General features: G+C 41.5%; 1 protein-coding gene across 5 annotated transcripts; it reads left to right on the forward strand.

Moving 5' to 3' along the window:
• The first annotated feature begins 39,672 nt into the window (after nucleotides 1-39,672).
• Nucleotides 39,673-207,731, forward strand: LOC124554999. 5 transcript variants are annotated; one of them, XM_047128739.1, is made up of 18 exons: nucleotides 39,673-39,761; nucleotides 78,020-78,154; nucleotides 117,596-117,790; nucleotides 126,653-126,795; nucleotides 133,779-133,911; nucleotides 134,478-136,961; nucleotides 145,152-145,523; nucleotides 147,946-148,095; nucleotides 151,452-151,566; nucleotides 164,991-165,229; nucleotides 165,448-165,580; nucleotides 175,332-175,483; nucleotides 193,270-193,595; nucleotides 194,007-194,226; nucleotides 194,992-195,194; nucleotides 202,778-202,932; nucleotides 204,795-204,959; nucleotides 207,033-207,731. In XM_047128739.1, the coding sequence occupies exons 2-18, from the start codon at nucleotides 78,044-78,046 to the stop codon at nucleotides 207,053-207,055; spliced, it is 5,319 nt and encodes a 1,772-aa protein (XP_046984695.1). In that variant the 5' UTR covers nucleotides 39,673-39,761; nucleotides 78,020-78,043; the 3' UTR covers nucleotides 207,056-207,731. The 5 variants fall into 5 exon arrangements, with proteins under 5 accessions (XP_046984695.1, XP_046984697.1, XP_046984698.1 ...); XM_047128741.1 differs by having other exon boundaries at nucleotides 134,478-135,926; XM_047128742.1 differs by having other exon boundaries at nucleotides 134,478-135,914.
• The last annotated feature ends 47,783 nt before the right edge of the window (nucleotides 207,732-255,514 follow it).

The following is a 255,514-nucleotide window of genomic DNA, read 5'->3' on the forward strand; positions in this document are numbered from 1 at the left end:
CCAGATATGTATATATCCGGCACTGTATGCTTAGAGTTTTGCGAGAATAGTAACGCAACATTCTCTGTCATCATTTACGATGTTCACTGGATTCCACTAGACGTTCGTAAATGCCGAAAGTGGTTTTCTAAGTTCAATTCCGGTAATTTTGATCCTTCGACTCGTATCGACCAGGAAGACCTACGTCATACAATGACGTGTTAAGGGCGAAAGTGGGAGCAAGTCTGTTCCTGAAAATTCAGGAACTGTTAAACACACTTAACAACTATGGTCGATAATCCAAGAACATCTACAGCGTATTGGTAAAGACAAAACTAACCGCTGCACCGCATGCAACTTTCTGCTTCAGCGGCACAGTACAGTAGCGTATTTTGATTGCTTCATTACTAGGGATTAAAAATTGGAAGTCTGTGATAATCCAAAGAGCAAAAGGCAGTGGCTCTCTCCGAATGAATCGCCCAAAGCACAACTATGCCAGGTTTACAGCCCAATAAAGGCGCTTTTGTGAGTTTGGTTCAGTGTTCAAAGTGATGAAACCTCAACAAACCGTGAATGCAATTGGATCAAGTAAATCAATCTTTAATTGAAATGTGCCTAGCTATTGTGAACAGAAAAGGTGTTACTCTGCGACACAATAATGCAAAACGGCACAGCGCAAGACGAACGCTAGAAAAAAATGAACTGGACTGTGAGGTATTGCCTCACATATCACGCTCGCCAGGTATTATTCCATCGGATTTCCATTCATTCCCGTCACAAAAAAATTATACGCGGCAAGAACTGTGAAAATGTTGATGACGCCCAAAATGCCATCTTCAGTTATTTTTCTCAAAAACAAATTGATTTTTATGGACACGTCATTGAAAATTTCTACATTAGATGGCAAAAGGTTGCTGATAAACAGTGTGAATGCATCACTGACTAAAACTTCTTAAGAAGTAGATTAGCACTGTCTCCTTGAAGAATATGTGATCCCATAAACACGTTCTATATGTCCGGTAGGAAATCGACCTGCTTTGTATATAATACTGCTGAAGAAAGTATTGTAAGGGAAGACATGCTTGCTCAAAGACGACGTCTGATGATATGGTTTTGAAGACCTAGCTAAAATGTCACTCCTGAAGTACTCGCAGCTGATACGAACGACGATATTGCTGTCAGATTATACGGCATAAAGTAGATAAACAAACGAAGCGCATATACTCATATATTCCCTGAGCATCTCAGTTACTTCAATAACATTAAAAATAAAAGAAAGGCACCTATCTATCATTTTTATGTTCGTATATTGTTAAATTCCTCGAACACTCGAAAAAGGTTTCGCTTAAAATTCTCTTTCTGTATAGCCAAATGCAACTGTGTATTGCCTAATGAATTTGGCTGTCCCTTTTACGGAGAAATTTGTATGGAAGTTCGTGCTGCTGCTTTTCCTTAGAGGTTTTTCTAAATAATCTGAACATGATAGTATGAAAACTTCATTTGCGAAGCTTGTTTCCTGACTTTGGAAAACTGAAGTGAACGTCTGTGTATAGCACTTCTACTGTAACACGTCTGGAAGGGTTCTGTGAAGCCAAATTGTCAGTTGTTATGTTTTTGGATTCATATTGTCATGTCGGAACTTCACACGCTCCCAGTGAGGACAAATTTATGGTGTCAGCTTGGTGCATCTGTGTACTAGAGGTGTGTACAACTACTGCATCTAGTGTCATAACGTTCTGAGCTAATGTGGGTAAAAGGCTGTTATGCACAATAATGAAACAAAAAATCTAATTAGCTGATAAACGGCCGAAGAATAAATATTTAGATCTCTACTGGGACGACCTCTCCCACGAAAGTGGCTATTGGGCGTTATCTCCGTCTAGAGAACACAGCGTCTACAGAAAAAGGCACAAGCAAAAAGCGCTTAATGGAGCTGCTCTTGTTAAACTTCTTGTACACTATGTGGATACGAAGAAATATTTGTGGTGACAGCAGCACAAATCCAGATGTCCTATAAGATGACGTACTTAAGAATCTAGATCACAAGAGGAGCGTATACTCCAAGCAATCTTAAAATTGCAAAACAATATTTCTACCAGGTAATGTTCTGGGTGTAGGTATCGTGGTTTTCAGTGGTCATCATGCTCACATTGAAAGTATAGCCTGTTAAACCAGTCCTTAAGCAGTTCTCATTTGGCGGTATAGACATTGATGAAAGAGGACGGCACCATCCTCCACTGCGCACAATCTTTCCTGCATGGCTGAAAAAGTCATCAGTAAGATGAATACGAAGGCTTCCATATAATGCTTAACTTCTGACACAAGAGCATACTTTTTATGTTCTATAAATCAACTACGTGCTTTGGCGTTTCACGTCCCACAACGTGGATTGTTTTATTGTAGGTGTCAGTTTGTGACCATTGGCAGTATTTCGAAGTGAAAAGAGAAATAAAAAGGACAGTTTAGATATTCAGAAGTCACTGTTGTGCCTAATATCTAATCAACTAAATATCTTAAAGTTCTTTGAATACATTTACTTGGTGGTTGGGCAGAGGTATGAACGTTCCTTACACCATTGCACAATTTCATTGGAAATGATTTGGAGTGAGTGAGTGCAGGCTGTGTATACGTATTTGCGTACAAGAATTCTTGTTGACCACTTAGAGTTTAAACATGAAGTAAACAAATTTGTTACTGTGTTACACATTCTATCAGTGTTTTTAAATATTTGTCCATGGAATATATGATGCCCATTAGAAATGATTTCAGGTTATATTCAAAAAATTTGCTTCGCTACCTGTCAGACATCTTGTTGCGCATACGATCAAATTTTTCAGGTAGCATATTGAACTACTACTGGGCCACTGACTACTTTAGTGACGAGTAATTGTTTTTCTCTTCATGTTGCAACTGTAGACATCACTATTCTTCTCAAGTTATAATGTGCTATTATAACTAATTTCATTATCGGATGTATAAACATTGCGAAAGTGGAATTACAGTGACTAATTCCTTGAAGTAGCGCGTAGGATGTGACTGTGGACGAATACCATATATTCCTCGCTGCTCGATTTTGTGCCGTCAATAATTTCTTCTTACTAGTTACCCAGAGGCTATTGTGCAATGCAGGCAACATCTGATACATCACATGTAATCAATCTGAAGGGCTCAGCTAGTTTTGGATTACATCTACAACTACATGGATGCTCTGCAAATCACATTTAAGTGCCTGACAGAGGGTTCATCCAACCACATTCACAATTCTCTATTATTCCAATCTTGTATAGCGCGCGGAAAGAATGAACATCTATATCTTTCCGTACGAGCTCTGATTCCCCTTATTTTATCGTGGTGATCGTTCCTCCCTATGTAGGTCTGTGTCAACAAAATATTTTCGCATTCGGTTGAGAAAGCTGATGATTGGAATTTCGTGAGAAGATTCCGTCGCAACGAAAAACGCCTTTCTTTTAACGATTTCCAGCCCAAATCCTGTACTATTTCTGTGACACACTCTCCCATATTTCGCGACAATACAAAGCGTGCTGCCTTTCTTTGAACTTTTTCGATATACTCAGTCAGTCCTATCTGGTAAGGATCCCACACCGCGCAGCAGTACTCTAAAAAGGGACGGACAAGCGTAGTGTAGGCAGTCTCCCTAGTGGGTCTGTTACATTTTCTAAGTGTCCTGCCAATAAAACGCAGTCTTTGGTTAGCCCTCCCCACAACATTTTCTATGTGTTCCTTCCAATTTAAGTTGTTCGTAATTGTAATACCCAGGTATTTAGTTGAATTTACGGCTTTTACATTAGACTGATTTATCATGTAACCGAAATTTAATGAGTTCCTTTTAGAACTCATGTGGATTATCTCTCACTTTTCGTCATTCAGGGTCAACTGCCACTTTTCGCACCATTCAGATTTTTTTTCTAAATCGTTTTGCAGTTGTTTTGATCTTCTGATGACTTTATTAGTCGATAAACGACAACGTCATCTACAAACAACCTAAGACGGCTGCTCAGATTGTCTCCCAAATCGTTTGTATAGATAAGGAACGGCAAAGGGCCTATAACATTACCTTGGGGAACGTCAGAAATCACTTATGTTTTACACGATGACTTTCCCTCAATTACTACGAACTGTGACCTCTGTGACACGAAATCACAAATCCAGTCACATAACTGAGACGATATTCCATAAGGACGCATTTTCAATACGAGCCGCTTGTGTGGTACAGTGTCAAAAGCCTTCCGGAAATCCAGAAATACGGAATCGATCTGAAATCCCTCGTCAATAGCACTCAACACTTCATGTGAATAAAGAGATAGTTGTGTTTCACAGGAACGATGTTTTCTAAAAACATGTTGACTGTGTGTCAATAGACCGTTTCCTTCGAGGTAACTCATAATGTTCGAACACAATATATGTTTAAAATCCTGCTGCATATCGACGTTAACGATATGGGCCTGTAATTTAGTGGATTACTCACACTACCTTTCTTGAATATTGGTGTTACCTGTGCAACTTTCCAGTCTTTGGGTACGGGTCTTTCGTCGAGCGAACGGTTGTATATGATTGTTAACTATGGAGCTAATGCATCAGCATACTCCGAAAGGAACCTAACTGGTATACAGTCTGGACCAGAAGACTTGCTTTTATTAAGTGATTTAAGTTGCTTCACTACTCCGAGGATATTTACTTGTACATTACTCATGTTGGCAGCTGTTCTTGATTCGAATTCTGGAATATTTACTTCGTCGTCTTTTGTGAAGGCATTTCGGAAGACTGTGTTTAGTATCTCTGCTTTGGCAGCACTGTCTTCGATAGTATCTCCATTGCTGTCGCGCAGAGAAGGCATTGATTGTTTCTTGCCGCTAACATACTTCACATACGACCAGAATCTCTCTGGATTTTCTGCCAGGTTTCGAGAAAACGTTTCATTGTGGAAACTGTTTAGGCATCTCGCATTGAAGTCCGCGCTAAATTCCGTATTTCTGTGAAAGATCGCTAATCTTGGGGATTTTGCGTCTGTTTAAATTTGGCATGTTTATTTCGTTGTCTGCAACAGTGTTTTAACCCGTTTTGTGTACCAAGGAGGATCAGCTCCGTCGTTTGTTAATTCATTTAGTATTAAATCGTATATCAAATACTTCACTAACAAGTTTTGGTAATTTGCTGTATGAACTGAACTTGCGAAGACATCGTCAGCGCTACCAGTGAAGTGGTGCCAATTGGCACGTCCTGGGTGGGCTCAGTGCTGGAGGTTGGGGAGGGAGGGGGGGGGGGGAGTGAAACGCATGTACGGTGCTATGGCGGTAGAGCTTTTATCAGGGGACTACAGTGAAGTACCTCTAAGAATGAAACGCCGTTCAGAGCACGCGAACGTGTCGGGGTACTATGGAAAATAAAGCTAACAAACCGTAGCGGCTGGAGAGTGGAGAACTACGCTTGGAGCGAGCACTGAAGGCGACGAGAGAAAACCGGCTACGTCGAAAGCTTTGTAGGAGGGAAGAATTTTGATTACGCGCAACAATACAAGCGTCGGAAACGACTACAATTTTTAGTACGCGTTAGCGAAACAATAACAAGCCGAAGCGTCAAATCGGGCGGGTACTTTCACGGAAACCCGTTATTAGAGTTTCCTCTCGCCGCGTCATTAGCTGTCTCCCAGTCCGCTTCCGCTACGCCCCGCAGCTACTGCTGCGGATGGCTTCCTCTGTTATCGCGAAAACAACGGCACAATTGAGTATGTCACATTCCTAACCCGTGACTCTGAACTGAGAAATGACCTTTATGTTGAACTACCGCAATCCTTTTTAAACTGTAGTCATAAACTTGGTGCAGTAACAACTCGAACACACACACACACACACACACACACACACACACACACACACACATTAGCAGAGACACTGTGCACGTTCCATTGGTGAATGCTACGGCGCGTAATCTTGATATATTGCTAGAATACTCGCGTATTGCGAATTATGAAGAGCCTTAAAAGGGAATATTTCAACTAAAGTTAAGTCTTCATCACAACACTTCTGTCTCGATAACATAGGTCACCGGTTTCGGTTATATTTATATAATCATCTTCAGACCTGTGAATTAATTTTAGAAAATACTAGAGACCAGTCTTAAAATAAAATGAAAAGTGTCTAATGAAGACAAAATTTTTAACAAGATAAAATGAAACTTATTATACCCGTAGCTTTTTTGGAAGCTGGTAGGCGGAGCTCTCCTCAGCTGCTACGAAGTCAACTGATGGTTATGAGTGCTGAGCATGAGCTTAAATAAGCAGAGGCTCCGCCTACTTCCTCTCACACTACTTCATAACTGCCAATCAGCGATCATAATATGACCCTATCGTCAAAGTATAAAAGTACAAAATACACTAATAATATAAAATTGATTCATTTAAAATGTCTGATTAACAGATAGTTAGTATGTGTAAAACTTATTTGTATTTTAGATAAAAACGGTAAACCACAATGTGTAATAGCTGTGCTCTCTATGGGCAACCTTAATACTATTACAGTGTCAGTTAAATCAGAGATGTAAAAGTCCTTGCAGTTGTGGTATATATCGATTATACCGAGTGGCCTACATCACAATTGCATCTTTGATGGATGTTGCAGAATCGACTTACTTTAACTGTAATTTTCATGGTGACATTCTTTATAACAGTAGGGTAGCAGCCAAGGGTACGTTCCGCATTACGTATGACTGAATAACTGATGAGACCGCTGATTAAATATTTAGAACTCATCGATCTAATAGTTTTTATAATAATCAATCTCAATTTAATAAAAGTTTTATGTTGTATAGCATATTTTTCATACTTAGCTTCATCAATTCGATCTCGTTATTTTTAGAGGAGAAACAAAAACACATGAGCTAGATGTCAACACCAGCAATCGATCTCACTCGAAAATTTGGGCCATTATGCAGATACTACGCAGATACTAGCTTCTCAACGTACAGCTTTTGAACGGTTTCGCTCGGTCAGGTTTCTTGTCACGCGCACAGCTTCACCGCGGCCGCGTAATGCCCGAACGCGAAGTACTGTGCAATGAAGTGACGACAGCGAGTTCCCCAAAATACTAAATGTGAAGAGTTAGGGAACTGAAGGAGGGAGTAATACTATGAAATCCAACCCTTTACTCCACTTCGATAATGTCAGCTCTACATGTCAAAGAAAATAACGTGCATCGATGATATTCAAAATTAAATTACACTACATTAGTTGTTGAAAAAAAAAAGTCTCATTCGTTTCCACTGCAGTTATGAATGGCAATATAAAATGTTCACTGCAAAGAGATCTTTAACACCAGCCACACGTTAGAGATCGCGCACTTTGACATAGTGAACATAACACATCACCAGTGCCAAAAAAGCCGGCCATGGTGGTCTCGCGGTTCTAGGCGTGCAGTCCGGAACCGTGCGACTGCTACGGTCGCAGGTTCGAATCCTGCCTCGGGCATGGATGTGTGTGATGTCCTTAGGTTAGTTAGGTTTAAGTAGTTCTAGGGGACTGATGACCACAGCTGTTAAGTCCCATAGTGCTAAGAGCCATTTGAACCATTTTTGAACCAGCGCCAAAACAATATTTCACCGATCGTTCAGTCTTCTGGCCGGTCGCTAGTGTAGCCGATTCGATATCACGCGTGCTGGAAGACTGACCTAAACACTGGTTCGCGTAACTGCCTGTGAAGGAGCGATTGCATTTGCAAGATGATGATCAGCTGACCGAAATTTACATCTACACCCAGAAGTCATAGTGTGTTCGTAAACCTCTGGACAAAGCCTTGAACCTGCGAAATCCAAATACGTCTAGCACTTACCAGTATCTTGTGCCAACTGGTGGTATTATCGATGTGGAAATGGCTCTGTCTTCTACTCCATGTCCTTCATGCACTTACAAACTTATGTGACCAGAAAACGAGTCTACTATTAAAACTAATGTTATATCGGATGATTTTATAAAACACCTCTTCTCGTCACTTCTGTAACTGTTCCTTCTTCACTTTCCTAGAAGATGAGGCGACAACTGCAGTATTGGCCGCGTGAAACAAATTTTTTGACATGCAGCCCAGACGGTCCGGTCGGCTCTTTTAAAACAATAAGAGGTAGTTGCAAGTGTCCATCTGCAGATATCGTGGGCATTATTGTGTAGCCATGAGTCGTGTTACTGACGGACTGCACAACTGTGTCTACATAGTTTGTCCATTTTTTTTTTTCGCAAGAGTTCGACCTGATGTCTTTTTTAAATTAAACCCACTATGATCCATATTGTAAACATACTGCTTCCCGAGCTCTTCCGTAACTGCTCTGGTGTCGACGGCGAATTTTTCACACACAGTAATTACAGCTGTTCGTTACGTAGTTGTAACATGGTTTATCTTTCGTGAGACAATACCATATTTCTTCTTGCAATCCACCCAGCAGACGCCTTGAAATTATTTAGGCCCACATCCACTGCGGTTGAACGCCCCATTGCCGTACGTTAACGCCGCGGATCGGTAAGTTCTCGCTGTACGCATTGTAAAACTTATCTACACTGATTGTATTTACTTTTGCAAGCTTTTATCGATGCGTACCACGGTTTTCAACATATATATTCCAAGCATACAGATCCCTTTTCTATTTTAATAATTTAAAGCTCTAATTGATAGTCATGAAAGACCGACTTCTCTTCTTTCCACTTTCCCGAAAGGGAACGGCCCGTTGCATATATTCTTGTGACGGCCAAGGGCAAAGTGGCATTCGACAATTTTACATCGTCAAAGCCATGACTGACGTCGCAGGTTGCACGCCCCAGCCCCGTTGAAGCAGTGAGTGTGTTCGACGAATGTGACGGTTGTGAAATGGCAGCTTCGTTATCGCCGTCGTCATGCTCTTGTACACATGCACCGAACGTCAACCCACTATTTTCTTCTGTATCTAGCACGTCTTCGCCAGTGCAGTTGTCTATTATATCTGCAACGAAGTTGAGAGGTACCAGGAAAAGGATAAAGGTGTGCTTTCGCTTGCCGTGTATAGAATTTCGTCCCATTCGTCCAATAACCGCAAATATTGATGCCTACCGGTCACCAATTTGAAGAGTTCTAGTTCTTTGGCATGTAATCGTTGCAGTTTAGTAGTCATTTCATACCGTTCCCGGAGGCGTCCAACGACAGTTTGTGGGTTCACCGACATCCCGAACACAAATGTCTTACAAAACTCCTCCCACGGTACTTCGCGTTCGGGCATTACGCGGCCGCAATGAAACGAGGCGCGTGACAAACAACCCGAACTCTTGAATGTTTGTAAGCTGTACGTTGAGGGGGCCCATATCTGCGTAGTACGTGCTTAATGGCCCGAATTTCCGTGGGAGATAGATTACTGGGGTTGATACCTAGCTCATGTGGTTTTTTCCCCCTCTTAAGAAAATAAGAGGTCTAGTTGGTGAAGTTCCGTTGTTAAATACAGTCTCTTCCGTGTAATGTAGATGCCCTTATTATTTCATACACGGTTAAAGTAGCGTTCATCGAGATCTAATTCTCGATCTAAAAACCGCTCAGAGTAGAGGGCAAATAATAATTACTTTTTAACAGCTCTGAGTAATTACTGGTTTTTAATTATAGTCTGGGTGTACCGCAGATTTTAAAGTGTTAACATATTCATATGGTGTAACGTAGTGTGTTCCTTGTAATTCGATACAACCAGTATACCCTATTTGTTCAGGTACCTTTGCAAACTTGAAAATGATCTTGATTAGGGTCGAAAGCGCTAGCCGTTCTGTTAGTAATTGGGGTGTTACAGTAGTTTTCATGGTCAGCATTGTACTTTCTTTGTTTTACTTTCGTCTTAGCAACCGATAAATTTGTCGCGTGATTGTGACAGCAAGAATTTTGCGATTGTTCCACATAACACCTACTGTATTGGTAGTGTGTGCTTCGTCATTGGCTCGTGTCTGAACAAAAATACCGGATACTGACACCTCTTTACACTTTCACAAAATTTTTGTATCTAAACTGGCTGTATAGGTCTTTGCTTGAGGCCAGTTATAAAACATTAAAATTACCTCGCGAGGACGAACTGTAGAAGTGCTAGGAAGTTAACCTGTATTGGAGAGGCCTGGTGACGATAGAGTCGCAGCATTGACAAACCAGGTTTGTCCGTCTCTTCCGCGGCAACGGTAACACTTACCAATAAATTGGTGGTTCACGTAGTTGCCTCAATGGCATCGTCGGTGCGTTACCGTTTGTTGTTGTTGTTCGTGGGTGTTCATTGGCTAATTTGCCGACCTCCGCTTTCTTTGATGTCTTCGCGCTACCCTCTCTGGGCCAACACCCAGGGGGACTGGCGCAGAGTCTGTCTGAGCTTTCGGCATAATCCTGGCGGCTCCCTTTACCTTTACAGCCTCTACCTTCTACCCCAAATCTCAAGGGACGCTTTGTTGTTCGCGACCGACTGGCGTCTGGAAAATAACACTAGGACACAGAGAGGTTCCCCGTTAAGGCGTGTTTCCCGTTAAGGCGTGTGACAGTTTTCTTCACAGTTGCTATAGATTGGAGCAGCAGAAACTTGTTTTCTGAGTAAACATATTGACTTCCAACAAATACGCGTATAATTGTGTCCGTTGTAAATTAGTAGGCTTCTTTTGCTACAGTACATGGCTCTTACAAATAAAAATGAAAATTGACGTCACTGACTTTAAAAATTTCATCAACTAAAATTTTGTAGGGCTTAATTTTTAGTTGGAGGTTTTTTGTTTTCTGTTGCAGAATAATATAACAGTGGCGTGCACATTGTCAACTTCCGAATCACTACACATCGAATAATCAGTGTTGCCTCTCATATTTCTGAATTCACGGGCATGATTAGGTTAATCCAGGGTAACTACAGCATGCTCAGCGTTGCAACGAACTTAATCGTGCAGCGTGCTTAGTTGCAAACACGAAGAAATTTATGCTCGCATTGTCCAGCACTTGAATATAGCTCTTCACAACAAACCTCAACAAATAAGCTACGTGATAACGGATGTGTGATGTGACCTGTACATTTCTAATATCTTGTAAACGGTATAAAATATCAAACATTTGGTTGATAAAACTACACACTAGCATATCACTAAAACTTGCCCCCGTCTTGGCTCATACAAATTTTACTACTCAAACTTTGTATGAGCCAAGACAGTGGTAAATCATAGTAAAGTGCCATTGTACCGAAATATAAGTGTAAATCATCTATGTTTACCTTTCCCTTTAGTAATGGCGGTTTTATGAACCGAAACCGGTAGAGGAATAAAACTCTGTTGGTACAGCTGATGGTTTGTTATTTAAAGTGCTTGACAGCTGGTTTGCATTATTTCATATCACAGGTTTCTATTAGATAATCATCTCGGTCGTGGAATACACAATTTTAGTGGTATTGTAACTGATTTCAGACCCTGCTTTCAGATGCTTGCACTAGACGCAAACATAAACGTTCATCAGCTCAATGAAGGTCGTGCAGGTTTATTCCTTTAACATCTGTTCGATCTTTGTTTTCCCAGATTTCCTCTAGGACTGCTGCATAAAATTCCTGCACGACACCGTGTCACTTAAAATTGCATGTAGTTATTGTAGCACCAGTGTTTTCGCAAATGACACGACAGAGGCGAAATATGACTCCCGGCTGTGTCCATAGGAGACACGCTAAGCTGCAACGCTAGAACAGGAAAAACAGAGACATAAATTTAAATCTCGTGTGTAAGACAGTGCTATAAATTGTGGTAAATTCTGTCGGTACTACGATTAGAAAACAAACTTATACAATATAACAGCAGCCGAAAATGAATCTGCTGAACTCTCTTGCCGAGATATCCTGTTCAGGAAGGGTGATAAGTTTCAAGAATTGTGTGAAAGTACAGTCGGTTGAAATCTTCCTATACAGTAGAACGTGTTCTGTCGAATTTGAGTTTCTTTGGTTATTCATAGATCCAACTCAACGGTATCTAATATAAATGTTATAAAACTTGAACTATAGACCTTTCCTTTCCTTTGATGCATGTTATCTGGCATTCAGCATCACCTGATGGGCAACAGAGCCAGTAGAACTACGTATCTCATTATGCGATCATAAAACCTTCCAAAACACAAATTTTCTGCAAATCGTCAGATTACAAACGTCGTGCCAGTTTTGATAACTTGCAATGGACGGAGAATTTGCGTGGTGTTTAAAGAGAGATTTAGATATCACAAAAGGTTGCCTCCGGAAATGTCGATAGGATTGGCAATAGTAAAATTGTGCACTACGATGCTCCACTGCTCGGAAACTTCTAGAATTATCTGAATATGTCAGAATGAACCACTCAAGGAATTCCCTAGCAGGACAGATCCACTGCTAGTCCTGCGGGGAAATTTTACGACAAAAACTTCTCAGAGCCGTTCTTTCTCCAACCGTCACTGCAAGTAACGCTACTATTCGTACAGTACAGAAACCAGTGGACAAAGATCAGTATGTGGCTTTTCAACAGCACGTTATGCAGACGAGTCTATTGCGAAGAAATAGCTTTTTCTTTAGTCTCAGTCAGACTTGCATCTTTCCGAGTAACTGTCGTAGAGTGGTTATTAGTCGGTTTATTAAGTCTCTGACTTAACAAAACTTTCGCATGAAAGATTTTGCACCATAGAAGTGCAAATTGTATCAACCAAAAATCACACAGCTTATGTGTAGATACATTGTCTGTTTACCGAGCAAACAACCGGTGTTTTCAAAAAAAGCACTTGTTGACATGGCATCTACTACTGGCATGCGCTCGGTCTGTTTCACAGCTCAAAAATATAGGCTTTAAACTGAGTGTGTTTCCTGGAAGAGAATCTTCAGCAAGATTTGTTATGTCAGTCAGCAAAGAGTGCGGTTCGAAGTCAATATCAGCAGAAACGTTGACGCAGGACGTGAAGAAACGTATCTGGTTTCTCGTGTTGTATTCACTCTGCTACAACATCGTAAGCCGAGAGGCAGAAAATGAGAAGCATCCTCAGTCTCACTGCATAGCTGCACACACTTAAAATATACCTGACATCGGTGTATGAGACTTCGTTCACTCTTCGCTAATTTCCTTCAACGGAAGCTAAACTGTACATTCTTGCAGAAGGTTCGCGAAATCGTTGTTTGCAGCTTTCTAAAACTTTCCTTAAAACAACTTGTTTACTAAGAGTATGAGCTGTTATTCCAGATCACGCAATAAAAAGAGTATTATGTGATCTGGGCTGTTAGTTCAATCGGGGAAAAACTGCTCGAGGGTACTCGTATTACCGCAGGACAGGAAACATTACTTTTTTCTTCTGTAATAACTTTGTTAGTACTTCATAGTAGTCGGACAACGGAGTACGTAATTAATTCCTACTTTGTATCTATAGCACCATGTGAAACTATTGGTATTTAGTCGATATTAACCCATACCAACCTACTTTAAGATGTTTCTAAAAAAAAAAAAAAAAAAAAAAAAAAAAACAACTTTCCGATCCTGCAGCCGCTGTGAATCAAGACAGAGAAATTAAAGACATTGGCTGCCAGTGGGTATTGATTTATATCAATGGGGCAAGTTAAAAATTTGTACTACACCGGGATTTTTGCCTCGATTCATAGTGGCTGCCTGATCAAAATGGTGTTCGTTCTTTCGGGCATGTGGTGAACACTGGGTCTGGATGGCATAGTAGTCAGCGCATGTGCCTAGTAAGCGTAATATGTCAGTGCCTGGTGGTAATTAATGCTTTTAATTCCTTTCTGTCTTTACATATATGCGTGACGCAAAACTTTTATTGAAATTTTCATTTGGTGTTAATTATTACTACACGCGCGTAATACGAATATGAAGTTATTATATGGTAATTGACGTAGTGGTTTAAGAGTACTTTGAGTCATTTAAGGTGTACATATTTAACTTTTAAGTAAACTGTGTGCTTCCGCTTGCAGCCTCCATGGCCAAAGACACTAAATTTTCCAAAATAGTCCGGCTTCGTTTTTGAGCGCATCAGTCACTGGGCCCAGACGCAACCTGAAATGTCTAGATATAAGAAACTCGACGTAATTAATATGAAACAGTTACACAATTCAAGTTGTGGGGAAGGTAAATGCTCTATTGATGAAGGTCGCTCACAAAAAAGGTAAAAAGCAGTCATGGTTCGACCGATTCTTCAGTACTGTCAGTGTGGGACTCTTAAGAGTGCTGATTAGGAGTGGGGAGGGAGGGGGGGGGGAGGGAGGGGGGGGGGGAGGGAGAGAGAGAGAGAGAGAAGGGGAGGAAGAAAAGCAGCACAATCGTTACGGATCCGTTTAGCCAGCGCTGGAGCGCCACGTAAGTGCTTAAGAAATACCAGTGAAAGCTGCAAGATGATGCTGCATTTTACGGAAAGGCTCCCTCTGAAAATTACGAGAAGGAATGTTGCAAGACGAAGCACGGAACTTACTTCCTTCGACAAACCTCTCCAATGACCAAGGTAGCATACAAGAGAAAGTAATAGTTATTGCGTCAGTAACGTTTCTTAATATACGCGATGGGATTCGAGGGCTTGCACCCTCGTCCTCAGATGCATGTATGTGTGTCACTGTCTCATCAACCAATCATCTGTTTCGAAACAGAACGTAAACCAGACGGCCGGCTGAAGAAAACAGTAACATACATGCAAGTCGCTATAAACACATGAGGACGAGGGGTCAAACCGTCTAAATGCATCGCGGACATTAATAAAAAAAATGACTGACGCAGCTAACTATTTTAATATGTCTTACAGTCTTTCCTGCATGAGCGAGACGCAATGGCGGCGTATGTAGAGATATTGTGACATACAGGGAAGTAATTAATCATCTGCGACTAGATTCGGAATTTTGACGGAGGGGGATGGTAATCGTTCGCTGTATACATTCCGTCACTCACCATATGGCGGACTGCAAGTCGCAGAAATTTACGTAAAGCACCCTAGAGAGATAACTCCACACCTGGAGAACCCTGTTCAAATCAGGAGTGTGGCACTAATTCCCATCTCCAGACTTACCCGGGGAGGGATGCAGAGTTATTTACTGCGATATGAATTACATGTTAACTCTGTCCTAAATACACTACTGGCCATTAAAATTGCTACACCAAGAAGAAATGCAGATGATGAACGGGTATTGATTGGACAAATATATTATTTCATCAAGAGTAGTGACTGGCGTATTGTGCCGAGCCAGTTGCTCCACCATCACTGACCAGACGTTTTCAATTGGAGAGAGATCTGGAGAATGTGCTGGCCAGGCCAACAGTCGAACATTTTCTGTATCCATAAAGGCCCGTACAGGACCTGCAACATGCGCTCGTGCATTATCCTGCTGAAATGTAGGGTTTCGCAGGGATCGAATGAAGGGTAGAGCCACTGGTCGTAACACATCTGAAATGTAACGTCCACTGTTCAAAGTGCCGTCAGTACGGACAAGAGGTGACCGACACGTGTAACCAATGGCACCCCATACCATCAAGCCGGGTGATACGCCAATATGGCGATGATGAATACACGCTTCCAAGTGCGTTCACCGAGATGTCGCCAAACACGGATGTGACCATCATGATGCTGTAAACACAACCTGGATTCATCCGAAAAAATGACGTTTTGCCATTCGTGCAACCGGGTTCGTCGTTGAGTACACCATCGCAGGCGCTCCTGTCTGTGATGCAGCGTCAAGGGTAACCGCAGCCATGGTCTCCGAGCTGATAGTCCATGCTGCTGCGAACGTCGTCGAACTGTTCGTGCAGATGGTTGTTGTCTTGCAAACGTCCCCATCGGTTGACTCAGGGATCCGTTACAGCCATGCGGATAAGATGCCTGTCATCTTGACTGCTAGTGATAAGAGGCCGTTGGGATCCAGCATGGCGTTCCGTATTACCCGCCTAAACCACCGATTCCATATTCTGCTAACAGTCATTGGATCTCGACCAACGCAAGCAGCAATGTCGCGATACGATAAATCGCGATAGGATACAATCCGACCTTTATCAAAGTCGGAAACGTGGTGGTACGCATTTCTCCTCCTCACGAGGCATCACAACAACGTTTCACCAGGCAAAGCCGGTCAACTGCTTTTTGTGTGTGAGAAATCGGTTTTGAAACTATCCTCATGTCTGCACGTGAATGCTCTGAAAAGCTAATCATCCTCGTGGTTTAGCAATTTTAATGGCCAGTAGTGTATTTTTTCGGTTTGTTAAGAAAAGCTGAAATGTCGCAAAGTTACCAATAGATGTAATACACTCAGCGTGAAACTATGTTGTGCGAAGACTGTAGAACGAAGGTCCAGATCTCAGTTTTTACCAGGACAACAGAAAGTACTCTCGCAGCACCTTCGCGCCCCAAAGAAATAGACGGGAATTCATACAGCTAAGGCATAGCGTGTGTAAGCTGTTTCCAGCAATAAGTGGGCGACAGGCGAGCGAAGCAACATTCTTCAGCCACGCAACAGCTTCTCCGTCGCTGCGCCACGGTGGGCAACGCGGCACACATCGTGGCTTCTGCTCGCGGGATGGCAGGAGGGAGACTGCGGAGATGAGATGTTAGAGACAAGGCGACAAGAGCGTCCCTGACACGACGAAGATAGCTCTGAAGATGAAGCAGATAGTCTCGCTTTCTTCTTGCGCACGTTTTTCTGCCTAGGACACTATAATCTCTACGTGAGTTTCACGCGACGCTCTTGTAACGGAGTCCTACTAAGACATTTAAGACTCTCACGAAAGATATGTTTTCAGGACACCTTCTGTTGTTAAAAAATGAAAGTTCTGCTGATAATCACTTCATTCTTTTCCATGCAACTCAGTTCAAAAGCTATAGTTTCTCACACAGCATGGAGATTACACCGTTTATCGCTACCGTAGACATTTCGAAAGAGCGGATGAAAGAATTATAACCGTTGCAGCTTCGCCACAGGGTATGACTAATACAAACCGTTCAAAAAACGCTTCGCCCGACCTGAATATCTGCGAACCTGTGTGGCTTAGTCTCGAGGGTATTAGGAATGAAAGAATAAGCCTTATAAAAATAGGTTTACTGTGAAATAAAAATAAAACGGTAACCGAAAAAAATGCAGTCCTTTCGAAACTGCACCTCTACGAAATCAAAATAGCTGGTAAGAAACAATGAATATTTTGTTGTTACTCCATCTCGCGCGTTGTAACATGCTTAGATCCTGTTTGTCGTGCTGTCCACAAGCTGGTACAGAAAAAACTGCTAAAGCCTGCCCCGCTCTTAAACGGCGGCTCTCCGGGGGTCACAGAGTGCGACAGGAGAATTCCACTGAAACTTTCAATGGGTCCGAAGCATGCTTAGACCAGAGGGTGCGAACAGAGAGCAGCCTGACGATTCCGGCGAAAAGTGTTCACGGGGTGTCACAGCTATGAGCGGCCGACCGACAAGCGGGAGATCGGGCAGGTCTGCAAGACCTTGTTTCGATGATGACAGACCCGTCGCCAATGACGCACCGTGCTTTCCTTCACTGTCAGGTCTCCGTAGACATGCCGTAAGCGCCTATGAATATCTGCGATGCTCTTGTTTTCCGCAGAAAAAAACCTCACAGACAGTTGTTTGCTTGGAACGCACCTCGACGGCCGTTGTGACCGAGCGGTTCTAGGCGCTTCCTTCCCGAGCCGCGCTGCTGCTACGGTCGCAGATTCGAATCCTGCCTCGGGCATGGATGTGTGTGCTGTCCTTAGGTTAGGTAGGTTTAAGTAGTTCATAAGTCTAGGGGACTGATGACCTCAGATGTTAAGTCCCACAGTGCTCAGAGCCATTTGAACCATTTTGAACGCACCTCCTTTACAGACGGAATTTCGAAGGCCATGTATAGAACCACCAAGTATTGGAACTTCATGAAACTACAGGGTCTGAAACAAAAATTTTCCACGATTTCCCACAAAAAATTCTGCATTTTGTGAACCGAAATTGACAGAAAAAAAGTGTTTCATTACTTATTGAACGCTCCTCGCATAAATCCCATTTCGAGTAGTGTGTGTAAATTTGTCAATTTATCTTCAAACACTGCACGATTTCAGCCATGCATAGCACTGCAACGAACAAATAGTTGGGCACTCAAGAGGGGAGACCCAGTCACCTCATACGTTATTGGCCAAGAAGTCTAGGCAAAGAAGCATCATCCGTAAAATGGGGCGGCGTTCGGTGTGAGAGGTCCAGCCACTTCGCGACAAGAGATCACTGTTAGCCATCTACATTTCAACAACATTCTATGGCGCCGTGCCAGTTGATCACCGTCCAGAATGCTGGTCATCGGTTAACAACAATCGACCATTTTTAAGCGTGTTAACCTAGTCACAGGTTCACCTGTCACCGAAAAAATCCTCGGACTTGCCATGCATTCTTGCAACACCTCCGCAGATACTTTTAATGAATGTTTAGGAATTTGTCCCTCAGAGACAACTTTCGGTGAGACAGAGAAAAGGTGTCCTCGCGAAGTAGGAACGAGAAGGTTGCGGGAGAAGAGAGCCATGGACAGTACAAAAAAGTATTCCAGCATTCGTCTAAAGAGACTGAGATGATCAGAATGACCACACGGGAATTAAAACTTCGTCCTTGCCGAATACCTGAGTTTCCTAACCACTGCCCCACCTCGCTTGGTCACGACGCATTAACTGGTGGTGACGCGCACCTTCAGTCGATAAGTCATGTTAATATCTCTAAACGGTCGTTGCCCAGGGATCTAAAATACTGTACTTCTGCGTGTGTTTAGGGAAGTGGCACAATGATAGTATACTGTTCAGTGTTCCCAGTGCCAGCTGGGAGCTCGAAAAAGTAACGGAGAATACGAGAATGTAAGTGCTGAGATCCCATAAACTGCAGACTAGGTAGGTAGAAGGAATGTCAGGGGAGTGTCGTCTTTCGCTGGCATTGTAGCCGTTGGCTCAGCCACTCAGAATAGGCCGGCCGTGGGCGCCGAACCACCTCCGCTTGTCAGTCAGCTCGCACCGCATGACTCACAGACTCCATTGGCTTCATTCATAGCGGCATTCCGCGGTTAAGCACATGCCCAGCATTGCCAGGGGCAATGAAACACCGAAAAACAGAAACCTTGCAGTTTTCTGTACACCTTCCTCTCATTCATTTATTAGTATCTTCATCTGCGGAGTTCGAAGGCACACACACATCCACTATTGTGGCGTGTGTCGCTTTTCTGAGCATCTTGGGTACGATGAAGTCTTCAGTGTACTGTTTGTAGCTGTTCACGCATATATGTTTTCCTATGCAATAGAAATCCTACTCGTGCGTTATTTCTCTCATCTTTAGTTGATATCCCTGTACTCATGTTACCAGAATTAAGTTCTTCCTGCTATCACCCTTACTAAGCGACGTGGCGCAGTGATCAGCTCACTGGACTCGCATTCGGAAGGACGAAGGCGCAGATCCCCGTACGGCCACGAAGCGTTAGGTTTTCCGTGATTTCCGTAAATTGCTTAACGCAGATGCATGGATGGTTCCCTTGAATGGGCACGGCCGGTTTCCTTCCCTAATATGAGCAGGTCCTGCGTCCTTAATGACTCCGTCGTAGCCGCGAATTTAGACGCTAATCTTCCTTCCTTCCTTCCTTCCTTCCTTCCTTCCCTACCGCACATCATCAGTTCCACTATACCAACTGCAGCATATCTATTTCTCGTATAAAGGTATCTTAGCCTGCCTGCACGATTAAGGTATCTAACTTTCCACCGTACAACACGTAACACGCCAAATCTATGTATTATAATAACCTACTATGGGCCGGCCGAAGTGGCCGTGCGGTTAAAGGCGCTGCAGTCTGGAACCGCAAGACCGCTACGGTCGCAGGTTCGAATCCTGCCTCGGGCATGGATGTTTGTGATGTCCTTAGGTTAGTTAGGTTTAACTAGTTCTAAGTTCTAGGGGACTAATGACCTCAGCAGTTGAGTCCCATAGTGCTCAGAGTCATTTTTTGAACCTACTATGGAGTAGTTGCCGCCTGGAGACCGGACTGGGGAACTACGAGGGTCACTCCAAAAGAAAAGCACACTTTTTTAAAATCCATCTTTTATTCTACATGTTTGAAAGTTTTACAGTGCGTAGATACATCCTTTAGGAAAAATATTTTCATTTCTCCACATAATTTCCATCCCTCTCAACTGCCTTACGCTACCTTGGAACCAGCGCCTGTATACCCGCACGGTAAAATTCTGGACCAACCTGTTGGAGCTAGTGTTTGGCAGCGTGCACAAAGGGAGTCATCATCTTCAAAATGATGGAGCCATGTTTCATCACCTGTCACAATTCTTCCAAGAAATTCATCTCCACCATTCTCGTACAGTTCCAAAAGTTCGCTGCATACCGTTTTTCTTGTTTCTTTGCGAGTCACTGTCAACATCCTGGGAACCCACAAGGCACAAACCTTTTTTAACGCCAACACTTTCAGTATTCTGCAAACACTTCCTCTCCTATCCCAACGTAGCGTAACAATTCGTTCACTGTGATGCGTCTGTCAGCAGTCACCAATTCGTGAACACACCGCACATTTGTCTGGATTGTGTGCAGTACGAGGCCTGCCGCTGCGAGGACAATCCTCAATATTGCCGTGCCCGCTTTCATCACGTAACCTTCTTGCCCACCGACTAACTGTACTGCGATCGACAGCAGCATCTCCATACACCTTTTTCAACCTCTTGTGGATGTTTCCCACTGTCTCGTTTTCACAGCACACGAGTTCTATGACAGCACGTTGCTTCGGACGAACGTCAAGTGTAGCAGCCATCTTGAAGACATGCTGTGACGGCGCCACTCACGGGAACAGGTTGAACTAAGTTTGAAAACAAGTGGAAAGGATGTATCTACACATTGTAAAACTTTCAAAAAAAATGTTCAAATGTGTGTGAAATCTTATGAGACTTAACTGATAAGGTCATCAGTCCCTAAGCTTGCACACTACTTAACCGAAATTATACTAAGGACAAACACACACACCCATGCTCGAGGGAGGACTCGAACCTCCGCCGGGACCAACCGCACAGTCCATGACTGCAGCGCCATAGACCGCTTGGCTAATCCCGCGCTTCAAAACCTTCACACATGCAGAATGAAAACTGTATTTACGCAAAAATAGTGTGCATTCCTTTTGGAGTGACCCTCGTATTTACAAACTGGGTATTTACCGAGGAGGATTCCAGCGTCATTGAATCATTTAGCAATGTTGCATGACATTGGGAAATACTCTAAGACAAAGAAAAAGACGCACCACGAGGGAATTACGCGAATGGGACGGAAATCGGTAGATATGATGTACATGTGCAGGCAAACAAATTATCAGTTTCAGAAAAAATTGGATGACCTGTTAAAGATCGAGCGTTTCGCAAACTGAGCAAGTCCGTAACACATTAGTCCACCTCTAGCCCTTTTGCAAGCAGTTACTCAGCTTGAGATTGATTGATAGTTGTTGACTGTCCTTCTGAGGCATATCGTGCCAAATTCTGTCCAATTGGCGCGTTAGATCGTCAATGCCCCGTCTAGTTGGAGGTCCCTGCACATGATGCTCCAAACGTACTCATCTGGGGAGAGGTCCAGCGACCTTGGTGACCAAGTGCGAAAACAAACAGCAGAAACTCTCGCCGTGTACAGGCGGGTATTATCTTGCTGAAATCTAAGCCCAGGATGGCTTGCCATAAGAATTAACAAAACGCCGCGTGGAATATCGTCGGTGTACCGCATTGCTGTAAGGTTGTCGTAGATGACAACCAAAGTGGTCCTGCTATGAAACGAAATGGTGGCCCAGACAATCACTCCAGGATGTCGGGCAGTATAGCGGGCGACAAGCAGGGTGGTGTCCCACTGCTGTCCGGGGTGTCTCCAGACGTGGCTTCACTGGCCATCCGAAGCGGGACTCGTCACTGAAGACAATTTTGTTCCAGTCAATGAGATTCCAGGCCGAAGACGTGTCTGGAGACGCCTCGTACAGCGGTAGGAAATAAACCTGACAGTCGACCGACATACCGCCAGACAACCAGGAATGATGGTCTGGGGTCCGATTTCTTATCATAGCAGGACCCCTTTGGTTGTCATCCTACAGCACGACGACTGTATCCTACGCCCCGTTTTGTTGCCCTTCACGGCGAGCCATCCGGGACTTCAAATTCGATGAGAGAATGTCTGCCCGCAAACTGCGAGAGTTCCTACCGCTAGTCTTCGTGTTAGCCAAACCGAACTCTGGCCAGAAAGGTCGCGCAACTCCCCCCAATTGACAACGTTTGGAGCATTGAGGGCAGGACCCTCCAACTATCTTACGATTTTGAAGATCTAACGCACCATTTGCACTTGTGAAGCTTTTTCTCTTGGAAAAAATCATCCATTTTTTCTGAAATTGTGATTGTTTCTCTGTACTTCCACATCATATCTCCAGATTTCCGTCCCATTAACATAATTCCTCCGTGGTGCGGGTTTTCTTTTCTTTTTATGAAGTGTATACAGGCTGTCGTTTACACTCTTCCAGCCTTGCCAAAGTAGCAGAATACAAAGGCCTTGTTGGTTATTGTTAAAAGCTCAGACTATTCAATTACACAGACTGTTGTCCCTCTTTAGGAACAATAATACGATATGAAAGCGAGACAGTAATGGAGAAGCAAATCAGTAAGGATTGCAACTTATCCTTATGTTTCTCAAACAGTACAGGAAGCAAGTGTTAAATGAAACCAAGGAAAAATTTGAAAAATAAGTAAAGTTTAGAGAGAAAACTTCAAAACTCCGCAGATTGTCAGTGACTTAGTAATTCTGTTACAGATGGCTAAAGACGTAGACGAGCCACTGGATGGAATGCGTAGTGTCTTGAAAAGACATTATTGGATGAACATAAATAAAATCAAAACAAGAGCAATGGAAGGCAGTCCAGTTAAATCAAATGATGCTGAAGGAGTTTAACTAGGAAATGACACGCTGTGACAGTATTACACGAGTTTCACTATTCGGCCTTCAAAATAGCTGACGGCGGGCACAGTAAAGTAGATGCAAAATGTAGATTGGAAATAACAAAATAAGCATGCCTGGAAAAAAATGTTTAAACATAAAATACAAATTGGTGAGGAAGTCTTTGATAAGACACACCCAGAGGCAACAAGGAGTAGTGAATTTGGAAGTGGAGGCCAAAGTGGGGATGAATATTGTAGCTGGTGTTCCAGGCGTGACAAAAATGTTAAAAATGGACGTACGGTGCAGTAGTCACACAGATACGAAAAATACTTGCCCAGGACAGACTAGTATCGACGGATGTGTTAAATCAGGCAACCAATATCCTATATAATTACTAATTTGGTCGCACGTCTCTTTGCATCGCGAACCAAACTGTACTGGACCAAAAGAATCAATTATTGCTTGTTATCAGATATTAAGTTCATTGTATTGGGTATTGTTTCCCAGGTTGGTCCTACAATTTGTTTCTGGCAATAAGTTAATGCTGAGTTTGAATTCCTTGTTAAATTGTAGTTTTAAATCCCTTCGACGTTTTACTTAAATGTCTGGATGAACAGACACTCATGACGGTAGACAGCCGTCAGAAATTAATTCGAAATAAATCCGCCGAAAGTGAAATACTTGGCCTCAGCTGTGTTAGGTATAGATCTACCACCTATTAGTGACGTACGAAAATCTGTGCCGGCCTGTGACTAAAGGCCGTATTTCCCGCTTATCGCGAGCAGTCGCCTATACCATTAGGCTAACTGTGCATGCCTCCCTGACCGACCCAAACTGCCATATGTTACATTGCCTACATCCCTACACCATATTGTGGTGTCGGTGAGGCAAAATTATTCACATTCAGCGAATTTATTTCGAATTCCTTTTACTTTTGGAGTGAGAGTTCAGACACTTGAACAGTGTACTGCTTGTATAACTATTCGGGAAGAGGCTAAAATATTTAACAGAGTTCCATTACGCTGTATGTGGACACAGCTGTTGTGTGATACAAAGGCCACTCTCAGTTCATGTTGTGAAGTTGTCGATATCGCTGCCGTTGATTACAGAGGGCAAGCTATAATTGAACAAGAATGGGGAAGGAAATTGGCTGTAGCCTTGATTGCAAAACCGTCCCGGCTCTCAGCTAAAGTAATGTAGACACTGTTATGTGCTCCACCGTAAACATGAATCCGAGCGAACAGCTGTGGAAACACAGTTGTAATACTGTCACATGAACACTGATGTCAACTTGTGTACTGCTAAGAGAAAATTTACATTAGTGTGTGAAGGATAGGTTGAAATGATGCGAACGGATGAGGCTGTCAGTTGGTGAAGAGACCATCAGCTTCAGTGCATACAGAATAACGTCGGAGTACTAAGTGCAGTTGTCACTCCAAGCACCACTGATGTCCTGAATAGTTCCAACATCAAAGGAAATTCTTGCGATGATGTCATCTCCTGATACGCTCATTGTTTCATACTATTATACAAACAGCTTGAATGCCCCATAGGGATAAAAACAACCCTCGGCGCCAATACCGTGTTCCCCAAATGTCACATTTCACATTACTGCTGTCGTGGGAAGACAGCAAATAGGGTTCTAAGTTTAATTTACGTAAATCGTTCCGCCATTATTACAGAGCTTTGAGTAATACGCTATATTTTAGTTCTATGAGGCGGACAGGAAGAGTGCTAGGTTTAGAAAATTCGAATGACTTCATCTGTGTGGACACAGTAGCCGCCATAGATTTTAGAAAACGTTTCCACCAGACTGTCAGTTTATAGTAGTACAGTACTTAATGAAGTAAGGTTAGCTGCATCGAGTGTGTGTTCATACTCACGTGTACAGTGGATGTGGGGACATCGTCCTGCTAAGTAATGTGAACCGGAAATTGCATACTATGCACTCTGTTGTACGTTCCGACGGTGATGCGTCACATCCGTTGGACAATTGACAATGAGCTGTGCTCTTGACCAGCTAGTAGTGCTTAATAAAGAACTAATTTAGGAAAACAGGTATGTGGAGACGGGCATTCTATAAGTCTTAGAAAAAAAATGGTGAAGTACAGGCGAACTCCACAGATAACCAACGCAACTGGTAGTTGACCTCAATGTAAGCAAAAAATGCCTCTGAGCACTATGGGACTTGACATATGAGGTCATCAGTCCCCTAGAACTTAGAACTACTTAAACCTAGCTAACCTAAGGACATCACACACATTCATGCCCGAGGCAGGATTGGAACCTGCGACCGTAGCGGTCGCGCGGTTCCAGACTGAAGCGCCTAGAACCGCTCGGCCACACTGTCCGCCTAATGCAAGCAAAAGCAAGGCAATTATCGTAGACAGGTGAAAGGAGCCGACATAATTCAACTACAGCCGCACAATCACTGAAATCAGTCGACAGAGAAAAGGGGGATGTCTGTTTAACATTAAGCTAGCGTCTTAGTCACATCATTCGACGAAAACCTCATAACAATATTTTCTGGCAACCCTCTGGACGGAGGTAGCGTAAAAAGCGCTCGTCTCAATGATTCTCGGATTTTGAGCTCTACCAAACTGGATTACAAGAAAATAGAGATCAGAATGAGATTTTCACTCTGCAGCGGAGTGTGCGCTGATATGAAACTTCCTGGCAGATTAAAACTGTGTGCCCGACCGAGACTCGAACTCGTGACCTTTGCCTTTCGCGGGCAAGTGCTCTACCAACTGAGCTACCGAAGCACGACTCACGCCCGGTCCTCACAGCTGTACTTCTGCCAGTATCTCGTCTCCTACCTTCCAAACTTTACAGAAGCTCTCCAGCGAACCGGGCGCGAGTCGTGCTTCGGTAGCTCAGTTGGTAGAGCACTTGCCCGCGAAAGGCAAAGGTCCCGAGTTCGAGTCTCGGTCGGGCACACAGTTTTAATCTGCCAGGAAGTTTCAAATAGAGATCAGATTCAAAGAATTAATGGGACTAAAGTAATGAGATACCTCCTAGTATGGTGTCGGACATGATTTTGCTCGGCGTTGTGGAGCATCTCGACGAGGTATGAACACAACGTATCGTAGGAAGTCCCCTGCAGAAATATTGAGCCAGGCTGACTCTATAGCCGTACGTAATTGCGATGGTGTTGGCAGTGCAGGATTTTGAGCACGAACTGACCTCTCGATTATGTCCCATAGGTGTTCGATGGAATTCATGTCAGACTATCTGGGTGGCCAGATTTTTCGCTCGAATTGTTCAGCATGTTCTTCAAACCACTGGCGAACACTTGTGGCCTGTTGACATGGCGCACTATCATTGATAAAAATTCCATCATTGAACGGTTGCATATGGCCTCCAAGCAACCGAACATAACCATTTTCTTCATTTTTGTTGCCATAGTGTGCGTAGTTGCTTTATAATTCATGAGGGTATTTTTGATCCGTCGTTGCAACTACAAAAATGCGTGATTTTGTTTCACTAGACGCGTTTCGCTATATTGTTTTTGTGTACAGTACACAGAGACATAAACACTGTGTACAAAACCACAAGTTCACAATAGAAGAAGAACAAGAAAACACAATTTTTTAGATATAACCACAAGAAAAGTCAGTAATAAACACACATTCAACATACACAGAAAACCCATAAGTGTTATTATCTTAAAGGAAACTTCAAACCACTCACAGAACGACAAACAAGCAGCAAGCAGATAAATGTTAAACAGGCTGAACAGGATCCCCCTAAACACTTCTAATTACCAAAAAGAATTAGCCATTATAAAACAAACAGCATTAAAAAAGGACACAAAGAAACAATGGTAGACAGACTAAACAAAAAATAAAGGGACAAATAGGGAAGAAACTAACCAAACCACACTAACTCTCACAACTTGTACTACAACAAAAGAAATGACAAACGGTGACCTACCACAACAAATTCACTCATAAAGTAGGAAACACATTAAAAAAAAAAAAAAACAAGACATAAACATTGCTTCCAAAACAATTCCATACAAAAGCACATCCTAAAACTAAAATCAAAACTAGACAGGTACCAACTATGTGGTATCTTTCAGCTCAGTTGCAGAGAATGTGAGAAGATATACATTGGAATGAGGGGCAGGACATTTGACACAAGATATAAAGAACACATCAGAGCATTCAAGTACGGTACAAATAATTTAACATTTTCGGATCATCGAAAAGAACACCACCATAGACCAAGCAGTATTGAAAACGATATGAATATCATAAAAATCAGTAAAGACCGACACCTCCTTCCTTTCTAAGAAAATTTCCACATACAAAAAGCATTAACACAAAATAAACAGTTGCTCAATGACCAGATAAATATTGGAAACTAGACTCTCTATAGAATAATTGATGAAATCACATGAAAAAGAAAAGAGCCTTTTTCATCTTTCACCCCCCTCCCCCCACTCTCCCACAACCCCCCCCCCCCCCACCCCTCCCAACTCAGTTTCATTTCACTCCTCGCTCCTTACCTTCTCCGCTAACCCACACTCCATTTCCCCCCCCCCCCCCCCCCCCAAAAAAATCTCCATCGCTATTCCTTCTATACTCCTACACTGTACATAAATACACAAACCTACTTAAATAGAATTACACACATACAATAATGTAATTTAAAAATTATATTTGTAGGTCAAAGACAAAGTAATGGAAAGGCTATGTTGGCAACACTACAAAACACAACTTAAAGAACGAAAACGAACAGAATATAGTGGTGTGCATAGAATTGTGTTGTGAGAAATGCATAGTGCTGCAGAACATCTAAGAAGTAGACGAAAATTCAGTGTCCAACACAACGATGTACTAGCAGACGGCATTTCCCGATGTAAGCGTGAAATCAGCCGAAAAATCACCGCAAGTACAAACCAACCTATTCTTAACGAACTGTTCGTCGATCTAATAAGCTAATCAAAATGTAAATAAGCTTAATTACAGACCACTGATGATGCTTTACCCAAATAAAGCGAAACGCGTCTGTTGAGAAAATCACGCATTTTTGTAGCTGTAACGACGGATCAAAAATACCCTCATGAATATCCATTTTCAGTCAATGATTGGTTCGGTTGAACCAGGGGACCCAGCCCATTCCATGTAAACACACCATTATGGAGCCACCTCCAGCTTGCACTTTGCCTTGCTGACAACTTGGGTCCATGGCTTGGTGGAGTCTGAGCCACATTCGAAACCTACCGTCAGCTCTGACCAGACTACTGTTTCTCACTTGTCAAGGGTCCAACCAATATGGTCGCGACCCCAGGAGAGGCACTGCAAGTGATCCTGTGCTGTTAGCGAAAACACTTGCGTCGGTCGTCTGCTGCCATAGCCCATTAACGCAAAATTTCGACACTCTGTCCTTACGGGTACGTCGCACATTTGTTTCTGCTGTCATTTCACCCAGTGTTGCTCGTCTGTTAGCACTGACAAGTCTTCGCAAACGCCGGTGCTCTCGTCGTTAGGTGACAGCCATTGGCCACAGCGTTGCCCTTGGTGAGATGTAATGCCTTAACTTTGATGTTCTCGGCACACTCTTGACACTGTTGACATCTGAGTATTATTGAATTTCGCAGAGATTGCCAAAATGGAATTTCTCATGAGTATAGCTCCAACTATCATTCCGCGTTCAAAGTTTTTGATGAACTGCTGTATGGCAACAGTGAAATACCAGAAATTAAAATAATTCAAAATTGTATATAATACTGCCCATTCTTGCAAAAAAATTATCATAGATCCGCAACTGACAGTGTTTCAGGAAACCAATCTTCCATAGTTAAGTTTAACGTTTTCGTTTATTGTGCCATAACCAGTTCAAAAATGCAATCAAATCTCAACCACTGCCGCTACCAACACCACCACCACGGCCATTTCATAATGAGTCTGGTTACGACTTAATAAGTAAATACATAAATTAATTTACTGTAGATAAGGAAGATTTATTACCGAAAAAATACACATTGCATACAGTACATGCCCTGTGCTGCAGTCTTGTCACCTGTGGAACCAGAAGAAACAGACTGCAATCCCCAGTAGCCAACGTCTTCACCATAAGGTTCTATTCTAATGTGTTGTGTTGGTATACTCGTTTCGCCTACTTTGCTGAACTGAACTTCGTTATTGCTTCTTTCAGGAATAACCTCTCGAAGTTCATCCTATAGCAGTCAGAAATATGTTATAAAAATGCAGAGTGGCCTGCAAGCGATCAGCGCCAGTTGCAAAGATCGGCGGCCGACTCTAAACATGAATAAATGTAATGAATGCCAGTAAATAGATGAAACGGTCGTGTTATCTTTTGACTATGCAGTCGACAAACCGCCGCTGGAATCAGTCACCACTTTGTTATCTGGGAGTTTGTGCCCTAGCAATTAAAGCTGGCAGGTAAGGGTTAGGCACAGCTTTATTATAAAATTCCCGAGGAAATGTAATTTAAACACAAAACAGACCGCTTACAAGACGGTCGTTCTACTAGTTCTTCAGTATTATCAATCTGGGACCCTTAGGAAATTTTATTAAACTAATACGAAAGATTCAAAAGATAATCTGCACGATTGGTTATAGTTTTTTTAGTCATAGTGTGAAGGTGACGGAAATGGTAAACGATAATGAGACATTACAATAAGCATCGGGTAGAGTTCACCTTGCAAAATAATTCAACAAATATAAAACTTCCTCCTTGGGTGTCACGTGATGGTCTGTGGCCCAAACGGAGGTACACTCTCCAGCACACAATCCGTGAATGGGTTGTGGTGTTGACATTTACTTACCTTCCTCCACCGGAGGCTCATGGAGTGCAGATACAGATATACAGTAGCGCTTTATGTAATAATGTCTATTGTATATACAAGCCGGAGGGAAAAAAAAAAGTTATCAGAACAGAAAAGGGCAAGCTGAATCAAAATTTTCCAAACAACCATAAGCTCCTGGCTACGGATCTATGTCCATAAAACGAGAGTTATCACAACGAGAGCGTTGAAGTGTGTGCATTTAAACTACATCTACAACTATACTCCGAAAGCCACCCAACTGTGTGTGGCGGAGAGCACTTTACGTGCCACTGTCATTACCTCCCTTTCCTGTTCCAGTCGCGTATGGTTCGCGGGAAGAACGACAGCTGGAAAGCCTCCGTGCGCGCTCGAATCTCTCTAATTTTACAATTGTGATCTCCTCGGGAGGTATAAGTAGGGGGAAGCAATATATTCGACAACTCATCCAGAAACGCACGCTCTCGAAACCTGGACAGCAAGCTACACCGCGATGCAGAGCGCCTCTCTTGCAGAGTCTGCCATTTGAGTTTGCTTAACATCTCCGTAACGCTATCACGTTTACCAAATAACCCTGTGACGAAACGCGCCGAAATCTTTGGATCTTCTCTCTCTCTTCTGTCAACACGACCTCGTACGGATCCCACATTGACGAGCAATACTCATGTATAGGTCGAACGAGTATTTTCTAAGCCACCTCCTTTGTTGATAAACTACATTTTCTAAGGACTCTCCCAATGAATCCCAACCTGGCACCCGCCTTACCAATTAACATTTTGCCTATTTTGGCACAGATAGTAATCGTAACAGTAAAGAGAAAAGTCACTAATTAAATTAGCTGAAGGTAATGATTTCAACAAAAGTCGAAGCTAGGAAAATTGTAAATTACTATCCATGACTTGATAGTCTATGTATGTATCCAAAGCCACTGCAGATTTCTTAAAGAAAATCATTTTCTTCGGGGGGAGGGGGCGCTGTTCTTCAACAATAAGTTAGCATAATCACAGAAGGGGAAACAGGCATGTTGTGGTTAACTTGTTAATGGTGGAAGTGCTGTGGTACTGTCCCAAAATCCACATAAGAGTTGTACTTTCCTATATTTTGTATGCGGACTTACTATCTGATAGTTGTTCCCATACCTATTATGGCTGTGCGAAACTCTTGCTAAGGATTAGCCACATGTTGTTGTCCCCCCCCCCCCCCACATTGATACGTGGTATATAACACAATGTAAACGTAACATACTTCATTATGATGTAAACAGATAACGTCAAAGAGTGCAAAATTAGCTAACTGCTAAATGATAAAAAACACAGTACCTCTTTTCCTACCTTCCAAACTTGACAGTTGTCCTGCATACGTTGCGGGGCTAACACCACCGGAAGGAAGGATACTGCGAAATAATGCCTTACCCATTGCCTAGGTGATTTGGTTAGTTTCTTTATGGCATTAATTTTCACTCTGCAGCAGAGATTGTGCTGATATGGAAGTTCCTGGCACTTTAAAAATGTGTACCAGACCGGGACTCGTACCTGGGAACTTCGCCTTTCGCGGGTCGGTGCTCTACAGACAGGGCACAGGTAGCGCACTTGCACGCGAAAGGCAAGGGTCCCAGGTTCGATGCCTGATACGGCAGGCAGTTGTAGTCCACCAGGAACTTCCAAATCACAATGAAATAAAGTGTTTATCGTGTGTGTGTGTGTGTGTGTGTGTGTGTGTGTGTGTGTGTGTGTGTGTGTGTGTGTGTGTGTGTGTGTGTGTGTGTTTATAAGGCGTTTGTCCGACCTACTCTCGAGTATTGTTAATCTATCTGGGATCCCTACCAAATAGGGCTGATGCAAGATACAGAGAAGATCCAACGAAGAGCGGTACGTTTCGTCACGGGAGCGTTTAGCTGGCACAAGAGCGTTACGCAGATGATCAATGAAGTCCACTGGCAGGCGTTGAAAGACAGGCGTTGTGTATCACGGAGAGATTCACGATTTAAATTTCGAGAGAGCACTTCCCAGGAAGAGTCGGAGAACATATTACTTCCCTCCACATAAGTCTCGTTTAATGACCACGAGGAGAAATTTCGAGAAACTGGAACCAATACAGAGGCTTACCGACAACCATTCTTCCCACGCATTATTCGCGAGTGGAACCGGGTCGAATGCCTCAGTTAGTGATACCAAAATATCCTCCGCCACAAAGCATTAGGTGGCTTGCGGAATATGATGTAGATGAGCCTCGTGAAAATGAAACTGTAGGGCAAAATTCGCTGAAGGCACAGGTGAAATATGTATACAAATACGTGTGAAATGTGTTAAATACAACAATATGGTTCAAATGGCTCTGAGCACTATGGGACTTTACATATGGGGTCATCAGTCCCCTAGACTTAAACCTAACTAACCTAAGGACCTCACACACTTCCATGCCCGAGGCAGGATTCGAACCTGCGACCGTAGCGGTCGCGCGGTGTTAAATACATGTGAAATATATTTGACGTGTGTACGCGGTCAAAGCCACGGCTAAACAGCTCACTCTAAACCACTGGAACAATTTCAGCCAATTCTGCTACAGACATTAGTTACGATCTGGAAAGAAATACTGTGGGAGTAAGAACCCCCAGTCTCCTACTAGGGTGGGGGTGATAGTGTGGAGAGAGAAGGGGAAGGCGGCGATAGACAGGCAGAGAAGGGAAGAGGTAAGGGATAGAGATATGGGCTGGAGGAGATGGAGAGAGATTGCGGGTGGAGGGGAGAAACTTATACAAGACCGGAATAAATACGTACTCGGCCAGTTCCGCGGGTAACACCGCGGCACGCACCCAGTTTGTGAATAACAGAACAACCTACGTAGAACAATGTCTTCCTTTTCGACATCGTTGATTACTTTACACGCGAATTTTCTGTGACATTCTTCGGATGAAGCTTGTCCAGTATCGTAATGCCATTGATCGCTTAGTCTGACAAATGCATTCAGCTGGACGCAAATAAATACGGGAGAGACGTCCGCCCGCTCGCGGCTGACTGCCTGACGTTTTATAGCTGTAAATCCACCACGTTGCATTCGGCTAAGTTATCTGGAAATTTTTGCCCGATTCGACGTTTCGTACACTCTCCCGCTGCGCTTTCCTCAAGCTGTTTTTTTTTCCTCCATCCTGTTTTTTTATCTGTTAGTGACATTCGGGTAAGGGGTGAGAAAGAAGAGGAAGTGGGAGAATACAAGGTCTACCTGTCAGGAGTCAAAGCTGGAATAGCACAATGGGGTGTAGGGCTTTACATCAGGAAAGAAATGGAACCCAGCGTAGTTGCAATAAGGTATGTAAACGAACGACTGATGTGGATAGATTTGACAGTGTCTAGCAAGAAAATTAGGATTGTCAGTATATTCGCATTTTGAAGGGACAGATCAAGATAAGATGGATAGTTTTTATGAGGCACTCAGTGATGCAGTTGTTAGAGTAAAGGACATGGACAGTGTTCTGCTCATGGGTGATTTTAACGCCACGATTGGAAAATGAACAGAAAGGTATGAAAAGGTTATGGGTAAATTTGGAGAGGATATGGAGACCAACAGGAACGGGAAACAACTCTTGGATTTCTGTGCCAGTATGGGCCTAGTAATCACAAACTCCTTTTTTAAACATAAGAACATTCACCGGTATGCTTGGGAAGGCAGGGGAACCAGATCTGTCATTGACTACATAATAACAGATCAGGAATTCAGGAAGGCTGTGAGGGACACACGTGTATTCAGGGGATTCTTTGATGACACTGATCATTATTTAATCTGCAGTGAAATTGGGATTGTGAGGCCGAAAGTGCAGGAGGTCAGGTCCATATGTAGGAGGATAAGAGTGGAGAAACTTCAGGATAAGGAAATCAGGCACAAGTACATAACAGCGATCTCAGAAAGGTACCAGTTAGTTGAATGTAGTCAATTACAGTCATTGGAAAAGGAATGGACAAGGTACAGGAACACAGTACTAGAAGTGGCTAAAGAATGTCTTGGAACAGTAGTGTGTAAAAGTAGGATGAAGCAAACAGCTTGGTGGAATGACACAGTCAAGGCAGCCTGTAAAAGGAAAAAGAAGGCGTATCAAAAATGGCTACATACTAGAACTCAGGTAGACAGAGAAAGTTATGTTGAAGAAAGAAACAAAGCCAAACAGATAATTGCAGCATCCAAGAAGAAATCTTGGGAAGACTTTGGAAACAGGTTGGAGACTATGGGTCGAGCCGCTGGAAAACCATTCTGGAGTGTAATTAGCAGTCTTCGAAAGGGAGGTAAGAAGGAAATGACAAGTATTTTGGACAGGTCAGGAAAACTGCTGGTGACTCCTGTGGATGCCTTGGGCAGATGGAGGGAATATTTTGAAGAGTTGCTCAATGTAGGTGAAAATACGATCAGCAATGTTTCAGATTTCGAGGTTGAATGGGATAGGAATGATGATGGAAATAGGATCACATTTGAGGAAGTGGAGAAAATGGTCAATAGATTGCAGTGCAATAAAGCAGCGGGGGTGGATGAAATTAAGTCGGAACTCATCAAATACAGTGGAATGTTAGGTCTTAAATGGCTACACAGGATAATTGAAATAGCCTGGGAGTCGGGGCAAGTTCCATCAGACTGGACAAAAGCAGTAATCACACCAATCTTTATACATGGAAACAGAAAAGGTTGTAACAACTACAGAGGTATCACTTTAATCAGCGTTGTGGGTAAAATCTTCACAGGTATTGTTGAAAGGAAAGTGCGAGTATTAGTTGACGACCAATTGGATGAAAATCAGTGTGGGTTTAGGCCTCTTAGAGGTTGTCAGGACCAGATCTTTAGCTTACGGCAAATAATGGAGAAGTGTTAAGAGTGGAACAGGGAATTGTATCTATGCTTTATAGATCTAGAAAAGGCATATGACCGGGTTCCTAGGAGGAAGTTATTGTCTGTTCTACTAGATTATGGAATAGGAGGCAAACTTTTGCAAGCAATTAAAGGTCTTTACATGGATAGTCAGGCAGCAGTTAGTTGACGGTAAATTGAGTTCATGGTTCAGAGTAGTTTCAGGGGTAAGACAACGCTGCAATCTGTCTCCACTGTTGTTCATATCATTTATGGATCATATGTTGAAAACAATAGACTGGCTGGGTGAGATTAAGATATGTGAACACAAAATAAGCAGTCTTGCATATGCGGATGACTTAGTTGTGATGGCAGATTCAATTGAAAGTTTGCAAAGTAATATTTCAGAGCTAGATCAGAAATGTAAGGACTATTATCAACAAGGTTGAGGTTACGGACATGAAAGTAGCTAGGATGATTGCAGGTACTAGTAGATGGGAACAATGGCAGGAGGGTGTCCACAATGAGGAAATAAAAGAAAAACTGGGAATGAACTCTATAGATGTAGCAGTCAGGGCGAACAGGCTTAGATGGTGGGGTCATGTTACACGCGTGGGAGAAGCAAGGTTACCCAAGAGACTCATGGGTTCAGTAGTAGAGGGTAGGAGGAGTCGGGGCAGACCAAGGAGAAGATACCTGGATTCGGTTAAGAATGATTTTGAAGTAATAGGTTTAACATCAGAAGAGGCACCAATGTTAGCACTGAATAGGGGATCATGGAGGAATTTTATAAGATGGCTATGCTCCAAACTGAACGCTGAAAGGCATAATCAGTCTTAAATAATGATGATGATGATGATGATGATGATGATGATGATGATGATCCTGTATAAAATTCTCTCGGAAGAAATTTTTGTCGTTCCACAGTGATACCAGTTAGAGAGAAACACGGGACACAGATTTAGAAAACATCGTTCTTGTGAAACACAACTAGGTCATTACTCACTCGATGTGTTCAATGCTATCGACATGGTTTTTGAAATTGATCCCGTATTTTTAGGTTTCCAGAAGGTATTTGACAGCGAACCTTACAAGCGGTTCGAAATAAAATACATGCTCATGGAATATCGTCTGTTACACGACTGGACTCGTGATTTTCTGTCAGAGGTCACAGCTCTTAGTAACTGCCGGAAAGCCAAAAAGTACAACAGAAGTGGTTTCTGCTGTTCCCCAAGGTAGTGTTATAGGCCCTCTTCTGTTCCTTATCCATATAAATGGTGTAAGAGACAATCTGAGCAGCCGTCTTAGGTTGTTTGAAGATGATGCTTTCGTTTATCTGCTAGTAAAATCCTCAGATGATCAAAATGAATTGTAAAAAGGTTTAGATACCTGTGTGGTGCGAAAATTGGCAACTGACACTACATAATGGAAAAGTGAGAGGTCATCCACATGAGTGCTAAAAGGATTCCGTTAAACTTCGGTTGCACGATAAATCAGTGAAATCTAAAAGCCGTAAATGAAACTAAATACCTAGGAATTACAATTACGAACAGCTTAAACTGGCAAAAACGCAAAGAAAATTTTGTGGGGAAGGTGAACCAAAGACTGTTTTGTTGACAGAACACTTAGAAAATGCAACAGATCTACTAAAGAGACTGCCTACACTACGCTTGTCCGTCCTCTTCTGGAGTGCTGCTGCGTTCTGTGGGATCATTAACAGATAGAATTAACGAAGCACATCGTGAAAGTTCAAAGAAGGGCAGTACGTTTTGTATTATTGAGGAATAAAAGAGAGTGTCACGGTCATGATACAGGATTTGGGGTGGAAATCATTAAAACGAAGGCGTTTGTTGTTGCAGTGGATCTTTGCACGGAATTTATCTCACCAATTTTCTCTTCGGAACGCAAAAATATTTTGCCGACGCCGACCTAGATAGGGAGAAACTTGTTGTTGTTGTTGTGGTTCAAAAATGGTTCAAATGGCTCTGAACACTATGGGACTTAACTTCTAAGGTCATCAGTCCCCTAGAACTTAGAACTACGTAAACCTAACTAACCTAAGGACATCACACACATCCATGCCCGAGGCAGGATTCGGACCGGCGACCGTAGTGGTCGCGCGGTTCCAGACTGAAGCGCCTAGAACCGCTCGGTCACAGTGGCCGGCCATGACTGAGTAAAAGTACCATACGATTGTTGTTAAATTCACAGCTGCTTAAGGGGTGCCTACGAGATGTATGTGTATGCCCGAGGCAGGATTCGAACCTGCGACCGTAGCGGTCGCGCGGGTCCAGACTGTAGCACCTAGAACCGCTCGGTCACCTAGGCCGGCTGTTGTTGTGGTCTTCAGTCCAGAGACTGGTTTGATGCAGCTCTCCATGCTACTCTATCCTGCGCAAACTGCATCTCCCAATACCTGCTGCAACCTACATCCTTCTGAATCTGTTTAGTGTATTCATCTCTTGCTCTCCCTCTATGATTTTTACCCTCCACACTGCCCTTCAATACTAAATTGGTGATCCCTTGATGCCTCAGAATATGTCCTACCAACCAATCCCTCCTTCTAGTCAAGTTGTGCCACAAATTTCTCTTCTCCCCAATTCAATACCTCCTCATTAGTTAGGTGATCTACCCACCGAATCTTCAGCATTCTTCTGTAGCACCACATTTCGAAAGCTTCTATTCTCTTCTTGTCTAAACTATTTATCGTCCACTTTTCACTTCCATACATGGCTATATTTCATACAAATACTTTCAGAAACGACTTCCTGACACTTAATCTATACTCGATGTTAACAAATTTCTCTTCTTCAGAAACGCTTTCCTTGCCAGTGCCAGTCTACATTTTATATCCTCTCTACTTCGACCATCATCAGTTATTTTGCTCTCCAAATAGCAAAGCTCATTTACTACTTTAAGCGTCTCATTTCCTAATCTAATTCCCTCAGCATCACCCGATTTAATTCGACTACATTCCATTATCCTCGTTTTGGTTTTGTTGGTGTTCATCTTATATCATCCTTTCAAGACACTTTTCATTCCGTTCAGCTGCTCTTCCAGGTCCTTTGCTGTCTCTGACAGAATTACAATGTCATCGGCAAACCTCTAAGTTTTTATTTCTTCCACATGAATTTTAATTCCTACTCCGAATTTTGCTTTTGTTTCCTTTACCGCTTGCTCAACATACAGATTGAATAACATCGGGGATAGGCTAAAACTCTGTCTCCCTCCCTTTCCAACTGCTGCTTCCCTTTCATGCCCCCTCGACTCTGATATCTGGTTTCTGTACAAATTGTAAATAGCCATCGCTCCCTGTATTTTATCTTCATAAAATAACAGAAATAATGGCTCGCACGGAGAGATAGAGTTGTTACACAGGGTGTTACAAAAAGGTACGGCCAAACTTTCAGGAAACATTCCTCACACACAAAGAAAGAAAATATGTTATGTGGACATGTATCCGGAAACGCTTACTTTCCATGTTAGAGCTCATTTTATTACTTCTCTTCAAATCACATTTATCATGGAATGGAAATACACAGCAACAGAACGTACCAGCGTGACTTCAAACACTTTTACAGGAAATGTTCAAAATGTCCTCCGTTAGCGAGAATACATGCATCCACCCTCCGTCGCATGGAATCCCTGATGCGCTGATGCAGCCCTGGAGAATGGCGTATTGTATCACAGCCATCCACAATACGAGCACGAAGAGTCTCTACATTTGGTACCGGGGTTGCGTAGACAAGAGCTTTCAAATGTCCCCATAAATGAAAGTCAAGAGGGTTGAGGTCAGGAGAGCGTGGAGGCCATGGAATTGGCCCGCCTCTACCAATCCATCGGTCACCGAATCTGTTGATAAGCGTACGAACACTTCGACTGAAATGTACAGGAGCTCCATCGTGCATGAACCACATGTTGTGTCGTACTTGTAAAGGCCCATGTTGTAGCAGCGCAGGTAGAGTATCCCGTATGAAATCATGATAACGTGCTCCATTGAGCGTAGGTGGAAGGACATGGGGCCCAATAAAGACATCACCAACAATGCCTGCCCAAACGTTCACAGAAAATCTGTGTTGATGACGTGATTGCGCAATTGCGTGAGGATTTTCGTCAGCCCACGCATGTTGATTGTGAAAATTTACAATTTGATCGCGTTGGAATGAAGCGTCATCCGTAAAGAGAACATTTGCACTGAAATGAGGATTGACACAATGTTGGATGAACCATTCGCAGAAGTGTACCCGTGGAGGCCAATCAGCCGCTGATAGTGCCTGCACACGCTGTGCATGGTACGGAAACAACTGGTTCTCCCGTAGCATTCTCCATACAGTGACGTGGTCAACGTTACCTTGTACAGCAGCAACTTCTCTGACGCTGACATTAGGGTTATCGTCAACTGCACGAAGAATTGTCTCGTCCATTGCACTTGTCCTCGTCGTTCTAGGTCTTCCCCAGTCGCGAGTCATAGGCTGGAATGTTCCGTGCTCCCTAAGACGCCGATCAATTGCTTCGAACGTCTTCCTGTCGGGACACCTTCGTTCTGGAAATCTTTCTCGATACAAACGTACCGCGCCACGGCTATTGCCCCGTGCTAATCCATACATCAAATGCGCATCTGCCAACTCCGCATTTGTAAACATTGCACTGACTGCAAAACCACGTTCGTGATGAACACCAACCTGTTGATGCTACGTACTGATGTGCTTGATGCTAGTACTGTAGAGCAATGAGTCGCATGTCAACATTACCTTCCTTCAATTGGGCCAACTGGCGGTGAATCGAGGAAGTACAGTACATACTGACGAAACTAAAACGAGCTCTAACATGGAAATTGTTTCCGGATACATGTCCACATAACATCTTTTCTTTATTTGTGTGTGAGGAATGTTTCCTGAAAGTTTGGCCGTGCCTTTTTGTAACACCCTGTATATTTTCAGGATGCTGTTAGTGGGTGGCACAATAGAGAATGTGTGTGAAAGTGGGTCGATGAACCCTCGGCGTAGCACCTCAGTGTGACTTCCAGAGTAGCCATGTAGGTGCCAATGTATATTAGAGTTGTCTCTGCGGATGTGCAGAGTGCTAGAGAGCATTTCGGGGTGGAGGGAGTTGGTCAATGCATATTGTATGGCTCAGCTAAAAGTGGCGGCGCGGCGGGGATGCAGGTCGCAGGAGTGTGATTCAGTGGGCTGCTCCAGATTTAGACTCAGTACAAAGACAGCCTGCGACGCGGACGCTGCGCCGCGGCCGGCTCCATCCATCAGGTACAGCAGCAGCCACGCCGCACTTTTTCCCGCACCGGAGGGAGGAGGAAGCGATTTACTGCTCCATTGGTCTCCCTCCATTGTCGCTCCGCAGGTGTCCGGACACTAAACAGGTGACTCCAGTGATTTCCGCGGAAAAGCTGCGAACTGTGGCGCAGGCAACATCAGTTCAGTATCGACGTGAAACAGTGAGAGAAACGAATCGTTTTTTCAGCATGCAGTTGAAACATTTTGATCTAGTCCCGATACCGGTGGTTGATGTTTTTCTTCGGTGCATAGACTAGGTGGAGAGATGCATCAAACGAGTCTATGCTTCGCAGACGTCTTTGCGTAACAGGTACAACCTACATCTCTTTGAACCTGCTTACAATATTCGAGCCGTGGTCTCTATCCACCCACACAATTTCTTCCATTACCAAAAAGATCATTCTTCGATGACTCTGTCGATCAGTCGAACCTTCCTTTTAACAGGGTTCTGGCATAAATTTATTTTTTACACCAATTCGATTCAGTACACGTTGCTTAATAATCCGATCTACCTACGTAATCCTCGGCACTCTACTGTCGCACCCCATTTCAGAAGGTGATTATTGTCTGAGCTTTTTATCGTCCACACATAGCTTTCGTTGAAAGCTGCACTCCAGACAAATACCTTCATAAAAGGCATAACATTTCAATTTATACTCTATTTTAAAAGATTTGTCTTTTTTCGGAAATACATTTCTTGCTTTTGCCGATTCAGCATTTTATATACTTTCTACTTCGGCAGTCGCCATTTATTTAAATAATCTCTTTTTAACACACTTTCCATTCCATTCAACTAATCTTCAAAGTCTCTTTACCTATGAAAGCAAAATTTTGTCAGATTTCGTTTCTTCTTCCTAAAAATGAATTTTGTTCCCATATTTCTCTTTGGTTTCGGTTACTGCTTACTCGATATTCGGTCTGAAGAGCATCGTGGATAGGCTACAACCCTGTCTCTCTCCCTTATCAGCTATTGCTTCCCTTGCATGTACTGCACGACAATACGTTACTGAGTTTCTTGCAGTAAGTTAATGCTAAGAACGTGAGCTAATAACAGGATGATCATGGCGGTATACTTTCTAGATGTGACAAAAGATAACGATGTTTTGGATAGAGCAAGGCCACAAACAACTGTTACATTAAAATTTCATTTTATGCATCCCTGAGAAATGTTGCAATTTTTTGCCGCGTTCCCAACTACCTTAAATATGATTGTTTTATTGAAAGCTCCCAGAAATCGCAGTAAAAACCTATTGTGAGGAGGAAACTATTGTTAGCAACATTTTCTGTTTTTTGTTTGTTTTTTGTTTTGTTTCGTGCGATGTAAGGAAAAATCACTATATCCGAATGCGGTTCGTATCTAGAAACTACTTCGTCTTTAGAGAAATTGATGATAAATGGACAATTGTGTTAATGTATGAAACATGTTAGGTGCAGTAACAGTAGTTGTAGCAGCAATGATCTGCGAAATGTATGTACACTTACACAACCACCAAGCGCAATGACTATGTGAAAAATATCGGCAGAATTTCTTATTTGACATAAAACACACAAAGCTACTTCCGTATCAGTCTAAATTTTACTGCAGTTGACTTGTAAACTTGAGCTCGGGCATTACTAAATGAAAAAAACAAAGTAATTACACATCAGACGTTCAGTGTTAGAATCTGATTCGTTCTCTTTGTGCTCTGGCAGCTCTGTAACCAATATGTAGCAACTGAAAAGCTGTAAAATTGAATTTTGGGTACAGCTATGTGAAATCAAATGTTTTACGTGATTTATGAAACTTTTATGCATGCACTGTGTGTGTTCAGAGTAGCAGCTGCTGTTTCTGTCTGCACATATAAAAAACTACTAAATAGGACAAAAATTAGTATTGAACTATCTTTTATTGCAGTCTAACCTGGCAGTCTTTCTCTTTTCGTTTTCATTCCTAGTATCTGTTTCGTTAAGGTACTCGGCACTTCAGATCAGAGTAGTTCGGAGATCAAGGACGGGCGTTCATGAATCACTAGTGATCGTATCAACAGCACCTGAAAATGACTGGCTTCCCTGCAGCTATCATCTGAATTGTCCAGTACTTGAATAAAACCGGGAACCAGTGTGAGGAAAAGAATGCGAGAACACAATGGTAAACATCAGTTTAGTTGTAAGAAATTTCTTCACTTTGTGGCATGTCTACCTTTCGTAAAATTAATAACCAAGTATTCTATGATCCATTCTAGTAAAATTAACGAATTTCGTATTATTCTCTTTTCATGTTATTCTCTTTTCGTGTTATTCTCTTTTCGTGTTATTCTCTTTTCGTGTTATTCTCTTTTCGTGTTATTCTCTTTTCGTGTTATTCTCTTTTCGTGTTATTCTCTTTTCGTGTTATTCTCTTTTCGTGTTATTCTCTTTTCGTGTTATTCTCTTTTCGTGTTATTCTCTTTTCGTGTTATTCTCTTTTCGTGTTATTCTCTTTTCGTGTTATTCTCTTTTCGTGTTATTCTCTCTCCGTGTTATTCTCTCTCCGTGTTATTCTCTCTCCGTGTTATTCTCTCTCCGTGTTATTCTCTCTCCGTGTTATTCTCTCTCCGTGTTATTCTCTCTCCGTGTTATTCTCTCTCCGTGTTATTCTCTCTCCGTGTTATTCTCTCTCCGTGTTATTCTCTCTCCGTGTTATTCTCTCTCCGTGTTATTCTCTCTCCGTGTTATTCTCTCTCCGTGTTATTCTCTCTCCGTGTTATTCTCTCTCCGTGTTATTCTCTCTCCGTGTTATTCTCTCTCCGTGTTATTCTCTCTCCGTGTTATTCTCTCTCCGTGTTATTCTCTCTCCGTGTTATTCTCTCTCCGTGTTATTCTCTCTCCGTGTTACACTGGCATAACAAAATTCTTATGCGCTTCTACACTCACTGAAGTCGTCCAATTACCAACGTACATGGGACGAGTATGTTTAGAATAATGCTTTGTAACGGTTTAAACATCTTTTTTAAGGCATAAGAATGGTTGGCGAAAATTTTATTGGTTTGCTTAAATATTTTATGTCAATAATATATTTACTACCACGTGGAATTCGTGTTTAATTCAGCGTGTTCTTCCCATTGTTATTTCTTTAGGAATATAGTTCATGAATATAGCTGGTATGTTGGATGCGTACCAGAGTTTTTCTTTGACTTACTTCAATCCTTCTGTGTTTGCTAATTAAGTGGTTAGTAGTACGTGAATTCTTCGGCTCTGTACAACCAGATTACTTACACAGACATTACCAAGAGTTTGTGTAGAATTTTGTAAGGGCAGAGGAAAATGTCACTGTAGATTCGTGTCGGATTCGCTGAAGAAGAAATTGTATGCAAACTAGAATATAGCAGTCAGTATATTTTGTAGTATAGGCCTACCTATTCAGAATCACGCATATTGAATTTTGAGCACATTTGAGAGCTGGAAGGCAAATATTAACACATTGCTTACAGATTTTAAAATGAAGAGAATATATCTTTGCTGTTGTGATGCATTAGTACCTAACATGTCATCTTGTTTAGAGGTGAAAAAGATCTGCACTTCAGCGTTATGGCACCATCATACCGAAAATACGGGACACTAAACAGCTATTAAGGGTCTGTAGCTACAGCAATGAAACTAAAAGTGTTATGTCGCGAAAATCAATGCTTTGCTCTAGATTTACGCTCGTACAGTGTTGAAAATATTAGTACCCTCACAGACATCGTTCAGTAAGTGTGGAATCTTCCATTACTGATATTTTCCAGCACTCTTGGCGTCTTCTCATTACCACGAGCATCTCTAGCAATACTACTACTACTACTACTACATGGTATCCTTTATTAATAAATATCCGTAGCAACCCACTAAACTTATGCAAGCCTGTTGAAGGATGCGATATTAGAGATTGACTACAACTCGAAAATATAGGATGAGTGAAAGTAAAACGCCTCAAAGAAAAAGGATATAATACTATAAACTAAAATAATGCCAGAGGGAAAAATTGGCAGTTACACAATTACAAAATGAGAAGAAAGTGATCAAAGTTCCTAGATTAACAGTAGTACTGACAAACTTTTCCTTAGAAACCATGAAACTGTTGTCTCATCATCGTCATAGCTCGTGTTATCCGTCACTGTAACCCCCATATTCGTGTAGTACGTAAAGAAATATGAATGTTTTAGTTGGACCACTTTTTTCGCTTTGTGATAGATGGCGCTGTAATAGTCACAAACGTATAAGTACGTGGTATCACGTAACATTCCGCCAGTGCGGACGGTATTCGCTTCGTGATACATTACCCGTGTTAAAATGGACCGTTTACCAATTGCGGAAAAGGTCGATATCGTGTTGATGTATGGCTACTGTGATCAAAATGCCCTACGGGCGTGTGCTATGTATGCTGCTCAGTATCCTGGACGACATCATCATAGTGTCCGGAGCGTTCGCCGGATAGTTACGTTATTTAAGGAAACAGGAAGTGTTCAGCCACATGTGAAACGTCAACCACGATCTGCAACAAACGATGATGTCCAAGTAGGTGTTTTAGCTGCTGTCGCGGCTAATCCGCACATCAGTGGCAGACAAATTGCGCGAGAATCGGGAATCTCAAAAACGTCGATTGCACCCGTACCATATTTCTGTGCACCAGGAATTGCATGGCGACGACTTTGGACGTCGTGTACAGTTCTGCCACTGGGCAGAAGAGAAATTACGGGACAATGACAGATTTTTTGCACGCGTTCTATTTAGCGACGAAGCGTCATTCACCAACAGCGGTATCGTAAACCGGCATAATATGCACTATTGGGCAACGAAAATCCACGATGGCTGCGACAAGTGGAACATCAGCGACCTTGGCGGGTTAATGTATGGTGCGGCATTATGGGAGGAAAGATAATTGGCCCACATTTCATCGATTGCAGTCTAAATGGTGCAATGTATGCTGATTTCCTACGTAATGGTCTACCGATGTCACTACAAGATGTTTCACCGCATGACAGAATGGCGATGTACTTCCAATATGATGGAGGTCCGGCAAATAGCTCGCGTGCGGTTGAAGCGGTATTCAATAGCGTATTTCATGACAGGTGGATTGGTCGTCGAAGCACCATACCATGGCCCGCACGTTCACAGGATCTGACGTCCCCCGGATTTCTTTCTGTGGGGAAAGTTGAAGGTTGTTTGCTACCGTGATCCACCGACAACGCCTGACAACATTCATCAGCGCATTGTTAATGCATGTGCGAACATTACGGAAGGCGAACTACTCGCTGTTGAGAGGAATGTCGTTACACGTATTGCCAAATGCATTGAGGTTGACGGACATCATTTTGAGCATTTATTGCATTAATGTGGTATTTACAGGTAATCACGCTGTAACAGCATGCTTCTCAGAAATGGTAAGTTCACAAAGGTACATGTATCATATTGGAACAACCGAAATAAAATGTTCAAATATACCTACGTTCTGTATTTTAATTTAAAAAACCTACCTGTTACCAACTGTTCGTCTAAAATTGTGAGCCATATGTTTGTGACTATTACAGCGCCATCTATCACAAAGCGAAAAAAGTGGTGCAACTAAAACACTCATATTTCTTTACGTACTACCAGTACACGAATATGTAATAAAAATGGGGATTCCTATTTAAAAAAACGGAGTTGATATCCGTTTGACCTATGGCAACGCCATCTAGTGGGTCAACCATAGCGCCATCTGGTTCCCCCTTTCAAGCTAGACTAGTTTCGTTCTTTGTAGTTTTTTCGTTTGACGCTTATTTCTGGAGATTTTTGGCCCGGTCACTATCAACGGACCACCCTGTATATATTTCTGTAGCCGAACGCCATTCCTGAGGCCACATCACCTTAATGTACGAGGAGGAGAGTCGTGCACGTTGTCAGAGCATCGGGTTTGTTTGTATGTTTTTTTGTGTGTGTGTGTGTGTGTGTGTGTGTGTGTGTGTGTGTGTGTGTGTGTGTGTGTGTGTGTGTGTGTGTGTGGGAGGGGTGGTTCTGTGGGGGCGGGACGGGGCTGCTGCCTATCCTGATTTAGGTGTCCAGTATATTCCCTCAGTCAGTCCATGTAAATACGGGATGATTCCTGCCCACCCGTTTTCAGCCAGTTTGTACACAAACGAATGAACTTGACTTGCATGGGACGCTAAACACCAAAAGCGGACCGGTCTGATGGAACGGTCAGCCGTCTAGGTTTTTCTCAGTCAGCCTACGGTCCATGAGAGCGATTGCTTAGTATCATCTTGTTAGTTCTTCAAAGCGCTACGGTTTGTCAGTGTGGCGAATCAGACAAGTTGCTGCGACCGTCTGCCACACCTTCCTTTACTTTCCGTAACAGGATATTCATACATACGAATACTGACAGGATTTCTTTACCTCGGAGAGGGCGTCACTGAAGTGCTAAAAGGCCTAAACAGGCAGACGCTTGAATATACGACGCCAACTATCCCGTGCAAGTCAGTTTACAAGATTCGTAGACCAACTTTGTGTGAACATGCTACAAACTCTTACTTACCGCCTCCGTAGGGACCGCGAAGCAAAGATTAGGCTGATTACAGCGTCCACAGTGGCAATGACGCAACGCTTCTCCCCGCGCTCCATACATGAAAGGAACAGCAACAAACACTAACACGTGGTAGAGTGGGGAATTCGAGGGCGTGCTGAAAAGTAATGCCTCCGAATTTAATGTGAAAACTAAGACCGCTTATCAAAAAAAATCAAACGTTATTAACATTCTGCAACTTTATTCTTTATGTCTTCATAATTATTTCAAAGCAGTCACCCTGTCGACGAACACATTTCTCCTATCGAGGGACCATTTCGTTGATATCACCACAGTAGAAAGTCAGACCTCCATTACGGAGCCACAACTGCACCTCTGGCTCGCAAAGCTTTATCACTATCAGGGTAAAGTGCTCGTAAGGTGTTCTTTAAGTTCGGGAAACAGATGAAAATCGGATGGGGCCACGTCGGGACTGTATTGAGGACGATAGATGGCAGTGAACCCAAGGGGTCAGGTTGTTGCAGATGTCACAGTGCTCGTGTGTGTTCTAACGTTCTCGGGCTGAGAGTGAGGGTGCTACATGTGTGGACAAACTCTTCGAATTCGTGCTTTCGGTTTTCTCAGGGTCTCTGAGTACTTCACAGAGTTTGTGGTGGTCCCTATAGGCTTGAATTCCAAATGCACCACACCTTGAACATCCCAGAACACTGAGAGTGATTTCGCCGGCTGATGGCATGGTCTTGAACTTTTTTGTGGCGGAGCTCCAGTGATGCTCTCTTGTTTTTGGGATCAAAATGGTGAACCTAGCTTTCATTGCTTTTCGAAGTGTTGTTAAGGAACCCATCACGCTCATGTTCAAAAGACAAAAGAAATTGGCAGATGTCCAATCTCTTGTATTTCAATTCAGGAGTGAGAGCATTAGAGGCACCCACGGTGCACACATTTTCCTGTAACGCAGTTCTGCAATATTTGCGTGCACACCCCCTCGTGATATGTCACAATTTCCTGAGAGCTGTGTCTTACGTTATCCGACGATTTACTCTGAGTTCATCAAACCGATTTCGAGGAGTCTCGTTGGTTTCCGTAGGCGATTGGCCACTCAGTGCTCTGTTATACACGTTGAGGTTAGCACCATCATTTCCTTCATTAAAAGCGCTAACAACGCAACGTCGCACATTACTGATGTCGATACAATCATCACCGCTCCCAGCGTTCTCTCGTATATGGATTTCAATTGGAGGCACGTTTTCTGTGTTTAGAGACTCGGTCACGGCACACTATTTCTCACGCACTGATACAGTTCCATTACACATCGCCGGAGCCCTCTAGCGGCAGACGGTTGCAACTTGTCAGCAAAGCGGTAAGGTCGACCGAGCAGCGTGCATGACACGTAAATTCCTCAACCGTTATTGAGAACAGTAAAAAATTCGGAGGCTTTAGTTTTAAGCCGATGGTTTGCAGAGTATAGAGGTAGATGCAGATGTAGCTGTAGGGATCTACCAGCATGGTATTTGACAAACAATGTGAGGAAAGAATCGGATATAAAGAAGCCTGTTTAGCCAGAGAAAGCGTTTAACACTGGTCAGGGCCACCTTCATGCGCAGCTCCAACCATTACGCTATGCGGGCAGCAATACACTCAGGTGTATTGCATGACAAAGGCCTGTCCAGTACAAGCATAAATATTTGACCTAGAAGCAAAGGCTTTCGTGATACGAAAGTGACTTTATATTATTTGTAAAGGTTCTCGGTCTCAAGAATGCAGAAGCAGCTACAGATTACCTGCGACAATAAAACGTATAATACAATTACGATAAAAATAGTACAGCAAGATACTGTATTATACCATATTGCAGTGCTTGCGTTGTTCCGATTACGATGCAAAGGTTTTTGGACATGCAATTGCGAATTCATTTCATGTGGTTTATGCTACTGTATTGTCCAGTGAAGATGGCTCTTAATGAAGAAGAGCCTACACTCCAGTTTGAGAGCTATCTTTGAGTTTATACGATCACATGTACTCATAAGTAAAATAACACAATTTGGTAAAATAAATTAGAAGCAAATTAAAATTCGTGTAAATTGCAGCCTCATTCATGGTACCAACACATTCAATTTCATGTGGGAAAATGAGGCTGCCGGTTATGATTCAAGAATTTGGATGAAATTTTGCACAGGTTCTCGTAACTGAATGAGAAGTATTTCTTCATTTAGGTAGATTGTGAGAAAACAAAGTTTGGTGTGTCGCTATAGTCCTATATACTGTCATTGGTTGGGCTACGTTTTCTGGCAGGCGAATGATGCTAAATTCATACTACGAATTAGCGGACTCATGCTTAAGATTTCGTACCATTTCTGACACAGCGTTGTTATGTGCAGAAAGTGTGTGGCACAAAACAATCAGTATTCCAATATTATACTAAATTTTTTATCTTTATCATGTTGAAAAACGCAGAATATTTTTTAAAGAATCGCAGATATTTGACTGGCAGTTTCGCTATTGCAGGCTATAGTAAAACTTCATTTGCAATTCGTAATTAATAAAAACTGCACTGTGCAATAATATAACAAAGTTTCGTATTTTTCATTGTCCGCTTCGCAACTGCTCCGATGGAACTTAGTGCAGCAGATAAATTATGCTGCTTACATTGAGAAATATTCCATAGGAGTGAGTCTACGGAAAACAGTCCTCAGTGGAATTATTAAAAAACCACCTTTCAGTGATCAGCTGTTATCAAACCAAACATAAGATAGCTAGGTGTACAATGCGTTCGGAAAGGTCATTAAGACCTAGCATATTGACACCAACCAAATCTGCCCTATCATGCAGTTTTCGCGTTCAATAAATTATCACTCTGTGCGTCACACTGTCCCCATTCAACCACTGCACCGGCTCACCAATTGGATATAGTCATTATAATTATAGTTTCACAGAAAGATTTTATATCGAGTTCCTCCGAAATTACTTAATGTCGAGATAAAAGCCGAAATACGTATCTCTTTTTATTTACCTCTGTTAAAATTATCGGCTACAAATTTTGTTCCAATCAGTGGTCCACAGATGTCGACCTTGTTAGTTGGAAATTTTCAACCAGTACTAAGATGATGGCCAGGAGATTTTAGAATGTCGACCGAGCTCCATTGGGGAGGCTGCACGGTTACCCTTTCCTGAGGTCCCGTCACACCCCTTCAGAGCCACAAAAACAGGGATTACATTCCTTTCTGCTCTGTGTCGCCGGGACCTTTTGCTTCTCTCTTATTCAGAGTTCTTGAAGTGTGCAGGCAATGATATTCTTCTAGATATATGGTGACAGTTACTCCTGCTCGTGGCACGTTACTCTTATCCGGCCTTAACTGATTTCACCGTAGCGGATTTTCAGAGGAATTTTGTGGCCTTGCTTGAAGGAACACGTTAGTAACCACCCAGAATTATCTGATGAAACTAAATGTATGCAATCCGCTAGTATTCGAACCATTGTTCTCCGCATTTCGTTATCCTATACAGCCTCATTTCAGACTCGAAAGCACATGTTTGCAGCCAGAGATAACAGAGAATCTTGCAGTAATCAAACTCTTGTGTCCATAATCACTGCCATCTGTCTGTAGTTAGCTGCCAACTGAGGTGTCTAAGCAAGCATCACAAACGACCTCATAGTTCTAACTTGTCACTAGTTGTTCTCCGGACGTTACACATGATCACAGTATTTTGTGCGCTCGACTAAACACAGACATGTCATTTCGTCTCAGTTCATGGTTGCAAGGTCTGTCCAATCCAAAATCAGCAGTTGGCAAGGTTTGATTATAATCACGATGTAACTGTTTCAAATGATGTCTGCTGTAATGAAATGCTCGCATACTTACATAAGTCACTGCAAAAAGCACAGTAACAGTAAGTGGAGAAATTTCTTAGTACATGATCGAGAAGGATGATCGTTCAGTTTCTCTCCTTATACACGCATTTAGCTGACTTTTATCACCTTACGTATTTTTCTGCCCGGGGGTTGGGTGTTTGTGTTGTCCTCATCATTTCACCATCATCATCATTTGTGACAGTGAATAGATCGGACTGTGTACAAAATTGGAGTGTGATAAAATTGGGATTTTGTACGGGCGCTGATGACCGCGCAGTTGAGCCCCCCACACAAACCAATCACCACCACCACCACCACCACCACCATCACATGTATAATTTAAACTTCTCTCTCTCTCTCTCTCTCTCTCTCTCTCTCTCTCTCTCTCTCTCTCCAGTCTAGTTCAATGGATGAATAAAAAGTTTTTTTTATTTATTCGTTATTCACTGTTTTTGAACATTTACGAGTGCCACGCATAAAATAATCCGTATGAGATCGACAGTTACATCCTTGTTTAATGTTATTTTATCAATGATTGATTTTCTTGAATTCCATGGCCATCGTATAGTTCATTGTTGTGGAGGGAAACAAACAACCAACCAACCAACCAAACTCTTTCAAAAAAGCTTTTCTTTCGTTACCATTGCCAATTTCGAGCAACTACACCCTCTTAAAACGGCTACAGTTTTTATCCTACGATGTTTCATCACCAGTATCGTGTCTGTTAATGTGTTCCTGTGATGGACAAGAGTGACAGACATCTCCTTTGGTCAAACGAATTTCTGCGATACAGCACGAAACGTTGAAAGGGAAAAACCACGTATTTGAAAGCAATTTTTGTTGCTTGTTGCTCTTCCGAAACATTGTTCATCTGCGTATTCTACAAATTTCTTAAGCAGTATCTTGTTCGGAAAATCTTTTTCACTTAATGTCATTATACATTTTTATGAGTAACGTTGTGTTTTTACCTCTTATCGCTCGTTGTCTAGTCACGAACTGAAGTGTACCAAATCACACGCAAATAGGTTCATAATCTTGACGACTCGTACGATTAAAACCGTTTAGTAACCGTGGCATGTTTCACTAAAACGTGTGTATCCAGTGTGCACTGCCTCGCGCGGTGCCGTAACATTTAGATTTTTTGTGTGCTTCAGATTTTGTCTTGTGGTATTTCTAAGAGGGGTTTCTTGTTTATAACAACTTACGGACATAAGTGCCATTGCGTATGCCGTTTCAGACCTTGAACTGAGCAACCCTGATTACCGTCAAGCGATTGGAAGCTCTTTCAACTTAGTTTCGGGCAAACTACGTGGCATTACGTATCAGAGATACTCGAAATACAAATACCGTCAACTCTCTCAAGGGTTCTTCTTGCCCAGTAGACTGGCTTGCAAACTGCTCATCTACTTGATTCTTAGCGGCGTGTCAGTGGTAGGATTCCATACTCTGTACAGGGAAGCAGAGAGCCCAGGATATAAATTGCTATTTCCCTTATCAACAAATACGATGTGCTTTTTGAAACTGACAGTAAGATTGAGTCAGTGGGACCTCTTACTACTACTACTTCTGAAAGCTTTCAACATCGCATGCTAAATTAAAGCAAGTGTTAAGTGTCACGGGTCTACTAATCGGCGGTATTTCAACCGGATGGCGATTAATTGTGTCCATTATATAGTGGCACACGGCCGTTCGACCCATGCTGTCAGAAATACGAGGAACAAGTCGAAGCCAATTGTTGATTCGGCCATAGTTTGCAGCCGGTATCCTGCTCCATACTTAACGTGTTCCACGTAGTTTCTTGCAGTCTCCATTAGAAGACAGCAACCACGGAAAATCTAAAAGAATGTAGCTGGACAGGGATTTTAACCGGGTTCCTCGCGTAGATCAGTCCATTTCGTTAATCATCAAATAGACGTATGAGCTTGTAGACCGTTACTTTCCTGCTCGTCAAATATGTGTAAAATGCGCACCTTTTTATATGCACGAAAAGGAAATTTGAGGAGCGAATACGAATTATACACACCATCGCCTATACCGATGAGAGTAATTACACTGTCTCTTTAAATTGGGACAAAAGTCTGATTACGTGTATAAAATGTCTGACAGCAGATAGCGCTTAGTGAAACAAGTGTCAACTGCCCAGGATAGCAATGAATCTCATCTATACTCGGCAAGCCACTGGAGAGTGCATGACAGCAGGTACCTTTCACCAATATTAGCGATTCCTTGACCTATCCCATTCATTTACTGAGAGAGAGAGATAGATACTTGACTGTGTTTCTTCTGTACGAGGATGCCTACGTACGACGGAGGAAGCATAATGGCTGCACACGTTTTCGCGAGAAATATGTAGTATTTTTGCGGAGAATTCATATGAGAGTTCCCAGAGTATTTTTGCTACACGTTTGTTGGAGCTATACCGTCCTCTGAAGAACGAGCTTACCATTAAATGAGCGTTATGAGACATAGCTATTAAAATATTTGTGGCACCCGGTCGTAGTTACTAAACGAAAAGGCTCCTGCGTAACATCCATGTACTAATGTACCGTTTTTTGCCTAGTCAGAGATGAAAACTGATTTTATGCAACTTGTTAGCTAGCTGTGTTCTTACGCTTGTGAACACGCGGTGCTGTAGACACGTGGAGTAGGTTGTAGACATTTTCAAGAGAATGATGTCAGTGTGAAATCCTTGTCCGCCGCATTCGGCAATAGCACTTTCTCCTGAAACTGGGCCCGAGGCTCTCATTCTGGAAAGTTGAGATTCTGGTTTCCGCTATGTAAATCCTTCTTGCTCTTCCTCAGTCATCCATGAATTACTCAAATAAGATTCTCAAACACAGCACACTTTGTTATGTTAAGTCTTCATATCAGACCATAAACGTGGACTTCAATTAGTTTGATGTGTCTGAAAGCTACTGCATGACTATTTCCCGGTCTCGTGATTATAACAGAATTTCATTGCGCCGTGCTGATCACTAGCATGTAGAAACACTGTTCAGAAGCTCACTCTTCTGCGATTCTTATATTCAGGAAGCAAAAAATTATGATCAGTACCACCGCGAAACTGAAAGTCGTCTGTTGACGTTGCCGGCACTTGGTTGGTTGGTTGGTTGTTTGTTTTTTTGTTTTTTTGTTTGTTTGTTTGTTCCATTGATTAATCGCACGGTACGGTAGCCGTTATGATGTGGAACGTGTAAAGTGCACAAGAAATGCACATATGAAACAAGATTATATATTATAATACAGAGTTAAAGATTAATACTCCTATTGTTTACCCCATTCTCTTAAATGGCACAAAATGCGTATACTAGATTTATAGATTTATTTATTCCTATTCAAGAATTCATCTATGGTATAGAAGGAGTTGTCAAGAAGATACGATTTCAATTTATTTTTGAAGCTATTACTGCTGTCTGTCAGACATTTTATTTCGTCTGGTAATTTGCCGAAAAATTTTATAGCAGCATATTGTACCCCTTTCTGTGCCAAAGATAGGTTGAGTAAAGGATAGTGTCTTTCTTTTTTCTGGTATTATAATCATCAATGTCACTGTTGTTTTTAAACTGGTCCATGTTGTTGGGAACAAATTTCATTACTGAGTAGGCCGAGCGATTCTAAGCGCTTCAGTCCGGAACCGCGCGACTGCTACGGTCGCAGGTTCGAATCCTGCCTCGGGCATCGATGTGTGTGATGTCCTTAGGTTGGTTAGGTTTAAGTAGTTCTAAGTTCTAGGGGACTGATGACCTCAGATGTTAAGTCCCATAGCGCTCAGAGCAATTTGAGCCATTAGTGAGTAAATGTACTGTGAGGCTGTTGTCTTTTAAAAAGATGCCTACAGGATGTGCGATTATGAACCCCACACATTCTTCTAACCACTTTCCTTTCAGCAGTAAATACTTTGTCTAAATGTTGAGGTACCCCAAAATATTATTCCGTATGACATCAGAGAGTGAAAGTATGCAAAGTATGTTAGCTTACTAATTTCTATATCCTCAAAATTGGCAATTATTTTGATTGCAAAAGTTGCTGAACCTAGTCGTTTTAGAGGATCCAAAATAATAATTTTCCAATTAAGATTCTCATCTATATGTACACCCAAGAAATTAATATGTTCCACCCTATCTACTGGCGCGGTAAGGAAAGTATAGAAGCGGAACAGAAACGAATGGGGAATCATTCTAGTGAAGATACACGCTGCTCATGGGGGGAAAGCACCAACATAAGCGTCTTCGACAATAGGCAGATAATTATGACCCGGTACCTACGAACGAGCATCACGAAAAAGACGAAGCGGGTAGACTGTTCGCGTGCTACTGTCGTAAGGATCGATGAAAAGTGGATGGCGGTGAAACCGCCAGTAGGCGACGATGTTGAACGTCGACGCCTCATCATGCAATGTTGGAGTCGGAGACTTGTCGGGTCTGTAAAGCGGCGACCGGTGGCGGATCTGCTGATACAGTACAATGTTAGTGCTGGTACGAGTCTCTCTTCGCACACCGTTCAACGCACATAATTGAACAAGGGGCTCGACAGCAGACGACCACTGCACGATCTCATGTTGACCCAGCGACATCGTCAGCTAAGAGTGCACTAGGCACAGCATCCGAGACACTGGACCACTGCCCAATGGAAACATGTCGTCAGGTCGAATGAATCAAGTTTCGTGTAACAACAGATCGATGGTAGTGTCCGGATCCGCCGTCATCCAGCGAACGGCTGGTCGGAACATACACTACGCCATAGATGTATGCCGGTGGGGGGCAGTATTAAGCTATGGGATCTTTCCACGTGGGATTCCATGGAACCTGTGGACTACACGAACATTCTTGCTAATCACCTTCATGTTGGATGTCTCCATGGCAGCAGTGGCATCTTCCAGCAAGATAACTTTCAGAGACACAAGGCTGTAATGGTGCTACAGTGATTTGAGGAGCCCGATAGACAAGTTACTTCGATGTCATGGCCTCCAAATCGATCTGCAAGTATTACAAAATCTACACTGACTGTTAATATAGCAAAATCCAACGGCTTTGAAACTTCCAGGCAGATTAAAACTGTGTACCGGACCGAGACTCGAACTTGGGACTTTGCCTTTCGCGGGTAAGTGCTCTGCCATCTGAGCTACCCGTGCACGACTCACGCCCCATCCTCACAGCTTTACTTCTGCCAGTACCTCGTCTCCTACCCCAAATGGTAGAGCACTTGCCCGCGAAAGGCAAAGGTCCCGAGTTCGAGTCTCGGTCCGGCACACAGTTTTAATCTTCCAGGAAGTTTCACGTCAGCGCACACTCCGCTGCAGAGTGAAAATCTCAGTCTGGATCCAACGGCTTTGTTCATAAAACGCTGAACGGAGCCACCTTCCTCAACTGAAGAACTGCATGTAGTGTCTAACGAAACTCGCGACAAGAGAAGGGCACAACTTCTTCAGCATAGGAGGCAGTGCAGATTTGTTTTCGTGTAACTGCATGCCGATTCCACATCCGTCGCAAAACCGTACGATAAGTGGAAAATAACAACGAAGATCAAATCTGTGTGCAGCTCGTACATTTCGGTGAAAGACGCAGTTGAACGCTCATTCCTCTCGCGTAGTCGGAACACAATGGGAGGGAAGCAGCAGGAAATGAGGCAGCTTGCATTCAAATAAGGATTTCTTCGGGGGACTTCCCGCGCAACCGCAGGGTGGCGCAGTTGGAGGGGAGGCTGGAAGCCAGGGAAGAGGGGTATCAAAACTTCGTGCCGTTTACGGTGGGTACGTAACGTTTTCATTTGGGTTTTGTAACAATTTTAGACCTTAACACTGGCTACTGTCACTTATTCATTCCTGTTATTGCGATTGAAAGGCAACATTCTTTTAAATATGTAAACAGAACGATTTCAGATTGTGCGCCAGTTGGAAGCGTGACAATTGGCGTTTCCCGAAAAAAATTAAGATTACACAACTATGAACGAAAGAGCGACAGTGAAACTGCAGTATGGGCTAGGTGTTCGTTGACAGGAGACACAGTTGATGCTTATTATTGCTACAGTATTTAGATAACAGATCTGCAGACAAATGTCGAATTACAACAGTTTTGTCGAAATCGATGTATGGTGAGATAGTGGCTGTAAAGGTAAAACGATTTATTTTAAAAAAGGTTAAACAGCAACCATACACTGTTACCCGACCCCCCCCCCCCCCCCCCCCCCCCACCCATGAACGATGGCCTTTTCTGTGGTTGGGTGGCCTGCGTGCCTCAACGATACAGATAGCCGTACTATAGGTGCAACAACGGAGGGGTATTTGTTGGGCACCGGACAAATGTGTGGGTCCTGAATAGGGGCAGCAGCCTTCTCAGTAGTTGCAGTGGCAACGGTCTGGATGATCACCAACGTGGCCTTTCTGTGCTGGTACTACGAACGGCTGAGAGCAAGGGGAAACTACTATCACTGTCTGTGACTACAAAGTTCACATAAGTGTTGAATGCTGCTAACTACTGGCCGAAATATGAATCACCTCAGAAAGATAACGGTGCTATAAAATAACGTTCAATTTCGGGTGGAAAAAGCACTATGTCCGGCTGTTGCCAGGGAGGCTGCTCCGATCCCCACATACGCATGCGCTCATAGCGGCGCGCAAAAGCCAACTGAAACTTTATGAAGTAACGGTAACACATCGACTTAATCAGAAAAAGAACATTTCAGGATCAACCTTTTAATCAATAATGCACAGAAGGCAATAGCCAGTTGCAGTACTGACGTAGAGTTGTTTTTAACAGGATACTACTGAGTCGGCGAAGAGAGACTAAACGTACATAGTGACACATGAATTTTGCTCTTCGTATTGGGAATGTTTTCCACTTTAAATAGCTGGTTGCAGATGTAACACTTAGACCGTACAACGTGGCAGTGGTACGACAATGGTTTCGTATTCGGGTGGATAGCGGATCAAATCCTCACCTGTCTATCAAGATGGAGTTTTTCGTAATTTTCGTGCATAAATCCATGTGAAAGCTAGGATGATTACAGTGAAAGGCCACGGCCTACTTTCTTCCTATCCTTCCCCAATCTGAGGTTGTCCCCAGTCTCTTATTATCCCACCGTTGGTAAGACATTAAACACTAATCTTCCTTCCTTCCTTTGAACAATTATCTTAAATAAATAAATCTTCCTGTAGCTTGAAAACGGTAAGCTTCCGAACGAGTTCATTTCCCAAATGTTAACTGTTCATTCCTTGGATCTGACTGGAAATTAGAAAAAGCCTATAGATAAGAAGTTCTGACACTTGCTAGGTCTCCACTCAGAGAATCTGGATAATTGTGTTAATACAGAAGAGAATTGTGCTCGTGAATGAAATAACTGAAAAAAGCTAGCAGTCATGTTCGTTCGCTGAACTGGGGTGGCTTGCAGTTTGAAGTTGGATAAAAAAAGAGTTTTTAAAGGATATCTATCTCGACCGCGGGGTGAATGGTAAAATTGTAAGGCCAGAATGAAATTTTTCACTCTGCAGCAGTGTGCGCGCTGTTATATTAACTTCCTGGCAAGATAGAACTTTGTGCCGGACTGAGGCTTAAACTCTAGGCCTTTGGTTTTCGCGGGCAAGTGCTCTACCAACTCAATTGCCCAAGCACGACTCCCGTCCTCACAATTTAGTGTCAGAGTCTCGGTCCCGCTCACACAGTTTTAATTTGCCAGGAAGTTTCAGATCAGCGCACACTCCGCTGCAGAGTGAAAATTTCATTCTGAATACATCGCGCAGACTGTGGCCAAGCAATTTCTTCGCAATAACATTTCTTCCAGGAGTGCCAGTATCGCAAGTTTCACAGAAGAGCTTCTGTGAAGTTTGGAAAGTAGGAGATGAGGTTCTGGCGGAAAAGCTGTGAGGATGGGTCGTGAGTCATGCTTGGATAGCTCATTTGACAGAGCATTTGTCTGCGAACAGCAAACGTCCCGAGATAGAGTCTCGGTCTGGCACACAGTTTTACTCTGTTAACGTAGTGAACAGGCTTTAGATACCTTCGTTTATTGCCCTCAGACAGCACTGCACGACTTATCTCGGGTTCATGTCAGAAGTATGAGTCTACTCAGGCGCTAGCACAGATCACTCTCACATCTATCCAGAATGATACTTTCACTTTTCAGTGGTGTGTGCGCTGATATGAAACTTCCTGGCAGATTAAAACTGTATGCCAGACCAAGACCCGAACTCGACACCTTTGCCTTTCGTGGATAAGTGCTCTACCGACTGAAACCCTAAGTACGACTCACAACCCCTCCTCACAACTTCACTTCCACCAGTACGTTGTCTCCTACTTTCCAAACGTCACAGAAATAGTTTGCGTAACTTGAAGAACTAGCACTCCTGGAAGAAAGGATGTTGCAGAGACATGGCTTATCCACAGCCTTAGTGACGTTTCCAGAATGCAATTTTCACTCTACAGCGAAGTGTGCTGTGGTAGAGCACTGTCACGCGAAAGGCAAAGGTCCTGAGTTCGAGTCTCGGCCCGGCCCACAGTTTTAATCTGCCGGGGATGCTTCATATCATCGCACACTCCACTGCAGAGTGAACATTTCATACTGGAAACATCCCCCAAGCTTTGGCTATGCCATGTCCCGGCAGTATCCTTTCTCTTCTGCGAAGTTCGAAAGGTAGCAGGCAACGTACTGGTGGAAGTAAAATTGTGAGAAAGGGTCGTGAGTCGTGCTTTGGTAGCCCAATTGGTAGAGCACTTGCGCGAAAGGCGACAGTCCAGAGTTAGTCTCAGTCTGGCACATAGTTTCAATCTGCCAGAAGTTTCACTCTATTATGTAATCTATAGGACGTAAACGATTGCTGTTCCCAACGTACCACGGTGGTCATGCGTGGACCACAAGAATGTCTTTTTCCCCAAGAAATAACCGTGGTCTCACCTCCGCTTTTTCATCCTTCCCTAACTTGGAAACATACGTTACATGATGGCTGTCGAGGATCCAATCTTCCGGTAGCGCACGCCTCTGAATTGTTTCGATGTCTTCCTTTAATCCGACCTTGTGGGGATCCCAAACAGTTCAGCAGTACTCAGAATTGGTCGCACTAGCGTTGTATACGCCGTCTCCTTTATAGATCACATACACTTTCCCAAAATTTTCCCAACGAAACGAAGTCGAGCATTCGCCTTCCCGCTACCAGAACTGTCTTCCGTGGAAAATCCGCTGCAAAAAATGTACTACATATAATTCAATGAAAGGCTTCATCGACAACAAAGCGTTGAGCCACAAAAAATGTCTCTCAGGGACAAAATGATAATCTCATGGATTAGAACTTGATACCTTATATGTGAATCCTGCTGGTTGTTTATTCAGGTACAGTGACCATTTACGAACTTACATATATTCTGTTAACATGCATTATGTATACAGATAACACCAGTATTGTCGTTAGCAGAAAAGACGTACATTCTAGGAATAGGTCTGGAATACTGACAAGATCAGTTTTCTGTAATTTCTGAAGTAATATTTTGTCCTCAGCTCGTTCGCAAGGCAGTTAGAAAAATAAGGCATGTTGCATTTCATTGATGCCCGTGGTGTACCAGTGTTCAACTGTTTGCCATTGCCACCGGCCCATAGTTTTGGTGTCTAGTTTACACATATATACAGAAGAGACATAAGAAAACAAAGAGAGAACTTTGTTTGTAGATGTACAGTTTACTAAATACAGTGATGAACTGCCCAAAGATGATAAAAAAAGACTGGGTGGAATATAAACTATCCAAATACCACATACGCTGCCGTGTCCCTGTTAAGGTTTTCCTAAACAAAGTTGGATGTATGATGTTTCATTTCGGAGGTACCAGTTATTTACGTTCGTAATGCATACATGCTCTAAAACTGGCATACGTCATTAACTGGTACGTTGCGATGATTTTGTTCGCAGCCCTGTGCGCCGAAGACATCTGAAAGTACGGCCACACATTTGAAATACGGCCTTGGCGCCGTTGCCGATGACGAAACTGTACCTAGAAACAAAGAGATTCATTTCAGAATGCACCACAGAGAATTAGTCCGGCGTGACCACTCGGTTTCGTCACATCCGGCGGTGGCGCCGTGACTTCTGTTGTTGCGGCGCTCGGCAATTGTTCGCAACTTAAACGCCCCGGATACTTGCAGACGCGCCAGCCGGGTCGCGATTAACTGCTTCGCGCAGACCGCTTAATTGAAAACAGCGACAGGTGGGCAGGCGCGCGCCAATGTTTTTGCCAACTTCTCGTGTGTACTAGGAAATAACGCCACTTCACAGTGGCTTCTATTATTTGTTGCGACAAAAATTGCCAACAGCGTACCTACTGTGGGGAAATTTTTAAATAGCGCTTGCTGTTGGGAAACCTGTGGACAGATTAAAAGTGAGCTCCTACTCGGACAGATAAAGACGTTTCACAGTCCATGTTATTGCCAAAGAGGTGTGTTTCACACATTGAACTCTCATTCGGGATCAGATGGTTCGAAATCTAGTTTTCGGTTTCCCTAAATCGATTAAGGCGAATGCTTTGTCGGGGCGTAGCTTCGTCGGGAAGCTTCAATCTGCATCACTATGTGTACGCCGCAGTCAACATGTATACTGATAATGTGTCATTTCAACACTGTTTGTCAACTTCCGCTCTAAGTTCTTTGTTTCAAAGAAACTTTCTGAAAAACGATATACAGTAATTGGCAGTAGTATTTTAATCGCAACAAATTAGATGTGTATTCCGGTGCTAAATGAGAAACAGACTAAGTATGTTTCTGCATGTTTATTTGTCAAAGCGAACGTCACTACGTCACTTCATTGTTACCGTGACAGCATTTTTGAACCAAACAGTAATAGAATAAGTGTCATCCTTCCATGCCGTTACTAAACACTGGTAAATAATTACCCAGCACCAGTTAAATTCAGCTTTTGATATCACGTCCACTGATGTAGGGTAATTAATACGAAATTCCCATACGAAATAAGAAAAAATTCATCGCACAGTCCCTTAGACGTGCGTACGAAGAGGATATATTGTTACAAAAACTGTACAGTGAATGGTCCTACAGCATCCACTATGTCATCATCGTCAGCTTCTGGTTTGCTACATAAAAGTGCTTCGTATGTGCAGGAAGTAGCTAAAAGGCTGCCAGTTCTTTGCATTACGGCGAGTAGCAGATATTCTCAAGCTGGCACCAGAGATATTGTCAGTTTCTTTCCGAAAGCTCTGTAAACACACTTAGAACGTAAGACAAGTCCGTGCACATCGGAAAAGAGGACATTTGGCGAAAAAAGCATTTTCTGTAAGCCCTACTCGTAATCAAGGAATCTGAGAGCTGAAAACGTTGCACACGTATTCAGGATGGGCAAGATACACTGCCTGACAAAGAAAGGAGGTGGAGTCCCAAGGAAGAAATGTAATGAAACTTCACAGGTTGAGGCGGTATGTGACGTTGTCAGGGATTACAACAAGGAGTCGAATTTTCAAAGAGCTTGGCAGTACGTGCACAATTACCAGTATGACGTTGCACATACTATCCGGCTTGGATGCACTGATTCTGTTGGGAAGGGTGCATATAGGCCCTGTACTCTCTCCTGAGGCAAGATGGCGCACAACTGTTGTAAGTGATCCTCGGTATTGGAGATACTGACACTAAGATGATGTATCTCTGATAAATGTGGGGATCTTGCTGACCACAGGACTATCTTAAACTGACAGAGACAGTTCATACACACACGTGCCATGCGTCGACGAGCATTGCCTGCTGAAAAAGTCAAGTCGATACTGTCGCATTGGAGGTAACCCATGAGGCCGCACGATGTCAGAGACGTACTGTGTGCCGTTAGTACCCTCCATCATCATCAGTAGTGACCTGCAGCTATACCCAACCGATCCCCACACCGCGACGCCAGGAACAATACCGCAGTGCCCCTCGAGAACATTCGAAGAAGAGGACCTGTCGCCCGGTCACGCTGTACTCACCGACGATGATCATTTGGGACAGTGCAGAACCACGATTCATTGCTGAACACAATGCAACTTCATTAATAAGTAGTCCATGCTTCCTGGTCACAGAATTACTCCAAACGCAGCTATTTGTCTTGTGGTGATAACGCCAGCCTATGCATGGGACGTTAATTCCTTGGTCCGGCTGCTGCTACTCTGCGACCAATAGTGTAGGAAGACACAGAATGTTGCAGGGGGTCCATTAATTGTTCTACGATAGCAGCAGCATTTGTAAAGGGGTTAATATGCGCTTCGTGCGCAGTAAGGTGGTCCTGCCTTATGGTTATACATGATCAAAAGGAACTTTGGCGACGAGTGGACCTGTGCCTGCTCACACGCTTCCATGCAGTCCAATATCGGGCCACTGTCACATCCGAATGCCTCACAGTTCTGGATATTGTACGATGTGGCCAGCCGACGAAACGGAGCCCCACAATAAGGCCAATTTCCGACCGCATCAGGTGCCGATAACTCTGTCTCACCGGGGCAAACTGTATTTCCGTGATCAGTACACATCTGAAGCTGTTCATGCCCGTTATATATCCTACCAGGTCTGGTAATTAACACTAAAAACGCTGTTGCATTCTGGTGGCCGTTATGTTAACCGGGGACCTAGAAACGACGGAGAGGCTCCGTCCCCACCGCAGCCGAAGTGGTCCGCAACCCCACGACGACTACCGCAGTCCACTTCACACCTCCGCCACCCCACACCGAACCCAGGGTTATTGTGCGGTTCGGCCCCCGGTGGACCCCCCCAGGGAACGTCTGACACCAGACGAGTGTAGCCCCTATGTTTGCGTGGTAGAGTAATGGTGGTGTACGCGTACGTGGAGAACTTGTTTGCGCAGCAATAGCCGACATAGTGTAGCTGAGGAGGAATAAGGGGAACAAGCCCGCATTTGCCGAGGCAGATGGAAAACCGCCTAAAACCATCCACAGACTGGCCGGCTCTCCGGACCTCGACACAAACCTGCCGGGCGGATTCGTGCCGGGGACCGGCGCTCCTACCAGTCCGGAAAGTCGTGCGTTAGCCCGCACGGCCAACCGGGCGGGCTCTGGTGGCCGTAGTCACAGATAATTGCAACAATGATTCTCAGACACGCCGGTGGTGTGTACATGTACTAAGCTACTTTGAAGTCGTCCACGGCCGTATGGAACTCATCCTTGAGGGGTACGCGTAGGGACTCAGTTGTTCTCTGCCGTACAGTTGTTCTCTGGACATACACGGTTGACCCACAGCTATCTCCTTCGTCGTGAGAACCCGCCCAAGTGTCGCTGTGATGCAGGGCTGACAGTGGTCCATCTTCTGATGGTGACGATGTCTGTATAGCTGACTCAGTTTTACGTTTTATCCGTGCAACTGGGTTTTATCACTCGCTCTAGTGTGGGCGCTCTCGCATGATTTCTCAGGCTGCACCCACTCCAGCGACTTTTGATTGTCACGTGGATGCCAAAATAGTGTCTTTTATGATAACAAGTTGTGTTGGTACCTCTATCAACACTTACCAGCTGGAGGTTCTTCGTTTGTAGTTCAGTGGTTGACCTTTTACCTGATCCATCAACCACTGTAGTCTGTTTTACTCCAGTCAACTATTTGCTCTGCTCCTTTTAAGTGTCCTCTATTTTGTGTTACTGCGGTGTTCATTTTAGCTCTGTACCCCTTGGTGTACCCTCCCTCTGGGTGAAGAGGGTACGCTTTTACTGTATAGGCCTTTTACAAGTATGTCTGGAACTGGGGACTGATGAGATTGATGTTTAGCCCCCATCAAACCCCAAAAGCAACCAACCAACTAAGCTACTTTGACATTTGACCCTGTCTCGTGGGTGCTTCACTCTTTTTGTCAGCATGGCCCTGTCCAGCCATTCTGATTTAAGTTCTGCGTTTTTACCTTGGAGCATTTCAAGCAAATGTCGGGATGGTTCCTTCGGAAGGACATTTTTCGATACCCTTCTTCAACCAAGCGCCATCTCTGATGTCGACGAAACGCTAGAATCTTCACTTTTATCTAGAAGTTAGTCTGGATGGAGGCCTAAATTTTGTTTACCCGTAACGCCTTCCCCTATCCCTCACTTTTTCCGTCGATCATTACCCTCCCCGCCTCTCTCTATCCCCCCTCTCTCCCCCCCTCTCTCCCCCCCTCTCTCCCCCCCCCTCTCTCCCCCCCCTCTCTCCCCCCCCTCTCTCCCCCCCCTCTCTCCCCCCCCTCTCTCCCCCCCCTCTCTCCCCCCCCTCTCTCTCCCTCCCTCTCTCTCCCTCTCTCTCCCTCCCTCTCCCTCCCTCTCTCTCCCTCTCTCTCTCTCTCTCTCTCTCTCTCTCTTAGCTGTACAGATGCAAATGTTTAGGAATTTCCCTAAATCAAAAGAGCTGAACCAGGTGTTCGATTTACAGTCATCTTAACCTCTACGGTTTACTATCGGTGCGTCACTTATTCGTCAGCTTACGAAAATAAGCTCTAGTTAACAACGACCATTAGTTTTCTGGAAATGAGCGGAACTCCTGTTTGTGAGAACGCTGTTAGGATACCTCCTGCGACAGGCGTCAGTCTTAAAAGCCGTTACGTGTGACCATCTTGTGTCTAATTTGGTCTGTTTAAATCTCCTTCCCTGATCACCTCTTTAAGCACCATCGGTTTCTAAATTGACTGCTGAAATACCTGCGCGAGGAGGAAGAGCGGCTGAGTAAAAAGAGGCCGCGGAGACAATGGCGGGCTTGTAAAAGTTGTGGTTAAATCGAGGCAGCTGTGGAGAGCTTCCGCGCAGGCATGAGGAACTAAGAATAGGCGCGCGCATCCCGCAGATGACTAAGGCAGCGCAAGGTCCTGCGGCGCGCTATTTAGCGCCCGGCTGGCTGCATGCCTGCTGTGCCAACAACCGCACACCGCACACTGCGCTATGCACCACCACCCCGCGCTTGTTATCGCTGAGTCAGTGTGGGGCGAGTTCTGCTTCGGTGGGAGGTAGAGCGCGAGTGGGAAATGATCACTGCCCGCATTATTTTTCTTTTCCGGTAAAGGACGCACAACGGTGAGGAGTACATGCTACCTGGAACTATTCTACCTGAAACGGTTTCGAATGCAAAGTTAGCCCCTTCTACATGTACATCTACATGGATACTCCGCATATCACATTTAAGTGCCTGGCAGAGGGATCATCGAACCACCTTCACGATTCTCTATTATTCCAATCTCGTATAGCGCGCGGAAAGAATGAACACCTGTATCTTTCCGTACGAGCTCTGATTTCCCTTATTTTATCGTGGTGATCGTTCCTCCCTATGTAGGTCGGTGTCAACAGATTCTTTTCCTCCTCGGAAAAGAATTTGGGAAGTGGATAGCTGCATTCCTTTACGCGTGGCACCAGCTCGGCTAGAGCTCACGCGATGTGGATTTTAAGCTGTTAACTGTGGTCGTCCAGCAATCGCATATCCTGAATACCACATCCTGTTTTTGATAGTTTTCTCTATAGCCATTGATTTACTGTCGCTGCCTTTGTCTCCTGGAGCACTGAGGTGTATTCGGCCCCCTTTCCAGTTCCTGTATTCTTAGTCTACCAGTGGGACGCGCATTCTACTGTTCTCCATCAGCATCGCCTTTACAGACATCCTTCTGCGTGACCATGCAACTAGAGGCACTTCCCACTCGAAATGTATAATGGCAGCCAAAAGTTTCCGTTTCAGGGCGTTGCTGCAGCGTATATGCAACGTAGCGGGACTCCAGCATGTAGGCAACGGATTAGAGTGGTATTCGTGACTGTCAGACGTGCTTGTGATAAATGGGGAAACGTGAACTATGGCGACTGTAACACCTCGGCTCAGTTTACAGTGATAAAAGCTATAGAAAGAATAATTTAAAATTAAGAATAGAATTTTTAGAGGGGTAAATAGAGTTCGGTAATTGCAGATCAAAATTATAGTATATCAGCAAGTAGTTTAACGTCTAAGTACAGCAAAGCCACGGAAGCTCCGTCAGAAGTCAGTGACGTTAAACTCTTGTGATGAAAAACCTATAAAAAGGCCTGATCGTCATTGCCGCCCTTTTTCCTTGATCGTTTCGTTAAAGGGCGGGGAACCCGCGTCAGTCAGCGAGACAATAATCGGATTGGACTTTATCGTGTTAAGATTCACGATAAACTGTTAGAATATTACGGAGATTAAAAGTGATGTATTGTACGATCTATGACTGTTGGTAGCAACGGAGTATTAAGGGGATTTTAGGACTTTAGTGCTAGATTGGAACTTTACGGACATACAGACGACAGAAACTCAAATTATCTGCTGATAAGAGTGAATCCAGAGGTACCGGTATTCAGATATAAACGTGTGGACTTTCGAAAGTGTCGTGTGCCGTTAGTTGCGAATCTGGACGTAGAGCGCGTGCATATCGGCATTTGTGGACTATTTAGATTCCTCCAGGCTAGGAACCTTTTAAACAGACCATCATCAATCACCATCTTAATCCTTAAATATAGGGTGAAAGTGAAATAAAAGGGTGTTGTACTTATTTCATTTACCTAGTACTAATCAGTGAAGGTTTTACGGAACCAAAGCTATTCAGCAGTAAGTCAGCACCATCTAGCGGAAAGCGTAGGCATTAACTAACACGCTAACTGAAGTGAACGTTTACGTGTTTTACGGACCGCTTAATATGAGCTTTCGTTACTCTTCGACGTCCCCACTCCCTCCGAAAGGTGGCGCAGGCTGTCTTAATCATAAAAGGGGAGAGTTGTAGCCGGGCAAATTACTAAATAAAGGCTCGCAGTAATAGCAAAACACAAGGCCCGCACTTCATCGGAGAGTCGTCGCTGTGACGTCGGGAAGTAAAGCCGGAAAACCTACCGACGATACGTATCTACGACCCGACGTAGACTTGGAGTACCTAAAAAGGGAACCACAAGAGTTGGGGATGCTTCACGATATAATTACCAAATGCGTCCAAACAGGTTCAACGTGTTGTATTCCTTTCTTGGCGGCCGAAGCGCAAACACCGGCAGTATGTGTGTCGAAAACCACCGTTGTGGACGGAAAGTTGTGACAGGGGTTGTTGCTAATTCATGCTAATATACGACCCCGTATCGCAAATGACGTAACGCGTGAGTTAGCCAACTCAAGGGGGAGACACTCAGCACCCACCCTATAGTCCTCATCCCTCCCCATGCGATTATCGCACCTTCGGTTCCTTAAAAAAAAAAAAAAAAAAAAAAGGCCTTTAAAGATCGATGATTCCTGTCGGACGAGGATGTGCAGCTGGCAGGTACGGACTTCTTCACGCAACTGGACATTGTTCAATCAAACGGGTATCTTCCACCAGGTGTGTCAGTGGGATGATTGCCCCAATGATTGCGCGATTTTGCCTGATTGTCACACTGATTCTGGCCTGTACGGCCTTCGGACTGAAGCTTTTTGATCGCCTCCTTATTTATATTCTGATTTCCAGCCAACGTGCTTTCATTAGTTTCTCTGCTCTCACCCTTCTGCTTCTCTCATCTTCGTCAGATCCAAGTATTCTCCTCATACCGCTTCTAGAGAACAGACCGCCGTTTGCCTCCCAGAAGTCGTTCTCTCCATTATTTTGTGTTTAAGCAAGTGCAGTCTATCCAAAATTCTGGTCGGCTAAACTTTAACAGCATTTCGTGGAAAGACGGTCCCCTCCATGGAAAGATTCCGATCAAAGCTTAGAGACAGTTTCCATAACCGTCTCACACTTGCTTCGGTGCTTCCGTTTAATCTGACCGTGTGAGGATACCAAACACAGGAGCACTATTCTAGAATGGGTCGCGCAAACGTTTGTATGCGGTCTCCTTTGTACGTGAGCTATATCTCCCCAGAACTCGCCGAGTAAACGATAGTAAACTATATGCCTTCCCTGGAAATGACCTTACGTAATTGTTCCATTTGACGTCTTTCAACAACGTTGCGCATAAATAAACCGCCGTGACTCTCAAGAATTCTACCATTAAAAAATCATCGAATATTATTAGGCTGTTTCTCTTAACCATCCGTAATGACTTAAATTTATCCACATTTAAAGGGAAACATAGTCTTGTAGATTTTGATTTGTATTCTCTCTTAATCGGATCTATGTTTACTGTATGCTGCAGAAACCTCGCTCTTGCTTGTATCTTCTCCTTTGTGTTAAGGTCTAATTTACTGCGTGTGGTGTAGTATGTTGTCGTCGGTCCCCGCAGGCAGCAATGTATGGCATTATTGGTCGGGAGACTCCCTGTGGGGTAGTTCGGCCGCCAAGTGGCTCTATTAAACGCCACTTCGGCGACTTACGCGTCGATAATGATGGAATGATAACACACTATACAGTACCCGAGCTGATAAAAAGAGGGATCCCATGATCTATAGGTAGTAACCTTCACAAACTTGTACAATCCCATAAATGCAACGTCATCTGCATCGGTTCGACATTTCTGGGCTCAGTTAGTCGAATACCAGGTCGTTCCACACCTTAAGCATCTATGAATTCTAATTATTAAGCACACAGTTTCCATTACAATAAGGATCACGTCATTGGCAAATATTGTTATGTTGTCCGAAGACGTCGCGGGCTAAATGAAACGTGGATAAGCTTAACTGTTATCGAACTGCCTTGATCAGAATGTACGCGCAGTTCCTTACACCGTAGTACTGAAGGAATTTAATGTTTATGTCCTGCTGCCAGAGAGATAATATGGTAGACAAATTCACTTTTAGAATGGAGGGGGAAGAGATTGGATGTTCCATGTTTCCAGGAATCATCCCTGAATTCAGCGTAAAGGATTTAAGAAAGCTACAGAAAAGCTGACTCAAGTTTGCTGGACGGAAATCTGAACCCTGCTTTTCCAGAAAGTGTGAAATTGCGCCACCTCTTTCGGTCACAATATATTATAGTGGTGGTTTCTCGTTTTCTCTGAAACTTCGGTAAAATTTTTTCGTGATGTATGTATCCGTCATATGCAACAAGACAAATCACATAAAAGTGATAAATACTTCAAGGAACACGTAAAGAATAAGGAGTAAAAGGCCTGTCACCTACAGAACATTATTACGTAAAATACATCATGAAATGCAAGAGGACAAGGCAGAGAGAAATTTCTGAGGAGTCTTGAAGATCAAGGCCATTGCCTATTAATCAATAAATGAATGTATGAAATTGAGATAAAATACTAACAGCTGTATGGACCTTGATTTCTATACAAGAAAGAGATAATAGGCAATGACACAGCGATATTAAATGTTTGCTGCATTGTTCTCTATCGTCTAGAATGCATTAAGTGTTTAAATGGATAAGTAGTTTATCAGGGTGCTTCCCATGTAGGACGTAGTTTTTAACTAAATCTGCATTCTGAAACAAAAGTGTGACGGAGGCTATGAACTCATTTGGTGACCTACCTCCTTTTCATAGACTCTCGGGTAGCATATGACAGACTACATAGGGAAAACGTAAAACTGAGTTTAGGACTATGAAGAAGCAGAACGAACTTAGATTCCTGTTCAGGCGATACACACGTAAATTCAAACTACGCAGTAGATTGACCTGAAAATTCCAACGAGACTTGGATAGTCACTTTGTTCTCCGCATGAAAAACGGCCGTGTTGAAAATATAACAACAAAATTAGTTAAGCATAGAAATTAAGGACGACTGTCTTTTCAAATCTATGAGGATGACATTGTTTAACGCAGTCCGCTGTGTCACTTCCATCCTGTACCTAAATACCAGTTGCTTAGTGTCAACTATGGGAACTGAAGTAGTAGCTTTGCGGTATATCAAAATTAACCCACATGGAAAGCACGAAGCTTTCCGACGTAAGATTAGAAACCTTCCACTTCACGGCCTAAACTGCCCTTCGAGTAACACCGCTACTAACGGCTTTCAGTCTGAAGCCTTGTACGCTTGATTTACGTAATTTATCGGTTCGTCTCAATTAAATCGTGGACCTCAGTGTAAATCTCAGATAATACACATAAGAAATGGAGTAGTTTCCTCTGTGCCCTCAGACTCCTAACACGATGGATGTCTCCTCACACACTTCCCTACTTTACGTGGCCTCATAATTTGTCTGAGTACAAAGCTCTTCCGTAATCTGGACAGAATTGTTCTTCCCACTTGCTACAAATGTTTCTGATTTTGCCACCTGTTGCCATTACACTGTTGTAACACTTTTCACGAAGTTCTGCCCATTATTTCCATTATTATTGTACTTTCGGATTTTCTGTCTTATTAAATGAATTATCACTTTCTGAGTTTCAATCCTTCTATACTCTTGGAAAAGTTACTTCTTTCTAGAGTGGGGCGAGTGCTGTGAAGTACTGTGACATGTATTGCTACCGCTAGTTTTAAAGCTAACTAGCTTAGCTTACTAGCTTACCGCCCACTGCTTCGCTCGCGTTGACAGTATGGTCTGCACAGTTTTTTTAATCGAACTTTTATGTTGTTCACAAACTGAAATGTCTTCTAAACTTTGCACGCTAATTACGGCCGTAGAAGTATGGTTTTTTCCAAATTTACTTCTGGCCAAAAAGCGATTCTGGCAGATAAAGTTGGTCTATGTTAAACCTGCCTTTTGAGTGCTTCTGGTACTGCAAAAGAAACTTTCATCCCCTACCACATATATCTGTAAAAGTCAAATGCAGTGTTTCATAGATTTAACTTTAAAATTGTTTTAATGTAACAAAACATTTTCATTAAAATTTTCGTCTCATATTTCGCAAAAATCCTTCTTAAACGATGCGTACTGTGGAAAATCAATACCCTCTCCAAATTTCAATTTTCTTTCCTTAGCGCTTTGGACTGGGCGACGATGAAAAAAATGGTTCAAATGGCTCTGAGCACTGTGGGACTTAACATCTTAGGTCATCAGTCCCCTAGAACTTAGAACTACGTAAACCTAACTAACCTAAGGACATCACACACATCCATGCCCGAGGCAGGATTCGAACCTGCGGCCGTAGCAGTCCCGCGGTTCCGGACTGCAGCGCCTAGAACCGCACGGCCACAGGGGCCGGCTGGCGATGATGAGTCAGTCAGTTAGGATATCCACTTTATTTATAGGCATAAGCCCTGTAACATTCTAAGTATCTCATAACGTCGTTCTTGCTTTCTTTCCACATTCTATAATGCATCCAATTGTCTACTCGCAATAATCTTCCAGTCCTATGTCTCGATGAAAAGTCATGACATCTCACGCTTTCGGGCAAACACTCATCATCGGGTTTTAGTGTGTCATTTATCATGTCAGATATTTGTCCACTCACAAATCTCCGCGACTGTGCCTTGGTATTTCAGTCATTGAAATATAAGAGCAAGCAATAGAGTAGGATCTTCTCTAGTTCCTATCAGTTGATAATACACAAGCCCATTTGACTACCTCTTCTCGTAATTCAGCTTGAATCGTCACTTCTTCGCTGTCTGAAACGATTTCAATGGATTCTGTGTCCCAACTCCAAACTGTTGTACACTGAACTATATCAGAATGAGTTTAGTGTGCACTGAATATCATCTGTCCTCGTGACAGCGAACTTAACAAATAGCATACAAAGAGTTAGAAATGCTCACGAAACAAAACTGCTGAAGCTACACCTGGTGGCACACTGGTTAGGACAGAACACTCGTAATAGGCAGCAGTGAGGTTCAAAGCGATCTTGACGTCGTCGGGACGTTACATTACAACACGCCTCTCTTTATACACGCATTTATTTAGATGTCGTCTACTGCATTATATAATGTCTCTGATCCCTCACCCTTTCAGACGCAGACTTATCATAGTGAAGTGAATGTTTGATCCCGAGCCATTTGAGAGAAAAAAATTCTGTATGACACCCTTTGTCACACTGATAACGCCTTGAAACATTAGCAAGTATTGGATGTATGGTTTATTTTAATGCAGCTAGACACACTAACACAAAATTTCAGCGTACTTTTCTGGAGCAAGGCGTTCCCTTATTGGTTGTACAGTCATAAAATGTGCGTTGTTTCTTCGTAGTCATAAGAGCGTACGAAGTGCCAGCTATATAGAACGCTTAGCAAGCGGTTTTTATTTGGTGAAGGGTGCAACCAGCCACAAATACTTTTTAAATGTTTTTAGTGTCCTAGCCCATTTCGAGCTACCATACCCATCTTCAGATGGGTAATATTTTTCATTACACAGGTGTTTTGATCAACAGCATACGTATTGTAAAAAAATTCCTGTGACATTTACAGTATGTGTGCTGTGTGGAATTCAAGAACATACACATCGAGCTAGAAAGCAACATGGACCTCAACGAAACAAATCGCCATCTACTGGAACGTATTGTGGAGCAGACGACATGCTGTTGATCAAAACATCTGTGTAACGAAAAATATTAGCCATCTGAAGACGGGCATGGTAGCCCGAAACCAGTTATACCATTAAAAAAAAATTAAAACGCATTTGAGACGAGTTGCATTATTCACCAACTATAATTAACGGCCGCGAAGTTAATAAGATGCAACATATATAAAATATCATTGGTTTTTTATTTTGTTTTCGATAGTAAACCGCATTGTCTTTCGAGCCTTCTTAATAACCAAATAACTACACGACACTAAGGCGAAATCTGTTAGGTAATGTAAAAGCTGGCTGCCTACGACTACATTTCATTCCTGCCATGGAAGCGTCACTGAGAACTAAATTGGATGTTCCGCAGGGGAACCAATAAATCTCGTTACGGGTCCTGGGGTAACGCAACAGAGCAAGCGCTGAATGGTGTTAAGAGTATGTTGGCTGTGCACTAGGGTTTCAAACTTTCAACATCGCCTGCGTTTTGTTTTTGTCTTCCATGTTTCGATGAGCTTGGTGTTTTCTCTATCTTGAACCAATGAACTCATTTCCGTTCGTGTGCGACGCACGATATAGTGTTTAACCTCTCTTATTAATTAAAATTTTAACCCATAACACTTATTTCCCTTCGTATCTAAATGTTTAATATACAGGATGAAGCAGAACTCCATCATTCAGAGGTTCTACAGGGATACCTTCTGAGTATTACTCTGCAACGAGCTGCCAGAGACCGTGGGTCACTTGTACCAAAATAGTGTAATTGTGATTATTCGGCTTGTTACCGCAGTCACCCTTGTTTCTGTAATTTCTGAAACCTGTAATATTCAATAAAAGAAAAGAAAAAAAACGTGCATCACACACAACACGGAGTAAAACCACAACCCTCGGTTGCAAAAGTGCTGTGATGTGGTTCCTATCGGTGCGGGGTCAGCTCAGTGTTCTTCCATTGTATTCAGTGAACCCATTGGTGCATATTGGCCATCTCTTCATCAGTAAATCTACCCATAGTACTAACCGCCAACGCTATTATTGCACTAGGTCTCCCGTGGCCGAACACGCGCTGACGTTACAGCAAATAAATATAGTGGTGACTAAGGAAAAAGACATCGCACTGTCAGTATTTTCAGGTCAGTTGCGCATATACTAAAGACTAGTTCCAAGACCCACAATGTAGATTCCTAAACGAAGGGGCCCTGCTGCGTTTCGTGACCGGATCTGAGATTTTCTCCGCTTGGGGACTGGGTATTGTTGTGTTACATTCGTATCTTACACTCTTAAGATAGCTGTATGGGCACGTCCCGAAAGACGATAAATTCACGGTAAGTTGACCGAAGCGCTCTCACTCCAAAGTGCAAGTGCAATAATATTGTGGTAGACTAACACGGCTGTGTATCACTGTTAACGCACAACTAACACTTCCGGAAAACAAAACCCTTGACAGAGCCGAGCAGTACTGAATGCAAACTTGATAGCATATTACTGTTATCAACGGCAGGCACCGCGATCGAACAGAAACCAGACACACTGCGCTTACCGTAGATGTTTGTACTGTTCTGCACTATTTTCAGTGCATTACAAATACAAAACTAATTGGTGGCAATCCAAACGAAATATATTAACTCTGTAATGTGCCGTCGGAAACTGTGGGTATATGAAACCAGAATACTCAAAGTATCACTGAACAACCTTTGAAAGTATGTCGGTGAAGCTCTGCTTCACCCTGCATGTTAGTGATACTCTCACGGTATACCACACTAACAATGCTTCCAGCTTTTTCCCTTTTATCAGTCACTCATGTCAATAAATTGCCGCATTTCACACATGGAGATCTAGAAAATTTTCCAGTAACTGCCGCCACGGTGGAAGGAGAATGTCTCCTTTTTGTTTTTCTTTGGTTTTGGAGTCCAAAACGTAATTTTCTTCATAAGAGGAGAAAATCTATTTGTTACCAAGCTCGATCGTTTGAAATTACCAAGTATAACAGTATAAGGAAACAATGTCGATACAGTGAACGCCCTTCGCTGTACTTCTCCCTCTCGCGTTAATTTCGGACTTCGTGTCCGAAGAGTTGGGTTGGGTTGTTTTGGGGGAAGAGACCAAACAGCGAGGTCATCGGTCTCATCGGATTAGGGAAGGATGGGAAAGGAAGTCGGCCGTGCCCTTTCAAAGGAACTATCCCGGCATTTGCCTGGAGCGATTTAGGGAAATCACGGAAAACCTAAATCAGGATGGCTGGAGACGGGATTGAACCGTCGTCCTCCCGAATGCGAGTCCAGTGTGCTAACCACTGCGCCACCTCGCTCGGTGTATCCGAAGAGGAGCTTTGAAGTTAAGACGAGTGGAAAGTATACTAGAGCTAATGACTTCATTTAGATTTCCATCGCTTTAGTCGTCTCAAACGTTACTTAGATAAGACCTTTCTCCACATAAGACTCATCTTCTCGTTAGTTATGGCGTGAATTACAATCTTCGTGGAATATAGACTAAGGTGAAAGGTGAAACCATCATCATTTTTCAAACTGAAAAATACTGGCAGAACTGAAAGGTCGATTTAGTTTTTGCAGTTTAGATAATGTTATCACGTCAAGTTGGAGAGTATTCTCCAATGACTCACTTGCGATTTTCCTAAGCTTCAGTTTCCGACAGATTTCAGCTCTAGAATCTTCCACGCTTTAGAGCGCGCTTTTAATTGTCTAAGCGAAGTATTAAGGAACTCAACAGGCGGCGATTCATCGGTAGGACAGTGAGAAACTTCTGTTTGCTTAAAAAAGCTGTTGTTGACAAAAATCTTACATGGTCCATACTTCAACACTGCTCAACTGCGAGGATACATTTCATATCGGACTAGCAAGGAGACAAGGAGTATACCCAAAAGAAGGGCGGTGTGGAGTGTCACAGAATTGTAAGACTGGTAAGACAGTACAACAGATCTCTTGGACAACGTTAAACATCAGATACTGGAAGTAGCACGCTGTCCATCTCGCTTTTAGAATATTTCAAGGATCGCCTTTCACGGCAGAAAAGACGAATGTTCCTGAGGCCCCTACGTATCCATCTCACAGATCTCGCGCAGATAAAATGACGCAAGTAGTAGTTCGCCCAAGACGTCCTTTCCATGATCGATCCATGAATGAAACGCAGAAAAAGGATGCCATAGAAAGTACCCTCTGCCAAGCACTGCGGTGATTCCCAGACGACTGACACTGCGCGAAACTGGACATTACTGCAAACGGAACCAGAACCGAAAGCAACTGAACTGACAAGCCAAATATCAGGAGTACCCCTACATTTGCTTTTGATAATGGTAACTGGAACAAACTGTTGTATTTTATCCCAGCTACAGTTACAGTTTCATAGAATGGAAGGTTATCTAAAACTTGTATAGAAACCAGTCTTTGCTTTAAGAATTGCAGAACAATGGAGGGAAGCAATAACTGAGAAGAAAGTGAGACAGCAATATGACCGATCTCCGATCTCACTCAATCTGTACATGCAGTGAAGAAAACAAGGAGAAATTCGGGAAGAGAAACCTACCGGTTTCCCAATCACGTAGTAACCCAGTTTGTGACGGCAAAGGACTAGGAAGATCTGTTGAACGGACTGGATAGTATCTTCAAAAACACCGACAAAAGAAAAATAAGTGTATGTCATGTAGTTAAATTAAATCAGGTGATGCTGACTGAATCAAATTAGGAAGTGCTACATTAAAAACAGCGATGAGCTTTGTTACTTGGACAGCATTTGGGAGAAGTAGAGAGGATAAAAAATGTCGTGTGACTAGAGCCTCCCTTCGGGTAGACCGTTCGCCGGTTGCAAGTCTTTCGATTTGACGCCACTTCGGCGACTTGAGCGTCGATGGGGATGAAATGATGATGCGTCGATGGGGATGAAATGATGATGATGATTAGGAAAACACAACACCCAGTCCCTGAGCGGAGAAAATCTCCGACCCAGCCGGGAATCGAACCCGGACCCTTAGGATCGACATTGTCGCGCTGACCACTACTTTTTTATTTTTTTTTTTTTCAGTTTGTTCGTTGTTGATCGTTGTTTGGTCGTTGCGGACGTCACATGACATCCGTTAAAGTTCGTTGTTGATCCTTTCACTCATTTTTTTTATTACAGAGGCCAACCAGCTCTCTGACCGAACAAGCTGAGCTACCGTGCCGGCTAAACAACTCAGCTACCGGGGGCGGACCGTAGAGAGGATATAAAATGCACATTGGGAGTACCAAGAATAGCGCTTCTGAGAAAAGAACAACTTGTTAACATCGGATATAAACTGAAATATTAGGAATGCTTCTATGAAGGTATCTGTGCAGTTTCACATTGAGCGAGAGTCAAGCATGGACGATAAACAGGCTAGAGAAGAAGAGAATTGAAGATTTTGAAACATGGTGCTACAGAAGAGTGCTGGAGCTTACTTGGGCAGATAGTTATTAAAGAACAGACACCGAATCGAATTGTGGAAAAGGAGATTTTGTGGACATATTTTAAGACATAGAGGAATCTCAATTTGGTAATAGAAGAAAGAGCGAGCACGCGCTTCGAAGAGAGAAACTAATACTAGATTACAGAGAGCATGTTAAATGGAAGCAGGCAACATCCTTCATTTACAGGGTGTTGATGTAGGTCGCTTGCACAGAATAGACTGTTACGGAGGGCTGCATCAAACCTGTCTTCGGAATGACGACGACGACGACGACGACGACGACGCAAAGTGAACCGTTTCTAATAGTTAAAAGATGAATGCTATAAAATACTGGGTGTTCAAAAAGTCCGTATAAATTTGAAAACTGAATAAATCACGGAATAATGTAGATAGAGAGGTACAAATTTACACACATGCTTGGAATGACATAGGGTTTTATTAGAACCAAAAAAATACAAATGTTCAAAAAATGTCCGACAGATGGCGCTTCATCTGATCAGAATAGCAATAATTAGCATAACAAAGTAAGACAAAGCAAAGATGATTATCTTTACAGGAAATGCTCAATATGTCCACCATCATTCCTCAACAATAGCTGTGGTCGAGGAATGATGTTGTGAATAGCACTGTAAAGCATGTCCGGAGTTACGGTGAGGCATTGGCGTCGGATGTTGTCTTTCAGCAACCCTAGAGATGTCGGTGGATCACGATACACTTGCGACTTCAGGTAACCCCAAAGCCAATAATCGCACGGACTGAGGTGTGGGGACCTGGGAGGCCAAGCATGACGAAAGTGGCGGCTGAGCACACGATCATGACCAAACGACGCGCGCGAGAGATCTTTCACGCGTCTACCAATATGGGGTGTTTTTTTTTTCCTCCTTCCTCTCTCTCTCTCTCTCTCTCTCTCTCTCTCTCTCTCTCTCTCTCTCTCTTAATAAAACCCCATGTCATTCCAAGCATGTGTGTCAATTTTTACCTCTCTGTCTACATTATTCCGTGGTTTATTAAGTTTTCAAATGTATACAGACTTTTTGATCACCCGGTATAATTAAAATTTCCAGAGAAATGAAATATGGCGACTATAATAAAGCCACTAAGTCGACGTAATTTATACTGGGTCACGATTCAACTTTATGAGTAAGTTGACTGTTCTGTGATAGTGTGTTTTATTGTAAGACGGCGTGATGTGGGTGTTGCAGAGGCAGACGGCAGCGTGACGCGAGATGCCGGCCACGGGAAGCGAACGCAGGTCCTCGGCTGTGGCGGGCGGAATGGACACCTCTCGCCGGCTCAGCGCCTCTTCCGACTGCTCGCTGCCCGACAGGGACCGACAGGTGAGTCCCCTCCTCTGCGTTCGAAAAAACGTTGCCTATATGTCAACGAAATTTGTCATGTTGATGTATGTTGCGCGACATTGAAGTAAAGCATCAATTTCCTCTTCGTAATACACTAGTGGCCATTAAAATTGCTACACCAAGAACAAATGCAGATGATAAACGGGTATTCATTGGACAAATATATTATACTAGAACTGACATGTGATTACGTTTTCAAGCAATTTGGGTTCTTAGACCCTGAGAAATCAGTACCCAGAACAACCACCTCTGCCCGTAATAAAGGCCTTGATACGCCTGGGCATTGAATCAAACAGAGCGTGGACGGCGTGTACAGGTACAGCTGCCCATGCAGCTTCAACACGATACCACAGTTCATCATGAGTAGTGACTGGCGTATTGCGAGGAGCCAGTTGCTCGGCCACCGTTGACCAGACGTTTCCAATTGGTGAGAGATCTGGAGAATGTGCTGGCCAGGACAGCAGTCGAACATTTCCAGTATCCAGCAAGGCCCGTACAGGACCTGCAACATGCGGTAGTGCATTATCCTGCTGAAACGTAGGGTTTCGCAGGGACCGATTGAAGGGTAGAGCCACGGGTCGTAACACATCTGAAATGTAACGTCCACTGTTCAAAGTGCCGTCAGTGCGAACAAGAGGTGACGGAGACGTGTAACCGATGGCACCCCATACCATCACGCCGGGTGATACGCCAGTATGGTGATGACGAATACGCGCTTCCAATGTGCGTTCACCGCGATGTCGCCAAAGACGGATGCGACCATCATGAGGCTGTAAACAGAACCTGGATTCATCCGAAAAAATGACGTTTTGCCATTCGTGCACCCAGGTTCGTCGTTGAGTACACCATCCGACGCGCTCCTGTCTGTGATGCAGCGTCAAGGGTAACCGCAGCCATGGTCTCCGAGCTGATAGTCCATGCTGCTGCAAACGTCGTCGAACTGTTCGTGCAGATGGTTGTTGTCTCGCAAATGTCCCCATCTGTTGACTCAGGGATCGAGACGAGGCGGCACGATCCGTTACAGCCATGCGGATAAGATGCCTGTCATCTCGACTGCTAGTGATACGAGGCCGTTGGGATCCAGCACGGTGTTCCGAATTACTCTCCGGAACCCACCGATTCCATATTCTGCTAACAGTCATTGGATCTCGACCAACGCGAGCAACAATGTCGCGATACGATAAACCGCAATCGCGATAGGCTACAATCCGACCTTTATCAAAGTCTGAAACGTGATGGTACGCATTTCGCCTCCTTACATGAGGCATCACAACAACGTTTCACCAGGCAACGCCGGTCAACTGCTGTCTGTGTATGAGAAATCGGATGGAAACTTCCCTCATGTCAGCACCTTGTAGGTGTCGCCACCGGCGTAAATGCTCTGAAAAGCTAATCATTTCCATATCACACCATCTTCTTCCTGTCGGTTAAATTTCGCGTCTGTATCACGTCATCTTCGTGGTGTAGCAATTTTAATGGCCAGTAGTGTAGTTTTTTTATACGGCTTTCGGAAAGCTGTCGTGTTATATGTATTTCATTAAAGTGGCTAAATTAGAATTCAGTGCGCAATAGAATTCTTTGCCGGCCGTTGTGGCCGAGCGGTTCTAGGCGCTTCAGTCCGGTACCGCGCTGCCGCTACGGTCGCAAGTTCGAATTCTGCCTCGGGCATGGATGTGTGTGCTATATTTAGGTTAGTTAGGCTTAAGAAGTTCTACGTCTTGGGGACTGAGGACCTCACATGTTAAGTCCCTTAGTTGTTAGAGCCATTTGAACCATTTTTTTTAGAATTCTATTTGGAATGTTTATACTAAACGAAAACTCGCCTAAATTTGGTACTATTTTATAAGGGGGTCTGCTTCTTCGTATAAAATAAGCCGTCTGACAGAAAAGGGAAGCACCAGAAGACATGGTCGAATGTCAATATAACTTGGTACACGTACACGCCGTCGGGGGTATGTGAATCAGAGTTGCAATTCTCTGTGACAGCTAGAACTGCCACCAGAGCACTGTAGTCTTTATTACCAGCCTGGTAAGGTATATAACAGCTTTGTTCAGTGATTACGGAAATGCTGTCTACTCCGGTGGGACAGTGTTAAGAGCACCTGACAGGGTCTGAAATTGGCCATATTGTGGGGCTCCATTTGGCCAGCTGGTCACATCGGGAAATATGCAGATCAGTGGGGCATTCGGATGTGACAGTGCCCCGATGATGGACTTCATACGAACGTGAGAGAAGGCATAGGTGTACCCGTCGTCCAGGTTCCGGTCGATCGCGTCTGAGGACTATGAGGGAGATTGCAGTATTATGCACATCGCAAGCCATACACATCTACGCCTGCCAACTGGGAACAGGTAATGGACTCCCTGCATCGTTCTGTATCGTCCTGCGCCATTGGTCGGAAACTAAGAGCAGCTGGACTAGAGAATGACCGTCTCCTGCGTAGGCTGTCTTTAACACAACACAAACTACAGCTTACGTTGCATGTCTGAAAGAATCGGGCCTTAATGTCGATCTACAGCCGCACGAAATTATTCGAAATAAATTTGTCAATGCGAATATCTTGGCTTCAGCTGTATAAGGCGTTGGCATACTGCGTGTTAGTGACACCTGAAAATTTATGCCCGATCGGGACTCGAACCCGGATTTCGGGCTTATCGCGAGCTGTCGACTTAACCCCTTCAGCCATTTTTGTACGCCCCTCGGACCAACACAAAATTCTGTGTATCACGCTGCCTCCATCCTTATTACATAGTACCTTACATTGATCATTTTATGCTCGCTGAATTATACTGCTGGCGCACAAGGACAGCCGGAGTAGTTAAGGCGACCGCTCGCGATAAGCGGGAAATATGGCTTCGAGTCCCGGCATAGATAATCATGTCGCTAATAGGCAGTATAGTATATCATTGAATAAAACGGCTGAAGCCAAGATGTTAGCATTAGCGAATTTGTTTCGAGCAAACAGCAGCGTCTGGAGTGGTGCCGAGACCGGAAAGCATGGACTTGTGATGAATGGTATCGCATTCTCGGCAAAGAATTCGTGGTTCTGGACTACCCTGAATAACCATCGTCAGTATGGTGATTTGTAGAGGGGTCCCATTCTGCCAATGTTCTACTGCTGGCGTAGTGGTGTGGGGGAACTTTCTGGAAGACTTCGTGTTACGGCTGGTATTGATCCAGGGAACTTTCGACAGCACAACAGTACCTCTCACAAGGTAAACTCTCCATCCCCCCCCCCCCCCCCCCCCCCCCCCACGGTTTAGTGGTAAGATGGCCCAGTGGATAGCCCGTCGAAAGCTAAACGCAAATCGAACATGGAAAGAGGCAGAAGATATGCTGAAGAAGAGACAAAACAGAAAAAGTGAACGGTCCAAGCTTACGATGCGAACTTAAAGAGCTGCGGCGTCTTTGTTGTGTAGTCACGGGTTGTCTTGCGAAGGGGTAGATCCGTGTACGAATCTCCCTCGTGCCCCACGCATTATTTTTTCCCCCCTCACAAAATTATGAACTTTCCGTCCGGTCATTGACGTGTCTGTTCGCTGTATTCAGATGGATGTCTGTGTCGTGGTGTAACGCCCGTTTGCAACAGTGAGGTGTAAGGAAGGGACCTTCAGATGTACGTACCTCCTACTTCTTCTACACCAGCACCACATGTTATGACTCTTGCGTTCCGTTTACGGATCTCTCACTTCGCAGTAGCCGGCCACTGTGGCCGAGCGATTCTAGGCACTTCAGTCCGGAACCGCGCACGTTAGAGTCTTGCCTCAGGCATGGATGTGTGTGATGTCCTTAGGTTAGTTAGGTTTAAGTAGTTCTAAGTTCTAGGGGACTGATGACCTCAGATGTTAAGTCCCATAGTGCTCCCAGCCATGTGAACCGTAGCACAACATAAACATGTCATTGTAATCCACATTAATCTACACTTCGAAACGCGTTGTGGAAATAGTGACTCGGAATAGTAAACTCGTTTCGTCCGGAATCGTAAAGCAGTTGTCTACCAAATTTACAAAGAAACTTCAGTGTGGCTGGTGTTACGAATACAGAGAATGGGGAAATCTACTGATTTAATGGGTTGTGACCAAGGGTACGATAGCTGGAAATAAATATCGTGGCAAAATCGAAACACGTCGGCCGTAAACATGCTGTTACTAGAATTTATTGTAAGTGATCGGATAACGTATGTACTGCTGGTAGACAAAACGTTGGATGTCCGTACCTCGTCAAAGGCCATGTACGTCGGAAGCTTTTCTGTACCGTAAAGCTATAGTTGGAATACATTGCAATCGATTGCACAAATGTTTCGATACACATTTATTGCACGTTATTGGATACGCGGCTGTTCAGCACACAAGTAGTTCTGGTCGTTTTCCATTGCATCACATCCGTGATCGAGTTAAGATACGCGGTATGCCAAGAGAGAATGTACTCCACACATTCCCCGCTTAAAGACAAGGTCTAATGGCTACCACATTGTAGTGTGCAGGGCATCAATCTGGGCATCTGACGCAGAAAGCGTCGTGAAAGTTCTGGACAACTAAGTGTTAAAGAGTTCTCCACACCGACGCGACTGTTTCGCGGCCGAAATGTGCCGCAGATTTAACAGAGCTAGGTGATCGACTTGACATCGCACACCATAGTCGAATATTTCCTGCAGTCTCTCGCTGTCGCACTAAGAACAGACCGTTATTAACTGCATTAGAAGACGAGGGAAAAGCGAGAGAAGGGTTCATTTATTTGAAAGTGGGACAGTAGTGGGATTAGAAGCATTAGCGGCAGACTTTAAATGTTTTCAACTAACGAAGGCAACTTTCAGAAATAAAGATGGTGGATAATTTCAATTTAGAGTAAGCGTGTCCAGCCCGCGGCCCGCGGGATGAATGTGACCCAAAGCAAGTTTGTGTGGCGCAGTTGATGCGTTAGAGCCCAGCACTGAAACACAAACGGCCACAATACAGCGATAGACACGTAAAGGTAATTTTGCAGCAGGTCAGTGCTCGATCCCATGTCTCAAAACCCGTCAAAATATGCAAGGAAACGTTGAAATGAGAAGTCCTACCCCACCGCCGTATTCTTCATACGTTGCTCTCTCTCTCTGACTACCACCTTTTTCGATCAGTGGTATACAGTCTGGCTGACCAGTACTTCCGATCATATAAAAAAGTGCAAAATTGAATCGATTCATGGATCTCCACAAAAGACGCCTAGTTCTTCCGCCACGGGATTCGTATGCTCTCCGAAAGATGGGAGAATGTAGTGGCCAGCGATGGGCAATACTATGACTCATATTTTTTTATGTAAGGTTTTCACAATAAAGCCCCAAACTTCGAGAAAAAAACTGTGGAAGCAAAATTGTAGACCTAGTAGTTAATAATTATATATGCAAATGTAATACAAAACGCAGCACAGAACGGATTCCTTTTTTTTAATGTATAAAATAATTGTCTAGACAAATTACGAGCTCGCAGCAAGGTTGAGCAGACTGCGTATATTTTATAGGAATTACCGTACTAGTCCATTTGAGAATTTCATAGCCTTCACTGATAGTAAAGTCAGGTTGCTGAATGTATACGACATCGTTCAAAGTTGACAGTGTTACAGTGCTACTCCTGGCAACCTACAAACTTTCTTGGTTGAAATCTTCACCACAGGCATCTTTTTTTTCCAGCAGAACGCTCTGTTAATTCAGCCCGTGTACGCGGGGTTCATAATTAAGTGTGTACAAAATTAGTTCCTTAAAGCTTCATTCACATTCATCTTGTTCCGTCTTTTATTTCTGACTGATCTCATCAATGATAGGATCTGAGTGGCCTTATTTTTGGCTGGCAGGTGGGCAAGAATAAAGATACTGTGGGTGGGGGAAATTACGAACGCATATTAGTTGCCATTTTGGTCGCATATAATGACAAATAACGAACTTGACATACATCTGCATCTACGTGGATACTCTGCAAATCACATTTAAGTGCCTGGCAGAGGGTTCATCGAACCACCTTCACATTTCTCTATTATTCCAATTTCGTATGGCGCGCGGAAAGAATGAACACCTATATCTTTCCGTACGAGCTCTGATTTCCCTTAGTTTATCGTGGTGATCGTTCCTCCCTATGTAGGTCGGTGTCAACAAAATATTTTCGCATTCCGAGGAGAAAGTTGGTGATTGGAATTTCGTGAGAAGGTTACGTCGCAACGAAAAACCCTTTTCTTTTAACGATTTCCAGCCCAAATCCTGCATCATTTCTGTGACACTCTCTCCCATATTTCGCGATAATACAAAACGTGCTGCCCTCCTTCGAACTTTTTCGATGTACTCCGTCAGTCCTATCTGGTATGGATCCCACACCGCGCAGAAGTATTCTAAAAGAGGACGGACAAGCGTAGTGTAGGCAGTCTCCTTAGTAGATCTGTTACTTTCTCTAAGTGTCCTGCCAGTAAAACGTAATCTTTGGTTAGCCTTCCCCACAACATTTTCTGTGTGTTCCTTCCAATTTAAGTTGTTCGTAATTGTAATACCTAGGTATTTAGTTGAATTTACGGCTTTTAGATTAGACTGATTTATCGTGTAACCGAAGTGTAACGAATTCTTTTCAGCACTCATGTGGATGACCTCACACTTTTAGTTATTTAGGGTCAACTGCCACTTTTCGCGCCATTCAGATATTTTTTCTAAATCGTTTTGCAGTTTGTTTTGATCTTCTGATGACTTTATTAGGCGATAAACGACAGTCATATCTGCAAACGACCGAAGACGGTTGCTCACATTGTCCCCCAAGTCCATATATCGGAGGATCAGACATGAATTCTTGTTACTTTTGACACTTAGTTTTTTTTTTAAGTTATAAAGCTAGAATAATTTATGCTGGAGATGTTGTTTGGTTTTGTATGTAGTGTAACTGACTGCCGATGCGATCCTGTTGATAGAAAATGTAAACATTGACATGTAAAAAAAAAAAACACCTTCTGTAACATTCCTCAATTCCTGTTAAAGTGGATAACTCAATGCTTGTTGCACGAGGAAAATCAGAGCATGAATTATCAAGTCACTGTATGCGTACATCGTGATAAGACAAATCTAACTACATTATTAGAACAGATTGATAAGAAAAGCTGCTTTTATCCTCATGTTCTGATAAGTTGTCAAGTGAGTTCGACTACCTCGACTGTCATAACGGATCATTTGCTTATAGTGCTTTCTTCTTACCCGAGCCAGTGTAATTTTACATTACACCAACAAACGCTGTTGTGAAGTGGGAAGTTGAGTTGTAAGAAGGGCTGCAAACGCGGATTTTTTAAAAAAAGAAATGAGCGAATATCTTTTATGCGAAGATGGGGAAGTAGAGAATACTACTTCCAGCCTGAGATGTGTTCATTGTTCCGTCGCAGACAGATTTTTAGAGGAAATTGGAGTGAAACGGATAGGACGACTATCAGGCATCTGAAGCGGCCGGGGTCGTGCCCCAGGATGCTCTGGGAATCTACATCAAAAGATCCCGCTGAGTAAACAAGGCAGAAGTGAACGACTGAGCACGTCTCTATCGCACCCGCCGTAAACACGCCGGTATGTTGCCGTACACGCTTATTTGGACTTGAGGTCCCAAGACTTCACCTTGTTTATTAGCTTCCACGGACAGTAGCACAGCATCTAAGATCTGCACCTTTTATTATTTATTTCGAAATGTACCTACATGTGTGAACACGCTCCGTTTAAAGTCTGTAGAAGCCGGACTCGTGAAATCTGCACTAAATCAGTTCCAATGCGGGTATGTGAAATTTTCGTCTGACGTTCAACACAAGTATTGCAAACAGTTGTTTTTTCTCCCTCCAGAATATTTCAAGAAACAATTACCCCGCAGTAGAACTACTGTATGATTTCCCTATAGACTGGATTTACTAGCTGAGGGAAAAGTGTGTTCCAAAAACTACTGCACAAGATTAAGGCGGTCTGAATCTCATTGGAGAAAGGAGAGGCTACATCTGTACTCCGCAGCCATATTTCCGTGTGTGGCGGGGGGCACTTCGCGTACCACTGTCACTTTTCCTTCCTTGATCCAGTAGCGAATGTTCCAAGGGAACGACGATTGCTGATAAGCCTCCGCGTCTGCTCGAATGTCTTTAATTTTACCTTCGTGGACTTTCCACGAGATACTCGTAAGAGGAAGCAAAAATAGCGGTGGACTCCTCTAGGAACGTACGCACTCTGAATTTAAACCCTAAACCACACCGTGATGCTCGACGTATCTTTTGGAAAGTCTGTCACAGGAATTGGCTGGGCATTTCCACAACGCCTTCTCGCGAACTAAATTAACCTGTAAACTAGATGCGCTGCTCTTGCTTAGGATATTCTGTGTTTCCTCCAGCGGTCATATCTCGTACGGATCCCAGACGGACAAACAGTATTTAAGAGTTGGTCGAACGAGGGTTTTGTAAACTAACCTTTTTGTGGCTGAACTAAATTTCTTGACGATTCTTCCAGTTCCAGTGAATGTCTGGCATCTACCTTACCTGCGATACGGTTTGTGGTCATTACACTTCAACTCTTTCCGTACATTTACTCCGAGATTTTTATGGATATGACTGCTTTCAGTGATTGCTATGCAGTATGTAATCATAAGTCAGGCTCTTTCTGCGCAATATGTTAAATTTGTTTATACTGAGTAAACCACAAAGTCCCGTACCAAGCGTAGATCGTCCGCAGTTCTTCCTGCATGTAGCTGCGATTTTCTAGCGTTGTAACTTATCTGTATATAACAGCTCTATGGGCGAAAAGCGTGACGGGCGCTATCAACGAGGTTGTACATAGTGAAAAAAGTTGTTTCCGAACCACAGTGCAAAATCCCGTTATTCATAATACAAATTATAGCTAGAGGCGACAGAAGTGGTAAATTATTTTAAAAAATCATAGGGCCGAATGATACTGGAGCACCTAGAAATCTGAATTTGTAATTTCATTCAATCTTAGGCCATAAATTTTGCAGGAAGATGAGACAGGAAAATCGGCAACGGCTTTGTCGAAGGAACCATTTTAGCTATGGAGCCATCAGAGAATTCTCCCGAAATGATTATGGGAACCCATGAAAACCTGAAATTCCGATCAAAGAACTAGGATTCGAAGTTGACTCTTTCCAAACAAGAGTCAAGAGTTTTGAAAACAGCGACATGTCCAGTGGATCCCTCTGAAATGTGTTAAAATGTAGTTTGATGCTATTACTGTTCCTTAAATCAACGGAAAAATGTCATAAACCTAGGTTTCATAGTTGCTTAATTGTGCGATATCACTTGTTACATGAGTACTATGAGACACGGATACGTTCATTCTCATTAAATTTAAGGCAGTGTGCTATTTAGTAACTTATAAATGGCCAGTATGTACCCATACTCAAAATATGTTCAGGTACACATAGCTCGTGGAGATGCTGTATGGAGCACGTAACTAACTACAAATACACTTCAGGGTGAATTTCAAAAAAGACAAATCCGGTGACCAATTGTAGCCTCGCCCCCGTCTCGTATTTCTTGAGCATGATGGTGCAGCAGTAAGATTCTGGATTCACAATTGGAAGGACCGGAGTTCAACCCTTCGTTAGACCTTCCAGGTTACTTTCCCCTCCCCGTTCTCTAAATCGCTTATGGAAAATGACGGCATGGTCGCTATGGAAGGACACGGCGGTTGACCTTCCCCATCCCCGTTTACTACGAGTAAATGCTCAATCTGTAACGACTTCGTCGCCAGCGGTGCGTTAAATACTAATCTTCTTTTCTTCTTGAAAAGTTACAGTTGTGTGGCGCACCGGGACTCGACTTCTCATTTAAGACCTACTTTATCAGCTTATATTGCGCCTGCACCTCTCAACTAATTGACAAACGTCATAGAAGTCGTGCCGACCTGAAAGACCTTTGAGTATCTTTTACATTGAGTTACGAAGACGCTTATGTAGGAAAGTAAGCTTCTCCCAAAAGAATCATCACATGTTCAGCAAAGACTAGTCGCGTGAAACACGAATTATTTTAATCACACAACAAATATAGCAAATATTACAGGCACAGGTAAGTTACAAATGAAAGACTGCACTCCAGCAACTTACCCCTGAAAAACTAATGTAGAAAAAAGTTTCTACGTATGTTAAGACAGAACGCAAGTTAAAAAACATTGACACAAGTAGATTTTGTAGTGATTAGTACATAGAAGTGAATGCTTTTGAATTAATATTAAAAAAATAGTTAACTTCTAGTTCTAACTGTACATAGTTCCCCACTGGGAAACTTTTAACTATCTATGGGGAACATGGATTCCTTACCATGGTATCTGTCACACAGCAACAAACAATTAATAGTCTGTAGTGACTTAAATGTAGATTTTATAAAGGATTCTGATTGGAAAAATAATCTGGAAATCTTGTTTCGATCCTAAAATTTAATCTCGATAACTAACTTCCCAGCACAGTTTTATAAAGACAGTAGAACCCTAACTGATGGTTTTCCTTGGTGAAGGCCGGCCCTGCTAGCCGAGCGGTTCTAGGCGCTTCAGTCTGGAACCGTGCGACCGTTATGGACGCAGGTTCGAATCCTGCCTCGGGCATGGATATGTGTGATGTCCTTAGGTTAGTTAGGTTTAAGTAGTTCTAAGTTCTAGGGGACTGATGACCTCAGATGTTAAGTCACATAGTGCTCAGAGCCATTTGAACCTTAGTGAAGCCCAAAGCAAGAAAATAACTGTTGACACAGTAACAATTGCTGTCTCTGCACAGTTAGTTACGATAAATAACAGTGCTTTATAGTATGGATACTCCTCAGTAGAAATCAGAGTAATTGACTCCAGAACAAATGTTTTAAGAACAGTTTACAAGAGATGAACTGAGATGAAATTTTTAATAAACCAAATGCTAACATACAACTTAATCTACTCCTTGATAAATAAATATCGTTATTTGAAAATAGCTTTCCACATACGCTAATCAGAAAGAATATTAAACAGGCATGTGAAATACCAAGGATCATTAGAGGGATTAAAGTATATTGCGAAAGGAAAAGGGAAATTACCAGAACAATTAGAGATGCTGCACTAGTTCCACGCTACAAAAACTACTCAAAATTACTAAGAAGAGTTATTAACAAATCTAGGAACATAGACATTGCCAGAAAATAGTAAGCCCGTCGACAGACTCACGTCTATATGAGATGCAGTGAAACGAGAGACAGGACAACTGGGCTGAGAGCAGGATAACATACCCGTTGAATTGAATGGAAGCGGTATAAATGATGAGCCACATGCAGCAAATGTATTTAACAAATGACTATTAATTACAGTAAAAAATATAGGGATAAATAGTTAAAGAGGAAAAATAACAGCAGTATGTTGAAAAAGAAACTCTCATAAATTCAGTCATATGGCAGTATCACTAATTTTTTATTGTGAAGTTAAGAAAACTTTGTGTTCCCTTAGTTTCTGATGGTGTTTCCAGCAGAATACTAAAGACTGATTCCCATATCATAACCTTAAATATGTAATGCATCACTAACTCACGACTTTTTTTTCCAGAGAGATCGAAATACGCTGTTACTAAACCCCTCTTTAAGAAGGGTAATAGGAGAGGTGTCAATAGCTACCGATCTGTCCCACTGCTGACATTTTCCAAAATTTCTGAGAAGGTGATGTATTCCAGAATAGTATCCCATCTGAGCAACAATATCCTCAGCAAGTTACAATTTGGATTTAGGAAGAGTTGCTGTACTGAGAATGTTATTTACATGTTCACTCACCATTTTTACGATCTCTCTAAGGCATTTTACTCGGTGAATCGCAATGTTCTCCTAGATAAACTGAAGTTTTATGGGATTGACGGTATAGCCAATCAGCTGTCATATCCAACCTAAAGAATGCAGAAAGTTTTACTTCGTAATTCAGCCAATACAATCGGGGAACATCATTCGGAATGGGGACAAATCACGCATTTTGTTTCCCAAGGCTCGGTCTATTGTACTTCATACATGTAAACTATCTTCCGTCTAATACGCAATAAGCAGGATTAGTTCTTTACGCAGATGACGCAAGTATTGTAATCAGTCCAAACATTCATACAGCAACGGAAGAAACAGTAAACAGTGTTCTTAAAAGTATCCTTGACTAGCTTTCTGCGAATGGTTTCTCACTAAATTTCAAAAACACAACGTATTGAAGTTCGCGAATCTAGGGGTACAACAACAGTGATAAGTGTAACACCTGGTGGTAAAATAATAAATAGGTTGGAAACTTCAAAATTCTTAGGTGTTCATGTTGATGGAGAATTTAAGCTGGAGACACCACGTTTTGGAACTCCCAAAACAACATAGCTCAGCCACATTTGCACTTACGATGATTGCAAATCTTGGGAAGAGACAAATCAGTAAGTTGACATATTTTGCAAATTTTCATTCAATAATGTCATATGGAATAATGTTCTGGTATAACTTAACTTGAACAAAGTAAGTCTTCATCACGCAAAAACATGCTGCAAGAATATGATGTGATGCTCACCCTCACTCATCTTGCGCCCATCTGTTAGAGTTGGACATTCTGACCACTGCTTCACAGTAATTTTACCCTACTGGGGTTCGTTATAAACAATCTTCTGCAGTTCAAAAGGAAAAACCGTTGTACATAATTAGAACAGCAGAAGGAAAAGACACACATTGGTCCACGTTAAGGTTGTCTTCAGGACAATACAGGGTGGACAATGCCGTAACTGAAATTTTTGATAACTTAACCAGTGATATAAAATGTCTGATAGATAGCAAAGTTAAATTTGAAAACAAACTGAAAAAGTTTCTCCCTGACAACTCCTCCTATTCCATAGAAGAATTTCTGTTACTGTAATACGTGAAAGATGGTGGATAGGAATTACTAACTCACATCCGTGTATTTATGATGATGATGATGATGATGATGATAAATATTCAGGACTTAGCCGTATTTACAGATTAATTTGTGATGTGAAATGACTCTTTAGACGTAATTAATCTTTTATGGTGCAAATAATCCACGAAACTAATTGGATTCCGTCTGTTTAGATATCTGATTGGCATTACGCTGTACACATTGTCGACTCATGATGATAGGATCACACGGATTTCTCCACAAATACATGACTGATTTGAATTTCTGACAAGTCTAAGCTAATAAGTTAAAAGGTGTAGTCAAAAATATGGAAACAACAAAGTCACACCACATTACCGTACCTAATAACCCGTAGGAAAACTGTTGGCATTCAAAATAGAATACACTGGCCTCGAAATTTATAAATGCAAGTCCTGTATGGCTTAAAAATAAATTTTACACCTCTCTTCCTGCAAAATAATGGCAAGTTCAGGTACTGATGATGGAGGTGGATAGCGATGACGCACCCTTCTCTCCAAAGTAGATCACAGAGGTTCAATAATATTAAGATCTGCTGATTGGTGGCAAGGGTAACAATTCTTCATTGTGCTCCCAAAACCATTCCTGAATGCTGCGAGCTGTGTCAAGAGGGGTCCTGTTGTCTTGAAACACCGCATCACCATCGGTGAACACACATTGTACCATGGGAAGGACCTGACCAGCCAAGAGAGTCATATAGTTCTTAGTAGTAATGCGAACTTGCTGAGTAACCGTGGGAATACCGCGATATGACTGCCCATCTCATCACCGAACCCCCCGCCATGTTACACTCTGGGACGTAAACTTGAGTTAGGAACAGTATGAAACAAGACACATCCGACCAAGTGACATTCTTCCATTGCTCCACAGTCCAGCCTTTATGGCTTCGGCAGGAAGTTTTCCTGTCAGGGACATAAGCATCATTGATGACTGGGTGTGGAATTACAGCTTGCCCTGCAGTTCCCAGCTTGTGGAGCTCCCTCCTGGTTTTGGTGCTGTCAGGGTTCGCGAGTGCGGCATTCAGTTCTAGAGTGACGTTTGAAACTGTCTTTCCCTTTTGTTACAACCCTCTTCAATGGCCGTATGTCACGATCACTAAACACATTCTTTCGTTCACGTTGTTATTTAGCGGGTGATGTTCTTCCGCTTTCTCTGTCTTCGATACAGTGCCTCTGGAAACGCCAAGCACTTTGGCTACCCACCACAAGAGCAACAGTTTTCCCGCGTTCGAATTCACTTAACTCTGACGTAACACATTCACAACTACTCAGAATAATACTGACAACGACTAAGACTTGCAAAGTATTGATATTGGACAAGTGCCGTTCGTGATCAAATACAACAGCGCAACCTGCAGACTTCGCCAGCACCTGCATTTCTGTTCAAGCATGTATTCGTCGCGGTGTTTTCATATTTTTGCTCAACCCCTGTATACTAGAAGCAGAATGTTAAACAGGTTTCGGGCGTGCATCTAAGAAGAGTAATGGGACCAGTAAGGTACGGGATTTAAAGAAACTGTCAGATACATAACAGCATTATTATGTTTCCTGACGATGGTGTTGTCTGCAGGAAGGTCTAATCCTTGGGCGATGGTAAAGGAATATAGAAAGAGTGGGCTGTACTTTCTGCTCAAGGGTAATGCATAGCAGTTCTTTGCAAATGCGGATAGGTGTAAGGTAACGCCAGTAATAGGGAGACACAATAGTGTCTGATTACAAGGTTAGTAATAAACTTTACGAGTAAGAATGTAAAGCGGTATGGAATAAGGAAAATACACAGTATCTGGAAGGGGAGGTGAATGGAAAGTTTAAATTTTTGGACTGGTCGTGGGATCTTAACACTTTGCCGTCAGCACGTCTCTTCCAAATTTATTCGCTTGGCGCCGGCAGCGCTAATTCGGATTACTTGGCTTGTCACCGGCCGCTTGTCACCTTTCCGCTGATGACAAGCTTCAAACACATTGACTTTTGCGCGTTTAATTTTTCCGGATATCCTCTATTCTGCCGTATCGTTCTACAAACTCGAATTTTCTTTTCAAGTAACTTCTCTGCAAGTTCTACACTGGTATAATAATTATCCATGTAGAGGTGATGCCACTTTCCATAACAAGGCCGGCCGCGGTGGCCGAGCGGTTCTAGGCACTTCAGTCTGCAACCGCGCTGTTGCTACGTCGCAGGTTCGAATCCTGCCTCGGGCATGGATATGTGTGATGTCCTTAGGTTAGTTAGGTTTAAGTAGTTCTAAGTTCTAGGGGACTTATGACCTCAGAAGTTGAGTCCAATAGTGCTCAGAGCCATTTGAACCATCCATAAGATGATGTCAATAGTTCAATCACTGTTTTTGCTATAGGTTGTCCAGCGCCGGAATATATCTTGAATGGAGAAATGTATCCCGTACTCGAATCGCACAGCGTCCGAATGAGTATGCCATATTTAGTCATTTTCGACGGATTGTAAACTTTAAATTTTACTGTCCACGCCACGGTATCATTCCTTCATCAACTGAGATGTTTCGACTTAGATTAAACGTTTCTTTAAACTTTTTGAAAAAAAAAAAATCAGTTACGAATTGCACTTTGAAAAGCCGGTGGGCATTATCCGGTTTATTGTTGGTGTAGGAAAAATGTAAAAATAATAGTTTTTGTCTGAATCGGTTGAGAGACATCGTTTCGCGAAATATCGGTGTGTCTATCAACGGATTCGTTGGACAGTAATCATCGAGCCTTGCTTTTTTTTTTACAATTCCCATAAGGATAGCAAACCCAAACCATTTTCTAAGTTCGGGTCTCGTAACATAGACAAATTTTGCATTTTTTATCCAGTTTCCTTCTATTGCATTTTTTTTGGAATGCTTGTTGGGCTTCGTTGCTAATATATTCAAATAGATCGTTCCCAACATATAATTCCACGATATCCACGACCCTCTGTGTATCTTTGGGAATTATGTGTGCACCCGGAGATCCTTCAAATTTATTATTGGTCCTCAGTCTGTCTTCTTCGTCCGATTCATCCGAATCGGTTGGCAACTGTAGGGTTTGCCGAATTCTTCTTGGACGTATTTCACTATCTTCCGACGATCATGCTTCATTTTCATTTTTTTTTTTAAATCCAATATCTTCTTCTCAATCGGCCAAGTCGTCCGGAATGCCAGACAAGACGTCCGCGCATTCATCGTAAATAATCGTATCGTCTCTTTAGTCTGCCATAATGAAAGTGTGCAAGTGCTTATAAAAACAAACAAACTTGAAGTGTAACTCACTGTTACGTAAACAAAACACCAACAGAATGAAAAAGATACTTAAGTGCTGTCACCGGCCACAGCGCGACACCATGCTCACGACACTACTGTGGCGTCGCCGGGCGTTGACCGCCGTTTGGCGCACGATACCACTATGGTGTCGCCGGACGGAAAATTATTAACAGGTGAGTATATCCCATGCGGAAGTTTAAGAGAGATGCTCAGGAAACTTAAATGGGAATATTTGGAAGAAAGGCAACGGCGTTGCCGTAGACCTCGCCCTACAATTCGTGAGAATAAGGTTAGGGTTTGTGCAACTGCATATAGGCCGGCATTTTCCCGGTGCTCATTACGCGGATGGAATAGCACAGAAAATCGTTTATATTGATCGACAGTACCCTTGTCAGGCACTTCAGTCGCTTTAGGAGTATATGTGTAGATGCGGAATTTAGGAGAGTATTTTCAGAATGGAAGCTGTCAGGGCGGAGCCGTAAGTTGTGTCCGGATATCTCAGTCTAGAACAACATTGCGCATCGGATGACAGGATCCGGGTGACCTCGATTTAACTTGTGAGAAAGTTTCTCACATAACTTTGTCGACTTCTTCTGCTAGAATGAACGTTTATGGAGTTGAACTGTGCCAACATCCGGAGAATACACATTTTGTCACGTAGTGTAGTTGCCGAAAGACCGCCCACTATCCCTTACTGTGCAAAATATATGAAAATTCGCTTCAGTGGTCTGCGCGACTCGGTAGGATTATGGTAACACCGAAGAGAGGAAATAAGAATTCAGTACAGTTGTGTTCTCGGATGTTTAACAGTCAGTCGGGAGGGCAGTTTTATTCCTGTCTTCGTTTCGTTTTCGTCCAGAGGGCAACGGCAGATACAAACACAGATGTGAACGAAGCTTCCTTCCAGATCCTGGCCGCAGGAGCAACCAGTTATTCCTGGACACGACGCCGCAGCGTAGACGCAGAGCACACTGAAGGCTTCGGACAGTTTTCGCGTTATCTTTAAATTAAATTTTTTCGCGGGTTAAGAACAGCTACTTTATCAGCGCTGGCTTGCAATTTTCGTACGAAAAATACTTTTTATAAAACCCGGCTTATACTGGGACATTGCTGAGGTACGAAAAGTATCCGGAAACTTATTAGTGGATATTTATTTATCTATTGTATGGTCATTTAAGTACAATATTACACACAGTACTGACAACACATTTAATTTATAGATAGACACCTAATTTTTTAGTTTAATGAGTTTCATTACTCGTTGCCGTCAGGAAATCGTCGCAAGTACGACAGGCCCTGTTGGGACATTCTGTAACTATGTGATGAACGGTTTGCCTGGCTGCTCCACAGTCGCAGTTTGGAGATGGAGCCTTACCTCAGCTATGAAGAGAGACCATGCCTGTGGAATGATTGGTGCATATTCTATTAAACCTTGTCCATTCCATGAGTGGTCAAAGGCAAGGCGTTTCTTTGTTAGGCAGGGCAAGTTCTGGCAACGTGGAGGGCAAGCCTCTGACCAGCCTCGTTCTCATGGGTCTGTTGGGTCGACCTGAGACGTGTGCAGTTAAATTGCTGTTTCCATAGATTTTTTTTTTACCATAGCTGGTTTCTTTGTAGGATAACATCTTTATAGATGTAGTTACACGTTGCCTTGTATGTATTTAAACTCACGGAGTAGAGCTGATTTTCGTCGAAGTCCAGCGGGCGGAATGTGGCTAAGTATGGACAGCCGTTCGCCGGGAGTTGATCTTAGTGTACCACTGATAATTCTCATTTTGTTGTTCAACTGTGCGTCTAGAGTGCGCCATACAGGAGCGCCCAAGTTCTGGAGGCCGCAGAGTTTCAGCAGCGGAGCCCCAGGTTGTCATACACGGCTTATGTAGAGTGATGATCCTAGTTGGTATCTTAGCATGGTGATTTCCAGATGCTGCTTGTGTGATAGTGTCTAGTCCAATGTAACCCCTAGACATTTTGGGTGCTGATTATGGTGAAGCAATCTGTCGCCAAAATAGACCTGGAACTGTCTATTCGCCGCTCTGTTGCATAAATGAAAGCAAGCCGTCCCTGTTTTAGTGGGGTTTGGTTTCAATCTCCTCCTCCGAAAGTGTATTCCTGTTATCGCCAGATCAGATGTTAAGATGGCTTCATTTTATTCAAAATTTCGATGCTCCACTGCCAGCACCCAATTACTGGCGTATCCAAGCTGAAGAGGTACAGTTTTTGACATGTCTGAGATGCACAGATTAAACAGGAGTGGGGCAAGGACAGATTCCTGAGATAGTCCATCATTTAGTGTCTTTGAAGACCTTATCCAATTTCCCAGTACGACCTGGAATGACCTTGCAGCAAGCATGATGCTAATAAGTTGGACTGTTTTTCTGCATGGGATTATTTGAATGAGTTTTTAGAGAAGACCGTGTCTCCATACTATATCATAAGCTGCTAAGAGATCTAAAAATATAGCAGATGTTTTTAAATTCTTTTAAAAGCTTGCTTCTATGTAGGTCGTGGGTGACATTATCTGGTCTGGACAAGTTCTTTCTTGGCGAAAACCAGCTCGTTCAATCGGAATTTTCTCAAGTACTAACTAAGGGTATTTCCACCATTCTTCTTTTACAGCTTGAACCATGCAGGGGATATTTTCAATGAAGTGTTTGAGTGTCCGAGGAGAAATAGCAGCCCATTCTTCCCCAAGAGCCGAGGCCAGCGAAGGTAGTGACGTTGACCGGTGGCATCTGGAGTGAAGTCGACATTTTAACTCGTCCAAAAATAGTTACTTTAGGTTTAGATAGGGACTTTGGGCAGGTCAGTCCATTTCAGGACAGTTACTTTCCACAAATCATTCTCTCTCTCAAGCTGCTTTGACATGCTCATACAGCCATAGTGCCCGACTGTTCCTCCATCGTACGGAGCACACAATGGTGTAAATTGTGCACACGTCCTTCCACATTTAGCTTTTTTAAGCACAAGGAGACCAACCCTAACTTCAAAAAACACCCTCATACCATACCATACCACCACCAGCACCACCACCTCCTCCTCCTCCTCCTCCTCCTCCTCCTCCTCCTCCTCCTCCTCTGTATTTCACTGTTAGCTTTACATATGATGACGGGTAACATTATTCAGACAGTATCCAAATCGTTCCATCGGATTGCCACAAAGTATAGCGTCATTCATCCCTCCCAGTCACTCGTTTAGAGTCATCCACGGTCCAGTGGATTCGATCATTACACCACCTCGAGCATCAGATAGCAGTAGGTACAGAAACGTGCAGCTTATGAGGAGCTGCACGATTATTGTACCTTTTCTTTCTTTAACTCTCTACGCAGTCATTATGTTATCTGGACTGCTAGTAGCTCTTCGGAGCTCACGAGTGATTTATTCGGCAGATTTCATGCGAACTTTTACAACCATCCTTTGCAAAGCTCCAAGCTCCCTTTCCGTCAGTACGTGAGGCCTGCCTGTACTTGGTTTATCTGAGGTCGTTCCTTCGTGTTTCCACTTTAGTTACATTACCAATAGTCGACTTGAACAGCTTTAGGAGGGTTGAATGTCCGTAACGGATTTGATACGCAGGTGACGTCGAGTGATTAGTCCACGCCTGAAGTGATTGTGCCCACCTGACCGACCAATTCTACTGTCACTGCTTCATTGCTGCCAACACAACACTCCCTGCCCCCTTCCACATTGGCGGGTTTGTCTCTTGTAACATCCAGTGGTCAATTCCGCATGTCATATGGGTGTCCAAATGCTTCTCATCAGATAGAATATTTAAGGCAGAATCTTACAATATTCTTCAAATCCTTGGTCGCTCTTCCCTATTCTCTACGTCCCTCCTAGAGTGAAGGCAATATTACACGAACAAAACCTCGGTAATTCAGGTAACGTCTTAGGGAGTTGTTGGCTAGGAAGCCCGCGAAGAGTTGTTCAGTTGCCTAATTGCGGTTGCGGGCGCAATGGTACATTTCTTAGTTGATATTGGTGTGTTTAAGTGTATCTTTCTAGCGTAGGTAACAGTGATCATAGCGTACAGTGCACACAAAAGCACAAAAACAGTCATTTCACAATCTCTGTCCAATAATGGAACCGGCCGCTGTGGCCGAGTGGTTCTAGGCGCTTCAGTTCGGAACCACGCTACTGCTACGGTCGTAGGTTCGAATCGTGCCTCGGGCATGGATGTGTGTGATGTCCGTAGGTTAGTTAGATTTAAGTAGTTCTAAGTCTCATGGTGCTTAGAGCCTTTTGAACCAATAATGGAGCGGAATGAAGAATTAATGTATGACGCAATGAGGAGTACCTTCTGCCACGTATTTCCTATTGTTGCAGAGGGTCACGTATAGGCTCAAAATTATATCCACGGTAGGGGATTCTAAACGGAGTACTTCGAGATCAGGAAACGAAAATTTAGTTTTTGATTGTTGTCAACTTACTTCTTGTAGAAAGAACCTATGCTCATAGCAACCGTTCAAAGTGACACACTCCCGTTTCGCTTATCGCAAAACAACGTGATGCATTAACTGAACTGAACTTTGTGTTTAAAATAGTTTAGTCACATGAGCTGAAGACTGGTACTCACAACTCTCCTCTTCTCAAGCGTACATTTCATGGCAACGTGACTGTAGCTTATTAACGAATCTTATCAATTATTAGCTCTTCAAATTCTACTGTGCAACAAATAACCTGACAAGAATCTGTCAACCTTCTGTGACTTGAAGGCCAATTTCTCCCAAGTTTCCGTCGACATCGATAAAATTCTTGCAATTTCGATTACACCTCTAGAGAAACATTCTTTCGTCTTTCCTGGTACTATTCTCTGCTGCACCACACGCTAAACACATGCCTACATATTCATGTAAGGAATAATGCTCAATCTTCGATAACCTGTCACGAACAGCAAACTGCACCGTAGGTCCAGCACAGATGATATTGAATTTCTTTTAAAGGTAGCACCACCACCGTGACAACGGTAGCCAGTTGTGCAACATGTCAAGTTTACAACCACATGCGTGGCAGGATGTCAGGTAAACTGTGCCTAGGGAAGACTGAGGCTACACTAATCCCCTCGTCCGAACTCTGCATTTTGCCCGACATACAGAACAGACAAAGGCTCGCACGTGGTGTATCGATGAAGAGAACTAGATACTCGAACAAGAATTGTTACGCCATAATGTTTGCCATCCGAAGTGGCCATAATTCATTTTTCTGTCTGACGGACGCGATCACAAAATTTTACTTCCGCTCGAACTTTCAGAAACTGTAATGAAAAAACCTAGAAACCAAATTACTAACACGGAGTTTAAAAATTCTCTCCTCTACTACACTAAGCAGTCTTTCGAATAAATTTAAACGAAATAGGTCCAAACCCGTGGAACAGCACATGCCAACAATGATCGCAATCCACCTTGTTCTCCTTATGACGATCAGTGTATATGGTACACGCTTAGATGATTCGCAAAGTATAGAAGTGGCAATAGACAACATCATTGCCATTGAAAAGTCTGACGATGCTGCTTGACACTATCTGTAAACTGTTTATTTATCTCTGGAATACTTGCATTCTTATTATGCTTCCTCGATGCACATTCCATGATAATTTCGCTTATGTTATCACCGCCCCCGGTATGATTTACTACATTCTACCAGCCAACATATTCTTTACACTTATCATAGATTTACGAAGACGCTCTGGTATGGTCGCAACTTCATCATTTGATAACGTAGCACAATGCAGAATGCCTTTCGGAAATCTAGAAAAACTGTATGCACCTGTCCAACTGCATCTACTATTTGCAAGGTATCGTGTGTGAGAAAAGCGACTTGGCGTCGATAATAATGGTCTTCCCCGAATATCTGCTACTTCTTCGAGAAGTTTCTTTTCTTTAGGCATGTTTATGTAGAGATGCTCTAGATTCCTTCCACAGAGACGTTAAAGACATTTTCATTTGAATTCAAAAGAAATTTTGCTTGGTTTTCTGAAAATGCTCTCTTACTCTTACGAAATGGATAGCACAATAAATTCACACCAGAGAGTACGACACCAAAGATTAAATTTTAAGCATTTAGTAGTTAGTAGGACAGAGTCTTAAAAATTGTTGGGTGTACATACTGATAATTTAAATTGGAAAAAATATAGTTTCGAGCTTTTTAAACCCTCACTTCAGCCACTTCCGCATTGAGAAATAAATTGGTTAGTCAGTGAACTTTTCATTCAGTAGTGTCAGACGGAATTCCTTCTAGGGTAATCCATCTCTTCGAATGCAAATTTTGATTGCACGAAAGGATGTCATAAGAATAACATTTGGTGCTCAACTACGACCGCCTGGCACACGACTGTTTGCGTTTCGTAATTTAACCACAGCACTACAGTGCATATTTTCTGTCATTACATATGTTATACAGGGTGACAATTATTGAACTATATGAAAAGAAAAAGTGAAATTAGTTACAAACTACGGCGTGCGCCCACTTAATTTAATATGAAACGTCACTACGGATATTCGGATTTAGGTTGACATGTTCGATATGCTTGCCATCATTGGCGATGAGGTAGCGCAGATGAATAGAGAAATTCTACATGATCCGCTGAAGTGTCGGAACATTGATGCTGTCGATGACCTCCTGAATCGCTGTTTTCAATTCAGCAATGGTTTTGGAATTATTGCTGTACAACTTGTCTGTAACATAGCCCCACAAAAAGGAGTCGCATGTGTTCATATACGGAGAGTATGGAGGCCAATCGAGGCCCATGCCAGTGGCCTCTGCGTATCCCAGAGCCAGAATGCGGTCGCCAAAGTGCTCCTCCAGGACATCACACACTCTCCTGTTTCGCTGGGGTCGAGCTCCGTCTTGCATGAACCACATCTTGTCGAAATCAGGTCACTTCGGATAATGGAGATGAAATCCTCTTCTAAAGCCTTCACGTACCGTTCGGTAGGCACCGTGCCATTAAGGAATATCGCACAGATTATTCTGTGACGACATTGCACACCACGCAATCACCCGTTGACGGTGAAGAGACTTGTCGATCGCGAAATGCGGATTCTCAGTCCCCCAAATGCGCCGATATTGCTTATTGACGAACCCATCCAAGTGAAAGTGGGCTTCGTCGCTAAACCAAACAACACATGCGCGTACTCATTATCATCGCGCCCCGCGGCCAACCGAGCAGTTTCAACGTCTGAACCCAATTGTCACCCTGTGTATTCCGTTAGATTCTCGAAGGAATAAAAACGTTCATAATTGCAATACTGGAAGAAAAAAAGACATTCATTGCTCTGTAGTTCAGAAAGATGTGGCCAGGTTTGAGATTATTCTAAAATTTGCTTTGTTACCTATCACTAATTTTATGTTGTGGGACAAATAAGATTTTGTTGACTGCATATTTAACTCCATTCTGAGCCATAAGAGTTTTAGTATTGAATAATGTCAGTTTTCCATTTAGCGTTATAGCTGCAGACATAACTATTCTTCTCAAATTGTGATAATTATTTATAAGGAATTTTATTACAAAATAAACGTATTGTGTAGAATCGTTTAAAATGCCTAACTCTTTGAGGCCTCTACGTGGGCAGTCAAATGAAAAACGAGCAGCCGCCAAAACGGGGCCATGGAATGGTTCCATTCAAAAGTAATGACGCAACGCGTTAAGACAGTAATCACGCTGGGAGAAGAGGCGATCAATTCCTGTTTCGTAGAACACGGTCGGCCGCTGACAGATCCTCAACCGCACCACTCTTGCGCTTCCTCGTCCGACTGAAACTGACTGACTCTTTCTTGAGGTCGCCAAAGGTGTGTAAAGCACACGCTGATAGATCCGACCTGTACGGAGGATGGTGCAATGTGTCCCAACTAAATCGTCGAAACGTAGCCTTTGTCAGATTGGCAGTATGGGGTCGGGCGTTATCGTGCAACGAGATGATTCCGTCCGACAGCATTCCTGGGCAATTGAGCTTACGGCGCGTCGCAGTTTTGAACTCACATTGAGGTCTGGGTCAGAAAAACTGCCTATTCTGTGCCTATTGGAACACACATCGGGCGCTAGCTACATGCCCACGAGCCACCATTCCGTAATTTGCAGGATTTACTTGACCTGTGTGTAGATTGGGTTGTTTTGGGGAAAGAGACTAAACTGCGAGGTCATCGGTCTCATCGGTTTTAGGGAAGGAAGTCGGCCGTGCCCTTTCAAAGGAACCACCCCGGCATTTGCCTGGAGCGATTTAGGGAAATCACGGAAAACTTAAATCAGGATGGCCGGACGCGGGATTGAACCGTCGTCCTCCCGAATGCGAGTCCAGTGTGCTAACCACTGCGCCACCTCGCTCGGTCTGTGTGTAGATACCTGGTGTCATACTCGTACATCCGGAGTCCAGCCAAGGACTTGTAGAACCCATACCAAGCAGAATCACTGCTATATTGCGTTTGCATATTAAACCAACACGCTATTGAACAGGTCATAATGTTTTGGCTCATCGCTGTAATATCTTTACTAATAATCAGTGGCGGCTCGTGCAAAATTTTAGCCGAGTGCTAAAATGGAGTGACCCATAGTCTTAAAAGGGTGTAATCATAACTAACTTGAATATATTAATTTTATCTGTGCTGCTAGTCCCGGCGGAGGTTCGAGTCTTCGCGCGGGCATGTGTGTATTTAGGTTAAATAGTGTGTAAACTTAGGGACTGATGACCTTAGCAGTTAAGTTCCATAAGATTTCACACATTAGAACATTATTAATTTTATGTATAGAAATTAAACAAATATAATCAAATTTTATAATTAATAGTTTCACTGAGAGGAATAAAATATAATGGAAAAAAATGTTGGCAATATTAATCTAACCCAAACCGACAAGCCGCCAGTCATGCATTTGACCACTCGGCCGCAATGTTTTACAGCCAGTATGCCTAAAAAAATTCCTCAAACTCCACTCTTGCGGAATAAGTGACATGCACTATCAAAGAAAAATACTGACCTTGTCCTGTGAGCAACTTTAGCTCTCATAGCACAGGAAGGGATGATGTTTCATCGGAGCATGTGCAGTCGAAAACGGACAGCTCCATCCCTACTCTACGTTGATTGTAGTGAGGCTGACCATTATTTCAGCACTCGACACTGGTTTCTAGTTACCGCTGAGAGCGCGCTACAAAACACGTTCTCGTCCGTTTTATTTGCATACCAGCGCACATTCGAAGCGAAATGGCATAACCTGTGACATTTACAGTGTGCCGTAGCACATTAGTACATGACAACCAACCGCCAATGCTAATAAAAAATTGTAAAACTCTTGTCTGTCTGTTTTTGCGTTTGAACACGTCAATCTCCAAAACTACTGGACGAATTTTCATCGTGTTTTCGCAGGTAACTTGAGTGTAGCTTGGGATTACACATAGACTAGATTTCATCGTAATTGGAACACACGAAAGTGACACAGTAATTTAGAGTTTTACCTAAGATCGTCTGTTCAGCTTAGTAGTTCAGATGTTCAATCATCATGGTGTAGTACGTCATAGAACCAACAGATGGCGCTGTTCCTTTTGAAAGTTTCAGTGACAGAATTAAGCGCCACAATCTTATTTACGAGTGCAAACTAAAAGCGAATGTACTTGGCTAACACACATGAATTTACTGAGTTCGCTATGTGTATTAAAAAAATGAACACTGTTTTGCTTCTTTCGACAGGTTTTATTTATATTCTTCGCTAGGGAAAAAGGTCTGGAGTTTGCTTCGTGATTTGGGTGCCTACTCATTAAATTTTAATTTTGTTTTGTCAACAAATAAAAATATTTAGAAAACAGTCTCTCTGAACACATCAGATTAGCTGGAAGACTGAGGACTGTGGGGTCTCAAAAATCCAATGACTATCATGAGGCGAGACTTGGTGTGGCTCGAGAAGATCAGGCTTTAACTCGTTCTTTGGAAACTACTTCCGAAAGTGAGGTATGACATAACTCTGACAGAGCATCATGCATTATGTCGTTCCTCACAACCGTTTACTTAGAACTTTTCTCCAACGTAACATCGTAGAGCGGAACTTTTGACTGAAGTGGCGCAGGGGAGCGAGCTATTTACACCCTGAATCGTGCTTATTCCTCAAAATATACCGTTTCTGTATAAATGTGTAAAATTCCCTGTGAGCTTATGTTACGACGCTGCGTGTTGCGGCCATGAACCTCGGAGCAGTCTGTGTATAAAGCAACTGACACCGTGTGGCTGTCTCCCATGTTAGTGAAACAACCAAGCTCCTCAGTCATGTCTCCAAACATACTACCAAACGTTGTATACAAAGAAGCTTTGTAGGAAAAAAAATAAATGCCACGCATACGAAGTCTTGGGCAAAGCTATAAATAAGTACCCGATCAGCGCCGGGTCTCTCAGCTTTTACTTTCAGAATTCGATGAAATTCTTGGCTGACGTTGCTATCTCTTGGCCGAGGGATTGATGACTTCGTCGTTTAGTCAACTAATCAATCCAAAGCTAGCAAGACGAGAAGAGCAGAAGCCGCTTAATGTAGTTCTTCGATCAGCTCAGTAATGTATTTCTTTCGTTACAAATTTTCATTAATACGTCCAGTAAAAATTTAGAGCACTCTAGGCTATTTACTGACTCTTATGTTATTGTAACGCGTGTATTTTTGGTGTTATTACATTCGTTGTACAGAAACTTCGTTTTTTTCCCCTACATAATAACGGGGAGTTCATTTTCAGAGAACCTCTAAATAATTCCTTGAAGTACATGGCCATCAAACGGCTCTGAGCACTATGCGGCTTAACTTCTGAGGTTATCAGTCGCCTAGAACTTAGAACTAATTAAACCTAACTAACCTAAGGACAGCACACACATCCATGCCCGAGGCAGGATTCGAACCTGCGACCGTAACGATCGCTCGGTTCCAGACTGTAGCGCCTAGAACCGCACAGCCACTCCGGCCGGCACATGGCCATCAATTTGTTATTTTTTCACCTCTGACAGGATTAATTATAATGATTTTATTACTTGCCAGAAGTATTAACTCATCTTGATGTACAGGGTGATTCCGTGATGATACAAATTTTTAGGGATGATTGGAAGAGTAAATTTATCAGTTTGAGGTAAGGGACCCTGGTATAGAAACAACAGTCAAAAGTTGTCTTTTTGGTACATCTGATAGTGAAATTCATGTGCTGGTACTTCAGTTACTGAGATTGTACGGTAAGCACTCTTCGGAGTTGGTAGTATGGACCAAAACAAAAAAGTCTAGTAAACATGGCCTTTAAAATGCATACTTCAACAATTGTGAGGTATTCTTCGTCTTCGCTACTGTGAAACACCTCTCTTCAACTGGAAAAAGGTATAGCTCTTATGGTACGCGTTTTAGAGCTCATGTTTACTTGGCATTTTTTTCTTGCCTGGGTTCATATTACCATCTTCGAAGGTTGTCTACCCTACGATCTTAGTAGAAAATGTGCCGGTACACGTATTCCATGGTCGGAGGTATCAGAACGGTTTTCGCTTTAGACTCTGTCGTTTCCGGAGCATATCATCTTATTCCAAACTGATACGTTTTCCCTTCTCCATAATCCCTGCACGTTTGTATCATCATCACGGAATCACCATGTATTTTACGTGGAAGGTCATCCACATAAATAAAGTGTAAAACTGTTTTCAAAATTGAATTAGACTCCGTAAGTGATTTCTCTCCAGTCACTAAAATTTCGTCTTTCCAGGCTTGATGAACTATTCATATCAGCCTTCTGCATTCTTTGAATCAGACTTAACAAAAACAACTATTTGTTTATCAAACAATGAATTGCACAAACCTTGAGCTTTTCTAAGAGAAATCGTGATCCACGCGAAGGTTCCTGGGCGGATCACAAGAAATACCAAATGTCAATGTTACTTTATTTAATGTTTGTAATATTTCATGAGAATAAATAGCGTTCTCAGTTGAGCAGTCTTTCTGGAATTCACACTACGGAGTGATAATAAAATTGTTTGTAGTTTGGTTTGACACCGCTGTTGAATATATCACTAGCTCGAATATTTTCTAAAATGAGGTCGGAAAGAAAACTGGATGAGTTATTTTGTACCTGTCTCGCACCTTTCTCATAAACATAGTTGACAGTGGCCTGCTTTTGATACCTGGAAAAAATGGCAGATGTAGCGATGCATTATATGTACCGCTAAGGACATGAATTATTAAGATGAAATAACTATTCAGAATTGTATATGAAATTGTGTCAAAACAAAATAAGCTTTTGTTTTTCAGAACATTTCTTTTCCTAAAGGCTCTTGGTGTACTTATGGTTGCTTAAATTTCTGTGGAATGTGATTTTGTAACATGCTCCCTTGCTTCGAATGAACAATTTGATCCTAGTTTAACTGATACATTTATGAAGTCAAGATTAAAATTACTTACCACTTGTGGTACATCAGTCACAATATATTCATTCAGTTTAGTTGTGATAGTATCTTTTTCACCGACCTGTTGTCTTGTGGAACTGCTGACCGCCCAAATAAATCGAAAGGCAACTTCACTCTTCTCTAAGAGGTTCCAAAGCAGAAGAGTTGTGGTGTGTGTATCCATGTCATTGATGGTGCAGTAACGAAACGATTTGACAGACCCTAAAGTGGGCTGCTACTGAGTGGCAATGTTTAGCTATCGCCCGTGCTAAGTTTTATGCTTCGTAGAGAGGTTGGACGTCGGAGAGACCGGCAGAAAACGTGGGACAGCTAACACAAGGACTGTTGCAAGAGGAATGCAAGACAGTGGAACACCATCATGACCCGTGAAACGTTCTCTTGACATTCTGCAGGACCATTAGTTTAAGTGGGAAGCAGCCTCGGCCACTTTGGTTAAGAATCCATCGTCAGAATTCACGCTTGACAGTTTTTACTTTGGAAAGACAGCATCATTCATAAAGATAATGCGCCAATGGCTGGAAGGGGCTAATCAAGCCTTCAAACGTACCACACCTTGAGAACCCTTCCATATTCCTTTTCACCGAGTCTAGTAACACAACAAGATAACCTGAAGAACGTTCGTCGAGACTGAAAATGTAGGAGTGGGGCAATCTGGGATTTAAGTACTGAGAGGATCTGTGAACCTACCATGTTGGAAATGCAGCGTTGCTGTTACCCCAGCTGATGAAATTATTCAGTGTGGCAGGTGTATGTGACAAATCTAGTCCTTCTAGTGGACTACTAAGTGATGGATTCCCCCCACGTACATATTACGTATTTATTTTACTCTATCTCGCTATTGTCTTTGAGTGTAATCTTCCAGCTTTTTAGTCATAGCTTCGGCGTCATGAAAGCTTTCGCGTGTCATGTGATACTTCTGATCGTTTGTACATAAATATTGGGAATATGTCGAAGTCTGGAAGACGCGTCTGGACTGTAGCGAGCGTAAGGTAGCACTTCTCAGCCGTATAAATGCAGCTTTTCGGTTTCAGAATTCTCAGTTGCGGGCTAGTGTTATCACGAAGAAGAAATAGCTGCCATCGAACAACTACCCGGGTTCGATTCCCGGCCGGATTGGGGATTTTCTCTGCCCGGGGACTGGGTGTTCGTGGTTTCCTCGTCATTTAATCATCATTCGTGAAAGCTGCTGGATCGTACTGTGTAAAGATTGGGACTCTGTACGGGCGCTGATGACCGCGCAGTTGAGCGCCCCACAAACCAAACACCATCGAGCAACTAAGGCAGAGTTTGCCCGCCCGGTTAGCCGTGTGGTCTAACGCATTCCTTTCCGGCCGGCACGAGTCCTCCGGCGGATTAGTGTCGAGGTCCGGTGTGCCGGCAAGTCTGTAGATGGGTTTCAAGGCGGTTTTCCATCTGCCTCGGCGAATGCGGACTGGTTCCCTTATTCCGCCTCAGTTACACTATGTCGGCGGTTGCTGTGCAGACACTTTCTCCACGTACGCATACACCATAATTAACATTGTGGTTACACTCGTCTGGTGCTCCGTCGTTTCTAGGTTCTCAGTTCCATACAGTACAATACAATCCAGTCGTATCTGTTCCTGCTTCAGAAATAAACCATTAAGGGACATATCCTACATTTTTTTTTTTTTTTTTAATAGGAGAATTCGGAATGTTGCCGTTTATGAAATCCCTGTGATCTCAAAAGTTCTGCACGTGCTACACGACAATCTTCTTAACGGGCGTTTGTCACTAGTTTTAAACATAAACCATCTGTATTTTGCTCTCTTGACCATGGCTAATCATGTACACTTAGACGATTAACACGGAAACGAGTAAGCAGGCACGAAATTGTAATGTCGTCTATTGTTAACTCACCGCAGAATTCGCACAAAATGGTGCGGATTTTTGTCTAGTTTTTACCACAAAAAATTTAGGTTCTAGTGTATATTCTTTGATCGTCAACTAACATTGCTCGAAATCCGTACAGGCAGAAGTTCAGGCTCCCAGAACTTAAAATCCGAGGACACTGGACGAAAGGAAAAGTTTGCTTCTTCCTAAACTCTTCAACTGATATTGAGCAACGACTACTCCAGTCAATCCTTAGTGTGGTCAACATGTGTGTTTTTCACGAAATGCCTTCATAATGCAACGCTTCAAAGTTGGCTAACATGGTAATCAGATAAATACAATGACACATCTTCTCTGTATGGGATACGGGAGTGATCCTCCGAACCAGTAAGTCCACTGAGTGTGGAAGACAATAGCAATTAGCGAGACAAAGAGCATTGCCATTGGATGTTCTTAGTGTTTAAAGGAAGAACGTCACTTGGAATTAAGAGTTACTTAACAAAATCTTTTCGGGCTTCCAGCCATCTTAGGTAGTTAAAATGCCACAAGCGTTAGAGTGAGCGCTCATCGACCATTGACAAGGGGAAAATGACCATTACCACATGACAATAGCCGAGGAGAGCTCTGTCAAAATACTTGTAGAATTTTAACCACCTGACGTGGCTGGAAGCCAGAGATCAACTTATTAATTCATATCTCCACGAAGCCATATATTCATACATTACGAGTTACTTTTAAACTCTGTTAAAAAGCTACCAGGTATTAACGTCCAGCTGCCGTCTAGTCGTTACGTGTTGTTTGGATGCGTTACAGTTCTTTCCGTAATTTCCTGATAGTGTTTGCGATTGTTAGAAAAATATCGTGCTTTTCAGTTGTCATTCATTTCGTTCCTTCTACTACCTAAACTTAAGTTCAGAGAATGTGTGTGTCAGGCTTACATTCTGGTGTTTACTTCCATCTCCACCTAGTAGTAACTGCGCAACTCATTAAAAGGTAAGTTCTCATTAAGGCTCACTTAATTACAGTTTAAGTGAGTGTTAGTGCTTTTCAGTGTACGGAAAAAGTAGCGTCATGTGTGCCAAATGGGATGATGTTTGGGTTGGTATGGGAGAAACTTGTCAGGGCTGTGGGGTTGGAGTTTCATTGGGGTGATTGTAGCTGGGAAGTCAGTGAAGTATAACATGAGGCTCTTCCATGGAGTTGTAGCTTATGTAATCGAGATAAGAGAGTGGTGGATCAGGGAGGAAAGATTTGTGCCCTTCATGCGGAATTAGAAATGGCGTATTTTGGATTACATAGGCTGAAGGGGAAAGAGAGAATGTTACCTGGGAAAAGGCGACAAGTAATAAGCAAAGTTGAAAACCTTGGAATTCACATTCCCAATAACAGTCAGTCTGACTTGTTACGTCAAACAGAAGAAAAGCCACAACTGGCTTTTAAACAGAATGCAGCAGATTTGAAGGACTATCTCTAAGGCTAGGTCAGTAAAAAGTCAAACCGTCGACGAGTCATCCTGATAAGTAGCAATCGTGGGAGCGTTGTAAACCAAATGCTACAGAAAAACCTGGGTGTAGAGCAGTAGGTCACAAGCATTGTGGAACCTAGCGCCAAGCTTAGGCAGGTAACAGGGAACATAGGGGCTTTGTGTAGAGAAGAGGTTCAGGTGATTATAGTAGAGGAGCAGGAAACAGCCTGGATAGCAGCTCCGAGTATAGCATTACAGGTGACCCAGAGGAAACAGGTGCAGTTGTAGCACACAGTCATGTGGAGATTTTGCAGCGTCATGATAAACCCTGGGTTAACTCAGCTGACAGAGGTGTAAACAAGAAGCTGAGTGGGTTGCTGTTAGCTGTACCTGTTGCTACAATTGGGAGATAAGGATACACTAATCATGGTCTGCACCTGAACAGGAATTAGCTGAACATCTTGCAGAAAAAGTGAGAGGCGGGGGGGGGGGGGGGGGGGGGGGGGGGAGGCAGGCACATGCACATGCACACAGGCAAAATTTCTGTGATTACTGGTGTCATAGGGCAGGTTTTTTTTTAGCTTAGTCAAAGTGCAGAAAGTCCAGAAATAAATTAGAACAGAACAGGACCATAACATGTTTAACAGTTTCCAGAAAAGCAAAATTATTTTTTTTATCAGAACAATTTGTCAGTATTTGAAAGATGCTTTCCTATTAAGCTATTCAGAAGATTCATTAAAAAGCAAGCTATGGATAACTAAAGGGATTAAAAATTCGTGTACGAGGAAAAGGGAAATATCTATGGAGCCCAGAACAAGTCAAGATCCGGCGTTACATACATTCTACAAAAAATACTGTAATATCATGATAGAAATCTGCCAAGGACAGTACTTCTACTTATGACATGTATCGGTTAGAAAAATGCATCGATGATGACTGATATCAGTCAAAATCGATTTACAGCAAGATGGATAAATTATGCTTCCGCGACTGGTTGCTACATTCTGTACAATTTTATTTCTCGGTCGCTACACAGAAAGGGAAACTTATAGAGCCCAACATTCAAAAATCTGTAAGTGCTTCCATCAGAATTGGAACTTTGTTCAGTTTTAACGATTTCAGCTGTTTCTCAGTACCACTGATACTAATACTTACTTCACTCATCTTTTCAATGGCACGAGGATTCATTTGGGGCAGTTCTCTCGGACTTTCGTTTGTAAAGGAACATTTGAAAACGGAGTTAAGCAGTTCAGCTTTTGCTTTGCTACCTTCAGTTTGTTTCTCATTCGGTAGGGACTGGACACTAACTTTTCTGCCACCAACAGCCTTTGCATACGATCAGGAATTCCTTTGGGCTCTGTGAAATATAACAGTCAATGAAAGCATTACACATTGCTCTCTTGACAGCCAAATGCAGTTCATTCAGTGTCTCTCTATCTATAGCCCTATGCTTTCTTTTACACGTATTATCCATTAATCTCCGTTTCTTGACAAGTTTCTTTACAGAGGCTTTCCCAAGTGACAAATATTTTGTCATTGCTCGGTTACTCCAAAATATTACGTCATAGGACAACAATGAATAATAATAGCCAAAATAAGCAGCCTTAACAGCGTCAGTATTAGCAGTTGCTGCTATAATATGTAGAGCATCAGAGGTAGAGGTAAAATATTGAATGTGTGATCACCATGCTATAGCACTTTGGAATGCAGTTGTTGTAGGGCTGCCAAGATAGTATCACATGCAGCTTTACGCCACTACAGTCTTCCAAATGCCCTTTATAAAAATACCTGCAGCACTCCGTGCGCATAAGGAGGGAGTTTATGGATGTGAGTGATATGTTGTTTCACACTAGTTCCTAAAATTGGCAATTCACAGTTCGCCAGACATGGTGACAGAAGCAGAAAGTCAGCGGAAAGGGCCAGGCATTCGCCGAGAACAATTTCCACCGAAGACTCCCACAAATTTCCTTAGTAGATAATACATATTCCCAGCAACATCCACGGGAGGGCTTAAGGCCACTGCGAGAAATGGCACGTCAGAACAGCCTGAAGCATATGGTGCCAACATTAGACTATTCCGGTATTTTGCAGGTGATACGCTGTAGTTAGAAAACTTTGGACTCCACGCAATCTGCACAACCCTGTAACAGATGGAACTCGACCTGTCGGCCCGGTCAGTAATTATCGAAGGTGGAATGTGCAAACCACATATGTACAAAGGCAAGAGGAGTCGATTCGGCTATTACGTCCATTATTGGAATTGCTTCCACCCAATGCGTCAGTCTATCAGTGTCACGTAACATATAGTGGAAACCATGAGATTATGCCAATGGTCCCACGAAATCCAAATGGATGTGCTGTTGTCAACCTTTTGGAAGGCAAAATTTTCCGTGTTTTCGGAAGTGTGGTACCCGAACATAAGGCCAGCTGCCTGGACTGGCATTTCCGTAACACTAGGCTACATGAAACAAACTTTGTGGTAGGGTGGGGTTATCGAAACTAACTCTGTGGAACCTAGCTGGGACCAATGGGCGTATAATTTGTCTTGTGAAGTATCACACTGGAGGTGCGAGACGATGCCAGGAATCAGTATTAATTGTACTGTTAACCCAGTGGCGCTGTCTGTTAAGGTCAGTATTATCTTTTAAGCCTTCCTTAAGTGTTTTGCTATTTCATTTAAATCTGTCCACCCACTACAGGTGCTAATAAGGAACAAGTAGTCGGCAACCACACTGTAGGCCCTGTTGACGTGGCATATGTTGATAGCGAATTCCCCCATGTCATAAAGATGACAGAAGCAGCGAGGAGAGCAGTTCTTAATTGGGTGACATATCGCATGTACTAGAAGTCGGTGGTCAGTGAATATGGTAAGCAGATGCTCCTCAATATCATCCTGTAAATACTTCATGGCTTCTTACAAAGCCGATATTTCGCGGTCATAAGCAGACAACAGTGGTGTAGCAGTTGTTTTTGGCCATTTAGTTTGTTGCTGTTATGAACAGTCTTGCCGAAAGTGAAGGGTGTGCCGCAGCGATATTGTTGGGAAGGTCTTTTTTTTTTTTTAGTGTCGGACGTATGTTGCAACCCGGAGGTCCGTTGCAGAGGCTGTTTACGTATTTTTACCTGCGAAGGCGTTAGTCTTTGCAGCAGGTGGGATGTGACGCCTGTAAGAGTTATCCATTCTAGGAATCTGTGAAGTTAATGGAATGTGGCAGTGTGTGGTGTCTGTCTGATGAGTCCTTTACATTCTTGCATTGGTCTGATTCCTTCTTGTCACAATGTCTTCTTGCATAACTGGCATTTGTCCTTGTTTAGTACGAGGGTCAGTCAAAAAGTAATACCTCCTATTTTGTTTTCTACGTTTAATTGTCAGGAAATTTAAATGCAATTACATAGGTTGAAAACCACAACATTGAGGATCATTTTGTCATTTTTCAATGTAATCTCCGCCCATCTCTACAGTTTTGGTCCATCTTTGAACAAGGGCATGTATCCCAGCACGGTAAAAATCACAGCTCTGCTTCCTAAGCCATTGACGCACGGATGTTTTGACGGCCTCCTCATCTTCAAAATGAATCCCACGATGAGTTTCTTTTAGTGGCCCGAACAGATGGAAGTCTGATGGTGCCAGGTCAGGGCTGTATGGGGGATGAGGCAAAACTTCCCATCCAATTTTGACAATCTCGTCAGAGGTGTGACGACTGGTGTGTGGTCTTGCATTGTCATGCAAAAGAAGAACATCTGCCATTGATTTTGTTGGGCGAACTCGCTGAAGACGTGCTTTAAGTTTGTTGAGGGTTGTGACGTATTGAACAGAATTTATTGTGCATCCCTGCTCCAAAAAATCAACCAGAATCACACCCTCTGTATCCCAGAAAACTGTTGCCATAACTTTCCCTGCCGATCGCACAGTTTTGAATTTTTTCTTCCTCGGCGAGCTTGTGTGACGCCACTCCATTGACTGCCTCTTTGATTCGGGTTCAAAGAAATGCAACCATGTTTCGTCCCCGGTCACAATTTTTTTCAGAAACTCATCTCCCTCCAAACGGAAGCGCTGCAAGTGTTGGGAGGCTATTGTTTTCCTTGCCTCTTTATTCTGATCGGTTAACATTCTTGGAACCCACCGTGCACAAACTTTTGAGTACCCCAATTGTTTAATAATCGTGATCACACTGCCTTTACTAAGAGAAATAATGCGACACACTTCATCTGCAGTCACCCGACGGTCACCACGAATGATGTCATCAACTTGCTGAATGTTGTGTGGAGTCACTGCACTCACCGGCCTGCCGCTCCGCTTTTCGTCAGTCAACGGTGTTTGCCCTTCAGCTTCCTTACAACGACGAACCCATCGTCTAACAGTGCTGACATCCACTGTCACAACACCATACACCTTCTTCAGTCTTTCATGAATGCGTATGGGCGTTTCACCTTCTGCATTCAAGAATTCAATCACACAACGCTGTCTCAAACGAACATCGATGTCGGCCATCTTACAAACTTCTGCTGTGCTGCCACCTGTTGACACAGAAAGTTACTACTGCAGTGGATTGCAGAAGAAGGTTTGAGGAATGGCGCCAAATTCAAATTTTTCACTTAATTTCTTTAAGTAGAAAAAAAATGGGAGGCATTACTTTTTGACCGACCCTCGTACTATCCGAAATTCTTCCAGTGCACAGAAGACCATCTGCAGCTACTCCTCATGTTGTTCAGGCAAAGAGGAAAAAATCAGTGTATCGTCTAGTTATGGGAAACAGAACGGGAAGTGACTGAGAGCCATACTGATAAAATGCTGCCAAGTCTGGGCAGAGATTTTTAATGCACGAATCTTGTACAAGTATTCACTTAATACGAAAGGAGTAATGATGGCAGTCTTGTAAATGTCCTCCATTGCCATTGGGATCTGTAGATACACCTTTTCACAATTAATAACACTAAATACTGAAGTACCAGCCAACAACTGAGCGAAGTTCTCATTATTTGGTATAGGATTTCTGTCTGGTACTGTTTGGGGGTTTAGTGCTCTGTAATCCTTGAAAATACTACATGTGCAATTCTTTTTAGACATTAAGTGGATGGAAGAGGCCCATGTACTGTATGAGGGTCACCCATTACCCTGTTTAATAGTTCATTAGCTGCTTTAGCGACGTATAACTTGGCTGGAGCTTCATGGTAGACTGTCGGTCCTTCAGAAGAGTTTATTCTGTGGACAGTATTATCCCAAATGCCACAAAATACTAGACAAAACACAAGCAACACTGCAAGAGTGAGGCGATTCACAGACATAAATCGCTTTGAAATCTGAGCCTGGTCATAATGCTGGACTTTCACACAAACATCTAATTATGATCCACTTAACACATGTTCATAACTGTATATATTGAGCACCTTCCATAATGAAGTCGATAAGATATGGGGACTTTGTCAAATTACTTTGTTGCGCATATTTCACATGGTCGTTGACCCAAGTGGGAGGAGAAATGAAGTCGCTCTCTCTCTCTCTCTCTCTCTTTCTCTTTCTCTTTATCATCTCATAATTAAACCGCTCCATATTGTTTGTCGCACTTTGTAAACGGTTTGGTTTCTTAAGTGTTAATGAAAACTGTGTGCTTGTTCCCACTAAACCCTAGTTATCCTCCTTTAGCTCATCGATATGCAACAGGGTTTTGGAACAAATATTGTGCTCAAACATAATGAACTACCTCTGTCAACGCGGACTAAGAAAACATCGTTCTTGTGAAACACAACTAACTCTTTTACTCACACGAAGTGTTGAGCGCAATTGACAAGGGTCTTGAAATTGATTCCGTATTTCTAGATTTCCAGGAGGCTTTAGACACTGTAACACACAAGCGTCTTGTAGTGAAATTGCGTGCTTACGGAATATCGTCTGTCATGTGACTGGAATCGTGATTTCCTGTTGGAGAGGTCACAGTTCGTAGTAATGTACGGGAACTCATAGAGTAAAACAAAAGTTATTTCTGGCATTCGCCAAGATGATTATGTCTGTTGTCAAGTAATCAGAAGATCAAAATGAATTGCAAAACCGATTTAGAAAAGACATCTGTATGATGCGAAAATTGGCAGTTGACCTTAAATAATGAAAAGTGTGAGGTCATCCCCATGAGTGCTAAAAGGAATCCGTTACAAGTCGATTACACGATAAATCACTCAAATCTCAAGACCGTAAATTCAACTCCATACCTAGGCATTGCTATTACGAACAACTTAAAATGTAAAGAATACATAGTAGGCTGGTCGCGGCGGAGGTTAGTCCTCCCTCGGGCATGGGTGTGTGTGTGTGTGTGTGTGTGTGTGTGTGTGTGTGTGTGTGTGTGTCCTTAGGATAATTTAGATTAAGTAGTGTGTAAGCTTAGGGACTGATGACCTTAGCAGTTAAGTCCCGTAAGATTTCACACAATACGTAGTAAATGTTGCGGTGAAAACAAACCAAAGCTTGCTGTTTATTGGCGGACCACTTAGAAAATGTAACATATCTACTAAAGCGACTGCCTACATTACTCTTGTTCGTCCTCTTTCGGAGTTCCGCTGCTCAGTGTGGAATCCTTCCCGGATAGGATTGATGTAGTACATCGAGAAAATTCAAATAACGTTAGATTTAGTATTATTCCGAACTAGGACCTAGTGTGTCACGGACATGGTACGGGATTTGAGGGTGGACATGACTAAAACAAAGGCGTTTTTCGTTGCTGCAGAATCTTCTCACGAAATTTCAATCACAAATTTCTCCTCCGAATTCAAATTTTTTTTTATTGGCACGGATTTACATAGGGGTAACGTTCATCAAAATAGAATAAGGAAAATCAACACTCAAACGGAAAGATACAAGTGTTTGTTTTTTCCGCGCACTGTTAGAGATCGGAATAATAGAGAATTAGTGTGTAGGTGGTTCGATGAACCCTCTGCCGGGCACTTAAGTGTGATTTGCAGATAACCGTTGTGGATGTAGACGGAGTTTCAGAAGCTGTTCTTTAGACTGCTATCCGTTCACGTAACAGTGATCATACTGCTGGAAGCCAAATCTGAATGAACTCATGAAACAAATCTCCATCTCGGATATTTGCTGAGGCTGCATTGTGTATAGGCCTAAATTCTATCGTGATCAGTCACCCGATGTGTTCCAGCTAGCTACTTGGTTCAAGTATCTCCTTTGTAGCATATACAGTGAAAATTTAATCATGTAGTGGAAAAAAAAAGAAAAATTCACTATTATTGGAGACATGGCTTCAAAAAAGAATTGTTTTCTTCACTTAGTTTTTCTCATTAATTTACTCATGTGAACAGTCTCACAGCTATTTTGATACATGGAATGTGTAGAATAGTACAAAACAGAATAATAAGTCTCAGTCGTACTACACGCCTAAACGAAGTTGCCACAAGGCGCTGTGGCTAATGGGAGCAACCCTAAAGGCATTTTCCATTCACAGTCGCTCCCATCAGCCATCGCGTCGAGTGTCAAATTTGTTTAGGCGATTCATACGTACGGCCAGATTTAGTTCAATGTTGTTCTTGCCATTATAATGTTTACAATTTATTTCACATTGCTTTAAGTGTTTCCAGGAGCATGTGGAGACGATCCCGACTCGACTTCCAAAGCTGACGTCTTCAAAACCAGCGGCTAATCCACTTCAGTTCATCAAAGTTGGTCCCTGTGACTTGTATCGATCAGCGCAGGAGCAAATTCGAAAAGTAGAAGAAGTGAAGAAAATAAAGGAAAAGCGAGATGAAGCTGAGGATTGGCAATCGGTAACTTGAAGGATAAACAGTACTAACATTTTCAAATTCTTAGTTTCAGATTATTTGTTAATATATTAAATGCTTTCTGTCTGGAAGAGGTGGTTTTATGTTGTTAGGAAAGTAATTTTTATGTTGACGGAATCTTTCGTCGGTTCATGGTAGAAAACATTGTAAGAAATGAGAAGCACCAGTTTGCTTTTGTTCTACAGAATTACTTTTATTGTGTTAATCGGTTTTCGGCTTACAAAGCCTGCATCAGACATTTACTGAGTATTGTCACCAAAGAAGTTACAATGTTTGCAAACATTGGTCAAGAAATTACACGTCTAGATTTAAGTAGAAACATACAGTAAGTAACATCTTTGACAGTGTGGTGGCAATGCAATGAAAAAGTAAAAAATTTAACAGTAAACAAATAAAAATGGAGTAGACAGAAAAGCCTTAACACAAAATAGGAACAGCAACTCCATTCTCTCTTGACTCTTGTTTCCGTTATAAATTACTCTACAATCTTCTGATGTAAAGTACTATTTCCAGCCCACCTCCTCGCATAGTTCTAAAACTTGGCACTTTTTCATAGTCTTTTTGACTTCATCTTGTTTCCATATTTAATAGGATTCGCACATTCCATGTACCAATGTTCAATTTATCTTTCTCTTCTTTTTATAGTCTTCCTACTTCTCCTCTGCAAGGATTTCATTCAGTGATGACCTAATAAGCGTCGCCATTCCTCCTGCAGGACCATGGAATGATATTCGTATGCAGATTGGCACTGACAAGTGTAAACATGATCAGAGGGGAAACTTGTGAAGGCGGACCACACTCATTTAGATGAAGATCTTAGTACTGAAAACCTAGAGTCTGGGGAGACTTAAAGTAACCTTGGATAGAGGAAAATAATTCAGTTTGTTATAAAATAACTTTCTGCTGTCACACAAGATTTTCTTTTGTTTATTTCTTGTATGATACATCTGGGAAATGATTCCACTTCAGAAACAGAATTTATCTAGTTGCATCAAATAAGAAATAAGAGATCTATGAGTGGCAGCAGAAAAACTATTTTATAACAAACAGAAGCATTGTATTTACAGTAACAGTCTTTTGCCAACCATTTAAATGGGAAATCTGTACAGTGGGATGTAATTAGATTGCAAAAGAGAAAGTGAAGAAAAACAGTATTTCAAGAACACTGCAGGGGGGAAATTTGCTCTTACAAACTGAACTGAAATCAAAAAACCAAATTACAGCTGTAGGATAGACTGAACCCAATATGATATTTTATTTGGTAATTTGCTGAACGAAGGGAAAAACTCGATCAAAAACCTCAACCTCAAGTGGTGGAGAGCAGGCCATGCTTCAGGCAGCTAATGTAGGTTGGGACCAACTGTCTCTCAGAAAAAGGAGCCATTCTCTGTTAAGTGCCAGTGGTCTCCTTGGAGGAAAGATGAGTGGATAGAAGAGGTAGGGTACCCACTTTGTCTTAAGATGGAAAACTACGCATGAAGATTGCTGAGTGACCAAGGTTAGTGGTATGGAGGAAAAGCAACAGGAAACTACCACATTAAAGATCCACCTGGATATCCCACTTGTAGCAATGATGTATCTTTACTGAATGTGGGTTTCAGATCCCATCATCCGGCAGGAGGAATGGTGAGGCTTATTAGGTCATCACTGAATGAAATCCTTGCAGAGAAGAAGTAGGAAGACCATAAAAAGAAGAGAAAGATAAATTGAACATTGGTACATGGAATGTGTGAATACTACTAAATATGTAAACAAGATGAAGTCAAAAAGACTATGAAAAAGGCCAACTGAGTATTTTAGAACTATGTGAGAGGAGTTGGGCTAGAAATAATCACTTTACGTCAGAAGATTGTAGAGTAATTTATAACAGATACAAGAGTCAAGAGAGACTGGAGTTGCAGTTATATTAACAAAGAAGTGGATGCATAATTTAATGAACACATACTGTGTGAGTGATAGTATATAAATGGAAAAGGTAAAAGCTAGCCCAGTTGATATAAAAATAACTTAAATGTATATATACAAACAGTAATGATTAACAAATATGAAATATTCATGACTCCAGTGAAGAGCTGATGGAAATGATGCATCAAAAACAATGTTATTCTCATGGGAGATTTTAATGCACTGGTACCCATATAAGATACCTACAAGTATGCTGTTAAGTTTGGATTGGGAAGAATCAATTCAAGAGATAAGAAATTTTTAGAATTTTGTGAACATCATGAGATGGTTTTAACAAACACATATTCTGAAGCTCCAGAGGGAAGGTGCTACATGTGGAGATAGTGGGAGATACATGACTGATTATATAATAGTAAAGCAAAGGCACAGGAACCAAGTAAAATATTCACAGTTGCCCAGGTGCTAATAGAGATAGGGGCCATACAAATATTGTGGCAAAATGCAATGTAGGATTTAAGCAGCACCAGCTGAAATACCTAAGGGAAAGGTAATATATAAATTTAAGGTTACAGAGGCTGCGTAGGAATTAAAGCATGCAACGATGGAATCACACAGGGTCAAAAGGAGCTGGGATGCTTTCGTGTCAAATATAACTAATACAGACACTTTAGGAATTAGGTAGTTAGGACGGTGAAAACATTGGATGACCCCAGAAATATTGGAATTTGTTGATAAAAGGAGTAGACCAAAAGAGAGCCCTGATCAATGTAACACTATCAGAAACAAGATACCAACAATGTGACATTTAGAGAAAATAAAGTCTGGGAAAAATTGAACAAAGAAGTGAGTGGCCATTTTAAATATGGTTAACAGGATGAAGCTTACTTAAAGGTTAAACTGTTGCAGCGTAGACAGAGAACCAACAGTAATTCTGTGACAGATAAAAATGATAAGCTGTCTTTTGACACAGATGTGACATGTGAAGAGTTTATTGAAGACATGTACAGTAACACTAAATTTCCTTGCAGTAAATAGATGAAAATCAAATGAAGCAATGAGTGTACATTACCTCCCTGCAGAGCTCCTACAGCAAATAAGTGTCAACATTAAAAGCAAATTGTTTACCCTGGTATCTAAATGTTACAAAGAGGATATGTACCCCACCAGACTTCACAATTCTTAGAACTGTTGCAGACAGTACAAGTTCTGTCATGTGCATCAAAAGTATTACTGTGAATGATTAAAGAGATGATTAAAAAAAACAAATTTTAAATTAGCCAATGATCAGTTTGACTTCAAATTACCACAATGAATGAGCAAAGAAATATTGGCACTGTGTCCAACTTTCTGAAGAAGATTAGAAGGAAACAGAAAAACATATTCACCACTTCTTGACCAGGAAATGGCATTTGATATGATTAATTGGAAGTTTATATTTAAAATGATGCGCAAAGCAGAACTTGACTGTAAAGATGGGCCATTGTACTTTAGAGCATGTACAAAAGTCAAAGTAAAGAATTGAATATTAATGATGGCAAGAAAGAAGCATAAAATCAGAAGGAGAATGAGACAGGGATGCCCTCCACTATATTACTTATTTAATATGTTCATCGAGCAGACAATAACAGTGAAAGCAATTAAGACTGGAATCAAAAGCAATTGTATAAATTTGCAACAGATTTACCAGTGGCACTATAATAGTGGCAGACTCGGGGAAACATCTAAATAAAATGCTTAAGGCCTTAAATAAAGAAATAACTAAGCTAAAAATATACTGGCTTGATAAGTCACAGTTATAGACAAGAAAGGAGGTGGAAGTAGCAGAATTTTGTTGCCTTAGTAGCAATGCGGAAGAAAACAAGCTATGTCTCAGTGAAATAGAGGAATACTACTGGCCAAGAGCATCATCCAAAGGAACCACCACCATCTGCTGAACAATCACATCAGCTTCCACACTAAGAAAAGATTTGTAAACATGTTTGTATAAAATTTGCTGGGCACTTAATCAGACATTATTATTATTATTATTATTATTATTATTATTATTATTATTATTATTATTTATTTTGAGATGCTAAAGTTGCTTACTGTATATGGTGTACTTCACTGAATAGCTGACCTTGACAGAGGATACGTGACACTTAAGGAAGGACGACAAAGTCTGAGGCAAATAAATGTGTATTACAGTGCTATAGTTGGATTTGTCAGGCATAAAATCCAGCACATACATGGTGCACTAATGCACAAATAATACAGTCTGACATGGCAAATGAAAAGGTATCATTGCCTAGATTAAGGAATGCTGAAAGGCAATTCAAACGGAATGCAGAAGGTACTCATACTGGCTCATTCCCACAAAGTAACCTCAAAATGGAAACTGAGAATAAGCTAAACAAAACCTGGGTCTGCATGTTGTTTACCAAAAAACCCTGGCGAACTGAAATATTGACAGATAAGATGCACATGTGGCAAAAGAGGAAGATTAAGAGCGGAGTCAGAAGCTCTCATAGTGGTTGCACAAGATCAGTCCTTAAAGAGGAGAAAAGATGAATATATAAGGAAAAGCACCCAAAATTATAAATGTTAACTTTGTGGAATATACTTCGATGCCACAGGCCACATGATACCAGGCTGTTCCATCTTCGTGAAGAATGAATACTTAGAGGCACAATCAATTGTGCTCATACAGTCATTAGTAAATACTCAGATCTCGCAACCAAATGGTATGACCATGTATGAAGCAGCTAAGACAGCTGGCCTTAATACTGACCCACATGATCAACAAATATGAACTGACTGAATGGTAGCAGCTAATAAGCCTGACATTGTTGTATTTCGACCAAATGAAAATATCATGCCCCTTAGTTGATGCTTCCATTCTGTGTGATGGATGATGATAATGATGACAACACACGCCCAGTCCCCAGGTAGAGAAAAAACCCCAACCCGGCTGTGAATCGAACCTGGGACCCCATGATCCAGAGGCAGCAACACTAGCCACTAGACCACAAGCTGTATCGTTGATGTTCTTGGATCAGTACTACGTAACCCAAAGAGCAGTCTGTCTTGGAACCCTAGAGCACAGTAAAGACACTGAAATACTAGGTACAGTACTCTTTGGAACAGTCCATCTCTCGGATGAAGTATTTTAAAATTGCTAAGTCACCAGACCTACTCTTGAGAAAGCTGGAAGTAACTTGGAGTAGACTTAGCTGTAGCCACTAATGTAATTTCTGTTGTGATAAATAAATTTGTTGTTGTAACTGGTGAAAATTGGTGAATAATACAGGTTGAGGAAGACTAAGAAATCATTCATGAACAGCATATCACACTGTCTCAAAGACATCTAGAACTTAGAGGCAAAAGTCAGTCCCATGTGTCATCTAATGCAGAAAGGACAAAACTCCAAAACTCAAACTGACCACAGAAAACAGCTGGCTCCACTGAACATTATTAATGCTGCTCTTTCTGTTATTCAAATAACAGAAGTGAAACTGCTCACATACGGTGAAGCACCAACAAAACTAGAACAAGTAAATTCACTGCAATGAAATCTTGCCAAACAATTAAAACCAAAGTGGAAGCTCAAACTGGGACTGAAAAATAAGTGTGATAGCTCGTGTAAGCAACTCGAAGAACATGAAAGAGCATAAGTTGAATGAAAAAAGAACAAAGGGGATCTTAAAATAAGTGCTGGCTGAATACAAGAAAAATTGAAGCTTTGGAAATTGTGAAGCAACAGCCAGAGAAATTGGAAGATCATAGACCAGGACCATCCAGTAGCTGCAGTTTCCAATCAAACAAGGAGCAGTTGTTACAGAGCCTTAATCAGCAAGCATATATACAAATTGAAAACCAGAGAAGTGGCCGCAACCCAGTGCTGGAAAAATGTCTGTAGAACTGAAAAAGAGCACAACAAACCTACAGAGAGGACAAAGGACTTAGAGAAGAAATTTTTTAAGAACAGATTGCAACAACTAGAGATAAAAACAGAAATGAGCAACTAAAAGAATAAAAGTCAAGAACAGGACATCTCCTCACAATGATCAACTGCACAGTTACTGGCTCAAGTACCTAACAGGTCTGCAGGTGAAAATGGCCAAACTGTTTAACATAATGTTGCAGACAAAAAAGGTCAGTGAATGGCTAAGAGCTATAAAAATGTATTTAATACATGATGACACAGCTAAAGTGACAATAACACATCTGCTCACAATGATAAAGTTGCTGAGAGGCATCACAGACAGCAACAGAATTTCTGGAAGAAAACATCATACTAGTAGAACAAAAAGATAACAAACAAAGAAGCAGGAGCACAAGAAACCAGCATATGATCAAGAAAATAAGTCTGGAAAACTGTAAAAGCTGGAAAACAAATCTAACTAGAAGCTGAATTGACTACAAAAAAGCCTTAGATCACTGCCACGCAGTTGGATCATAACATACACGGAAACCTTCAGGGTCAGGGGGGGGGGAAAAAAAAAAAAAAAAAAAAAAAAAAAAAAAAAAAAACAGAACATGCTGTGGAGCACTAGAAAACGGTAGTACCTGTCGGTGATGAGTCACAGACTAGTTAACATCAAGAGAGGCATTTTCCACAGGGACTCACAGTCCCTAGTACTGTTAATGATCACTGTGATCCCACTGCCAACTATTGTACAGAAAGCAAATCTGAGCTATCAGACAGGGAGAAATTCTCAGATAATATCCCATCAGCTGTACATGGATGACTTGAAACTCTATGGAAGATGTAAAATTGAAATACAGCCTCTAAATAATACAGTCTGAATTGTCAGCATGGATTTCAGCTTAGACATATGTGCCACACTGACACTAAAGAAGGGCACAATCTCAGAAGGTGAAAGCATCGAAATGCCAGGTGAGACACCCAACAAGTGCCACCAGCCAGAAGCCTACAAATGCATAAGTGCTTAAGAATTGGAAAACATGAAGCATGGGCATTTTGAAAAAAATACGATCAGCAGAGAGTACATGCAAAGCATCAGATACATTTTGAAAAGCAAACTACATGGTGGCAACAGTACCAAGGCAGTAAACGCCTGCCTGCATAGCTGAGCATGTTACCATGCCACTTCATGGAGACAACCCTGTCTTGAATCAAATCCATCTCGAGGATTAACAATCGGGGGTGGTGAGCTGACTGCCTGGATATGGTTTTTAGGCAGTGTCCAACATCCATTTAGGTAAATACTGAGTTGGTTCACACGACTCCCTCTCAGATACACGCTATGAAAACATTAGGAAAATGTTATCACACTTGAACATTAGGTTTACTCTAGATGTTGACAGATAAGCTATGCAGATTCCGTCCTGGTGGAAGTGGTGGTGTCAGGAATGGCATGCAGGTACCACTTGTCACTAACAATCCCTCAACCCATATGACAATACTGACTCTGTTGAACACTGGAAAAGCAAGAAAGAAGAAAAACAGCTACTGTCAAGGGAATCAATATTCTAACTATACTAGTCACTAAAGACATTGCAGGCATTTTGAACTGGACAAAACTACAGCTCAATAATTGGGCCAGGACAACAAGAAAACATACAATAATTGACAATTCAGCCTTGCAGTGAGAGAGAGAGAGAGAGAGAGAGAGAGAGAGAGAGAGAGAGAGAGAGAGAGAGAGAGAAAAAAAAGCTGTACACAGAAACACAGAAGAAAGAGGACTCTTGCAAATGAGGCAGAGAGTGGAAGAAGGTAAGCATGCAGTAGCAGACTGTGAGAAACATAGCGGAGACTCAGCTTTCAGTTGTTGACTTAAATCGGTGAATATCAGACCAAGAATTAATACCAGACACTTTCAGTCCAATGCCAAATTGACAGCTCCTGCAATAAAGCACTGCATGGGGAGTTTTCGAGGAGACCAAATGCAAAATAGATATGGCAAAGACTTAGTCTTGGCTGATCAATGGAACTGTAAAGAAGGAAACTGAAGGACTTTCTTTTACTGTGAAGAAACACATCATCAGAACTAATGCCATCAAAGCCAGAATTAAGTAGTCAGAAGAAGATTCAAAGTGCATACTATGCAAAGGAGCCGAGGGAATGACTGAGCCGTTCGTTCACTCAGACTGATTACAAGCAAAGGCATGACACTATGGCACAAATTAAACACTGTAGCTTGTGCCCAAATTACCATTTGCTGTGGGCAAATAACAGATGGGACAACGAGCCAGAAAAAGTTGTTAAAAATGAGAATGGTAAATTACTACAGAGCTTCAAACTTGAGACACATCAAATGTTGGAACACAATATGCCAGACATCATAATTGTGGAGGAATTGTGTGTTGATCATTGAAATTGTGATCCTAAGTGAGAGCTGAACTGACAAGAAATGACTTAAAAACTTGTCATATAGAAGGATTTGAAAATCAAACTAAATCCACTCTGGCATAAACCAGTGAAAGTGGCTCCAGTGGTTCTCGGCACACTGATAGCACTGCCAAAAGATCTTTGCGGGCACTTAAAAACCATTGGCACTGATAAAACATCCATCTGTCAGTGTCAAGACACTGCTTCTGGGGTCTACATGGATTATCCTCTGGCACATCATGCAGTTCTAAGTACTTGGAAAGTGTCAGACTAGTGATGAAACATGAAATCTTGAATAACACTCTCATTCTCTGTGTTTTTGGTGGTGGTGGTGGTGGTGGTGGTGGTGGTGGTGGTGCTGCTGCTGTGTGAAAGACTGAAATAAGATTTCAGCACTGGAGCATGTGTTACCCTCCCAGTCCATATTCATCCCCCAAACTCGATGCTGGTGCTCTTCATAGATCATGTACATTTTTAATCATTCTCATATCAATAATGTGTTTTAACCAACTAACATGATTTTGAAAGTCTCTTGGAAATATCTAGTTTCCTTAATTACTGTTTGGCACTGTTTACAGAAATAAATTACATACTTCCTTAAATTTCAGAACCTTGACAACTGGAAGAACAGCCGCAGAAAACGCCAAGAACATATTATTGAGAGAGTGGTAGAAGTTAAGAAATTTGAGCTGGAAGAATACGATCGAAATCGAAAACGCAGTAAAACTTTCAATGAAATGATGGAAGAACGGTTAGTAAATATCAAGCTTGTCATTCTGTTGAGCAGAGTGTTTTTTTACTTATAGTGTTTAAAATAGCTTCCACAGTTAATCATTACTGACTTTCACATCATTCATACATACTCTGCATTGCCACCATGTGATGCATGGTGGAGGATACCTTGTATCACCACTAGTTGTTCCGTTTCCTGTTCCACTCACATACATAGCAAGGGGAAAACATCACTCTAGAAACCTCTGTATTGCCCCCCTAACTTCTCTTAACTTGTATTCACAGTCCTTAAGTTAGATCTGCATTAGTGGCTGTAGAGTAATTTAGCAGTCAGTCACAGATGCAGCTTCTCCGAACTGTATAAATAGCGTTGCAAAAAAAGAACGTCTTCTTGTTTCCAAGTATTCACTTTTGATTTGTGAGGCATTTCCATCAAACTAGTGTATTGATGAAAAATACGGTAACAAATGCAGCAGTAGGTCTGTGAATTGCTTTGTCTTCTTGAATCCTGCCTGGTGGTGATCCTAAACACTCAAACAGTACTCAAGAATAGGTTGCACTAACATTCTGTATACAGTCTCCTTTACACTTCAGTAGAAATGTCCCCTTAAACCAGAGTTGACCACCTGCCTTCCTTAGTCGACCTCATGTGCTTTACCATTTCATATCACTTTGCAACATTATGCCTCAAAATTTAACTATTGTGATTGTGTCAAACAGTACAACACTAATACTGTATTTAAACATCACAGGATTGTTTTTCCTACTCATCTGTATTAAGTTGAATTCTTCTACATTTAGAGCAAGCTGCAATTCACCATACCAAATAGAAACTGTCCAAATCATCCTGTATCCTCCTACAGTCACTTGATAATGAAGCCTTCCTGTACACTACAGCATCATAAGCAAACAGTTGCAGATTCCTGTTCACCCTGTCTATCAATCAGTCATATCACATTTCCCTGGGACACTCGCGATGATACCCTTGTCTCTGATAAACACTCAGCATCTAGGATAACATAGTGTGTTCTGTTATTGAAGAAGTCTTTGGAGCCTTCAGATGTCTGAGAACCTAATCTGTATCCTCAGGTCTTCATTAACAATTCACAGTGGGGGCATTTTGTCGGATGCTTTCCAGAAATCTAGAAGTATAGAGCCTGTCTGCTAACCTTCAACCATTATTCAAGGATATCATGTGAGAGAAGAGGAAGTAAAGTTTCACAAGAGCAGTGCTCTCTACATAGTCCAGGCACATTACTGTGACTGCTACCAATATTCAATGTCAGCGTGCAATAACCACTCACAGACAACAGGTGGCAGCACTAGCAGAGGAGGGTATATAAAGAGACAGACCCAGTAAACAGTGCAGTCCTTGTAATCCAGAAATGAAGCCGTTATCTGGTATGAACACTGGCATTCAGGCCAAGCGTGTAAGCATTTCCAAAATGGGTAAGTTTTTAAACCGTTCATGTGCAACCATGGTTACGCTAAACTATGAATTGAAGAATAGCACTATAAAAAACTGGTGCCACAGCAACTGTGGTGCGCCACAGGCCACAGATGAAAGACAGCTGCAGAGGTGTCTACAGGCAAATAGATATCCAACTGTTGAACAGCTGACTGCCCAGATGAATCGAGAAGCTACGAACAGTGTCACGTCAATGACTGTTCAGCAGATGTTGCTGCATATGGGCCTCTGCAGCAGGCACCTGGTTCATGTACCCGTGTTGACTGCTGTTCATCAGGGATGAAGGCTGGGATTTACATGCCAGTACCACAAGTAGATATCCACTTAGTGGCAACAGGTGGCCTTTCCAGGTGAATCATGTTTTATGCTCCATCAGACTGAAACCAAACACCTTACAACAACTTTTGGAAGGGTCCAGGGTGAAGGAGGGAGTGTTACTGTCTGGGGAATGTTTTTGTGGCATTCCCTCAGTGACTACATAATTTTGGAAGATACAGTGGCTCAACACGAGTGTGCATCTATCCGTGGGGGCCATGTCCACCCCCACATACAGTTTCTTTTTCCTCAGGTTGATGGCATCTACCAGCAGGATAGTGGAACGTATCACACAGTTCTGTGTGTCCGTGCATGGTTCATAGTGTGCCAGGGGTAGTTTACCAAAGTCCCCCGGCCCCCAGACTCCCCGGCTTTAAACCCAATCAAGAATCTGTGCGACACTCTTGATCGGCCTGTTAACAATATGGATCCTCAACAGAGAGACGTAGTGCAGCCGGCCACAGCACTGGAGTTGGCATAGCTGCACATCCCTGTCAGTACATTCCAGACACTCGCCGACTCGCTTCTTGCACATCCACACTGCAAAAGGTGTATTTGGGCTTTTGACTGGTGGTTAAATTAATGTGATTGGACACTGTGTAAGTTTGTAGTAATTTTTGAATAGAAGTTCTCCTCTCTCAGTGAAATTTATTGTGATTAAATGTTGAATATGCTCAAGAATTCTGCAACAAACTCATGTTAATGACACCAGTTTTACATACAGGAATCGCCTGTACTGTGCAAGGTATTTACAATAAATGCAAAGAGATCTTTCGCAAACATGTGACAGTGGAAGCTGTTCTATGCTTGTTAGATAACTTTTTTATACACACGCCAGTTTCTACTAACTCTTGCCTGTCGACATTTCTGCATTCTTTTGTGAATCAGGAGTGAAACAGTCTGTTTCCTCAGCATTTTAAATTTTATTATTAAATTATGGCAGCTCTTCCCTATCCTTAATCTTCTTACATGGCACAAACATCACTGTTAAAACTCCCATCATTGCTCTGTGTCCATAATAGTTACAACTAAGTGATGCCAATCCATTGTCTAAGTAAGAGGCTGACAACTACTTACCTGATCTTCCCAGCATAAAAATTTTCTTACCCTCCTTGATGGATTTATTAACTTCGATAACCATTGTCGCTATGATATCGTAATCGCTAATCCTTGTATATGTGCTGACATTGACAGAAAGGTAAGGCCTGTTAGTAGCGACAAGGCCTAAAATATTTCAATTGCATGTGGGTTTGAAACTAGCTGTCAAAGTGGCCAGAGCTGCTTCAGTTGACAGTCCATACCACCTGCACTGGATCTGTAGATACCAGAGTTCATACTCAGTAGGCTGAAATTGCGTCTGAGTAAGATTGCATGTTCAGGGTACTTTCACGCTCCTGAGCATAGACTTCCTGTGAAAGATTCTGAAACTCTTACAGCGTAGTCAGATGGCCAGCAAAAACATCTGATTATTAACTTGAGTTCCCATAGGCTGATTACTCACATGCAAACTCAATTTTGAACTCCATAGAGACAAAATTTTTGTTAATTGCTATGAATGGGCTTCTCCGTATGGCATCCAATCTGTTTTTTCAGTATATGTTCCATGCCTCATTAAATATTTCAGTTTTATACTTTGTTTCATCCAGGTCTCACTTCAGACTATAATTTTAGTGCAACAAATTTCCTGGAGTGTGGTAAATCGTATCACAGACACAGTCCCTTCGACTGTTCAAAGATGTCATTAAACCCACCCAAAGATGTAAACAAACTTTTTTGGCCAGTGCCTATTAGACTGAGGGGGTTCAACAGCCGTTCAGTTCAGTTCATGTCATTCAATCAGGAAGGAGGTACATGGCTCGTGTTGTCTGTAGTTCAACCATGCCTAGATGGTCAATACTGCAGTTTGATCATGTCCGCATTGTTACTTTGTGCCGGGAAGGGCTCTCAACAACGGATGTATCCAGATGTCTTGGAGTGAACCAAAGCAATGTTGTTCGGACATTGAGGAGATACAGAGAGACAGAAATTGTCAATGACATGCCTCACTCAGGCGCCCAAGGGCTACTACTGCAGTGGATGACTGCTACCTATGGATAATGGCTAGGAGGAACCTTGACAGCAACGCCACCATGTTTGACAATGCTTTTTATGCAGCCACAGGACGCCGTGTTATGACTCAAACTGTGCATAATAGGCTGCATGATGAGCAACTTCACCCACGACATCCATGACGAGGTCCATGTTTGCAACCACAACACCATGCAGAGTGGTACAGATGGGCCCAACAACATCCTGAATGGACATCTCAAGATTGCTATCATGTTCTCTTCACTGATGCGTGTCACATATGCCTTGAACCAGACAATCGTCGGAGACGTTTTTGGAGGCAACCCGGTCAGGCTGAATGCCTTACACACACTGTCCAGTGAGTGCAGCAAGGTGAAAGTTCCCTGCTGTTTTGGGGTGGCATTTGTGGGGCCGACGTATGCTGCTAGTGGTCGTGGAAGGCGCCGTAACATCTGTGCGATGAGTGAATGCCATCCTCTGACTGATAGTGCAACCATATCGGTAGCATATTAGTGAGGCATTTGTCTTCATGGATGACAATTTGCACCCCCAGCACGCACATCTTGTGAATGACTTCCTTCAGGATAATGACATCGCTCAACTAGAATGGCCAGCATGTTCTCAAGACATGAAACCTATGGAACATGCCTGGGATAGATTGAAAAGGGCTGTTTATGGATGACATGGCTCACCAACCACTCTGAGGGATCTACGCCGAATCGCCGTTGAGGAGTGGGACAATCTGGACCAACAGTGGCTAGATGAACTTGTGGGTAGTATGCCACGACAAATACAGGCATGTATCAATGCAAGAGGACGTGCTACTGGGTATTAAAGGTACTGGTGTGTACAGCAGTCTGGACCACCAGTTCCGAAGGTCTCGCTGTATGTGTGGTTTTCATGAGAAATAAAAAGGGCAGAAATGATGTTTATGTTGATCTCTGTACAGGTTATGGAACTCTCAGAACTGAGGTGATGCAAAACGTTTTTTGATGTGTTTATATGATCATTAAGGAGTCTGTCTTTACTTTAAAGTGTGTACACTTGGACTATGCATTACTTTAGTTTTACTGTTCACTTATGTTTTGAGGTTAAGTTCTTCATACCAGTACTCTCTCACCTCCTTGTGATGTCTATTTTTACTGCCAAAATCTCCGCACAGGATTCTACTTTTTATCAAATCACTAATACCTTTGATATGTTTTGAAATTTCCACATGTAGTACTAGACTTTCCATTCCACTTACCAGGTTAATTTATCCTGGGCAACTTGACTGACACAAGAGGACTGGATTCTAGAACTGTCAGTTTGATTTAACTTACTTGGTAAGTCTGAAAATATTCAGACTGCAAGAAGTACACAAATTGTGTTGCATCTCAAACACCTGTTAGTTATGCACTCATTACTTTTCAGGTAGTTCACTTTGATTTCTTTAAGCACTTTTCAATAGTATACATTTGTTAGTTAGTTACTAGTTAGTTACATGTTCCATGAATCATTTTACTCAGTAGATTGTCATGATGTGGAACAAGTCATTTTACATTTACATTGTAAATTAATTTTTACATACCACTATATTCTGAACATTTCTAAGCTCTATATTTTTAATTATTATTATTATTATTATTATTATTATTATTATTACCAAAAATTATATATAGATGTGAGTTGGTAATTTCTACCCACCACCTTTTACACATTACCATAATATAAATTTTTCTACGTGATAGGAGTAGTTGTCAAGGAGAAACTTCCTCAGTTTGTTATCAAATTGTAGTTTGCTGTCTGTCAGACATTTTATCTCCCTAAGTAAGTAATCAAAAATTTTTGTTGCAGCATTGTGCGTCCCTTTTTGTGCTAAAGACAACCGTAACTGGAGTAATGAAAGTCATTTTTCCTTCTGGTATTGTAATTATGTACCTCATTGTTTCTCTTGAACTGTAATGGATTATTTACAACAAACTTCATGAGGGAATAAATATACTGTGAAGCCATAGTCAGAATACCCAATTCCTTAAACAGAGGTCTAAAAGTTGATTGTGGGTGAGCACCGCACATTATTCTTAGAGAACATTTTTGTGCAATGAAGAGTTCCTGTTTTAAAGATGAGCAACCCCAGTACATTATTCCATATGACCTTATTGAATGAAAATATACAAAATGTGTCAACTTACTCATTTGTCTCTCCCCAAGATTTGCAATGATTCTAAATGCAAATTTGGATGAATTAAGCTGTCGTAAGAGTTCCAAAATGTACTTTTTCCAATTTAAATGCTCATCAATATGGATGCCTATGCATATGTTCATATTATTAATAGGGATAGCATCACTTACATTCAATGATTTGAAATGCTGTCCTCATATTATTAAATTCAGCATACCCAGTTAGTTATGAAATAAAACTAGAAAATGTTCATAAACAATTAACATTCCCATAATGTTTGGTTGAAACTGAAAATTAAAAATTTTAAAGAGAAAAAAACTTAAAACTGTTCAGAAAATTCTGATAAATATCAACAAAAATACATTAAAAAAGCCGGCCGCGGTGGCCATGCGGTTCTAGGCGCTGTAGTCCGGAACCGCGTGACTGCTACGGTCGCAGGTTCGAATCATGCCTCGGGCATGGATGTGTGTGATGTCCTTTGGTTAGTTAGATTTAAGTAGTTCTAAGCTCTAGGGGACTGATTACCTCAGATGTTAAGTCCCATAGTGCTCAGAGCCATTTGAACGTTAAAAAAATACACGTCACTTTTCCTCAGAGAGAAGAAACAGGATATAAACTGAATGACATTTTTATCTGTGATGCCATCTACAGTCCTTTATTTGCTTCCAAAACTTGAGGTCTGTTCATAATAAGGAGCGAACGAATGCTAATTAAGAAACATTCACAATTACGAAGTCCATAATCAAACAGGGTAGCTACTTTGTTGGCAAGTCTCCGATGAGGTAGCCACCATTATTTTATTCTGCTTTTCTTTAATGTAACTGCATGTTACCTCTGAATCTCCAACAAAAACTCTAATTGTAATTACTCAAATTACTATCTAAAACTGTGGTAGTCCTCTGAATTTCATGCAACTAAATTGAAAGCTGTTTAGATCATACCTTGGCATAGTCTAAATAACTCAATGTAACACACTTTTGTCCCACAGAACTAATCGAGGGCGAAAAGTAAGTCTTGTCGTGTACAAAGATGATGATGATAAAGACTTGAGCGATTTGGGCCTTGGAGCAAATTCTGGCAGCAGAAACAATGACAGTGATGATAGTGAGATTCAAAGCATGGTGAGTTATTTACTAAATGAAAATAGGTACATATTTTTTGTCATATAACTTGTTTCTGTGAAAATAATTCAAGGAAAAATGTATAGTACAATAAAATAAACATGTTCATAAAGATTTTTCTGTATAATTAGCAGAATGTTCATGTGATTTAAGATGTATATACATTTTTATAAATTTTGGAAAGAGTGACATAAGAGAGGGAAATCTAATTATCAGCATTGCACATCAGATTAAATTGAAGAAATAATGTGTCCAAAACCTCTTGTGAAGGAACAAAAGGTGGAAGAGTAATAGTAGCAATGAAGCATAATAACAATATGGCCTTATAAAGCTAGATGCTGTTGTTTAGGTGAATTAGTAAATATTAGAAACCAATAACGACAGTTAAATACTATAAGATGACTCAAATATCTCGGGGAAAATTTAATTATAAGAACTAAAAGTATTGTTAGGCAGCATGTAAATAAATGTGTGATGTAAGTTCTAAAAAAAAAGTCCACTTGTTTACAGAAAACAATTCATTACTGCATTTTTAAAGATTTTTCTGTGTTTTCTTGGTTTTTCAGCCTGGAAAAGAGTATGCTGCAGAGTCCCAGAGGGCCACCATCCAAACAAACAATGCAAATGATGGGCAGGATACTTCATTAACTTCGCAAGAGTCTCAAGAATTCACATATGAGCAAGCAATTCAGGGTTATGTTAATTTTGCTGAGACAAGAGTTAAGTCAAAGAATAGTTCCAGAAATGAACATCATTCAGTGAAGGAAGCAAACTGCAGTTTGAGGAGTGAAGAGAGACTTAATGATGATGGAAAGAAAGAAAAAACGCCACCTCCTGTGGCTCCAAAACCTAGAAAGTATTCATTAAAGTCAGAAGTTCCTATGACAGACAAAAAGAGCTTGGGTGCTGAAGGTAACGGTTGCATTTCTGATAGTACCAGAAAATTATCGTTGCCACAAGTAGATGTTCTGAAAAGAAGGGAAGTCTTTGAAAAATCTTCAACTTCAAAAGATCATTCCTCAAAGAACAAACCAGCAGAATTAATTGATACTAAAACAGTCAAAGAAAGATTGTCATCTCTTGGAATAAATTCTTCTGGGCTGAGCAGTAGGAAGAAAAGTTCTGAAACAGAAATAAAAACATCTAGACAGCTGCAGTTGCAAAATCCTAGAAAACAGCCATCCGAATCGTACATAAATGTTAATGATGATGGCAAACTTGAACAAAATGGTGACAACAATTTTGGAGAAAAGTGCTACAGAAGTGATTCTGAACTTTTAGAAGAGAGTGGAAGTGGTCTGAATTCGTATGATATGAATGGTAATAACTCGGATAATTCTCTGAAAGAGAGGTCCCTGAATTCTGCTACAGATGCAAGCACAAATAACAAATTTGAAATAATTGCAGATACTCACTCGAAAAATGAAGGTTATTACAGATATGAGGGTGATATTTCAGATAATAGAAGAACTTTAGATGATTCAGAGCAATGTTGGATTCAGTCAGATAACACCAAGCATAGCAGACGAAAATTTCATCGTTCTTTAGACAGTTTGGACAAAAAATATTGTGATGATGTTGGTTCTGAGCTGCTTGAAAGAGTTCAAAGTTTTGAAGGCTTAGAACATTGTAATAGTGTCAAAGATTATCCACTGTCAGCATCATCAATAGAAATGCTTGGCTCTTCTTCAAATGGTGGTGATACTGATCGTGAAGACAGTGGCATTCACACAGCAGATGTCTCTTGTTCTATCAGTCAGACAGATGAAGCTGCAGAGTATGGAGATCCAAGTGCAGAAATTTCAAATACTTTCTCTCATTTATTGTTAGATAAGACTGCGGGTAATTCTGATGACCATGATGTAAAATGTGTTGCTGAAGAGCAGGCATTTTCACATTTTGCCGCATCTGGTGCACAAGAGCCAAATGGGACTGCAGATACATCAAGAATATCATTGGAAACCTGTACTTCTTGTGAAAGAGAGGAAGTTTTGGTGTCACATGTGAGTACTGATGTAAGTTCTCAATCACTGGGTGGTATGGAAAATTCTGACAGCACTGTTTTACAAACAGACGCAGGAAACTATTCGTTATTGCATGACAACTCTATATGCACTCAAATTGTGAAGGGTGATGGGTATAACTGTCCTCAAATGCTACAGTTAGATGTTGACAGCTGTAAAGAAATTTCTAATCCCTCCACTGTCTCTGCCAAAGATGAGGAGTTTTTGTCAGATACTGGTAAAGAAGAAAGGGGTATGCAACTAGCAAAATCCACTGTAGAGTGTGAGGAAAGTGAGATGGTATTGTTTGATCCACAGACAAACAGTATGAAAGTTAGCATCAATTCATCAGAAAATCCTAGTTATGAAACTGAGGAATCAACGAAAGCTGTGTTGACACAGGTTGCTCAACCCGTAACTAATGGAGAAGATAGTGATCAGGAAATACAGAAGCATGAACAATTTCCTCCAACCCTACTGAAGTCTGATAGTTCAGGCATGCACTTGCCAGTGGAATTTACAGAATCATCTGATACTTGTTGTACTGAGAAGGGAGATACAAATGTGAACAAAACATTATCTGATGAACTTAATAATGAACACACACAAAGTTCTTTAGCACAATTTAACTTAGAACAAAAAACAATTTGTTTGAAAAGTATTGAGGATGAAAGTGTTTCTGAGAACATGTCTGTGTCAGACAAAAATATACTACTTCCAAATATAATTAATGGTAAACAATGTCATGAAAAAGCTGATGATGTGGAACAAGAAGAGATAATTAATGTTTTGACAGAATCCTCTGACAGAAACTCCCTTCTTGATACTAATGCTATAGATGCTGACAGTAGTAATACGGTGGTGGCTGTTGCAAGAGTAACGGAAGAACAGAAAAATGAGCAAGATGGAAAGGAGCAGGATGAGGTGCTAGTACAGAAAATTGAAGCTAATGATGTAGAATTAGAATATGGTGATGGAAAATGTAGTGCTGCTCTTTCTGCCTGTATCAGCACCAAAGACTCGTCTATCGGCACTAAAGAATCCAAGGTTAGAAATGCTTGCTTCTGCAAACTAAAATTTCTTTGGTTCTATCCTATACAGTAGACTTACTTTCTTGCTAGAAAAATGTCTAAAACCTTCTGTCGCACTGTAATCTGATCCTTACATGACTTCCAATGTTGTTTAAAAATGAAGATAACACTGCATTAATTTATTTATTTTTGTAAAGGCATTTGACTGTTTTAGACTTCTACTGCCACCTTCTTCTTGTATGATTTGCCCCACCACAATCAATATTGTGTGTTAAAGGAGAAATACTTAAGTTAAGAAGTTAAGCACCAAAGGAAGACTCCCCACCCCCACCCCCACCCCCAGGGGGCTCACCAGTCTTTGGCAAGTTTGTGCTTGGCCACCATGGGGCTGCAGCCTTTGCAGCACCTTTCCCTTCCATGCTACATGTCTATCCTCTTGCTATTCTTTTTCCCCTCCCCTGGGGAACATGTCTGGGGTGTTATTGGGAATTTTCCACATTGTCAGTCATTATTGACGTAAGAACAGTCTCACCATTGTCTGTCGTTACCTTTTCCTTTCTTTGTTTCCCTTCTCCTCCCATTCCTCCACTTTGGCATCAGAGGTTCCTCTTTTTCTTCTTCCTCCCTGACGACCAGCCCATGTGTCTGACTCATAACAGGTGACTGGGTAACGAGTAATTTCCATCCCCGGGTTGACAGGTGAGGTTGGCATGTACCCTTTGGTACGAGCTAGGCCCAGGGAGGGGCAATTGCCTGAGCTGCTACCTTCCCAAATTGTCGATTGGCCCCTCTGTCAGGTGTTTGGGAAGTGTGACCTGAGGTGTGAACAATCACCTAAGGTGGGTGTGCTCCCTTGTGAAGGGGGCCCCAGTTGGAAGGAGCACACCATCGGACATGCTGGCAGTCATGGGGGATTTTCTTGCAATGAGCCAATCATCTTCACACTCAACATCTACGAAATGTAAACGGAATGGGAATGAGGCTAACAATTCGAAAGACCCTTCCAGCTGCACCATGGTTCCTCGTGGTTTCATGTACTGAAAAATGTCAGTCCTTTGCAATGGTAAATCCATTTATTATTCAGAAAGGTGTCAATGGCATTGCTGGCCCTGTGAAATCCTGCTCTCATTTATGGAATGCACTTTGCTTTGGGAGACTACTTCTGATTCTCAAACACAACTACTGCTTGCCGCCTTGCATCTCCACGATATCCTGTTTGTGTCAAGGCCCGTAGAATTCTGAATTCTTCCCATGGTGTTGTTTACACTAGGCTGCTTGATGACCTGACTGAGGCTGAAATCCTATCTTACCTCTCTGACCAGGGTGTCATTTCTATCCATTGGGCGATGAAAAAGGTAGATTCCTCCTTAGTGCCCACTGGCACCGTTTTTCTCACCTTTGATAGGGTAGTGCTTCTGTCGAAGATCAAAGCAGGCTATGAGATTATCACAATCTGACCGTACATTCCGAACCTGATGTGTTGCTATCAGTGTCATCGTTTCAACCACACTAGAATGTCTTGTCGACACCCAGCGAAATGTGTAACGTGCAGTAGGGATGCACATGGGGATGATTGTCCTCTTCCTTCTTCCCACTATATCAATTGCAATGGCAGTCATGCCATATCCTCTCGGGATTGTCCCATGTATCTCGATGAACAGGCTGCCCAGGAGATCAGGGTAAAGGAAAAAGTGCCTTACCCAGTCGCTCGCAGGTTATTGGCTAGTTGCAAACCCTGCGTTCTCCTGTCTGGCACTTATAGTTCTGTTCTTGTTACCTCTCACTCCATGAAGGATGTCGTCACACAGACATGTGATCTCAAATTCAGCTCTGAGGTTGTGGATTGTGAAATTACCTAGTGTCAAGGCATCATGATCATCATCGTAATCCCCACCCCCATCCAGCAGTGCATCGAGCCATCAAACTCTTGCCTCAAGGGGTGAAGCCACCAGCTACACAACCGGTAGGCCAGAAAGGACAGGAGTAGTACCCCCGTGAAGACTTCCTGCTTCCCTCCAGCCAAACAACACCTGAGCCTTCCTCTGTTAACCGGAAAGGCTTGAAGAAGTTCAACAAAGATAGACGATCTTCTCTTTCAGCGACTCTAAGATCCTCTTCGACAGTATTGCCACGTGATACCTTAGCCTGGCTAGCCTCCATGTCGCCGGTGTGCACCACAAACTGTTTTTCTGTGTTGGACTCCACAGACTGACAGCACAAGCAAGTCAGTGTATCTGTGGACCCAATGGAGCAGGATCCTCCTGCTTCTGTGCCCTGTACCAGTGAATCTCCGCAGGCTGTCACTTCGCAGCTGCCGAGTTGACGCCCCTTCATTTCTTCCTCATCATGACTCTCCTCCAATGGAACATTCATGGCCTTCGGTCCCACAAAGAGGATTTACGGCCACTTTTAGCACCACAGCATCCCCTTTTACTCTGCCTTCAGGAAACAAAATTGTGTCCTCAAAACTGCTTTGAGCTTTCACATTTCTTCCTGGTTTGTTTTGACCTTCCCCCTGAGGTCAGCATTCCATCTCGTGGGGATGTCGTGCTGCTCGTACGGGATGATGTTCATAGTCAACCCATCTTCCTGACTACCCATCTTCAAGCTGTTGCAGTTCACCTTTTCCTTCCTCACCTGACTTTTTCCCTCTGTACCATTTATATCCCTCAGTCATTCGATGTCACCAGGGGAGACTTCCTTTAGCTTATTGGGCAGCTATCTCCACAATTTCTGCTACTCATTGACTTTAATGCACATCATCCCCTTTGGGGTTCTCCTAGAACCTGTTAGACAGGTGTCCTCCTGGCTGACCTTCTTAACCTATTCTACCTTAACACTGGAGCACTCGCATACCTTTCTGACTCCTCACACACGTATTCCCACTTGGACTTATCTTTCTGCACTGCCCAGGATGCCCATTGTCTTGAATGGTCCGTTCTTTCTGACACCTACATGAGTGACCATTTCCCATTTGCTGACTCCTACCCCACATGTGTGGACACCCAAATGGCAGCTTACTAAGGCTGACTGGCAGATTTACTCCTCCCTGGTGACCTTCGAAGAACAAGATTTCCCTGGTTGTGATGACCAGGTGGAAAATACCACAAACATTACCCTTACTACTGCAGAACATTCCATTCCTCGCACTTCCTCTTTGCCATACCGTGTCCCAGTCCATTGGTGGACTGAGGCATGCCATGACGCAGTTCGTGCATGGGGAGGTTTTTAACTGTCCCCCTATGATGGCAAACTGCATTCGTTATAAACAGATGCATGCAAAGTGTCTTCATGTTCTCTGGTATAGCAAAAAAGCTAGCTGGATTTCATTCACTATTCTTCTAACAATTCCACCCCTTCCTCTGTCATGTGGGCCATCCTCTGACGGCTCTCTGGAACCAAGATCTATTCACCAATTTCCGGCCTTACAGTGTGGATCCAGTTGCTATCTCCAACACCTTGGGCCACCATTTCGAGGAAATTTCGAGCTGTTCCCACTATCACCCCGCCTTCCTCCACTGGAAATGAGCATAGGCAGCTCAGGTGATATCTTTCTCTTCTCAAAATTGTGAGTGCTACAATGCCGCCTTAGTATGAGGGAGCTAGGTCATGCTCTGTTCATCCCAATCCTCCACCCCAGGGCCAGATACTGTCCACATGCAGATGTTGCAGCACTCTTCTTTTATGGGCAAGTACTTTCTGCTTAATACGTACAACTGCATCTGGGCAGAGGGCAACATTTCTGGATGTTGGCATGAAGTGACTGTCATACCCATACGTGAGCCCAGTAAGGACAAAAACCTTCCTTCTAGCTACCACCCAATCTCTTTCTCACCAGCTGTGTTTGCAAGGTGATGGAAAGTATGATTCATCCATACCTGGTATGGTTGATCAAGTCTCACAATTTACTTACGGCTGCTCAGTGTGGATTTTGGGCGTGGTGTTCTGCACGAGATCATCTTGGTACTTCATCCACCCATGTCATGAATCGTTTTCTGCAGAAATCCCAGACTTTGGTCCTGTTTTTCAATTTGGAGAAGGCCTACAACACTTGCTGGAGAACTGGTATCCTCTGTACTTTTTACATGTGGGGTTTCTCTAGCTGCCTGCCCTATTTGTTTCACGAATTCTTAAAAGGCTGAGTCTTCAAGATGTGTGTGAATTCTGCCTTGTTGGACACCTTTATCCAGCGAAGTGGCGTTTCTCCCACCGGGCATCTCTGGCTCCATTTTTATTGACGATTCTGCTATCTATTGCAATTCTCCATGAACCTGTCTCACTGAGTGTCGTCTTCAGCGATGTCTTGATTGTTTTTACTCCTGGAGCATTGACAATGGATTTCGTCTTTCCACAGACAAAACCATCTGTATGAATTTCTGGCACTGCAGTTGGTTTCTCCCACCATCTTTACGCCTTGGGCCTGTTCCTTTCATTGAAACTATGAAATTTTTGGGGCTCTTAGTCCTCCCATGTGTCTTACTGGCAGCCCAATGTACACAGACCCTCTGTGTCCTACGTGTCCTCAATTGTACTTCCTGGGGTGCAGATCGAACCACCCTCCTCTGTTTGTACTGGTCCCTTGTCTCTTTGATCTAGACTATGGGTGCTATGTTTATGCATCTGCACATCTGTCCCTCTTACTCCATCTCAACTCTATCCACCATCATGGCATCCATTTGGCCACTGGAGCCTCTTAAACTAGCCCGGTTTAGCGTCTGTTTGCTGATGCTGCTGAACTACCACTGTCATATTGTTATGACTTCCCCCTCAGCAGGTATTCATGCTGTTTGTCTGCCGTGTGTGGCCACCCATCATATGCCTCTTTCTTTGATGATTCGTTTGATCGGCAGTATGGGGCACATTCCTCCTGGGGTCTACTTTCGGCATTTGCTCTAGCGGTTTTAACTTCACACTACCTGCAACTTTTCTGGTGGGTGTGAACCCTTCACCAGTTTGGCTTTGTGAGGGGCCCCATGTTAACCTTGGCCTTCATTGGCTTCCTAAGGACACTACTCCAGCCTCAGTCTATCGCCTTCAGCTTCACAACCTTCACGTGGAACTTCGCGATAGTACCTTTGTGTACACTGATGGCTCTCAGACTGATCACGGTGTTGGGTGTGCCTTCATCATTGGCTTGGATATTGGCTTCCAGCACACTGCTCAGTATTTAGAGCGAAGCTCTTCGCCCTGAATCAGGCCACGGAGCAGATCTGGTGATGTAGACTTTTCAATTTTGTCCTCTGCTCACTCTCTCAGTGGCTTTCAAAGTCTATGTGCGCTGTACATCACCCATCCCTTAGTGCAATGGATCCAGGAAAACTGTCACTTGCACACTCTTGGTGGAGCCACTGTGATGTTTATGTGGGTTCCTAGTCATGTCGGTCTGCCAGGAAATGAGGCTGCGGACACTTTTGCCAAGGCTGCAGTCCTTGTCCCTCTGCCCACTAATACCCATATTCCCTCTAATGATACCTATTTTGCCGTCTGTCAGGAGATGGTGTCCCTTCGGCATCGCCATTGGTCCTCCTGTCATGGGAATAAGCTCTGGAGTATTAAGCTTCTCCCAGCAGCTTGGACGACCTCTTCTCGGCCCTCCCGCCAGGAGGAGGTCATTTTAACTAGGTTGCATATTGGGCACTGTCTTCTTAGCCATCGTCACTTTATAAGTGGCACTCCCTCACCACTTCGTAGCCATTGTGCCCAAGTTTTAACTGTCTGCCACTTCCTGATGGAATGCTCATTTTTTAATTTTTGCTTGAGTGTGGCGTCTGAGTTATCAGCCATTTTAGCAAATGACTTGCGGAGTGTCGACTGTGTTGTACTTTTATCCGTCAAAGTAATATGGTGAAGGCCATTTAATTTTTAGCTTTGGACCTCCATTTCTGTATGGTGTCTTGTAGTCGTTGGTCGATGTCCCTGTTATTAGCTGTCTTTTTCTTACATCAGTTGGACTTGACATATAGTCATTTTTTAACTCCTCTCTGTCTTCGTGTTCTATAGTTTTGACTTGGGCGTGTATGACTAGTTGTTTTTACAAAACAAAACAAAACAAAACAAAACAAAACAAGACAGACAAACCAAAGGAAGAATAGATGAGATAAAAATCAATATCAGTAACTGGGCTGGAGGGACTCTATGACTATACTGAAATACTGGTCACATTGTTATGGAAAATTTCTCCTTTTCATATGGTTTTATGGTGTTTAAATTGCTTCCCATATAGATGGTCACTGTTTGATAATGCTTAAATGTAATATGTGAAATGTTATGTACCTGTGGTCAATTTAACTATGAACATCACTCGAGAATAGTTTCAATGCAAGTTTTGACCAGTTTTAATATTTCAGGTGATCCAATGGGCTATCCCGCTGTTTACCACAAAGTGCACCAGTAGCACAAAACATTGCATAAACTCCATAAACCAAATGAGTATGAGCAGGAGGTGCTTGAAACTGAAATTAATTTCTTAATAAAATTATTGTAACATGACATGTTGATAAAACACATAGAAAATATACAATAGTTGTGTTTTGGCTTAAAGGACGGAGTTCTGACTGGGTTAGAATGACTTAGTGAGATGGCACAGTGGTTGAAACACTGAAATCACTTTTGGGAGAATAGTGGTTCAAATCCATGTCTTGTAGTTCTAATTTAGGTTTTCACATTTTCCCAAAATCCCTTATGACACATTTTTGCTAAGGATGTGGTCAATTTCCTTGTCCATCCATCCATCCATCCATCCATCCATCCATCAGTCTAAATGTATCACTGCTTTTTCATTCTAATCTTAATTTGATTTAATCAGGGAGACAAAGCAAGTTAGCCCACTGCTACCCACACCGAAACTGCTTTTTTGTGCATTATCTCTCCCTGTCATTCTGGTAAAGCCAGCCAGTATCCTTGTAGTGTAGTGGGAGCCCCTTTACTAGGATTGCACTCTTAGTTTGGTTGTATATTTTATTGGATGAAAGACATGGGTACAATTTTGTATTTTTATTAATTCTCCAGTTATTGATTATTTAATCCAACATAACAGAGTAACAATGTGACATGGGGAATGAGTTGGCTAGAGGAACTATGGTAAAATAATGCTAAACTAATACACTATGGTAGGTGCTGGTGAGGTTAAATTAAATGCTTTTCTGGTTGGTAAAACCCATTTAGTGTTAAAAAATGACTTTCCAACTTCAGACGCAACTGCTGTATAGTAAATATGAGAGAAACTACCACTGGAATAAAAATCAAACATGGTTGGAGAATAAAAGTATATTCCTGCTGTGGAGACTTTGCCATGCAGACTTTTAATCCTTAAAGATAATTTTCTCTTTAGTTGTCATTGGCAGAAAGTCTCTACAAAAAATCTTAAGTTAATGAAGAACAGACCTGATATACCATAAAAGGTGGACATCGGGGGGACTGATTATTTTCTTTCTAACAGTTAATTTTATCTGAATTTTTATCTATTCAATCCATGTAACATCTTGTTTATTTCCCCATCATCATCATCCCCCCCCCCTCCCTCTCTCTCTCTCTCTCTCTCTCTCTCTCTCTCTCTAATAGCATGACTGGATCGTTGGGGGAATGCAACTTTTCATAAGCTTAATGGTGCCTATGCCTTTGCATGATGTTTGTGTGCTAGCTATTACTGCAAATTGTAATACCTTGCTTAAAAATACTCACTACATTAGTTTCTGTATGTGTGTGTGTACGTAAAAAAAATATGGAAAAACTTTTGGAAATAAAAAATTAACCACAAAGTAAGAGAGAAAGTGTGTTTCTAATTCAGTTGAGACTGATTTCTAAGCTGGTGAGGATATTCTTATCTTCTCTCAATGTGAGTCTGTGATATCACTATAAGTGACTAGCCTCCAGCAACAAATAAATGATTGATGAAACAAATTTTTCAAAAATTTGTAGCATTTGAACCTCAGATTGTATACTAATTTTTTGTACTGATTAACCAAATACACATGTTTGCCTGTGCAAAAACTGCAGCTTATTTGGTTACTGTGCAGAGATAGCTACACTATCAGAGATTAGATAAAATTCTTGTGTTTAAATATGTGATAACATGATAAGGATCTACCTTGCCTGCTGTCAGTATCTCAGTTGCTCCTGCAACATGTACTCTTCTGTTGTAGAATGTGATGTTTATAGTGATGGAACAATCAACATTACTCGTTATTTTTCATGTAATCTTCCACAGGAGGAAATGAGGGATCCTGCTTGTGGTTATGCTGAAGGACAGAAAGATGATGCCAGTCATGAAAACCAGAAATTCTTCACTTCTGGCTTGCAAAGAAATGATAAAGTAGCTGAAACTATGCTCAATGATAGAGTATGTGTAGCATCTTTTAATGAACTGAGTAATGTTGTGTATGAAGATCATCCAACTCAGAAGCAACCAGATTTGCAAGAAGAACCTGTCAAAAGTTTTCTTACAACAGAAATAGTTACCAAAGACTTAAAAAATTTAAGGCTGTCAGAATCTCCTGAAAAAAAGTCTGAGTCTTTTGCCAGTACCACAGCAAAAATGATAGAATCTCCTATTACAGATACATCTCAAATAATACATCAGGTGAGTGAAAACTTTTTGCTTGTCAGTTTTTTATTTGGCATAAATAACCACTCAAAAAAGTGGATGGCTTGCAGAGAAATATGAATGACCTTCAGTGTGTTGAAGGCCAATGTAAATAAAATATTTGTAGCAAATGTTGTGTGTAGCCTGTTGTTAACTTCTTTTGATATTTGAGCAGGTACAGTAAATATATTTGTATATTTTGATGAAATTGTACGGTTTCTCAACATGTTCATAGAACACCTGAATCACTCTGATTATTATTGAATCACAGAATCAAAAATTACTATACCCAAGAACAATTTGATTGTAGCTCCCCTCTCCTTCTGAATATGCAACATATTGCTATGTTGAGACTCCCTGTTTATTTCATTACAGTTCATTTTATTCTAGTTATTTTACTGCGAAAGACAAATTGTTTACTTGCTGGTAAAGAGGAGGATCCTGTCCAGATATAGACAGCCAGTAAATCAAAATAATTGGGACCAGTGTTTTTTGCATTGACCTCCTTCTGTAAAATATTCTGAGTTTGTGACCTACAGTATTAGAATAAAGACTTAAGCTTTGTATGGTAACTTCCATCTTCATAAAGAACAACTGCTGTTACGCTGCCAGAGATCTTGTCAGTGTCCATGATGCTAGTGGCACCTGCTGTAATGTAAGCAACTCACAGAATTCCTCTGTGGCCTCTCAGTATTGAGAACTTGTTTCCATGCACCACTAATTTTTTGGCTGCTGTCCTGGTTAAGACTTCTTCTGTGGGCAATGTCCCAGTACTATGGTGTTCAGAACTACATTTTGTGTAATTAAACATAATTTTATGGTCATTTATGTGACTAAGAATGTGGTCAGATATCACTAATTTTTGTAAATCAGTGATTTTAATGTATTTGGCATTCTGCAATGGATGCAAACTGGATTGATCAGTATAGTTGTTCTGATGCTGAGGAGAGGTGTTGTAAATTCTAGGCATCCTGAGGTAAGACTGTCATTAATGAAGTTCAGCTACACTCTTATCTTCTTAGGCAGCTGAAAAATCATGTCATTTGCCTTCTCTGGCTGGGCTGCTAAGATTGGTTGTTCTTTATGAAGATGGAAACTGTTGCCATCAAGAGCTTGAGTTTTTATTCAGATTTGATGTGGTAGGAATATTGAATATTCGTATAAAATTTGAAAAACAGCTTAAACGTGTTACCTTCCACAAACGTCGTGTTACCTTCCACAAACGTCGTGTTACCTTCCACAAACGTCGTGTTACCTTCCACAAATTTGTGTACAGTACTAAAATATGATGTGGTTCTGTTGGTCGTATAAATCAAATAATGCAACTCTAAAACAGGGTAATTATCCAAAATAATAAACTAGAATAATGATTCCTTTCGTCTTAGTTACACAAACAGCCCCCCCCTCCCCTCCTCCCCCCCTCCTCCGCCTCCTCCTCCCCCCCCCCCCCCCCCCCCACCCCACCTGACCTGTTCTGGCATTCATTCTATCTAATGTATAGCAATTTGATATCAAACTGACTGTGTCAGTCACCTGAGTCATGATAATGTACCGGAACACCACTACACAGTTTAATTAGTACAATGAAATAGAACACTTATTTATTGCAGCATACATGTAAACCATATCATCCAGTTCAGGTTATTTACATACGTGAATCTGCCCGGGCTAGTAACTAAGTTCCATAACATAACAGTCACTTCCAGAGGTACACCTGTCCAGAGACAAAGTCTGTTATCAACAACACTATTCCAAGAAATGTGCAGTTCCTATCCTTGTGGACTGTTCACTGTAGGTGGCTTAATCCAGACAGGCAGCTGCTGTCTTCAGACGATTGCTAAGCTCGAATTCTAGAATCTCTCTCGACAAACTCTGGCTCATAGTTCCTGCCGCCCAGTGAAGAACTGCCGCTGACTCAATGGGCTGTAAACTGTAAAGTGACACGTGTTAATGCCCTGAATCCATGCAATTGACTGTTGCAGCTTGCGATAACACTGGACCCACTCATTTGCTGTCCAAGTGGGGTAATGTCATTATCTTGCCCGGCCTCATGTGGATGCAGGCTACATTGGCATGCCATAAGAGATGAAAGGGTGGGCTATCTGGCAGTAGGAGTGGTGTGGGACAGAAGACTATCCCATACTCAACCCTCTCACCCTTTTTGGGTGGCATCTTGTCCCATTCTCTAACCCAGCATTTCCACACTTATAGTGTCTGCCTAATTTTCTTCATTCTTCTGTTTCCTTTCGTGTGTAATTCAGGGAGAAAGATCATGAAGATTTGAAAATTTCAGTATCATCTTTTATATCCACATATCACTATTAAACAAATGTGTGTGTGACACACACACACACACACACACACACACACACAAGAACTTAATGTCTGAGTTAAATATCAGTTTTTTTTTTCCTACCAGATTCCACCACTAAATCTTTCAAGTGAAATTGAAATTGTGGCTGGTCTCACGTTTCCACTTGGCCCTGTAACAGCAGCAGAACCACCAAAGGAAAAGCCTCCACCCCCGCCGCCGCCTCAGTCTGATAGTGATGATGAACATGTACAGAGAGTGAGTAGTGAACTATACTTAATAGTAAAAATGATCAGTGTCTTTAATTATCTGTTTTGTCTTCTTTCAAATCTTTTCCAACTTAAAAACCTCTTGTATTCCTGAAGAAGGAAGATGTTCTGAAATCTTAGTACAGTATTTCTCTACTTCAAAGTATTTCATTCAGCAAGTACTCAGCATTTTCCCTCCTTAAGGTAAGTACTAGCCAGAGTTTCTGTTGTATGGTAATTTTAATCAGCAATGGAAACTCCAGGTAGAAATATAAATAATGTAGGAAAAGATAGATTGCTACTTTCTATAAAGAAGAAACATTAAGTTACAGGCACACAATTAAAAGATACGCACATAAAGGTTTCAACTGGTAATTTCATGGTTTCTGCAGCTGAATTTTTCCCCTGGATGCAATTAATATTCAGTATATAACTCACATATTTGCTTTGTTTAAGATACTAAGATTCTGTAATTTCATTTAGCTCTAGGTTCACACTTCTGATATAAGCACGTGTAACTTGCTTTTAGATGTATTCCTTTTATACTTGCAATTGTTAATTAACTGCTTGAATTTTAAAATATTCTTCAACAAGACATGCTATATTTTACCATATTATGACTAGGATTGTTACCAAATGCATATTTGCTTTTGTCTACAGCAGAACTGGCACACAGGACCGGTTGATGAGTGTTAAAACAGTTATCTCTGATAACATTTGCAGACAGCCAACTAACCAAGATTGACTTGAGCTTGTTAACAGAAGATCTATGACCCTGTTTATTGTATTAACTGACTCTGTTGACCACTGGTGCCTTGTAACTTCATTATGTTCTGTTCAACTTTTATCAGCATGGTTTATATTGATCAGAAATATGATTTAGATGCACTTCCGTAATTATCTTTACCACCATCTTCATCAGGTCACATTGGCAATTCATTATCTCAAGTCTGTACAGTGCCAGGTAGCAATGGTCATCTACGGGCATTCAGTAATCACCTGAATACTAATATGAGTAAGGTTCAAAGTGCGTATGTTGCTTACCACAGCATCCCAGCTGTGCTCAAAATGGTCTGTATTAGATGTCCATGCCTGCTACATATGTAGTCACATCTCTGGAGCCATCGGTGTAACAATTCATCGTGGTTTTCAACTTAGGAACATCAACTTCTTGTTGAATGTAGAGGCATCCATTAGGGCAAAAAGCACTGCGCTGTATTTTTCTGTGCACTCTTGCCATATTATATGATGATGTAAACATGCTGTACCAGTCTCTTGTATCAATGTTTGAAATTACTTTTATTGCTAAGAAAGAACTGCAATATTTATGTTCTAACAGTTTATAATGCTGCAGCAGCATGGGTTCCAAACTTTAATCAGCAATGTTATGAGAAACATAAAGTTCTCGTAGCAAATTTGAAATTTGAAGAAGTTGCTGCATAGTAATTACATATTTGGAATTTCTTCAACTGATATTTTGGCAGTGTACCATCGTCGTTATGAAGAGAAATTTGAGACTGATCATTATGTTTGCTAGATAATGGCTGAAAGGTATATGTTTAGAATGTCTTGCTGAAATACTTCACTGTACAGGTTTGTTGCTAATATTTTTTATGTGGCATGTAGAAGAAAAATTTTCATATGGTGGAATGAAGAAACCAAATTTCTGAGAAGTTCCACCATAAAGTAAAATGCCAAGATCATTAACTGCACAAAGTTCTTGTACCTTAGCTCAGAAAGGTGAATCTGACTTAGTTTGAGTCTTTGAACAACAAAAAATTTCATGGGCTTAGGTTGCCAAACGCATTTGACAGAAGTTTTACATGTAAATAATAGATTTCAGCTACCAGTTGTCCTTTTGAAATTTTATTGACAGATCTAGATTTCAGCTAGAAACTAGCCATTCTCAATGCTAAGAATACAACACATACATAGTTAGATGATGTCATAAAAAAGTTGTAATTAATGGCTTAACTCATATGGTTTGTATATTACATACCACTATCATTTTTGATCAATGCATGTAATGCCTGTTGGTCAGGCTTCATCCACACTTAATTGAACACTAATATTTGTGGAAGGTGGGCTGTGTGGAGAACACCTCGGTTGGTTACATGGCGCCATCTGTGTGAGCTACATATAAACTTCAATGGAAGTAAACCACTTCAAATTTAATTACATAAAATGGAACATAAGTAAAATTCTTTCATTGTTGTCTGACTTATTTCTTATTTATCATCAAGTAATAAAATTTCCGTGTTCACTCCTTGTGAGTCCATTATTATTATTAAGACATTTAAATTACATCAGGTGGGTAAAACTTTTTTAATGTTTAAAAACATTTTTTAAATTTATGAAACACTGGAAGACACGTGCTGTATACATATATTGGTTGATATATTTAAGCCATATTTATTTTTATATTATGTCTCCCTTTATTAAAACATAATAAGTATATTGTTAGTCATATTTAGTAAATAGTTCGTAGATGGCGCCAAACATCAGTCAGATGCATGGTTGTCACAATTTGGTTATTCCGCTATAGACATAGAGGGTGCTAACCTCTTTCTTCCTTAAAGCCGATTTTCCTTGTAAGTGTAAAACAACCAGTATATGGAATTTCTGTTAATAATACTGTTTATGCATCTCACCTACTATACCATGGAAGAAGTTCTGTTGGTTCAGAATTATACTCATTGTACTCGTATAGTATAATGCAAATGGTTGCTACATATTGACAAGACGGTAGGTGTTACCTCATTCCCCCTGGCTCAGACCCTACAACAGTTCCCAGCAGCAAGTCCTCAAACAACTCCCAGAACCGTGCATTTTTCACAACAACCTGATCATTAATCAAGTTGATGCCGGTATTTTTGTGACGGCAGAATTCTGAACCAACAGAACAGTCACTGCGTGCAACAGCCTCTGAATGGAGGGTAACCTGATGAAGAAGTTTTACATAAAAATCCCATACAAATTTAGGAAGATTCTAGAGTAGCCAGACAGTTTCACCTTAGTACACCGTATAAAATCATGGAAATATCTCTGAATACACATAATGAAGTTCATATTATTAAAGATGACATGACACCTCGACGGCTTGCATACTCAAATGTCTAGTGATTTGTTTCTGTGTAGGCTAGGATCATAGGTTGAAGAGGAAATAGCAACAAAACTTGAACATGGATTGCACACTGCACCCATTTGAAATGTTGACTGATTTGTTGCTCTTCCATGAACTTAGCACACTCCTACTTCAACAAAGGTGCACTGTAAAGTTATCTACTCTGTAACATGGACTAAGTGAAAATTTACTCAGTGTTAAAGATTTTACGTAGCTAGTTTTACGTTTTTGTTCATTTCTAGGGCAGAGGGCTTCAGAGGATTGACTCCACTAAGAGAATAAAAAAAGAAATCAGAAGAAAACGCACCAATTTTTTGGGTATTGAGGGGAATGCTGATGACAGTTACTTGGAGCCAGGTAGGTAGCACTTAAGTTACTCAATTTTATATCGGAATATCTTTCTTACACTTGATTCATAGTAATGATAGAAAAGTTGCAAAAATGTATTGTTGCAGATGTTAAAGTGAGCATTTCATTACAAAAAAGATATTCTAGGAGTTTGCATTAAGTATTCTTACCTCAAGAATGCTCTGACAAAATGGAAATAAGGATCTTGACTGTAATTCCGAAAACTTGGCTTAACACATTTATGTTCATCACAGTGATGTATTATATGCCAAAATATTACTGCATTGGATGTTACGCAATAAAAACATGGTAAATGCCTAATTTACTACATTTTGTACCCTCAGCGTTGACACTTTATCTTATGGTAAAAGAAGATTCATAATAAGACAACCCCCCCCACCCCTCTGGGTCCGGGGTAAGAATAGGCCCAAGGTATTCCTGCCTGTTGTAAGAGGCGACTAAAAAGACCTGCACACATTTTGGCCTTTCTGATCATCCCCTGTAGGGTTTGATGTCCATTTTTCAAAATTTTCCCGAAGAGCGAGCCAATTGGGCAAGGGCGCCTTACATGGTGCACAGTATCCATCGTGCATTGAGATTTGTAGCCCACATTCTCGTTGTGGCATTGCAGTCCTTCTCATCTCTTGAGCAAGGACACCTTCCTGGGTGTGTTCCTCCACCCACTATGCAGTGCACATTTTATGTGCTGATGATGACCATAGACTTCTTTGTACCTCATATCCAGTATGGTAGCCAGTCCCTTGTGGTGGGGCCACCATGTACCCTGTTGGTTGTAGCCCCCCCCCCCCCCCCCCCCCGACAACATAGGTGTCGCTCTGCTGGTGCCTGCACTATTAACTCCCCATGTATGCCAAGGAGTAGATGCCCATCACCCTGGAGCATTGGGACTCCCGGGAATGGCCATCCTGCCAGGTGGCCTTTGCTGCAGCTGGGTGGTGCCTGTGGGGAGGGCCCCTGGCCAGAGTGGGTGGCATCAGGGCAGATGACATGCCATGAAGTGTAGTACATCATCTCTTGCTGGTGATCCACCACCAGCAGTCTCTAAACAGGCAAAGTCTAACTTCAATGCTAAGAAATATGACCCCAAGTCATTCCCCTCCCTGGCCACACCATGGGAGGAACGCCGGGCCAAGGATGGCAGTGAAGCTTATTCGCCCCAGTTCCTTGTATGTACGAGAGTTGATGGGGAATGTCCATGAAGCCTCAGTTTTTTGTGGAGCATTTGGAGGACAAGTTTGGGGAGGTGGAGGGCCTGTCCAAACTGTGCTCTGCGTCAGTTTTGATAAAAACAGCATCCTCTGCCCAGTCACAGGCATTACTCATTTTTGGCAAGTTGTTGGATGTTTGTTACCATCACGCCTCATAAGAGCTTAAATATGGTCCAGGGTATTATATTCCACAAGGACCTTCTTTTGCAGTCTGGCGACGAGCTGCATGCCAATTTAGAGTGGTGAGGTGTTTATTTTGTCTGGCACATCGCTCGGGGTCTGAGGGATAACCAGGTTGCCACCGGTGCCTTCATCTTGGCCTTAGAGTGTGACACATTGCCTGAGAAGGTCAAGGTGATGGTCTACACCTGTGATGTCAAGCCATGTATCCCTCTCCCGATGCAGTGCTTTAAGTGCTGGCATTTCGGTCATATGTCTTCCCGCTGTACTTGCAGTGTCACATGTCGAGATCATGGACGTCCATCACATCCCAACACCCCATGCATCCCACCTCCCATTTGTATCAACTGTAGAGAGCATCATTCATCTTGCTCGCCAGATTGCAGGATTTTACAGAAAGAAAGGAAAATCATGGAGTATAAGACCCTGGACTGACTGACCTACACTGAGGCTAAGAGGAAATTTGAGCACGTACATCCTGTGGCTATGACCTCCTTATGTGCCACCGCTACGAGAACAATTGTCACCCCATCAATTCGTGGAATTCCTGTCGCCTCTCAGAACTGCGAGACTACACCTGCCTCCTTGATGGTGGGGGGCAGTTCCCTCCTTGTTGCTCCTGCACCACCTACTTTAGGAGCAACAGCCCCCCAACCATTGAGGATTTCAGTCCCCACTTCTGACCCAGAGAAGTGTAAGGCTTCTTTGGCTCCTCTCGCTAGGAAGGGGTCTCTTGGGTCACTCCCTTCCCAGGTTACTGCTAGCGAGAAAGATGACACCTGCCAGCGGCTGATGAGCCCAAAAGCAGCTGGTCATAGGGCTTCGTGCTCATCCTCCATCCTGTAGACTGATTCAGTGAAGTCCTCCTAGCCAGGGACACCCAAGGAACAGCACGAGAAATCGAAAAAGAAAACCCCTAAGAACAAGGAACTTGCAGTGACACTTACACCACCACTACCTACAAGCTCTGCGTCTGAGGATGGGGTACAGATTCTGTCGTCCACTGAGGACCTGGATCTCGCCGAACCCTCAGACACAATGGATATAGACTGCTCAGGCAAAAGTCAGTGGCAGCAGGTGACCCTGAGGTGTAAACTGCCTCATTGAATTTTCCGTGCCTTCCCAGTCTCACGGTGATTTCATCCTCCAGTGGAATTGCGGCGGTTTTTTCCACTGCCTGGCCAAGCTATGGCAAATGTTATGCTCTACACTTGCTTTCTGCATTGCACTCCAGGAGACATGGTTCCTGGCAATGTGCACCCATGCCCTCCAGGGCTATAAGGGATACTACAGAAAGCGTGACGACTATAATTGAGTGTCAGGTGGAGTTTGCATTTATGTACTAAACTCAGTCTGTAGTGAACCTGTGCCCCTTCAAACCCCCTCCTGAAGCTGTGGCTGTCAGAATGTCGACGACGCAGGAAATAACTGTCTGCAATGTATATCTTCCTCCGGATGGTGCAGTACATCTGAATGTATTAGCTGCACTGATTGATCAATTCCCTAAACCTTTCCTACTTCTGGGAGATTTTAACACCGGTAACCCTCTTGTGGGGTGACGCCGTGCTTACTGGCTGAGGCAAAGATGTCGAAACTTTACTGTCTCAGTTCGACTTCGACCTCTTCCTCATAGATACTGGGGCTGCCACTCATTTCAGTGTCTTGAGGTGGTTACTCGGCCACTGATTTATCAACTTGCTGCCCAGGACTTTTCCCATCTATTCACTGGAGAGCACATGGTGGCCTGTGTGATAGTGACCACTTCCCCATCTTCCTGTCACTGCCCCAGTGTCAGGCCCACGGACACCTGCCCAGATGGACTTTAAACAAGGCAGACTGGGAAACTTTCACCTCTGATGTCACCGTTGACTCTGCCCCACATGGTAACATGGATGTGATGGCTGAGCAGGTGACTACCACAATTGTTTACGTAGCAGAAAATGTGATCCCTTGCTCTTTAGGGTGCCCCCAGCGAAAGACAGTCCCTTGGTGGTCGCCAGAAGTCGCTGAGGCAATTACAGACTATCGGCGAGCTGTACAGTGACATAAGCAACACCCTGTTCTAGAGCAACTGATAGCTTTTAAGCGGCTCTGTCCCTGTGAATGCCAGCTTATAAAATGACTGAGACAGGAGTGTTGGGAGAGGTACGTGTCGACCATTGGGTGCCATATGTCATCTCCAAAGTCTGGACAAAAATCAGGTGTCTATTTGGGTACCAGACCCCAAAGTGTGCCACATAGACATGATCTAATCGAGGAATCATGTGTAAACAAAGAAATAAAGTCAACAAATAATAAATTCAGGAAGATCTGCTGTGCTTTTAAGTGTGCAACTTTTGTGGATGCAAACAGCTCAGTGAGAAATCATTTCACGAGGCATGGACAGCACAGGAACTATTATGGAAAAAAGATGATGGGTGAAAAGATACTAGAAGAAATAAGCCGCATAACAGTAGAAAAGTTCCCTAAAATCCCACTCCAAATGAGGGCAGAAGAAATGAAAACCTTAACAAGAGCAACATTTGCTGAAGCACTAAAAACATCATCATCTGCTATTGTAAATATTAAAATGTCATCAGCTGCCACAGCTAGTATAAACAATCAATCGGCATCATCCACTTCAAGTAGGAAAAGCAACAGAAACAAGAAACCTGTGGTACAACAGGATTTTTGGTATCCAGCCATAATGAAAACTCCAAGATAACAGTGTTAAACGAAAGGAGAAATACCACCAGTGCTCACTCCCCTGTTCTAAAGATTATGACTCTAAATGTGCAGTGCCTCAAGAACAAATATTGTGAACTTGAAATAGCAGTAAGTAACACCCAACCTGATGTCATGTGTATTACTGAACATTGGTGTAAGGACCAAGAAATTAGTAGTATTCATATTAATCCATTTAAACTGGCAAATAATTATAGTAGGAAAATTGCAAAAGGTGGTGGAGTCGGTATTTACCTTAGACAAGAGATAGAATTTAAGAAGAGATGTGAAGCAGAGAACTTAAGTATTGAAAAGTGTTTTGAAGCAGGTGCCGTCCAGCTATATGGCCTGATGAAAAAAGTCATAGTCATAAAAGTGTATAGATCACCATGTGGAAACATAGAAGTCTTTTTTGATAAATTAGAATTGTTGCTAAATACTATTTACAAAAAAGAAACTGTGATTATTCTTTGTGGTGATTTCAATATTAATCTTCTAGTTGAAAGGCAACAAAAAAGGCAATTTTTGGACATATTAAAGAGTTTCAACATGTCACCACACATAAACAATTCAACTAGAATAACAAACACCTCCAATAGCCTCATAGATAACATTTTCTCAAATATGTCAGAAACTGACATAGAGGTAACAAACATAGATTTAGGATTGTCTGACCACAATGCTCTCACCATTGAAATCCCTTTAAGGTCGAAGGAAGGTAAAGGTGTAAATAATATTTACAAAAGAAACTTCTCTGTGGACAGCTGTAATCAGTTCATAAGTATCTTAGAAAATGAAAATTGGTTAGATGTTATGAAACAGTCAAGTACAGATGAGGCATATAGTGTATTTGCATCGATTTATATGATGAACTTTGAGATGTGTTTTCCAAAGAAACTGACCGGAATCAAGTCTACTGCATACGTAAAATCAAGTTCTTGGATGACTCTTGGAATTAAGAAATCATGTGAAAACATGAAAAAACTGAATTCAGAGTTGAGGGAGTGTACAAATATTGATTTTATAGAATATGTAAAGAAGTATAGGAAAATATACCGCAGAGTAATTGCAAATGCAAAGTTATTAAGTAATAATATGGAAATAAAACAGTCCAGAAATAAAACTAAAATAGCATGCGAAATTGTGAGAAAAGAAACCGGGGTACCTACCAAAGACAAGGAAATTATTCTAAAAGATGAGGAGAATAAAATAGTAGATAAATATGCCATGCCTAATTATATAAATAATTACTTTTTAAATGTACCCCAGACATTAAGCAGGAATTTTGGGGAGCAAATTAAGATTGAAGCACCCAAGGCAGCCAGCAGTATGATGGCAGTTCCAACAAACGAAAAGGAAGTTTTAAAAGTGATTAAACGTCTGAAGTCAAAGATGTCAGCTGGAGTAGATGAGGTGCCAATAATATTAGTAAAGAAAACAGCTAATCAGATAGCGAAACCATTGGCGCACATAACAAACTTGTCAATGGCTGAGGGCGTGTTCCCACAAAAACTGAAAATTTCTAAAGTCATTCCCCTGTTAAAAAAGGGTGATAAACTTAAAATAGAAAACTACAGACCTGTCTCACTCCTCTCAACTTTCTCTAAAGTTTTAGAGATACTAATGAAATATAGAGTCACACATTATCTTAATATGCACAACCTGATAAACGGTAATCAGCATGGATTTCAAGCTGGGAGAAGTACCGAAACAGCTGTACTAGAATACACAAAAGAAATAATCACTAAATTGGAAGAGGGAAATAGTGTAGTTGGGATAAATCTAGATTTGTCAAAAGCCTTTGACACTGTTGACCACAGCATACTTTTGAAAAAGCTTGAAGCTATAGGTATCAGAGGACCGGTAAAAAAGTGATTTGAGTCTTATCTGGAAAAGAGGATACAGGTGGTTGAAATTACAGCACCAAATATTAATCAAAAAATTAAACTAAGATCAGATCCAAGGGAGGTCACAGTGGGAGTACCCCAAGGAAGTGTATTAGGCCCCCTGCTGTTCCTCATTTACATTAATGATATTCAGGTGTCAGAGAGAAAAGCTAGAATCATGTTATTTGCTGATGATACTAGTTTAATAGTTAGTGATACGAAGCAGTCATTGCACAGTACTGTGAACCATGTCCTACAAGATATACAAAAATGGTTTAGTGCTAACAAGCTAACACTGAATGCAAAAAAAACTAATTATGTACAATATGGAAAAATAAGTGAACAGGACGACCTGAATCCCACCATGGAGGGCAAACAACTTGAAAGAGTACAGTGTGCAAAATACCTGGGTATGCACATTGATGAGAAGATTAATTGGAAGGACCATGTGGTGAACTTAGCACTAAAACTAAATTCAGCATGTTTTGTGCTTAGAATAATTTCAAGAGTTTGTAGTAATGACTGTACCAGATTAGTATATTTTGGCTATTTTCAGTCCATTGCATCCTATGGGATAGTATTCTGGGGAAAAACAAATTGTCGTCTAAATGAGATTTTCAAATTACAAAAACGTGCTATTCGGGTAATGACCCACAGCCCACTAATTAGTTGTATATTGTATTAAACATAAGATAAATTAATATGAATTCAGCACAGATACAAATTTTGTAAAGATATTATATAGTTGTTAAAATGTACCCTGACAAATCCTATATCACAAATGTGATCATTGGGATGATATTAAATAAATAAATAGGTGTCCGTGGCATTACCATCAATGGCGTGCTATGTACCTATGCAAACGTGAGTGCCAAGCACTATGCTTGAGCCTCTGCATCAGAGAACTACCCGCCCCCCCCCCCCTCCCCCCTCTCCGCCAGCCTTTTGCACCCACAAACAGCGGATGGAAAGGAAAGTTCTCTTGTTCTCTGCATGCCACAGTGAACTCTATAACGCCCCATTTACAGAGTGGGGTCTCCTCAGTGCACTTACACATTGCCCTGACACAGCTCCTGGGCCGGATCAGATCCACAGTCAGGTGATCAGACATCTCTTGTCTGACTACAAGCACTATATCCTCATCATCTTCAACCGGATATGGTGCAATGGCATCTTTGCATCACAATGGCGGATGGACACCATCATTGTGGTGCTCACACCCAGCAAAAACTCACTTGATATGGATAGCTATCAGCCCATCAGTCTCAACAACATTGTTTGTAAGCTGCTGGACGTATGGTATGTCAACGGTTGGGTTGGGTCCTGGAGTCACGTGGCCTACTGACTCCATGTCAGTGTGTCTTCCTCCAGGGTTGCTCTACCACTGATGATCTTGTGTCCCTCGGGTCTGCCATCCAAACAGCCTTTTACAGATGCCAACACTTTGTTAGCATTTTTTTTGATCCATGCAAAGCTTATGACACCACCTGGTGACGTCATATCCTTGCCAAATTATACGGGTGGGGTCTCTGAGGCCCACTCCCGATTTTTTATCCAGAATTTCCTGTCGCTCTGTACTTTCCATGTCAAAAGTTGGTGCCTCCCATAGTGCCCGCCATATCCAGGAGAATGGGGTCCTGCAGGGCTCTGTATTGAGTGTATCACTATTTTTAGTGGCAATTAATGGTCTAGCAGCAGCAGCAGCAGCAGCAGTAGCAGCAGCTGTAGGGCCGTCCATCTCACCCTCTCTGTATGCAGATGCCTTCTGCATTTCATACTGTTCCACAAGCACTGGTGTTGGTGGAGCGGTCCCTACAGGGAGCCATCCACAAGGCACAGTCATGGGCTCTCGCCCACAGCTTCCAGTTTCCGGCCACTAAGTCGTGTGTCGTGCACTTCTGTCAGCATCATACCATTCATCCAGAACCAGAACTTTACCTTCATGACAATCCACTCACTGTAGTGGAGACATATTGATTCTTAGGGCTGGTTTTTGATGCCCGATTGACTTGGCTACCTCACCTTCGTCAGCTTAAGCAGATGTGTTGGCAGCACCTCAATGCCCTCCACTGCCTAAGCAACACCAATTGGGGTACAGATTGCTCTACTCTGCTGCAGCTCTACAAAAACCTTTTTCAATCCCGCTTTGTCTATGGGAGTCTGATCTATGGTTCGGCGGTGCCCTCAGTGTTGCGTGTACTCGACCCAGTGCACCATTGTGGAGTTCGCCTAGCGACAGGAGCTTTTAGAACGAGTCCGGTGACCGGTGACCAGTGCCCTGGTGGAGGCCGGAGTCCTGAGTCCTTCCATTGCAGATCCAACATACGCAACTGTTTGCCAGTTGCATTGGACACATTCGTAGTTCTCCTAAGCATCCGAATTACCGTCTCCTTTTTCCACCTGCAGCAGTTCATCTCCCGCATCAGCAGCTCAGGTCAGGGCTAATGATTGCGGTTCGCATGTGATCCCTTCTGTCTGAACTGGAATCCTTCCCTTTACCACATCCCATCCATTTCCATCAACATACACCTCCATGGTGTACACCTAGCCTGCAGATTCGTCTGGACCTTTCACATGACCCTAAGGACTCAATTACTCCTGCTACTCCCTGCTGTTACTTCCTCTCGATTCTTGACGTGTTCTGGGGCTCTGAAGTGGTTTACACCGACAGTTCTATGACTGATGGTCATGTTGGCTTTGCCTACGTCCACAGAGGCCATTTTGAACAGCATTTCTTGCCTGATGGCTGCAGTGTATTAACTGCAGAGCTGGTGGCCATCTCTCGTGCACTTCAGTATATCCGTTCATGCCCCGGGCAATCATTTCTTCTGTGTACTGACTCCTTCAGTAGCCTACAAGCTATCGACCAGTGCTACCCTCGCCATCCTTTGGTAGCCTCCATCCAGGAGTCCATCTGTGCACTTGACTGGTCCCGTCATTCAGTCATGTTTGTGTGAGCCCCAGGACACATCGGCATCCCAGGCAACGAACTTGCTGACAGGCTGGCCCAACAGGCCATGCGGAAACCATTTCTGGAGATGGGCATCTCTGAACCTGACCTGCGTTCTGACTTTTGCCACAGGATTTTTCGGCTTTGGGAGACGGAATGGCATAACGGTACAGACAACCAACAGTGCGTCATTAAGGAGTCTACGAATGTGTGGAAGTCTTCCGTGCGGGCATCTCACAGGGAATCAGTCGTCCTCTGCTGGCTCCGCATTGGCCATGCTTGGACGACCCACGGTTACTTCCTGCGCCATGAAGACCTGCCTGAGTGTCGGTGTGGCACCCAGTTGACAGTGGACCATATTCTGGTGCACTGCTGCACTTTGACTGCCCAACGATGAAATCTTGGGTTACCCGATGTGTTGCTGCAGTTTTATCTGACAACGCCTCATCGGCTGATTTATTTTTACATTTTATTCGTGAGGGTGGGTTTTATTATTTTCCATCCATCCATCCATAATTAGACAATCCAATTTTAAGTTCTCAATAGTTGGTCTACCTATCCCCAAAACCCGGCACTTGACTGCATCGTTAACTGTTTTCTATGGGCATACTACTGTTATAGATGATATATTTGTACAGTACCAAAATAGAACAATTGTCCTTAATCAAAATTTAAAGGGAGCCCATGGTTACAACAATTAGTTCATAATATTGACAGAAAAATTATTTGCTCCATTTGTCTGCTGTAGTGGGTATAGAAATATAAGAATTCCCATCTTATTTCAAATAAAATTGTGGAGTACTGGGAATATTGTGAGAGGCTGTACACAACAAAAGATGGACGGTGCACTGTGCCAGTGTTGTGCTGAACTAAAACATTATTTACCCACATGCACCTTGGTGCATTCAACATTTTCTATGGGAGCATACAAGAGAAAAGCTGTAATTACTGTAGTGATTATGTTGCAATGCAGAAGCAAGGTCTTCGGTTTCCTTTCTGTGCATGAACCTAGGTAAACATAGTTTTGTAAATAAACTGCTACTCATACTGTTCATAATACATTATCCTTTGGTAGTTTCTGATATATTCAACAGATCCACTGAGAGAGTCTAAAGTGTTACATTATCATAGTTTCTAGATAAACAACAGCTGGTAAATGAACCAATGAATGGCTGAATGGGTGATTCATTTGATCATTTTCTAGTTTGAATCATTAGTCTTAGGCTATTTATTGAAAAGCAAAGTACTTCTGTTAGGATATTTTTAACCAATTAACTGCTGCAGAAGCAGCTGCTGCATGCTGTCTTGAGTTCTGTCATTATCAATTTTGGGCCACTTGTGCAGAGTGTCTTGTGTGCAGGCTATTACTAGTATTACTAGGTACAAAGTTAGCTGAGCAGCCGTTCTTTCTCAGCTCTGAATATCTTTTCTACTGCAGGCAGTGATTACGCTTGTCATTAGAGTTTCGCAACTGCTGAGACAAAACTAAATACACAGCTCATAACAAATGTTCAGACCATTAATTCCTTACCTTCTGGTTTTGACATTACAGTAACCAGTTTTTGGAGAAGCTTCATAGATCTTAAAACTTTTTTCACTAAGAATTATATGTTCGTTAGCAGTTTCCTACACAATTTTAATAACCTGTTACGAAAGTGATTTGTAATCACCAAATCATTTCAGTTGTTCACTATTCTTTCTCTTGTATCTAATTGTAGAACCTACTGTTCTGTGTCTATTCCTAAGGGCTGTAGTTCAAGAAATAAACAGATGTTTTAATAGTTATGTGGCTAGTTTTTGGTTCATGATAGACTACTGTGCAAATAATTGTTTTTCTGATGCTGGCTGTGATGGGACAGGACTTTGTGTTGTTCTGCAAAGCATTCTAGTGTTTCATACAGTGCGAAAGATAAACAGGCAATATATTACATTACTTTACCACATCAGCATTCACTGTGAACCACAGTAATAACCAATGAATGTTACCTGTTCAGTAGCTTTGTTCCTTAGACTGTAGCAGATGGAGTGCTTAGTCACAGGATGAGCACACATTAAGTATCTATAACACACACTTTGTGTAAACTGTAAGGTGACAAAACTTTCATCATCTTGTTCTGTAGCTTATCAAACACTGGCTTTGGTTCAAATATCTTCCTGTGACCCAGACAGACCACAGTCTGCAACTGAGTTACCAGAGATTCTAACGTCTTTCTGTGCTGATTATTTCTGGAGTTCTGGCTGTGATGCTCAAGTTTTTCTTCTTTCAGGTACCCCACAAAATAAATACCATAAAATCTGAAATATTGAAACTTTCCTGTCATTCTGCTAGCACAGTAATTAATGCATAGAACACTTTCAAAACTAAAACATTTATAAGTCAGCATAGTAAATAAGTAATGTACTAGTGTGTTTCCTGTAAGTGGGCACAGTAACTTGTATATAGGAAAACTTCAAAGCCAATATGTTAAGCTGTGTACTTTGTGTTTATATATGAATTGTTTCCTATCAGAAATAGACAATTACTTCAGTATCTTTCACAAAATATTTGTTTTGGAACCTGAAACAAAAAGTGCCTGGACTTCTTGTCGCAGTAATTCATCTTTTGAGAAGGTTCAAAATCGTTATCTGAATGCTATTTATGTGCACTACATGTATTTTCCATCTTATGTTTTGTTATAAATTTCAAACTGGCATTGATCAAGTTAAATGCTTCACTGTGTTTGGTTTTTGTGTATTATATGTTGTTGTTATTTCAATAATTTTAATAGTACTAGCAGATTTCCAATATAACTGATTTTTCTCAGTATTTTCTCCTGTTTTAAATCACAGAACAAGGTACAAAAGGTGATGGTTGATTCCATGTTTGTTTGAATCTGTATCTGGCTTCTTCGAGATGTTGTTTTGAGAATACAGTGCATCTATGCATTAGCATAATTTTCCTAGAGTCTTTCTGTCATACAACATTTTGAATATTTGGAAAATACTTCCCAGTATATAAAAGAACATGCTCATAATTAGGACACATTAATCTGTCAGATTTTCTAAAAGTTTTGTGAGTAGATGAAATTATGTTGTCAACACATTTCACCCAGTTACCATTCAGTTGAGGGAATGAGAAACCAAATTTTTCTTCAGTACATCCTGCAATTTTGATGTGTTACACCTGTTTCTAAAAACAAAAGCACAGGCAGTGTGTTCCTTGGTTGTGCAACTTGAGGGATGTCTGGACAAAAACGATTTTAAATGTAAAAACTGACTTCGTATGCATCATTTGAAAGATAAACACCTTTTAAAATACAATAAACTTTAGTCAGTGAAAAGCTTGTGCTAAAAATAAAATTCACTGTGGATGTCTTCAAACTATGCTAACAATGTTTCTAATTTCAAATAAATGTTGTCCACATACTAGCAGATTTGCTACTGAAGTGAAGAATTCTCAAAAGGAACACACAACAGATAGGCGAGTGTTAAGACATTCACAGCAACTTGTCAAGGGTACTGTGTTGCGTCTCTTAACATTCCACTGTAGTTAAAAGGAGATAAGATATATTTATACTATTAAAGTCCAAATCATGGCGCACACACACCTTGAAAGGACACTTTTTTGTTTTGACCATTCTGAATAACACTACACTTTATCAGACTATATTTAAATAACCTGAGAGGCACAGCTACTATTGCTATATTTTTTTCTGACTATACCCTGTTGGTGACTTTCAGAACATAACATTACTTGGTAGTACAGTATGTTTTACTTCTTTTTTTCCCCACCCTGAGTATTCCCTGTGTACCATCTCTTATCTTCAGTAGTTTTTACTCGACTTTGATAACAACCATTTGCTGCCTGTTGCTTTGAGAACTTTGTTCTTTATTTAGGCTTTATTATTCATGTGCACACATTTCTCTTTTTATGTTCACTCTCTATTAATTTCACTTTTTTGTCATCATTCCTGATAACTTATTTCACACTAAGATTGTGTATTTCTTTTTCGTTCTGTGGTTTGGTTTCTTTTGTGATCTGGGGTTTCTTTTTTAAATTTAACCCACATGGATAGTCTCTTTCACACTTAAATTTTTTTTCTATGTATGTAGTATTAAATTTTTATTGCTGTTTCTTCCTCTTCAAGGCACAAGGGATAAAGTTAAAATTGTGTTAAGTAAAATAAAGTTTCTTCCTGCTTCGCAGTTAAGCTTTTTCCTGGTCTGTGACTGCTTTTCTTAATTATTTAATGCATTCTACCAACTGCCATGCATTTCCACTATTGTAACAATATAGTGAGTCTTATATAAAGTATGACAGGCTTTAGGTCAAAATTTAAAGATCTTCTACAAGGACAGTAGGAAGAGAGAAATCTGGATAGATAGTTGGCCATGTATTCTAAATACTTATTACACAAATTGAGAGTAATTGTGCACAAGACTAGAGCTGCAAATTCTACAAAATATTCTCTCTTCATAAATTTTACCTCAAAAATTTTGTTTCAGAACTAAAAGTTGCACCACCTCCAGATATGACAACATTTTTGATGGAGGAACAGCGGCTACAGAAACAACTATACAGACAATCAATCTGTTCAGAATCAGACTCAAACCTTGGTGAGACCACTGACAGTCGCGATTCTGGGGTTGAGCTGGAGAAAGGAAATCCTGATGATATATGGGTTCCGAAGCCATCATCAACACCTGATGTTCTATCATTAGAACACAGCCGTCAGAATAGTGAGGTTAGTGTCTCTCTCTCTCTCTCTCTCTCTCTCTCTCTCTCTCTCTCTCTCTCTCTCTCTCTCTCTCTCTCCCTCCCTCCCCCCCCTCCCCCCTCCCCCTCTCCCTCTCCCTCCCTCCCCCCACCTCCTACCCCACCATCCCAACCCCCAAAGATATTTGTTAATGCAGTTAGACCTCATTTGCATTTACTACATTTCATTTTGTTATTTTATTTCAGATTTATGGAACTGCAAGTATTGCCTCAGAGGATGATGAAATAGCCAAAAAAGAAAGAGAAATAATAGAAACTCTGGAAAAAGAAGAGCAATGGCAACACGGACATAGTCCGCATAATCATGAAGAGAATATTGGTTTGTGCCAACTTAAGCATATTACTTGTTCTGTTAAATTCTGTTTAATTGGTGTCATAAAATCCCATGCAATTCTATCCCTATCATAACCTATATTCAGAAATAGGTGAAAAAATTTCTGAATGTATGAGGGCATAATACCAAAACTGTCGGTACCATTATTTTCTGTTCATAGCACACCATTCTGTTGGCATGGGCAGTATCAACAACAGGTTCATTTGTGGAAAGGGTTCATCTAAAGCAAAACACAATTTTTATTTTCATTTTAATTTCCCAGACATGTTTCCGTGAAGTTTCAGCATCATCAGTTTTTTATCATCTTGCTGTAAAACAGGAAAAATGCTTTTTACTACTTGTACACACAAAACTTCGAGTTTTTAACACGGTATTTATATATTTGAAAAAAGAGACTAAGTTCTGTATATATGTCTTGTTGCTATATGTTGTGGATTTCCTGGATGCAGTTTTTTTTGTTTCATAGTTGGTCGTCTACTTCCATATGGAACTTATTGTAGAACAGTCCTTTACTTTCCAATTTTACAAATGGGCACATTATGGTTGTACCTACCATTAACTAATACTATGTAGAAGATTGTGTGTGCGTGTATGCCCGCTTTTCATTTGTAAAATTTTGAAGTAAATAACTGTTCTACAGTAAGTTCTATATGGTTGTAGATGACATGGTGAAATTAAAAAAACTCCATTAAATAACTTAAAATCCAGGAATTCCACGACATACGGCAACAAGGTATATATACAAAACTTCGTCTATTTTTCAAATATGTAAATACTGTCTTAAAAACTCAAATTTATGTGTGTACAAGTAGTAAAAAGCTTTGCTCCTGTTTTATATAAATACAATAATAGAACCTACTGATAATGCTGAAACTTCAATGAAACATGCCAGGGGAATAAAAATAGTTTTTTTCTCAAGGTAGATCCCCAATAAATAAATAAATAAATCTCTTCATAAGCAAACATGGACAGAAGAGCTTAAACCTCAAGATGAGTATCAACAATATATGTTCACAGCATTATTTGTGCACACATAAGTTTTTTTACAGTATTGTACAATTATTTAATTTAAACTTGTGTTCAGAAGACCTTGAGGACCAGAGATATGATTTTCATATTCAAAGGACATGTACATTAGTATGTTCTACAGAAATGATAAACATTTCAGTCACCTCATTTCTGCATGGGTCCTGTTGTCTCGTAGGCACAGGGTCTGTCATGGGCCCTGATAACTTTTCCATGTATGATGGCATCAATGCATAAGAGGCGGGAGTGATGTCTTGTCATATAGCCATCTGCTCTGCATTCACCTGGTTTCCAAGTTCATCTGTGGTGGTTGGCATTTGGGTCACAATGCTGCACCTGTTGTTTTGCCATATCCCTCACATTTTCAGTTGGCGACAAGCCTGGTTATCTGAAAGGCCAGGGAAAAGGTGGACATCCTGTGACACCAAGGAGGAATGTGTTTGTGCAGCAACATGTGGTCATGCATTGTCTTGCTAAAAATGGCATCTATGGTGTTACACAGAAAGGGTATGACTACAGGTTGCAGAATGTCATTGACATATGTCACACAGGTCACAGTGCCCTAAACACACACCAACTGTGTGATTTGTGGTTGTACTCAAAGCACTCCACACCATAAGACCTTGAGTTGGCACCGTGTCTTGTATGAATGCCTTCACTGTGATGTTGCTCCACCACTGTGTGGCAAACCAAAACGAAGCCATCATTTTCAGATAGACAAAACCTGGGTTCGTCTGAAAACACAGTCTGATGCCATTCTTGTCCCTAGTGTCATCATTCCATACACGATTGCTGTCTAACATGTTTCTGCACATTCATTAAAGGTAGATGGAGAAGTGGATGAAGTGCATGTGACCCACACTGTAATAAATGGTGATGGACTGTCACCCCTGATAGTATACGTTGTGTTACACTGTTCCGTCAAAGCTTAGGAAGATGCAGATCTGTCCTGCAATGCCATGCGAATGAGATGTCGATCTTCTCTGGGAAGGGGGTGCGACATGATCCATTTTGTCATGTTCGATGGTCTTCCATGAACCATGCTGCACTGCCAAAACACTTTGTTGCACATAAGCAACAGTTTCATGGATGGATGCATCACATTCTCTCATGCCAGTAATGCGCCCTCTTTCAAATTCACTGATTTGATGGTCCAGTTTGTGCATGCATCTGCATAGTGACAATGAGGACTGCAGGCACATTTTACCAGTAGGTGGTGTTGAGCTGCAATATCAATGTTGACCTTGAACCTGCAGGTTGAAATGGTTCAAATGCTAATCATTTCTGCAGTACATACTGATGTACGCGTCCTGTGAATATAAAAGTCCTACCTGTAGTTGTTCAAGATGTTCAGTTTTTTTTCTGAACACGAGTGTATATGGGTAGGCAATAAATGATGTCATAGTGTAAGAATTGTTTTTATATGTAGTTTTGTAATACATTTGTTGCTAGGACAGGAGTGTCACATTATTAGTCTGGTTAGTTCAAAGTTATATGGGCATTTAAGAATAAGAGACAGCATTTTTAAAATTGTCTCCATTCAACATCTTATGATCATGTGGTTGGAAATTATGAAAGATAGCTCCTTTGACAGAAGTTTTTTCCTGTTAACATTAATATTCTGATAGTCATAAAAAATTCTGTTTTGTGCCCCATATCATGGTTGTGAATTTGCATCTTCCTATTTGTGACCTTCGTGTCTTCTTTCACTGACATAATGGTTTGTAGTTATATGAGGGTAATTCAGTAATCAGACAGAAAATAACTTTATAGCAAAAATTGATTATTAATTCAGGACAGCTTTTTGATCTATTGTTCCATTTTCTACACACTTTCCCAATATTCTTAAGAGGGAAAAAATGTTTTGCATTGATTTCAAAGCCAATTTTGTACTTTTCCTTTATCTTTCCATTCCCATGGAACTTAATGCCATACAAAGCTTCTTTCATCAGACCAAATGTAAAAATCTGAAGGTGCAACAGCAGAGCTGTAAACGTGAGGTGGTAGGACCTCACAACCCACTTTGTCAATAGTTTCTGGAATCAGTTGTCCTGTATGAGTTCGAACATTCTCTTGAAGAAATACACAGTTCCTCTACCATCCTGTACATTTCCTGTTCAACATGGGCTTGATTTCATTCACACTCATGCCTGAGTAGTATAGGCTATTGTTCATGTGTTACTGCTGCAAGCAGATGATTGCATTTAGAATTTCTTACGGACGGAAGATCCAGGGTCTTTCCACTGCTTGCTTTGATGGCTCAGTCTCCAGTGCAGACCGATGTATCAAAGTTCCATCACAAGATTAAAACCTGTTCAAAGAGGCATCACTTTTGCTATAGAAAAGATTTTTGGGTTAATTGGAAATGGGAAATCTTTGTTCCTTGTGATGAACTGTAACCTCCCTGGGAATCCATCTTGCTAAAGTCTGATGGTAGTTCAGTTTGTTTTGAATGAATGATGGAATGAGCTGCACCAACACTTAGTCAACATATTTCAGCATTTTGCTTAACTGTAAGTCATAGATATTCTTCAATAAATGAATCAAAACACACTAGCAAATCCAAGGTCGATACTGCTACCAGTCGCCCATAGTGGTGCTGGAGGTTATGTATGTCTCCCACTTTTAAACTTTACTACCCATGTGTCGAAAACCACATGGTTCTTGCAACTACTTCTCTATTCTTTGTTCATATGAGAGAATATTTCTGTTAGTTATACACTTCCTGAAAGTAAGAATTGGATCACTGAACACTGTTCTTCAAAAACACTTTTTCAGAGTGTACAAATCATTGTAACTAAGCCCTTGGCCATTATGTTTATCTAAATGTTCATTGAGCCAATGAATAAAACTCTCTTCAGGGTTACCAACTAAAATATTAAATTCCTCACATTGTGTGTTGCATTCACTACCTACACTGATCAGTTAAAATGTAATGGCCAATTGCTTAACAGCATGTTGATCCACCTCTGAAAAGCATTACAGCAGCAATTTTGTGCAACACACATTCAACAGATCCTTCATAGATGTCTGAGAGTATGTGGCATCAGATGTCTATCCACAGGTCACACAGTTCACATAAATTATGGGTAGGTGGTGTGTGGGGATGCTAACTGGTGCCAAATAGTGTCCCAGATGTGGACCATCAGGTTCAGATCAAGTGAATTTGGTAGTAAAGAAATATTGCATTCACTATTGTGCTCCTCAAACCACTGTAGCAAAATTCTGGCTTTTCAACATGGACAGTTATCCTGCTATAAGATGCCATCACTGCCAGAGAGGACAAACATGGAGGGATGTGGGATATATCCAATAATGTTCACATAATATTCAGCTGTCATAGTGCTTTTGTTACCCCAAGTCCCATGGAAGTCCAGTTCAGTACCTGCCATAGCATAACAATGGTCCCACCAGCCTGCATCCACAGTGCAGTGCTCATTTCAAGCAGCCAGCATACTGAGGAGCACAACACTGACATCTTGATAACAAAGTTCAGCTGATCTGAACCCAGTGGAACAAGTCTTGGATGCTGTGTGGTGCCAGTTATGTTCTCACAAACCACCAGCCGCTAAATTATGGGAATTTCCGACCTGTGCATAGATACTTGGTGTCTGCGTGCCTTCGGAAATCTACCAAGGACTTATTGAGTCGATGCCATGCAGAGTTGCGCTGTAGTGCATTCTGAAGGTGGACCAATACACTTTCAAGCAGGTGGTCATAATGCTTTGGCTCAACAGTTAATCATTTTTGTACACTGTTTCCTACCTTTTAAGTGTGTTTATAGTGATAGCACAAGTTTTTCACTAACACCACCTATTACAAATATTGATTGGAGTGCATGATGATGTACTCTGTCAAAAGCTTTGAGGCATCCAATAATACTCTTGCTGTTTCAGTTTATTTTTTCAAGTAGTGGAGAACCTGCACTCCTGATGATATGATACTCTGACCACTCCTGAAGCCATACATTAAACAGCCTGTTGCATCACTACTGTAATGTTCTAAGATGCTTTTTAACACTAGTTTCTCAATACATTTGCAGAAAGTTAAGATTCAGACTGCAGATCTGTAGTTTCGAACATTCTTTTTCCCCTTCTTTGTGCAAACATTTGACTGCAGCCAGTTCCAACTATTCACAAAACACATCTCTTCAGGAATACAATTTATCAGACATGCTAATGGTTTCACTAACTCGGGTTTACATTTCATCAGTAGAAAAGGAGAAATTTGATCTGAGCTTAGTGATTACTTGTTTGAGGCTAGCAATAATCCACAGAATATCATCAATGGCTACTGCAAGTAGTGTACAGCACTTCCGTTTGCTAATAGTTTCACATGTATACTGTACATACTGTTTCATGCAGACATCACTTTCTCAACATCATTAAAAATACCATTAACTTCAAGAGGTTGATTTTTATGATCATCACTTTTTATGATGAGGTGACACTGTTTGCATCCTACCAGAACTTAGATGAAAACATTCCATTTATTATTGACCGTAGTAGTAGTAGTAGTAGTAGGTACAAGTACATCTACATCTATGTACATACTCCGCAGTCCCCCCAGGGAGCTCGTGGCTCTTTCATGAGTTGGCACAAGGTGCACACGGAGCCCCAAGCTACTGCATTCCATTCTTCCTTCCTGGACTGCGTTTCCTTCCTGTACCTCTCCCTCTGTCCCTCCTTCATTCCCTCTGCCCCCTTCCTCTCTCTCTCTCTCTCTCTCTCTCTCTCTCTCTCTCTCTCTCTCTCTCTCTCACTCTCACTCTCTCTCTCTCTCTTTCGTGTGTGTGTGTGTGTGTTTTTTTCTTACTTAGGTTGACCTGGCTTAAATTTTCTCTCCATTGTGTTGGCTACTTGGGGAAGAACTCCCTCTCTAGCATGATTCCTTTCCCTCTTCCTTCCCCTCATCCTTTCCCACTGTGGCTCCCCCTCTGTCCCACTAGGTCACCAGCACAGATAGCCAACCTGTGTGATAGGGCTGTTATGTGCCCATCTGGCTGAGCCCCCTGACAACACAGAGATCACACTTCCAGTTACTGAATTTGTGTGTGTGTGTGTGTGTGTGTGTGTGTGTGTGTGTGTGTGTGTGTGTGTGTGTGTGCGCGCGCGCCTGCCTGGGATTGGTTGCTTGTCATTCTGGAGCATCAGAACTTCTGGCAATGTCCACCATGCCAGATGGCGCTTGCTGTGGCTGGACGGTGCCCATGGAGAGAGCCCCAATTGGAGTGTGTGGTATTGGGGCAGGTGCTTTGCATATGATACACATTAAGCCTCAAAAAACTGGCTGTTCTTCTTCGGCCAGATTTTTCATTGTCAGTGAATCATTTAATGCTGTTTCTTATGACCCTGCAGCTTTCCCTCCCCTGTCTACATCATGGGAGGAAGATCAGACTCGTCAGCTTGGTCTGAAACACTTTCAACACTACCTAGTGTGCACTAGGACTGACAGTGACATTTTACCACCACCAAGCAGTTATTTTTGTGAGAAATATTTAAAACAAGTTTGGCTAAGTGGAATCTCTCAGTACGCTGTGGTCGGGTTTACTGTTTATCGAAACTACATCTGCCACCCAACTGCAGCCCTCCATATTTTTGACCATCTTGGCTACATTCTGGTGTCCGTTACTCCTCACCAGCCACTGAATGTGATTCAGGGAGTCATTTTTCATAGGGACCTTATCCTTCAAACTGGTGAGAAACTTCAAACCAATCTGGAACAATAGTGTGTTCATTTTGTTCAGCGTGTTTAGAAAGATTGTACGGAAAATTGCACCACTACCAGCACCTCTATTCTGGCATTTGAAGGAGATACCATCCTGGAGAAGGTCAAGGTGATGTTCTATCAGTCATGTGTAGCCATACATCCTACCGCCAGTGAGGTGTTTCCAGTGTTTGCAATTTGGACCCATGTCTTTCTGCTGATCATCACATGATGACCTCTGCAACAGTGACCACTTGCTGTTAATTTTCTCATTCCCATCACACCTGCCAATTGCCAGGCTACCCATCCAGGCTTACCATCGTGCTTATTGTCCTCTGTACATCTACCAGGTCAGTTTTAAACCTCCTTTGTCAGGTTGTGTTGATGAAGTCATTAGTGATCTGTTGAGCAAGATAATTCGTGCTGCTGGCATTGCCATTCCTCGCTCAATGGGCTCTGTTTTGCACCGACCAGTTCCTTGGTGGAGCGCAACCATTTTCCACCACCACTTGTGATTACCATCACAGCCTGGAACATTTTAAGCCATGTGGGTATCCCACTTAATGAACATGCTGATTGGCTGGGTGGGTGGAGGGGTGGCCACCAACCCTCCATTCTCTGTGACCTAACAGGTGGTGTTCCAGTACCAGAAAACCAAATTGTTCAATGCAATAAATTATTTAACTCCTTCCTTCAGTACACAAACCTCCTTCCACATTTCAACAGTGGAAATTGTCCTGCTGAGCTATGGTGCACTATTTATAGGTACTGAGTATTGTGATTACAGTGACATCTGTTAGCAGCTTTTTGAAGTATTTCATAACTTCTTTATAAAATTATGAAAGCTTTCACAATAAGCTCATCATTTGTTGCTTTTGTCTGTCAAGCTTAGTTTTTGAGATATTGGACTCCTTCATTTGATACCCAGTATTTCTTGTGTTCGGCAACTTCCACACGTGGAGCCAATCCTGTAATAAATGATTCAAAAGCATCTACTTTGTTGCCTAAGTCTTCTACATTATAGTGCACAAGCATCATGTGAATTTGTCTGTCTGAGCTGCAAATGAATCGCATTGTCATGTCGTAACCACAGTAAAGGCCAAACCAAAAAGCAAGGTCATCAGTGATGCACTGAAAGCACATTTATTATGGATGCCAACAAACAGATAGGACACAATGGCCTCCTGTGCAGAGAATGCTGCTGTTTATATAAACATTTCCAGAACACACTAACATAACAAACAAGAATTTTCAAAAAGCTTCTAGGGATGAGAAATACTAAACAACCAATATTTACTGGTGATAGGATTTGAACTTATGACCCGCAGCACACCATCTAGGGAATCTAACCACTATTCCACATTGCATGCAACAGAGCTTGTGGCATTGCTGCTCCTTTGCAGCTTCAGAAATTCTCATTGGAGCAGACTACAGCATCCTTGATCTAGAGCTTGCCATTGATCCTCTGTATGGCAGTGCTTGAGGGTTTCCTCATTCAGATCATTTCACATTCTCCTGACTGTCATGAGCATCAAAGGGTGCCCCTCTTGTCGAAGCTTTGGGATTGAGCAGTTGTCAAATGCCTTTGAGCCCTCTCAGGACAGTAATAGGGCTTCATAAGGGTGACATGGATAATGCCTTTTAGCTTTTTACCTTCTTGATGAAGGGTCATAATCCTAAATTGCATATGTAATATGTGATAAGCAAGAAAGAATACAATATTGCCCAAAGTAGCATTTTAGTAATTTTTCCTGTAGTATCACTTTCTGGACAGGCATAAAAATCCATACCAAGTCCCCTGGGGTGTACCTCACTGGTCATACTTGGCATTACAGCACTCCATCTTTCTCCTGGGCATTAATTGACCATATGAGTCAGCTGTCCTGCTTCTTTGATTCTGGTGATTAGACATTTCACATAGTCTTCCTGAGTATCATCTGGTTGATACAGGAACAGTGTATCCATTGTCATTTCAGCATCAAGGCTGTGCAGCAGAAAGAATGGCATGAAGCCTGTCGTGTCATACTTTGCTGTTATTAGGAGCACCACAATGGGCACTACTGTATTCCAATCTCTCTGTTTGACATCAACATCCATCAAGAACATATCTGCCAGTGTCTACTTAAAGTGTGCTGAGAGACCATTCATCTGTGAGTGTAAGGAATTTGTCATCCTGTAGGAGACTTTGCAATATGAAAGTACCTCTGATACGAGTTTCAACTGGAAAACATTTCTATGATCAATGATTATCACACAGGTTGCTCTGTGTTTAAAAATGGTGTCATCTACAAGAAACCTTGCGGTTTTTGGAGCTGTGGAGTTACCACAGCTTCAATAACAGCATAGCAGCTAAGGTGGTCAGTGCAGACTATGATCCATTGATTTCCATTGGTTGACTCTGGAAACCTCCCCAAGAGATGAATCCCAATCCAGTAGAATGATGCTGCTGCAGGTGGAATTGGTATTACATGGCCCAGAAATAATTGTGACATGTGCATTGATCACTGGCTTTCCATACAGTCGCTTGGCCGGAGGTAGGATGTGTGTCATTCTGTGTAGTCTTCATAAAACCTAGGTGATCAGATGTTGGAGCATCATGGAAATACTTCAACATAAATGGCTATAATGAGCTGGGATGATGATCAACCATTTCTGCCCCATTGCATCATATTTCCTCTTATACACTGTTCCACAATTCTTATTTGACTATTTCCTCCTCCAAGGCTTTTATGGTCGGTCTCTCTCTTGTCTCTCCTCTCCCCTCCCCCCCCTCCCCATCCCCCCCAGCCTGCCAGGCTGTCCACATGTGTGCGCTTCTTTTAATTTCGCGCGTCACCCAACCACATCAGTCCCCCACCTGCAGTCTCCATGAAATGGTCTTTTGTTCATGTCATTTTGGTGTATACCTTGGAAGAAATTGGATAATTGCACTTTCAAGGGTCTTAGAATAACTAATATCCTGTTGAAAAACACACAGTTATTAAATTAAGTTGTTCTTGAACAGGAGAAGAACTAACAGAGAAGCTGTGGCAACTAGAACAAGACAATTTGAGGCTTGAGTGGGAAAAAGAAGCACAGAGGAGAGAATTGGAAGAGACTGTACAAAGACGTGAGGAAGAAATGAGACAGAAGGAGAGAGAATTTCAGCGACATGAAGTAAGTGTGTGTTGTCCATATTTAAAGATTAATGTTAAATTAAATAACTTCCAATACACCTTGTATACTGAGCAAAAAGTTACATTTTATAATGTAGATACAGTAGGAAAAAATTTATTAAAAGTATTGTAGTGGTACTAAAATTTCAGTTCTATGTATGTTACTGGAAGCTGATACTGTTAAAGCTTCATGCTAAGAGGCTGCATTCATTAAGTATCTTCATTAGTTACTGAATAATTCGGAGAAACAATTCTGGCCCTTGGCACTGCAAGACTGTCATAACCATCAACTTCAATGGAGGATCGCTTTAGGAATATGGGTAAACAGATTCTCTATGCCATCTCACATCTGTGTGCCAATACAACTAGATTAAAATGAACATTTAGAAAGTTCACATATTTTCAACTAAAAATGCCAAAGCTCTGCTTAATATTATTCAGAATGATGAAAACAAATGACCACACTGAAACAAATTAAGTTCAGAGTAGTGTATGGGATGTTAAATTGGGCAACATATCCTCGATAACAACCACAATGTAATTTGCCTACAGCCAATCAGTGACAAATACATGGCTGGGTGTGTTTAGTGATGCAGTTCTGTTCAAGCTACAGTTTTGTTGTACCGTGGTCGGTGTGTTGTGGTTGTTTTGTATCATGTCACTCCTTTCAGTATGGGAAGGACTTTAAATGGGGTGCACAAACAAGAAACTAGCAGTAATTTATATCCTTTACAGACAAGTCAGATTTAGTGATGCAAATGCAAAATAATGGTACGCTGAACATTTTGTAGACAAAAAGCTACCATTAGTCACATCCTTTGCTGATGGTAATCATTATAATTGTGTAACAGTGTGCAGTGTCCTTCTGTTTGGTATCAGTTAGTTACTCTGTAGCTTGTATTTATCTTTAGAGAAACATTTTGTTGTGCTGATCACCATCTAAAGGGTCTTCGTACTGTATGCTGCTGTAAGTGGTCCAAAGCTGTACTTCTAAAATAGTAGCTGCATCACAGCTGTGTAGTTCAAAAATCATAGGCTTGACAACCAGGCAAATTGGTGTGTGTGTGTGTGTGTGTGTGTGTGTGTGTGTGTGTGTGTGTGTGTGTGTGTGTGTGTGTGGACAGCAAACTTTATTGGTCTGGGGGAATGCCATAGTGCAGTTAGACTGTTGCAGCACTAAGCACAGTTCCTGAGAAGAAGGCAGCCAAAACTGTAAGCAAAGCTGGATCCAAAATGAGTTTTCGCTCTCTACCAGTGTGTGGGCTGATTTTCAAACTTTGTGGCAGAACATAGGACCTTTGCCTTTCATGGTAGTGTGCTGTGCCAACTGAGCTATCCGAGCGTAACTCACTACCTTTCCTCACAGATTTACTTTTTATAGTCCCTCATCTCCTACCTGCCTAACTTCACAGAAGTATCCCTTCATACCTTCAGGACTTGCATGGTTTGCCACAGCCTGGGGGCCTGCTTCCAGAAATAATTTTCACTCTGCAGTGGAGCATGTGCTTATTTTCAACTTCATGGTAAAAGTTAGGCTGCCAGAAGCAAAGCTGTGAGGGCAGGTCATGAGTCATTCTTGATTAGCTCAGGTGACTGAACGCTTGCCTGTGAAGTCCAAATGTCCCAGGTTTGAGTCTTGGTCTGGCACACGGCTTTACTCTGCCAGGAAGTTTCAAACCAGAGACGGATGTTTGGGTCACAAGTATTGTAACATTCACTACCGTTCACAAAAATATGACGGTCAAATCTGTAGTTAGTAGTCATAAGCAGACTGCCAAAGGTGTGCAGTATCATAATAAAATGCACAAACCTGATAGTCCAGAACAGCATATATGCGTCACCATAATGACTGAATCAGATAAACAAGAGACTGAATGCAGTAGAGACATAATTGATGTGAACTACATTAGTAATGTTAACGTAAGCCACAATGAACATGTGGTATATTCATGTGATTCATGGTGGTTGAACACTTGCGGGAATGTGCTGTTGTGGACAGAATCTCCATGTCAAGTAAATGCTGGGTACTCAAGCTGAGGTATCATCAATGGATCCAAAGAATTCTACATACCCCACCCCCTTCTTCCCAGATTTGTTGTAGTTTAAAAACACTCATTTTGTGCTACCTTTTGTGGGGAGGAAGAGAAATTAATGGCTCTGTCTCGACACCCACAGGAGTGTTATCATCTCCATCTGCTCTGTTATTGGAGCTACCAGTGGAACACTACTGCATACATGAACCTGATGCCAGTAGTAGTTGACAGGTTGACATATCAGTGATTTGTAAAATGCCTACAATGACACTAGTGACATAAAAGGAAACTACTGGCTGTGGAGATGTAGTTGGCTCTGGGGGTAATAGCTACAAGTGTCCTGAATGTCAACTGAATCAAAGCAGCAACTGTAAGTGTGGAATCTCTTGACTTACGCCCTTTGGGCTGGTAACCATATATGCTGTCCCAGATAGGGGCATGTGGCCTAAATCTACAACAGCAGTGTTCAGCAGGCTCCAACAGTGTGGAAACACAGAAGTGTGTGGTACTGTTGTCTATACAAGATGTCCACTAGACCATTTTTATCCATATTCATGGCTTTGCATGTAGTGCTTTGTTAGTGCCCCTTTTTGCAACATGTTTCCCCTAAAGCTGTGTAGCTTGTGCCCCACTTCACTGTGTGATTGCGAGTGAAATGGGTCTAGTAACAAATACTGAATGCCGTTTTTCCATGGAAATAAGAAATATATTGGCCTGTACATGAGGGACTGCCATAAAAGAAAAATACTACTGGGTAAGCCTCCAATCACAAAAATCTTTGTTAGGATGTGTGGCCTCAGTTTTTGTGAGCATCCTATATTTGAGGTAAAGAAATTTTAAACATGCATTGACCACAATGAGCCAGTCAAATTAAGGAAGAATACCTTCCGTGTTAAGATACAGTTATTGCCATAACTAATGATGGTGAGTAAGACAGCAGAGAAACAACTTGCTGCTGATTGCAGTACTGACAAAAAGATCAGGTGTTACAGTTCCAACTATTCCTAGTCAATATTTGTGGCAGTGAGCATGGTGATTCATCAGCATAACACCCCGATGACTGATGTGCAGTAACACTAATATGTGGGTATAAAATTGGTGGAAGAATGATGACACAATGCCCTGTGTGGTATGTTCTAAGGTGCAGTATCATATGCCATTTCCCCAATCTGATGGTGCAGACTGTTAGTAGTGTGAAGTGCCAGATCAACATTGGTTGGCATGTCACCTGTTCCATCGTATTAAATGAAATGTGCCATGAGCTAAAGAAAGGCATATTGAATCATAATATTAGACACTTAAATTGCAGTTAGTGGTAATGCTTCAACCATTTGTGCCATTCATCACTTAGGTGGAAGCATATAACTTCACAAGAGTCAGAAACAAGTCTGGACAGACAGGAAGTTTTGAAAGGAATTTACTTTTGTGTGTTGGCTTTTTGCCATATACAGTATTAGATAATTCTATAAATTGAGAAAGAGGTGCATTATTCTAAGTATTGTGCAATCTTTTCTGGCAGTTGTGTGATTACACTGAACAAATGTATTAATACATTACAATGCCTCACCCGGAGAGACTTGGTGCCATAGAGATATAAATGAAATCTATGAATAGTTATAGCTAATAACTGTACTTCTTTTTCAATCTGGAAATAATTTTATTAATTTATAGGCTATTAGATACACTGAATTACCTTTTAGTTCTAAAGATTGGCCCATTTGCTGTGCAGAAGTGAATCTGTTGCAAAAATAAGCATCTTCCCAGGGATTTACGTGGTAAGATGTTGTGAGAGTTTAATTGCTTCTTTCATCTGTTGGAAAATTTGGTCACATTCAGAGGATCAAAAATATGTTTCCCCTTTCTTGTAGCTGATACTGTAGGTGAGCTGGACTGATGTTGACTTGACTCGCAACAATTACAACCCTTTTAAGATGGAAGGCCAAGACGACTTGCGTATCAGCTCTACATGTTGCTGTGAGAGTGTTCTGCTCTATTTGCTTAACATGCTAAGTGCATATCAGTCATTAGTGACGGGCATTAATCTTTTTGTTCAGGTCATGGCAGTCACCAGTGACTGACAGTGTAAAATATGATATAAAACTAAAAAAATTACACTGTTTTAAGGAATTATTTAAATAAAAATTAAGTAAAACTTGAATAAATTTTATTACAGGATTGTATCATTAATGCATGTAAATACTTAATAATCAAAAACTTTTAGTGGAATTTATTGAAGCACAGTAAATGTACAGGGTGATTATAATTAAAGTTAAACACAGACCGCTGTAGAAATAATACCACTGGTGAGAATGACATCAAATTGCAACAGGATATTATCGGAGAAGGGGGAAAATGTATGGCAGAAGAAAAATAAATAGTTACAAAATGTAGCAATAGACGGTGCTGTAAGCATCATAATTTAATAGTGGTAGTCTGCAAATGACAAATCATATAACAATACCTAAGGAGTATGTTTGACATTAAACAAATAGTACTACTCAGTGTGCATGGGAGTACAGTTGTGATACTGTTAGTTATGTAAGCCCACCCACCGCAGAAAGTTCGTATCACAACGGACGGGGAAAATCAGTTTTTAATTGTCCTGAGGCCAAAAACCACATAAAAAGCATCAATTAAAATAAATTTGGATTATTAATTTCCACGTGACTGGTGCAAAACATGTTAAATATGCTGTCCACCATTTTCTGCAACAAGTTGAAATGAGAAACAGCATGTTCCACAACTGATCAAAGTGTTTCTGGGGTCATGCTCAGAATGTGTTGCTCAATGTGTGCGTTCAGTGCAGATATGTTTGCAATCAGAACACTGAACACAACATCTTTCAGATAGCCACACAGCCAGAAGTCACATGGATTTAAGACCAGGTGATTGGGACAGCCAGGCTGTTAGGAAATGGCGACTGATAATTCTAGCATTTCCGAAATGGCGCTTCAGCAGCTGCTTAACTGGATTTGCAATGTGCGGAGGTGTGCCATCTTGCATAAAAATGATCCAATCCATGCTGTTGGAGAATTGGAATGATGTGATCATGCAAAAGACACTCGTAGTGCTTACCAGTGGCTGTACAGGTAACAGGATCGGAAGCAACCGTCTCTCTGGAAAAATATGGCCATATGATAACTGATGCCATAAACCCACACCACTCGGTGACCTTTTCAGGATGAAGTGGTCCTGGTTGATCTGCATGTGGATTTTCCGTTGCCCATTTTCGACAATTCTGTGCACTGACATATCCTGTCAGATGGAAGTGGGCTTTGTCTGTCTACAGAATCTTCCACGGCCAGTTATTGCCCACTTCCATGCGAACAAGAAATTCTAAAGCATAGGTCTCTCCTGCTGGCCGGTCAACAGGAAGCAACTTGTGCACATGGGTAATTTTGAATGGATAGCAAAGAAGGATGTTTAGTAGGATTTTACGCACCGTGCTCACACACATGTCCAATGTTCGGGCAATTCTCCTTGCACTACACGTTTGCACGCCATCATTCGTCTCTTCCTGCATTTCTGTGGCCACTGCTTCCACTGACGTCAAATCAGTTCATTTCCTTCCTCTACCAGGTTGCATTGTTTTTGACTACTTGCCTCAAATTGCCCTGTCAGTTTGAATGTAATGTCCCCAGTAAAATAATATTTTATCACTAAATTTATTCGCTAATTCTAAACTTTTATACTGTCTAGAAGTGGCTGTACTTTGGACAAATGATTGAAACCATTACTATCTCTGTTGTCTGCAAAATGTATCATTCTCAATATTTCAAATTTACTTCTGAATATGATTTCCTTCAGAAATGTTTGCATATGTGCAGCATCATGGGACTAATATGAGTCTAAGAATGGTAGTCTAACCAACCTCATCCCTAGAATTAGTCCAAAAATCATTTTATTTCACTTTTGTTTGTCACTGTCCATTTGTCCAAGTGCCTCCTTTGGTTGATTACATCTTGAATCATGCCATTTGTAAACTTTCTCCTCCTCTTCTTCCTCTGATGACGAGAACACAGCTTTCTACCCCATTTTTAGCACTAAAGATTTCACTGTTACTTTCACACTCTTAGACCGACATCTTCATGTTCAAGGCTGAAGATAGATGTTGGTTTGCCCTGGACCAAGAACCACAGAGAACTGAATGAACATACGTGTCAAATGGTTCTACAATGTTTGTTTTGCTTTGTGATAACCTAAACAGATACCTGACAGCAAGCTGATTTTTGACAAAATCTTAAATAGTGACCCGGATGATAAGCAAGACAAAACAGACTTCAAGTTTAGCATGTTGAATGAATACCCATAAATCTTTAATTGTAGCTGTGGTAAAAAAAAAAGCATTGGACATACTACATATGTTTGCAAATATGCATTGAGCAAATGTCAATGTTAGAAGTGCATTTGTCATAACCATAGCAAGTAGCAATGCCTTGCCACTGCACATCTAAGCAGCAGGTGTGGCCTGACGGGGATTTCCTTATAACATCATGTAGCAGTCAACATGTTAAGATAAACTCTAAATATTACATGCTAGACTGAAGAACCCCTTTGTTGTAGATTATTATTCAGGCCAGCTGTTTGTAGTGCGCTAAATAAAACCAGCATGTTTAACAAGTGTCCTTGGCATGAAGTTACCATTCTGTCTACCAAGTAATTTTGCAGAATGGTATGGAATAAACTAGCTGTTAAGGAAAATGTGGAAAGTTGCTGAGTCACTATCTGCAAAAACATGTAAATGCTTACACACTTTGAGTGGCACCACTTTGTTGCTGAATAACAGTTAATAATATTTTAAACAAACATCTGACAAGTCTGTGAAAAGTACTCGCCCCATATCAGTGAAGTAAATGAAATGAATTTTACATGTGAGCTGTAGAATGTGAAAAGATTGCTAAATGAGAATTACTTGATGCTTTAGACTCGCAACGTGTCTTAATTTACTGTTACCTTTGTGAATGACCATTAAAGGCATGGTAAAAGTTCTGGCTGTGATTATATGACACAAAGGTTTGGTCATTACCTCATCCCTTAGACATTGAGACATGTGATGAATCTGAAAAAATTGCAAAGTCACGTAGCAAAACAGAAATATGGCCTTCAGACAAAAAATCCAAATAAAATTGGGGAATAAATCACTTTGAATATTCCCAACCAATATCTTTCAAAGTTTCAAGCCATACATCATTTTATATCAGATGTTCATTTTTCTGAATTAAGAACCCAAATGCAGAAAGAAGTAGCAGAAAACTGCTGACTGTGACGTAGTGTCAATGTGTTGTATTCGTTCATTCATTGTTTTTACACCTAACATTTATAACCAATCTGCTTCCTGCCACCCATTCAGCAAGGACCAGAAGGGTTACCAGCCATGAGAGTACAGCCAGGCTCATCCGGTTGGTGAATGTGATCCTATATGTATTTGCAGATTTTGAAGTTGTCTCCTCCAAACACATCTGCATATGGTCTTTGGAAGTGTACACTAGCTGCTCTACTTCACTGTTTAATTGTGGCTGAAATGGTACGGACCATATTTTTTTTTATTCAATTTCAGCCATGGAAGTTTTTACAGCATGCCAAAATGAACTGTAAGAAGTTCTCAGTAATGATCACTTGTTGTAGTTCAACTGTCAGTTCGTAAGTGGTTGCGGTCCTCGGACTGCCTGGAGATGCCACAGTCACAACCTTTGTGGGACAGCTGCCTGTTGCTCTGTGTACTGGGTACACAAGTGAATTATTACATGGTGGTAGTCTGTCAGTAACAAACAGTGACATTCTGTGTACCTTCATGAGCCTGCAATTAAGTAAGAAGGAAAAAAAAAAATGACGAAACCTTTCTGATTGACAGAAGTTTAGGCCAAACATTTTGCATGTAGTGCATTACTTGTTGAAGAATATCATTTTCCAATGTGGCCCTAACTACATTTTAAAATGCAATTTGAAGATTCGCTAAGCTTTCTTGTATTTCCATATCTGTTTGAAAATATGCTACTTCTGTCATACCAAAATCTGGGTTTGGATCTGGGTCCATGGGAAGTAGTGGCAGCGGTGGAAGTGTGTCCATGCGTTATACTGCTTATTTGTAATTATCTCATAGTGGTATGCACTTCAGAAGAGGGCCCCAACTTTGTGTGCTTTGCATTGTTTATTCTAAAAGCCATGGGTGCAGGCCAATAATAGCTTAAGGTCAGTGATCAATTGAAATTTGTTACTTCGTTAAAATTTTGTGAATAGTTTTGTCGTGTAGATGTTAAAGTTTTGGTGGCAAATGTGATCAGATGCTCTGGCATGTGGACATTTTAGTGTGCTGATATGGCTCACATATTGTACTCAAAGGTATCAGTTGCGAAAACGAGTTGTTTCCCAGGAATAAAAGTTGTCAGACATGACAACAACCTAAATTTAATCTTAAGTGCCTCAGATTCTTTGTCATATTCTGCTGTCCATTTAGAAAGAACATCTTTCTTCACACCCTACTTAATGACTGTTTTTATTCTGCTATGGGTGAGATGAGCCTTCCATAGTAATTGATTTTCCCCAAAAATAATTGAAGTAGTGCAATGTTTTGTACCTTTGTTGGCTTAACAACAAAAATATGCTATTTAGTCAGTTTAATAATATTTTTATACGTGTGACTTAAGTATTCAACATGAATTTCTGCAAGCTACATATTACACCCTCTTGCTTCAACTTAATAAATAGCATCCTAGAATCTGTGATTTGTTCTTGGGTAATTAGTGCAGGATAGAATGGTTTGTGTAAGCTTTTATGAATATCTTTAGATCACCATCAGTGCACTGGCTACACCAAAAGGGAAGTGCTTGTAGTGATATAGACAGTGGTGTGGACAGTATAGTATGTTTCTTATCAGTATCTTTGTGAGGCTTCATATAGTGGCAGCTTCAAATATATTTTGTCTAAATCTATACTGGAGAAACTCTTTATCTCCAGCTAATCTTGCTAGTAGTTCTCGATGAAGACCAGCATGGATTCCATTCAGGGACAATTGTCAAGATCTAAACCTCGAAAGTAAACATATGGTTATTTCTCAATTGTGTCGCATAAATTCTAAAATAGAGCAGAAAAATTGTGTTTTGTTTTATTACAGGAAATGTAATTATTCTAGTATTAGAAATAGTATATTGCCATGGAAAATGTCTAGTCTCACTTTCATATGGATTACTGATTATAGCAGATAGTTGTTTGAACACTGCAGTGGCTTACTGAACAAGTTGATCTAATCATAGGTACCACATTATTAATAAAGAAACAATGTTCATTTAGGCCTGTTAGTTCTTCATGCCTTCAGCAGTTGCTGTACAAGAGTACTGCTGACATCCTGTTTTTCAACACTGTCATCAATTTTTTTCCACGGAGTGATGTAAATTGTAAGAGGTTAGTATACTTGCGAGCACTTGTGTGGAGAATGGGGTCCTGCAGGGCTCTGTATTGAGTGTCTCCCTATTTTTAGTGGCCATTACTGCTCTAGCAGCAGTTGTCGGGCCATCCGTCTCAACTTCTCTGTATGCAGACGACTTCTGCATTTCGTACTCCTCCACCAGTACCGGTGTTGCTGAGCAGCGTCTACAGGGAGCCATCCACAAGGCACAGTCATGGGGCTATAGCTCACAGTTTCCAGTTTTTGGCCACAAAGTCATGTGTTATGCACTTCCATCAGAATCATACCATCCATCCAGAACCAGAACTTTGCCTTAATGATGATCCACTCACTGTAGTGGAGACACATTGATTCTCACGACTGGTTTTTGATGCCCAACTGACTTGGCTTCCTCACCTTCTTCAGCTTAAGCCAAAGTGCTGGCAGCACCTCAATGTCCTCCACTGCCTGAGCAATACTAATCGGGGTGCAGATCGCTGTACACTGCTGCAGCTCTACAGAGTCTTTCTTCAATCCCACCTTGACTGTGGGAGTCAGATTTATGGTTCGGCGGTGTCTTCAGCATTGCATTTGCTCAACCCAGTGCACCATTGTGGTGTTCACCTTGCAACAGGAGCTTTTAGGACAAGTCTGGTGACCAGCCTCCTTGTGGAGGCCAGAGTCCCTCCATTGCAGGTTAGGCATGCTCAACTGTTGGCCAGTTACTTTGCACACATTCATAGTTCTCCTGCGCATCTGATTCACCATCTCCTTTTCCCACCCACACTGGTTCATCTCCCACATTTGTGGCCCAGGACAGGGCTTCCTATTGCAGTTCATGTTAGATCCCGTCTTTCTGAACTAGAGTCCTTGCCTTTACCACCTATACTTGAGGTCCATTCACGTACACCTCCATGGTGTACACCTTGGCCACAGCTTTGCCTGGACCTTCCAGATGGCCCTAAGTACCTGGTTAACCCCGCGGCTCTCCACTGCCAGTTCCTCTCGATGCTTGGCATGTACCGAGGCCCCGAAGTGGTTTACACTTACGGCTCTATGGCTGATGCACAAGTCAGCTTCACGTATGTCCATGGAGGACATACTGAACAGCATTCCTCGCCCGACTGCTGCAGTGTTTTCACTGCCAAGCTAGTGTCTATATCTCGTGTTCTTGAGCACATTGTTCGTGCCCTGGGGAGTTGTTTCTTCTGTGTACTGACTCCTTGAGCAGCCTACAAGCTATCGACCAATGCTACCCTTTTCATCCTTTGGTAGCGACCATCCAGGTGTCCATCTATGCCCTGGAATGGTCCAGTCATTCAGTGGTGTTTGTCTGGACCTCAGGTCACGTTGGAATCCCAGGCAATTAACTTGCTGACAGGCTGGCCAAATGGGCTACATGGAAACCGCTTACGGGGATCAGCTTCTCTGCAACTGACCTGCATTCAGTACTATGCCACAAGGTTTTGCGGCCTTGGGAGACGAAATGGCATAACCTCAGCACGCACAACAAACTGTGTGCCATTAAGGGGACTATGAATGTGTGGCAGTCCTCCATGCAGGCCTCTCACAGGGACTCTGTGGTTCTCTGCCAGCTCCACATTGGCCACGCTTGGGTGACGCACTGATACCTCCTGTGCCGTGATGACCCACCTCAGTGTTGGTGCAGCGCCGGGCTGACAGTGGCCCATACCTCGGTGAGCTGTCCTCCTTTGGCTGCCCTGCTTTGGATTCTTCAGTTACCGGAGTTGTTGCCATTAATTTTAGCTGATAACGCCTCATTGGCTAATTTAGTTTTACGTTTCATACGCGACGGTGGGTTTTATTATTCTATATAAGTTTCAGCGCATGTCCTTTATCCCTTTGTGTTCTCCACTCTAATGCTTATAGGGTGGATGTTTTGATGTGTTGCAGAGTGGCTAGCTTTTCCTTTTTAGTCTTGTGGTCAGCCAGCCATTGTCATCTGCTATCTTGTTTTTGCCCCTTCCACCTGTTTCTTGCTTCTCTGTGTGGTTTTCTTTTCCTTTTTTGTCCATAGTAGTGTTGGTTGTCCTCCTGTCATTCTTCTGGTTCTTCCTTTCTTCTTTTATTGTGTTGTACGTCTCCTTTCTTTTCTTCTTTCCCTTGTGTAATTATTTTACCGGGAACAGGGGACCGATGGCCTCGCAGTTTGGTCCCTTCCCCTCCCTCTTTCAAACAAAACCAACCAACCAACCATCCTGTAGAAATATCTTGTGTTGTAGATATGGAAGTTGTCCTCTATGGAGTCCAACTGTTCTTTCATGAATTTTCTCTTGGCTTGTCTGATAATTTTTGTTATTGTTTTTCGTGTTTTGTTTAGAGCCTGTAAATTTTCTGGGGATTTTTTGCTGTTGTATTTCTGGTATGTAACTTTCATAGTGATGATGCATTCTTGCAGTCGGTGTCCCACCAAGGGTTCTTCTTTGGAGGAATGAGGGCTTGTGCTTTTCCTTTGATTTTTTCTGTGGGAATTTTGCCAGTCATTCATGTGTTCTTTTCTTCTGCAATCTTATTTGTGACAAATTTTGGTAAGGGGGTTTTCTGAAAGTTCTCTTTGGGGTGAATTTGACTTTTACACATGTTAGGTAATGATCAGAGTCAATGTTGGCTCCCCTGTGTACCTGCACGTTGTGGATCTCTTTCTGTACTGGGTACGAGATTGCCACATGGCCAATTTGGAAGTCACCTAACTGGTGGACTGGTGAGTGCCAGGTTTTCTGTTTTATGGGATCTTTTCAGAGGGATGTCAACATGAGCTTGAGGTTGTTCTGTTGGCAGAGTTCTATGAGCCATGTGCCATTTTTGTTAGTAAATTTATGCAATGGATAATGTCCGACTGTTTCCCTATGTTGTTTTTCTCTGCCGATCTGTGCATTAAAGTTGCCCAGGTGGAGTTTGACATCACCTCTGGGGACTTTGGACATCACTTTCTTGAGGGTTGACCAGAATTTTTCTGCAGACTGTGGGTCTTTCTCATTACTCTGGTTGGTGAGGCGTGTGCTTTGATCAGTGTGTACTTTTTGTTGACACGCTGAACCCGCATAGTCATCAGTCGGTTGTTAATAGGTGTAATTTCTTTTATGGATTTGACTATGGTCTTTTGAACCATGAAGGCCATCCCCAGTAGTGGAACACCTTTGGGAACGCACCTGTCAGTTTTGCTTTTGAAGCTGCGATATTTGCCGTAGTCCATGGTGTCTTCACCTGTGATGATGATAACATTATTATTATTTCTTTCTTGTCTCAGATGTTATGTCTGGTTAAAAATGGAAGGTGACGTGGACCTTGATCAAGCATGACTTCCTTTTAATTGTACGGTATATGTTACATTGCATTTAGGAACTTTCGGGTAATTGAACAAGTGTCAATAATTACAGATTTCTGTAGTTGTATATATAAGTTTGGATGTAGCTGTATTGCATTGATGTGCTGGTGGATATTGTGTGGTATGACTCCTGTAGTTGATAGTATAATTGGTATAATGTCAACTTTATCCTGATGCCACATGTCCTTGACTTCCTCAGCCAGTTGGATGTATTTTTCAATTTTTTCTCCTGTTTTCTTTTGTATATTTGTTGTATTGGGTATGGATATTTTGATTAGTTGTTAATTTCTTCTTTTTATTGGTGAGTATGATGTCAGGTTTGTTATGTGGTGTTGTTTTTATCTGTTATAATGGTTCTGTTCCAGTATATTTTGTATTCATCGTTCTCCAGTACATTTTGTGGTGCATACTTGTATGTGGGAACATGTTGTTTCATAAGTTTATGTTGTAAGGCAAGCTGTTGATGTATTATTTTTGCGACATTGTCATGTCTTCTGGGGTATTCTGTATTTGCTAGTATTGTACATCCGCTTGTGATGTGATCTACTGTTTCTATTTGTTGTTTGCAAAGTCTGCATTTATCTGTTGTGGTATTGGGATCTTTAATAATATGCTTGCTGTAATATCTGGTGTTTATTGTTTGATCCTGTATTGCAATCATGAATCCTTCCGTCTCACTGTATATATTGCCTTTTCTTAGCCATGTGTTGGATGCGTCTTGATCGATGTGTGGCTGTGTTAGATGATACGGGTGCTTGCCATGTAGTGTTTTCTTTTTCCAATTTACTTTCTTCGTATCTGTTGATGTTATGTGATCTAAAGGGTTGTAGAAGTGGTTATGAAATTGCAGTGGTGTAGCTGATGTATTTATATGAGTGATTGCTTTGTGTATTTTGCTAGTTTCTGCTCGTTCTAGAAAGAATTTTCTTAAATTGTCTACCTGTCCATAATGTTGGTTTTTTATGTCGATAAATCCCTTTCCTCCTTCCTTTCTGCTTAATGTGAATCTTTCAGTTGCTGAATGTATGTGATGTATTCTATATTTGTGGCATTGTGATCGTGTAGGTGTATTGAGTGCTTCTAGGTCTGTGTTACTCCATTTCACTACTCCAAATGAGTAGGTCAATATTGGTATTGCATAAGTATTTATAGCTTTTGTCTTGTTTCTTGGTGTCAATTCTGTTTGCAGTATTTTTGTTAGTATTTGTCTATATTTTTCTTTTAGTTCTTCTTTAATATTTGTATTATCTATTCCTATTTTTTGTCTGTATCCTAGATATTTATAGGCATCTGTTTTTTCCATTGCTTCTAAGCAGTTGCTGTGGTTATCCAATATGTAATCTTCTTGTTTAGTGTGTTTTCCCTTGACAATGCTATTTTTCTTACATTTGTCTGTTCCAAAAGCCATATTTATATCATTGCTGAATACTTCTGTTATCTTTAGTAATTGGTTGAGTTGTTGATTGGTTGCTGCCAGTAGTTTTAGATCATCCATACATAGCAAATGTGTGATTTTGTGTGGGTATGTTCCAGTAATATTGTATCCATAATTTGTATTATTTAGCATGTTGGATAGTGGGTTCAGAGCAAGGCAGAACCAGAAAGGACTTAATGAGTCTCCTTGGTATATTCCACGCTTAATCTGTATTGGCTGTGATGTGATGTTATTTGAATTTGTTTGGATATTAAGTGTGGTTTTTCAATTTTTCATTACTATGTTTAGGAACTGTATCAATTTAGGATCTACTTTGTATATTTCCAATATTTGTAGTAACCATGAGTGGGGTACACTATCAAAAGCTTTTCGGTAATCAATGTATGCATAGTGTAGCGACCTTTGTTTAGATTTAGCTTGATATGTCACCTCTGCATCTATTATGGAGTTACTCTTTACATCCTCGTGCTCCTTTGCAACAGCCTTTTTATTCTTCATTTATAATTTTGTTCTGTGTTATATGTGTCATTAATTTCTACGTAATGACTGAAGTTAATATTTTGTATATTGTTGGTAGGCATGTTATGGGGCGATATTTTTCTGGGTTTGCTGTGTCTGCTTGGTCTTTAGGTTTCAGATAAGTTATTCCATGTGTAAGTGTATCAGGGAATGTGTATGGGTCTGCAATGTAACTGTTAAATAATTTAATATAATAGAGGGAAACATTCCACGTGGGACAAATATATCTAAAAACAAAGATGATGTGACTTACCAAACGAAAGCGCTGGCATGTCAATAGACACACAAACAAACACAAATATACACACAAAATTCTAGCTTTCGCAACAAACGGTTGCTTTGTCAGGAAAGAGGGAAGGAGAGGGAAAGACGAAAGGATGTGGGTTTTAAAGGAGAGGGTAAGGAGTCATTCCAATCCCGGGAGCGGAAAGACTTACCTTAGGGGGGAAAAAAGGACCGGTATACACTAGCGCGCGCACACACACACATATCCAGCCACACATATACAGACCTATGTATATGTGCGGATGGATATGTGTGTGTATGCTAGTGTATACCCGTCCTTTTTTCCCCCCCTAAGGTAAGTCTTTCCGCTCCCGGGATTGGAATGACTCCTTACCCTCTCCTTTAAAACCCACATCCTTTCATCTTTCCCTCTCCTTCCCCCTTTCCTGACGAAGCAACCGTTGGTTACGAAAGCTAGAATTTTGTGTACGAAAGCTAGAATTTTGTGTGTATATTTGTGTTTGTTTGTGTGTCTATCGACGTGCCAGTGCTTTCGTTTGGCAAGTCACATCATCTTTGTTTTTAGATATGTTAAATAATTTAGTTAGATGTGAATGTGTTGAGGTGAATTTCTTTAGCCAGAAATTTGCTATTTTATCTTTTCCAGGGGCTTTCCAATTGTGAGTAGAATTAATTGCTTGGGTGACTTCATGTTGCATTATTATTATTATTATTATTATTATTATTATTATTATTATTATTATTATTTAAAAAAATATTTTTATGTGTTGGTGATAAGTTAGTAAGAAATTTTGTTCATTGCATACAAAACTTGAATTATGTGGTGTCCAATATCATTGTAAAATATGATCTATGGACCAAGAAACTAAACTAAAAAGAAGTCACACTGCGTTGTAAAGTGCTTAAGTGAGAGTGATGTTTACACAGTGTTTGGTGTAATGGTGTTCATCTTTATTACTGGAACAGTTTGAATCTATTTTATTAGGGCAACACATTGAGAGTGGAGAATGAGATTTGTAAAACAATAGAGCACAGACAAATTTATCACTTTTCCGGTCACAATGTCACATCTCTCATTTGCTGCATTTTTCATGATAGTTTCATTGCCTGGTGATGCAGATCTCAACAACCGTTTCCTTAGATTATTTTAAACTGGTATGAAAGTACTCCCAACGTTAATTTACAGGCTGTGGTCATCTGGTAGGTTCCAAATCATTCTCTCAGCCACTAGCCCTTCAAACATTCAGAATGCAGTGCCGAGCATGTGTGCTGCTGTTTTGTATTTCTAATAATATCCAGATTTAGGTTTTCTGTGGCTTCCCTAAATAACTTGAAGCAAATTCCAGAATGGGTCATCTGAAAATGACGCAGATGATGTCCTTCCCCAACCTTTCCCCATCTGAGGTTCTCCATCCCTAATGACCTCATTATCATTGAGATGTTAAATCCTTATCTTCCTTTATTGTTATATCATGTTGTAAATATCCTGCAAGGTTCATGCAGTTAAAGTTCAACTTTTTTCTTAATTGGTAAGTTGTCATCTTCAGACCAGTCTCTTCGCATAATCGGATACAAATTGACATAAATTCTCTTCTTGTGCATAATTCCACAGTAAATAATTGAGATCCCAAGTACTGTGGAGCATAGTCCATGTAGTCAACATTTAACTTCAGTCGCAGATTTTTATAAACATGTCTCTTTGTTGTATGTTGGACATCAGAACTGCTGCAGTTCACGCATATCTGTGAATTGCATTTAGTGTTCATATTGTCTTTAAATACCCCAGCCAAGTGTGTACCTGATGATGAGGGCAGCACTGTGCTCTACTGTATTGCGAAGGAAAGTAAATGAAACTATTAATCTGCTAAGGACAAAGTGCACTGCAAATAATGTATGAATGGAAAATATACAGAACAATAGGGAACATCATTCATCTAGACATGGTGTATCTAAAGACTTTCCAAAATGCGTGGTTTTTGTTTTCCTTCATGAACACTTCACCTGGCCAAGCTACAGGTTGAGTAGCAACATACCAATTGGATGTATGTACTACTAAAAGTCAGTGACAGTTCTGTCAGGGGTGACTGTATCAGCTTTTCTAATTTAGTTGTCATGAATGAATTACCTTACTATTTGAATAAAGATTAAATATAACACATCTGGGGAAAATAAAGAGTTCACATAAATTAACATTACATGGGACCCATGTTACAGACATTCATATACTGGAAATACACCAGCTTTATCAATCAGATTGGTATCAGGAATTTACATCTATTTATTAGGATGATTCAATAAATTAATGATCCCAAAAATATGCAGTAGAAATAAAACTAGATTGTTTGAGAGAATGTAATGTGTGTGTTCTACATTCTACAGAACATGCCAGCACTAAACTATATATACAAAGGATGCACTTATGTAATTCATTTAAATTATTCATTTTTACTTAGTATTTTCTCACAATTTAAAGCCCTGTTGACAGTTCTAAGTGTTGACAGAGCTTCCTGTTACTAGCTTGGTTTCAATTTTTTTCTTTCTGTTTTATGTCAATTACATTTACATGATGGTGATGAAGGAAATCCATCAGCAGGAAATCAACAGCGATATGTGTTCATCACAACATCGTTATTGTCATTATTATTATTATTAGTAGTAGTAGTAGTAGTAGTAGTAGTAGTAGTGAAAGTTGACCTAACAGAACTGATATCTTCACCAATTTTTATGGACTCTTGCAACTGCTAATAAGGCAGTAAACACACATGTATAGAAAAAAAAATTAGAACATTAATTCTGCAGTTCTCTGAGTTAACATTATTTTGTTTAGGCCATGCTACATATGGAACGAACGAGATTAGAGAGAGAAGCAGAAATCATTCCAAGGCATAAAGATAAATTACCACAACCACAACAATGGGGAAACAAAGGACGCCTGTCATTACAGGACATATCTGCAGTGAGACACATGCCTCAAAAGAACATAACTCAGTTTACTCCCAGGAGCATGCTTCCAGAGCACTGCCAATCCATGCCGGATCTTCAACAAAAGCGACCAGAACAGGAATGGAAACAACAGAATCCACCAAAGGTGGTCTCCACCCATCATTCTCAACCTGCACAGCAAGACTGGCAGGAAAAAGAGAATTACAGCAGGTAATAAATCGTATGTATGTGGCTGCAGTCACTGATTCACAGGGTGACCATGTACATTAAATTTCCTATTATGAAATGAAGTACTAGACTCATTTAAATATTTTATATTCATAATTTGATGAGGTGAATGTCATAATTACAAATGTCTCTAAATGAAGCACATGAACTAAAATAATTAAAGATTGGCATGTAATAAATGAGGTTAAAATTGGTTACACATCAAGCTGAATTCATGACAGCCCAGTAAACTGAATCAAAATAATTGACACATTTATACTCAGTGTGATGACATATTAAAAATGTCCTGTGTTGTTTTAGGAAACGTTGTTTGAAATTGAACATGAAATTAATGGATCCAAGTTGTGTGAAGTTTGAAACTGATTTCTAATTCATAATGGTTTATCTTTCAAGGAGCAGCTGGACACCAGTCTTCAGTCCTGTCACACAACAGAAAGACTTCCAAAGTTCAGGAACCAACCATATCCAGGGACAACAAATGACACGACAGACTTTGCAAGCACTGAGTGCTGTGCCTCGCCCTCGGCTTATCCCGACTGACAACTGGATACAAGCAAAGAGGAAACCAGAAAGTAAACGTGGCACTTTCAACAGTCAACATTGGCTGATACAGGTAGGAGATTTCTTGTTGTTGTAACATGCATCTCTTGTGGCAGCTTATTATTTTTTATGGGGAAGAGGTGGTTTTCAATTTTTTATAACTTACACTGAACAGTGTATTGCATGCCAAACTGTTTATACCAGAGAATGTGTTTCTTTGGGTATTCTGTGGCTAACAGCAGTAAATGGTGTCGTAGATGTAGTGATACATGGAAATACAATCATAATAAATAAATAACAAATCGTTGAGTGAAAGGTATTGCTCATTATGTTAATTATGAGAATTAGAGGCACAAGGATTCATAACATGCTGGCAAGCATCATCACATTTTTGACAGTGATCGTAAACTAAATTATGGCTAATCCGTTTTTCCTGCTTTCCAGTGGAGTTACTACTCTACCTCTAGTAACATCAGAGTTCAATGTCTTGTTAACTCGAAGAACCTGATGTTGAGGTGCTTAACGTAGAAAGAATGTAACCTGGTTAAATGATTCCTGTATGAATTAATAAAATGTCTGAATTTACATTTTATGTGTCAAAATTATTCATTTTGTGAAACAATTCAGAAAGTCTTAGAAAAACTATGGATAACAGTGCAATGTAAGCCTTGCCTTAAAGCAAGAAATTGTATTGTGATGCTTTCACCTGATGCCCTGATGCACAGTGAGCTTGCGCTCTCTCTCTCTCTCTCTCTCTCTCTCTCTCTCTCTCTCTCTCTCTCTCTCTCTCTCTCTCTATGGTGTTGAATCATACTCACAACTGTCTGTTTTCTAATAGGAAGCAGAACAAAGGAGGATCACTGAACAACAACAGAGAAATGCGATGGCTTCCCAGAAAATGCCATCTCAGTTGTCTCAGCCCCTGCTCTGGATGCATCAGCAACCACAGCAGAAAAAACCTTTGCCTGATTCTGTTATAAACACTCTGACACAGAGGGTTCAGAACAAAGTAGACAGCAAGAAATATCCGAACAGAACACGGTAAGATTTGGTACAGTTCTAATATGTTCAGCCTACATTTTCTCTGTTTTATATATGCTATTGCATAAGAAAGACGTGAATCTTAAATTTTTATGTTTCTTTAAATAAATCCACATAAAGAGAGGATTCACACTAATTCGTTCTCTATGGTTAAATTTGTATTAGGTAAGATAATTAACACTTAAAGTGAAACTACTATATAAATACACCACTGCTATTCCACTGAAATAACTGTGTGTAATAGTTTTCCTTCTCCTTCATTGGTATAAATGTTTGCCACCCCATACCTCATGGTAGACATAAAACTACATAATAAATTGAGTAGATTTATTCATTGTTATTCCCAAATAGTACATGCTCACACATTTTTCATTGTTTTGCTGGAAAAACCCTTTTGTCACACAAAGGTTTAAGAAAAATGCTACAAGTTGTGCAACATTAAGTCTCCAGTGTTGTTTAAATTGCTTCATTGAAACAACACTTGTAAATGGCGGTGCAGTAAACTGTATGGAATATCTATGACAACAGGAAGCTGTTAGTTCTCCTTTTGTAGATGACTTAGTATACCACTGATGCAACTGAGGTGGTGGTGTTTGTTTGCCATCGAAACTAAGAGTACCAGATAATGGTATGTAGACAGAGCATGTAGAAATAATGTGCCAGGGGAGTAAATGTCATAGGGGAGTTAGTCTATGGCAAGAAATGGTGATGTATCACTTGATGGGATTATGAAGAAATGAACAAATAAATGGAAGTATATGATGTCACCCAGCTAAGCACTGAGGGAAGAGCTCTTAATTTATGATGAGAGTTGAAGAAATCAACCAGGATTAATAAGCAATGGTCTAGATACTCTTTGTGCAGCTGTTAATATCCATAAGGTGGTGATCCCCATCATGTATGAGCTACTCACACTGTAAGGAATCATTGTCCAAAGCCCCTTAGGAAAAATGACTTATTAGTTACAGAATACTAAATGACCATAATGAATCAAGGGCTCTTACAGGAAGAGATCAGCAAGTGAAGTGGTTATGTGAGTCCATTCTCAGAGGTAAAACTCAGAGATCTGTTGTGGGAATAGTTACACTGATCCTTAGCAATATTCACATCTCTCAGCAACCTCTTTGGGTCCTGGCAGGTTAGTGCAGTATAAAAGAATATTGGGAGTAGTAGACCGAGAGACCCCCAGTGATAGTTGTAGGTTGTGGGATATACCCAGCTGTTTCTGCATCTGCCTGCACTTTACTCCAGGAAGTTCAGGTAACTAAACAATAACATAGACCTCAGAAATAAAGCATAGCCTCCATTTTTCTAATTAGTGTTAATTAATTACAGAACATCAGTTTGCAAAGATAGATTATTGAAGTGAAAAGAGGAATTAGATAAGACATAATGGTACATTGCAAAGTCATCAGAAATATGTCAAAACGTGAAGATGAAATATAATTAAAATTAGGTTATCTTGATCAGTACAGAACAACAGAGCAGAAGTGAATTTAAATGTAGGCTTTGTTGTACAACAGAAAATTAAATGTTATTGCAGTACTTAAATTAAATCACACAGAACAGCAAGATGTATGTAAAAAAAATTGACAATAAACATGCCATGAAAATTTTTCAAACCCATGCTCTAATATGCTCACATTCTGAAGAAGAGATAGGAGACCTTAGAGTTACAGAAATTGGAAAAAATTAAGACAAATCCCATTACAAAATGATGTTAGTTTTAATTTGGAAGGAGGTCAAAAAGTACAGAACACTTCTTCTGCAGGGAAACTTCATATTTGCACCAGAAATGGCAGGTACCATTACTATATTTTGCAGAGAAGGAAAACATGTTTATCATGCACATGCTTGCAGATGAAAACAAATGGAAAAGTGATTTGACAAGAACCAGATGAAACTAAAAATAAAGTGAATTAAATGTTACCAGCAATGAAGAAATGGCACACAATAGGACAGTCCTCAACCATTTTAAAAAATAAGGTAATCATAGGCTGTTAAGATGAAGTGTAAAAATACGTTCAAAGCAAGAAAGAAACCAACCATTCTTCAGGAAGTTAGTCAGAAATGGAGGTAATAAGAATGTATTTAAGAACAGTTAGATATTCAGATAAAATTATATATGAAGTTCAACATCTCAAAAAACAAAGATTATACAAATATTAACAAAAAGGACAATTTTTTAATAAAGATACTTAAACAAACACCAAAGGAGAAGCAGGTATGAAGAAGGTAAATTTTAATAAAATCTCAAATGGAGCAAGACAAATACACTATCTGATCAAAAGTATCCAGATACACCTAAGTAATTGGACTTGCTCACTAGATGTCACGAGAGGAAGAACTGCCTATATAACAGGAGGTGGGGAGTGTTGTGTTGTCAGTAGAGAAATAGTAACAGTAGACTGTTTTTGTGAGGAGAGCTTGGTGACTTCAAGTGTGGGCTAGTCTTTGGATGTCACCTGAATAAAATACACATCAGGGACATTTCAAACCTTCTAAAGATGTCAGAGTCAACTGTTGGTGATTGTGAAGTGGAAACACCAAGAACAACCTCAGTGAAACAAAGACCTTGCAGATGACATGCATCGATGTACAGAGGCCATTGAGGACTGTGGAGGGTGGTTGTAAAAAATTACAAATCAACACAATTAGTCGCTTGTGTATTCTGAAGTTATACCAGCAGTCCAGCTATCACAGTGACTCTCCGTAGGGAATTGGAAAGAATGAGGTAGAGTGGCCAAGCAGCTGCTCATAAGCCACACATTTCTGTAGTCAGTGCTAAGTGATGCTTGAGATGGTGTAAAGAGCAATCTCACTGGTCAGTGGATGACTGGAAATGAGTCATTTGGAGTGAAGGATCATACTATACCACGTGGCATTCCAATGGAAGTGTTTGTGTTTGGTCAATGCCTGGAGAATATTACCTGCCATCATGGGTAGTACCAACAGTGCAGATTGGAGGGAGTGATGTTGGTGTATGGGGGTCTTCTTTCTGGCTAGTGTGTGGTCCCCTTACTGCACTTCAGAAAATGCTGAATGATCGAGGATATGAACACATTTTATAGTATTGTGTACTGCGTATCGCAGACAAACAGTTTAAAAATGATACTTAGTGTAATCGTGAAAATGCGTGCTGTTGCAAAGCAGTGGACAAAAATAGACTGACCTTACCAGTCCCAATCAGAATCTAATGTAAGACGTTTGGGATGAGTTAGAACTTGGACTTCACTAAGACCCAGGTGTTCAACATTACTACCTTCTCTGGTTTTGGCTCCCGAGGAAAATGGGCTGCCATTTCTCCAGACATAGGCACCTTATTAAAAATATTCGCAGCAGAGTTAGTCGTGAAAAAGGTGAGGAGTGGTCACATACCAGACTTATGTCTACTAATAGGTGTCCAAATAGTTTTGATCAGATAGTGTATTTGAGAGAAAAAGAGGACTATCAAGCTAAGCAAAAATTCTCTGAAATGTTGCCAATGGGATGTCAGAACGCACAATAAAAATCTGGTGACAGAAAATGCAAAACTCTTCATACTTGTATTGTTTTCAATGGCAGAAGACTGTATCAAACCTGAGGGAGACCTGCAAATGATGGATAATTGGTGCAGGGACAGGCAGTTGACAATGAACTTAACTATTTATGAGAAATACGTAATGTATATTTAACTACATCAATTACTGCTAGAATGCTTTGTTGCGGATCAGTTCCTGGAAATAGTAACAACTATAAAATATGTAGGAGTAAAACATTTGAAATGATCATATGAAACTAATTGTAAGAAAACCTGTCAACATTTCATTTTCAAATTGCCATTTTTATGGCAGATTCAGATTCTATGCCAAAAAGTCCTGAGGATACATCTGAAACCATTTATTTCTATTCATGGTATATGGTGCTGTACTTCACAAAATTCAATTTTTTTAGTTTTTGGAATTAAGAACAGTCTCACTTGATTCTGTTTTACAGTTCTGATAAAAATTTAAACTTTCTGTTCACAACAGCAGATATTATTGTTAACAACTTAATTTAGTTTTGTACATTTGATTGTACAGTAGAACCTTCACATTTAGACACTTAAATGTCTGGCAAATCAACTACATTAAATGTAATGTCATTTTTTCTTCCCGTCGCAACCGAGTTTGGTGTCTATCCACACCATCAGGATGCTTGATTGCATAGTGTCCCTTCAAATCTCACCATCGTGGTGACTTATGTTGGAGTGTTCTTTCATACAGCCACTGTAATTCTTGTGCTGATTAATCTCATCCACCATGAATGGAAAACAAATGTTTCAGTTAAAACCTAGGTGTTTTATGGTGTAGAATACGAATCTGCAAGATTGTAGTCCATCTGCACCCACATGTTCACTGTATTGTCTTTGTCTGTTTCGTAGGTGCATGCAGAACCTTATCAAGTATGCCTGGCTGTGCCCTGCCACTGCAATCTGCCAACCAAAAAATTATTTTATTAAAGATATAACTTTCCTGAAATCATTCAGTCTCAGTACACTGGCTGTATATACATTTTACCTTTGTCTTCTCAAATTTTGTGTTCTAATTTGTAGGAATTTTATATTGCTCATTCATTTTTTAAGTTAGATTGAGATTTATTTAAGACTGGCTAGCAGCATTGCAGTAAAATACAGGTTCAATCCAATATGGCAAAGGAAAATGCAATATATAAGGTGTAACACCTAGTGGGTTGGAGGGGGGAGGTGGTATGCTGACTATATTTGAATGTGTTCCCTGGCTCAAAAGGATTAAAATCCTAAAAGCTAGCAAATTGCAAATTTGTGTGTGTGTGCACAGTCATGTCTAAAAGCTCAACATTCATTGTAAATTAGCCAATGAAAGCTCAGATATCTGCACCACCTCACATAGTTGGACCAGTTGATTCATCGGCCAGGCCACTTGGTCAGCAGGCTATTCATGACTCTGTTGCACCTCTTGTGGAGGAAAGGAGTGTGATGGCATTAGAGTGACCTCAGAGGCTGGGGTCTGTATGGTTTACCTGAGTATATTGTGAGATTGTGGGTAAGACAATATTGAGATAATTAAGAATGTAGCAGGTGTGTGTGAACTGGACTCTTGTCTGTGATAATACTTGTCTAAAAGCATTAACATGTCACAGTAAAATATTTTGTCATAAGTGGCGCAATTAAAACTTGCTACTATGTTTCCAAGTTTGGTAAGATTTAATCTGGCTCCAGCTTTGGAGGCCAGTCCACAAAGCAAACATGCAACCATTAAGGAGAAGCTTCATGATGAATGTGGACTCAAACAGTTAGCATCCTTCAAGGATGATATAAGCTGTGACTGGCAGAACATAATAGTTTTGCCAAATCATTGTTTTACTCATCAAATTGGTATTAGTATTTGCCTCAGCAAATAAGGATCTTTTATTACTATATAGGCTGCTAGATGTGTGTTGCAATCCAAAATATATCCAGGAGTCGTCTTGTAGAAGCCAGATCCTATGGCAATATGGAGTTAGATTTGTGTTCCTATGGACTTAATATTTCACATGATATATCATAAACTTGATAGTGTCAAGTATACCCATATTACGAGTAATGAAATGATTGTAATTGCAACAGCTATTCTGAAGGACTTAATCTGTCTCCAATACAAATGTCAACAATAATGCAGGAATGGTTTTCAGTACAGGAAAGGGTTTATTTTCTCAGCTGGCTGCCTCCTGCACCAGACTTCTGTCCCATTTATATATACACATTAAATGGACCATGTGAGAAAGTTGGGCTAATTACATGCCAAAAAGCCTTGGTTGTCTGTAAAACATCAGCTTAGCTGTCTAGGAGGAGGTGGAAAAAATGTAGGATTTATTATGCACTTCATTAACTCCCTTCTTGCAGTGTGCTGATGGTCATTGAAGTTAGAGGCTTTTGAACAAAATATTAAGTGATAAAGAAACCACATTCTGTTCCCTTCTATTTATCAAAAATATATTACTCAAAACTACAAATACTTCTAACATTAATTCCATATTTTCTGCAGGTTAAACAGATAAATGCAATAGCACCAAAAATATAACCTAAGTGTGATTCATAACAAACCCTACCATTACATGGTTACTTTGCAGCCTGTAGACAATGATACTGACCTATGAACATAGTATATGAACTATCGAAACATCAATGTATCATCTTCCACTGTTCCCCCTCTTGACTTCATCTCACAGTATCAAATGCCTTTCCTAGGTGTGTGATTCAGAGACGTGCAGAACAGTTACTTGGGCATTTTTAGGGGGTGCATTGTTATGCTGACTGCCAAGAAGGTACTAATCTTTCAGTTGTACTCAGAATTGCAAGTGTTCATCATCTTCACCAGCACCACTGTACACTTTCTAACATGATTGTCTCCTGTATAACATGGCAGATTGTTCAAATTTTATATGTGGACATTTATTTGTGGTCTCACATTTACTGTGAATATGCTTATTTTTTCAGGTAGTAAATCCTTGTTGTGTTGAAAAGATATTTTTCAAAAGTGGTGTAAGAATTGGAAAAAGTCAGCTTCACATGTATTGATAGCCAGAACTCCATTGACTCTTGCTACTGATTTTTTTTCCCTAAGCTTGTTCTGGGATCTGTCCTTTTAAAACCAGAGACCTAGTATTTTCCAGTGACTGGTAATATATTAATTGTGCTTAAGACCCAGGTTTTTGTTTTGGGCAGCATAATAAGCTATTTTCCCTGTAATGAACTGAGGTAATGCCAAAGGACAATTTTGCAAAGGTGTTCACATATTCAACTACTTTTCTTTGTGAAGAGTGAAATGATCTTCATCTCAAGACAGGTTTCTTGTCTTGGCATGTTCAACTCTCTTGATATGCTGTTCAGTAATCACAAAAACTTCATTAAAATCGTGTTACTCTTTGGGCAGTCTTCAGCAGTATAAATATTCTCTGGTTTTACTATTGATTTCAGTGTTTAAAAATAGCTGTGCATGGAATATTTTCTGTACTTATCTGTGGTGGAATTTCTGTGTTAATGCCATTTGATGATGATGATGATGATGATGATGATGATGATGATGATGATGACGACGACCAAATGCTACACCAAACTTTTTGACTGCCTCACTTCTGAGTAAATGTTCTGACAGCCAATTAAAACAGTTTCAGGAATAAATGGGTATCTCTTCTGCTTGATAACAACTTTTGTATAGCTAAATTTCTATAGATGTCTGCAGCTGGGTAGCATTTATGAAATTATAGTGTAGAGTACAATAATCTGTATGTAGCCATATTTTCATCAAGATACATCTACCGTCATGTTCCACACCATAGCAAGTAACAACTAAAAATTAGTTATCCTAGATTCTTGTTGAAGAACAACATAAATACCATCCTCAGTGTCTTACCTCTGAAGCTGACATCTGAGCAACAGAGGTTGGTTTTCTGTAACTACTTTTGAATTTTTAATCGGCATGCAGGGACTTCCATTTTCACTGCGATAAACCACCATGAAGAAAGTATCTACATCTACACTGTTACTTTTTTTGTTGTTTCATTTGTGTCATTTAAAACTCTATATGAATTGTTTGTTTTTCTAGGGCACAAGACAGCCAAAGCAGAGAGCAGATTGCTGGTCACCATAATATTCTCAGGCCTAATGGTAATCCTGTAACAATGAACTCTGACCAAACTACTGAGAAAATGCTTAGTGTCAGTGGAAAGAAAAAATGTTCTCATTGTGGAGAGGAACTAGGTGAGTGCTTAAACGCAAATGACAAAATTGCAGGATATCCCCATTTACCAACACATTATGTTTCCATGACACTAAAACAATGACACTGATACTGGTTTGCTCCAGGTCTCCATGCTATTATATCCTGTGCAAGCTTCATCATCTCTGATTAACTACTGCAACCTACAGCCTTCTCAATCTGCTTACTGTAGTCATCTCTTGGTCTCCATCTATGATTTTTACACCCCACACTTCCCTCCAGTACTAAACTGGTGATCCCTTGATGTCTCAGAATATGTCCTACCAATCAATCCCTTCTTCTAGTCAGGTTGTGCCACAAATTTCTCTCAGCTCCAATTCTGTTCAGTACCTCCTCATTAGTTACATGATCTAACCATCTAATCTTCAGCATTATTCTGTAGCACCACATTTCAAAAGCTTTTATTCTCTTCTTATCTAAACTGTTTATCATGCATATTTGACTTCCATACATGGCTACACTCCAGACATATGCCTAGACCAAGAACATCCAAACAGTTAAATCTTAATCAATGTTAATTAATTACTCATTTTCAAAAACACTTTTCTTGCCATTACCAGTCTGCATTTTGTATCCTATCTACTTCGACCACATCAGTTATTTTGCTGCCCAAATCGCAAAACTCATCTACTACTTTACGTATCTCATTTCCTAATCTCATTCCTTCAACATTACCTGATTTAAATTAACTACATTCCATTATCCTCGTGTTGCTTTTGTTTATGTTCATCTTATACACGCCTTTCAAGCCAACGTCTATTCCTTTCAACTGCTCTTCAAAGTCCTTTGCTGCCTCTGACAGTTACAATGTCATCGAAAAACCCCAAAATTTTTATTTATTTTCACTGGACCTTAATTCCTACTCCAAATTTTTCTTTGGATTCTTTAACTTGGGGGCAGACTATAACACTGTCTCACACCCTTTCCAAACACTTCTTCCCTTTCAGACCCATTGACACTGCCGTCTGGTTTCTGCTCAAGTTGTAAACAGCCTTTCGCTCCCTGTATTATACCCCTGCTACCATCAGAATTTCAAAGAGGGGAGAGAGGGGAAAATCATATACTGAGCATTAAAATTTGCATTAGAAGTATGTGTATATTTGATGGCATGATTGAATTTAATAACCACCACCACCAACAACAACAACAACAACAACAACAACATTAGTACTACTACATTACCACCAGCTAATAAATTTTTGATTGTACATAACTGTGGAGGATTGAGCAGTTAAAGAATCAGTGTTTCATATACTGGAATCCAGGACTGCAAATACTTATTTTTAGATAGTATTTTCTTGGATGTACAGAGATGTGTAGATGAAAGATCATTCTGATAGTGGGGTACAGAAAAACAAATGGGATACTAAAAAGTAACAGTTAGGTCAGTAATAAGTACTCATTTTACTTCAAATTTTTTAGTTAAATGCAGTGTATTAATGGGTATTGTAGGTTACTTAAAATTACTATCATTTACGTACATTGATCTTGGAGTTATATAGGGAACATGATCTGATTTATTCCATTTTGGTGTGATACTTCTGTGAAATGAGTGAATGAAGCTGCAATTATCTTTAAAATTATCATTGGAACAAACCTAGTTTTCAGAAAAACATTCTGTGACTAGATACCACTTTTTATAAGAAGTTTTTCTTTAAGAACTGAAGATATATTCCAAAATGTATGCTATCATTTTATGTCAGATTATATGTTATATTTAATGTAATTTAGAAATTTAAGCACATACAACAGAAATTTCAGAGAAAATACAATGTAAAGTAATCCTGTCATAAATTTTCAATATCTTAAACTTCTTGATGATTTTGTGATCATTCAATTTCAGGCAGAGGAGCTGCAATGATCATAGAGAGTTTGAGACTTTTCTATCACATTGACTGTTTTAAATGCTGTGTGTGCCACATCCAACTTGGTGATGGACTTATGGGCACAGATGTCAGAGTTCGCAATAACAAACTCCACTGCCATAATTGTTATTCCAGTGAAGATGGTAAGTATTGGTAATATAGTGTTGAATTAAGTTACTGTGTTCATCAGTTAATTTGTGACTTGGAATGAAATAAAAGAAAACTCTTAACAATGAGTAAAGTGGTAGTTTTCTTTTGAGATTCTCTCTGGTGTCCTGCTGTCTGGTGAATGAAAACTGGTTTGTGTGAATTGCTCCTGAAAATATAGTACTTGTCAGTGATTCAGAGAATTGTTATCAATGGCCTAATTAGCTACTGAAAACTAACAAACTAACAAAGATGTAGCTGAATTCTATAAGGTACAATTCAGATGTAGTAAAGTAATACAAATTAACAGGCCTTCTGAGGGAAAAAAATCTGTGTTTCATGAGCATTTTCCAAGTGCAAAGTTTTCCTTTTTTTAAAAAAATTCTCCAAGTCACTTAGTGAATGAATGTTAAATTTGTCAAAGCAGTTGCCATTAATCTTCACTCTGATCTCTCGTGGAGTGTGATCTCTGGCACTATACACTCTGTGTTAATATCTGTTTTCTTACAGATTATATGAATAATACCTTTCCTGATAAGAGTGCTACCCTTACTAATATTCATCTCAGTCCTTCAGAAACCCATCATCATTGTTTCCAAATATTTATCATATTGCTTATTTAATTTTTATGGGTATAATTTTCACATACTCCCATATATAGCTTACTTTCAAAGTTGCACAGTTTATATTAAATCAGTTGTGTATTGTCAGCTGTATTTGTCTTCCTCAATGTGTACAGCTCCAGGGATCTCAATGCTTTAAAGAATGTTCATTCTGCCATAAGCAGAACATGTAAATGCAGCTTTTAGTTCACGACCAGTTTAACACACACCATTTTTCATAAAGTTTACTTCCCACAGCAGTATTGGTAAAGTTTTTTATAGTTTACCCACCAAAAACCTCATATTAAATATCAAATGTTAGTTATTTTTATTTGCAAGGTAAAACGCCTTTCTCCAGCCTATTAATTTCTGACCAGGTTTGCTCTTTTTTTCCTGTTTTTCCTGTTTAGACATCAACCCAAATAATAAAATAAAATTTGAGACAATTGTGATGTGACAGAAAATATAGAGATTCAAATTATTCAGATAATTTTTCTTAATAGCTTATGTTTATAATTTAGACTGATCCATTATCATTTTCTGAAATTGCATGTTCAGACTTGAGCATCAGAATATGAATTTGGTTCACCCCTGCCACAGTGGTTGTTCAAAACATATTCTTTTCAGCTCAGACAATTTTAACTTGGTTACAAGTGCAATTTAGATTTGATTGTGTCATCATTGACATGCAATGATTTTTGTTTAATGTTCCTATGGATCTTATTAGGTTTCATTTTGACCTTTTTTAAATAATTGTTGCTCATTTCACCATATATTATTTCAGTTTGTAGTTCTTGCCACTTAAAGGTTCCATTCACCTACTATATTAACTACTTAAACATTTCATTTTTGGGTCCCCTCTACTCCTCAATGGTTTATTCAAAATACGAAGTGACAATATGACAAAGTATACTGTTCTTTTTAATCAGGTTTATACAGTGTCTCTGCCCCACAATTATAATAATAATAATAAAATTATTATTATTATTATTATTATTTTATTATTATTATTTTATTTTTATTATTTTATTTTTATTATTATTATTATTATTACTAGCAGCATATGTAAACTTTGACGAAGCCAATTGTATGAAAAATACTGAATATTCTGTTCTGTTCTATTCTATTCTAATGTACACAAAGACCTGTTGCTTTCATAAAAAAATCTGTTTCACTGTTTCAAAAGAAAAGCAAAACTAAAACCCCTTTTTTAGTAAAATTATGGAAGTTTACAATGTGATATTAATTTTAACGAAAAGCGAATAGGGAAAAATGTGGTGAGAACTACCAATTTAACATAAAGATATTTTAAGATAAAGCACAAGTTTGTGAATGAAATCTCTCCAATTTGATCTAGGTCATACATAGTTTAGAGCATGGATTTCATTATTATTTTGTATATCACATTTCGTGAAATCCCCATTGTATGAGTGATAAAAGGATTGATTTTTTTTCATCATTTTGCAGGTGTGAAATTCAGCTGTGTATGAGAAGCTTCAAACAGTGATCAGTTTTGGTATTTCCTCATGTAAGGGAGGCCTGTAAATCAGAAATAATGTAAATTCACAAATTTGTACAGCATTTTCTTCACCATGTTTATATTGTACACTATGTAAATTATGGTACATGTTCACAAATAAGTTAATGTTAACAAAGCAGCCTCTCTTTCTTCTTGTAAGAAGAGTGTTAAGTCTTTATTTTTGTGTGTAGTCGTGATGATATTAACACTGTAGAAGCTACAAAACTGGAATACAGAAATGTGATATTAGCCATATGTAACTATGTATCCAAGTGACTATGCCAAATGAAAGTATAATATTCTGAAACTGTTATTGTCGTTAGGTTCTCTTGCAGTTCAGTCACCAAATATTTGAGAAATATTTTTGTAAATTGAAATTTCTGAGTTGTATATTGTCAAAGTACTTTTTTCCATTACATACTGATGTTACCAAGCCTGATATTTTGTTTGGAGTATGTCTGGAAAACATTCTTCTAATTGTAATATGCATTAAACATGTGAAAAAATATTTTGTATTATATGGAGAGTGTACAGATATAGTAAAATTAGCTTTAACTTTTGTCACCTCAGTTGTTTTCATTGTACTAAATTGTACAGTACTGTTGTAAATTTGTAACATAAAAGAACTATATTAATGGTTTGTTAAATTTTTTTGTTATTATGTGAGTAATTTGTGTTTTCACCCAATGCTCTATTTTGAGTATGTCTTCGTATTTGTAGAGGTTAATATGGTGTTTAAAGGTAGTGATATTACAAATGATAACCTTAGATTACAGAGGAATTTTCACAAGTGCAGGTGTGTACTGTCAATTGGATATTGGTGAGGAGGAAATAGTATGGAAGAGGACAAACAATTAATACAGAATTGTCGCAGACATTTGATTTGAAAAGCAGTCTTGAGAGGAAAGTAAGATGGGTACATAAGCCCATAAAAATAACCAACATGAGAGATGAACAGTAGTATGGAGCTTGATATGGGAGTGAGGAGAAGCAGGAAATAGTTAGGGAACAGTGGCAAGACGTTGGAGAAGAGAGAGGTAACTTAAGCACAGGGACTTTGAGGTCAGGAAGATACTGAGAGTGGAGGATGTATTGGATAGACAGTTACCTTCTGCTTCATTCACAGAAGCATGTGTTGAAGGAAAACAGGAGGAATTCAGATGACACTCGTAATAAAGCGTACATTATAGCTGACAGTTGTGGGGCGGCGGGTGGAATATTGTTATATGTGTAATGTGTTCCTTTTATTTATTTAATGCTGTTGTTTGCCGTTCTCAACACTGGCTCTCTAACTACAATATTGGCAACCAGAAAGTGATTAGCAAAACGTGAAGCCTGTAATTAGAATTCCTAGTGCCCACTTCATCTGAGAAATACACTTATAGCTACAGCTTATAGCTCTGAGGAATTAGGAGATTGTCTGGGATTCATAATCAAAAACGATTCTCTTTAAAATGTTCACTATATTCTGAAAGTCACAGACCAAAAAAGAATCCACACAATCCAACTACCAGAGCAGTTTAGAGTCTAATGCGCTGATGCAACTATAACTGTTCAAATTAAAGGTTTAAGTGAATGCTCGCCATAATTTGATGATAATGTTCATCAAATGCCACGCTAAATAATGGTAGAATGTCTGTCCCGTTTCGGCACGTGAAAATACGACATATGCAAACTGAAGATAGATCATTAAAGTCATCCCAGAACTAACACTTCACTCGAAAACAATTTCATGGTTACGCATATCCCGAGTAACTTATTACGGCATCCGAGGCTGTTTATAGCAATGATACCGACGCGACACGACTCCCGGCACATGTGGTGCGCTAATCAGCGTCTGGAGAGAACTGGGGCCTTATTTCCTGACGCAGCATTCTTATATATAAAGCCGCGGTGCGGACGGCTAAGGGAACGCCTGATTAAATCCGCTCTCCCGACTAGCCTCTGGGCTAGTAATGCACCACTTTAAGTTATTGAATAAATCATTGCTTCCTTTGCTGATGTCCGATGAAGCTCTCAATTTAAATGTGCAATCAGCACACAGGTAAGTAATCATAATAAAAGTCTGACGTGGCTAAGTCAAATATTTTGGACGAGAGAATTAATTTAATTACACTACACGCAGTAGACGAGCTCTGAACTTGCCCTTTGGAGATATGCTGTCGCTATACTTTTATAGTTATTCAGTTGAAACTTCTCACATCTTTATGATTATAGCGGATCTCCCTTCTACTTAAACATCCAGCCTTATTTATTCACCTACTTAATCTATCTTGCTTCCTTAATTTTTAAGACAAAAACCAGAAAATCATTAATTTCAACTAAAATTTTAATTTGTGAGATCCAGAATACTGTTTCTACTAAATTATTATGAAAAAGGAATCTAATATAAATTTTTAAGTTTCTAGCTGTTTTCTGTTGCGCCTATGATTTTTACAGAAAAAATCCAAACTCCAAAAATGGTTAAATTTATTGAACTGATATTCAACACATATTGATTTAGTATTACTCCTGACATGCTAGAAACGTTTCAGGTTATTTACTTGATTTTTAAAGTATTGCGCAACATTTATGATGTCAGAGCTAGTTACAGCGGACTGGCTGGCACACAATGGAAATACTGATGTGAATTTTATACGGCATGAGTAGGCTGCTTCCCTACACAGTGTTGTACTGAGAAGGATGGCCCAGAACTCTTCGTAAATTAAATGGACAGAAGACTATTGCTTTGGGTGAAGCAGAAAACATTTTTGGGAGTACATTCTTCATTTTGGAGGATGAAGAAAGATTGTGATATCCATGACAGAGGAATGATTTAAGTATTTCCAATCCAGGATTTGGGGGGGGGGGGGGGGTTATGTAATCAGGGGGATAGTCTGTTTTGGTTGGTTAGCTTGTAATACTACCTACTACTGCAAGGCTGAAGTTTGTAGTGCAAGAAAATGAGGAAGCAGAAAACAAAATGTGTGGTATGGGTGAAATATTTGTAACGGGGTTGAAATTCTGGTATCTATTAGTGACTGAAATGGTCTGACGTGGGGAGGAAGGAAGGGAGGGAGGGAGAAGATGAAATTACCAGTAAGTATAAGCCAAAGAAAAAAAATGAAATAAATCAAAAGCTGCTGCACATTTACAATATTTATTGGAAAACATCCTCAAAAAACTGTCAAAAAGTACATATTCTTCAAAACATTCAGGAGATGTTGGAAGATGTCACATGTTAACTGAAGAGAGGGGGGGGGGGGGAAAGCTGTATGAATAGGTGGAATGCTCACAAATTCAGAAATCGGATAATTTCAGAGTTGAGTTGGAGGAGTAAGTGTGCATGCATGTAGAGATTTATACATAACTTTAGCTGTATCTACACTAACAATTACTTTGTGGCTAAACAATATTGTCAGTACAATATTAACATCGTGATGGCCACAAGGCCCCTGCTGGCCACAGCAAAGCCTCACACCTGATGTCATGTGCCAGTGCCTGCTAGCAGCCACAGCAGAGCTTTATATCTCATATGTAATACCGTGTGCCTGGTCAGACCTGCTGAACATTCATCACCATGCATGTGGCTGTCAATGTATTAAAAAGAACTGGAATGTGTGTTAAAAGCCTTGGTAAGGAGACAGTGTAGAACACAGTTGGCAGGGAATGCTGCTGGATGTGGTCGATTAAAGCGCAAATTTGATTAAAAGAAATCACAATGTTTAATCTTCAGCATTTAAAAATAACTGGGATGCAAGAATTGGCACTAAACTTGACTAGATTTCTGGTTAAGTTTAGACAGGTAATTGAAGATCTAAAAGCCAAGAAACATTTAACAATACCACTTATGGTGATGCGTTATTATGAACTGAACTGTTGACAAAGTGCTCTGAACCTACATCAGAATTCTAGTTAAAATTATGTTTAACTTACCATTTGATTAGGCTTTCTGTATGACTAAAAATACAGAAATGACCAAAAGCATTCTGTAAGATAAATTGGAAGAAAGTGATAAACATTTGGTTGTGGTACAGCTGTGCTTTGGTATAAGAAATTTGGAGGAGGAGAAGGAAAAAAAAAAAGTGTAGTTTAGCAATTTACACAAGGTGTGATGAAAAAGTAATGGTAATTTTTTAATTTCATGGGATTTATACATCAATTTTCAAATTTTTTTTAATCTTCTTGGTACACATGTTCTCAATGTATGTTGGCATTTTCAGCTGTTTTGAGTATTTAGTTTGTTGTTGATAGTTGAAAAGGTTGTATGTGGTTGTCAGTGCTCGGTGAATTTTTACTTTCAAAAAGATGGTTCGAAAAATTTTCAGTAAATTTTGCTTGAAAAATGGAATCAAGTGCAGCACCATATTCAAAATGTTGTCTGTGGCTTCTGGCGAATGTACAAGACAAGAGTTTGACTGATATAAATATTTGAAAGAGGGTCATGATGATGATGATGATGATGATGATGATGATGATGATGATGATGATGAACACAATGGCTGTCCTGGATGCCCTAGCACATCAGTTATGGATGAAAGTGTGGAAGACGCAAAGAAACTGGTTCTGGAAAATTGAATCACCATCAAAGGGGTTGCTGATGATGTTGGCATATATCCTTTCCCTTAAGCCAAGCAATTTTTTATTTTTATTTTTTTTCTGGGGGCATGAAAAGTGTAGCAGCAAAGTCTGTTCAGAAATTATTGAAATTCAACTAATAAAGGCACTGTATAAACATCACTCCAGAATTGCCGAGTGAAGTTGACAAAGATGCAGAACTTCTAAAGGTCGTTGTAAAAGGTGGGTATATGGATATGACATAAAAATCAAAGGCCCATTTGTCCCAATGGAAACTACCTGAAGACACAAGACAAATAAAATGCACAATTTTGAACACTTGTGAGGTTCTTATCACTGTTTCCTTTGATTATAGTGCATCATGAGTTCTCGCCTTATGGTCCTAACGAATACTACCTGGAAGTTATGTGCCATTTACATGAAGCACTCAGAAGAAAATGACAAGAATTGTGGCAAAACCACTTTGGGACATTGCATGATGACAGGGAAGAAAAAAATTTGTTGCCTCAGGCACCATATATGGCAGTCATGGCCCACTGTCACTTGTTTCTATTCCCAAGGCTAATGACAACCATGAAAGAATGTCATTTTGCCACCATTGATGAGATAAAAACAGAATTTCTGAAGAAGCCGAACACTGTAGTGAAAAGGGAGTTCCAGAAGTGCTTACAAGATTGTAAAAAGAACTGGAACATGTGTGTTACATCTGGGGCATTACTTTGACAGGGATGAAGTTGATGTTGATGATCAAAAAAAGTTTATTTAAGGAAAATGAAAGTTTCCATTACTCGTAAGAGTTCTCCTAGGGCAGTGGTTACCAACAGGTGATCTGCAGACTCCCAGGGGTCCGCAAGATGCTATTAGAATAAATATATTACTTATGATAACAGATTTTTTTGTTTTTTGTTTTGGCTGCTTCCTGCATGAACAGAGCTTTAGCGAATGCTAACTTCTGTGTTTAGTGTCTTCCTAGAACCAACTGACACCTAGAAAACATATAAAAAGACTCTTAATTTGGCCTTTTTTAGGTACTTGATACTGTGATATGATAAGGTACCAATCATGCTCGATGAGGGGATCCTCGAGAAAATTTTGTTGGGAACCCCTGTCCTAGAGCATATAAAACCACTGAATGAAAGATAAACTGAAATGATGAGTGCAGGGGAAATTTATCCATTTCCTGTTTTCCTCCAAAGTGCACACCATTAGAAGGAATTTTTCATTTTAATTCCTTAAATTGATGTTGGCGACAACTTTGTTTGTTGACACAGTGTCCATGATAACCAGGCCTACCTTAGATTTCTGACAGTGACACAACTAAGAACCTCCATGTACCTTTTGGGTAATTCTCATCTACATCTGAGCTGAAATGACTTGGTTATGACAGGGAAGCCAGACAGCGGGGACCAAACCCAGTTGCTTTCCTTAGGGAAATTATAGTAACACTGCCTTCCAAAACTGAATCGTCTTGAACGCATTTTAACCATTCCTAGTACTAGCTCTCCAGCGCAATCCAATTTCAGCTGCATAGGAATTGTCGTTGCAGAATAAGAGGAGTAAAGCCACTCCACAAAATATAAATTACATCTTACTTAAACCAAGTATTTAGCCCTACCAAAACTGATTAATATTTGTGATTATATTTATGACAGTAAAAATAATTAACTTGTTTTAACACATTGACTGGCACACATTTAGTGACGGACCTTTCAGCACCTTACCAGACCACAGTGTTAGTTATGAGGTTCTGCTGTGGCTACTGGTGGGTACATGGCATCAAGCAAGCAGTTTTTCTGTGGCTGCTGGTGGCCACACAGCAGTCAATACATTAAGAATGGTCACAATATACACACGCTAAAAGAAATCTGAGCTTCCTGCTAAAAGCTGTAATGTGAACAATACTTGTTTATTAATTAGTTTTATAATTGAAAGACATTTCTAACTATTTCTCATTGAATTTATTTATTTACTTACGTATGTATTTTATTATCTAGCCAGAGATAGCAAATGCTGTATAGATGCTGTCCAAATGAACATAAAAATTTTACATGAAATCATTACAAAGAAATGGGGCATCCAAATATACACACAAAGTAAGACATGCATTACATACATACAATATATAAGACAAAGATGATATACAAAATAATACAAATTTATATCCATATACAGTTTTGTCATTAAAAATCATAGACAGTTCTTGAGAGATATTTACTTTTATCTTCCTCAGATAGCAAATATTTTTATACAGCAATGATTAAGTAACAGTTTTACATTGAAGAATAGCTGCCCTTTATGTATGCAAATACAGTTAAAATGTTGAGGGGAAAGAGGACAATATATTTGGTTTTGACTTAAGACAAATATTACCAGGTAAATGTTATTGGTCTACATAGCCATTTTCTATAGTGTCACATTAGCTGCTGTAAGTAGGTTGTATATTCATTTATACATCAGCCCTACAATCTCTGTGAGATTACATGCATATTCAGATCACGTTTTGCCACACTCTTGAATACCTAGGGCTTCCAGTTTATCTAAAAGAATGTCACAATTGACAGTATCAGATGCTTTGGAGAGGTCTGAATCAACTTCTACACTGAAATTCCAAAGAAACTGGCATAGGAATGTGTATTCAAAAACAAAGATGTGAAAACAGGCAGAATATGGTGCTTTGCTTGGCAATGCCTATATAAGGCAACAAGTGTCTGGCACAATTTTTAGATCGGTTACTGCTGCTACACTGGCAGGTTACCAACATTTAAGTGAGATGAACATGGTGTTACAGTTGGCGCACGAGTGATGAGACACAGCATCTCCAAGGTAGCGATGAAGTGGGGATTTTCCTGTACAACCATTTCACAAGTGTACCGTGACTATCAGGAATCCAGTAAAACATCAAATTTCTGACATTGCTGTGGCCAGAAAAGGATCCTGCAAGAACAGGACCAATGACAACTGATGAGAATCATTCAATGTGACAGAAGTGCAACCCTTCCACAGATTGCTGCAGATTTCAATGCTGGGCCATCAACAAGTGTCAGCCTGTGAACCATTCAACAAAATGTCATTGATATGGGCTTTCAGAGCTGAAGGCCCACTTGTGTACCCTTGATGACTGCATGAAAAAAAGCTTTATGCCTCACCTGGGCCCATCAACACCAGCATTGGACTGTTGGTGACTGGAAACATATTGCCTGGTTGGACGAGTCTCGTTTCAAATTCTATTGAGCAGATGGACATGTACGGTTATGGAGACGACCTCATGAATCCATGGACCCTGTATGTCAGTAGGGGATTGTTCAAGCAGATGGAGGCGCTGTAATGGTGTGGAGTGTGTTCAGTTAGAGTGATATGGGACCACTGACATGTCTAGACATGACTGACAGGTGACACGTATGTAAGCATCCTGTCTGATCGCCTGCATCCATTCATGTCCATTGTGCATCGCGACAGACTTAAGCAATTCCAGCAGGACAATGCGACACCCAACATGTCCAGAATTGCTACAGAGTGGCTCCAGGAACACACTTCTGAGATTAAACACTTCTGCTGGCGACCATACTCCCCAGATGTGAACATTATTGAGCATATCTGCGATGTCGTGCAATGTGCTGTTCAGAAGAGATCTCCACCTTCTCGTACTCTTATGAACTTATGGACAGTCCTGCAGGATTAATGGTGTCAGTTCCCTCCAGCACTACTTCAGACATTAGTTGATTCCATGCCATGTCGTGTTGTGGCACTTCTGCATGCTTGTGGGGGCCCTACACAACATTAGGCAGGTGTACCAGTTTCTTTGGCTCTTCAGTGTATTATACTATTGGTTTTTTCCCTTCATGATTTTTTATTGTTTGTTGATATAGCACATTACTGTTGTTTCTGTGTTTTTACCTGCTTGAGAGCAATTTTGATTACTGTTTAGTAGCTTAAGGTCACTTAGATATTTGTTGATTCAGTGCTTCACCAATTGATTATAACATGCAGCAGCACGTTATTTACTCATGATGACAATTTATGTTTCTAGCTTTTTATCACTTTAACACTTCATGTTCATATGTTGGATGTATGTTCATGCTATAAGCAGCTCTTAAGCATTCTAGATTGCCTGGCTTTGTGAACTTCGAGCATAATGAATTTGCAAAATAATACAATTATTTTGCTGCTGCAACAAGCAGTGAAATAATTGTATTATTTTACAAATTTTGTTTTTTAATGTTTTTCACATATTATTCTTGCTCCAGTACTCATAGTACACAAAATAACTTAAGATTCAATTTCAGATGATCTGTCATTATTAAGAAATTTAGCCTTAGTGATTGCTTTTCATTATACCCTCTTGCGGTTGGTTGGTTGGTTGGTTGGTTGACTTATTTGGGGGGAAGGGACCTAACAGTGAGGTCATTAATCCCATCAAATTAGGGAAGGATGTGGGAGGAAGTCAGCCAAGCCCTTTCAAAGGAATCATCCCAGCATTTGCCTGAATCAATTTAGGGAAATCACGGAAAACGTAAATCAGGATGGCCAGACGCCGGTTTGAACCATCGTCCTCCTGAATGAGAGTCCAGTGTGCTAACAACTGCACCACCTCACTCAATTCCTCGTAGTTCGTAACATACACTGAGTTGACAAGAGTCATGGGATAGCAAAATGCACATCTACAGATGGTGATAGTATTTCATAACCAAGGTATAAAAGGCAATGCTTTGCAGAGCTGTCTGCAGCGAATAGGCACTTGGTGCAGGGAGTGGCAACTGACCCTTAGCATAGACAAATGTAATGTATTGTGAATACATAGAAAGAAAGATCCTTTATTGTATGATAATACGATAGTGGAACAAACACTGGTAGCTGTTACTTCTGTAAAATATCTGGGAGTATGCGTACGGAACGATTTGAAGTGGAATGGTCATATAAAATTAATTGTTGGTAAGGCGGGTGCCAGGTTGAGATTCATTGGAAGAGTCCTTAGAAAATGTAGTCCATCAACAAAGGAGGTTTCTTGCAAAACACTCGTTCGACCTATACTTGAGTATTGCTCATCAGTGTGGGATCCGTACCAGGTCGGGTTGACAGAGGAAATAGAGAAGATCCAAAGAAGAGCGGCATGTTTCATCACAGGATTATTTGGTAAGCGTGATAGTGTTACGGAGATGTTTAGAAAACTCAAGTGGCAGACTCTGCAAGAGATGCACTCTGCATAGCGGTGTAGCTTGCTGTCCAGCTTTCGAGAGGGTGCGTTTCTGGATGAGGTATCGAATATATTGCTTCCCCCTACTTATACCTCCCGAGGAGATCACGAATGTAAAATTAGAGAGATTCGAGCATGCACAGAGGCTTTCTGGCAGTCGTTCTTCCCGCGAACCATACGCGACTGGAACAGGAAAGGGAGGTATTGACAGTGGAACGTAAAGTGCCTTCCGCCACACACCGTTGGGTGGCTTGCAGATTATAAATGTAAATGTAGATGTAAATTTGTACTTGGGGGATTATTGTGAATAAATTTCCCGTGTGATTATGGCCACATGACTAGAATTAAGACATTGAACATGAAATGGTAGTTGGAGCTAAACACATAGGACATTCCATTTCAGAAATTGTTAGGGAATTCGTTGTTCTGAGATCCACAGTGTCAAGAGTGTGCTGAGAATGCCACGTTTCAGGCATTACCTTGCATCACAGACATCACAGCGGCCCATGGCCTTCACTTAATGACTGAGAGTAGTGGTGTTTGTGTAGATTTGTCAGTGCTAACAGACAAGCAATGCTTCCTGAAGTAACCTCAGAAATCAATGTGGACATATGATGAATGTACATTTTAACACAGTGTGGCAAAATTTGGTGTTAATGAGCTATGGCAGCAGACAACCGGTGAGAGTCCCTTTCCTAACAGCACAACATCACCTGCAGTGACTCTCCTTGGACTGTGATGATATTGATTGGATCCTAGATGACTGGGAAACTGTGGCCTGGTCAGATGAGTCCCAGTTTCAGTTGGTAAGAGCTGATAGGGTTTGAGTGTGGCACAGACCCCATGAAGCCATGGGCGCAATCTGTCAACAAGAAACTACCCAAGCTGGTGGTGGCTCCATAATGGTGTGGCCTGTGTTTACGTGATCTGGAGTGGATCCTCTGGTCAAACTGAACTGACCACTGACTGGAAATGGTTATGTTCTGCTACTTGGAGAGCATTTTCAGTCATTCACAGACTTCATTTTTCCATGACAATGTGCCATGTCACGGAGCCCAATTGTTCCAGACTGGTTTGATGAATATTTTGTATAATTTGAGTGAGTCATTTGGCCAGCCATACCACATGACATAAATACCATCAAACATTTAAAGGACATAATTGAGAGGTAAGTTTGTGCACAAAATCCTGCACCTGCAACACTTTTGCTATTATGGACAGCTATAGAGGTAGCACGGTTCAGTATTTTTGCAGGGACTAGCAGCAACTTGTTGAGTCAATGCCATGTTGAGTTGCTGCGCTACACCAGACAAAAGGAGGTACAACACAATATTAGGAGGTATCTCATGACTTTTGTCTCCTATTGTATTATGTAATCTGTAAATTTGTGTATGTTTCCATTTGTCTCATTGGTATTTGTTTGAGACAGCATTTCTGTCCAACACTCAGTACTTAGGGTATTTGTGAGGTCTACACAACCTTCTGTAGAAAAATTCTTTATTCCATGAAGTGTATTTTTGTTTCTTTCAATGACATTGAAGGAGCATTGTAATCTGATAACACTAAGATAGTATTTCTTATCTCCACTTCTACAGGTCCTACTTTTAACAAGTAGGTCCTACAAGTTCTACCCCTGTAGGTTATAAATGTGAGAAAATAGGTTAAAAGTACATAACAGATTTAAGAATCAATGTTTCAGCCTACTGTCATTAATAAGGTTTATATTAGTGCAGATGAATTTTTTTTTCAGCCTGGCCAGGTCTTCTGAGATCTAGATTAACTGGGCAATATTGGTTATCTCTGTCTGTGGTATGGGATCCCAGGTAGAGGAATATTAATGGGCAAGCAAGTAGCTAGCTTGTAAGGAACATGGCATGGCAGCAATGGCAGGCTGAGGCAAGCCAGCAGTCAGCTGGGCATAGCTCTGATAATGTATACTGCAAGTACAGTTTCATCACTCACTCCATCAGTTTTATCTGAATATGTCAAGGTTAACCACTATTGTTTCAAGGTGCATATATACATACAAAACCCAATGGGGCAATTTAATTGCCAAATATTTGGTCACACTCTTGTAACTGTATTTACAAATAATCTTTTTTTAGCAAATACTAACAATTGCAGGTGCAGCTTGGTATCTAATACAATTTTATACAGGGAAAGTATAATTCCCCTGTAAAGACCATTAACTATCACTGTCAACTTATCAGAGGTTCCAGTTGCTTTGCGGCAGGAGATTACAATAATGAGATTAACATTACTGTCAGTAGCAGATGATGCTCCAGCTTTCTCTCAGAAAGGAAAAAGTTTTAAAACACACAAATGTAGAAAGAATAAATTGAAGCTGAAATGCCCTAAACCTAAAGCTATGTAAAGTTAGGGAAAGTTTACGAGGGACTTCTGCAACCGATGTTAATATATAGCTTGGCAGGGAAGGGGAAGAAGGCTGTTAAATATGCCTTGTGGCAGCAGTGTGCAGGAGGTCAAGCAGTCAGGATTTTATAGTGGACATCCAGGGCTGCTGTTAAATGACAAAACAGGAAATTAAGTACAATGAGCAGGATATATTTCAATATACGGAGTACAAAGAGTGTGCCTATGGTTGGAAGTTAGCAGGTTTAGGCCAGTTTAGGAGGTCAAATAATTAATTAAAATGGGCAATGGAAGGGGAAGTGGTTCATGTTAACTTACGTTGATGGCCGGTTACGAAAGGCAGAGCCTCCAGCTCTGCCTTCCAAAAAGACATCTGTTCTGCTCGAGGTCTGGATTACAAGAGAGAGAAGCAAGTGTGTTCTGCTCCTCAGGATGCTCTGGTTTCCACACACGTGATCGGTATCCCGCGCACACTATTGGCTAAATCAATGGCGTGAATTTGCTAGCAGTTGCAGCAGAGGGCTCAGGGTGTCTCCTGTCAGCAGCTTTAACTGGACAGAACCGCCTCGGTTTTGAAAGGCAAGTGACTTGTGTCACGTAGACACGGCATGAATTACTCTGGGAGAAAACTTTTAAAGGTTCAACTGGGCCTTTGAAATAAATTTCTTAAACCAATTCCCTAAAATATTCCTTGACTGGCTGCCACCCTGTACAGCTACCAGCAACCCAGGAGAGTGAGTGTACAATTGAAAAGGTTGACACAAATGAAAAGGAATCAGCTAGTCCTTTTAGTCTACCTCAAAAGAAAATTTAAAAAATATATTTAAAAATTCTTGCCAAGAGTGGTTGCCATATTCCAGTGGAATGTTGTTGGGTCCAAAATATGTATGGGAGAACTGAAGTGTCTAACAAATGATAGGACCTGTTTGTCTATGTCTGAGGGAGATATGTTTAAGGTGTTCAGAAGTACCTTTGGTTAGAATTTACAGGCTACAAAAGGATGAATGAAGTAGTGACATAGCTAAGGATAGTGTGACTATATCGATTAATTAAACATACTGCACTGCTCCTGTCTACCTTACAATGTGGTCACGAGCAGACACAACTGAAATAACTGGGCTTGTCAGTAATGCAGCATGTTGGTGCACTTGTCATCAGATGGTAACCAAGAACAAGTTCATACAGGACCTATTGTGGTATCACTTTGTCCTTACTTATAGTTCAGTTGTTTTATACATGTACTGTGTTGTGGAACTCAGTTTTCACCTGCCTCAGGTACCTTGTCATTCAGGCACCTATACAGTGAGAAGATGTATTATTTAGAATTCGAGGCATTTGAGGCACTAAATAGCAATTTCTAGGTCATTCTCCAACATTAGTCTGTCATTATATTCTGCTGCTCTTGCAGATACATTTTACTGAGAGTTTACACGTGATTGCCACTCTAACAATCAATTTTCAGTTCTTTGGCACTAAACCTTAAAAAAAACACACTATATGCAGCTCAGAACTTGTAATATTGTACGATGACAAGCAGATAGAAGATGTTGATAGTGTTAAATTCATGGGATAACAACTTGATAATAAATTCAACTTGGAGAAGCACACCAGCACTGAAGTGCCTAAAAAAAAATCTCTGTTTGCATTGTGAATGTTGTTAGACATCGGTGAAGGCACTAATGTTTTTTATTTGCTTGATATTGTTTAGAAGGCAGGTGAACAGAAACATCGACATGTATGTTACACTATTCACATAACGCCTCATCCTGTGCTGGATTGTTCTCTGTTTCCCGATCGCGTCCGTCAGATAGAAAAATGAATTATGGCCACTTCGGATGGCAAACATTATGGCGTAACAATTCTTGTTCGAGTATCTAGTTCTCTTCATCGATACACCACGTGCGAGCCTTTGTCTGTTCTGTATGTCGGGCAAAATGCAGAGTTCGGACGAGGGGATTAGTGTAGCCTCAGTCTTCCCTGGGCACAGTTTACCTGACATCCTGCCACGCATGTGGTTGTAAACTTGACATGTTTCACAACTGGCTACCGCTGTCACGGTGGTGGTGCTACCTTTAAAAGAAATTCAATATCATCTGTGCTGGACCTACGGTGCAGTTTGCTGTTCGTGACACGTTATCGAAGATTGAGCATTATTCCTTACAGGAATATGTAGGCATGTGTTTAGTGTGTGGTGCAGCAGAGAATAGTACCAGGAAAGACGGAAGAATGTTTCTCTAGAGGTGTAATCGAAATTGCAAGAATTTTATCGATGTCGACGGAAACTTGGGAGAAATTGGTCTTCAAGTCACAGAAGGTTGACAGATTCTTGTCAGGTTATTTGTTGCACAGTAGAATTTGAAGAGCTAATAATTGATAAGATTCGTTAATAAGCTACAGTCACGTTGCCATGAAATGTACGCTTGAGAAGAGGAGAGTTGTGAGTACCAGTCTTCAGCTCATGTGACTAAACTATTTTAAACACAAAGTTCAGTTCAGTTAATGCATCACGTTGTTTTGCGATAAGCGAAACGGGAGTGTGTCATTTTGAACGGTTGCTATGAGCATAGGTTCTTTCTACAAGAAGTAAGTTGACAACAATCAATAACTAAATTTTCGTTTCCTGATCTCCAAGTACTCCGTTTAGAATCCCCTACCGTGGATATAATTTTGAGCCTATACGTGATACAGAGAAGATGTGTCATTGTATTTATCTGATTACCATGTTAGCCAACTTTGAAGTGTTGCATTATGAAGGCATTTCGTGAAAAACACACATGTTGACCACACTAAGGATTGACTGGAGTAGTCGTTGCTCAATATCAGTTGAAGAGTTTAGGAAGAAGCAAACTTTTCCTTTTGTCCAGTGTCCTCGGATTTTAAGTTCTGGGAGCCTGAACTTCTGCCTGTACGGATTTCGAGCAATGTTAGTTGACGATCAAAGAATATACACTAGAACCTAAATTTTATGTGGTAAAAACTAGACAAAAATCCGCACCATTTTGTGCGAATTCTGCGGTGAGTTAACAATAGACGACATTACAATTTCGTGCCTGCTTACTCGTTTCCGTGTTAATCGTCGAAGTGTACATGATTAGCCATGGTCAGGAGAGCAAAATACAGATGGTTTATGTTTAAAACTAGTGACAAACGCCCTTTAAGAAGATTGTCGTGTAGCACGTGCAGAACTTTTGAGATCACAGGGATTTCATAAACGGCAACATTCCGAATTCTCCTACAAAAAACTGCAGGATATGTCCCTTAATGGTTTATTTCTGAGCAGGAACAGATACGACTGGATTGTATTGTACTGTATGGAACTGAGAACCTAGAAACGACGGAGCACCAGACGAGTGTAACCACAATGTTAATTATGGTCGTACGTGGAGAAAGTGTCTGCACAGCAACCGCCGACATAGTGTAACTGAGGCGGAATAAGGGAACCAGTCCGCATTCGCCGAGGCAGATGGAAAACCGCCTTGAAAACCATCTACAGACTTGCCGGCACACCGGACCTCGACACTAATCCGCCGGAGGACTCGTGCCGGCCGGAAAGCAATGCGTTGACCACACGGCTAACCGGGCGGGCAAACTCTGCCTTAGTTGCTCGATGATGTTTGGTTTGTGGGGCGCTCAACTGCGCGGTCATCAGCGCCCGTACAGAGTCCCAATCTTTACACAGTACGATCCAGCAACTTTCACGAATGATGATTGAATGACGAGGAAACCACGAACACCCAGTCCGAGAAAATCCCCAATCCGGCCGGGAATCGAACCCGGGTAGTTGCTCGATGGCAGCTATTTCTTCTTCGTGATAACACTAGCCCGCAACTGAGAATTCTGTAACCGAAAAGCTGCATTTATACGGCTGAGAAGTGCTACCTTACGCTCGCTACAGTCCAGACGCGTCTTCCAGACTTCGACATATTCCCAATATTTATGTACAGACGATCAGAAGTATCACATGACACGCGAAAGCTTTCATGACGCCGAAGCTATGACTAAAAAGCTGGAAGATTACATTCAAAGACAATAGCGAGATAGAGTAAAATAAATATGTAATATGTACGTGGGGGGGGGGGGGGGTAGGAGGGAGAGGGAATCCATCACTTAGTAGTCCACTAGAAGGACTAGATTTGTCACATACACCTGCCACACTGAATAATTTCATCAGCTGGGGTAACAGCAACGCTGCATTTCCAACATGGCAGGTTCACAGATCCTCTCAGTACTTAAGTCCCACATTGCCCCACTCCTACATTTTCAATCTCGACGAACGCTCTTCAGGTTATCTTGTTGTGTTACTAGACTCGGGGAAAAGGAATATGGAAGGGTTCTCAAGGTGTGGTACGTTTCAAGGCTTGATTAGCCCCTTCCAGCCATTGGCGCATTATCTTTATGAATGATGCTGTCTTTCCAAAGTAAAAGAACTGTCAAGCGTGAATTCTGACGATGGATTCTGAACCAAAGTGGCCGAGACTGCTTCCCACTTAAACTAATGGTCCTGCAGAATGTCAAGAGAACGTTTCACGGGTCATGATGGTGTTCCACTGTCTTGCATTCCTCTTGCAACAGTCCTTGTGTTAGCTGTCCGACGTTTTCTGCCGGTCTCTCCGACGTCCAACCTCTCTACGAAGCATAAAACTTAACACGGGCGATAGCTAAACATTGCCACTCAGTAGCAGCCCACTTTAGGGTCTGTCAAATCGTTTCGTTACTGCACCATCAATGACATGGATACACACACCACAACTCTTCTGCTTTGGAACCTCTTAGAGAAGAGTGAAGTTGCCTTTCGATTGTTTTGGACGGTCAGCAGTTCCACAAGACAACAGGTCGGTGAAAAAGATACTATCACAACTAAACTGAATGAATATATTGTGACTGATGTACCACAAGTGGTAAGTAATTTTAATCTTGACTTCATAAATGTATCAGTTAAACTAGGATCAAATTGTTCATTCGAAGCAAGGGAGCATGTTACAAAATCACATTCCACAGAAATTTAAGCAACCATAAGTACACCAAGAGCCTTTAGGAAAAGAAATGTTCTGAAAAACAAAAGTTTATTTTGTTTTGAGACAATTTCATATACAATTCTGAATAGTTATTTCATCTTAATAATTCATGTCCTTAGCGGTACATATAATGCATCGCTACATCTGCCATTTTTTTCCAGATATCAAAAGCAGGCCACTGTCAACTATGTTTATGAGAAAGGTGCGAGACAGGTACAAAATAACTCATCCAGTTTTCTTTCCGACCTCATTTTAGAAAATATTCGAGCTAGTGATGTATTCAAGAGCGGTGTCAAACCAAACTACAAACAATTTTATTATCACTCCGTAGTGTGAATTCCAGAAAGACTGCTCAACTGAGAACGCTATTTATTCTCATGAAATATTACAAACATTAAATAAAGTAACATTGACATTTGGTATTTCTTGTGATCCGCCCAGGAACCTTCGCGTGGATCACGATTTCTCTTAGAAAAGCTCAAGGTTTGTGCAATTCATTGTTTGATAAACAAATAGTTGTTTTTGTTAAGTCTGATTCAAAGAATGCAGAAGGCTGATATGAATAGTTCATCAAGCCTGGAAAGACGAAATTTTAGTGACTGGAGAGAAATCACTTACGGAGTCTAATTCAATTTTGAAAACAGTTTTACACTTTATTTATGTGGATGACCTTCCACGTAAAATACATGGTGATTCCGTGATGATGATACAAACGTGCAGGGATTATGGAGAAGGGAAAACGTATCAGTTTGGAATAAGATGATATGCTCCGGAAACGACAGAGTCTAAAGCGAAAACCGTTCTGATACCTCCGACCATGGAATACGTGTACCGGCACATTTTCTACTAAGATCGTAGGGTAGACAACCTTCGAAGATGGTAATATGAACCCAGGCAAGAAAAAAATGCCAAGTAAACATGAGCTCTAAAACGCGTACCATAAGAGCTATACCTTTTTCCAGTTGAAGAGAGGTGTTTCACAGTAGCGAAGACGAAGAATACCTCACAATTGTTGAAGTATGCATTTTAAAGGCCATGTTTACTAGACTTTTTTGTTTTGGTCCATACTACCAACTCCGAAGAGTGCTTACCCTACAATCTCAGTAACTGAAGTACCAGCACATGAATTTCACTATCAGATGTACCAAAAAGACAACTTTTGACTGTTGTTTCTATAGCAGGGTCCCTTACCTCAAACTGATAAATTTACTCTTCCAATCATCCCTAAAAATTTGCATCATCACGGAATCGCCCTGTACATCAAGATGAGTTAATACTTCTGGCAAGTAATAAAATCATTATAATTAATCCTGTCAGAGGCGAAAAAATAACAAATTGATGGCCATGTGCCGGCCGGAGTGGCCGTGCGGTTCTAGGCGCTACAGTCTGGAACCGAGCGATCGTTACGGTCGCAGGTTCGAATCCTGCCTCGGGCATGGATGTGTGTGCTGTGCTTAGGTTAGTTAGGTTTAATTAGTTCTAAGTTCTAGGCGACTGATAACCTCAGAAGTTAAGTCGCATAGTGCTCAGAGCCATTTGATGGCCATGTACTTCAAGGAATTATTTAGAGGTTCTCTGAAAATGAACTCCCCCTTATTATGTAGGGGAAGAAACGAAGTTTCTGTACAACGAATGTAATAACACCAAAAATACACGCATTACAATAACGTAAGAGTCAGTAAATAGCCTAGAGTGCTCTAAATTTTTACTGCACATATTAGTGAAAATTTGTAACGAAAGAAATACATTACTGAGCTGATCGAAGAACTACATTAAGCAGCTTCTGCTCTTCTCGTCTTGCTAGCTTTGGATTGATTAGTTGACTAAACGACGAAGTCATCAATCCCTCGGCCAAGAGATAGCAACGTCAGCCAAGAATTTCATCGAATTCTGAAAGTAAAAGCTGAGAGACCCGGCGCTGATCGGGTATTTATTTATAGCCTTGCCCAAGACTTCGTTTGCGTGGCATTTATTTTTTTTCCTACAAAGCTTCTTTGTATACAACGTTTGGTAGTATGTTTGGAGACATGACTGAGGAGCTTGGTTGTTTCACTAACATGGGAGACAGCCACACGGTGTCAGTTGCTTTATACACAGACTGCTCCGAGGTTCATGGCCGCAACACGCAGCGTCGTAACATAAGCTCACAGGGAATTTTACACATTTATACAGAAACGGTATATTTTGAGGAATAAGCACGATTCAGGGTGTAAATAGCTCGCTCCCCTGCGCCACTTCAGTCAAGAGCTCCGCTCTACGATGTTACGTTGGAGAAAAGTTCTAAGTAAACGGTTGTGAGGAACGACATAATGCATGATGCTCTGTCAGAGTTATGTCATACCTCACTTTCGGAAGTAGTTTCCAAAGAACGAGTTGAAGCCTGATCTTCTCGAGCCACACCAAGTCTCGCCTCATGATAGTCATTGGATTTTTGAGACCCCACAGTCCTCAGTCTTCCAGCTAATCTGATGTGTTCAGAGAGACTGTTTTCTAGATATTTTTATTTGTTGACAAAACGAAATTAAAATTTAATGAGTAGGCACCCAAATCACGAAGCAAACTCCAGACCTTTTTCCCTAGCGAAGAATATAAATAAAACCTGTCGAAAGAAGCAAAACAGTGTTCATTTTTTAATACACATAGCGAACTCAGTAAATTCATGTGTGTTAGCCAAGTACATTCGCTGTTAGTTTGCACTCGTAAATAAGATTGTGGCGCTTAATTCTGTCATTGAAACTTTGGTTCTATGACGTACTACACCATGATGATTGAACATCCAAACTACTAAGCTGAACAGACGATCTTAGGTAAAACTCTAAATTACTGTGTCACTTTCGTGTGTTCCAATTACGATGAAATCTAGTCTATATGTAATCCCAAGCTACACTCAAGTTACCTGCGAAAACACGATGAAAATTCGTCCAGTAGTTTTGGAGATTGACGTGTTCAAACGCAAAAACAGACAGACAAGAGTTTTACAATTTTTTATTAGCATTGGCGGTTGGTTGTCATGTACTAATGTGCTACGGCACACTGTAAATGTCACAGGTTATGCCATTTCGCTTCGAATGTGCGCTGTTATGCAAATAAAACGGACGAGAACGTGTTTTGTAGCGCGCTCTCAGCGGTAACTGGAAACCAGTGTCGAGTGCTGAAATAATGGTCAGCCTCACTACGATCAACGTAGAGTAGGGATGGAGCTGTCCGTTTTCGACTGCACATGCTCTGATGAAACATCATCCCTTCCTGTGCTATGAGAGCTGAAGTTGCTCACAGGACAAGGTCAGTATTTTTCTTTGATAGTGCATGTCACTTATTCTGCAAGAGTGGAGTTTGAGGAATTTTTTTAGGCATACTGGCTGTAAAACATTGCGGCCGAGTGGTCAAATGCATGACTGGCGGCTTGTCGGTTTGGGTTAGATTAATATTGCCAACATTTTTTTTCATTATATTTTATTCCTCTCAGTGAAACTATTAATTATAAAATTTGATTATATTTAAAGTTTAATTTCTATACATAAAATTAATAATGTTCTAATGTGTGAAATCTTATGGAACTTAACTGCTAAGGTCATCAGTCCCTAAGCTTACACACTACTTAACCTAAATTATCCGAAAGACAAACACACACACACACACACACACACACACACACACACACACACACACACACACACCCATGCCCGCGGGAAGACTCGAACCTCCGCCACGACTAGCAGCACAGATAAAATTAATATATTCAAGTTAGTTATGATTACACCCTTTTAAGAGTATGGGTCACTCCATTTTAGCACTCAGCTAAAATTTTGCACAAGCCGCCACTGATTATTAGTAAAGATATTACAGCGATGAGCCAAAACATTATGACCTGTTCAATAGCGTGTTGGTTTAATATGCAAACGCAATATAGCAGTGATTCTGCTTGGTATGGGTTCTACAAGTCCTTGGCAGGACTCCGGAAGTGCGAGTATGACACCAGGTATCTACACACAGGTCAAGTAAATCCTGCAAATTACGGAATGGTGGCTCGTGGCCATGTAGCTAGCGCCCGACGTGTGTTCCAATAGGCACAGAATAGGCAGGTTTTCTGACCCAGACCTCAATGTGAGTTCAAAACTGCGACGCGCCGTAAGCTCAATTGCCCAGGAACGCTGTCGGACGGAATCATCTCGTTGCACGATAACGCCCGACCCCATACTGCCAATCTGACAAAGGCTGAACCATCCTCCGTACAGGTCGGGTCTATCAGCGTGTGCTTTACACACCTTTGGCGACCTCAAGAAAGACAGTCAGTTTCAGTCGGACGAGGAAGCGCAAGAGTGGGAGCGGTTGAGGAAATGGCTCTGAGCACTATGCGACTCAACTGCTGAGGTCATCAGTCGCCTAGAACTTAGAACTAATTAAACCTAACTAACCTAAGGACAGCACACAACACCCAGCCATCACGAGGCAGAGAAAATTCCTGACCCCGCCGGGAATCGAACCCGGGAACCCGGGCGTGGGAAGCGAGAACGCTACCGCACGACCACGAGATGCGGGCTACCATCACAAAAACTTTTCACCAGACAACGCCGGTCAAAGCTGTTTGTGTATGAGAAATCGTTTGGAAACTTTCCTCATGTCAACACGTTGTAGGTGTCGCCACCGGCGCCAACCTTGTGTGAATGCTCTGAAAAGATAATCATTTGCATATCACAGCATCTTCTTCCTGTCGGTTAAATTTCGCGTCTGTAGCACGTCATCTTCGTGGTGTAGCAATTTTAATGGCCAGTAGTGTATCTGTAGCGTGATAATCAGATTTAATGAACGTAGTCCTCAATTCATGAACTGCTAAACGATACATAAATGACAACACAGTTCACTGTTGTAATTCTGCAGATAATTGCATAGCAAATATTATCGTCTGCTATGCAGCACAAATGGCCATCAGTTCACAGGTTCTATTTGCTAAATTTAGTTAAGTAATATACTCGCTGCAATCCTGTTTCCACTGTCCTGAAATATAATGACCGTTAGTTATTTGAATTGGTAGGCACTGCACTGTAATTCACAAATATGCTGTAATCTGGCTAACAATGACCACTGTTAAAGCAGTGCTAGTTAGGCGTCATGAATCAACAGCTTGAGGATACTCTTTTCTAATTGTAGGACCGTCTGCCCATCTATGCTGTTGCACTACACCTTGATAATTCTCATATGAATATTGTGGTAGATTAGATGCATCTTTCGTATGAAACCATCAGGGATTAAATTTATGAATAAATTAAAAGCACTCCGTCTTCAGGCCACGAGTGAACTACCGGGACCATCAGATCGCCGAGTGATCTCAGTGGAGGATGCTGATAGGATGTGCGTGGGGTCAGCACACCGCTCTCCCGGTCGTTATGATGGTATTCTTGACCGAAGCCGCTACTATACGGTCGAGTACCTCCTGAATTGGCATCACGAGGCTGAGTGCACCCCGAAAAATGGCAACAGCGCATGACGGCCTGGATGGTCACCCATCCAAGTGCCGAACACGCCCGAAAGCGCTTAACTTCGGTGATCTCACGGGAACCGGTGTAGCCACTGCGGCAAGGTCGTTGCCTAATAAATAAATTAACAATTAATTATTACTAAATAATAATGATAAAAATAATAAATAATTAATAAACTCTGGGCTGACTGTGAGATGGTGCACAGAAAATCAGCCTCACGCTGAGCTTGGTAAATTCATTAGTATTTCGGATCCTCTCTGTCTGGAGGAAACTGCAAGTGGAGTAGCACTCCCACATAAGCCCTTTTCACATCCATCTGTAATGGACACATCCCTGGGGAGGAGTTTATAGTGCGCAACGCTATTTTTGTGCCACCAGTTGCAAAGTATTATCTGTTGAGACTATCTTAGAAAACATTATCTGTTGACACAGCCTTTTGCTCGACGAGATGTCTTTTATAAGGTGTCAGCCATTAACTTCTTCTTGAGTAGTTAGTGTAAAGGCATCATAATGCGTCAATAGTGATAATATTGCAAAGGATGCTCAGTGAGAGAACCGATGACATTCAAACAAAATGCAGTAATAGACATACGTTTGATTTTCATTGCTTTGAGTTAGAGTATGTAGTATTCTTACACTCGACTTCTGAACATTGCCTGTTGAATGAAACTGTCATACGAAGGTCAAATGGTCGCAGTTTATCACATATGTCAATTATCGAGAGTTTCTGAATGTAAAAAATCGCTCATGCAGGAACGATCTTTCTTGAAACAAGAAAATTATTTCTTGATTTGATTTTTCCGATAACATTCGTCCAACACACGATAAAATGTTTCAAGCTGTGTCCGCTGCCTTCACCTCTCTATTAAACCCAAAATGAACAATGTGCCGCAAATATTAGACCTTTCCCACGTGTGAAGCCGGCCGAAGTGGCCGTGCGGTTAAAGGCGCTGCAGTCTGGAACCGCAAGACCGCTACGGTCGCAGGTTCGAATCCTGCCTCGGGCATGGATGTTTGTGTTGTCCTTAGGTTAGTTAGGTTTAACTAGTTCTAAGTTCTAGGGGACTAATAACCTCAGCAGTTGAGTCCCATAGTGCTCAGAGCCATTTGAACCATTTTTCCCACGTGTGAGTATTTTATAACGCTTAAACAACGTTCATAAGACTGAAGTATGAAAAATACAATTCGTAACTGCAAGACAAGTACTAGGAATTCAAATAAGAAAATGGTAACTGATAAATACACTCATAATAACCTATGCATTCTGTGTAACTACACGGTGTTCACTTGGTTTATCGAAATTATTTCGCGCGGAAAATCATACTACAATAAGCAACAAGTGATTCTTGAGCTCACTGGAGCTCAGTCCGTCAGTTCACCTGATGATGGCGACATGTACGATCGCTGAAATATTGTGCCCGTCGGACACTGTAGACCGGCAGTACACCCGTGGATATTTTGATTAATAAGCAACAAGTTTATGATTACCAATGCGATAGCAGAGACATGCTTCAGATGCGCCATGTTCAGCTGGTGGGATGGCGGCCGCCGTCAAGCTGCCGGTGGCAGGTAGTCTGTTGCCGGTTGCCGCTGTGATGTGCGGACATTTGTCACGTCGGACATTTGCCACGATTTTACTTGCTCCAAAGGGTTGCGTTCCTTGTCTCCTCCTCCTCCTCCTCCTCATCCTCCCCATCGCTTACTGAGCCTTTCCGCTGGTTTACTTAACATAGAACCAGAATCTCTTTGGATTTTCCGCCACATGTCTAGAGAGAGTTTCGTTGTGGAAACTATGAAGTGCATCTCGCATTGAAATCCGCACCAAATTTCGAGCCTAAGTAAAACTTCGCCCATCTTGGTGATTTTGCGTTCGTCTAAATTATACTTGCCTTTTTCGGTGCTCCTGCAGCACCTTTCTGTCGTGTTTTGTGCACCATGGGGGATCAGTTCCGTCTCTTATTAATTTATTTAGTATGAATCTCTCGAGTGCTGTTAATACTATTTCACTGAAGTTAAGCCACATATGGTTTTCACTTACATAGTTTGGAAGGATTGTAGACTGTCTCTTAGAAAGACGTCAACTGAATTTTTAGTTGCTTTTATAAACAGATATATTTCGCGTTTAGTTTTGGTGAAGTTCTTTGTTACGGAATTGAGCCTCGCTACGACTGTGTTCATTAATCCCTGTATCCGTCGTGATGCTCAGCATTATTGGTGGCTAGGAGGTCAAGTGTGTTTTCGTAACCGTTTACAATATCAATGGCCTCGTGAACTCATTCTTCAAAATAATTTAAAAAAACATTTAAAACAATTACGGAAGTTGTTTTCTATCTACAATAGGGTCTGAAAATGTATTTTTGTCAACATACGGAAGGTAGATTGAAGTCACTGCCAACTATAATTGTATGAGTAGGGTACCTATTTGCGATGAGACCTCTGCCCATACTAAGTCACAGGAACTATCTGCTTCAGTGTCGCTTGTGAGCTAGAACACACATTACATTATTTTCCCTTAAGTTGTGCTTCTTGTTTCTGTTGTAGTGCAGATCTTTACAATTACGGCTTTTCCCTCCAAAACCTAGGATGCTTTCTCTGTGACCCTGTAAATACCAGAGATAAACAATATAGAACAACAACGTACGTTACAAGCATAGCATTCTGTATTACTTCATTTCCTTATTTCTAACATTTTAAAATTATACGTCGACTTTAGATGACATGTCAATCATAGATGTTCTTATCTCTATTTAGTGAACGTATTTTCAGTCATGTTTCAAACATTGTCCGGCTACACTTTATTAACTAATGTTTCACCGCAAGGGAAATCGCATTTTAGAGAGTAAATTAATATGGAGGATGTCCTTCTTTTCAAACATTCACATACCCATTTCTTCTTTCCTTGTTGTCTTTTGGGCATGCAATTGTAGTAATTAAAGTAGGCACAAATGCAGTGATTAAAAAAGAAATGATTAGCGTACATTCGCATTCTCTTTACATTGTTCCTTTCTTGTTGCTCCCATGACAATGGACTGTTTCTATCGCAATCAGTAAGCGTGAATGGTAGCTACCGTACAGACAGAGGAATCTATATTTATACTTGGCAGAACCAATTACATACTGACATAATCGTCGGTATTATTTTCGTTTCCCAAAAGTTATAAATATTTCGATTTCGGAAAAGAAGCTCTGTATGATGTCGAAGAAGAAGGACCCTTACGTACTGGTTGTATCGAGTGAGATGTGGAGACGGCGGTTTGAAAGCGGACAGAAGAAGTACGAGGAAGGGCGTCCCTTACCTGAGGGATCGCTACCTGGCGAAGGGGCAAGTGTGGCAAATGTCCGGCGTTGCAAATGTCCGGCATTCGCCGCTGTAGGAAGAGGAACTTCTCGAGCACAGTGATGTTCTGACCTTGATGTTGGACGTTTTTACTGTTACTGGTGGGTCAAAAAGTGAAGCAAATTATCTTTCGAGTTACATCAGTCTGATACCTTTAGCAGACAGCCGAAATCAGGTTTAAAAAATTAAAGAAGGACTAAACTCGAACTCACAACTTTGAGTCAATATTGCGCGACGTTTGCCATTAGACCACGCACGGATACACCATTATAACAGCTCGAGCAAAAGACCACAATTCTTCCAGACACTTCCGAGCCTTACAGGGTTGGCAGATCAGACGGTCAATTTTTGTGCTGCCAAGTGTATATCCACTTAAATCCACGACCGGTGGATGAATGTTCATTTGGAAGCTACGCTACTGGCCATTAAATTGCTACACCACGAAGATGACGTGCTACAGACACCAAATTTAACCGACAGGAAAAAGATGTTGTGATATGCATTCACACAATGGTGGCGCCGTTCAACGTGCTGACATGAGGAAACTTTCCAACCGATCTGTCATACACAAACAGCAGTTCACCGGCGTTGCCTGATGAAACGTTGTTGTGATGCCTCGTGTAAGGAGGAGAAATGCGTACCATCACGTTTCCGACTTTGATAATGGTCGGATTTTAGCCTATCGAGATTGCGGTTTATCGTATCGCGACATTGCTGCTCGCGTTGGTCGAGATCCAGTGACTGTTAGCAGAATATGGAATCGGTGCGTTCAGGAGGGTAATACGGAACGCCGTGCTGGATCCCAACGGCCTCGTATCACTAGCAGTCGACACGACAGGCATCTTATCCGCATGGCTGTAACGGATCGTGCAGCCACGTGTCGATCCCTGAGTCAACAGATGGGGACGTTTGCAAGACAACCACCACCTGCACGAACAGTTCGACGACGTTTGCAGCAGCATGGACTATCAGCTCGGAGACCGTGGCTGCGGTTGCCCTTGACGCTGCATCACCTGCGATGGTGTACTCAACGACGAACCTGGGTGCACGAATGGCAAACGTCATTTTTTCGGATGAATCCAGGTTCTGTTTACAGCATCATGATGGTCGCATCCGTGTTTGGCGACATTGCGGTGAACGCACATTGGAAGCGTGTATTCGTCATCGCCATACTGGCGTATCACCCGGCGTAATGGTATGGGGTGCCATTGGTTACACGTCTCGGTCATCTCTTGTTCGCATTCACGGCACTTTGAGCAGTGGACGTTACATTTCAGATGTGTTACGACCCGTGGCTCCACCCTTCATTCGATCTCTGCGAAACCCTACATTTCAACAGGATAATGCACGACCGCATGTTGTAGGTCCTGTACGGGCCTTTCTGGATACAGAAAATGTTCGCCTGCTGCCCTGGCCAGCACATTTTCTCATCAATTGAAAACTTCTGGTCAATGGTGGCCAAGCAACTGGCTCGTCACAATACGCCAGTCACTATTCTTGATGAACTGTGGTATCGTGTTGAAGCTGCATGGGCAGCTGTACCTGTACACGCCATCCAAGCTCTGTTTGACTCAATGCCCAGGCGTATCAAGGCCGTTATTACGGCCAGAGGTGGTTGTTCTGGGTACTGATTTCTCAGGATCTATGCATCCAAATTACGTGAAAATGTAGTCACATGTCAGTTCTACTATCATATATTTGTCCAATGAATACCCGTTTCTCATCTGCATTTCTTCTTGGTGTAGCAATTTTAATAGCCAGTAGTGTATGTATCAATGTTTTGAGCATCCCATTCTTCTGCACCGAGTGGTGGCAGCTGTCCAAGTTTAGCTATAGTCGGCATGTCCTGCATATCTTGGCGTCAAAATGATTTCTTTTCGACCGTGGCTACAACCAGCAGATGGAAGGAGTAGCCACTGGGAGTCCACTTTTACCAGCTGTCGCCAATATGTAAAGTACCTAGGGGAAGGTGCCATACCATTTGCTTCTATATGAAATTATGACAAGAATTTTGAGATTTTCAAAACGAAGTTGATGACACGTGTTTGCAAGGTTTCTTCAAGATGTATGTGATAAAATCATAACTTTCACGTCCCGTAGTAATTTTGTTATAGGTTGAACTATAGAAGATCGTGGTAAGATGGTAAAATTTATCACCAATTTAATTAGATACAGGTATTTTATTGCCAAATAATACAAACCAAAAACTGGTAATGCAATTACCGACCATTCTACGGTTGATATTTACTGTATCACAGCACAGTCGTTTCACATATCTGCTTCATCTGTGCGTGTTTTATGAAGCCACTTCTTACAGTAAATGCCCTGAATCCAGTCCACTTAAGGGCTGTTTTTTCGTAGTAGTTTCTTCTACTCACAACACAGTCATTGTCTTCAGAAATTGGATTTACTTCTCTCCCTCGTTTGGTGGTTGGTGAACTTTTTTTTTGCCAGTCCTTTTCTGTTGCGATGCTTTCAAAGTTTGTAGCATTTCCTGGTCTGTCAACAGCCATAAAGTTTTCTTCCTCCTTTTCTCTGGTGTTTCCGAAATTGGCATCGGTGCAATCTTTTCAAATAAAGTAGAGATCCAGTCTTTAGCTGCAGCACGTGCATTAGATGCAACTTCTGCAAACATGGATTCATTAGGAGTGTTGCGCTCTGATGTCATATCCACCAAGAATGTTGGTTCTTTTAGAATGCTTCTGCGTAATCTCAAGGCATTGCCTGAAAATAAGTAAATGTGGCAAAAAGGTATTACGTGTGTCCATCTTATCCGAAGGAAAATACGGCGTATTTCCCAGGTATCGTGATGAGATGGAAGTTGAAACACGGGTTCCATTATGGCAGCAAACGGGACGTAACTGGACGCACACATAGTTCAAGACACAGAGTACGTGATAAACTTATTGTTAGAATTGCTACAAATGTATAGAAATCACTATTATTGTTTTTAAAAATATCTGATTTTATTTTACGGAGTAGATTTTAACACATAGCACAGTTTTTTGGTTCCCAGGGACTAAAAATGTCCGCTATAACAGCAGCTACCGCTAGCCACTCGAAACTTGGACTCGAGGAAGCAGCGGACGGCTGAGTGTTGCGCTCTCTTGACACAGTGAAGTAACACTAGCAAATACGCGTCATACACCGATTACCATCTTCCTCCGATTCGCTCTATGTGGAAGATTTCAAGGAGGAAGCCAAACCCATGTGTTTTTTGCAGTATGTAGACGGCATATGGAAGAATCAAGCTGAATGACTTCCTCATACATCTCAGTTGCATATACCAGAACATCAGCTTTACAATGGACGTCTAATCTGATGGAGTGCTCCACTTTCTGGATACCCTGGTAAAAAGGAGAACGGAGGGCACATTGAGCTATAGTATGTATCATAAGAATATGCGCACCAACTTACAAACACGCGAGGACAGTCGCCACCACCCGAGGAATGGAGTGCTCAAACACTGGTACATTGGGGCCGGCCGGAGTGGCCGAGCGGTTCTAGGCGCTACAGTCTGGAGCCGCGCGACCGCTGCGGCCGCAGGTTCGAATCCTGCCTCGGGCATGGATGTGTGTGATGTCCTTAGGTTAGTTAGGTTTAAGTAGTTCTAAGTTCTAGGGGACTGATGACCTCAGATGTTAAGTCCCATAGTGCTCAGAACCATTTGAACTGATGCATTGGGCTGCAACCTCCCTGACAATGAAAGTCTCAACAAAGAACGGGGTTTCGGAAGAACAGCTACAAAAATTCGGAGAGCCCTACGTCCTACATCCACTGTACATCCGGCTAAAACAGAAGTGAAACCTGAGGAAAATTCGGTCATTGCGTTTATTTCTTTTTGTAGCGCATTATTCGGAAAATAGCACGAATTCTCCAGAAACACCAACTGAGGACAGTCTATCGCCCACCAGCTAAAACAGAGGCACGGCTTGATAGTGCCATAGACGACCTCGGACTACGGAAATCTGGGGTCAGACACCTCGCCAATGTGCAAGACATGTGTTGGTCAAACGGTGCGCACTGTCGGAGATCGTTGCCGAGAACGTCAATGACATACCAGACTGCAGCACCATAACGCGTCGGCAGTAGCAGAACTGTGTCTATCAGGATTACGAGGAATGGATTACGATACTAAGTTTCGGACACAAACGTCTAACTTCTGGTATTATTAAATAATCTGCCGAGATTAGAGTAAGAAAACCGCTGATCAGTCGCGGTAGTGGCTACACCCTTGGTAAGGCCTGGAAACACACAATTAGCCTGTTTATGAAGAGGAAGGAGATATCCCACAACGGACTGACTTCAGATGCAGTTGGAGGAACAGCGGAGGCGCCGCCAGCACGCATATCTGGGTGCGAACCGTAGACGGAGCAACGATGTCGACGGAAGGAATGGGTTGAGATGGTTGGGGGGGGGGGGGGGGAGGGGGGAGGTGCTGGGCGCAGACGGCAGGCACAGAGGCAGGTCGGAGGGTGGGGAGTTCAAAAATGTGTGTGAAATCTTATGGGACTTAACTGCTAAGGTCATCAGTCCCTAAGCTTACACACTACTTAACCTAAATTGTCCTAAGGACAAACACACACACCCATGCCCGAGGGAGGACTCGAACCTCCACCGGGACCAGCTGCACAGTCCATGACTGCAGCGCCCGAGACCGTTCGGCTAATCCCGCGCGGCGAGGGTGGGGAGTGGAGGTGGGTGATGGTCAGATAAAAGTGCTCCATCCAGTGTGGCAGAATTTTGGTCGAGTTCCGCGCCAGTGCAAGATCATTAACCCACCTTACACGTCATATGAAGTTCTGAGCTGTGGTCTTATTGTCTCACGTATTGACTCCTTGCTGTTTAAAGCGTCGTCGAACCCGAGGGTGACGTCGCAGGGCGCCACGATTTCACACCATTAGAAAGGAAGGTCGTACACACCTTTGAGACAAATTTCAAACTTATATGTCGCAGTGGGAGACAATTACGTGGATTCGAAAAAGTAATCCTTTAATTCTGTTGCGCAGTGTAGAAAAAGGCGTATGCCGCTCGGACTGAACTAAGATGAGAAAGAGAAAATTTCAAAGAATTGCAGCTCGTTTTTTTTACCATCACGAAATAGGGGAGCGAATGACACGGATGCGATAAGTGAGATGCGGCTCCAATCATTAAGACAAATGTGAGTTTCGTTAAGACAAAACCTTTCCACGAAATTTCAATCATCAGCTTTCGCTTCGTAATGCCGAAATATTTTGTTGACTCCCACCAACTTATGGAGAAATTGTCATCGTAATAAGACAAATCAGTGTTCGTGTGGGGAGATTCAGGTGTTCATTTTTCCAAGCGCTATTCCAGAGTGGGACGGTAGAGAAATAGTCTGAAAGCGGTTTTATGAACCCTCTGCCAAACACTTAGTGTGAATTGCAGAGTAATCGTGTAGATGCAGATATGGATGAAATGGATGAAAGTGACCATCCTGGCATCAGCTGTTATAGTTTTTGGGAATCCACATAAAACGTTAAACTCGATTATCAGATGGGGATTTGAAGCCGTTTCCTTCGACATACATATAACAATGTTTCAGCCTTTATGCCACCTGAGCCCCCCCCCAGCAAGATTCCGTAAACACTGCGAAACATAGGACTTAAAATTTAAAAAAAGGTTCATACCTAATAACGGGCTCCATTTGTAACGGGATCTTACTAACAGGAAAAACCCAACAGGTCTCATCGAAGAGGAAATGCGAAAAGAGTAAGTAGTGTCGGGCGTGTGATAGGTCCGTTTCTGTTCACACTATACAGAGTGATTCCATGATGATGTTACAAACTTTCAGGGATGATGGAGAAGGGTAAATGTATCAATTTTAGGTAAGGGACCCTGGTCCGGAAACGGCCGGGTCAAAAGCCATGAGCGAAAATCGTTCCACTACCTCCGATAGTGTGTATCAAAGACCCAGGCATCTGGAATATATCCGACTTGCTATTCGTGAACGGATGTGGATCCAACGTGATGGAGCCGCATCTCACTTTCGACTGAGGGTTTGTAAGCACCTGGATCAGACATTCTCTGAAAAGTAGGCAGGCAGAGGAGATCTTGAAACTTCCTGGCAGATTAAAATTGTGTGCCGGACTGAGACTCGAACTCGGGACGTTTGCCTTTCGCGGACAAGTGCTCTACCAACTGAGCTACCCACGCACGACTCACGCCCCGTCCTCACAGCTTTACTTCTGCCAGTACCTCGTGTTCTGCCTTCCAAACTTTACAGAAGCTCTCCTGCGAACCTAGCAGAACTAGCACTCCTGAAAGAAAGGAGTGGTAGAGCACTTGCCCGCGAATGGCAAAGGTCCCGAGTTCTAGTTTCGGTCCGGCACACAGTTTTAATCTGCCAGGAAGTTTCATATCAGCGCACACTCCGCTGCAGAGTGAAAATCTCATTCTGGAAACATCCCCCAGGCTGTGGCTAAGCCATGTTTCCGCAATACCCTTTCTTTCAGGACTGCTAGTTCTGCAAGGTTCGCAGGAGAGCTTCTGTAAAGTTTGGAAGGTAGGAGACGAGGTACTGGCAGAAGCAAAGCTGTGAGGACGCAGCGTGAGTCGTGCTTGGGTAGGTCAGTTGGCGCCGGCACGGTAGCTCAGCGTGTTCGGTCAGAGGGTTAGCAACCCTCTGTAATAAAAAAAACTGAGCTAATCGATCAACAAAGAACTTAAACGGATGTCGTACGACGTCCGCCCCGAGCTAATGCAACGAACAAAAGCGAACAAAATGAGATTTTATAAAAAAGTTCGTAGAGCACTTGCTCGTGAAAGGCAAAGGTCCCGAGTTCAAGTCTCTGTCCGGCACATAGTTTTAATCTTCCAGGAAGTTTCATATCAGTGCACACTCCGCTGCAGAGTGAAAATCTCATTCTGGAGGAGATCTTGTTTGATGGCCAGCACGTTCATCTGTTCTCAAACCACTTGATTTCTTCTTGGTTCCATGTGAAAAGTCTTGTGCACGAGACGCCTGTCCAGACCGAAGAGGATCTCCTGGGAAGAATTCTCGCTGTCTGCAACACTGTTCAGATGGCATCAGGGCTATTAGAAAGGGTACGACAGAACTATGTGCTACGATGCCATGCCTGCATTAACGCTTGGGGACGCCAATTTTGGACAACTATTGATATTGAAGTGGCTTGTGAAACTTATGTAGATAAATGGAATTCGTTATTACTGTATCGTAACAATACGAGTCCCTGACTACCAATCCATGCTCTGGCCTCTCTGAATCTAGTTACGTGCACCATAACTAATTTATCAACAGGGGAAATTATCTGAGGGTTTTGAAGAGTATTCAACGAGAATTTTGTACGTCATGATCAGCTTTTGGAAGCTCGGGTCTTTCGCCTGAGCACTACGGAAGATTAAGGTGGAACGTGAGTAGAGTTTCTCTTATATATTTCAACTCGATAGTTTCTTGCCTAGGGTCCTTTACCTCAGATTCATACGTTTACCCTTCTCCATCATCCCTCAAAGTTTGTAACGGAATCAGCCTGTATACATGGTGAATTACCAGGTGAATTAACTAAAATTTGTACCACAAATATTGCGGAAATGAAAAGTGCTATTGATGTGCGGTTTTCACAGCATAGATTGGAAGGCAGGAGCTGGTATTGTTAGCCAATCAACAGATTGTAACAATACTCAGTAAGTGTATGTTTTGTGCACACACACACTTTTTAAATGGAACCATGCCTATTGACATTAAGAAACTAAAATTAGGGTAAATTAGAGTATCAGTGGTGTTTGTTGCAGTATTCTTGGGCGAGTTGTTTACTAGATATTGTATTTTGAAAAGTTCCCACACCAACACTTGCACAATACGTGTGGTAATACGCACTAAATAACAACACAAGTTACGTGGATTCTGACCAGTAACGAAACAATTGCCCGTAACAGGTTGTGTTCAAAACAACCACTGACAGCGGCAATACATGCTTCCTGTCTTGTATGGAACGACTGCTGCACACGTGCTAGCATTTCAGCGGAGATGTAAGAGCAGGCTGCAGTACTACGTCATTGTATATCATTGGGTGTAGTTGGCATGATCTTGCAGACAGCGTCTTTCAGCTACCCCCACAGGAAAAGGTCTACAGGCGTCAAATCCGGGGAACAGGCCGGCCAAGGTACAGATTCTCTGGGTCAAATCCGACGATTTGAAAAAAATTTGTCAAAACATACTATAGTACTTCGTGCAGTGTGGGCTGGACCGCCATCATGTTGGTACCATAGGTTCCTCTTAGTCTGCAGAGGAACGTCTTCTAGCATCCGTGGAAGATGGTCTGTTAGAAGACTGCGATACATATGCGCATTCAGTGTTCCGTCTAAGAAAATCCGGCCTACGAGCTGATGGTTCACCATCCCACACCACACGTTTACATTCCATGGACGCTGACATTCCACCTGACGAATCCATCGGGGATTGTCAACAGATCAACAGTGCATGTTTCGGCGGTTTATCTGGCTATGATTGGTAAATGTGACTTCATCACTATCAAGATACTTCATACATCTGGAGTAGCCTGTCTTAATGCCTCAGTACAGAAGTTAACATGATTCTCATAATCATTTCCATGCAGCTCTTGATGGAGAGAGATGTGATAGGGACGGAACCTTTGTCAATGGACAATGTGTAGGACACTTTCCTGACTCATACCACTGCCTCATGCGACTGCCCAGGAGTTAACGTGCAGATCAACCGCAACAGCAACAAGAAGATTAATTTCTCTCTCTTCTGTCGTCACTTGTTTCCTTCTGTGAAGCTGTCTAGGTGTTATATTACCACTTTCATACAGCTGGTTGAAGAGGTTGATGAACAATTGCTGAGAAGATTGACATCTATTGAGTTATCTTGCCGCACACACCACATAAGAACGAACTGCTTTCTTCTTACACCCTCCCTCTCCATACACTATGAGCATGTTGGCTTCTTCTGCATTGGTAAATCCCATAGTCAACTCACGATCTACTGCTTGAACTGTCACACGCTGACTAGCAACATGCAGTGCACTCAAGGAACACACAAGTAAACTATAAGCAAACAACAACATCGTTCCTAGCAACTACGCAGGCTGAATGACACAAACAAGTGTCAGTGTCGCAACTTTTCTAAATACGATATCCCGTAACGACTCTCACAAGAATCCTGCAACAAACGCCACTGGCATTCTAATTTACCCCATTTTTAATGTGCCATTGTTCCATTTAAGGAAGCGTATATTTGCACAGAAATGCGCTTCCTAAATGTTATTACAGTCTGTTGATTGGCTAACAATACGAGTCCCTGACTACCAATCCATGCCGTGAAACCTGCACATCGATAACACTTTCCATTTCCACAATATATGCAGTGCAAGTTTTAGGCAATTCACACTGGTGGCTGTTAACATTGCCACACGAGGAAGGTGGCGTGTAATAAACGTAAAATTGGCATTAAGTGTACTACATGCTAGAATAAGCAACACACAACCACACAAAGGATTTCCTTCTTGGGGCCTTGGTCCTGCGTCACGCGGGTTCGGCCGTATTACTATTGATTTGGCAGTGTTAGTTGCAGAGGGTGGCCAGATGCCCTTGCTGCCGCCACCCCGAACCCCCTGGGACAGAATGAGTGTACTGCAGCTGTCAGTGTCTAGTGTAAGCCATGGAATAGTGCGAATGGGCTCAAATGTCTGCGAGTCGTGTAACTGAGGCGAAACGTGGGGACCAGTTCGGTATTCACCTAGCGGGATGTGGAAAACCGCCTAAAATCGACATCCAGGCTGGCCGGCATACCGGCCCTCGTCGGTAATCCACCAGGCGAATTCGACCTGGAGCTGGCGCGCCTACCCGAGTCCAGGAAGCAGCGCATTAGCGCTCTCGGCTACCCCAGCGGGTAACCACACAAAGGATGTAGGAATAATATTTTGTATATAAGAAAAGACTACTCAGTGGGATTTTCAATCACAAATCGCATTTGAGTGTTGTTTGTTTGTGAGAAGATACTGTTATGCCTCATGTTAAAAGGAGAAAAGTTTACCAGCACATATCAAAATTCGACAGCAGCAGAATCGCTGCTTATCGAAACTGCAGTTTGTCGTTCTGTACTATTGCTGCTCCCATTCGTTGGATCCAGAGATCACTGGTTGGATCCCACGACAGCGATGTGCATGTGGAGCCGATGGGTTCAGGAGGCCCATACTCAATGTCATAAAGGATATCAGCTGCCCGAGCGACTAGCGCCTGAGAGAACAGCGTAGGATCTTGCAGGCACGTCGCGCACCTTGAATCAGGAAATGGGCTTTCTTACAGCAAGACAAGTATCCACACAGACAGTGCAATGATGTCTGGAGCACCATAGACTGTCAGCACAGCAACCATTGTTACAGCTTCCCTTGATGTGGCAGCAAAGAGAGAAGCACACCAATAGTGGTGCACCCAATGGCAACACCAGGTACAGGATGGCGGCCTATCGAGTCTGGTACACATGATCATAATGGACACACACATGTCTCAATGCTCATAATACAGGCCAAGCACCTGGTGTATGGAGTGTCACAGGGTACATAAAACGATCACCTCTGGTTCACTCAGCCAGTAATTCAGACAGCAGGACTTACCTTTATAACTGTTGAGGCCGATGGCTGCGCTGTGTTTTCGAGATCTCTGACGTTATCTTCCAACCAGATAACGGAAGTATATATGTTGCCCATTCTGTCTGTGTTGGTCCGTTGCCCTGGTCAGTATGAGTACTGTAATCCCCAAATCCTCGAAAAATAAGCGAAAAATATACCAATTCGAAAAAGCAGATAAAAATTCACTTGACGCCTTCCTGAGAGACAATCTCCACTCAGTCCAAATTAATTATATAAGTGTAGACAAGATGTGCCTTAAATTCAAAGAAATAGTATCTGCAGCAATTGAGAGATTTATACCAAATAAATTAACAAACGACGGACTGATCTGCCTTGGTACACAAAACGGGTTAGAAAACTGTTGCAGAAACAACGAAATAAACATGCCAAATTTAAACAGACGCAAAATCCCCAAGATTGGCGATCTTTTACAGAAGCTCGAAATTTAGGGCGGACTTCAATGCGAGATGCCTATAACAGGTTCCACAACGAAACTTTGTCTCGAAACCTGGCACAAAATGCAAAGAGATTCTGGTCGTATCTGAAGAATGTTACCGGCAAGAAACAATCAATGCCTTCTCTGCACGATAGCAATGGAGATACTATCGAAGACAGCGCTTCCAAAGCAAAGTTAATCAACACAGTCTTCCTAATTGCCTTCACAAAAGAGGACGAAGTATATATTCGAGAATTTGAATCGAGAACAGCTGCCAACATGAGTAACGTAGAAGTAAATGTCCTCGGAGTAGTGAAGCAACTTAAATCACTTAATAAAAGCAAGTCTTCTGGTCCAGACTGTTTACCAATTAAGTTCCTTTCGGAGTATGCTGATGCATCCTTCATACTAAACAATCATATACAACCGTTCGACCGGCGAAAGATTGGAACCCAATGACTGGAAAGTTGCACAGGTCGCACCAATATTCAAGAAAGGTAGTAGGAGTAATCCACTAAATTACAGGCCCATATCGTTAACGTCGATGTGCAGCAGGATTTTAGAAAATACACTACTGGCCATAAAAATTGCTACACTACGAAGATGAAGTGCTACAGTCGGGAAATTTAACCGACAGGAAGAAGATGCTGTGATATGCTAATGATTAGCTTTTCAGAGCATTCACACAAGGTTGGCGCCGGTGGCGACACCTACAACGTGCTGACATGAGGAAAGTTTCCAACCGATTTCTCATACACAAACAGCAGTTGACCGGCGTTGCCTGGTGAAACGTTGTTGTCATGCCTTGTATAAGGAGGAGAAATGTATACCATCACGTTTCCGACTTTGATAAAGGTCGGATTGTAGCCTATCGCGATTACGGTTTATCGTATCGCGACATTGCTGCTCGCGTTGGTCGAGATCCAATGACTGTTAGCAGAATATGGAATCGGTGGGTTCAGCAGGGTAATACGGAACGGCGTGCTGGATCCCAACGGCCTCGTATCACTAGCAGTCGACACGACAGGCATCTTATCCGCATGGCTGTAACGGATCCTGCAGCCACGTCTCGATCCCTCAGTCAACAGATGGGGACGTTTGCAAGACAACAACCATCTTCACGAACAGTTCGACGACGTTTGCAGCAGCATGGACTATCACCTCGGAGACCATGGCTGCGGTTACCCTTGACGCTGCATCACAGACAGGAGCGACTGCGATGGTGTACTCAACGACGAACCTGGGTGCACGAAAGGCAAAACGTCATTTTTTCGGATGAATCCAGGTTCTGTTTACAGCATCATGATGGTTGCATCCGTGTTTGGCGACCGCGGTGAACGCACATTGGAAGAGTTTATTCGTCATCGCCATACTGGCGTTATCACCTGGCGTGACGGTATGGGGTGACATTAGTTACACGTCTCGGTCGCTTCTTCTTCGCATTGACGGCACTTTGAACAGTGGACGTTACATTTCAGATGTGGCTCTACCCTTCATTCGGTCCCTGCGAAACCCTACATTTGAGCAGGAAAATGCACTACCGCATGTTGCAGGTCCTGTACGGGCCTTTCTGGATACAGAAAATGTTCGACTGCTGCGCTGGCCAGCACATTCTCCAGATCTCTCACCAATTGAAAACGCCTGGTCAATGGTGGTCTAGCAAGTGGCTCGTCACAATACGCCAATCACTACTCGTGATGAACTGTGGTATCGTGTTGAAGCTGCAAGGGCAGCTGTACCTGTACACGCCATCCAAGCTCTGTTTGACTCAATGCCCAGGCGTATCAAGGCCGTTATTATGGCCAGAGGTGGTTGTTCTGGGTACTGATTTCTCAGGATCTATGCGCCCAAATTGCGTGAAAATCTAATCACATGTCAGTTTCAGTATAATATACTTGTCCAATGAATACCCGTTTATCATCTCATTTCTTCTTGGTGTAGCAATTTTAATGGCCAGTAGTGTATATTGTGTGTCGAACATTATGAATTACCTCGAAGAAAACGGTCTATTGACACACAGTCAACATGGGTTTAGAAAACACAACTATCTCTTTATTCACATGCAGTTTTGAGTGATATTGACAAGGGGTTTCATATCGATTCCGCATTGCTGGATTTCCGGCAGGATTTTGACACTGTTCCACTCATGCGGCTCGTAGTGAAATTGCATGCTTATAAAATATCGTCTCATTTATGTGACTGGATTTGTGATTTCCTGTCAGAGAGGTCACAGTTCGTAGTAATTGACGGAAAGTCATCGAGTAGAACAGAAGTGATTTCTGGCGTTCCCCAAGGTAGGGTTATAGGCCCTTTGCTGTTCCTTATCTATATTAACGATTTTGGAGACAATCTGAGCAGCCGTTTTCAGTTTTTTGCAGATGACGCTGTCGTTTATCGACTAATAAAGTCATCAGAAGACCAAAACAAACTGCAAGACGATTTAGAAAAGATATCTGAATGGTGCGAAAAGTGGCAGTTGACTCTAAATAACGAAAGTGTGAGGTCATTCACATGAGTGCTAAAAGTAACTCGTTAAACTTCGGTTACACAACAAATCAGTCTTATCTAAAAGCCGTAAATTCAACTAAATACCTAGGTATTACAATTACGAACAACTTAAATTGGAAGGAACATATAGAATGTATTGTGGGTAAGGCTAACCAAAGACTGCGTTTTATTGGCAGGACACTTAGAAAATGTAACAGTTCTACTATGGAGACTGCCTTCACTACGCTTGTCGATCCTCTTTTAGAGTACTGCTGCGCGATGTGGGATCCTTACCAGATAGGACTGACGGAGTACATCGAAAAAGTTCAAAGAAAGGCAGCACATTTTGTATCATCGCGAAATATGTGAGAGAGTGTCAGAGAAATGATACAGGATTTGGGCTGGACATCATTAAAAGAAAGGCGTCTTTCGTTGCGACGGAATCTTCTCACAAAATTCCTATCACCAACTTTCTCCTCCGAATGCGAAAATATTTTGTTGAAACCGACCTACATAGGGAGGAACGATCACCAAGATAAAATAAAGGAAATCTGAGCTCGTACGGAAAGATATAGGTGTTCATTCTTTCCGCGCTCTGTACGAGATTGGAATAATAGAGAAACGTGAAGGTGGTTCGATGAACCCTCCGACAGGGACTTAAATGTGATTTGTAGAGTACCCATGTAGATGTAGATGTAGATGTTCTCCAAAGCTCTCACCCAATTACGCGATCTGGACACAGGTTGCCGGGAAACTGTCATGCAACCACTCGCCAGCCACTGCAAATGATGAGCTCTGGCTTAGCATTGAAGTAGTTTGGAATGACGTATCTGTATCTGCCATCCAAGCTCAGTTTAGCTTGATGTGTAGCCAGGTTAGAGCTATAGTTGCTGGCAGCTCTGTGTACCAAATTTCGCATCCTCTATACTCCGCAAATCACCTCCAAATTTAATCGCGCATTCTTTCTTCTACAGTTTAACACATAATAAGCAAAATTTCGCTATTTACTGCCTTTCCTGTCGTTGCAGTTTAATGATCAACAGTGTAATTGTTCTAGTATCAACCTGAGATCGTTCTTAGACAATACTGTTTATTCGTATACTGATATGTGACGCGAGCATTGCATGGGAAATTTTCCAGAGGAGAACTGTATCCAGCAGTGTGTGTCAATTGGATGATGATCATGATGATGATGATGATGATGAACATCTTAAGGAAATCTTACTTAATGTGCAAAGTCTTTTGATTAATCTAGCCACTCATCTGGAATAATTGTAAGTCCGAAAATGGTCCTATACTCTCTGGCAGCACAAGTCCGAACTGCCTAAAAGTCAGTTCTTCTTTCTAACTCACAATACGTGAATACACTATTTGATAAAAGGTATCCGAATATCTAATAGTGGTCATTAATATGAGGTGTGTCCACACGTCACCGTTGTGGCGGATCGAACTCTACTTGGAACACATTCAGTGAGGTGTGTGAATGCTTGTGAATGAACGGCAGGCCATTCTTCACCGAGAACCAAAACTAGAAAAGGTAATGATGTTGGACACTGCTATCTTGAGTGAAGTCGACGTTCTCATTCACCCCAGATGTGTTCCACTGGGTTCAGATCGGGTCTCTGGGCATGCCAGTCCATTTTAGGAATATTGTTGTCCACAAACCATTTCCTCAGAGATGCTGTTTCATAACAAGGGGCGTTGCCCTGCTGCTACGAACAGTCATCGTCTCTGAACTGTTCTTCAACTGTACGCAGTAGACAATACTGTAACATGTTTTCCTATCCTTCCGCATTTCGCACTTTTAAGCGCAACAGGGGGATCTCACCCCAACCGTGAAGAACACCCCCATTCCATTACACCACCTCCTCCATACTTCACTGTTGGCACTACACACGATAACTGAGCGAGGTGGCGCAGTGGTTAGCACATTGGACTCGCATTCGAGAGGACGACGGTTCAATCCCGCGTCCGGCCATCCTTATTTGGGTTTTCCGTGATTTCCCTAAATCGCTTCAGGCAAATGCCGGGATGGTGCCTTTGAAAGGGCAGGGCCTACTTCCTCTCCCATCCTTCCCTAATCCGATGAGACCGATGACCCGGCTGTTTGGTCTCTTCCCCTCATATCAACCCAACTACACACGATAGCAGCTAATGTTCTCCATGCATTCGCCAAACCCATTTCCTTCGAGCGGATTGCTACATGGTATAGCATAACGCATCATACCAAATCCCTCGTTTCCAGTCATCCACACTGTCAAGTGGCAACGCTCTTTAAGTCACGTCAAGCGTTGCTTAGCATTGACTACAGAAATGTGTGGCGTATGACGAGCTACTCGACCATTGTTCCCCATCCCTGTCCGTCAGTACAAGTTTTCTGGTTGGTCCTCGGGATAGCTGTGGCTGTTTCTTTTCGTTCACACTTCACGATCACGTCACAAACAGTCGCGTTTGGCAGCTGTAGAAGGGTTGAAATGTTTCTGATGGTTCTGTTACTCAGATGACATCCGATGACCTTCGAAGTCACTGAGCTCTTATGACCAACCCATTCTGTCGTTGTGATGAAGAAGTGAACTTCAGCACTGGAAACTCTTCACTCCCAGTTTAAGATGAAGTTTTAACACTTTGTGTTTTACTTTATTTATTCAGTTTTTGTTGTTTTTTTTTTAAATTATCGCACAGTACTAGTCCCGAATGTGTTGTGGCCACTGTTCAATGAGCCGGTACTTGCCATTGTTGGCCGCGTTTCTGATGTGTATGTTTGCAGATTTGGCAGTCTGTTGGTAAAACTTTCTGGCAGTTTCTCAATATCGTTCTTTCAGTCGTGGTACATCAGCGAACAGATGCAGTTCGTACTGTGGATAATCCTGAGGAAGGTGGAGGGTCAGTCGCTATCCCTGCTCTGAATTTGTTGCAGCCGTCGGACGTGGGTGTCTGCAACACTGCCCCAAGTAGCTACTGCATATTCGAGGAAAGATCATATGAGGCATTTGTAGATATCAAGACCGGCGTGAGAGGGTAGCGTCGAATGTAGGCTGAGAGTTGGATATAGGTCCCTGAGTCGTCCAACGGCCCTGTGTTGACGCCAAGTAGATGTCTGTCTGGCGCGAAGCCAAAGTATCTGGCAGATGATGCCCGGTTCACGGCTGTTCCTCTGACGATGGCGGTGGCAGAGATCCTGGCGCCACCCATTTCATAATGATGACGGCCTTCATTTTTTTGGGTTGAAAGCTAGTCACCATTGTGTCGCCTAGCTGCCGAGTTGATTTATGTGCATCTGAACTCCTCGTTACGGTATCCATGCATTAAGGCTATTGGTGCGTAAGGCTGTGTCATCAGCGTATAAGGCCAGATTCATCAGTGGTGTTGTGGGGATATCTACTGTATAAAATGTATACTGGATCAGGTCAGACACCAACCCATGCTGTACACTGGTGGCAGTGGGATACCGACAACACAATACTGCCCTGGCGAGTCCACCTCACGTGACGCCTAGTGGTCAGTTCTGCATTATGTAACGGTGTCCGTAAACTTGTCATCAGATAGTGTATATCCTGTTGTTGGGAGACACGCTTGTGCTTCAGATGTTAAGTCCCATAGTGCTCAGAGCCATTTGAACCATTTTTGAACATGCTTGTAGGTGGTGTATACTGAGAAGACTCTCTTCAGCAGAATATGGTGATATCTATATTCTACTAACTTTCCCAAGGCCTGTGACAATGACAGGGAACTAATATGGTGGGTGACAATATTAATTAATGTGGCTGATGTACTGGTATCACATACAGTCAAATTTAAAACAACCTAGGCATGGTTTACCTGGGTCTAATACGAGGGTAATCCCAAAAGTAAGGTCTCCTATTTTTTTATAAGTACATAGATCTGTTTATTTCTACAATGGTTTACATCAGTTTACAGCTCGAACATTTAGTTATTTTTCGATATAATCACCACTTCTGTCGATGCATTTTTGTAGACGCTGTGGCAGTTTTTGAATGCCCAAGCCATACCAGCTCGTCGCCATGCTGTTTCTGGACTCAGTTGTCACGGGTGACGAAACCTGGGCATACAACTTAACACCTGAGACCAAGCAACAATCACGCCATTGGCGGCATCCTTCTTCGCCAAAGCCGCGGAAATTCAAACAAACACAGTCTGCCGGTAAAGTCATGACAAAGTTTTTTGGGATGGGAAAGGGGTATTGTTGGTCGACTTTACGCCCACTGGGACCACAATTAACGCTGACAGGTACTGTGAGACTCTGAAAAAACTCAAACCGGCAATTCAGAACCGAAGAAGAGGAATGTTGGGCAACGGCGTACACATTCTCCATGACAACGCTCTCCTGCAACAGTTTCAGTGGAACACAATCACCCACGCACCCTATAGTCCTGATTTGGCGCCCATTGACTATCACCTGTTCCCTAGGTTAACAGAACATTTGGCCGCAAAGCGATTCAGCTCCGACGGCGATGTGAAAGAAGAGGTTCATAACTGAAACTTCCTGGCAGATTACAACTGTGTGCCGGACCGAGACAGGAACTCGGGACCTTTGCCTTTCGCGGGCAAGTGCTCTACCAACTGAGCTATCCAAGCACGACTCACGCCCCGTCCTCACAGCTCCACTACTGCCAGTACCTCGTCTCCTACCTTCCAAACTTCACAGAAGCTCTTCTGCGAACCTTGCAGAACTAGCACTCCTGGAAGAAAGGATATTGCGGAGACATGGCTTAGCCACAGCCTCGGGGATGTTTCCAGAATGAGATTTTCACTCTACAGCGGAGTGTGTGCTGATATGAAACTTCCTGGCAGATTAAAACTGTGTGCCGGACCGAGACTCGAACTCGGGACCTTTGCCTTGCCCGCGAAAGGCAAAGGTCCCGAGTTCGAGTCTCGGCCCGGCACACAGTTTTAATCTGCCAGGAAGTTTCATATCAGCGCATACTCCGCTGCAGAGTGAAAATCTCATTCAGGTCCATAGCTTTCTGAACAGCATGGCGGCGAGCTGGAATGACATGCCACAGCTTCTACAAAAATGCATCGACAGAAATGGTGATTATGTCGAAAAATATCTAAATGTTCAAGCTGAAAACTGATGTAAACCATTGTAGAAATAAACAGGTCCATGTACTTATAAAAAATAGGAGACCTTACTTTTGGGATTACCCTCGTACTATTGACTTACACATGTTCCAAGCGAGTTGTCAATTGATAAGAGTGGGCACAACTATGATGACACAGCAGCAAGGCACTATTGTCGCCCACATTTTACACAGAATTCTTGGTAGTGTGAACAATTGACCTCATGAGTCTGTCGAATAGGAAGCCCTAAGATGCAATGAAAAAATGTACGTTGCCAGACAAGGTCGCACTGTGCATCTCACCATGTGCCACTGTACCTGTGAGAGTGACCTTACGCATTGGAGCTTCACAAAGTCAGCGAAGATAGTGCACAGTGGACACTCCAGGGCCCACTGACATTACGATCCAACAGTATGCATGACTGAGGGAGGATCTGCAAACTAAAGACTGCTCTGTAAAGAGTGCAAGGGGAACAATCATTGGAAAATGTGTGTTTTATGGTGCGACAAAAGAAAGCGTTACTCAGGAGCAAGGAAAGTTACTACCAAATAATTCTATTGGTGGCACGACGTTATGAGTTCACCAAACAAAAATAAAGAAACCTCCAGGGCAAAATTTTGTAGAAGCTTAGGGGAGACAAGAAGTTTCTGTATGCTCCAACTGGGAGACATTTCGTTGTGATGCTTGATGATAGACACTTAAACACCTGCTGTAGGGTCACGTACTTCGCCGGTGATGACAGAGTTTTGGTATCAAACGCATGGTCCGGACCAACCCAGCCACATGCATGCAACATCCAGCATGTGGAGGTGCAGCCGTCTCACGTGGACTGCTTGAAAGCCGACAGTCGCTTGACACCACTACACCAGACACGCACAACCTGGTAAAGACAAGCACTGTTTGCCTCTCAGTCGTCAATAAGTAACTGGATAACCACCCTGGGATGATTAATAAGTAAATGGACATACGCTACTGGCCATTAAAATTCCTACACCAAGAAGAAATGCAGATGATAAACGGGTATTCATTGGACAATTATATTATACTAGAACTGACATGTGATTACATTTTCACGCAATTTGGGTGCATAGATCCTGAGAAATCAGTACCCAGAACAACCACCTCTGGCCGTGATAACGGCCTTGATACGCCTGGGCATTGAGTCAAACAGAGCTTGGATAGAGTGTACAGGTACAGCTGCCCATGCAGCTTCAACACGATACCGCAGTTCATCATGAGTAGTGACTGACGTATTGTGACGAGCCAGTTGCTCGGCCACCATTGACCAGACGTTTTCAATTGGTGAGAGATCTGGAGAATGTGTTGGCCAGCGCAGCAGTCGAACATTTTCTGTATCCAGAAAGGCCCGTACAGGACCTGCAATATGCGGTCGTGCATTATCCTGCTGAAATGTAAATTATCCTAAGAACAAACACACACACCCATGCCTGAGGGAGGACTCGAACCTCCGCCGGGACCAGCTGCTGTCGCGATACGATAAACCGCAATCGCGATAGACTACAGTCCGACCTTTATCAAAGTCGGAAACGTGATGGTACGCATTTCTCCTGCATACACGAGGCATTACAACAACGTTTCACCAGGCAACGCCAGTCAGCTGCTGTTTGTGTATGAGAAATCGGTTGGAAACTTCCCTCATGTCAGCACGTTGTAGGTGTCGCCACCGGCACCAACTTTGTGTGGATGCTCTGGAAAGCTAAATCATTTGCATATCACAGCATCTTCTTCCTGTCAGTTAAATTTCGCGTCTGTAGCACGTCATCTTCGTGGTGTAGCAATTTTAATGGCCAGTAGTGTGTTATGGTTTTTCAAACACGTTTGTGATGAAAGGATATTAATTGTCTGGTTTACACACTTCAGAGCAAGATGTAATATATAATTTTGTAAAGGGTATCTAACGGAGTGAAAGATACCAGTAAACCCACGATACCGTAAAGAAGCGAACTCCCGTGCATAAAAAAGTTTCATAGGTCTGACTGCTTTACAAATGAGTTCATGTATTAAATATTTGGCCTTAAGCGTGTAAGTGAGGATAGCTTTAGAAAAGCTTTGAAAGTATGCTTAAGGTTCGTTGGAAGTCGCTAACTACTCTCAATTTGAAATACTGGATGAATGTGGTCTGGGTAATTTGCACTCCATTTTAAGCAAAAGCAGTTTTCCACTGAGCTCATTGCTAATGCGTGACATCTCCTTAACTACGTGTCACACAATGATATAATTTTTCAGGTACATTTACTGATATGTGGAATACTTTCTGCAAAGTGAGATGCCAATAGAGTTTTCAGTAAAGAAGTAATACATTAAAATGTCATGCCTGATGTTGAACTTCTACTGCGCACTATTTCTAAGCAAAAGCTAGTTTTCGCGCGTCTAAATATCTATGACGTCCTATCTCCTGAACTGTATATCGTACGGTGATTTAATTTTGCAGGTACATTTAGTGGTACTTGTCTACAAATTGTGTTGTGAGTGTAGACGGTAGTAAAGAAGTAATAACTTTCCGTCATGTCTGATGCTAAAGTCGCACGGCATGAACAGAGAAAATGTAGTAAGCGATAAACTTCTTTCATCATTTTACGGCGGATGTCAGTGAGAAAAAGTTTCATAAGCATTCAGTACTATGTGTACAGTTTTTTGGAAGTCGCTAAGCTCTCTGGTTCTCAGTTACTAAAACTAAACTCTGCCAGAACAGGTCATGCAGTACAGCTTAAATTGGAGCTCCATGAGGCGCCCACTGTCACCACAAAGCAACAGTTTGGAACTAAAAGAATAATGTATAATGACAACATAAATAGACTAAACTGCATGCTAGCACATATAAAATGGTTTGAAAATAATAGCTTTTCATATGATAGCTTTGCTGCTGACTTCTATTACTGCCTTGATACCACATGCCCAGTTGTAATCACAAAAATGAAACAAACAAAAAATATAAACAAAAATATTTGGGTAAAGCTAGGGAAAAATTAAAACTACTCCATAGTGCAATGCTGAATAATAGAGAGATTCCTGAGCTAAAGGAAGCCTTCAAAACATATCAAGCACACTATAAGGACTTAGTCACACAGACCAGGAGCAACTATGTTGCAAATAAACTTCAAAACTCACACAACGTAACTGCTGGCATCTGGGCAGTCATAAACAGTTTTAGAACCTTCAATGACAAATCCTGTATGGACTTTACTATTAACCACAATGGCATGCTCATAAAAGACAAAAGACCAACTGGAAATTGTAAATATTTTTAATGAATATTTTTCTTCTGTAGGGGAAGCCATAAATGACAAACATAAAAACATGCACTAAAGTTTTAAAGGTAATACATGTGACTATAGTAGATATCCAGCCCCCACAAACTGTGCAGGAATAATGGGCATCATTAGCTCTCTAAAACCCTCTAATTCAGCTGGGCATGATGGCCTAAATATTAATGTTTTAAAAGCCTGTAGCCAAAATGTGTCTGTACCTCTGTTTGTAGCAGTCAGCAATATAATAGAATCAGGCACCTTTCCAGACAGACTAAAAATAGCACAGGTAACACCCATTTTTAAGAAAAGTGACAACAAAAAAATAGAAAACTACAGACCAGTCTCAATCCTTCCTGTCTTTTCCAAAATAGTTGAGATAGTTATATACAACAGGATTAGAAACTTTCTTAACAAACACAACCTGATGTTTGAAAATCAAAATGGATTCCTAAAAGGTAAATCAACTAGCACTGCAGCAGCTCAACTAATTGAAGAGGTGTTAGGGGGTATCGAAAGCAAGGAACGTGTGGCACGTGTATACCTAGACCTGGAAAAAGCCTTTGATTGTGTGAATG

The sequence above is a fragment of the Schistocerca americana genome, chromosome X (genome assembly GCF_021461395.2).
Source record: "Schistocerca americana isolate TAMUIC-IGC-003095 chromosome X, iqSchAmer2.1, whole genome shotgun sequence".
In the NCBI taxonomy this organism is placed as follows: Eukaryota; Metazoa; Arthropoda; class Insecta; order Orthoptera; family Acrididae; genus Schistocerca; species Schistocerca americana.

Excerpts from the sequence above, each read along its gene's own strand:
- LOC124554999 (XM_047128739.1), top strand. The coding sequence starts at position 78,044 with ATGCCGGCCACGGGAAGCGAACGCAGGTCCTCGGCTGTGGCGGGCGGA. Across the intron at positions 78,155-117,595 it reads TGCCCGACAGGGACCGACAG|TGTTTCCAGGAGCATGTGGA; the intron begins GTGAGTCCCCTC and ends CATTGCTTTAAG. Across the intron at positions 202,933-204,794 it reads TCATTGTGGAGAGGAACTAG|GCAGAGGAGCTGCAATGATC; the intron begins GTGAGTGCTTAA and ends ATTCAATTTCAG.